This window comes from Strongylocentrotus purpuratus, unplaced genomic scaffold (assembly GCF_000002235.5).
Source record: "Strongylocentrotus purpuratus isolate Spur 01 unplaced genomic scaffold, Spur_5.0 spur5_contig_853, whole genome shotgun sequence".
NCBI classification, from domain to species: Eukaryota; Metazoa; Echinodermata; class Echinoidea; order Camarodonta; family Strongylocentrotidae; genus Strongylocentrotus; species Strongylocentrotus purpuratus.
In genome coordinates, this window is record NW_022145561.1 from 677,875 (window position 1) to 966,232 (window position 288,358).

At 37.9% G+C, this 288,358-nt stretch overlaps 13 protein-coding genes across 16 annotated transcripts; 5 read left to right on the forward strand and 8 right to left on the reverse strand.

Moving 5' to 3' along the window:
- Positions 1-14,531: 14,531 nt before the first annotated feature.
- LOC115928315 lies at positions 14,532-20,931 on the reverse strand. Its single transcript, XM_030995438.1, has 5 exons — positions 20,811-20,931; positions 18,087-18,176; positions 17,577-17,696; positions 15,151-15,222; positions 14,532-14,713 (listed from the first exon to the last, which is right to left on the reverse strand). Exons 1-5 carry the CDS (start codon positions 20,929-20,931, stop codon positions 14,532-14,534), a joined length of 585 nt encoding a protein of 194 aa, XP_030851298.1.
- A 1,352-nt stretch (positions 20,932-22,283) lies between these two features.
- On the forward strand, positions 22,284-29,073 carry LOC105436823 (myosin-10-like). The gene is made up of 5 exons (XM_030995447.1): positions 22,284-22,522; positions 24,146-24,368; positions 25,306-25,463; positions 26,188-26,283; positions 26,934-29,073. Exons 1-5 carry the CDS (start codon positions 22,284-22,286, stop codon positions 29,071-29,073), a joined length of 2,856 nt encoding a protein of 951 aa, XP_030851307.1.
- A 1,117-nt stretch (positions 29,074-30,190) lies between these two features.
- Positions 30,191-49,739, reverse strand: LOC762692 (5-methyltetrahydropteroyltriglutamate--homocysteine methyltransferase). Its single transcript, XM_030995456.1, has 11 exons — positions 49,689-49,739; positions 48,913-49,010; positions 40,998-41,176; positions 39,600-39,717; positions 38,713-38,810; positions 35,705-35,754; positions 35,190-35,256; positions 34,168-34,251; positions 32,779-32,933; positions 32,029-32,110; positions 30,191-31,406 (listed from the first exon to the last, which is right to left on the reverse strand). The coding sequence occupies exons 3-11, from the start codon at positions 41,128-41,130 to the stop codon at positions 31,072-31,074; spliced, it is 1,122 nt and encodes a 373-aa protein (XP_030851316.1). The 5' UTR covers positions 41,131-41,176; positions 48,913-49,010; positions 49,689-49,739; the 3' UTR covers positions 30,191-31,071.
- A 3,569-nt stretch (positions 49,740-53,308) lies between these two features.
- On the forward strand, positions 53,309-114,100 carry LOC373230 (myosin VI). Of its 2 annotated transcripts, XM_030995391.1 has the most exons (29): positions 53,309-53,449; positions 56,754-56,932; positions 65,444-65,513; positions 66,224-66,297; positions 67,624-67,753; positions 74,636-74,741; positions 75,683-75,839; positions 76,473-76,637; positions 76,937-77,017; positions 80,839-81,019; positions 82,072-82,201; positions 83,276-83,525; positions 84,058-84,130; positions 84,693-84,820; positions 85,460-85,555; positions 86,310-86,489; positions 87,533-87,665; positions 89,032-89,162; positions 89,705-89,912; positions 90,584-90,736; positions 91,923-92,005; positions 92,899-93,143; positions 94,285-94,446; positions 101,648-101,740; positions 103,524-103,712; positions 104,925-105,025; positions 105,905-106,045; positions 106,533-106,754; positions 108,301-114,100. In XM_030995391.1, the coding sequence occupies exons 2-29, from the start codon at positions 56,816-56,818 to the stop codon at positions 108,492-108,494; spliced, it is 3,993 nt and encodes a 1,330-aa protein (XP_030851251.1). In that variant the 5' UTR covers positions 53,309-53,449; positions 56,754-56,815; the 3' UTR covers positions 108,495-114,100.
- A 4,898-nt stretch (positions 114,101-118,998) lies between these two features.
- Positions 118,999-135,004, reverse strand: LOC594594 (arginine/serine-rich protein PNISR). Its single transcript, XM_030995683.1, has 13 exons — positions 134,909-135,004; positions 130,718-130,868; positions 129,519-129,760; positions 128,603-128,666; positions 126,993-127,438; positions 126,451-126,712; positions 125,441-125,640; positions 124,952-125,134; positions 124,467-124,578; positions 123,553-123,609; positions 122,526-122,678; positions 119,686-120,991; positions 118,999-119,134 (listed from the first exon to the last, which is right to left on the reverse strand). Exons 2-13 carry the CDS (start codon positions 130,797-130,799, stop codon positions 119,119-119,121), a joined length of 3,123 nt encoding a protein of 1,040 aa, XP_030851543.1. The 5' UTR covers positions 130,800-130,868; positions 134,909-135,004; the 3' UTR covers positions 118,999-119,118.
- A 35,100-nt stretch (positions 135,005-170,104) lies between these two features.
- On the reverse strand, positions 170,105-171,106 carry LOC583257 (tripartite motif-containing protein 45-like). Its single transcript, XM_783177.1, has one exon. The coding sequence runs from the start codon at positions 171,104-171,106 to the stop codon at positions 170,105-170,107; it is 1,002 nt and encodes a 333-aa protein (XP_788270.1).
- Positions 171,107-178,761: 7,655 nt separating this feature from the next.
- On the reverse strand, positions 178,762-186,955 carry LOC100893003 (E3 ubiquitin-protein ligase TRIM8-like). Its single transcript, XM_030995689.1, has 2 exons — positions 186,708-186,955; positions 178,762-181,142 (listed from the first exon to the last, which is right to left on the reverse strand). The coding sequence occupies exon 2, from the start codon at positions 181,127-181,129 to the stop codon at positions 179,261-179,263; it is 1,869 nt and encodes a 622-aa protein (XP_030851549.1). The 5' UTR covers positions 181,130-181,142; positions 186,708-186,955; the 3' UTR covers positions 178,762-179,260.
- A 6,969-nt stretch (positions 186,956-193,924) lies between these two features.
- On the reverse strand, positions 193,925-197,261 carry LOC100889370. Its single transcript, XM_003729821.3, has 3 exons — positions 196,454-197,261; positions 195,869-195,986; positions 193,925-194,666 (listed from the first exon to the last, which is right to left on the reverse strand). Exons 1-3 carry the CDS (start codon positions 196,770-196,772, stop codon positions 194,474-194,476), a joined length of 630 nt encoding a protein of 209 aa, XP_003729869.2. The 5' UTR covers positions 196,773-197,261; the 3' UTR covers positions 193,925-194,473.
- Positions 197,262-197,451: 190 nt separating this feature from the next.
- LOC115917978 (28S ribosomal protein S9, mitochondrial-like) lies at positions 197,452-209,141 on the forward strand. The gene is made up of 10 exons (XM_030995706.1): positions 197,452-197,543; positions 200,521-200,641; positions 202,171-202,274; positions 203,086-203,259; positions 203,788-203,873; positions 205,412-205,487; positions 206,345-206,470; positions 207,107-207,258; positions 207,910-208,079; positions 208,816-209,141. Exons 1-10 carry the CDS (start codon positions 197,463-197,465, stop codon positions 208,905-208,907), a joined length of 1,182 nt encoding a protein of 393 aa, XP_030851566.1. The 5' UTR covers positions 197,452-197,462; the 3' UTR covers positions 208,908-209,141.
- Positions 209,142-215,017: 5,876 nt separating this feature from the next.
- On the reverse strand, positions 215,018-240,315 carry LOC115928480 (homogentisate 1,2-dioxygenase-like). Of its 2 annotated transcripts, XM_030995716.1 has the most exons (14): positions 240,036-240,315; positions 236,120-236,417; positions 230,942-231,013; positions 230,118-230,312; positions 228,141-228,200; positions 227,301-227,392; positions 226,441-226,475; positions 224,485-224,564; positions 223,689-223,788; positions 220,138-220,361; positions 218,815-218,941; positions 217,683-217,735; positions 216,555-216,683; positions 215,018-215,531 (listed from the first exon to the last, which is right to left on the reverse strand). In XM_030995716.1, the coding sequence occupies exons 1-14, from the start codon at positions 240,227-240,229 to the stop codon at positions 215,388-215,390; spliced, it is 1,803 nt and encodes a 600-aa protein (XP_030851576.1). In that variant the 5' UTR covers positions 240,230-240,315; the 3' UTR covers positions 215,018-215,387. The 2 variants fall into 2 exon arrangements, with proteins under 2 accessions (XP_030851576.1, XP_030851583.1); XM_030995723.1 differs by lacking the exons at positions 236,120-236,417; positions 240,036-240,315 and adding an exon at positions 232,715-232,901 and having other exon boundaries at positions 215,035-215,531.
- Positions 240,316-244,986: 4,671 nt separating this feature from the next.
- On the forward strand, positions 244,987-260,985 carry LOC105436821 (M-phase phosphoprotein 8). The gene is made up of 3 exons (XM_030995470.1): positions 244,987-245,334; positions 257,196-257,333; positions 260,701-260,985. The coding sequence occupies exons 1-3, from the start codon at positions 245,200-245,202 to the stop codon at positions 260,983-260,985; spliced, it is 558 nt and encodes a 185-aa protein (XP_030851330.1). The 5' UTR covers positions 244,987-245,199.
- Positions 252,164-256,086, reverse strand: LOC115918962. The gene is made up of 2 exons (XM_030995731.1): positions 255,922-256,086; positions 252,164-254,215 (listed from the first exon to the last, which is right to left on the reverse strand). The coding sequence occupies exon 2, from the start codon at positions 254,207-254,209 to the stop codon at positions 252,911-252,913; it is 1,299 nt and encodes a 432-aa protein (XP_030851591.1). The 5' UTR covers positions 254,210-254,215; positions 255,922-256,086; the 3' UTR covers positions 252,164-252,910.
- A 331-nt stretch (positions 260,986-261,316) lies between the features above and the next one.
- On the forward strand, positions 261,317-276,004 carry LOC577876 (flocculation protein FLO11). 2 transcript variants are annotated; one of them, XM_030995742.1, is made up of 12 exons: positions 261,317-261,451; positions 261,940-262,119; positions 262,782-263,030; positions 263,647-265,066; positions 265,556-265,627; positions 266,399-266,628; positions 267,401-267,487; positions 269,979-270,133; positions 271,125-271,282; positions 272,544-272,674; positions 274,536-274,619; positions 275,861-276,004. In XM_030995742.1, the coding sequence occupies exons 1-12, from the start codon at positions 261,344-261,346 to the stop codon at positions 275,921-275,923; spliced, it is 2,937 nt and encodes a 978-aa protein (XP_030851602.1). In that variant the 5' UTR covers positions 261,317-261,343; the 3' UTR covers positions 275,924-276,004. The 2 variants fall into 2 exon arrangements, with proteins under 2 accessions (XP_030851602.1, XP_030851608.1); XM_030995748.1 differs by lacking the exons at positions 274,536-274,619; positions 275,861-276,004 and having other exon boundaries at positions 263,647-265,067; positions 265,554-265,627; positions 272,544-272,866.
- The last annotated feature ends 12,354 nt before the right edge of the window (positions 276,005-288,358 follow it).

A 288,358-nucleotide genomic window follows, 5' to 3' on the forward strand; every position in this document is an offset into this window, starting at 1 on the left:
ACATTGATAATATTGCAAATGGCCCGTTTGAGGTTTGTAAACCAGGAATTTCTTATTAAGGTTGTGAGCTTTGCGACTGCGTATATGGGTTTGCTAGTGAGTAGTGACGTTCGGAGACGCAAAGTGGATACAGAATCACACAGCAGAGCGATCACTGCTTATTTGAGCAAAGATAACTCTCTTCTGTGTTTTTGCTGCCGTCATTTACTTTGTCGCGTGTTGAGAGCCATAGCTAGGGAATCAACTCATATACTTTAACGAAGAGTTAAAGCCATTTCGGCTCCAATGTGTAATCATGCGCAAAAGTTTGTGCTTATCCCATCCCCCCCCCCCCCCCCCCCCCCCCCCCCCCCCCCCCCCCCACTCCGGGAACGGAGGGGCCACATTCATGTTTCCAAAATGTCCGGTATATAAAGAGGTACTTTTCACGCAGCAAAGTCCGGCTCGTAACACACCCAAATTCGGCCAGTATTGACTTTACACACCGGACTTAGGGGGGGGGGGGGGGGGGGGGGTGTTTTCAAAAGAAGGAAACATGCACATGGGTACCCTAAATAACACTGAGTGGGGGAGCTGGATCTCATTAAAGGAAAATTCAACCTTAAATAGCAAATTGATCCCAAAAAATTTTAGAAGCAGATTTGTGAAAGTTTGAACGAAGTCGGACCAGCTATAACAATATTATGATATTGTAACGGACACGATTTTGCCACCTTGGCTTGACACGGAGTATTTGTCAGGATGCCCGTGTCTGGCCTGGTGCTCCCCGTCGTTCGTTTGGACAAAATATATGCCCGTAGCTTGATGGCTGGATTTCTTCACTGCTCACGTCACAGGGCGTATATCAACAATCGTGCATCCTTCGACTGCAATCGGTCACCCCAATCGTTGTGCACAGCAACGGTCAATTGAACATCCTTCGAGCAATCAATCAATCATTCATCTCTTCTTAATCACTCAATGTAATTTCACTGCTCTAAGAAATTAAATCAGAATATTGAATTGTAAGTCGAAAGGCTTTAATGCTCACCTGGTCAACAGGTATGATAACACGAGTGCAAACTTCAGGTTAGCCTCGGTGAGGCTGGCCTGTACAACGGATACAGTGCAGTGGAAAGCCCTAAATACACAATCCTGCCCATCTTAAAAATTTCCCTATACATAACCGTATAAAAGACAATTATGTCCTCGTTAGTAAAACAACACTTCAACACAACATTTCTGCTAATCCCATAAAATCTTCACATATAATCTTCAGTATAACCCCTTATTCCTGATTAGATCACTACTATACAAGTAATATCCCCAAAAGAAATATGATAATTGCACCAACATGATCAAAATATGTAATTTATGCTCATTTTCCTTCAGTTTGGTAATTGCTAAATCAACGATGCTCCATATTGCTATAGCGCATGCGCGTACAACAAAAATGCTTAACCTTCGTCCAATACTAAAACCCTGATTTGTTACAATATTTTAAAAATTTGTAATCACTATGAGTATGCTATGGTCACTTTACCCAAAAGTAGCCTGCTCGGCGGCCGAACGGCGAGTTTTTAACCAATTCTGCCTGGGGGCTGCCCGGCCACCGAGCGGCGGCCGCCCAAGCACCGCTCGTCTTAGGGCATCGCTCGGTCGCCGCTGAAGTTTGAGCGCGAAGTTAAAATTTGGGCGGCGCCTTCTCATTTTTCACTCGCCGCCCAAAATACCCTCGGTGCCTGGGCGGTCGCCTCCCGGGCACTGACTTAATTGCTGGGCGATGCTTAATTCCAGGAGCGACCAAGCAGGCTACTGATCGTTCGGTCGCTGCTCTGAGTTGTGACCATAGCTAATGCTATGGTCACATTACCCAAAAGTACGCTCGGTGCCTGGGCGGTCACCGCCCGGCACCGACCTAATCGCTGGGCAATGCCTAATTCCAGCAGCGACCGAGCAGGTTACTGATCGGTCGGTCGCTGCTCTGATTTGTGACCATAGTTTTAAGGGGTTTCAAATTATCCGAATCGGTAATGTCGATCACCTGGTCAATGTAACGTAGTGGCGGATATAACTCTCCCATGTTGTTCTTCTCTTTGTAGAGATCAGAGATTAATTATATTTTTGTGCAGGACAAATGGGAGAGTTGTCCGGGATTACGTCACAATCCGCTGACCAAATTACAAATTTGAGATTTGCATAAATGTAATTTTTTTTTTTTTAATTTCAAACATTCATAATTATTTTGTATTTGTTATCATTGCTCAGTTATTTTTCAATTTTTCACCATTCCGTTTCTCTTATTTTCTACTTTCATACAAATGAACTTATAACAATGGTTTGACCAGGGAGGTGTTTTAACTCACATACCCTGGTTTGACTGGACTTTAACTTGGCCTCGTATGAAATGAATGTATTTTTAGATTACCTGTTCAGCGCAGAAGTAGGTGATGGATGTCATGCTTTGTCCGATTAAAAAACCGATCCAAGGAAAATCCGAGTTGTAAGGATCTGCACTCCGTAACATGTGGAAAGCCTCGGGTTTCGGATAACCGCATGTGTAGTTCGGTGTGTTCAATGTATCGTTAGAGATCGCTTGAAAGTACTTGACCTTTAGCTCCTTGAGACCTCCGACCTTTATGTAACCTTAAATGAAATTGTCAACTTTTCTTTAAACAGGGCTTGGGCAAGAAACTTTAATTCAGTTATTCTCTGTAACGTTTATTAATATAAATTTGCACTTGACGTAGGCTTCCATTCAGGGGCAGCGATCCGGGTGGACGGGGGGACACGCCCCCCCCCCCCTTCGATTTTTTTAGAGGGGGGGGTCGTCCCCCCTCAAATTTTGAAAAAGTGATAAAACAAAATGTATAGCAAATACTGACTAAAGACTGCAACAAACTTTTAGGCTCTGGAGGCCCAAGAGTGCAGCGTTTAAACAAATAAAAATGCAAAAATCTTCTCGCATAATATCCTTCAAAATGTACAAGAAAATACCGAGAAAATTGAAGGGTGAAAAAGGTATATTACTAACGTTTATATTATAGTCTTGCTAAGGAATATAATATTTTAATACAACAAAACTTCAAAAACCTGTGAGGGGGATAGTCAATTTCGTCACCTTCACCCCTCTTATTCACTATGCTCCTTCGCATTCGCGTACTGATGGGGCGGGGGGGGGGGGGCTTTAGGGGCAGTTCCCCCCCCCCCCCCCCCAAAAAAAAAAAAAAAAAAAAAATGAAATGAAATGAAATTCAAACGTGGTTTATTTCTAATTCGATACCAGTAATTAACAAATGTTGTAGAAATGGCATGATTTTATGCTAGTGTCACAAATAAGGTATCAAAATATGCTCATCTGACCGTAATTAAATGCCTAAAACCCATGAGCTTTTTTCAAACTTTCTATTATATTTTTTCTACTTCAATTTCTTCAAGATATTTGCTCTCCAGGTTGTATTTTTGTTTCTCTTTATAATTCTAAAATTGAATTTTGGTGTTGCACTGCACTCACATCGAAGAGACTAACACCAGAGATCTAGGCACCTGTACGACAACAGACTTAATAAATTAAATTTCCACTATTGGCAAATACTTCGTCAGATATCGGCCAGTCTGATGGTCTGATGTTAGTCCGGTGGTGTGACTGAGATTAATCCCTAATTATCACTATGAACATGACTGACAAAGAAAGCGGACAAAATATACAATTCCTCAGGTAGACAAAGGAACATCCCTTCACTGCTATTATGTAAAAATGTGTAGAACAGGTGTCACATGCATATTCACCTTTTTACATAATTGCAGTGAAGGGATGTTCCTTTGTATACCCGAGGAACTGTATATTTTGTCCGCTTTCTTTGTTCGTCATGTTCATAGTGTATTTAATAGACCGGTGTACTAACATATTCAAATTTATGAATGTTTCTTTCCTGGGGACCTAGTGACGAGTTATCCCATTAACCTGTTATTATAAATGAATGAACTACAATACTAGGAATCTATTCTGCATACATTATTTGCTGCTATGTCGGGCAAGCTTTCAGGTTGTCAGGAACAACGTTCATTTATAAACTATGCATACAATTTGAATATGTTAGTAAAAACCGGTGTATGACTTCAATGGATATTACTTACTGAGAACCATGAGGGTCATTCCACCCAGGATCATGATAAAGACTTGCACAGTGTCTGTATACATCACTGCCGCCAGCCCACCTGCATGAATTGTAATAATCGTGAATAGTGGTTTATAAAGTGAAGTTTAAAAGTTGGGATTTCATGATGTTTTCACAATGATACCCTACTAAATTGTTTAACCTTTGCCATATTACCCGAATTCGCTGGCGTACCAAAAGTACCGATCGGCGCAATCAATGGGAACAAATTAAGAGAAGGATTTCATCGAGCATTTCAACACCTTTTGGGGGCTACATGAAAATCCGGTTATGTTCCGTATTTAATAGTATTATACTAGGAAATCGAAAGTATTTACACGATCACCACGGCTTCTGAAGACTCAACCTAAAGGCAATTTCAATAGCTGTGTGCGTCACCTTGTGAAACGTGCGAACATGACAAAGACGTATTACGTAAGTCCTCGAGTAGATTTTTTTTCTCGAAAATAGTTGCGATCTTGTTTAATCCTAAAACCTCTTCTGAGCTAAAGAGTTAATTATAGTGTAAAAATGAAATAAATATTTTGAAATCGATATGGTTTCGGGTGTTAACTTTTGGCATGCCATGGTTATCTCATAACCGACACATACCGAGCCTGATTTATACCATTCAAAATCGGGGATGGGGGAAGGGGGGGGGCGGAGAGAAGATAACATGACTTGACCCACCTGTGACCGTGAAGATGCCCACAAAGACCAGTAAACAGACAATCGAAACATACTGATTCCAGCCCAGTGCCTGCTGGATGAAAAGAGCCCCCGAATACAGATCGACCTGAAGGCATAGAGGAAAGGAGAAATAAGAGTTTGAAGGGGGTGTCAGATTATTAACAGGGAAACAGCAAAATGATTTGATTTCAATCCTTAATCTTTCGAATCCAAGTTGCTCTCGGCCTTTAAATCACTGTACATGGGTCAATGAATGTTTTGCCCCCCCCCCCCCCCCCCCGACAAAAAAAAATGTTATCGCAATTATTGAAAGTGCATGTTTCCTCAATTAACGTTTTAATATCTCATGTATCGGCCAACTTTAAGATTTTCATATCGGGTTTGAAGGGGAAGCACATACCCCCCCCCCCCCCCATTGCCAACTCCCACCCCCCCCCCCCCCTTTCCCTCCATCATTTGTCCACAACATGTCATGTACATGAACCTATCCAAAATAGTTCCAAAGAAATTCCTCTTACCGAGACTCGTGCTACGATGTAGACGAAGATGGACATGCAGGCCAGATAAACCCGAATCCTCCGTCCACCAAACCTCTTCATCATAAACTCAGGCAAAGTACAAACCTAGTAAACGCAAAATGAAACAAAAGTTAGACGACGGTAATTTACTCAAAAAGGGTGTGCATATTAAAGATACTATGTCCCTTTTGCAGCCAACATCAAATTTTGTAGAACTTTGCAGGAATTATGAATATGTCATGTATGTTCCATCTGTGACATTTAAACATTAGCAGTGTCCTAATATTCAAATTATGCAAGGAATCCCGTTTTAACTTGCGAGACTTCACTGTCAGACACTATTGAGTGACTGACTGGCTTTTTTTCTTCTTTGGTAATAACATACATAAAATTAGCTGCAAAGGGTAAGGGTACAAATGCAGTTGGAATTTAACCTTTTCATTTGTTAGACCTGCAAATGGGACATAGTACCTTTAAAGCTTTATTATTTTATAGAGGTATGAATTTCCTGTTTCCAAAATATTCGTCATACTGTCCCCCAACCCTTGAATGATTCGAGTGACTCTCTTAAAAGCATGCCATCCACCTTCAACATTTACTCATAGAGGTAAAATATTAACAGTTTTGTACAAAACAGTTGGTAGTTCATCAAATAGATGGTGAATTTTTCCTTTCCACTCAAAATCCCTTCTTTTATCACAAATCTCTTGATTGTTGATAATTTCGCCTCCTTCTTCTCTAATATTTTGAATGCAAATCTTGATAACGCTTATTTAATGGACGAGAAGGACATTTTATTTTGTTTGGTGTAACATCAATGTATTTACGGATTCCCTAGTACAAGACGGATTAAAATGAACAATAAATGTATTTCAAGAAGCGTGCATCATTCTCACCCCTGATGCTATGTAGACTGGTATGAATAAATAACCCATCAGCTGGAGGAGACTCAGAGCCTGAAATTATTCAACGAGTAAATTTGTTATCATGTGCATTCTTATATCATAATATCACTATGTAATTGAAAAGTTTATTCATTTAAAGATCTAGCAAAAACGGGAGATGCGAATATATTACATTTTAGACACTGCTAGAAATTCCTAGAAAGACAAATTAGCCTATACATGCATGGAAATATCAATGCCATAATAGCGATATTTCGAAGTAATAGTTCGCAAGTTTATTCCTATTATCGTAACATCACATTTAATTTCGATACTTTTGTGTAATAATAGCCCCCTCCCCCACCCCCACTACCATGATTCTATGTTCCAGAAATTTCGGAAGTCCATTTATATTGTCTGTCTGAATGAGGCAAGGATTATTAAAAGCGTGAATAACATGATAATAATAATAATGTAACACTAATAATGATAATGGCTTCTTATACTGTATAGCGCACATGTCCACCACGTCGTGACGCTCCTGGCGCTGCCCGATTATTAATATAATTTGCCTCTTCTTAGCAGAGGGGTTCGTAACAGCGTGTGAGTGTGACAGAGAGTGCCGTGTACTCTTGAAGTACATGAGATTAATTAATAACTTTTAGAAGAAAATTTGAATTAGACCTAGACTCTGGCTTCAATATTGAAATAATATCCCACTTTTATTGTGTTTAAAAAATTCTTTTCACAATATGAACACAATAAAATACGAAATAATAAAATAAATGCTCTTCTTTGCTTGGCATTATTATCTTTTCATCCGCAAGAATAGAGGAAACAAAAGTGTCAATTTATGACATGCACGCCTACTTTTATTTTAGTACCAAACAATGGAAATCGATTTATGAATCGTTTGTTCTATGATTAGGGAAGATTTTATGGTGTACAATCGGCCATAGTTCATAGGGTATGCATAGCTAAACTAAATAGTGTTACTGTGAGCAGTGGCGTAGGGCATAGGTCCAGACATTGAGGGGGAGGGACATCAGTCTTAAGAGGGGGTAAATGTGAGAGGAAGGGTGTGGGATGAGGTTGTATCGTCACTGAGTATCTTTACAGCATCACCTGCTGTGGATCTACGGGCTTATTGTATGAATTCAAATGGGCGGTGACATATTTCTATTCGCTTTTCATCATATCAGGGGTTTATGCAGGGGCGGATCAGTGATCGTTAGAAAGGGGCGCATCAATTTTCACAACACTTCTTTTCTTTTTGTCTTTTTAAACCGGAACTGTTTTCGGGAAGGGCCACGTGATTATTTAATTTCATTTATTTCATTTTTGTGGGATGTCTCAAAGCGGTCAATTTTTATTAGATGTATGATTTGTCTTTGATCTCTCTTTGGTTTATATGCCTATTTCAAGCTTTAAGAATTGATACTTACATTCAATTCGAAAGCACCCGGGGTTAAGCCACTCGCTGCCGCGTCCCCCGCCAAACCGACGAAATGTTCGCTGCCGATATTACTGCCAAAGATGGACGCTCCGACCTGTTTCAGGAAAATGATCAACTCATCACTATTGATAACGTCCTTCTAATTTTCAACATTATATTTTGTATAAAGCTATGTTCCAAAGATACAATATATGTATGTGTATATATAGATATGATTAAAGGGTGACTGAGGCTTAGGTAGCCAAGCCCAGAAGCATTGTACAACCCATTCCACCCACCCCATTGCCCCCCTCCCACTCCTGAAAAGAAATTGGATTAAAAAAATGAGAGATGAAGGCATAAGCATTTTTCAATAGCGGCATGTTACCGAATTGTGGAAATATTTACATAATATTTACAATAACAAAATATATATTCATGTTTCTGCCATTTTCTACCTAAAAAAATCAAATCAAACAAGGGAAATGTTTACGTTGGATAACTCACAGGCAGCCATGTCATAAACCTTCCGGCTAGAAAGTAGCCGTTAACAGTCCCTCTATTTGTCGTCACCAGCGCCTGCCAATTTAAATTTGAGAAAGAACAAAAATCTTAAATTTAGCATGATTTACGACGTACACTTATATGACATTATTTATCCAAATTTTTCATTCACAATGAAAAATATCTTGATGTTGACCATCGACTTAACTTTATGTCTGGTATTACTGGCATTATGAAATGGTCATATCAAATATATAATGCATTATTTAGATGAAATAAATGGGGAACCAAAGTTTGTCGTACGGTACATTTTGCACGCGATCACCCATTATGATTAATATGAAGTTCCATTCATTTGAGATACGCAACTAAATAACTAGGTTGTTTACTTCCAAGCATATACATGTACATGATTCCTTAGCAGTCAGGTAAAACAATCATTGTTATCATGAATTAAACAATCATCTTCAATAAATTCTGTTGAATTTCAAAGTTCGGGCGGTGCTCGTGAATTTCAATTCAAATTGGTTTTTAGATGATTTTGATCCACATTTATGGCTTAAACCAAACTACTTCTTAGTCCATGTTTGTCTCTTTTGTGAGTGTCATAAACATTCCCAAAATAAGAATTGGACCTTTAACCTACCTTTTTAATAATATTACGTTGCTTTCCTCTTGTTTCAGTAATTTTCCATGGCCATCGTATTCCACTAAATCATTTAAACCCCTATTGTCTAAGATCACTTATAGCAAAGTAAAACTTAGACCTTATACTAACTTTCTTTGTCATTATTCCGCTTTCGAACTACAGCTAAAACCCAGCGTCGGGTTTAGTTTTAGTAGAATACGGGCCCATGAGTTGGCCGTAACATTATTTTTGAGAAACAAAAACAAAAGCCAGTAAACATATTTTAGTAAAAACGTGCATTCTAGTGGCATCTAGTGTTCTCTGCTTACCATTCTACTTCTAATATACAGACAGGTTATGGGCGTATTCGGTCAGTGGACGGGGGTCCGTGAAGTACGATCATTTTTAAAAAATTTGTTTAACTTCTTCTTTTTAACTATAACAAGTATATCGCAAAGTCGTATTACAATCGTAGAGTTGTACTTTAAATTGGTTATAACACATTTCAGTCGTTCGAGCCTCCGAGGAGTTTGTCGAAAACAAGGAATATAATAAAAGGGGTGGATTATTTTTATTTTCAAAAGGAACACTTCTCATTGAAAGAAAATTGAAACAAGCAAGCAAAAGTGGGGATCAGCATTTTAATAAATGGTTTACAAACAAAATCTCTATATAAGCAAGAAATAGGTTATCTAAAGTTCAGCTGCCTTTTCGTTCCAAAATTCGAAAAGGGTGGAACTATTGGCTTGTGTGTAATTAGATTATATTATTGAAAATCTTACGTAGACTGCAGCACCGATGACTATCATAAAATAGCATACGATGGCTACGTAGTCCCATGCATTGAGAACCGCGACCTCAGCCATCGTGTAAGAACGGCTTTGCACTTGGTCTTACGGGGATCTGTATAAAATAGAATAGCATACATTGATACGCCATGAATTAGAATAAAAATAATAATAACGATGATGATGATGATGATGATGATGATAATAAAGATAATAATAATAATTACAGGATTGAAACATTCAAATAATTATGATAATATCAATAATGATTATAAACTGTAAGCATCAGATCATATACATTAGGTTTGTGTCATTCCAAATCAAACATAAATCAATTACCTGTTTGAGATAGGTAACAGTGGCGTAGCGTGGGCTCAGACATGGGGGGGGGGGGGCTTAAGTCGTTAGCCTACTAGATCAGCATTTTCAACTTTATTTTTTAGTAACGGCACCCTTTCTGGAGTTAAAAAGTTTCGCGTCTCCCCCAATCAAGTTCATCAGAGATTATTTGTTTTCCATCCCTCGCACATAATACACGTACGAGCACATTTTCGTCTGGGGCCGACAATACTATCCGGATTCAAAATATTGCGAGCTAGCGAGGAAAAAAAACGAACTTTTCTAATGGCAAAAATGTTTATTGATCATCAAAATACATTACATATGTAAAGTTGTATATTCGGTCATCTCGTTGCCAGGAATCATATATATTCATCAATTTAGCGAGAAGTGAAGCGAACGAGCAGAAAAGAACACTGTTTCGTGGTATAAATTTCATTTCGATATAAAAATACAATAAGTGAGGTTATATTCGGGGGCCATTTTGGCAGAATAATACCAATTTTTGAGCAGTGAGTAGCCTAAACATTGTCATATCATTATATGGGGATATTGATAGACCTTGCTGCATTAATTAAACCGTCCCGTTTCTAAATTTGGAAAGCGAGCGAAGCGAGGGAGGAAAAAAAGACACTTCACTAAATATTTCTCAAATGTTACTTCCTCATCAAAATACTCAAAGTGATATAAATTTGGGCATTTGACGTTATTCCAAAATGTATAAAATACTCTCGCTGCACCCTGGTTAGAAAAACGCTGTACTAAATGGTCAAAATTGAGATGGCAGACTGGCTAGACCTCTTGCCCCTTTAGAATGGGAACATTTGTTCATCTTAAAGTGAAACAGACACACTCACATAAATTCTCTGCCTCTAGTTTTCCCGTATTTCCTCTTGTCTTTTCCTCCTCTAAGTTAAACTACATCAAAGACGCAGATCGGATCACCCTGAATCATTTTACGATAATCGTTTACTGCGCCTCTTACCATTTAAAGGTTATCATGCCGTCCCACATTACTGATTCAAATATACTATTATAATCTTTATAGAGAGTTTTCGAGCAATCATTCTCTTTATACTATCTCACATTCTGTTTTTATGTATTCCTTCACCTCTTCCCTCGCTCTCTCCACTTTCTTTCTTCTTGTCTTTCGATTGGGGAAAAAGTGCCACCATGCCCCCCCCCCCATAGCTACGCCACTTATTTGGGGTTGTATTTAACCTAGAAATCTACCGGACCGACATAACTGATCATTATCACACATTAATATGATAGTAAAAACGTAGAATGATGTTAATAAAAAATGAGAATAAAAGCAAGACATACATACCTCTCTACAAGTATGGCTGAATGAAATCTATAGTCCCGCTATTTCTGAATGATTAGTCGTGATAGAGTAAAATGTTGAGTTTAGCAGTGTTGTCCCGATATATACAAGCATGCAAACCAGGGCTACGTATGTTCCACAGAGTTTTTAGAAAGAAGCAACGTATCTTTCCTTGAGACGTGTACTAGTAAATGTACGATCATCGTATATTCTGAACATTCGTTGCGACCTACTAGGTCACGACTCTACTACACGCCCATTATCTCCCCATCGTAAAATGTTGTAGTCACTTGTATTTGGGTAAGAGATCAAAATATGACATGATTCTTTCAATACCCAGTTCCCAATCCTCGCAAATGGGGCGTAATTTGTTGCGTTGATATACAAACGGGAGCAGAGGTGCATAATAGTGTAATTGGGATCGAATTGCATTGAATTTAAAGCTAAAGCTAAAGGGGTTTGATTTCATCATCTGATCACGGTGGGATTTTTTTTTTTGAGGGCGTCATCCCCATTAAACCCCCTCTGATTGGCCTCATCCCTCATCTGCCAAGTCGTAATTCAGTCGTAAGTTTAGAAAGATGGTACACTGGCCTTCTCCCTAAATCCATCATTGATTAATGAAAGATGAGGTAGGGAGGGGGCATCGGCCCGTGCACCCCCACCCCCTTCTTCTTAAAATATGTGTCGCATAGCACAAGTACATAACTCCCCTGCGAATCGTCTCCTCGTTTCCCTTTCAATTTTTCGACAGAAATCGTGCCAAAACTACCGCCCCCCCCCCCTTATAAAAAAAATACTAAATCCTCAATCCGCCCCTTCTTAAATGCCCACGATAGGCCCTCAATCTTTGTCATCCCTTGCCCTATATTAATGGCCTGCTGCTCAACTTGCCTCGCCCCCCCCCCATCCCCGACTTTTACAATCTTGGTGACAGCAGCATATACCGTAACAAGGGCAAGGATCGCAATAAGAGCTGATTGCAAAGTGTAAGGGTCAGAGATTGGGTAGTCAAATAGGTATACAGCTATCACTATGGCGACCTATTGAATTCCTAAATTAAACCCGAAATCACTGAGATTCACGTTTAGATTTCTTTCTTCATTAATGGTATAGAATTGCATATATATATATATATATATATATATATATATATATATATATCATGTCAGAGTTGAGAATTCTCGCACTTTTATATATATAGAGAGAGAGAGAGAGAGAGAGAGAGAGAGAGAGAGAGAGAGAGAGAGAGAGAGAAAATAAATATATACTGACGTTTAATCTATTTCGCTTTTATATGATAGTATACGCATTCATATTACTTTGGAAATTTATATCCATGTTTGCAAATTACATTATAATATCGCATACAGATGGCGCTTGTTGGAGTCTATCCTGATTATACAGCACACAATTTAAAATTGCTCATGACATTCGTAAACAATTATAAGTTTTGCACTTTTTGTTTTACATTAGCACATTTGACTGTAGGTGAAGGCCCAGTCATGTGCTATTTAAAAAAAAATTGAATGTATATAGGTTAGGGCTAAGTATAGTTAATATTTGGCTGGGAGATGGTGACATGTGAATGATGAGCCCACCGGGCCCTGCCCCTCAAATTGTAGGTGAACGGCACGCCCAGTCAGATGCTCTTTTTTGTTATATTTTATGTGTGTAGGTTAGGGTTTAGTGTAGTTAATTTTTGACTGGGAGATGGTGTACTGTGAATGATGAGCCTACCGGGCCCTGTCCCTCTAACTGTAGGTGAATGGCACGCCCTTTCAGATGCTCTTGTTTTAATATAGATATGGTATGTGTGTAGTTTAGGCTTTAGCTAGTGTAGTTAATTTTTGGCTGGGAGATGGTGTACTGTGAATGATGAGCCTACTATTAAACGGCAAGCCCAGTAAGATGCTCTTTCGGTGTTGTATGTATGTACGTAATTAGGGCTTAATGTAATAGTTTTGTAGTTGGGAGATGGTGACCTGTGAATGATGAGCCTACCGGGCCCTGTCCCTTAAACTGTAGGTGAACGGCACGCCCAGTCAGATGCTCTTTTTTTAGTTTATCTATGTAGGTTAGGGCTAAGTGTAGTTTTGATAAATTGATGTTTACGCAAATCTTCTGAAACACTTACCTGACACTCCTCAACCAATCAATCACAATCAAAGACCATATTTTACTGACACGTTTCAAAATTATTACAAAGTACAACGATATGTTTTCATATTTCGTTTAATGAAAGTTCAAAAACATCTTCCAAAATCAATATATATGAGATCTTTTTCGAAAGTAGGAGTATTTAAAACAAAAGAAACCGCATCGAGATTATGTCAGAAAAATAAAATTGATCAAAATTGTTTCATTTTATAACATTTCACTCTTTTGGATAGATAAACATGTAAAAACATGCTTTTTTTCTTCAACCGAACTCTAAATATACGTGGCGTCATTTTGTTTTTTTCTTCAGAACAGTTACCGCCCCGTTTTATCATTGACTTTTTATATTCGATATTCTCACGTCATGTGGGGGCAGCATTCTATTTCAAATTCTGCAATTGTCAGTACACGTACAATACTCTTTGACAGATATATATTTTGTTTAATTGTGCCCAAATACCCCTATCGCCATCCTTCTCACCACACTGGCTTATGTGATTTTTTAACAATTTATTTTAATGAGAGAAATGTTCTTGCTTTTCATCATGATATTACATAATGATTTGACAGGTTTGATGAGACCTTTTAGAAAAAGAGACTTTTATTATGTCAAACAATTTAATGTCAGCTCAAGGACGAATCAGTGTTTAGATTAAGGTTATCGCACATTCCATCTGCTCGCTTCGTAAACGATTTTTTTTTTGAGGGGGGGGGTCATACTTGAGGTGAACTCCGCACTATTGTTATGACAGTTTGCGATTAAATACAACTCTAAATATCAAACAACGTGGCTTTAATTAGCGATCACAATGATATATTTGAGACGTGTGTTTTTAAAAAAAAATTATTGTTATTATCATAATTTTTACATTGCGTTTAAACGCCGGAATGTTCGTAAAAAGTCGAGGGGCTTTGAAGAGTCCTAGCTACATCGACCAAATTTATTCTTTTCAACATCATGCCCAAAATACGTTTGCATAGACTTGCCATCGTCTATTGAAAGGTGCGGACATTACAATGAGATGCGTATTTGGCCATGCTATATATGGGATAAGGCGATTTGAAATTGCCTACGAGTTGATTTCTGGAAAGCCTTTTCGATCCTGTCGAAATTCGTCTGGTTTATCTAGAAGCCTTTCCCGCTCTCGACGGGGGGCCGCCCTTTTTGCTTTTCATCTTCGAGGCGCTGGGCGTCACTCGAGGTGTAGAGCTCGACGACGATGTCGCCCGATTCCGACTAGCTGACCTGTCTTTCTTTCCTTGGAATGGCAGTTCTTTCTTACGGTACTGAACGAGGAGAGTGTCTAATGAAAGCAAAAAAATAAAAACAAAAATGTTGTCGCTTGCTTCGTTCGCTTACATATTCATGTGGAAATTATATTGTTTGATATTCCGGCATGAGCATGCAGTAAGCCCCCCCCCCCCCCCCCCCCCCATTTTGACTCAAACTTTCAGTGACCAGTTCCTCTCATTTTTTCTGCTTCTATTGAACCAACTTCATATCAGGGTTAGCCTCTTGTCGATGGCCCTCGCGTTGTTGGAGTCCGTAAATTCTGGCGAGCAAAGCGAGTCAGAGAAACCGAGAAAAACAGAGAAACCGCTCGCGCTCGGTTTTTCTGACTCGCTTCGCTCGCCAGAAATTACGGACTCTAACAACGCAATCGAGGGCCATCGACAAGAGGCTATATCAGGGTGGAGTAGAAAGTGTTACTGAATAGGTTATACATGCACATGTACTTACTCATAAACTCAGTATTCTCCTTCAGTTGCTTCACAAAAGGTTCATAAGGTTTGGCCACATCGTTCTCATCACCTGCAAAACACAGTAAACTTATAGTTGAAACATTATGGGAAAATCAGAGGAGACAAAACCCAAATTACCTGATCATGGATTTGCACTATAGCTTGTTTTAGACGTCTGTATTTTTACTTGGTGAGTTAATATTCAATTTCAAGCTATATTGAAATGCTGATGATATATTCTTCAGTCAAAAGAACCTTCTTCTGGGATATTTAGAGGAATGGGCTTGATTTTGGTACCATCTTTCCTGTTCTTCCCATTTCCTTTATTTTTCGTTAATTCCTCTAAACGCCCCATGGGCAGGCTCTTTTGACGAAAGAAAATGTCAACAGCATTTTCAATATGGCTGTTACCGAAAGCCTCCAATCGTGATAGCTCATTTTTAAATAACAAGGAGCTTTATTCAGATTGATAAGCTTTGCATCAATTTTAATTGTTATAATTAGTCGGTTTCATCTGAGAGAAGCTTGATATCTAGCCAATGAACAAGAAATAAACTAGATATAGTATTCGACATTGTTTTAGTGGTAAAATAAAAAAATCGTCACCAAGTGTTATGTTATCAATTTAGGCTTAAATGTTAACAAAATCCTAGTGATATCTTTCTCTTTAAAATTGTGTTTGCTGGTAATTGGGGTATTTCCTACAATGGTGCGGTTACGAAACGCTGGGGAAAAAAAGAAAAATATTGTATATAATTACGGATTATCTCTTTTTAACGATCTTTTTCAATATTTTTAAGCAGTTTAGACAATACTTGACAACCTCGTTCATAGTTATCAAGGAAAGTTGAATTTCGTTTTTGTTTTGTTTCCCTTAACAAAACTATCAAGCGGTTGTACCAAACAGGAAATGGGTTTACAGTAAACACTTTGCAAAGATCTTCGAAATCAACCTAAGACAATTTCAATACCCTCGTCCATCATCTAACTATTAAAATGTGCTAACATTACAATGTCATATTATGTAACCTGGGGGGGGGGGGGTGTGTTTCACAAAAATCCTAAGTCAAACTTAACTCTTAGTTGGACTTAAAAGTCATGAAGAGCCATTTGTAGCCTTAACATTTAATATTTTCAAAAGCAAAAATTGAAGTATTATAGACTTTTCATAAATTCCACATCAAGAACATGAAATCTCCTTGATAATAGAAAATATGAATGATTTGAATCAACATTTTGCTTTTTGAAATAACTTTTACAAAATATTTTCAATGATGCTAATGGCATTCCATAATTGTTAAGTCCAACTTAGAGAAAGGTTCAACTTAGCATCTTTGTGAAAGACCCCCCAGAAATTTACTGTATGATATGTAATAGGGCACTGAATGGCCTTGAGCTGATTTCTAGAAAGCCTTCGCAATCGTGCTCGTGCAAGAAACCCGATACCCGAGTCGCACAAACATAGCCAACTCCACATCGTCTCCAAATCGACCGATTATCGGTCATTCAGGGGTAATGTGAAAGTTTTTTCGGTCTATCGTCGGTCTGGTGTCGGTCTATCGTCGGTCTGATGTCGGTCCATCGTCGGTCCGTTGCCGTTTTATCGTTGGTCTGATGTCGGTCTGGTGTCGGTCTATCGTCGGTCTGGTGTCCGTCTATCGTCGGTCTGGTGTCGATCTGGTGTCAGTCTATCGTCGGTCTGGTGCCGTTTTATCGTCGGTCTGGTGTCGTTCTATCGTCGGTCTGGTGTCGTTCTATTGTCGGTCTGTTGTCAGTCTATTGTCGGTCTGATGTCGGTCTATCGTCGTTCTGATGTCGGTCTGGTGTCGGTTTATCATCGTCTGGTGTCGTTCTATCGTCTGTCTGATGTTGGTCTATCGTCGGTCTGGTGTCGTTTTATCGTCGGTCTGTTGTCGGTTTATTGTCGGTCTGATGTCGGTCTATTGTCGGTCTGGTGTCGGTCTATTGTCGGTCTGGTGTCGTTCTATCGTCTGTCTGATGTCGGTCTATTGTCGGTCTGGTGTCGTTCTATCGTCTGTCTGATGTTGGTATATCGTCGGTCTGGTGTCGTTTTATCGTCGGTCTGTTGTCGGTTTATCGTCGGTCTGGTGTCGGTTTATTGTCGGTCTGATGTCGGTCTATTGTCGGTCTGGTGTCGGTCTATTGTCGGTCTGGTGTCGTTCTATTGTCGGTCTGGTGTCTGTCTATTGTCGGTCTGATGTCTGTCTATCGTCGGTCTGGTGTCGGTCTATCGTCGGTCTGATGTCGGTCTATCGTCGGTCCGATGTCGTTCTATCGTCGGTCTGATGTCGTTCTATTGTCGGTCTGATTTCAGTCTATCGTCGGTCTGGTGTTGGTGTATCGTCGGTGTGACTGGAAAAATTAGAGATGAACATTATGGGTATGCTGAGTCAAAAGCCTTACGTTCCATCTTGATCGGGACATAGGTAGATCGCGGTTTCAGCAAGTGTTTTGTATTTACCCTGACATTGTAGTCTGGGAGGCACTTCAACATTCCTTCCTCATCTGCTAAATCTAACGAAACTTGAAAAATTAAAGGAAACAGTGTTTAAATGCTGCTATTTTATCAATTGATCAATGAGCTACTAAAAATGCTGAACTTGTAAGTAAGCCCGTAGCGAAGGCATTAATACTGTACAATGTTCTTGAGAATGATTTTAGAACCTTAGGCATGGTTAAAAACAAATTTAGAGGTAGAATGGTATATTTTTTTAAAGGTTTGATACCAGTGGTTTTCAATGCATTATTTTTTAATGCAATTAGTCTATCAACAGTTTTTTTGAAAGGGCTAGAGACACTAGACTATAACAACTATGTAACACATCATGTAAAATATAAATCTCTTTAATTCATGTGCAAGCCCGACCTCACTGCTATCATCGTCCCACGTATGTTGTGAAAATCCATTCCTACCATCTTCGTCGTCGATACTGCATTTCTTGCGGAGAAGATCCATCACATTTACCAGCATGCAGTTGAGGTTGATGAGTTGGTAATCGGTTCCTGAATAGAACAAAGATGAAGAGAGAGAGAGAGAGAGAGAGAGAGAGAGAGAGAGAGAGTGGGGAAAGAATTACTACATACTTTTTCGTTCTATCGGAAAGCCTAAATGAGAATAGAGGTCTAGAGTCTAGTCTATATTATAACTTCAAATCATTGACATTTACACTTTTTAGTCTCACTTTCTTTTAAACGAATAAACATTCAAATCAAAAATTTGAGTAAAAAGAATATAAAATTCAATAGGGCCTACCAAAATTAAAAATTCTGATTACAAAATTAAGTTTAGATCTAGACTAGGCTATAATAAACCTACATAATTATAGGTGGGTTAGTCAATATTTGTCTTCCTCACCCACTGGCGTACCTATGGGGGGGCAGGGGGGGCAGAGTGCCCCCCCCCCCCCCCCCTGACGGGCTCCAGGGGAAAAAATAAAAAGGGGAAAGAAAAGAAAAGAAAGGAAAAGGAAAGAAAAAGAAAAAAGGAAAAGGGAAGAAAAAAGGAAAGAAAGAGAAAAAAGGAAAAAAAAGGAAAGAAAAAAGGAAGAAGAAGAGAAAAGGAAGAAAAAGTGAAAAGAAAAGGAAAGGAATAAAAATGGGGAAATTAAAAAAAAAAAAAAGACCATGGTCGTACGCACCGGGGGGGGGGGGGGGGCATTTGACCCCAGATATTTTGAAAACGTACAGTTTTTTTCCTGAAAATGTAGTATAGGCCTATACCAAATCCTTCAATTCTACTTTTGAAAATGCAAAAGTACCCTCATGACCAGTTCGGTCGCTCGAACTCCCTTCACTCCTTTTGCTTTTGAGATTCTTCGAAAACTTTTAACGCATCTTTCCCCCTCCCCCACCAGAAAAATATTCCGCATACGGCCCTGAAAAATTAAAACAAATGAAAATAGGAAAATATAAGTGATATAACAAATTTGAAACTCTTCGCTGGCGCGAACTGCTTGCTAGCCTATTTTGTATTAAATGTTTTCACTTGCTTGTCCCCCTGAAAAAAAGAAAAGGATTAGTATTGCCTAGAATACAATTGTGCCTGCCCTGACGGTCCCCGACCTGCAACCATGGCAACAATAACACACAATATATGTACCAAATGTTACTAAAAGAGACTAATTCATTTTTCTCGCTCGCTACACTCGCTCGCGAATAAAATGAATAGACATTGCTTTGGAAACAATTGTGCCCACCCTTGACCTGCAATAATATCATTAAAAATGGAAGAGTTTTTTCGCCCTCTCGCCAAAAAGGAATTGAATCGCGTTTAACGCGATTGGGTCCATCCTGACCTGCACCAATAAAAACAAGTTTATTTATTAATTTCTATTAAAAGAGAATTTATTTTTTTTGCTTGCTCGCTATGCTCACTCGCCAAAATGGAATTGACACTGCTAACGTGCCCGCCCCAACCTGCAACAACTAGTTAATAATTATGTACCAAACGTTATTCAAAGAAGTTTTGGTGTGCTCGTGCTCGCCAAAACGGAATTAACATCACCTTATTAGACATGATTGTGTAAGCCCTGCCCTGCAACAAAAAAATCTGAAATTTATAAACCAATTATCATTACAAAAATTTTGCTCGCTCGCTCGCCAAAATAGAAATAACACCGCTTTTAATGATCACGTCCCTGACATGGAACAATGAACCCAAGTTTATATACCATATTTTCCCTATAAAAGAGAAGTGATTTTTTTTTGGTCGCTCGCTACGCTCGCTCGCCAAAATAGAAATAACACCGCTTTTAATAATCACGTCCCTGACATGGAACAATGAACCCAAGTTTATATACCATATTTTCCCTATAAAAGAGAAGTGAATTTTTGTGCTCGCTCGCTACGCTCGCTCACCAAAATAGAAATAACACTGCTTTTAATAATCACGTCCCTGACATGGAACAATGAACCCAAGTTTTATGTACCATTATTTTCCCTATAAAAGAAAAGTGATTTTTTTTTTCGCTCGCTACGCTCGCTAGCTCGTGGAATTATGTGCCCACCACTAACCTGCTACACTATCATTAAAAAGAGAAATGTAGGGGGTTGCCTGCCCGCCAAAATGGGATCGACATTGCCTTTAACACGATTGTGCCCGCCCCCTACCTGCAACCATGAAACAAATTTTATATAGCAATTCATTGAGATAAAGATGTATTTTCGCTTGCTAGCTAAAATGGGTATAAAATCACCCTAAACACAATATTGTTCCCGCGCCCTGCATGGGACAATTGAACCAAGTTTAAGTGGCAATTATTAAAAAAGAAGTGATTTTTTTCTTGCTCGCTACACTTGTTTGCAAAAAAATGAAATTAACGTCGCTAACAAGTGAATGTTCCCACCCCCAACTTGCAACAATACCAGTTTATATACCAAACGTTACTTAAAGATTTTTTTTGCCCGCTCGCTCGCCAGAAGTGAAAATTAGCATCGCCTTTTTTGTTTGTTTCGGTCGCTTGCCCCCCCCCCCCCCTGACGGAGTACCCCAGGTACGCCACTGTCCTCACCTCATATCCAGAGCTACATACATCAGCAGAAGAGACCACACACTCAAGCTCTCTGTTCCTGAGGCAACAATAGACTCCTACAAGTACTCGTTTTACCCCCGCACCATTCGCATCTATAATCAACTACCACTACCAGCCACTGCAGTTACTGCACCAACACAACAGTTGCTGCTTTCCAGATGACCGCCCTCACTGTCATCAAACTTGGAACCTCCTGTAGGTTCCCGTTCCAGAATGCTGTAAACCATTTAGCAGCATTACTTTTTACTTGCACGTCACTGTTTTACTGTATAAAGAAATTGTACACCCTTTTGTTGTCTGCACCTTCGCCTGCTGTCACAACACATCCCATCCCAGTAGGCCTATAGCTTGGAAAAGCTGCTTCAGGGATTACCTCCTCAAATATTTTTAAAAAAAAAAAGTTACTATAGGGCCTACAGGGACACGGGGGGGGGGGCGGCAGTTTCTTCCAATCCGATAGTGAACGACATGTGGGAAAGTAAATACATGTTGCTTAGTAGATCTAGGCCTTATTAACTACACAATTTTCCATGGATATTTATTTGTTAAGGTGAAGGCCTATGGCTCGATCTATGTGAAAAATTGCAAACGGCAATGGCATTCGCAACAAACATCCTTTAGGTCTAATGCTCGCCGACAAACAACCGTACTCTACAAATCAATTTAACAATCAACTTACCACCGAGCCAAACACTCGCAAACATGGCTGAGGAATCACTCCAAACTTTTAAAGTATTCAAAATGTGATATGAAATATGAATAGATCTAGATCTAGTTCGAATTTATGCATTACGGTAACAAAGGAAAGATGGGGAATATAGCCGCCGCGCCCACGTGTATATATCTGTCATCCCAGCGCGCAAAAATTAAGCGCGTGAATTATTAAAACCAGCCACAGTTACGCGCAACTCTTTTTCGTTGGTTTCTGTCTTTCCTTCCCCCCCCCCCCCCCCCTCTCTCTCTCTCTCTCTCTCTTCTTCTTATTCTTCTTCTTCTCGTACTCTCTCTCTCTCTGTCTTTAGATTTTTTTTTCATGGGGATGGTGACGTCAATTTTTTTAGCACGTGCACCCAAAATAAAAACGTTTCATTTCATTCCCTTAAATGCAATTGCCATGAATTCACCAGCTCTATGCGGCATGCAACCTAAACGTCTGCGTCGTCTTATTTTGAGCAGAAAGTAATGGATTCCATGACATTTGCTCCGGCGACAATTGCTCCGCTGTAAATTTCATACACTAATCGAATGGCTAACTTCAACCCTGGATTCAACACTATACCCTACCCTAAACCTAACCCTAAACCTAACATAAAACCCTATTGAAACCCTAACCCTAACCCTACATCTTAGACGAAATAAAGCCCGGAGCAATTGTCGCAGGAGCAAATGTCGTGTCACCAGTAATGACGTCGAGCGCGTAGATAACTGTGACGTCAAACTATGCGCACCTTATATAAATACTTGCGCAGAAACAGGTTACTACAGCAACGCATCTCTCAGCAAGGATGCTAGCACTAGCAGCAAAGAAACTAGATACCCAAAACTGCCTATTAATCGAGCTTGATTTACAGCTTTAAAAATGCCATTGCAGAATCCATTTTCGCCGTCACGGATTCGACGCCGTTTAAGTCGCGAAACCCTGGACAGTGATAAAACTTCGCCGGAGAGAAGCGGTAAATTTGGATGTCGAAGTGCTGCATTCCAGCTGGATGATGAAGCATCACCGAGCAAGGAAAACAGACCGTCTCCATCGCGATCCAAGAAACGGTCAAACCGGGTGGAGGATCAGAAGGGCTTTTCCTCTCCTACTCGCAATAGGTAGGGCTAAGTAGGGTGGCAATGATTTAAATATGGATGTTTTAATTTATAGCATAGGCTCAAAGAATCAACTATAAACAGGACGGGGGAGGGGTGTGTGAGTGTCCGGACACCTTACAAAACATGTGACGGGGTTGGGTATCCGGACACTTAACAAACATAAAGACTTCTCCTTTGCCTTCGGATTCAACTAAAAATATTCAACAAACAGCATGAATAGGTCTACTTGTCCTTTATAATACTGCACAATAAGTTATAAATGTTAGAAGATTATTGAAATTTACTTGTTGTAGGCCTAGACCTAACTGTAGGCTAGTTATAAACTTCTTTAAAATTGCTGTTTTAAATCAAGCGGACGTACAACGTCTGGGTAGACTAGATAGTTTATTCCTCAGCACTACATCCTGACTTAAGGATCCTGCTGAGTATCGTCGTAGAAGTAGAAGTAGACACTTTTGCCTTGGATTTTTCATCAAGAAGTACCGTGGTATGACCATAGTTCGCGCATCTTCTTAATTCGCGGACAGTTCCCGTCTGTCAAACAGGTGGTAATATTTAGAAAACTGATGATATCACCAATGAAAAGAGGAATTTAAAGTTTCCCTAGTTGACGTAATTTTCTTTCAAATTGGGTAAGAAATTATGAAAAAATGGACCAAAGGTCGCCAAATCTTGTAGGCGAAATGACTAGAGTCTATATGCTCCTAGACTATAGACTATGATTAGATCTAATTACAAATATTTATGGTTAGGTGGTGAGTTCTCTTTGCTGCATATGTTTCGATAAATTCCAATGCAAAGGTGACAGCTTTAAATCTAAGCGTCCGTAGCCTTCACCACCCTCTCCCCTCTCTAAAAATCATTGTCTCGAGGGTTACAAGTATCTAAGGTAGATTTAGACTTGTTGGTCATCCGCGTTTAGGATGAAGCTGACGATGCTTTTAGAAACGACAGTCATGGTGTTAATTATGGTGATGTAAGTGATAATGTTGCATGATGAAGTCTGTGGTGTACTTGTGACGACTGACTGATGATATTGAGGATGACGATGGTGGTGACGGTGATAATTATGAAAGGGTCTATCACGGTTACTTACAGTGATAATAAAAATAAGGCATGAGAGTCGGCATTGTAATGAAGTTAGTGATTTTGAAGATGACGATATTAAATCTCCTGATAATGATGATGATAAAAGTGATGAAAAAGGCATTAAAACCCAAATTACTAATTCGCTTGCTAGGCCTTGATTAAGTTTTGTGACCAAGTGAAAATCTCTCAAGTTGGAGTAAATCATTGTGGCCAAGACACAATCCCCACGAAATACGAATCAAGATACCATTAAAGCTATTGTCTTCAACTTCTTCTTCTACTTCTTTTTCTTTTTGATTTCCTCTGCTTGGCGGAGAACTTTGCGCGGGCACATGTTATCGAGAAAACGGTAGCACTGTCAGGAAAAGTCTTTAGATAAGAAACACGAGAAGAATGAAATACGGAAGTAAAGTGTAAAGAGATCTTGTGATAAAACTGCAGAATGACTCGGCCAATGTCAGAATCAGCCCTACTCCCCATCCAGCTATGACCGATTAAACAAAATCTTCCTTTTGTCCACACCTTTCTCATCAGCTACACACTTCCAAAATCAAGCGAGAGAAGAAAAGACACTCCCACTGGAACCCTTCAATCATCGCCTCGTTGCGACGCTCGTGAGGTCGCCGCCGTCGTTTCGCCGGCCTTGCCGTACAGCAAAGACTTTGGCAGCTTCGACCTGACTCTGTGCGAGGCCGATGACGGTCGATGTGTCGTGCTCGTCGAATACGAGGACAGGGTCTTCCTCAACGGGAAACAGGTACAAAGGACTTTAAGCGGGGACTTTAAATAGTCTACATTAAAAACAATACCAAAGTATTAGGCAGTCATGGCTCCAAACCTATGTGGGACCGAGTCGCGAATTCTCTGCGGCACTGCTTCATAATGAACACAAACAAATCAATGGAAGCAGGATTTATTTCACTCACATTAATTTTGCTAGTTTACCTGATTCAGAGACTTAAAAAAAAAAAAAAAATTAAATGATAAATTTACTCTCTTTGTGTACGATCTAGTCCCCCCCCCCCCCCCACATAACTGAGCTAATACACACAGAACCTGTAGTGAACAATAATAAACAAAAAGCTAAAATGCATGGTATAGGTAACAATTTAATAAACAAAAAGTTATAATGCATTGTTACAAGGTTACTTCTAGTAACTTGTACATATCAGGCTCGTTTTATTACGTCTACAACAAAGTTTGTATTTAAAAAAAATTCTACTTCTTCTTTTCTTCCTTTATGACTGGCTTTTTTTGAAAATTTCCTGCCGTCGAATAATATTGTCCGACAATCTTCCTCTCACTTCTTATCAAAATATTGTGGCGCCGTTCTCTCTCTCTCTCTCTCTCTCTCCTTCTCTTCTCTATCTCCTTCTCTCTATATATCTGTCCCTCTTTCTCTCTATACATGTACCTCTTTTCTATTTTACATCTCTCCTCACTCCTCCATCCCTCCCCCTCTCTCTCTCTCTCTCTCTCTTATTACAGTAATCGCTAAAAACCTTTCTCCTATTTTAATAAATTTACCCTTTCTCTCCCTGTTCCATCAGTATTTTTTTTATACAATATATGTCCTTATCGTTTTCTTCACTTTTGATTTATTGTCATAGTTTATAGTCATAAATAGAAGTTTCAAGTATCATCCATTATGAAGCCGCATGTGTTGATTATTACCCTCGTCTCCACACTGCTAGATCTACATCACGCTCGATGGCACAGTCACAGACAGGGACGGCATTCCAGACGATGTTCTTCAACGTAGTTACGATTGCGTGCTTCAGGAAAAACGACGCTCGCGCAAAACAGCTAGGGGCACATCCACCAAGAAAGACAACAATGGCGGTCAAAGAAGGTGAGGCAATATTCGAATACTTGTATCATAAATTGAACTTCAACGCTCGTTTATATATCCCAACCCCCCCCCGATTATATTTACCCCATAATTGGATATTGCCAAAATCCCGCCGCCCCTCCCAGATTCGCTCAGGGGGGAAGAATGGAAAAGTAGGAGGGGAGGGGAGGGGTGGGCATCATCTTCCCCTGATGTCTCTATTCGGTGTATGAGAACCTTTCCCCGGTGGAAGGGGGCAGCCTTTCGGCCCCTGTGTTTGCCTGTGATTTAAAGGAATCGTGAAGTCCCATCTTTCGGCTTGAAGTAAAGAGAGAAGAACTTCTACCTGCCTTCAGTTGATAAATATTGTTGAGCCGAAATAAATTGATATTTACAGATCATTGCTCACCTCAGTATTGATTAATCATAGTCAAAGAAGGGTGATCCCTCATTATTTAATTCGTTGAGAGAGACTTTTCTTTCGTGCGTGATTGGAAAATGCAGCTCTTGGGGAGTATGTTGCAATTGAAAAAGTCAAGACTTGAAAATGAAATGAAGCATTTCTAATAGACCCGAATAGACATCATTGATTAAGTTAAGTTATTGCATTTTACTCACACAAATGGACCCCTAAGAATCATGTGCGATTTCCAATATCTAATTATGTTTGATAAACGTTCGGTGGTTGTATAATATTTCACGTTAGAATTTCCATTTAATTCATTCCTCATTACTATTCCTCTAGGGGAAAAGCTCGGAGTATTTGCAGAGACGATGAACCTGACATAGCACCAAGTCGCATGTCTCGAGCCAAAAAGCATGCCGCTCGTAATGATGACAGGTAAGACATGTTATCAAGTTCTAGAATGTTATGTCTCGCTCGTGTTCACGAATGTCTTGCCTCATACGCATTTTGTAAATGTTGGCAGTTATGAATACGACGAGTCTGATGACATAGAACGGGCGGGGTCAGCAACTTGCTTGGTCGGTCTTTGACACGCCCTGTCGGGGTCAACGTACCAAACGTGATACAAAAACAAACTTCATAGGTAATGTCTTGATTTGCCTCCACTGCATTGTAAAGCCCGGCGCATATTACTCGATATTCCTAGGGTGAATATATCATATGGAAATCTAAACAACCATTATCCTCCTGATTTAGGTTCTAAATAATGATAAGAATACTAACAATCGGAATGTTATGTTATGTTGTCAGAATAAAAGCCGAATCGACTTTAAATCGTAGTCAAACGCAGTACTGAATAACGTAACTACGATTCTGACCAATTTAAGCATTTTCCCATCCATGGAATCCCTTGGAATTCAGATTCGCCTTAATCATAATACTATTCAGATCCTCGGTCACTAAGATTTTACATGTATGAATGTTCATATAAAATGCTAACGCGGTATCTAACATAATCGTATCGAAGTCAGCCATTGTTCGTTTTGTTTTTCTTTCTTTCTGCCTGTTCTTCTTGGATCATCCAGACCCGACATTCTCACAGAGATGGCCGACATCGAAGGATCATTCAGTGACATCATTGCCCGGCTGTGTGAGGCTATCCTCAAGCAGAGCAAACGTCGTAAAAACAGGAGACAACCTGGTGATCAACAAGACGGTCATTCTTACGAAAAGATCTCAAGCCATGTCAATGCCACTCTGGACCGCCTCATCGATCAGTTCCAATCGGTGGTCGAGCTCAGCGCAAGCATCGACGAGGACGGTGACGAGGCGAGGAACGTCGATGTCGATGACGAGGCAATGATTGAAAAGTGGGTGGCAGAGGCCTTCAAGGATAAGGATGGTGAGAAGAAGGACAAGCAGAATGATAAGCCAAAGAAGGAGGATGGCCAGACTGCCAAATCCACAAGAAAGGCATCAGGTTTGCGCACCGTGGGGACCCAGATCAAAGAAAGGCGTGTAGAGAAGAGGGATAAAGGAGGACAAACAGAGCTCATAAAAGAGTTGGTGGAGAAGTTTGACAGGAGTGAACAGACGGAGAAGCGATTTACTGGCATGACTGTGGAGGAGAAGCTGCTCAGGGAGCTACGGGACGAGAATCGTCTGCTCCAGGGAGAGATCTTCGCCTTGGAATCGGAAATGCGTGAAATGCAGGAGCAGCAGCAGGAGCTGGAAAAGCGATTCGAAGAGGAGACGGCCGCAAAGCTGGCAGTGATGAAAGAGCTTGCCGAAATAGTCGGTAGTAAAACCAAAAATCGGGACGGGTCGACTAACACTGTGAACAGAATCGGTGACAATATCGAAGAAGAGCTCGTCGGCACAAGGAAAAATGAAGCAACATCGACAACTTTCATTGCAAAGTGCACGATCAGTTCAACAAGCATCAATAGCCTATCGAGCGTCACTAGCAGCGAGTCAGAAACTGCAATTGTTGAGGAGGCCAACGAACCTGGAGTTGGCATGCGACAGAGGAGCCGTGCTCTGAAATCCGAGATTGGGAGACTGAGGAATGTGTACTCAGACGTAGAAGAACAGATTTCCAAATTAGCAGAAGAAAACACCAACCTTCGACTTCACATGGGGAAGCTGAATCGGGAGGCAAAAGATACGAAGAATCACATGGAGCAAACAGACCTTGCTTGTGAAGAGTACAGACGAGAAATAAAAAATCTTGATAAAGTGAATGCACTATTGGAGAAGAAGCTGGCAGAAATGAGCAAAGAAAAGCTGTTTGTCGGAGAGAAACTGGATGCAGCGAATGATGAGTTGACCAAACTTGACGTAGATCGCCGGAGAGCCGAGAGGGAGCTTGCAGAAGTGCATAAGAAACTGGAAAATTTGACGAGAGAGAAGCAAAGGTTGAGTGAGGAGTTTGGAAAACTGGAGAAGTCTCACTTGGAAGTGAGCACCAAATCAGCAAAGTTATCGAAAATCAGTGCTGAAAGTGAGGTGCAACTGGGGGTCCTACGAGGGCAGATCGGAGATATGACCATCGAGACGAATCAACTCTGCGGCGAAAATCAGGCAAATTCAGATGCCAGGCAGAGGGCGGAACGCGAGAACCGAAAGATGGAGTCTGAACTCAAAGCAACTCGCAGGATGAACGGGGAACTCTCTGGTGAAGTGCTTCAGATCAGATCAAAGATAGGTGCCCTAGAAGACGCTGTACGCCATCTGGAATCGGACAACGCCCAACTCATGCAGAAGAATGTGCACCTGGAAGCTGGCAAAGAAGCATTCGCGAAGCGGGCGTCCGACGCGGAAGCTAGCAACCAAATGATATCCGCAAGTCTTAAGGATTACGAAGCAGAGCTGTACAGGATCAAGAGGGAGAACTTTGAGTTGCGGACAACGGTGGAACAGATGAACATGATCAACACAAGCATTCGATCACGATTGGACAATTGGGGCAAAGACAGCGTGGATATCGGGAAGAGAATGAAGCAAATAGTCGGAGTCAAAACAGAGCTCCAGAGCTTCATCCAGCAGCTGAACTCGGTCAACACGAACATCGAGGAACGTTTCGAAAAGATGGACTCTGAATACGCCGACCTGGAGCGCAAGTTACAGGTAGTGGGCAAGGACGACAAAGGTGCGGAGGAGGCCGGCGATGTATGTGGAGCCCAAGGCCGCAAGAGTTCACTCGTTTTGCTAGAAATTGACTGAGTAGAAAATCAGACTTGCTATATGTGGGGTAATAAATTTACAAGTTCATTTGAACTTGAGTTACAGAGAATCTTCCAACTAATATGATTATTCGTTTCAGCCTGGGTCGACCGAAAGGCACGCTTTCGACTGAGAGTTATCTACCCATCAAGGGGCTCAATTTGTGTTCATGCTTTTGTATCTATTGCTGTAAGGCTCCATATTTTCCTGTTTCACAAACATCAAGGAAGACGAAAAGGTCAAATTAATTCCCTGAATAAAAAAAGCATGAACTTACTTCAATGATAAAATCCCATGCATGCCAGTTCGAAATCGTTGCAGATCCCAAAATGAGTATAATGAAACGGCATTTTTTCCGGTCTGCAGCACCTTTATACTCATATTCATTTGCCGATTTGACAGCAGTTTTATCTTATTATCATTCTCATTATTTTTCTCATTCATCTCATTTTCTCATTAATATCCTTACAGATAATCATTGTGTGCCTGTAAAGCCATAGTTTTGTTTTATTTTATTGAAGAAAAAAGTTTGTTGAACATGCACATTGTTTTCAAAGATTGTGTTCATTTCCTACTAGTTCTGCTTAGAAATCTCCAACTCTACATTTTACATTTTGTATTCACGATTGGCCGTTGTTATTCTTTCTCCTCAAGCAAGTGTTGCCATGAGGGGGGGGGGGCGTTTCATGAAACAATTAGTCGGTGGTTTTCACCGACTAATATCACTTTCACCAACAATTTCATTGTCACCGACTATTTTCCAGGCCTCTGATTAGTCAAATTTAGTCAGCGCTTACAATGGTCGGTCGTCAAATATTGACGAAACGCCCCTCCCCCCTTTCCTGGACACTTGCTTTTCTGTTCCTGCTTTTAACGTTTTACGATCTCAGATATGAAAAGGTAAACCGCAGCTTCTTTTTCCTTTAAAAAAAAAAAACGTAAACGTATACAAAAATAGCCACTGTTCGCAACAAAGGTCTTACGAATATTCACTAAGCTCTGTGTTTATAAGATAAAGAAATGTTGTGTGAATCTCACTTTTGTAATTATTAAAAACGAGTCTCTATCGGTCGTGCTGAACTTTAAATAGAACAATAATAATTGAGGCAACTTGACCTAAATAGGAAGCTCATTTTAATAGATCAAGCAATGAGGACGGTGAAAATTTTACAAAATCAGACAAATTGACAGTGACCAATTCTTATAAGTTGAAATTATTAATTACAAGTATATCTGAAATCGGTAAGTTTGTCGTGCCGACGACCATTAATGTAGGACCACTCTCCAACCAGATTATTTGCCCAAAATAACTGAAGTTACATTTTTACAGTTACAATATCCAGCAAACTTTAAATTCATTTGAAGGACATTTTATAGTGATTGAGCAAAACGCTGTTCCAAATACACCTTGAGTAGGTGAGGTGGAGCGTTTAGAGAAAATATCACGACAAACTTGCAAATTTCAGACGATTCCCATACATTTACAGATCTCAAGGATTATAAGCAGTTTATTTTGGCATCGTCGGATTTATTCTTTCAAAACGTTCATCCATCTATAGCTCGTACATAAGAGCACGGGACTTTTTGTAACCTGATTCAAAGGATTTGTTTTTTAATGAAGAAAGCACTCAGAAAATATTTCCAATCTTAAGAACATTTATTCATTAAAAAAAACATGCATTTTCATTGAGTCTCAAGGATCAGCATCTTGCACATGGCTTGGAAAAGGTGCTACAACCCAGTTATCAATATCATCACCATCATCATCACCAGCATCATCAATCATCATCATTATCAGTGTGTTTAATAGCAAATTTTAAAAAATGGGGCGACCAGTTTTGACAAATGTTATAAATCCCGAGGATATCTTTGTTCCTCTTTTGTTTTGTACAGTAATTACATATCCTTATCATATTATGTTTTTAAATCATTTGAGAATTAATTTTATCTCCAGTGTTCCTATGATACTTTGCATCAGATTTGGTGTTATTATATGACCTAAAATGAATCATAACTTCGACCTAACCAAGAACTTATCATTGCACTATGGTAACACGTATAAACTCTACGGCAAAGACTGGGCTGCCTCGACCATGTTGGTAAGCTTTGCTCGGAGAATGTCCTTGGGTAGGAACCCAGACCGCAGTCCGGTGCCACGATAAGATGATCAGCGGCCGGTAGATGCTTCAGGACATCCCGTAGTCGTGATCGTATCTCTTCCACGGTCTCGACACGACTTCGGGCGACGGCTACGGAACCGAGGACGACCTTGGTCTTCTTAAAGTGATCGAATAGGGATAGGTCGTTCCGGCGGTGTGCGTCTTCAAGAGAAACTGTTAAATTGTAGTAAAATGTATTTTAAAAAATGTTTTTAGCTTGAAGAGCTATGTATGTCTTAAGTTTTGCTCAGATATAACAAGGTAAACCCCTCCCACCCACCCGTCCCAAGTTCGAAGAAGAAGAAAAACCGCCGCGGGTTTTTAACTTGTAAAATGAATGATAACTGCACTCAACAAAAGTCCTACGCATGTTCACGGGGCTCTATGGTATGCAATTCTAAAATATCCTGAAATATCTCTGTCTATGCCAAAACGACACCAAAGCCATCTGTTCTAGGCCATTCAGGGAAACGCCGTCATTCTTCGTTCAATAGGTTGTCTATATTGCGACGGTCTTGTCGATGTGATGGTTAATAAATGGGCTTACGTGCGGCGACGAAATAATAATACGAAATTATATGAAAATATCACGTTTCTTTTTACGGAGAGCCTCTACACTGATAAGAACATCGATTCCATTGTCATCATTGCACTAAAAAAAAAACTTTAAAAAACATGTATAACATTAAACATGCTGCACATAACAAAGATAACCATTCACGTGAACTAAGAATAAAGTAGGATTGATCACGATTTTCTATATTTCTTTGAAATGATTAAACTTTAGGAAACTTACTCTCGTCGAATCCTGCCTGGTCTAATTTATCTGCGAGCACAAAGTAGGCATCTTTGTCGGCTTTAGGGTAATCAGTTTGATCCTATGAAGGAAAACAAAACAAAAAATTAACAATCCAATACCAATGTTATCCCAAAAAATAATTGGACATACAACAGATTTGTACAGTTGATTGAAAGTTGATTTTACATGATGTTACAGGGCCCTGCATGGGACCCATTTCACAAAGCCTTCTTTCAATGACAACTGCCAAAAATCAATGACAAATCTGCTGATAATCAATCAGAAGCAAGGATTTCAGTAGCTTATAACAACGACTGTCATTCGTCACTGATGACAAGTTTTGTGAAACGGTCCCAGGATACACCTTTTACGCAAGATTCCCTAGTAGATTTACCATCGGGAGCACCCCCCCCCCCCCAGCCCGCTGGGAGAAACGTCATCTAAGCAAAACACTATTAAAGGGTTCACACGGGACAATCATTTGAGTATTCAAAGTTTCAGAAGACAAGCCGGGAAAAAAAAAATCATTTTACCTACATGTTAGCGTAACATCGAAGTTAATTATTCAGTCCGCAAATTATGTAGTGAGGACCCCGCTGCCAAGTATGCTTTTGTTTATAACTTCGACAATAAACTTCAAACTTCGTATCCCCGAGTGCGTCCACACGGTCCTTATCTACGACCTAAGTTGAAAACCATGACCTAAACTTAAATTGATTGGGCTGTCGTGTTAACCAATCGACTCACCAGATAAAGTGGATAGCCACAGCAAAGATGGACGGTTTTGGTGACGTCTGTGCCGACACCGTCAAAGCATTGTGACGCATGTTCGATGCCGTAGTCGAGCGCGACGTCGGGGTCTCGAACCATGACCGGCTCGTCCAACTGGATATGACGGCATCCTGAGAAGGAAGGAACGGAGAGAGAAAGAGAGAGAGACGGTGAGAGAGAGAGAGGGAGATATAGAGAGGGGAGAGAGAGAGTGAGAGAGAGAGTGGAGAGAGGGATGCATATGGAAAGAAGGAATTGATTGATTGAACATGATCGCAACTATTTTTGAAAATTTCAATAATTTCAATAATGTCTAATACAAATCCTCTTCGGGTCTCGTAACAGCGCATCATTAGGGACTTTTAGATTTGCGTGGACTGATACGTGTGACGTCCATTCAAGGCAGTGCATTAAAAGGACGTCGATCGTAGCAATCCACGTTGTCGTTGTGCAAATCTAAACGTCCCTAATGTCATGTTCGCACAGTCGATATTCAGTAGGTGACGCACAAGGCTATTTAAATTGTTTTAGGTATTTTTCGAAAGCAGTTTCGATCGTGTTCAAGGAACGTTTCACAAATTGATAACATCATCAACGAGGACAAGATAGAAGGGAGGAATGAGCAAAGAAAGAGAGAGAGGGATCGAGGGCATACAAGAAATTGATTCATTGATTGTTTGATTCACTGATTCATCATTGATTCATTTAAATTCACATTTAACAACTTCTCATTCCCAAGCTGTTAGGCTCGGCCCCTATTAAATATCAAATAGCACTAACCATCATGAAAATGGATCTTTTATTATATTATTCAACATATTTAAGATAAACTCCAGGTCTGGTAAAAAAAAAAAAAAAAAAAAAAAAAAAAAAAAAAAATTCTCACAGAATCAAACGAAACTTACACTGAATGTTCAAGATTACAAATAAATGAAATGTGCCAAACAATTTTGGAAGAAAATGTATACTGGCTGAGTACTGAGCATAAAAAGACAAGGAAATCAAGGTAGTACTAGCCCCGACACCCTGTGTGTTGTCCCATATATAGCTTTATGTGTACAGTGCTTGTTACTTTACCAAGACTCGGCCCAATGTATTATGATTTTGATGACACGATCCAGAACCTTGCAGTGCACACCAATACTTACATGCTACATGATCAACTGTTTCTGATCCATTCTACACCTTTACTTTCACAATGCAATCGCATTTCCAGAACTCACCTTCATCTTTAAGTCGAATAAGATTCATGAAAGACTGCTTGTAAACTTCTTCAATTAACTGTCTTAATTGCCACCCACCCGGCCGGGCCCTACCCCCCTAAACCCCCCCCCCCCCCCAACATAATCGCCAAATTATTCTTACCTGCTTTTGCTAAATGTCTTATGTGTGCATTGACAACCTTGACCAAGTCAGAGCTGAGCTCTTTCACGTCATCGTAGAAAACATCTGGAATAAAGAAAGATCATCCAATTAATTTGATAATAAAATATGTTCGGCATTTATATAAACGATTGCTGCGTTTGCAACAACCATGACAAACAAATAGAGTGACCCAATATTTTTGATACACTTAATTTAACCATTGAAACTACGGTAATAATAAACAATAGCAATTCACGGAGGGCAATGTTTTCCTCTGAGATAATTGTCAGACTTGAGCCACTCCCTCTTCGGCCAGAAGGGAGCACTCATTTTCCAAACGTTCAAAAATCCGAAACACGAAGTTCTCAAACCATAGGGGTTCATAATTTCGAAAATGAATTAATAGGGATACTAATTCCGGACATTTCGAAGTTTCTCTAGAGATAATTAGGCCTATTATTCATGTTCGTGTTATATTGGTTAAATATCTTGATGATTATGATAAAGATAATGATTATTATTATCATTTAATAATAGTAGTAGTAGTAGTAGTAGTAGTAGTAGTAGTATAGTACTAGAAGTAGTAGTATTTTGGTTGTTTATGTTAGTGTTGTTTATAAACGTTATTACCGTCTCTATTAATATTAATATAAATTATAAGTTCAACTACCTTTGGAATAGCCTGAATTCAATAACAAAGATGTGTATATTGTTGTTTAAATAAATTTTGACTCGGCTTACTCAATCTTTGAACACACAATATTCATAGTTCCTTCCAACAACGACAGCAATAAATTAGAAATGATACATATTATTAATATAAGGCCTTTTATATTTTATAATTATAATTCATTCTCAGCGGCTATACAGAAAATAGCTTATTTTCCTCCGTCAGGCAACCTTTAATAGAAACGACATGTATACCGGTAGTCATTTACCGGTAGACATGTTACCGGAAGTAGACATGTTACCGGAAGTAGACATGTTATCGGAAGTAGACATGTTACCGGAAGTAGACTTACTGGCTGTTGACCCGATAATAGTCATGGGACCGGGAACGGTGACCTTGACCGGCTTGTCACAATTGTTCTGCCAACAAAAGGAAAAGAAATTGTGTTTGCGAAGGAGAGGGGGGGGGGGGGAGAAAGAGAGAGGGAGAAATCGGATGCATAACCCATGCAAGCAAGGCATTGTGTATCATACAATAAATAATTATTGGCAGAGTGAAATCAATATTTTTTTGTGTAAAAACAGGCTATTTTCTTGATTGTTTGGTAATTTTTCATTCACACTCGCTCATCTTATATGCATTTTAATTTGTTTTAATGAAAGAATGGAAATACATATAATTGTTGCCAATTCGAGGAGCAAAATCCTATTCAATTTACACATTTACAATAACCTGAACTTCCATGGCAAAGTGATATTGGGCTCTTTTGATTATCCTTTTTTTTTTTCTTTCTCAAAGTAAAGTTTATAATAGCATTTCCCCCAGTGCTTATTTGATTGATTCACTTTTTTGTTCTTCACGATTTACCTGAGCTGATCGCCATTCCTCAGCTATCCAGTCCATTTCATCAGGTATCCCTAAAGAGAAAACGAGAGAATGGGGGATATTTGCACATCAATTTAATGAGCATATTCCATGGAAATCTATTTATCTGTTTTATTTATTTATTTCTGATATTTATACAGGCTGGCACATATCACCGGTATTGGCGGTATTCTATGAGGCCCTGTTCGGTAAGAATAAAACAAATAACAACAGCAAAAACAAAATATATAAATACACAAGCATATAAACAGGTAAAATAATTACAAGTTAATTGGTATCCTCATGAAATCATGATCATTCAAGAATTATCCTTGATCATTTACAAGAAATATGTGAATGGAATTTTCGATTGAAATAGAAAATACATTAACAAATGAAAATATAATAAAGAATAGATGATAACCACGTATTTATGCATAGGTATTTCCTTTATTTCACCAACGGCGCATTTCAGTTAGCTATCAATGTCCATCATCGTTTTCAATGGTTTAAAATCAGAATTTATGTTCTTCTTTTTCGTTAATTTGAATGTATTATGTAATCGTTTGAACAAATTGTTTATTTTCTTTAATAGGAAAATTAATGTATTCAATCGTGTAGTCAAACCACACTAATATCAAGATACAAATTTGCGCCGTAAAAACAAAAACAAGAAGGTAGACCAGCAGCGCAGTGCCAACGGTTTTCCTGTTTTCAAAAGATTCTTCATGTTTTCTTTTCGACTTTATACCCGGTTACACCAACGATACCGATCGACACCAGACCGACAAAAGGCCGAGAGCCGAGCGAAATATTAAACTACCCTTAACGGCTAAAACATTGGTCGGAAGGGAATCGATTTGGTAGTGTAACTTGGGTCTGTGGTAGCTTGAAGGGGCACGGGGGGGGGGGGGGGGGGGGGGGGGGGGGGGGAGGGGGACAATAGTACACGGCAGAATGACTACCAGCTTGTGCCTCACCCACATTGATAGGAGAAGAAGTAAAGAGAAAGGACAACGGTAAGAGAGAGCTGGGAGGGAAAACTGCAAATGACAAGAAAAGTAAACGTCTGGACCATTCTTGCACCCTCTCCCAATCAGTATAGCTTTGTAAATTTTCGGAGTAAGAGTAGGAACGGTGCCCCCCCCCCCCCCCCCATTAATCGGCAGTCCTACGCTACGCTAATGACTGAGGTACTACAAGACTCCGGTTGCATTGTGCAGAGGTTCAAAGGTTCGGTTTACATGCACTGATTGTTGAATTCGTGATCAATCTGAGTAAAATTTGTTTGGCCCTAATCAGATAAACGTCTGGAGTTAAAGAGCAATCCATCCTTTGTAATAAGTTCGTTTGTATGAAAGTTATGACAAAAGTGCCTTCTCCCTTGGGGCATTAGTCAACATATATCATGGTAAGTTTATCATTATAGGCGGTCCTCCAAAGAGAATAGGCCTTTCTGAGTCATGCGTTTTTGACAAATTGATATTTTCCCCTTCATGTTGTGTGTTGGAACAATTGGGAAAGTTGTCCGCTACTACATCACATAGACATTAATGATTCAGCCAATTTAAAGATTCCATACTTTTAGTGATTGACTTTCAGAAAGTTATAACTTTCTCATTTGTCCGATTTCGTTCAAACTTTCAAGTCTACTGCTCTGATTTTCTGCAGGCTCTCTTCAAGAGTAGTTTTCCCTTTAAAATATGAACTTTGGTCATGGAGTTACATACTGCCTGGACGCCACTGGCAAATATTGTTTATGCCGGTATTTATGTAGCTAGCAGAGGCCTGCTATAGGAATTGATGTATACTGTGGCTGTCACTGAGGTTTTGACTCCCCCCCCCCCCCCCCCCCCCCCACTCCGGGGTCGGAATTACCGCATGCGTGTTACCAAAATGTACGGTAAAGGGGTACTTTTCACGCACCAAAGTCCGGCTCGTACATACACAAAATTGACTGTACAAACCGGACTTAGGGGGTGTTTTCAAAAGGAGGGAACACGCATATGCGTACCCTAAATAACACTGAGTGTGGTGGGGGGGGGGGGCGGGGGCGGGGATTTTAAAACTACCAAATTAGAAAGTTACTTAGTCTTCCTGAAACTGACATGTACTAAAATGGCTTACACGTGTGGCATGAGCTTTGGTCTCGGCCTTTATCTGTTAATTTATTTTCATGAGTCGAATATGAGAGCAGCTATAGCTGAAGAGCAATCCTTCTCAGGGGACATTTCTTTTGTGATATTCTCTTAAAAATAACATAAAAAGCGCAAGGAAGCTCTGCAAAAAGCATTTTCACCTTAATTAAACCGAACTTTAACATTATCTTTAACTTCCAAAGACAAAGGTGAATGTGCAAACTAAGTATAAATATTATCCGAATGACAATACAAGATCTGCAAATGAACGGAAATTCTGCACAAATTATGTTTTACCTTAACCTGAACGTTAACCTTATCTTTCACTTCCAAGGACAATGGTGACTGTGCGAAAGAGATATTGTATATCAGTACAATATAAGATTTGCAAATGAACAGGAATTATGTTGGGGTAACACTTATCATTTTCTTTCCGTTCCGTTTCAAAACACATGAATGCAAAAACCTTCTTCTGTTATGTGGCGTGAAATCAGAACAATAATAAATTGCTTGCATGGACTTTAACCTTATCTTTAACTTCCAATGACAATGGTGACTGTGCGAAAGGGATATTGTATATCAGTACAATATTAACCGTGCTTGCATTGGGTTTATTGCATTCATTTTCTACATGTGCTTTGTTTAAATTACATGTATTCATAATTGGACAAAAATAGGGGGAAATCTTAAAGTGTTTTAAATTAATCAATTCATTTTCAATTGAAAAATAATAGTTATTCATTTTTTAAATCATTATCATTATTATCTTCTTCTTTTTTTTTTGGGGGGGGGGGCTTGAGAGCTCCCCAAGCCCCCTCTAGAACCGTTACTGCTTGAGAATGTTAGCTTACTTACTTAACTAAATTTACTTACTCATCTTTCCTCGGATAGTAGGTACCTCGGAGACCCAAGCCCCGTTCCGACATGATTTTCTCGTTAAGTTCTCGAAGTCAAAGCCTTTTAAATGCCGACTACATAAGATGGTAGAGAAAGAGGTAGAGGAAAAGAGAGAGAGAGAGAGAGAGATGGAAGGAAATGAGGGGGTGGGCGGTGGAGGACAATAGTGAAAGAAAGGTAGATTAATAAACACGACAGACTGAAAACAGAATGACAGAACAAAACTTCAAATGATATTATAAAAGATTGGAAGAATCACATTCAGTAGTTGTATTTAAACGACCGACTGAGGTATGAACAATATAAAATCCATCTCATTTGAGTTGGAGGTGTGCCAGTGTGGTATATTGTTTCTTTCACTTGACTCTAAATCCTAGGGTTGAGGGTTCAAATCTCAGCCTGGCACTCTTGTCTTTGGCAGGATGTTAAATCTACATCTGCCACTCTCAACCCAGGTGTAAATAGGTTCCTAGCATTAGCTGGGGTTATAATAATTTCAGGGCCCGTAGGAGGAGCAGTATTTATGCTGATGTGGCTGCCTAGGGTAGGTACATAAGGCCTTTAAAAAAAGATGTTGTATTGCCCCTTTAGGTATTAAAACATGGGTCGGTCGGTCGTAATTTTTTTTTTTTTTAAATAGTTTTTTTTATATATTTCACACTCCCTCTTTGGGCTGATATTTCTCAGTTTTGAATGCTTTTATACATTTTTTTCTTCTTAAAAACGGTACAAAAGAAACCCCCAAAAAGCCGACCGTAGATTTCAAGATTTTGGGGTCGGTCGCAGAAGGCAATACAGCATCTTTTTGAAAGGCCGAATACCAACTTATAGTATTATTATCATCATTATAATATTGATCCTACCAGAGATGATTGATATAATTGCCGCGTCGAATCTCGCCGTCAGTCACGACATCGATACCCAATGATGTTTGTTCTGTCAACGTTTCTTTGACTGCCTTGTCGACCAGCGCTTCGTAGTCTAGATATGATGAAAAATATGTACAGGCATTACTTATAATGAACTCCATTGTGCATCAGATGACGCCCTTGCATGACTCTCTTAACCTGATCTTATACCCTAAGCTTCAAAACATCATACGAAAGTAGAAGACTATAATATAATGGAACTTCTGCAGTAATATTGATATTTTAGAAAAACCTTTACAAATAAAATAAAACAATTTGTAATTAAACATGCTTTTCTGTCTACTCATTTAAGGTCTATCCGTTTTCTTTTGCGGTCAGCTTGTTTTGTTTTATGCTCTGCCTCTTTTTCCCTTTTCATCCATTATGATTATATTCAGTACCTTCTATCTTAATTTAAACGTCTCCTGCCTCTTTTTTATAGTACGACGGGAAATTGCACTTACCTCACTGTACTATTTCTTTCACATTGCTGAATGTATTCTCAATATCAACATTCATGTCATTTTATTCTTACCATTTCCTCTCATTCTGACTGATGTTTTTTGTCTTGTTATTTTACAGACTTTTATTTTTTATTTATTGTACAGAATTGTATTTTCCGTGGCAACTACAACCCTAACAAATCTCCAACTGTCAAACATAATATAACCGCACATTGTTATACTACTAAATTGTATTTACAAGCTACGCAAGAAATTTGTAAATTCTGTCCCCTGGACTAGCCCAACCATCCGGACAACTATCCCTGATGAATACGGACACAAAATATATATGACCAGACATCCTAGGAAACCCCTGGAATATTACTCCTTTGAATATTTACCAAGATCAGCAGTCGGATAAAAGTAATCTGATCAACCAGATCTAATCCAAATTGATAGATAACCATTTAGGATAGTTATTTCTTTTTAGGATTTTCTCTCAATTAATTGTCTTAGGATGTTGTTTTCCAAGTGGCTATTATCCTGTGTGGTTTGCCAAGGCGCGGATCCAGAATTTTTTTTTTTTTTTTTTTTTTTTTTTTGGGGGGGGGGGGGGGGTCCTCGAAAATTTGAAAAAACGCACCCCTCCCCCCCTTGAACGCCAGGGGGGGGGCCATCTCCAAAAATAGGTAAAATTAACGTGTTTTTACATTTTTTACGTTTTTTCCCGGGGGCCGGGCCCCCCGGTACTCCCCCCCCCCCCCCCCCTGGATTCGCCACTGGGTTGGCCAGTGTTATACCACAGGCTGGGGGTGATTTTCCAAAGGGAAGATAGTCCAGGTCGCATTGCACCGAGGGAGGTAACATCGGACGGATGATTGTCCAGTGGAACAAACCCTTCTTTTCGTACCTTCTGGTGCTACACCCTTCACAAATTTGTTGAAATCTGCCGGATTATAATCTGCCTGGTTGGTGAACCAGTCTGGGATATTGCAGCAGGCAGATTTGGGGTAACTACCAATTACTGTTGTCCTCAGAGGCATGCTGAAGGTTACTTTACACTTTGGGTGATTTAGCCGTCAACCTATACTGTAAGATTTTTGAGAAATAAGTATGAATTAAAGCCTCCGTGAAGTAAAAAACAGCCTTATAGTCGAGGACTTATAAAAACCGACTGGTCAACTAAACCAAGAGCAACCAGACGGACAAATTAGCTCTCGATCGTACCACGCTCGGTCTCATGGACTTTAGAATTGCGAAAATTTCAGCAGGGTAGTTTTAAGAAGGTCCACGAGACTGAGAGCCACACCATTCCCCTCCCAAAGAAGATGTCTTGTTCAAGAAACATCCAGTCTCGTAAAATATTCGGTTAAACTTACGGTCTCGTAGACCTTCTGCAACGAGAGTACAGACCATTCCAACTTGACCAACCCATACTGGTACCACGGCTTCCTTGCAATATTGTCCTTGGGGTGTGGTTATCCAAGTGGTCATTGTGGTAGCAGTAGAGGTGGTCATTGGACCTGTGTGGTGATCTATGAATGATTGTTCTGCATAGGTTGATGCACCTTCGGATGTCTTAGCTCATGGGGGGGGGGGGGGGGGGTAGTCGTCCCGATTCCGATCTGTAATTTGCCCTACATTCTGGAGATGTACCCTTCGCGAACTTTTTTTAATCTGACGGCTCTAGCTGTCTTGTCGGTACTTCAGGTCGGGACTTTGCAGTACGGTGGTTTCCGGTTACTCCCGATCAAGGTTGTCTTTAAAGCATGGACCTATTATGGATGGACATTCATCGTTTCCTTAACGAATTCATTGTGATTGTCTGCGTCAATGTCGTCTCAATAACATTCCGTACATGTTTCTTCTCTTTGGTCTCATGATGGTCGCCGGCAAAAAGCCGGGACAGAATCAAGATAGTGATTTTACACATGTTAATCTACATGCGCAGAAGATAATTACTCGCCTAAATCATGGAAAATCGATGCGCAGTTCTGGCTTATAATCGGAAATTGTTGTTCCGTGTACTGTATTTTATTTTGAAAAACATGTTGATATTACCAGATAGCGCCAGATAGAGGTTATATTTGGATTGGTTGTGATTTAAAATCACGTTTCCCTCTATTTCCTCATAATATTCCAGAGTTACAAAGCGCAGGGCTTATAAAGATTATGGCCTTCTACCTGTTTGATAAGGTCATGGGTGTGTGCGAAAGTTTGCGAATCAGTAATAATACATTTCATATCACCAAAATCGTCTGCTTTTCAACTTTGCTGCTTCCCATTGGGGATGCTTTCATTTAAGACACACTCTTACAGAGCACATCATCCAAACAAAACCCAAAAGAGGGAAACTGCTCCTTTGTCAATGACCGAAAATGCTTACGCAGTCGTTATTGTTAAAACAGCTGAATGGTCTCATTAAGATGCACATAATCAGAGGGCGGCGACTATCATTGGATCAAAGAAAGAATCACGTTGAATGTCCATTCGTAATAGGTCCATGCTTAAAGGCATGGCGGAGGTCAGTCAATGCTTGCGTTGCTATAACTGGTAAACCTCCTGCAACGTGTTGGGGAAATAAGTTTAAAAGCCTACACGAATAAGGAAACAAACAAGCAAACAAATAAACAAACAAACAACCAAACAAACAAAAAATGTATGGGGTATGGATGAATTCTTACCTTCTTGATTAAAGTTGCTGAAGAACTGTCTGTGGTCAGTGGGAATGTACTTCGGGTTATCGAAAAATGATGGGATTTTGAAATAGTCTGGTTTCGGGTAAGCACCGATGACAGAGGTAAATAGTGGCATGACTAGTGATGGAAGTGAAACTGGACAAAGAAAAATGGTGCAATCGAAATATGAGCATGCGTAGGTGTACACGAGGAATAAAGTAGAGGTGGACGAGCGAAAACTCCACAAGATTAAGAAACCAGAACGAAACGTTTGATATGAGATTGGTACCCTGCACGATTGCACATTTTGGTCACCCCCTTTGAGACCAGGCGCGTATACAGGGGGGGGGGGGTGGGGGTTAAACCCCCCCCCCTGTAGTATTTTTATGTGTGTAAACTCCCCCCACCCCATCACCCCTCTAACCCCCCCCCCCCCCCCCCCCCCCATTGGGATTTTTTTTTTTTTTTTTTTTAACATGATAGGACCTTAACAGCTAGGGCACATTGTGAAATTGACATGGGGGGGGGGCTAGCCTAATACAGGCTCTGTATTAAATAGAGAGATCACAAAAGTATAATTTCACAACTAATGGCTGACCTAAAAAGGTGACCTTACCCCCCCCCCCAACGGAGCCAAATGTCAAATTTTTCAAATTTCGAGACCAAAAAAAAGAAGTGTCCTCTTACCCCCCCCCCCCCCCCCCTTTGAAAAAATCCTGCGTACGCGCCTGTTTGAGACAATCCTGGCCTCACCTCCTTCTGTAATCTCCCTGATTTAACGGGATCGTAAAGACAAAATAAACCTATGACAATTTCAATAGATCTGTGCATTACCATATGAAATGTATGAACATAATAATTACATACAACCAGGGGCGTAGACAACGGGGGGGATGAGGGGGATGCATCCCCCCCACCTCACAAGGTGGGGGGATGGCATGTACAATCATCCCCCCCCCCCCAGGTTTTGGGGAATGATATTTGCTTACTTAATAAGTCATAATGATGATAATAATAGTAATAATAATAATGATAACAATTATAATATTAATAATAATAATAATTATGATGATGATAATAATAATCCTCATCATTATTGTAATTGTGTTTATTGTTATTAGCCGCATTCACACGGTGAAAGCCAATTCAGACGGTAAAAAAAAGAAAATCTTACAAGTATTTTGTGGTTATCTTGTGGTTTGGAAACCACAAGATAACCACAAGATTAAACAGGCGCGGATCTACGGGGGGGGGGGGTTAGGGGGTTTAACCCCTCCCCTTGGGCGGCCCAAAAAAAAAAAAAAAAAAAAGGGAAAAAAAGAAGAAAAAAAAAAAAAAAGAAAGAAAAAAGAACGCACGCTGGAGAGAAACCCTTTCAAGTGCAAATATTGTGAGAAGATATTCAACTCATCTGGTAACTTAACCAAACACATGATAACTCTGGGTATAACTGTGTATTTAACTGTTACTTGATTTAAAAAGACGTTATCATGATGCACTGCTTTTTATGGTCTCCATTGTGTTAATAGATGCCAGGAAAACATCACTTACGGGGTTCAAATAAACACCCTCAAAAAAATCGGCTCGCCGCTTCGCGGCTCGTGGACGATGCTCCGCATCGTCATTATTGGTCAACCCCCCCTTTGCAAAAAGCTAGATCCGCCACTGAGTCATCCCCCCCAGGTGTACGAACCTGTCTACGCCACTGCATACAACATAGGCCTAATCACGGAACATCATTTCACCAGGCAGTACAGTATAAAGTGTACCCAATCTTGGTAGCTCCTAATTAAAATTCATAACCAATATGACATTGCAATCTATTTCATGATGAAGACTAACTTAGTCTCTGTCTAATAACACCCTTGTCATAATTCTTCTGTCACGGGTGACTGAGCACTAGAGTCTTTAAGAGTGTTCCAAGTTTGGGCTGATGGAACGAATGTGGGTCAGGCTATTAATGCATACGTGTGCTTATTAGGTCTTAAATCTTTTTAAAAGTTAAATTTTGCCTCGTTCTTTAGTGCTTTATTGTATAGAAAAAATGATGCAATGTAACTATGCTTTCGCAGAAGCTTGTTTTAATTCATAGGATAACCTTTCATTATTTCGAACAGCCTCCTCTCTCCTCGTGTCATTATATCTTTCTTTCTCTGCTCACTTGAGTTTTCTCTGCTCACTTGGCCGCTGTACCATTTCACACGCGCAATGAGCATAAGGTCAATAAACCCAATTGCACAAAAGAACATTATGATGATAAGTATCAAAGAAATTGAATGTAGACTTTCATTTTAAAAAAGATAACATCCCAAATAAATGTTATCCAATTTGTATCACTCAATGAGAAGGGTTACCTTAAACAAGGGATGCGAACGAATTCAAGATTGTATCCGTCATAACAAAGAAAAACAAATCATAAATTCTGCTTATAATAAGCATTTCTTTGGGTTTGAGTTGATATTTATATACCTTTTCCTTTAAAGTGCCTAAAATCCATGTAAATAAGTGAGCAATTATTTTTGGAATGAGATAACACAAACATTAAGGCTTTGGATCCACATTCATTGCTTCAGCCCAAACTTGGTAAAAGAGGATTTTGACCATACTTTTTGAAAAGCCTCCTGCTCAGTGATCCGGAGAAGCACAATAATGAAAATGGTATGTAATTATAGTCAGGGTTTTATAGTGACCCTTTACCATGAAATATGATTCAAGGTCACGTAGGTCATACATTTTGAATTAGAAGCTACCAAAGTTGGGTAATCCTTTTTGTTGTAGGCAGTGGCGGATCCATGCAGGGAGGGGGCCCGGGAAAAAAGGGGTAAAAACACGTGAATTTTACCTTTATTTGAAGACTGGCCCCCTCCCCTGGTGCTCAAGAGGGGGGGGGGGGGGGTGCGATCTTTAATATTTTGAGGGGCAAAATTATTCATAAAGTATTTTCTCACGAATTGGGCCCCCTCCCCTGCCGCCGGCTGGATCCGCCCCTGGTTGTAGGCACTGTACAATTGGTAATTGAGAATGCCCTTAAAGGTACTATGTCCCATTTGCAGGCCAAAAAGAAAATGAAAAGATTAAATTCCAACGGCATTTAAAAGATAATACTAATTTAGAACTTCCCTAAAAAAAAAAAGGGGGGGGGGGCTTGAAAATGTCTTTAAGTGGGAAAATAACGACTATTAGTTGTCAAATCGACTTATTAAGCTATAGAGCCAGTAAGTAATAGTCTGATTTTCAGACCATTGTACCAAATGTTCGTACGGTTTATGCTGCGCAAAGATTCAATCAGTTTAATTTTGGCCATTAGAATAAGTGGGTTATTGATGTAGACAAATGCTCATGTACCCTTTACAGTTCATTTTATGTATATTATTACCAAAGAAGAAAAGGGCCAGTCAGTCACTCAATAGTGCATGTCTGACAGTGAAGTCTAGCAAGTAAACGGGTTTCCTTGCATAATTTGCATATTGGGACACTGCTAACGTTTATATGCCGTCGATCTACCCGTTAGAAAAGACTTCAACCCCCCCCCCCCCCCCCCCCCCCCTCAGTGTTATTTAGGGTACGCGTATGCATGTCCCCTCCTTTTGAAAACACCGGTGTGTAAAGTCAATACGGGCCATATTTTTGTGTACTACGAGCCGGACTTTGGTGCATGAAAAGTACACCTTTACCGGACATTTTGGGAACACGCATGCAGTCCCTCCGACCCCGAAGTGGGGCGGGACTTCAACAATGAAAGAAGTTTTCACAAATACCAAAGAATTCCAACTTTACAAGGAGACGTAATTGGTGAGGGACCATATCGAATGCCTTCATATTGTCCATATATTATATGGCATATTGTGCCACCCCTGTACAACACTTGTGTATTAAATTTATCAGCACGACCAGCAACAAAGCCGTGCTGATGCGTGGAAATTAAATTATTACTCATTTATAAGGTGATCACACCATTTTTTTTGTTTGGTGCAGATTCTTCTAAAAGCACCAAATTTGGCCCAGAGGTAGATTAAACCATACTTTTACGATTTCTGTCGGACGCCAGTATGATAAAAGTTTATATATTTATGGGGTTTTCGGGGTCAGAGAATCTGATTATTATGTTCTTTTATCGATTTGAGGTCTCCTCGGGTCATACTGGTAATATTGGTCAAATCCAAAATAGCCGCTATCTGAGTTACAGGTCAAGTGTAGTTACGAAAGAAAATGGGCTAGTATGATAAAAGTTTATTTCGAAACTACACATGACCTGTATCTATCAGATGCCGGCCATTTTGAATTTGACCAATATGACCAGTATGGCAGCCCCAAGGAGACCTCAAATCGATGAAAGAACATCATAATCAGATTCTCTGACCCCAGAAACCCTACAACGTATTAGTTCAATCAAGCCCTATAACTGGTCTTCTACAAGAACATAATAACTACCATCCAGTATAGAGGGTATTTATATACGCCCATCAATCAGCACCAGTTTTTTGAAGGGGGGGGGGGGTTAATATTTAAAAATCGCGAAGAAAATTTCGCAACGACTTAGCCAGCCGCTGAAAAAGCGGGGGGAGGGGGGGGGGGGGTAAGAGCACATTTAAAAAAAAAAATTCCCCCGAAAATTTGAAAATTTGGCCAATCGTTATTTCGTTCTGTTTGGGGGGGGGGGGGGGGGGGGGGGGTGGGGGGGGGGGGGGAGAGGCGTAAGGTCACCCTGTTTTGGGTCACCCATTACCACAATTTTTTTCTTTAAAAAAAATTGAGTTCCCCCCCCACCCCCCCCCCCCCCCCCCCCCCCCCCCCCCCCCCCTCCCTTCTGCGTACGCGCCTGATCAGCGCTGCCATCAATATGTCCACAATCCGCAACTAAACTGCCCTGTACACAAGGGTGTCGATTTGTATCCCCGGTTGGGGGATGATAGTTGCCAAAATATTTTCGGCAATGGATCCAAGCAACCAAGAGGTAGAGGCGTGTGGCAGGTTGCACCCCCTCCCTTCCAAGTTTTTAACTTTTTCAAGTCACCCTCAATAAAGATAACATTTTAGAGAATATGGGACCCATGTGGGTCCCACATGCGCTTGCTACCTAGGTTTTTATCCTCTCAAGCATATAGGCAGGATTTTATTTCAGGGGGGACGGTAGTGAGCACCTCCTAGGGGGTTGGTGCAGGGAGGGGAGTCCCCCCCCCCCCCCCTCCCGCGCGAAGCGCGGAAGCTCTGACGTTTCATTAAATTATTCAAGAAAGAAGACGATTCGTTGTACCATTCTCGACTCGTAATCCTTGTCTGAATTCAGTTTCCCCTCCCGCGCGAGGCGCGGAAGCTCTGACGTTTCGTTAGATTAATTAGAGAAAGAAGACGATTCTTTGTAACATTTTCGACTATTAATGCTTGCTGAATTCAGTTCCCCCTTCCCGCGCAAAGCGCGGAAGCTCTGACGTTTCATCAAATTATTCACGAAAGAAGACGATTCGTTGTACCATTCTCGACTCGTAATCCTTGTCTGAATTCAGTTCCCCCCCCCGCGCGAGGCGCGGAAGCTCTGACATTTCATTAAATTATTAAAGAAAGAAGACGATTCGTTGTACCATTCTCGACTCTAAATCCTTGCTGAATTCAGCCCCCCCCCCCCCCCCTGTTCGCGCATCACAATCCATTATATTCATTCATTTTTATTTATGAGGCCTCGACATGCATGTGGACTACACATAATTTCTTGAATCAATTGAAGTAAAGATGATCAGTTTGTTTTGATAATATTATCTATTCAATTTTGACAATTTCAGTGATTCATAAAATCGTGTAAGACATTCTCTGCATATGTTTCGTATGTTTGTAGTGCATTTGTTACGATCAAATGAATGAACGAATAAACTTTAGATTAATACTTATAATAATAATAATAATAATAATAATAATAATAATAATAACATTATTTATAAAGCGCAACATATCTATCTCTAGAGATGCTCAAGTCGCATACAATGATTTAAATTAATATTCAACATATTCAACATAAATTTAACAATATGCATATCGAGCATCAGGTGAGTTTTAAGCCCAGTTTTGACAATAATAATAGGCCCACATTGTAGTAATAATTATAATAATATGACAACGACAAGATCAGCAACAAAAACAACAACAGCATCTTACTTGCTTTTCGTTGGATACAAGTAGATCGGCTTGGCTTTGCATGCACTGTATGTGTACTGAACGAGCTTTATTCAGTCTGTTGTTCAGGTAAACCTGTACTGAATGAATGAAACATATATTGTTTGTCTCTTGCGGTTCCGTACTGTCGCGTATTGGTTTGATCGTTCCTGCATGGCGGACCATAGAGGTCGATCTATTTATAGATCTCTGTGGCCTTGGTCTGGGATGTTTCATAAAGCTGTGCGTAAATGTATACATGACTTTACGAATGACTAGAAAAAATTAAATGGGATTCTCAAATCATTTTAATTGCAGAAGCTAAAGTTGAAGTATGCAGATGCATAGATTAACCTTATCATTATTAACAAAACATTTCAATAAAAAGAGTATTTTTGGCTACAATTTATTTGAGATAATGGGAAATACCAAGGGCGACGATTTCTTTTCATGACCGGGGGGGGGGGGGACGACGAAAAGCGAGAGACCAGTGGCGTAATGTGCAAAAACGTTATGGGAGAGGGGAGGGGGGCAGAAGAAAAAGAATCCGCATCACCACCACTGTTATTATGTTACTTGCATGCCCCGCGGAACGTTTTTCATATATGGGGAGGCTAAAGTAATGATCCGGTAGCGCGTATAGCGAGTGGGGCGTAAATTTGCGTGTGGTCCACGGGCAAAGCCCGGCGGGGGGGGGGGGGGGGGTCAAGGGCTGGAGCCCCCGGAAGCTCATGGGTTTTAGGCATTTACATTACTGTCAGATGAGCATATTTTAATACCTCAAAAATGACACTGGCAGGTCACTAATTGGCGTGGGGTCCAGGGGGCGGAGCCGGTCACCATTCTTTCTTTCCTACTTTCTTTTCTATTTCTCTTCAACATACTTTTTCAAAAAAAAGTAAGGGGACCATGGGGGGGGGGGGGGGGGGAGGACTCGAGCCCCACGAGCCCTGCCGATCTGCGGGCCCTGACATGAAGGCTTTTAAATACTTATATGTTTTGCCTGACTGTAAATTTGGGGTTTTGTCATTTTCCATAAACGCATAAAAAAGTATAATTTACAAACAAAAGTGAGAAAAACGTTTGAATTTTATGGGGGGTAAGCCCAAAGTCCCCCCCCCCCAGCATCAGTACGCCAGTGCGAGAGACGAGGGAACATAGTGAAGGAGAGGGGCGACGGTGACTATGTTGTAGTGACTCCTTATACCGAATGGACCAAGCGGAATATTCATTTTTGTAGCACTGATCTATTTCGACTCTTAATCTGTGCTCACGCGACACCAAAGGAATACAGATTTTCTACAATATTCACTTGTACATTTTGGAGAATATTTTTGCATTTGTATTAGTCTGAACGCTGCACTCTTGGGCTCTCCAGAGCCTCAAGGTGTGTTGCAGTTTTAATAGTCAGTATTTGCTATACATTTTTGTGTGTGCACTTTTTCAAATTATCCGGGGGGAGGGGGTATCGATACCCCCTAATATACCCCCTGAGAAAATATGTAGCGCCCGAATAAGCCTGCCGGTGATAGAGCGGGGGGCGGGGGGGGGGGGGGGGGGGGGGAAGGAGCACTAATTTTTTTCTACTTCGAAATTCGTGAGCAAATATTTAGCGCCGAATCAACACCCATCACCCCCCCCCCCTCCCTTGCGCCAGGGGAAGGGGGCCGTATCGTTTTTTATTAAAAAAATAAATTTAAAAAAAATAAAATGAAAAAATTACCTGTATTTGGCCACTGCTCTCTCCCTCTCTCTCTCTCTCTCTCTATCTCGGTTGTTTTTATTTTTTTTTCTTTCTCGTGATTCTCAGTTTGAGCGTGCAAAGGATTCTTCTGATTCCATCACAATTAATCCTAGCCCCTGTTTTTTCATCCCTAAATTAAAAGAGCACTTGTAAAGTTGAACGCGAGTCATTTCTTATGATTTGTAAGCTATTAAGATAGGGTACTAAGATCGAATATAGCCCGTCGTATATGCCAATGGAGAGAAGGGAAAGGGAGGCGATCACAATATTTTATTAACAAATTGTAACTAAACGACGAAAACGAGAGCAGTGGGGCAGAACACACCCATCCCTCTTAGAGATCAATGCTACCCCCCCCCCCCCCCCCCCGTCCCTCAAACAAACCAAAATGTGTTTTTATAAGAGATGGCGCTATATCCATAATGTAAAACGGCACGTCAACCGATTTCAGCTTCGGATCTATTTTCTCTCTTGCAGACCCACACTAAAACAAAATTTCTGTTTGGCTATCCACAGTGCATGTATACAATCATAGACTCAAAAGGCATGTGCCCTATCTCACATGTACTCCGAAAGAGAAAGAGAGAGAGAGAGAGAGAGAGAGAGAGAGAGAGAGAGAGGAAGAGGAGAGAGAGAGAAGAAAGAAAGAAGAAAGAGAAGGATTGAGGATTAAGAGAGAGAGAGAGAGAGAGAGGGAGGGGGGGGGGGAGGGAAGAGAGATGGGGTAGAGAAATTATTGCACCCGCACCTCCATCTTCATCCAAAACCATTTTCTAGCATGGAGGCGTCGACCCCACTTCGGGGGGGGGGGGGGTATAGGGAGGGGGGGGGGGGGCGATGCATGGAAGTCAACTGAAACTCCACAACGAATTGCTGAGACTACAGCAATCCTCCATAATTTAGGGTAATAGTTGTAAAGGGATATTTTAGTGCCGACATTCAAACATATTTGGACGAATTAACTATACCCTCTACCCCAACCCCCGATTATATAATGATAATGATAATAATAATAATAATTAATAATGACGATGGTGATGATGATGATGATAACTAAAATAATGATAAAAGCTAGGGCCTAATGCTAAAAATGATGATGATAATAATGATATAATAAAGACAATAATAAAAATGAGAATAACAATAATGATAATAATAACTTTGTTCACTCAGAGAAGCCTCGTTCCTCCTGTGGTTATTACCTCAGCAATTACACTTATTTACGCATGGGTGAAGAGCAGCAAATACGGAGTAATGTCTTGTCAATGAATGTGAGTCGGGTTAGGATTCGCACTACCAATCCTTGGATTGAGAGTCAGTCAAGTCAGATCAATGAACCACTATACTACGACACCTCCATGCATGCACTTGTCCCTCCTAGCATGGCGCATGTTCCTAAAAGATTTACATTTACTAAGTGGCTGAGTAAACCGAACTTGTGAACACATCGACGTGAGCTCCTGCATGACAGGCTATACTCAACCAGTATATTTCATTGCAAGTTTTTGAACAAAATTATCCAGATACAAGTAGGCCTATAATCACACGATCACATATACCCTCGTTAAATCAGCTCGACCCCTGGCAATTTCAGTACCTTATTGCATATCCCATAATTATAGAAATCATGGTCGGATGACATATCACTGTCAAAAAAACCATGGGAAGCAAAATAATCTTGAATGTTGAATCTTGAATCATGTTTTCGAAATATTAGCAAAATTAATTTCAAAAGGTGGTGGACAAGGCTCTTGAAATTGTGTTATGTTGATTTTTTCGAAAGCCTGTACGACCGTGGCAATTTGCCTTCCATACCGTGCCAGGAGATTTGTATAGGCCCTATAAATATATTTTGTGCATGGAGTAACAACAAACAACTTTTCTAACAAAACAAGTTTTGCATAAATACATTGCCCCGGCATCATTTTAAAGGGAAATCCTGCCCAAATAGACAACTACTCTAAAAGAAAGCAGGAAAATCAGAGAAGCAATCTGACCAAATCATATCAAAGTTATGAATTCGTGAAAGTTGTAATCACTATAGGTATGGCCACTTCAAATTGGCTGAAGCGGTAATGTCAATGTGATGTAGTGCCGGACTACTTCCCCATCTATTCCAACATAAAAAATGACTAAAATTCTAATTTTTCAAACTATAGGGCCTACGTCCATTATTGGTCCGATTCATTTAAAACTTTAGCCATTCTCTTTCTGTTATTTATCTGCTTTCATACAAATCCATTAATACCAGGGTTGGATTGGGTTGGGTTGGGTGCCGCCAACCCTGAACCAATAACTGTGATAACCTTTACCGAGGTATACCCAAAAGGACCACGCCCACTTTTAGGCTTCTTCTTTTCTTCCCCCCCCCCCCTATTTTCTAAATTGCGAAACAGACTTTCACTGGATGCCCTGAAAGCTAAACAACTAAAACAATAAACAACATTTGAATAGCATCTTTATAATTAGGAATGAAAAGATAGAGTAAGGCCTACTATACTTACAAAATCGGAATTGCACTCGGAAGAAAGAGATTGTACTTTGTTCCTCTGGTTGCGGATCATTGGGTTTTGTGTGTGTGTGTTATTACGAAGCGAAAATGACGTCATCGTAAACCGGAACTCCCTCAATCTCGCTCCGTACGTTATCCCGTGCATATTTCCACAAGGGAGTACAGCTGTTGAAGCCGGTAGAATTGCTACAAATCGTTCATGACAGTTTGATTGCGAGGACAAGTTCATGAGTCGTCACTTCCAATTACAGTTTCAGGCTGCTGAAATCAAAGTACATGTTGAGGTAAATGACAGACGAAAACTTTTTAGTTAATAACATGTCTTGAACAGGTGGTTGAATTTGACAGAAGTGAGTGCTGTGTGCGGAGCTATGCAGCGCTGACGTGTATCTACAGTATTGTACACAATGATGTAGACGCTAGATCTAGTACCATTTTCGAAATGTCACCAAATTTAATCCGAGCCATACCTCTTTTTGAAGTGCCTCAATGAAAATAATAATTAATTTAACTGTAATGAATAATTGTATTTCAATAGTCAGAATGCAAAATCACGCTACATGGACATGTAGCGTGTAGCCCTAATATAATAAAATGTAACTTGTCCTAGATCTACTACTCCAGTCTCCACATTACAAACAAATAATATGGCAACAAAAAAATCTACTAGCCTAGTAATGTAGATCTATGCGTTTGCATTCTGACTGTTGAAATACAATTATTCATACTAGAAAGAAATAATTCTTATTGAGGCACTTCCCAAAGATGTATCCATTAGATTTGGTGACATATAATAATAATAATAGCCTAATAGTCCACTCCAAATTTTATTAAACCGAAACGGAAATTCTTTTCAAATCCATTCATTCAGGCAAAGCTTGACCCAATTTACCACTTTCGTAATGACATTGTGAAAGTGGTAAATTGGGTCAAGCTTTGCCTGAATGAATGGATTTGAAAAGAATTTCCGTTTCGGTTTAATAAAATTTGGAGTGGACTATTAGGCTATTATTATTATTATTATTATTTTGATGGACAGTTCAGCGAAGTTGTAATTTCAGATATGTAGAATAGATAGGCTCTATCGAATCAAATTGACCAAACTAAGCTGATTGTAAATCCTGTTATAAGATGATGAGGTGGATCATCATCATCATTTTATTCTCCCTCCACTATTTTGAAGATCAGCGATCCCAAGAGTGAAGCTAAAGAGTAACATCAAGGCAATCAAATGATTGGTTGAGAGTGTACATGTGACCAGGCATTTATCTTGCCTAACACATTATTTGATAATGATGAGTCATTATCAAATGCTAATGACTGGTCATTAGTAAAATCATGTTATAAAACATCATTTTATGAAACAAATAAAACATAATCTTATACAAATTAATTACACATCATTTTGTTCGGGCATTAGTAAAATGACCACACTATAGGTACCTTCAAAACAGTCCAAACACCCTCGGCTATCGTTTTGGGCGTGATGGGCTGTTCCAAAGGTACCTTGTGTGGGTAACTCTTACTGATGCCCTCACTGCTGTAACAGTGATCAGAGTTACATTGTACATTTATCAGGTTTTCTCAAGTAACTTTTGAATCAAATCAAAATTCAAATCATTTATTTCCATTATGAAAACAGTATTACAAATAATAATTTTCACCAATCTTTCATCCGTCAATGCCTTGTGATACTGTCTGCTAGCTGTATTCACCTGTCTCTTGGCCTGTGCTTACCTTAAACAATGTGAAAAAATTAATTGGGCTTGAAACCCCATAGCATATAGCAGATCCATAGATCTGTCCATACCATCTAAATTTGATTTTCGTTTACTGATAGACGTACTACTCAAAATATCTTATGAATAGCATATTATATTGTAGATCTTCTAAAAAGAAAAGAATTGACATTTTAGTCAATGTTTGTGTTGTGTTAAAACAAATGGAAAAGTTGTGTGGCACAACATGCACACCACATTAATATTACGCCAATTTAAGTGATTACAATGAGCCCTAATCAGTTTGAATGAATTTTAAAGATAAAGGCCAGTTCTGGTCATGCGATTGAAATGTGAAAGAAACGTTGTGGAATTGATCAGAAAAGGTTGATCATCTAGCATATAAGTATTAGTGTGTACTGCAAGGTTCTGGAATCATCAAAATGATAAGAAATTTGGCCCAGTCTTGGTAAAGTTACAAGCACTGTATACAGAAAGATGTATATGGGACTACGCACACATGCGTTATATCTATCACGTCCAAATATATATAATAATTTGCCAAATATATCAATTAGTAGGCGGTTTCTCAGCAAAAGTTGTATGATCACGTATTAGTCAAAACATATTCTTTCACATGATTGGTAATAAGAGCTTCCATTTCAGTTTTTGAGAGGGGGCGTTTCCAAAACTGGTCTTTACCTTTAAGGTTTAGCAAGTCAATTTGAGACTAACTAAACAGAAGTGGGAAATCCATGTGTGTACACACATATTACATAAGAAGAGGATGCATGAATTGATATTTGATAAATGATTACCGGTAAATAAGAATCTCATTCAACAACATATTCAGGAAACCCCCTCTTCATTGGTGACAAGCTATTCCATGAAATTTATAAGGAAATGTTGTATGTGTATTTTCGACTTACATTGTACCAGGAAGCTTGAAACTTGAACTTAGTCTTTAGCGCCTTTGCTAAGAATCCAATCCAATCCAATCCAAAAGAGATAGCGCCTTTTCCTTGCAGTTCCAAAGCGCTGCACACACGCTCCACAATGTTTGGGCCACTTAAAAACAAAAGTTAGACACTTCTCAGAGATAAGCAAAGTATATGTAGGCTGGTAATAAAGTAATTTCTAGTAGAATATATGTGACTTGAGTAGTTTCTTGAACTGGTTAACAGATGAGGCCGTCTGCACAGCAGCACATGTAGGTAGCTGGTTCCACAGTTTTGCAGCAACCGATGGAAAAGACAAAGTTTCAGTGAAGCAACTGTTGGTTTTGTGCTGGTGTCTCTTGCAGTGATAGGTCTCATGCCGTATTCTGCTGCTCATCAATTCAACTAACTTCCACTTTTCACTTTTCATTCTTTTTAATAAAGTACAGTCCACCATTGGGTGTATTTTCCTATTCGATGGGTAGAAAGAGATATGCCATATGTTTTTTTCCATGACTGTTTTCGGTTCAGGAGTACAAAGTTATATTAACACCTGAACTCTGAAAGAGTGGTAAAAAGTTAATAGACCCTGAAGACCGTACTCTTCAATTAGTCTTAGTTCTAAGACAACTGCTCCACGGTAATTTCCTACTCGAACCAAACTCTTAACTTAACCCTGGACTCAACACTATTCTTAGCTCTAATCCTAAACCTAAACTTAAACCCAATTACAACGCTAACCCTGATCCTGAACCTAAACCTAAACTTAAACTTAAACCTAAACCAAACTTAAATCTAAACCTAAACCTTAACTTACCTACATGTAACCTAAACTAATACCTAATTACTACCCTAACCCTAAATGTTGGATCGCCATTATTTTCATGTCAGTGATCCTTTTTTTTCTTTCTCTCCCTCTCTCTCTCTTGCAGATTTCTTGAACTGATCGTCGTCCTATAATTTGATCATCTGTGGAAGGTCGTAGAAAGCGGCCATGTTTGATGAGAATCGGAAGGTGTGGGTCCCTCATCTGGAGCATGGCTTCCAGCTGGGGAGGATCATTGACATCGGGGTCGATGGCATCACCGTCCAGCCGGTAGACTCAGGCAAGGTGAGTCACGTTCCATTTTAAAGGCATCGTTTAACAATGTTAAATCTGAGATGCACGGCCCTACGTGTTATCATTGTCTTTGATATGGTGTATTATTAACCGTATCAGACATCTGAGCAGGGCAATTTTTAAATGGTATTGCCCTCAAGGTTTTGATGGATAAGTCAACAAAATTACAATAAGTTAGTCCGCGCAGAAAAGTCAATGGGATTTTGTGTGTAATTTGGCGGGCAATATAGGTTATATAGAAAACCAATGCGCAAATATTTTACCCCGCTCAGAAGAGTCAATGGGATTTGTGTGTAATTTGGTGGGCAATATAGGTTATACAGTAAGTCAACGGACAAATATTTTAGCCCGCTCTGAAAAGTCAATGGCAAAATGCGTGTTAAACTAGTGCGCAATAATGTAGTGCCAGTTGTAATTTACATCGCGCATCAGCTATTGTAATTTACATCGCGCATCGTGTATTAGAAAATGCGCACTTTGCGCGAACTCCATTGTGACGTAACAATCACACCCTAGGCAAACTGTTTGCAGTGTATCGAAAATCTGTCAAACACTGGATGAACAGTGCTGGTTTGACAATGTTTTTGCAACTTCTAATGCTAGGAAACCCTGTGTAGCCTACATAATTTAAGAGTATAAGATAGTAAGAGTTTCTTGTTTGCTCTAGATGTCTGATGTGGTTAATAATAGTAATATTGACTGCCTAATTCAGGGCAATACGACTTGTCATATCACCCTCACCTTCGGTTCGGGCGATATATGTCGTATTGCCCAGAAGGCAGTCAATATTACTTAAATATTGAAGCCCTAACAAAATTGCGCTTTCAAAATGATTAAGAAGTGCCTCAAAAAAGGAAAAACCTTTGAGTGACCGGTTTTACCATACTCGTTTTCCCCAATAATCAGACAAGCGATAGGCTTGTAAAAGTCATGGGGTTCCTGACTGATCTAAAGGTTTATAATTATCATTGCAGCAAATCCAGGATTTTGTTTCAGAATCTGAGACAAAGTTACCCAACCCTTTAAGGCATTTATTATCCTGTAACGGTATTCCGTAGATTATTTATCCTTTTTTTGTTTATATCAAAGTATGAATTTTCTTGTACCACAGTCACATTTAGTGGTCCTAAGTTTGTGAATTGTATTGATGAGTCTGAAATGAAGAGTTGCCCTTCTTTAAATAGTTGAGTTTTAAAAAGATATAAAAATTAATTTATTAAGTCTTACACCCCCTGATGGAATATTCATAACCAAATCTCAGTGTATAAGACGCACCCTTATTTTGGGGGCAAATTATTTTTATTTATTTATTTTTTTTTGCTGACTCTGCAGCAAGCCAGGTCCGTGCTAAAAAACCCACGAGGGGAAGGACTTTCATTTAACTGCGAGGTGCAGTTGAAGGCGCCGACTTGTGCTTGTGAACTTGTCACAAATATTAGAAACAATGTCATTTTTAGAAGATTGGGCAAGATCATTAATGTAAATTAAAAACAGTAGAGGACCTAGGATAGAACCTTGTGGTAGGCTGTGTGTAATAGAAGAAAAATTGGAGGAATTATTATTATACACCACATATTGAGATTTATAATAGACAGATTACTTTCAAACCAAGATGACAGACAGTTTGTTGCTGTACCTGTGTATAAGACGCATCCCGACTTTCAATTTTTTTTTTGCGGCAAAAAAGTGCGTCTTATACACAGAGATTTATGGTATACCGGTATGTACTTTGCTTCTTCTTGTGTGTGCGTGCGTAGGTATGTGTGCGTTTGTCTAAGCTCTTTCGTATTCCTCTCCAAGTACATATTATGTACAGTATTATATGATATATTTCCAGGGACAAGATAGGCCTTTGTTTGTACCTCCATATTTTGATGAAATATTGTGTTCTGTCCTTCTTTCTGTTGAAATTTTGTAATATACCTTTAATTGTCGTTGAATTTCTTTATACCTTTACTATATTGCTATGTTTATACACTGTAGGTAATTTTGTATGTTCTTATTGTCAATATAATAACATTCAATAAATTGAATTGAATTTGAAATGCTATGGACACTTTTGAAGTGATGTCACAAAGGATTTTTCAGGTGTGAAATTTGACTTGTACACGTACCAATCACCTAAACATTTGATATTTGTAGTGGTAGAATATATACCAATCAACCGTAAACATCTTTACCTGGCAATATATGGGCTAATGGATGAACGAAATAATTAATAACATGATACATACAAAAACACATGTAGGAAAAATTTGGAGATCGGTGCACTTTACCGTTTGTTTTTTTCACTGTGAGATCAGGTTAAAGATTTATCCCAATTGGAATAAAATCAACACTAAAAGTATCTGTTTCCGTTTCTGGAGGTAAAGCATTTAATACCATTGTGAGTCAGAACTCTTTGTCCAACACTCAAACTGTAAAATGGAATTTGCCACCCACGAGAGTAACCGCCATGATACATCATTGTTTACATGTACATGTATGTGCCTGCACATTTGTTTTATTAGAATAGAACATCATCTTCAATACTGGACATTCAGGGAAAAAATTAATATTTATTTTTCGGGGGCTACTTTTCAACCTTGCCTGCATGAGAATAACATTCTAAAAAAAATTTTGCATTAAACTCTATGCAAATTTAAGGGGGCTATTTCGCCCTCAGCCCCCATGTATTTTTTTTCACTGTGGACATTGAAGATTATGATAGGTGTTTAATGACACGCGGAAGGACTGATATTTTGACAAGCAGTCAAAGCAGATGAAGTCAAACAGTTTTTTTTGTCATTACAGTTAGAGAGGCGTTTGTACAGTATATCCATGTTGAAGGGTTGAAGCACACCTGTAAATATGTGAGAAATCTCATGGTTTAACGCATCAATCATGTCTTCAACTTCAAGCGCTTTACAGCTATATTATTACCCGATCATGAGATTCAGGTTTGACCACGTACAATGTAAATGTGCATTCCCAACTTCCCGGTGATTCCAGTCAGGCACCTTTTAGAGACGTTAACATGTACTAGATTATTCTGAGCAAACTACAATGGCTTTCACCTCCGACCGGGTTCCATCTGGGTGGAGAGAGGCAATGTAGATTAAAAAATGTCTTGCATTATTAAAAAGGGGAAGTCCACCCTGATATTAATTCATTTTTGATAGGAGAAGAAAAGTAAGAGAAACAGTTTCAAGTGAAAGTTTGAGCAAAATCTGATTAAAAATAAGAAATTTTTGAAGTTGCGATCACTATCAGTCAAACACTGATTGGCAACTCTGACTTACATGTACATGTATCTTGCAAGGTTCCGTCCCATTTGCTCTGTACTAAAAAAGTTCAGAAATGTCTATTTTCATGAAAGAAAATGTTACACGCACCCTAAAATAAATATAATTATTGAAAATATGTTTTTATACAACCCTATGAAACAAATCTATTCCATCATTAGAAGTGAGAAATTGAATATTAATGAAGTATCTGTACAGAGCAAATTGGAGAGGACCTCGCAAGATACGTCACAGTGTTGCTTGCCAGTTCATGTTTCACTCATTTGTTTCTCTCATTTTTCTGCTATTGTTATAATCAGCTAATCATAAAAGTGGTATTCCCCTTTAGAAATATAGTGTACATGTAGGGGCTGTGCCGGGGATGGAATTCATGATCTTCGTATCTGCGGTTATGTGTGACACCCCCTACAAAGCATTATCCTTCAAACTTATTTGTCCATGTAAGAAGTAACATACATGTAAAACAAAATCCATTTAAATCTACACTATTTAACTTAACAGAAAGTATACAGTTCAGCAAGATAATGATACTTCATGCTCATGTATGGTGTGTCAAATTCTGTAATTGTTATGCTTCGACCCACTGCAATGATGTTTTCTGAATTTAGGCGGAGGCATATAAGGCGCAGTTGCATTTTTCTTGGTTGTTGTTTTTTCAATCAAAAGAGTAGACATTCAGTGTTATTATACTTACTGTACATGTATATGTACATGTAAGTAAATCAATATTTGATATACCAGTATATACAATGACTATTTACAAATTACAACATCAACCTCAATGTTTATTATTAGAACTTTAGAAGAGCTATTCGATGTACAGTACATGTACTTTGTAAAAAGACAAGTGCTGTATCATGAGACGCAGTTTAATTTGGAGCCAATTTCCATGAAACAATTACATGTAAAGGCATTTAATTTCATTGGTTTTGTAAAATTTTGTGCAAAACCATTTTTCACTTCAAGATTCAAGATAATTTATTGTCTGATTTAAAAAAGTACAGAAATTCGTCCTCCACTGGCGAATGACGTACTTATTTACAAGCAACATAAACAATATATAAATAGTCAGTGGTCAGTGTCAGTGGCACTGGGGGCCTTTTCCCCACCCCCCCCCCCTTCCCTCCCTCCCTCCCTCCCGCCCCGCTGCAACCCCTTTATGGAGGCTAGATGGAGCTTCTGTTCTAAAGATCAGTCATTCAATGGCCGGTGCCACTGAACTGGCACAGTTGTGAAATGTCTACCGGTGTTTTGTCTGTTGATAAAAGGGGTGTACAGTTCAGACCTGTAGAATGGTAGATAGTTGCATATGTTGGCCCTTTGTCATATCATTGGACTCTGTAGCTATTTGTATTACTCTCCAGACTGAGCGTACACGTTAGCTTGAGTAAACACAATGCTTGCCAGGTACACTGTAGTATTCCGGCATTAGACACCCAACCACACTATAATAAGTACAGTACCTACTTTTCTAAATGAATTAAACCGCTATCATTGTGAGTTGAATGATTTTATGGGCAAACCAAAAAGAAAAAGACAAAGACAAAGATAAAAACAAAACATACATGTAAAATCCAATTTAGACAGTTTAATTCAGACTGACTTGTAAATACATTGTACAAGCATGGTACATTCATTCATTGTACTCTTTTCTGTTTCTTCTCTTTTCTGTGGGGGCCGAGTGGGCCGGGTGATTTCAACCCCCCCCCCCCCCCCCCCCCCCCCCCCCCCCCCCACCCCCCCACCTCACCATAGACAAAAAAAATCCTGGATCTGCCACTGACATAAAGTATTATTTGAATTAACACTACTAGTTCATGTGTTCTGGTACATGCTGTCTTCTTTCCAAGATGAAGGTGTGTCCTCCCTACGGCGATACATGCCTTACAAGAATATTACAAATAAATGCATTACATGTATGTCATGATTAAAATTCAAAGCACTCATCCAGGCATCAAGTGACTTTTCAAGGTTCGTGGTAAGATGCTGAAATGATTGAAGGTGCATCTAGCTACGTTACCATGGTAACTAAGAATAATGCAATTCCATTCCTGCCTGTGTTGAGTAGCCAATATGCAGAGTTGGCTGTTAGGGCATTGGGGAGAAGTCAGTGTGCATAATAAGGGCAGCATATCAAATTAATCTGTCCCAAAATCATAGGGACATACTACATGTAGTACGTACAGTGCGTCCCAGAAAAAACAAAACCGAGAATTATTCATGTTTTATCATAACTTCATCACAATTGTGTTTGTCATTCCTTGCTCATTTTTCCTGATTGAGGTGTCATATGAAAGGGCACAAACTCACCTTTATATTTTTGTGATTTTCTCTTTGAAATTCAGATACCGTCCGCAAAATGACTTTTTGGTTTCCTCTCTTCAAATTCATTTTAATCACTCATGTGTGAAATATTCATCATGTACATTTGTAAGTTGCATCAAATGAAAGAAGAGGATCTTAGCTTTCTAAGTACAGGGTGTATGTGTCATTTATTAATTATAAATGTGACTAAGTTAAGATAAATCATCAATAATTCTTGGTTTCATTTTTTCTGGGATGCACTGTACATGTGTATGTGTACATGTACAATTTATCCTGTGAAAGGAGAAAAATAATGTTATAAGGTGATCCTGCTTTCAAGAAGATTTTTGGAATAGCCAGTGTTTTAAATATTGATAAGAATATTTACTGTGCATTTTGAGGTTTTTTTAAATCAGTGATATTAACTGCATCTTGGTGAAAACTGCAAAATAATGGAAATTACTGTTACGGGTGGATAGGATAGGATAGGGATACACTAGCATTTGTTGACAGAAATTTGGGTCCAGACTCCAAATTAATTAGTGTACTACTACTACATGTACTGTACCTCTGTACAAATGTAGTTTTGGTCTTTTATGATGTATGATACGATACGATAGCAATATAATATCAGTTTAAGGGCTATCCTTTTTCAATTGAATTTTTTCTTTCATCCATAATTATGAAAATTAAAAATTGAGATACTACATGTGTATGTACAGTGTAGCTTACAAAGCAATTTCACCTGTACCAATTTAAAGATAAAGTTGAGTTCTGGTCATGCGATTGCATTGTGAAAGAAACGGTGTGGAATTGATCAGAAAAGATTGATCATCTAGCATATAAGTATTTGTGTGTATATTACAAGGTTCCAGAATCATCAAAATGATAAAAAATTGGCCAAGTCTCGGTAAAGTTACAAGCATTGTACACAGAAAGAAAGATGTATATGGGACTACACGACCACGTGGCGTAAAAATCCGTCCTGATTTTTACGATGTTACATGCCATATTTAGAATATGAAGGTATTTGAAGAGCTATGCTTTTCAGGGAACATGTTTTATCTGATGTTCTTCCACACTTGCATAATAATAACGCTCACAAATTATTTTTCACCTCTTCCCAGAACTCAACCTTCTCTTTAATATCAAACCTAATTTTAGTTCTTGTGGTTTTATCTGATTCTCAATACTCATCCTATATGGATCTGTTACTGAAAACGCAAAGTCAATAATGGCATACACAAACCTAATACATGACCATGGATGCAACCACAGATCGGAGCATAATTAGAAAATTTGTGCATGGGCATTTCAAGAACAACACAATTTATCAAATATTGCTTGAAATATTGTTCCAAGAACATTTTCATTACCGTATGCTTTAAAGGTAAAGACCAGTATTGGAAACGCCCCAATTTCAAAAAATGAAATGGAAGCTCTCATTACCAATCATGTGAAAGAATATGTTTTGACTAATACATGATGATAAAAAATTTGCCAGGAAACCGCCTACTAATTCATATATTTGGTAAATTTGTTTCTCTCATGGTCTGTGAGAGATATAGGGTAGTCCCATATACATCTTTCTGTGTATAGTGCTTGTAACTTTACGAAGAATGGGCCAAATTTCTTATCATTTTGATGATTCCACAACCTTGCAAATGCTAGATGCTAGATGATCAACCTTTTCTGATCGATTCCACAACGTTTCTTTCACAATGCAGTCGCATGACCATAACTGGTCTTACCTTTAAAGGGATTTCACAATATATCTCTGAGTTGGAATGGATAGACCTGCAATGTACATGTATATTTGGTGCATTTTAGATGTGTATACATGTACAGTGTATGATCGATAATTACATTTTGCCATCCATTTGCCTGTCTATGGGTGAGCGATTGGAATTTAGAATCTAAAAAATCTCTCTTCTGCCTTGCATACATGTACATGTACACTGTGCATACCGATAATGATTTTATTTTAACATGAAACCGACAAAGACAATTGGATCACAGACATAAAGGATTGAAGAAATATGAGCTTTCAGATCAGTTTGACAAAGCCATGCAGGGCTTTGCTTTATCTCTCTTGTCTCTGGCTTTAGATGAGAGTGACAATTTTGAGACAATCATACCAATTGGTATTCCCAACAAAATATCATTGCTGTCATTGTTGTTGTTCTTGTTGCTGTTGTATTTCGTGTTATTATTATCTTTGTAATCACCGTAATTAACGTCTTATTAACCACACATTTTTGCTGCCTAAAAAAATTCAAAGTCAGGGGTGTCTCTTATACACGGTACACACACAAAATAAAAATAAAAATAAATAAAGTTTCGATTTATGCCCCTCCACCTGGCGCTATGCCTGGCAATGTCTCCCAGCTCAGTAATCAGTGTGTTGATTCACCACTCGGAAACTAGAACAACACTCAAATTTGTCTGTCATCTTGGTTTGAAAGTAATCTTTGTGATAGATCTCAATATGTAGTTTATAATAATAATTCCTCCAATTTTTCTTCTATTACACAGCGTACCACAAGGTTCTATCCTAGGTCCTCTACTGTTTTTTAATTTACATTAATGATCTTACACATTCAGCTGCACCTCGCAGTTAAATGAAAAGCCTTCCCATGTGGGTTTATTAACATGGACCTGGCTTGCTGCCGATAGAGAATATATTTTTTTAGGGCGAAAAAGAGGGGTGCGGTTAATACACGAGGGCGGTTTATACACTGTTAATTATGGTATTAGTATTTTTATGATATTTCCTATTACGACTATCATCATCGCTGCTGTTATGATTATTTATTATTATCATAGTATTATTTAAATTATTATGGTCATTGTTGTTGTTGTAATGATCTTTATTACACAATCTTTCTCTCTTTTCCTCTGTCTATCTATCCAGGCTGTGAGTGCATCGTATGATAGGGTCTTCCCAGCAGAAGATGATGAAGCTAAAGTAGTGGATGATAATTGTAAGTTACAGCCCTTTTCATTTTGAGTTTTTTTGTTTTGTGTTTTTGTTTCTTTTTCTTTATTTTAAATAATGATTGATAGCAAGTCATTGTGAATTGTTCTTGGTTTAATGCAGCAATATGGGAGTGATAATGTCGTGCTTCTTTTTTTCTTTTTAATGGCGAATTGTATTTTAGGGGGAACATGATCATATTCGTCATTATTCAATGTTGAAGTTATACAGATTGGATAATCTTTTAAATTCTAGACTGATGTGTGACTGTTTTACATAATGCATTTTTGTCACTCAGTTTCATCATGTCAAAATCGAATTATGCACATGTTATGTTCATCTGTCTCTGTCTCTGTCTCTTCCTCTCTGTCTCTGTCTCTCTCTCTTTCTCTCTCTCTCTACCTGTCTTCGTTTCTATATTTGCTTTTGTCTCATCTTGTCCATCTCTGCTACTTTTCCATCTGTTTTACCTCTTTGCTTTTAATATCATTTCTTTGCCCTCTTCTCTCTCTCTCTTTCGCTCTCTCTCTCTCTTTCGCTCTCTCTCTCTTTCACTCTCTCTCTCTTTTTCTCTGTCTCACTCTCTGTTTCTCTGTCTATCTCTCTCTGTCTGTGTGTGTGTGTCTCTCTGTCTCTCTGTCTCTCTCTGTCTCTCTCTCATCTATCTACCCTCCTACAACTTAATTTGACAGACTCTTTCATCTTCTCTCTCTCCAGGCTCCTTGATGTATCTGAATGAGGCCACGTTACTCAACAACCTCCGGCTACGCTACAAGAAAAATAGCATCTACGTAAGTACAAAATTATCATCTTTTTTTCCATAATTGTCTGGAGCCAGAAGGGTATTACAACGTTCATGTACATGTATCTCATGTCATTTTACACTGAATTAATGCCCTTCTGGCTCCAAACAGGCAAAATACAGTTTGCGTACAGGCTGATGCAGTTTAGTTTAATCAGTTGACAAATGAATTCTCTTTATATTCCCATGTAGTCTTTGATACAGGGACCTTATGGTGCCCATTGGAAAAACTTTTTAATGAATAATACTCATATGACATCATGAATGGACTCACAGTAGGCTATTGTGTGATACATACTGTGCTCCCTGAGGCCCATTGATAGAAAAAGAAGAAGAATGTGCTCATGCATTGCCTATCAGCATATTTGTAGTTGAATAGAAATAATATGATTTTCTTAGCAAAGGAAAGCAGGATGTTGAATCATATTAAAAGCCCACAGTGTGCTCCAAAATTAATTCAACTTACTTGGAATCTAGTTTATCATTGCAATTGTTAAAGTCTTGTTTCCTTAAGAACAGCATTACAAATTCTTGTCTAAATATAAGATGTGTAGTATGTGTTAGATGTAATATGTCTGCCAGAATTCAGGTTAATGAGATCGATCATGTTGGGGGCTGTTTTGTTTTGCCCCCTTACATTTATATTTATTTTCCACTGTCTTGTACAATGCAACTTGATTCACTTTAAACATGACGTTGATTTTATTTTGCTTTGGCTTTAAAAGGAAAAGCTTGACTGACTTCAAAGTAAAGGAGAAGTGAAAATTAATGACTGCATGTTCTTTAAATATAGTTTTCCTGAATACATTTAAATGTACATGTACCGGCTCTTTCCTCATTGAATTCCAAGTAAATGTACTTGTCATAGGCTAATTATATATTTCTTTTAATTTTTATTTCCTTATGCCTCTTGACATTTATAGCCTTAATTTACCTTCCTCATGAGAAAAATGATACATAGTATGCCGCACTAATTACACGTATTATCAGTTCTATACTGTAATTTGACATGTGTGATTAACAGTTGGTTGTTTTGTTTACGATAACAAACCTTCACACAATGTATGCAATTACAATACATTCTTGTTCACTGAACTGTATCCACTTGGGTATGTGTCATTCAAAAGTAAAAACAAACAAATAATCAAACAAAGTGAAAACAAATAAAACTCAAATCTGAGAGTTGTATTGCTGCTGAAAGTTGTTCATAACTATTCATAATACTTTAAACAAACAAAAATTACCAACTGTATGACTGCATTGACAATGGAGGTTTGGAGATCATGGTGTCTTGTAATGATCTTTTTTTCTTTAGACATATGTGGCCAACATCCTAATAGCTGTGAACCCATACAAACAGATGGGGGATCTCTACACGTCCAGCAACATCAAGAAATACCAAGGAAAGTCCCTCGGCACACTACCGCCTCATGTCTTTGCTATAGGTAAGTAGTTTCAATCAGTGAAAAAAAATACACAGGGGCTTGGGGCGAATTAGCCCCCGAAATGCTAAAAAGAGCCCCTGAAAGTCATAAAAGAGCCCCAACAAATTTGCATAGAGTTCAATGCAAAACAAATTAAAGAGTGTTATTTTCATGCAAGCAAGCTTGAAAAGTAGCCCCAGAAAATGTTAAAGTATTTTTTTCCGTGGTTTCAGTGAGAGTGAAATAAATGGGAAGAAGATATGTACAGGTATGTAGAGAACGTGAAGACAAAAATGCAGGAAAGAAGTTTTTCAATATACACTCAGCAAAAAAAAAAACTGTTTATTGTCCAAAATGTTCATATAAACCATCGATAAGATATGAACTTAAGGAAAAGCCATTGGATACCTCCAACTAATGCTCATCACCATTTTGATTGCCAGATGCCCCATTTTTTTGCAATTTTCTTTGAGAGACTCGTTGTTTGTTTCATGACTATGCTCGCTCATGCATGTATGGTATGATGTTTGCAGATAGTTACAGTGTGCATATACACACTGTAATAGAAGCTTTGTTGATATTGATAACAGTTTCTTTCTTTTAGAAAGCATACATACGTTTACATGTAAATATGACGTGCATGTATATAGATGAACGTCACAAAGAAGTGGCCACATTACAGTTGATTCGGATCAAACTTGCATATCAGATCGTTATTAAGTGCCACGTCACACATTATTTCATTCACCTGTGAAAAATAATTATACTCTAATGGTCAGAATGTGCATTGCATGTATCAAGTAAATTGCATTTACATTAAGTGTTGCTAGGTAGGACAAACATTCTGACTTTTGAAATACAATGATTTGTAACAGGTTTTGAAGAAAATAGTGTATAACATGGCATTAAATTTGATAATTACATTATGAAATTGGGCTATTTATGATTTAAGGACTTGCAATCGATTCCTATATATTTTGTCATATGACATGAACCTGGAATGCATGTTTAACAATTTTTGTTAAGCGATATGTGGTGAACTGCTAAATAGGCAATTTGCTGCCTTTCCAATCTGCATTTAAGTGTAATTACTGCATTATGTGGCTAATTAATTGGTCAATTATACCAGGGAGGTGATTATACTGTAATTTGATGTACATTGTACTTGCACATCACATGCATGTTGATCCATAAGGTACAGTACAGATGGCTAATTAGGCTCAAGGTTAAAGGTAAAGATCAGTTTTGGAAACGCCCCCCTCTCAAAAAATGAAATGGAAGCTCTTATTACCAATCATGTGAAAGAATAGGTTTTGACTAATACGTAATAATACAAATTTTGCCGGGAAACCGCCTACTAATTTAAATATTTGGTATATTATTATATCTATTTGGTAATATTTATATCTATTTGGACCTGATAGATATCGCGCATGTGTCGCGTAGTCCCTATATACTCTTTCTGTGTACAGTCTTGGTAAAGTTACAAGCAGTAACTTTACCAAGACTGGGCCAAATTTCTTATCATTTTGATGATTCCAAAACCTTGCAGTATACACACCAATAGATGATCAACCTTTTCTGATCGATTCCACGACGTTTCTTTCACAATGCAATCGCGTGACCAGAACTGATCTTTCCCTTTATATGGCTTATGGAGGAGGCATCCATGAGCATTGGAGTAGTGGATGAGCAACTTTAACACAAGTGAAAGTGAATAGTTTTACAGTATAGAATGTGGCAGTGGTCAGCCAGCGTCTTGACCACCCACTGGACATGGCATGTACATGTATTTGCAGACTTGACAATGGACCATTATGCATGGCATTTGCATGCATAAGCCTATTATATATATATATATATATATATATATATATATAGTCTCAAACCTAGTCTCATTGGGGGGGGGGGGGGAGGGGGTACTCACATATTAAGACATACAGGGATGTGCCGCTAATGGGTAACTTTTTCACTAAAAATCTCTAAACATGGGTGTGCTTTTTCATATTTTTCAAAATTTTGAAAATTGTTGGGCGTTTGCCAATTTTGAAAAATGGGCTTTACCTTGAGAAAATCCGCCAAAATGACCCTTAAAAATCTGAGCACCCCCCCCCCCCCCCCTTGGGGTCTCATGACAATTACCTGCTTTAATAAACGGGTCATTCACTGCTTACCATAGACATGCCCATGTTTACTTTGTATCCTATTGATCAATGGACCATATGTTGACTTTCATACATTATATATTCTACACTACACATATGTCTACAGTGTATATACCCTACAGTTTGATAAGAGCTTTGATATAGTCATTGATTTTGAACTTTGCACTATGATTCAGAAACTAGGGCCATGTGTACGCCCTACACGTGGTCTTATACAATACAATACAATACAATGAACATTTAGGGCGCCATTCCCATAAGGCTCAGAGCGCTAACATCAAATAATATTATTGGTCTTTAATACATGTAGTAATTAAAGGCTACAATTAGATATTCCATATAAAATATTAAATTCAATTGATTAAATTAAATAATTAAACATAGAGGAGAATTCATGGAAAGAGATGAGTTTTCAGAGCCTTCTTAAAAATATCGATAGAGGCAGATTGTCTGATGGACATGGGGAGATTATTCCACCCTTTGGATGCTGCTACCGTGAAAGTCCTATCCCCGGCTTGGACACGTGTAATTGGATAATTTAGACGGAGGTTATCATTTGAAGATCTGAGATTTCTGCTTGGTGTATATAAAGTTAAACAATTAGACAGGTAATTAGGAGCTAGGTGGTGCAATGATTTATAGACATATAAGAGTAACTTAAAAATGATTCGCTGTTGAATTGGAAGCCAGTGAAGGGAATTAATTAATGGTTGAGCTGAATGACTTCTACCGACCTCAAACACAAGACGTGCTGCCCAGTTTTGTAGGCGCTGGAGACGGTTTACATGTAACTTTGGAAGAGAGGAAAGAAGACCATTACAATAATCAAGTCTAGAGAGAATTAAAGACCTTACAGCATGATGACAAGTTGATTGATCAATATATCTACGAATTCGTGATATGTTCCTTAAGTGAAAAGTGACCGTTCTACTAACATTGTTAATATGTGAATTCATACTCATATGAACATCAAAGAATGCGCCCAAGTTTTTAATTGTGTCTGTAGGTTTTACGGAAATATTTCCTATGGTGAGAGTTATGTCTGGCAATTTTCTGAAATTGTGTGGTGAAGCAGCAATAAAAAACTCTGTCTTACTGTCGTTCAATTTCAACTTGTTAATGGACATCCAATTCTTTATATCACAGATGCAGTTTTGCAGTGACAACAATGCACAATCTAATTCACCACGTATTTTGGGATCAAATGAAACATATAACTGTATATCATCCGCATATACATGGTATGACACATTATGATGCTGAGTAATATCACTAACCGGGAGGGTGTAAATTGTAAAACCAACAGGACCTACTACAGAACCTTGTGGCAGACCAAACTTGGAAATGATAGGCGCAGACAATTCCCCTGCAATGTCTACTTGTGTTGACCAGCCATCGAGATAAGACTGGAACCATTTTAAGGCAGTGCCTTTGATACCAATCCTCGTTGATAAACGAGAGACTAGGATATGATGGTCGATGGTATCAAAGGCTGCTGACAAGTCTAATAATACCACAAGAATTACTTTGTTTGAGTTAAGTGAAAACATAATATCATTCTTCACCTTGATCAAAGCAGTTTCTGTGCTATGTCGGGGTCTATATGCAGACTGAAATGGGTCAGCAAGATTGTTAGCTTCAACATGCTCCATTAGTCTTGAGCAAGCTACTTTCTCAATGAGTTTTCCTACATACGTTAAATTAGACACAGGTCTATAGTTCTTAATATTATTCTTATCCATGGATGCATTTTTCAAGAGAGGTTTAATTACAGCACGATGAGCTCCTTTAGGAAAGATACCAGATGATAAGGAGATATTCACAATATTAGTGAGTACAGGTAGAAGATGATCAATATTCTCTTTCAAGAACCATGTCGGTATAGGATCTAAACGACTAGATTTACTAGGAGATCTTGTAATGATTTTCAAAAGATCACTTTGGGAAACTGGTCTTAAGACTTCAAGCGATGGTATATCATCATTCAAAGTATTATTGAAGTCAGGCAATGGCATAACAGGAAGGCTATCAAGTTGATCACGAATGGTATCAATTTTTTCAACAAAATATTTAGAAAATTGATAACTTAGACGAGCAGCAGAATCATAGAATGGAAGATGATTTGATTTCTTGTTTAAAAGAGAGTTAATAGTGCGATAAACATCCTTGCTACTACAAGAAGCTAGTTTATCTTTGAAATAGCTTTCTTTGGCGGTTTCAATGAGTTCACAGACATATCTCTTTTCTTTCATATACAATTCACGATCCTGATCAGATCTTGATTTCCGCCACTTTCGTTCTGCTCGACGTCGCTCTCGGCGAGCAGTATGAATTGAGTCATTAAACCAAGGCATTCGATTCTTTACAGGTCGAGTCTTAATTGTTGCTGGTGCATATGTGTCTAACAATTCTTCCATTCCAGATTCATACCATTCGAACAAAGGGTCAACATCCACATTGATTGGTTTGGATGATAACAACTCAGTTAGTGAGTTAACAAATTGATTCTTATCGATTTTACGATAGTTGCGAAGAGTTGATACAGTTTGCATAGGTATAGGTTTTGGAAGCTGCAAAGTGAAACACACAATATGATGATCAGACATACATGTTTCATCAATGTAACAATCCTTAAGCAAAGATTTATCAGATTCATCACAGCGGGTAAACACCAAGTCTAAGGTGTGCCCAAGACTATGTGTTGGGCCATTTACACATTGAGCAAAACCAGCAGCAGTTGTTGTTGAAGAGAAATGAATAACATCATTTTTAGAGGGATTATCCCAGTGGACATTAAAATCACCCAGTAAAATTAGCTTTCCTGGAAGAAGAGATACTTCATTTACAAAATCATCAAATTCACTAAGAAAATCTGCATTAGTGAATCCATTCATTGGTGATGGGGGTGGCCTATATACAACTATAAAATTGACTGAGTAAGAACTATTAGTGATATGTACGCATTCGAATGTAGAGTAAACTAGATCATCATTTCGCCTAATACGCATCTTAAGTGGAGTTTTAAACAACATAGCAATTCCGCCTCCACGAGTACTAGAGTCACGAGGCTCATTTAGGAAAGTATAACCAGGAGGGGTACACTCACCTATGACAACATTATCATTTTTGTTTAGCCACGTCTCAGTTAAAATCATTACATCAGTGTCATGTTCACAAATATAATCAACCAGATCAACTGTCTTATTTCTTATAGAATGAGCATTCCAAAGAGAACATGTTATGCCAGACTTTACATTAGGATTATATTGAGAAGGATATATCAAATTGTTCCGATTAGATCCTTGTGACCGATCTTCGTTGGTGTGTCTTGGTCTTCTTCTTCCGGATGTGACCACGGATATCGGTGAAGTTACAGTACAGAGCTGAAGTGTAACGGATATATTTGACTGTTTCTCGTGTCTGATGCTGGCTTTTCCGTAGCCACCTCGAGTCCCTCTGCGTGTTTTCTTTCGGTGAATTCCATAAGAATGAATGATGTCGCAAATATCCCGTGGAAGCTGTGCCTTGGAATGTCTCCATTTCAGAAGTTCAGCTGGGGTATATTTGATGTAACGTTGAACTTGATGAGTAGCACGATGAATGGCGGATGTGGAAGAAACACATCCATCTTGCATATGGGGCCCTGGATTTGGATGAACATCTCCGGCATGAAAAAGTTCTAACTGAAAGGAGGCAGTGCAGTTAGAGCTGTATGGTATTCTCCTTTTTAGAAAGTGCTTTCTGATGAATGTTCCACGATGAAAAGACTGCACAAAAGACTGATCTTAATTGGTAACACTTATCATGATGCATTTTAATGGGACTTTGTAACATTGTTCAGATGAGAGATAGTGGTGTTAAGGTAGTGACTTCAATGCTAGATGTACAAATAAAGATAATCTGAAAATTTGAGTGAAAACGGACAATTATTCATGATAAAAATTGGGAAAAACTGATCTGATTGATTCCTTAATCCTCCCAACTATATTATTAGAATTTAATTACATTTAAGGTGAATGTATATCGTCACAAAGCGATGAAGTGGCTCTATATACCATTCCAGACATTTAAGTATTGAACAAAATTGTAAAGCCTTTCTAATGTCTTATTTTCATCAAAACCTGTCTTATTTGCATACATGGGTTAAAGCCTGTCTGCAATAGTTTAGCCAGGGGGGATTAGACCTCCCTGAAAGATCACTGACAGGTGGTTATCTCATCAAATCAGCTCTCAATTAACATAAGAAGAAGAGGATCATGAGGGACCAATGGTCACAGATAAGGTATTGTTTGCTATATAGAGGGCGCAAATAGCTATAAGTATGTGCAGTGGGGCTTTAAAATGATTGTCATGTTTGTAATGTTTATGTTTGACTGTACTTTATTAAAGCTGTTAAGTCCACAGCGATATAAATATTAAGCAATCTAACTGTCATTTGTTGGATCCATAATCGTGAAAACATACATGTATTCACAAATTGTAATTCCAACATGTAAGAGTGGCTAATGGATTAAAAAGATTTCTACCTATATGTTTGTGTTTATATTGAATTAGTTGACAAGACCTAAATGTACTGGGAGATGTTCATAGCGACAAGAACATGTGGTACAGCTAGAGTCCATCTATAATCTTTGTTTTTTCTCTTATCTGGGCTCACATATTCAGAAATCACAATTAGAGTAAATTAGAGTTGGTCACAGGCTAAACATATTTCAATGTTCATATGATTTAATGACAGCTGACAAGTCATACCGTGAGATGATCACGTCCAAACAGAGTCAAGCTATCATCGTGAGCGGAGAATCTGGAGCCGGCAAGACAGAGTCTACCAAGTATATACTCAGGTGAGGAGAATGACTGTTTGTTAAAGCCCTTTGAGAGGGCCTTTGGGCCTGAAAAATGCTATATAAGAACTAGTTATTATTATTTTTGAATCACTTTTGCGTAAATCAATGTTTATCGTTCCTTTGAATCCCTTACATGGTGGAACATGTCTCAAAGGCAGGGTGCAGGAGCACAGGGGGGGGGGGGGGTGTTTCACAAAGACTAAGATCGATTTTAAGTTGAACTTAACTATGACAGGCCATTCATGCCACTGGTTGCTCTCACTATTGGTCTCTCAAGTATGATCTTCAGATAATATTTTTTCCTTCAATAATGAGTTATCAAATTCTGTAGATTTGAGACCATTATTTGTACGTCCCTTGAGAGACCAATGGCAGTAAATATTGAGAGCAAACAGTGGCATGAACTGCCTGCCATAGTTAAGTCCAACTTAAAGTCGATCTTAGTCTTTGTGAAACACTCCCCTAGAGTAGAGGATACTTGAGGCTTTCCTTCTGTAAGATTCCGGTGGCAATGCCATTACTGTGTAAATCAGTGGCAAGCCTGATTCCTCAAAGTCCAATGGTGTTTCCGACCCTAAGGTACCTGACAAAGTCTCATGAACCAAGTCAAAGAGTAACTAGAGGATCGTCAAGGCTTAACCTGTTCTTTCAAAGCCTATGGCAATGCCAAGACTGCCTTGATCAGTGGCAAAGACCATGTTAAGCGATAGCTCAGTTAGTAGAGCAGTGGTCTCGTAGTCTGGCGACCCGGCTCGAAACCAAGGCAATGCGCTAGTGCCCTTTGGTTAGGCATTAATCCTCATTACCAGGTCTTTCGGAGAGTACCTGAAGCCGTCGGTCCTCTGGTTGCTTTAACTAGTCCGGTAAAATAACCACCACTACAAATAACATAGCATTATTATTAGAGGTTTGTTGTTGCCTTTGACCCCTATATGCAGGTATCTGACAGAGTCTCACGGACAGAGTGCAGGGATCATAGAGCAGAGGATCATTGAGGCTAACCCGCTCCTAGAAGCCTTTGGCAATGCCAAGACGGTCAGGAACAACAACAGCAGTCGCTTTGGAAAGTTCATGGAAATGCACTTTGGAGAGAAGGTTGGTAGCATCCTTCCTTTTGACCTTACACACTAAAGCAGGGCTCCCACTTAGCCGAGTTGTATTAGCAAGTTATGGCGAGTTGTGGTGATTTGCCTCAAAGAGGCACTCGCAATAACTCACAAACGGCTCTTCTTGTAACTCAGGACAACTCGCAACAATTCGGTATGGCTTAGCGTAACTCTTTACAACATTCCACGACTCTCCTCAAAGTCGCGAGCATTTTTTTTTTTCGCCGATTCGTTGTAATTCGAGGTGAACTCGCCTACACTCGTAATGAACTCGCATTACTCGTAACAAGCTCGCGCTGCATTCTTCATAACTCGTAGCAACTCGCTATCTTATGAAGAGTGCCGCGCGAGCTTATTACGAGTGTAAGTGAGGTCACCTCGAGTTACAACGAATCAGTGAAAATTTTGGAACTGCTCACGTCTTCAAGGAGAGTCGTGGAATGTTGTAAAGAGTTACGCCGAGCCATACCGAGTTGTCCCGAGTTATCTCGTGTTACAAGAAGAGCTTTTGCGACTTATTGCGAGTGCATCTTTGAGGCAACTCACCACAACTCACCATAACTCGCTGATGATATTTTCTCAGCGTTTGTGTTTATTGTTGTTTTTATATTTATTATTCCAGCACGATGTTGTTGGAGGCTATGTATCCCATTATCTACTGGAGAAACCACGAGTCTGCTGGCAGAACGGAGAGGAGAGGAACTATCATGTATTCTATTACCTGTGTGCCGGTGCTCCAGATGACCTCCGCACTAAGCTACGTATCCAAACCCCCGATGATTATCAGGTTGGTTTTTAAGCGACAATAAGCACGATAATTGAGAATTTGGTTTTGGTTGTGTATTTATCGGATCTAATTGTTCTTGTCTTGGAACTGACAAATTTTGTCGAAGGCTGTAATATGGAAGGCCACCTTCATATTCAGTTGGTTTTGATAAAAGCAGAACAATTAGAGAAACAAATTAGTGAAAGTTTGAGCAATATCCGATTAAAAATAGGAGAGTTCTTAATTTTTGAATTTGCAACAGTTTAAGAGTGTAATGATGAACTATTTATTATTGACGTGCAATATTTGCTTTGTTGTAGTACTTACGGAATGGAATCACTCAGTACTTTGCTGGCAAAGAATCCCAGAAGCAAGTGAAAGCAGACAGGCAGAGCAAAATGGTAAGGCAACCAACTTCAATCGTAACAAAATTATACAATTCAAACCTGCTTTAGTGACCATTGTCTACAAAGACCACCTGTCTACAAAGGCCCAGTTTGTTGTTTCCCTTGAAAATGGTTTCTTATTGAATCATGTACTAAAGGAACCTGTCTACAAAGACTACCTGTCTACAAAGGCCACTTTTTGTGTTTCCCTTGGGTGGTCGCTATAGACAAGTTTGACTGTAATTATAATGACCACCCAATGATAAACAGTAATAGGTGGTATTGATAGAGAAAGCGCTTCCCGATTCCAAAAGCCAACATTTTTCACCAGCGTCCTGTTGCATAAAACTTACTATTGATGGTAACTTTGCCATCAATGGTAACTCCCATGAAATTATATAATGATTTAATATTCCGCTTTTATATAGCGCTACATCTATGATGTCTATAAGCGCTTTACAGATATACTGGAAAACTAGATTTGATTGGCTGTTGAGTGATGTTGCCATGATAATTAATAGTGATGGCAAAGTTACAATCAATGGCAAGTTCTATGCAACAGGGCCCAGGGACCGTATTCAATAAACTTCTAAGACATTTTTCTTAAGTCTAAGAATATGTCTAGATTAAGAAAGTTGCCTTAGCCGTATTCTAAGTATGTAAAGCAGTTTGTTTTAGCTAAGACGACAGATAAGACTAATTCTTAGACCTGATGACGTCATGTTGGAAAGTCAAATTGGTCGACTCGAGATCGAGAGACTTAATTGCAGCTCAATTTATAAGTTGCTTGTATATTGCAATGAACAACAAAATTTATGCAATATTTGTTACATAAAATTGAGTGTATTTGTGATCCTTAGGAATGTCAGGCCCTCTCAATAACATTCAGGTTGCGTTCGCATCAGATGCATGGAGCTAACACAATGGGTACTTGCAGTAAGAGAGTTGTTATATTGCACACTTGTGCACATAAAACAAATTGTTGAGTGTCATGTGACACCTTTTCAGCCAATATAATTCTTGCTATTACAGATACCCTTTTTCATATTTAATCATATAGCATGCCAAGTTTCAAACAATACCAACCTCACTCCTTCTCTTCTTTGACTGCAATACCTGTACATGTATACAGTATGTCTTCAAATCAGTATTAAACAGCAGTCATATTCTCTATATGCCTATGGATGACACTGGGGAGTGCATCGAGGGCTCATATCTGTTGAGATACCCTGTGTCTTCTTCCCTTCTTTGTACATCATAATCTAAATTCCATATACTAGTACATGTTTATATATTTCCATTATACACCACTTACTCCTCCCATTGTTCCTTTATATTCCTCTTCTATTTTTCAACTTGGTGAGTTCATTGAATCTCATCTTTGATATAGTAGAGCATGTGATCACTTTGTCAGGCTTTGGAGAAATTGTGATGCTTTTATTTTGCAACCTCACTTTGCTTGTCTGAACATGTTACCTTATTTTTTGTCCTGTACATTTACACTTTCAGCATTTTTCTGATGTTGATGTCGTTCAACCAGTCCTATAACAGTACTTTTGTTAATATTATTATCACTATTGTTATTATTATTATTAATATTATTACTATTGTTATTAGTATTACTATTATTATTATTACTATTATTATTATTACTATTATTATTATTATTACTATTATTATTATTATTATTATTATTACTATTATTATTACTATTATCATTATCATCATCATCATCATCATCATCATCATCATCATCATCACCACCACCACCACCACCACCACCACCACCACCACCACCACCACCACAACCACAACCATTGTTATTTATTTGGCAATCACTCAATCACAAGTACAAAGTAAATAGCATAAAGCGCAAATAAAACACAATAAATTTGTACATGAATTGAATTGAATTGAATTTCTTTATTGTCATGCACTAAATAAAATGAAGGCATAAAAATTGTTTTACAAAGGGAATGAAGAACGCATTTTCTACCTCATTTCCACAAGATGCCGGAGCAGAAAAAAGATGTCTGATTCAGAAATGAAAAAGTATTAAAAAAAATATATAGATATCAGTGTTCATAATTTTACAGTAAATAAAATAATTTTAAACATTGACGACGGATAGTCAACCTGTTCGAAACGTCGAGCCACTCCTGCCACCCATCCTCTCCAAGCGCTATAGTTCTCCTTAGAACTATAAGCTAAGAAAGATAACCAACAGTCTTTTTCAAGACTACACCAACAGTCCTTTTCAGGACTACACACCCTCAAGAAAGATTACCGAGAGTCCTTTTCAGGACTCAATTCTCCCTTTCTCTCTCACATGGTGCATCCAAAAGCCTACTGTATATTGTAATTATCATTTTAAGTTTTCTTTGGATGGCTTTATCTTTGGATAGTCCAGTTTACAATCAGATGGGTGAAGAAAGACAAACTAAAGTGGAGTGTCTGAAAATGAAATAATACAAATATTGTGCCCTGCCATGTTTTTATTTTGCATGAATATTTGTCTGCATGCGTTCTGTAATTCAGTGTATGCAGAAGTTATATGTATGGTGTTGTAATAGCTCTTATATGTATGTATGAAATTCTCATAGCTTTTTATTTTCTTTGAGTGATAATATGTAAAATTATCCTACTACTAGAATGATAAAATCAAAGTGTAAATTGAGTCAAAATCTCCAGAATACCCATTTTGAGTATTAACTTGTCCATTTATATGCATGTATATCAAATAACCTTTAGCATGTTACATTCAAGTACACAGTGGGACAAGAAAAACACCAATGTGCTATAAGACATATTTGTCGGGAAATGGTTGTGATGCCAATTTCTTCAGAAAAAGTGCAAATTTTGAATGTTGGAGCATTTCCCCGATCTGGCTACATGTAGGATATTTGATAGCTTAAGAGAAAAATGATTTTGGTCCATGACATGTTTTATTTTTGTGCCCATTCTTGTGGATATGCTTATATATGATTTTTTTTCCTGATGCATGACAGGTGTTTTGTTTTTGTTATAAGTTGTAAATATATAATATGTAAAGTATATTGAACAGAAATTTAAGGCTTGTAAGCCATGATGTTCGAAAATTTAGAGTGTAACTGTATATGTCGCTAACTTGGAGAAGAGTAGGGGAGCTGCATACATGTATATACCTTTTTTTCAGTGATAGTTTTAAAGTGTTATAGAATGTGGTTTTTATCTAAACCATTAAGATTTATCTTTTTGCATGCCAGAAACAATACTATTTCTTTGTACATACACATGCACACAAATGAGTTATGATATACACTTTATCCCAAACGAGATATTTTATGCATTTTGTGCTGTTTTTTGTCGTGAATTGTTAGAATTACATATTTAATCAGACTTATATCTTTGAGTCTTAGTTTTCTTCAGGGGGGTGTTTCACAAAGATCCTAAGTTGAACTTATCTCTAAGTTAGACTTAACAATTATGGAAAGCCGTTAGCATCTTTGAAAACATTTTGTAAAACTTATTTTAAAGCCATAAAATGTTGATTCAAATCATTTGTATTTTCTATTTTAATGGAGATTTCATTTTCTTGATGTGGATGTGGATTTATGAAAAGTCTAAAATACTTGAATTTTTGCTTTCGAATATATTTTATTTTAAGGCTACAAATGGCTCTCCATAATGTTTAAGTCCAACTTAGAGTTAAGTTCAACTTAGGATCTTTGTGACCCCCCCTAGTTCTTCCTCTATTTCATTCAATTCTCTATACTAAGGAAATAATGGGTGGCCAAAGTATGAAATCACTTGACCCTAACTCGCCTTCCCTCCTGATTTCTTTCATCTCCAAACAGTATAAGAAGAAGGGCGCGCTGCATGACATCCAGGTGGATGATTACCGTGGTTACCAGAGAGTGGTGGATGCACTCCGGAAGATCGGTCTCAAACCCCAGGAGGAGTATGACATCCTGCGTATCGTGGCGTGTGTCCTTCATCTTGGGAACATCGCATTCACCGGCAATGACAGCCAGGAGGGTAAGAATGCATGGCTGTCCCTTGGAATTATTCTACATGTATCTATCTAAGTATCTTCTCCCGGTTCAGAGGTTGATTGCAACATCTTCTGCCATTCTGGTGCACTCTTGCTGTTTTAGTCCACTCCAGTTCTTGACATTCTCTTCCCAGTTGATTCTGGGTCTCCCTCTTGATCTAGTTCCTTCCACCTCTTCCCTCCAACACATCCTTAAAGAGGCTTTGGTGCCTTTTAACATGACCAAAGTAATTGACTTTTCTCCTCTTAACTAATCCTACCAATGCAATTTGTTTACGCCCTGCCATGTGCAATATCTCTTTGTTGGTTTTCATTCGTTTCCAGGATATTTTCATCATTCTTGCTTTTGTGTCTTCTCCAATCATCACATTACATACATATGTAAAAAGTCTGAGGTATCTGGTGTGGGATTAATGGAGTAAATTCTAACTGAAAGCTTCTAAAATAACTTTTTTTTTTCTCTCTTGCATTAAAGATTAAGTATATTTCCAGGAGTCAGCAATAAAATATTGTTATAGAAATGAACTTTGAGGTAAAGGTATGAAGAAAAAAAAGACAAAAAATTTCCAGGAAATCTCACATTTGCTATATGGTGAATCCTCAAATGATCAAATGGGTCCCAGGAACTTTTTGCAAGGAAATGCCACTTTTAAGAGATAAAATCTTAAATGATCTGAGTGTTTCACAAAGACTAAGATTGACTTTAAGTTGGACTTAACTATGGGAGGTCGTTCATGCCTCTGTTTGCTCTTAATACCATGATGATTTTTATAATTTTTCAGATAATATTTTTTCCTTCAATAATGAGTCATCAAAACTTGTAAATTCTGTAGATTTGTGACCACCATTTGTACGTCCCTTGACAGACCAATGCCAGTTAGTGGTGAGAGCAAACAGTGGCATGAACGGCTTGCCATAGAAAAGTCCAAGTTAAAGTCGATCTCAGTCTTTGTGAAAGACTCCCCTGTAGTATTGAATAGAAGGATATTGTTATGGTGGCATGATTGATCATATGACCTATTTTCTTGTGTGTCAGGTGGCTGTGGCGTATCACCTGATGCCCAGGATTCCCTCAAGTTTGTAGCAGACCTCATCAAGGTGGATGCCAAGGAACTGGAACAATCTCTAACATCTCGTACCATGCAGGCTAGGGGGACAGTCATCAAGTGAGTAGAGGGAAAAAAAAAAATTCTTCTCTTTTTGTTAAAATATATTTATTGGGTACTCAAGGATAATAAAAGCCAACTGGTTATTTACAATCGTGTACAGGAATGTAAAATGACACAAACATATAGTCCACTACAAATCATTTTTTTTTTTAATGGAGGCTTGACTTGTCATGCTTAGCTGCAATTACATATTCAGATTTAGACTTCATTTTTATCAAAGATAAGAAAAAGGTTGTTAGTTTTAATAGACGTTCTAGCTCTGGGGTTTACCTTTTAAAGTGGCTTGGGTTCAAATCCAAGCTTCATGTTTCAAATGATGATACAGTGAAACCTGTTTTCAAAGATCGCTCCACAGAGACTAGAAAAGAGGTCCCGGCCATTTGCAAGTGATGTGATGTGGTTTGGGCTTGTGTCGGTCTCTTCAGTATGGATGGGGCATACTCCCACATCATGTGTCAAAACAGATTGGTCATTCAGACTGTAGATTTAAAACAGTAATATGAAGAAGTTAACATGCAATATTTCAATATCTCTGAAGCTGATTTACGCTAGGCAATATTATAAAGGATGAATATTTATGATGGTTTGAACTATTTGATGTATACTTTTCATTAAATCTGATGGCAGAATTGACAGCTTTATTTTGTTAAGCACCTGGGGGTGTTTCATAAAGCTGTCTGCAAACTTATGCATGACTTGAATACGAAGAGCTAAATAGGATTCTCAAATCCTTTTAATTGCATATTAAAGCTAAAGTTAAAATATGCAGGTGTTGATTAAGCGTATCATTATTAACAAAACATTTTAATGCAAAGTGTATTGTTGTCTACAATTTAATTGAGATTATGGGAAATACAGTAATACACTTTGTTAAAATGTCAGGAAAAGTTTGGGCATCCCATTTGGCTCTTCATATTCAAATCATTTGTGAAGTCTATCATAACTTTACACACAGCTTTATGAAACACAACCCTCCATCATATTAGCTAGGTTGAAAGATTTTAGTTTTTTACTTTTTTGATAATTGGTTCTCATCACCACTGATGGATTCTAATCTTGCTTCACACCCAGAGTGCCGTTGAAGAAAGAGCAAGCGTCCAACGCTCGTGATGCCCTGGCCAAGGCTGTCTACTCCCATCTCTTTGATCACATTGTATCCCGCATCAACGAGTGCTTCCCTTTCAAGACCTCAGCAAACTTCATTGGCGTGCTGGACATCGCAGGATTTGAATTCTTCACCCTCAACAGCTACGAGCAGTTCTGCATCAACTACTGTAATGAGAAGCTACAGCAGTTCTTCAATCTTAGGGTGCTCAAGGAGGTAAAGTTGCTAAAGATGGCTTTTTAGAAGATGGAATGTCTCATGGACTCTTATTAAAATTAAAACTACTTTCTTCTTCAAATAAGCAAACATTTTGCATCATAGCTACATTTTATTTTCCTCCAACCCGGAAGTTGGTGCCAGAGGCATTACACTGTATCTTTTCAGGTCATCCGTCCCGTTTTTCGAAACTGCGTTATTGAGCAAAATTTTACCAAACGTGGGAGGAAGTTTTAATAAAACTTGAATAAGCACACAAGGGTGAACTGAAACATAAACATACGTTAATTTGTTTAGAAAAACAGTGACTTTTGACAGATTGCCAATTTGAGGATTCAATTCCTTTGTTTCCTTTGGAAACTTTGCAGCATTTTTTTTTTTTTTTGGGGGGGGGGGGCGGGGGGTTGACAATGTTTATTGTATTTTAGTACTCTCAACCACAAACTACATGAGGGAGACTCTTAAAGGGCCATCCTCTAAAAGAAATCTACAGCAAATTAATTTTTGTTTTGTTATTGTTTGATCATTCAAGGAACAAGAGCTTTATGAGAGGGAGAGTCTGGGTGTAAACACAGTCAACTATGTGGATAACCAAGATTGTATCGGTAAGTAATGGTCTGGCAATCCTACATTTTCAAACTTATATATCTGAATACATTCTATGAGAGGGAGAGTCTCGGTGTGAACACAGTCAACTATGTGGATAACCAAGATTGTATCGGTAAGTAATGCTCTTACATCTACAGTGAGAGAAAAATGGTATAGGTATTATAAGCTTGATAATGTTATGGTGGTATCAATAATGATTCTGATTGTTTTTTTGAGGAGGCGCGATCTAGCTCAGTTGGTAGAGCAGTCTCAGCAGTGGTCTCGTAATCCGGTGACCCGGGTTCGAAACCGAGGCGATGCGCTAGTGCCCTTTGGTAAGGCATTAATCCTCATTACCAGGTCTCTCGGAGAGGAGCTAAAGCAGTCGGTCCTCTGGTTGCTTACTAACAAGCATTTATGCTCTCTTAGCAGTCAGGCAAAATAACCACCACTGCTATATTGTATGATTGTTATGGTAATGGTTATGGTAATAGTATAATGGCAGTGATGATGGTAACGGTGATAATGATGATACCCCAAACTTGATCCTCTCCTTTCCCTCCTGTCCTTCTCATCCAGATCTGGTTGAACTCAAACCTAACGGTATTCTAGATCTACTGGACGAGGAGAGTAAGCTACCCAAAGCCAGCGCAAACAACTTCACTCACAATGTGCATCAGAAACATAAAACTCACTTCAGGTTGGCTGTAAGTCTTCAATATCATTTCCATACTAAATAAATAATAATAAATAATATGGTTATTTATATAGCGCCGGTATCCGTCAGGTTCTGAAGACGCTCATGGCGCTTTACACATATTACCCTGGTCATAGCCGAGCTGCCAAAGTAACTAGCGCTCAAGCCTATCAGGTACCCATTTACACCTGGGTGGAGAGTGGCAAATTTAGAGTAACGTCTTGCCAAAGGACATTAGTGCCGCGGCGGGACTTGAACCTCGTACCTTGTGACCTGCAGTCAGGTGACTTATCCACAAGTCCACAACACCTCTACTATGTGTTTGTATATTAGGGAACTACGATTTTACAAGGCCTTCGGGCTTTATTGACCGTTTTTTGTAGTTCCCCTATTCATTTTCAAATTTTGTGTATGATATATTATCATTGATATTGATTGTGTATTTTTTTTGAGAATGAAATAAATTAAATAAAATGATAAAGTACTGTGCAGATCACAAATTGGTGATAGCATGTACACCACATATCATCACCTCTGATCAAGGCCTTGTGCTTATTTGCATATAGTTGGTATGTAAGAAATCAGAAAACATCTATCTGTTTGTCTTTGCTGATACAATTTTGATGTGTTATAATTATGAATCTTTCAGATCCCTCGTAAATCCAAGTTGACGGCTCATCGTAACCTCCGAGATGATGAAGGAATCCTTATAAAGCACTTTGCTGGGGCTGTGTGCTATCAAACTGTAAGTAACATTTTCTCTATCAAAGCACTTCCCTTTAAATTCACATTCCAAGCTTTAGAGGAGGAGCAACGATGCTGTATGAGTCCGTAACATGCCTGCCAGCAAGCGAGCACCTTGCCTGCATACAGATAATAGCAAGTGAGAAAAGGACTAGAAATACGCACACATAGCAGTCATGCCTCATGATGACAAACACATGAGAGCGCTAGACTAAATACTTTTTTCAAACGTCGATCTACCCTTACATCGGCCAATATGTTGCTTTAAAAACCTGATATATTTTCTCTTTGTGAAGATGGTAAATAAGTTACTTTTTCTCTCTCATTTTCAGATGTGATAATCAATGATCACTATAATCATAGCAATTGGATTTTATATCATTTGGTCACTTTTTATCTGATTTTCTTCAATTTTGCAAATTTGCAAATCTACAAAATTGCTTGAGAGCCATATTTGAAGAGAGCATGTTTGGCTATTCTTCTCTTTCCATGCCTTCTTCCTTCTCTCTCTCTCCCCCTCTCCCTCTTCCTCTCTCCCACTTCTTTTTCTCTCTCTATCTCATTTCTTTCTTTTTGTATGCTCTTGTCTCTCTTTCTCTCCCCCCTCTCTCCCTCTCTCTCCTTCATTCTCTTTCTCTATCTCATTTTCCCACGTTGTCTATGCCCATATCTCTCTCTCTCTCTCTCTCTCTCTTTCTCTTTCTCCACCTCTAATACATATTCTTTCTTATGTATATACCTGTTTCCCAATCTAGAGTGAATTCATAGAGAAGAACAACGATGCTCTGCATGCCTCTCTAGAGGTTGTTATACGAGACTGCAAGGATCCTTTCATTACCAGTCTCTTCCCTAAGAACGACAAGGAACCCTCCAAGGGGCGTGGAGGACAGAACGTCCAGAAACTGGCCTTCGACAGTGTGGGAAATAAGTTCAAGGTAATGATATGTTATGGATAGTCTCTTGTTTATTCTATAGTTTTTTTGTTTGTTTGTCTCTATTTCTTTGTCATGTTTTTGTTGACCTTTTGAGTGTTTTTAGCTGGATCAATGTTAAAGATAATCTTGTGTTCTGGTAAAAAAAGAAAATGAACTCTCACAGAATTAAATGAAACTTACACTGAATGTTCAAGATTACAAATAAATGTCATTTGCCAAACAATTTTGGTAGAAAATGAATACTAGCTGAGTAATGAGCATAGAAAGATAAGGAAATCAAGGTAAGTAGAAAATATACATCTTTCTGTGTACAGTACTTGTTACTTTACTAAGACTGGGCCAAATTTATTATGAATTTGATGACTCCAGAACCTTGCAGTACACACCAATACTTACATGCTACATGATCAACTTTTTCTGATCCATTCCACACCTTTTCTTTCACAATCGCATGACCAGAACTCAACTTTATCTTTAAATGTAATAAAAAATAGTTAATGATTCTGCATTTTCAGGGTGACATGAGGTCACTAAGAGCTAAATAAACTGAATAGCCTAGACTCCAATTACCATACATGTAGGTTATCATGTTCTTTGCTAACTCCATGAATGGGCTGGAGCAGGGCTAATTCATTGCTGGGGGCTGGTGTGAAATGCTCAAGAAAAATTCGAAGATACTCCTTTATGGTTAGAACTAGGGCGGTATCTGATCGCCTTCGAATCTCTAACTTTCGTTCTTGATCAATGAAAACATTCTTGGCAAATGCTTTTGCAGTCGGTCGTCTTGCAGCGATCCAAGAATTTCACCTCTCACACCACAATATGAATGCCCCCGTCAGTCCCTCTTAATCATTACCTTGAGTTCCGAAAACCAACGCAATAGAACCGAGGTCCTATTCCATTCTCTGCTGTTCAGGCGTGAGGCCTGCTTTGAACACTCCAATCTGTATACCTGTATATCATTCTTTCTGTCCAGGTACAACTCAATCAGTTAATGGTCGAGATGAATTCTAAGATATCTGTTTACCATTATTTCTGTCCAGGTACAACTCAACCAGTTAATGGAGAAGCTTCGAAGCACTGGATCCTCTTTCGTACGTTGCATCAAACCCAATGGCAAGATGGTGGACAGTCTGTTTGAAGGGGGACAGATTCTCAGCCAGCTACAGTGCTCAGGTAAACTACTTTTTATGCCTCCGTTACGAAGTAGCCGGAGGCATTATGTTTTCGGGTTGTCCGTCCGTCCGTCCGTCCGTCCGTACGTACGTCTGTACGTCCGTACGTCCCGTTCTCGTGATCGCGTTATCTGAAGAACCGATTGATGGATTCCTGCCAAACTTTGGTCATGTATGTATCTTGCAGAGCTGATGAACTGATTAGATTTTGGGGTCACGAGGTGAAAGGTCAAAGGTCACAGGGCTCATTATGTATGCAAAAACAGCTCGTGATCGCGTTATCTGAAGAACTGATTGATGGATTCCTGCCAAACTTTGGTCATGTATGTATCTTGCAGAGCTGATGAACTGATTAGATTTTGGGGTCACGAGGTCAAAGGTCACAGGGCTCATTATGTATGCTGAAACAGCTCGTGATCGCATTATCTCAAGAACCGATTGATGGATTCCTGCCAAACTTAGGTCATGTATGTTACTTGCAGAGCCGATGAACTGAGTAAATTTGGGGGTCATGAGGTCAAGGTCAAAGGTCATGCGGCTCATTATGCATGCAAAAATAGCTTGTGATCGCATTATCATTAGAACAGATTGATGGATTCCTCCCAAACTTAGATCATGTATGTATCTTGCAGAGCCAATGAACTGAGTAGATTCTTGGGTCATGAGGTCAAAGGTCATGGGCTCATTATGTATGCAAAAATAGCTTGTGAACGCATTCTCATTAGAACTGACAGATGGATTACTATTTAACTCGGGACATCTTGCAGAGCCAATGAACTGAGTAGATGTTAGGGTCTTGTGGTCAAAGATCAAAGGGTCATATATGTATATGAGAAATTGCTTGTAATCACGATATTCTGAGAACCTGTTAATGGATTACAATTGAACTTGAATTTGAAAAATTTCTTCTGTTTTGGTTTGTAAAATTGCTCTATGACGGAGGCATCATTTCGACTGCGCGCAGTCAAAGTTCCATCTAGTTTCATTTCAGTTCAATTCAATTCAATTCAAAATGCAGATATGATATTGTTCAGTGCGTCCAAGAAAAAACGAAAACGAGAATTATTAATGTTCTATCATAACTTAATCACAATTATAATTAAAAAATGACACATATTTAGAAAGCTTAGATCCTCCTCTTCCATTTGATGCAACTCACATGATGCATATTTCGCGCATGAGTGATTAAAAACAATTTGAAGAGACGGTACCAAAAAGTCATTTGGCTTGCCGGTATCTGAATTTCAAAGAGAAAATCACATTTCTAGAAAGTTCATTTTCTGCCCTTTCATATTAAACATCAATCAGGAAAAACATGTTTGATGAATGTTCTAGATATGTTCATTCTTTTCCCTATGCACTAACAGGAATGGTGACTGTACTGGATCTGATGCAGGGAGGTTTCCCATCCCGAACACAGTTCTCAGATCTGTATAACATGTACAAGCAGTACATGCCACCAGAGCTGGTCCGTCTAGATCCAAGGCTATTCTGTAAGGTAGGAATCTTGTCATGTTTGAGGTGTGGTTATGGTCCTGTTCTCTTTTGAAAGAGAACATCTTAGGTTGAAGAAAGGACATCAGACAGTGAAGAATATTGTCACAATTCCCGCTGTGTGTGACGCAGGACCGGGACCACACACACTCCAGCGGCAATTGTGATAATATATTTTACTGTCTGATGTCCTTTCTTCAACCTAAGATCTTATCTTTCAAAAGTCAAATCTGAGTTTTAAATGTTTTGTTTACTTGTTGAATGAGACATTAAATAATTTCATGACACATAATGTACTACACCTTTTCATTGGTGTTTGCAGTGGTTCTGGGACAATTACCCCCTGGGCCACAAACCTCAGCCAATTACCAGTGGGACAATTACCCCCCAAGGACATTTACCCCCCAGCAATACTAACCCGTGGACAATTAAATCCTTTTTTAGTATAGATAAAATGAAACACAATTATTTCCAAAATGCCTCGAAAGGTCATCAGTAACTTCTGTGGCAGTTTGAAACATGTATCTCATTGACTTGTCCTTGCAGGCCCTCTTCCATGCACTCGGACTGGACGAGAACGACTACCAGTTCGGTCTGACCAAGGTGTTCTTCAGACCAGGCAAGTTTGCTGAGTTTGATCAGATGATGAAGTCCGATCCAGAGCACCTGAGGATCCTGATCAAGAAGGTTCGTCGCTGGCTCATCTGCACACGCTGGAAGCGAGGACAGTGGGGTACCTTGATGGTCATCAAGTGTAAGTTAAAGATGGACTCTTGTGGGGAATTAAACACAATTCGGGCACAGTCAAACCTATCTATAGCGACCGCCCAAGAGAAACAAAAAAGTGGTTGTTGTAGACAGGTTTCTTTAGTACAGTCAAACTTGTCTATAGCGACTGCCCCAGGGAAACACAAAAAGTGGCCTTTGTAGACAGGTGGTCTTTGTAGACGGGTTCCTTTAGTACATGTTTCAATGAGAAACCATTTTCAAGGTAAACAAAAAATGTGGTCTTTGTAGACAGGGGGTCACTAAAGCAGGTTTGACTCTATTTTTTTTTGCAAGCATTTTGCACATTAACAGGTGGTAACAGTAATAGAGAGTTGACCATTAGATTTGTTTCCCATGTCAAAAAGAATTATTTAGGCTAAGTCCTATTTGCTCTTTGGAAGAACCAGAAAATGACATACATGTACCTCTATTTCTTTGCATTTTAGGGGACATTATAGACATTTTGTGGACATCGCAAAGTACCTCTCTGATTTACTTGCTGCTCTCTCTCTCAAAATAGTACCTAAGAGATGTTCTTACATGTGGCTAGAAAGGACAGAATGTGAAGGAAAATTAACAACATTTGAGCAGAGGTGACTATGGGATCGTTTATTAAGTACCGGTAGAACTCTTTTTTTCTTCTTTTTTCTGATTCAGTGAAGAACAAGATCTTGTACCGTTGCGCTGCCCTTGTCAAGATGCAGAGTACTGTGAGGATGTTCCTAGCGATGCGCAAGCACAGACCCAGGTACAGGAGCCTCAAGCAAGTTAATACACTTAGCAAGGAGCTCGACAAGCTGGCACAAGTTGGTAAGTTACCTTTCGAGAGGTGTACAATTGTAGTTATGCTGTGGAAAATAAGGTATGGCAATGCATTTTTGGTTTCTGGCACCAAGGGAGTGTTTCACAAAGACTAAGATCGACTTTAAGTTGGACTTGGCGGGCCATTCATGCCACTGTTTGCTCTCACTATTGGTCTCTCAATTATGATCTTTAGATAACATTTTTTCCTTCAATAATGAACTATAAAAAAATGTAAATTTCTGTAGATTTGTGACCACGACTTTTACCTGCCTTGAGAAACCAATGCCAGGAATGGTTAGAGGAACTAGCGGCATGAATGGCCTGCCATAGTTAAGTCCAACTTAAAGTCAATCTTCGTCTTTGGGAAACACCCCCTGGCGTAATAGTAAACACAAGCCCAGATACAAAAGCCTCATGCAGGTCCATACACTCACCCAAGAACTATACGAGATGGCATGAGTCAGTCAGTGAGAAACGTGCCTTATGTCCTGGTTTGTTCAATATGACCCTGTGTCTCTACATGGACTAGCAAGTCTGTCTGCGAAGAAGAAGAAGACAATATGACCAAGCTTGTAGTCATCTAGATCACAGACATCACAGACATGTAATAGCACACAATGTCAATGTTAATCACACACATTAAAGGGGGTATAGCATGGCAAATACTGGTTAACGCCATCTACGACTTCTTTTGGACAACTGCACATAAACGAATAGAATTGATTAATGGTCAGCATGCGCTAGCGTTCGCGAAACAGACCGAAGTTCTCCTCACACTTCGGTTTCGTGTATGTTGCACGCACATGAATACTGCGGTCGCGTCGACCATAGTCGTATTATACCTGATTGGCCCCCGAGTCAGGCCATGGGAAAGACACATAGTCTCGTCATGCCACACCCCTTTTAAGTACTACCGCTTTCTATCTTGAAATTTGATTATTTGTAATCCAATATGTCATCATCATCCACTTGGAAGTTGGGCCATAGTTATTCAAATTAGAATCATCATCATTAGACGGATGATATATTACAAACAATGTATGTTTAGGTTTAATAATTACTCTGACTCCGCCACTGTGGTAAAGATGCATATTGTTCCTACATAAAAAAAAAATGTTTCGTCTGATTGTACTCTATTTTTTTGTATTCTTACTTGATTGTGGATATGACCTATGACCTTATCTTCAAACAGCCAAGACAGTCAAGGACAAGGTTGCCCAACAACAAGTTGCTGCCACCAGCAAGGCTCTACAGGATCTTATTATTAAGATTAAGGTATGCCATTCTTTCTATAGAAACAAAGAGAGGATTAGTATTTTTAAGATATGTGTACTCTAGCCATTTATTTACTCACTGAAAGAAGATTAAATTCTGTATTCTAGCTGTATTCTTTTAGATTAATCTATAGAGTATTTGCTGTTCATATTTGTCATAGACAAGTTTGTTTTGTTGTCTGCTATTTTGTATTTTGTATTTTTCATGTACTTTTGAGAAGAAAGACAAAAATAATCTGGTGTAAAGTGGAGTCTTGTTTTTACGTTTTCATGATGACCATTGACCTGTTGAAAGTAAAAGCCCACTCTTGAATCTTCAAACTTATTCGCTTTCAGTCTTACCAAAATTGTAATAAACATAATTTACTATATTCTATTATTTCACAAATTTCACAGAGTTTATTGGGCCTTTCCTATGGTTTAATGATTGCTTACTCTTTGTTCCAATATAGACTGGTTTACTAACATATTCAAATTGATGGATGTTTCTTTCTTAGAGACCTAGTGACAAGACATTCCATTAACCTGGTATTAATGAATGAACTACAATACTTAGAATGCAGTCTGCATACATTACTTGTTGCTATCTCGGGCAAGCCTTGGGCGAGCTTTCAGGCTGTCAAGAACAACCTTTGTTAAAAAAAGTATGCATAGAATTTGAATATGTTAGTAAACCAGTGTATTGGCGGTCGAGCTTTGAACCTTGTTAATTTGAACATTCCAACTCCAATAAATAATAATAATAATAGGCATTTATATAGCACTGTCTATCTAGACAATTTTATTCCAAGGTGCGCAAGAAAAATGGAAAGAATGAGAGAGTTTGGATGAGTGGCATTTAGTGTGAAGTACAGGTATTGTTACTCCAATCCCCTAACTTGTGTCACTTTGCAGACCACGATCATGACCCGAAGACAGATGGAGGATGCATACCTCAATCTCTCTAACCAGATGAGGAAGCAGCTCCTGGACCTGATCAACAAGAAGAAGGCAGAGGATGCAGAGGCAGACAGACTGCGGAAGATACAGGAGGAGATGGAGAGGGAGAGGAAGAGACGAGAAGAGGAGGAGAGGAAGAGGAAGGCAGAGCAGGAGGAGAGAGAGAGAAAGAAGTTGCAGGAGGAGGAAGAGAGGAAACTGTAAGTAAAGTGAAATGATATAAATAGAGACAAGAAATTGTTTTGACAAATTAATGAATAACATGTACAAGACAACTTGGTGCAGGAAAGGGTTGTACTAGCTTGCATAAACAGCATTTTGATGAATGGAAACATAAGAATCTGGAACCTGTAAGTTATTTTCTTTTCATTTCATTTCATGACAGATTGTTGGTTGATTAAATAAAAGAGGTATTCCTAAGACGGATTGTTTGTACATTTATTGAACCTTGATGATTTACAATAAAAAATAACTAAGGACAAAGGGAAGACATAGAAATGACTCCTTGTCCAACAATAGGAGAAAAGCCAAGTGAGATATAGTGTGTAGTTGTGGAAATCTGAAAAAAGGGAAATGTTAATGTCAATTTAACCCATTGACACCGTATTTGCCAGCGTAAAGGCTGCAGTATTTTTGGAAGAGAAAATATCAAAAAGTCGGGGTGCGGCCTATGCGGCGAAAGAGTAAAAAAAAAAAAACTTGCAAGTCAAAACCATGAAACACAGCACAAATTTGTACATATGGGACAACAATGAAAGGTGATGGACATTTCTAGAATAATTGTCTAGAATAACACGTCTTACCGACCATTATGTGTTATATTTATTAAATGAAGGGTAAAGTTTTGCCAATCTCGTAAATAAAATTCATAACTTACCAACCAAACTCAACTGGTAGCGATCTAGATTTAAGTTTTTGCCATAGCTAAAGCCTCTCGATCGCGTGAGCAAACCTATGGCGCAATGCATAAGAGAGAGGCTCAATGTATACATGAGAAAAAACTGCAAGCTGTAGTATCAGTGCGGGATGGCCGAGCTGTCTAAGGCGGTGAATTGGGTCACATCAACATTTGTAGGGAAGGGTTCAAATACAACTCCGACAATTTTTTTTTTTTTTTAAATGTCAAAATCGGGGGTGCGGCCTATGGGGCGGTGCGGCCTTATCACCGGCAAATACGGTACTGAATTTCATTGTTCTTTTATGGTTTTAATACAGGATTGAGAGATAGCTTGGTTGGTGGATGGCATTAGACAAGAGGATAATGATGCTTGCTTTTCAAGGCTGCCAATAACAGTTATATAATATTTTTCATGCCCCCCCCCCCCCCGCACACTTTTGCAGGAAAGCAGAGATGGAAGCTAAACGCCTACGAGAAGAAGAGGAGCTTCGTATTCAACTTGAAGAAGAACAGAAGAAATTAGCCGCGGAGAGAAAGCAGATAGAAGCAGACCGACAGAAGCTGGAAGAGATGCAGAGACAAGCGGAAGAAGAACAACGTAGAAGGTGAGGGGTTATTAAAATGGGCTAGAATCGGTTTGTTTACTTACCATTTCGTCTAATAATAATAATAATAATAATACTGGATTCTTATATAGCGCACGTATCGACCTTGGAAGGTCCTCAAGGCGCTCCAACATTACCTGGCTATGCTAGGCTGCCGATTTCGACGCTCACAGCATTTAAGGAATTCCTTCCCACCGGTACCCATTTAACACCTGGGTGGAGAGTGGCAAGTGTAGATTAATGTCTTGCCAAAGGACAATAGTGCCGCGGCGGGACTCGAACCGGGGGCCCTTTGATTCACAGTCCGACGACTTATCCACTATGCCACAGCACCTCTACGTGTCTACTATCCATAAAGTCTGACAATCATTAAATGATTAATATTATTTAAGATCAATTCATTATTAGACCATATTGTTATTAGATTAAATGAACCATAAGGGAAGTAGACTAATTAAAGATTTGACCAAATGGAAATTAGTCTTGGTCATTAGATCAATGATAAGAGAAAATGATTATTAGACCATGTGAATAGTAGATAGGCTGGATGTAGACCATGATGGAATGATTTATTAAGAAAATTTGTGATAGTTTCAGCTTCCCCGCAGGTTGTTGTTGTTGTTGGGTAATTGTTTATTGGCGTTCATTCAATGTTGAATATATACGCCATAATTATTTTTAATTTTATAAGGAAAATCAGTTATAAATAAGAAAACTGAGGATAAAGATTTGTAATGATATAATTAAAAAGTAACGCAATTTTTTAGGAGTCTCTGGATGGTTTGCAACTTCGTGTTTCTGCTTTTTTTAAAAGTTTAATCTGGTCAGCCCGGTTTCGATGGCATGGAAAACTAGCTTTGCCCGATGTGAAACAGGCTTCTCGGCTACTCGGCGTGCGTGCGCAGTGATCTTTTAATTTTATAACGCACGGTGCCTAGACCACTCAGAAACACAGAAACACTATAAATTGAGACACATCGTACAGGGGCGCTCCTGAAACCGAATTTCCAATCCATTCAAGTAAATTGATATACAAATCTTATCACATTATCACTATTTGTAAGCAAACATTTAAGTGGGCTCTTTGTTAGTATCAATGCATAAAAATAGAACAATTGAAAAATTAACGTCTTTATTTAATATTATATATGGCCTATATAGGCCTATATATTACATACCTACATACATTATATTTCTTTTTTTATTCCTCCTTTTATTCTCTTTATGAGAATCTCCTAAAGAAGCGATAGGGGAAAGAAGTACTTTTGGCTTATTTTACTTTACTTGTAGGTAAACTTATTAGGTCTCTTGTTTTATTTGAAGCGACCTGTTCTATGGATATATAGTAGGATGGCATATTGAGCCTTCTGTGAAAACTTGAAAAGTATTCTTTTTGTTTCTTCTATTGTTTTGGTGTCTAAATCTGAGAAAAGCATTGCTCGTTCAATGATATACTTATTACAATAAAATATAAAATGTTCTTCTGTTTCACTGATGTTACAATAATCACAATATTCTGTTTCACTTAAACCCACTTTAGCCTTTTGTTGGTTCAGTTGAAGAACACCCATTCTCAATCTATGTAATATTACTTCACTGTATCTGTTTACCTTGATTGATATACATGAATGATTCTCAAATCGTTTTAAAGGTGATTCTATCGTTTTCCATCTATCTTCCCCAATTTCTCGTACTCTTTTACTCAGTATTGATTTCAGTTCTTGTACATTAAGATCATTGTTAATTTCTATGTTTTTCTTTAATGCTCTCTTAGCAAAACTATCTACTACTTCATTCCCTACTAGTCCACAGTGAGATGGGATCCATTCTAGCGTTATGTTTATACCTCTATAATGAAGATGTGTTATTTTTATCAGTATTTCTATTACGAAATTTTCTTTTATCTGCGATTCTATTGCATTTATTGTACTCAGAGAGTCTGAAAGAATAACTATACCAACATAAATATTCAAGTTTTCAATCCAATCTAATGCCATAATAATGGCTACTTGTTCTGCCCTGTATGACGATGTGTCATTGTGTAATCGTTTCTGTTCATGAATTTTCATCGCTGGTACGTAGAAGCCTGCTGCTGCGTTGCCTCTTTTAGGATCTTTAGATCCGTCTGTGTATATATGTAGGTGTGTTTTATATCTAGTGTTTATTACTTCTAAAGATTTGGCTTTTTGATAGTGTGGGTTGTCATTCTTGCTGATTAAAGTATGTAATTCAGTGGAGATGGTGGGTGGAATGTAATGCCATGGTGGAAATGGTATTGGTCTGTTTTCTTCAACTTCATCCGATTCTTGAACTATTTTCTCGTTTAGAATTCTAAAACCAAAGGGCTTTTTTCTTTCTTTTTTTTAAGATTTTCATACTGCCAACAGTTGATTGTACATTTTCGGACTGGGTGTTCGGGAGTAGATTTCACTTTAAAATAATATCTATTCGTCAGCATTTTTCTCCTTATATCTAGTGGTTCTTCTCCTGTTTCTTTAAGCAGGGATTGTAATGAAGTTCCAATAGGGCCACCAGTTATAATTTTTAAAGCCTGATATTGTACTGAGTTCAACGTATTCTTTACTAAGTTTGAAGCTGAATCGTATGCTTCACATCCATAGTCAAATAGTGAACGTATTAATGCTTTATATACAATAAGCATAGAGTGGGAGTCATTTCCCCATGATATACCAGTTATTTTCTTCAAAATATTCAATTTTATTTTACATCTTTTTACTATATCCTGAATATGTGGTCTCCAACTTAATTTTTTATCAAACATTAAGCCTAGGAATTTGTGCTCCTGTACAAAAGGCAAGGGTACTCCTTCAAGATTCAGTTCACATTTTTTATTACTATTTGTAAATAGAAGCGAAACTGTTTTTTCATGAGATATTGAAATTCCCCAGTATTTAAACCATTCATTTAACCGATGTAGGTATGTTTGAACTTTGTCTTGAACAAACGTTTCATTTTTACCTGATTTCCATATAGCACAGTCATCTGCAAATAATGATAAATTCACTTCCTTTTCCAATGGTATATCATGCATCATAATGTTGAATAAAATTGGGCTAAGGGCACTTCCTTGTGGTAATCCATTGGCTAGGGTAGATATTTTAGATAATGTCTGTCCATTCCTCACTTGGAAGGTTCTTTTCTGTAGTAAGTTCTGAATAAATGTATACATGTTTCCTTTCACTCCTAATTTGAGTAATTTATATAATAAACCATTGTACCACAACTTATCGTATGCCTTTGTTACATCTATAAAGCAGACTAGAGTATGTTCATGGTTCCCTAAGCTTTGCTGAATACTATTTTCAAGTAGTATAATATTATCTGTAGAGCTTCTTCCTTTTCTGAATCCGCTCTGTATGCTCGGAAAAATACTTTTATTTTCTAAATACCAATCTAGTCTTCTATAAACCATCTTTTCCAATATCTTTATAAAGATGGGAGTTAATGTTATTGGTCTATACGATGATGGTTTTTGTGGATCTTTACCTGCTTTTAGTATCGGTATCAAGATTCCGTGTTTACACTGTTGGGGGATGTTTCCACTTTTCCAAATCTTATTCATAATTTTTAACATTTTATTTTTAATCTGTACTGGTAACTTCTTGTAGATTTCATATCCAATTTTATCTTTTCCTGGTGCTGTATCTTTTTGATTTTTCAGGACTTGATTGAATTCTTGCATAGTAAATTTTTGATTCAAAGACTGATTTCTACGTTGTTCTTGATCGTCATTTACATTTTCTTGCATAATATATTCTTTAACTATATTTTCGGCTTCATTGTTTATTATTGTACTCTCACTAATATTTTCAAAATGATTAGCCATCACATTTACAACCTCTTGAGGATTTATTATTTCTTTCTCTTCGTATATTATCGATTTAATGTTTTTATTTTTCTTATTAGTCTTACTATTTTCTATTTTACGTATCATATTCCAAATGTCTGTCATTGATGTGAAACGAGTCATTTCCTTACAATAGGTGATCCAATAGTCTCGTTTTGCTTGTCTTTTGATCTTTTGTGCTTCTGCTTTCTTTATCAGGTAATCTTCTACATACTCTCCAGTTTTTCTTTTCTCTGCTATATATCTTAGGTGATTTCTTTCTTTTATACTTTGTGAACATTCCTTGTTCCACCAGGGAACAGGATTTTGTCTTCTTTTTGATTTCACTTTTCCTAGACGTATCATTATGTTATTCAAAGTTTCTACAAATATAATGTAAGCTTCTTCTACATTATGTTCGTCTATATTTATCATCTCTTCTTCACATGCTTGTTGGAATGTTTCCCAATTAATATTAGCAAGTGACCAATTTATTTCTTCCGGATCAATCTTTGGAAGATCATTTTGATTTCCTATTTCTATCAATATAGGAAAATGATCACTTCCTAAAGTGGTAGATTCTACGCTCCAAGAAATCTTATGGGAAATATTAGGAGATGAAAAGCATAAATCTAATGCTGAACGCTTTGTCGTTCTATGGTCAATTCTTGTACCTTCCCCAAGGTTACAAATCGTAAAATCATGTTTCAACATGTATTTTTCGATTATTTTTCCATTTCCGTCGGTCTTGTCACTACCCCATAAAGTATTATGTGCGTTAAAGTCTCCTAATATAATTTTTCTTTTAGCTTCTTTTGCATTTTTTGTTATATTATCCAATATCTGTGGTGTTATCTTTTTACATGGGTTATAAAAGTTCACCACTGTGTATATACATTGATTGAAATATATATTCACCGTTTGACATTCTATGTCTTCATGTTCTGTAACTTTGTTATGTCCTAACGAATTATGGAAGTATATAGCACATCCACCTCGTATGCCTGTTTTTCTATTTCTATAAACTCCTTCATAATTATTTATATCAAAATTTTCGTTTTCTAATAGCCAAGTTTCTTGCACGCAAATTAAATGAATTATTTCTTGTCTATTATTAATGTGAAGTCTCAGTTCGTCTCCGTGACCATTTATGCCCTGCGCATTCCATTGCAGTATATTTAGGGTCACGGAGGCGAACAGACTAAAATACCAGGTCAATAACATTTTGTTCATTTAACATTTCTTTAGTGAGATTGAAAAATTTGAGAGCTGCTCCTACAATCAGGCTTATTGGATTATCTTTCTTTTGATTAAAATTTGCAAGAATATATACAATAAATGAAATTATTTCTTCATTACTGGCATTGACAACGAAGTTTTTCTCATTTTTACAAACTTCTCCTCCTTCATGAACATACTGCGTGGTTCCAGAATAATCTTGGTGTGCAGTATTTTCTTTCGTATTTCTGTTTTGTTGTCTGCCTTCGCTTTGTTTTAGTTGTTTGGGATAAGTTTTAATTTCCTTCTCAGATTCTTTTATCTGGGGTGTTTGTTTGTTTATCTGTACCGGAAAGTCTACCGCTTGTCTTTCTTGTGAAAGAGGAGCGTGTTGGATTTGGTTTGTATCCATTGCTTGATCTTGATCATTCTTCCAAACTTTGGCAGCTTGAGCATAGCTTACTTTTTTTTCTATTTTGATTCTTTGCACTTCTTTTGCTTTTTGGGCTTCTTGACATCCCAAATATGCCGCAGAGTGTTCGCCTCCACAATTAACACATTTTGGCGTTTCTTTGTGGGGACATTCGTCGAAGGAGTGCGTCTCCCCACAGCGAACACATCTTGGCATGGATTGACATTGTGCTATTCCGTGGCCGAAACGTTGGCATTTGAAACATCTGAGTGTGGGTGGAAAGAATTGTTTAACCTTAAATAATTGGTAACAAAACGTTATTTCAGAGGGGAGGTTGGTGCTGTCAAATGATAGAATGATATTCCTAGTGGGAATTGGTTCTTTTATTTTGTCTTCTCTTCCTTGAGAACCATTTTCTTTTTTGTCATTTCTTCTACTCATCATTCTTTTAACCCCCACAACTTTCTGTTTAGTCAGTTCATTTTGGATTTCTCGTTCTGTCATTTCGATGGGGATACCATATATCACTCCTTTCACCCAATTTCTCAACTCTTCCACCTTCACGGGGATATTTCCGATGTTTTCAATTTCTTTCACACTTCTCATTTGCTTGAAGTTTTTACACTTTACCATGATTCCATTCCTTACATGCTTCACGAATTCCACTGGATTATTGCCCACCACTGCATGTATAGCTTTAGCTATCACTAGGAGATTCAGATTGTTTAGATTTTTCGTTTTGTCTATTGGGACTAAAAAGCATTTTAAGTCAGGTGGTTTGGGGGTTGAGAAAGTATCATTTTCTTTATCCGAATTCGAAGTATCGTGCATTTTAAGTGTTTCCACTTCTCTACTTTCTTTTCTTCGTCTTTTTGCTGATTGTTTTTTCCCTGGACTGACAGTCATAAAATCATCTTCTGTTTCGTTGCCTAATTGCTCCGGAGCGGAGGCCGCCATGGTTGCAGTGACGTGGCGCCACTACAAAAAGGCGGGAGTTTCAAAAAGATTCGATAGTTTTTAACAGTGTTAGTATAAACAATTTGCCCACAAAATGTCTGCTTACCTTTGTGATTCCTTCTTGCGATGTAGGTGTTCACTAGATATTCCAAATAATATGTGATATAAAGGAGATTTTCTATTGTAAATCCTGATATTTCCTAAGTGTAACAAATTTGCGTCCACGCCCTATCGCGAGCGCCCTCTTCTTCCTTTACTTTTGGAGAAAAATTAGATTAACATCTATGTGCACCATGTATCAAAATGTCCTCTTCCTTCCTCCACAGCAGGGCTGTGGAGCTGGGGGGTGTTTCACAAAGATCCTAAGTTGAACTTATCTCTAAGTTGGACTTAACAATTATGGAAAGCCGTTAGCATCTATGAAAATATTTTGTAAAAGTTATTTCAAAAGGCAAAAAATGTTGATTCAAATCATTCATATTTTCTATTATCAAGGAATTTTCATGTTCGTGATGTGGAATTTATGAAAAGTCTAAATTACTGAAATTGTTGATTTTTAAAATGTTTTATTTTAAGCTACAGATGGCTCTCCATACTTTTTAAGTCCAACTTAGAGTTAAGTTCAACTTAAGATCTTTGTGAAACACCCCCCAGGAGTATTAATTCAAGCAGACGTATGGTAATTCTATCATCATATCATATGAGTTGTATAACAGCAGAATGTTTCCTTAATTTCTTTGTGTGTTATAATTTTGCCAATTTGATAGGGAGGAGCAGGAACGCCGTGACTATGAATTAGCCCAGCGTCTCTCGGAGGAAGCTAATTCTCAGGTTATCGCAGAGGAATCTCTTGTAGCTCGGTAAGACAAACATTCAATTTTAAACCACATTTCCTTTTTTTGAAATATTTGATTTACCCTAAATTGTTTGATGAAAAATGTGCATAAATTATTTTGTGCAAGGACCTCTGTGTACAAGTGCATGTACGTTTAGATATATTCCAATGAGCCTTTTTCATACGAACAGTACATTGTGACTTTTAATTAAAACTTCTGTAAGAAGCGCTTTTGCTTAACTATTAAAATGAACAGTGATGCATTAGTTCTCTTTAGAAGACACAGATTAAATTATAGCATCTGAAAATTGATTTACTGTAACAAAATATATTCATACCCTTAATTCTGCTGTTGCATTGCTGACATTAAGTTGAGTGCATATCTCCATGCTTTGTTTAAGGCGGTGCTTGCTCTATTCTTGATCCATTTCTTCCTCATTTTAAGCGAATCAAAATGTTCTTTTAATAAAGGTTTGCAACTTTGCATGGGGAGGTAGATGAGTGAGGAAATCTTGATTATGTCCTTACAAGGACTGGGATATTCTTTCTCGGAGAGATGTGTTAGTTCTTAAAGGCACACTGTCATACTTGTAGCTACTTGCTCCCTCTATATAGAAAACTTCCCAAATCGGTGCCTGTTGGTCCCCCATGATCCTCTTTTTGTTATGTTAAATGAGAGCCAAGTTAATGAGATAGCCACCTGTCACAGTGACCTCGCTGGCTCGCTGGGCGGTCTAATCCCTTCTGGCTGAAGTAGTAAAGCCTGCCTTTAAAAAAACTGTTGTGTAATTCTTTTGGGGTTATACTTCTGACAATATTTTTTTTTAGATCTTTCTCTTTCTTTGAAAATGATCTAAAAATTCATTGTCAGAACGATATAACCACAAAATAATTACACAACAGTTGCTTTAAAAACCAACACGTCTTTCCAAGAAGGAATACCCCAGTCCTTATATAAAGGGCTACACACATGGCATACGTGTTTCAGTTTTCCTCACTCATTTATGCAAATTGTCAAAAATTAAGGGTATGCTGTGCAAGTAATACACCCAATGGTTACCGTGACTGTTATAGTTTCACACCATAAAGGACCCTGTTAATAGTGTCAACCTGTTTTTAAAGGATAAGCCACTTTGCATGCCTGTGATGTGTATTGCTAAATCACAACTGTGCTTTTAACTACTGCTTGCTCAACCATATTTGTGTGCAGTTTTAACTTCTTTAAATGTAAAGGTTTTAAAAAGGGCGGTCCAATTTGACCAGTGACTAAACTTATATGAAATTTATGTGGAAACAAAATGGGATATCCTATCAACTCACGATTATTGCTGCTGAATGTTCCACCCCAGGTGCTAGTGAATTTTTAACAAATGTTTTCTTGGATTTTTTAGCACATCCAGTACTTTTTCCCCAAAAAAATTATAGAGATCAACCTAGAATCGATTTATACCGTAGTCATAGTTATTGTTTTCCGTCAAATGTGACTGCCCTTTAAGAAACTTATTCATGATGACTGCATGCATTGCTCTTCATTGCAAATATATTATGTGGAAGCTTTTTCCTTGCTGGTATCCATTCATGCTTTAAATTGATTTTTGCTTTTTCCATGTTTTTCTTTTTGCTTTGATTTCAATTTGTCTACCCTTCATTGCCTGCCCCTTCACGCTCTATGTCGTCATCTATATTCATATAAATATATTCCTATATTCTACTCATTTCTGTACATTTCATTTCTATATGATGTCTATATCTATTTTCTTGATATTCAATTCATCCAATTATATTTCTTCTCAATGATACCACTAAAGAGCTCAAGCAAAAGTTGTAGAAACTGCCCCTCCCCGTGTAGAAACTGCCCCTCCCTGTGTTTCTCAAAATACATCTCCACCTAAATCTCGACCAGTATCTCAACATATAACTCAACCTAATTCTCCTTCTTCACCGCGACCTGAATCAGCAGCCGTACCTGAACCTCTATCTCCAACCCAAGGCATTTTGTATGCATTCTTTAAATTTATTATCCATATCATTAATGTGCATTCAAATATTGTATGCACGAACATTTTGATTTAGAACAAGTTGTGCTTTTTAACAAAATTGCTTAATAATGCTACTGGTGCGTATAAATTAACCACAAACCAGTAAGAAAAGGTTTTGTACTTTGCAATCTGCTTGTGGTAATATAGAATAACAATGTATTCATAGTTCAGAAGAGCCACAAAGTGCATCAGGGGTGGACATTTTTTTAAAGGCATATTCCTGTATATCGCATATATTTAAACACGAACAAAAGTAATCAACGATCTATTTTCATTCCCTCATACAATGATTTGCAGACATGTCTACTTTCAGTTGTAAAGGCGCGTTATAGGCTTTGGCTTTGGCCTTTTATATGTTGTATGTCGATGTTGTGTCTCCCATGCACTATCAAACAGTTGGTAGTCTAGATTGTATTGCTTTTTCTTCTTTCTTTCTTTTTTACTCAGCATTTGTCTTTCAAATTAGCAATTATGATTTATATTTCCTGTACTACCACTCAAAAAATTATCATTATGAGGGATTTGTCTAATTTCTTATGATAATGCATGCAGGACATTCTATAGAGACTCTGAATCAAAAATGCATGTTCCAATCCTGCAAATAATGTTTTTTTTTGTCAGTTTAACCACTTCAACCTGTAACTTTCATTATTCATATTATTCTTATGTATCTGCATAATGTAATATAATTGATTTGATCAAAGCCCCAATTTAATATCTTCTAGAAAAGGGAACAATCATAATGGCTGTTAATTCCATACATTATTTGTAAATGTATTCAAGATTTATGGAGAAAAAAATGGCAACAATAATGAATAACCAAATCAACCTCCACTGCACTAATGTCCTTTGGTAAGGCATTAATCTACATTTGCCACTTAATACCCAGGAGAGAGATGGGTACCTGGTAGGATGACGAAAGCCATTGTGTTAGTATTATCCATATGCCCCACGGTGACCTTATAGTAGGAATACTTTCCAGGGAGTGGAAATGGTGCATATTGTGCATGAATAAATCCGATGACCAGGGTATTATTATCTGTAAAGCCCTTATTTCGTATTATTATTATTATTATTATCCAAGGGTACTAACATTCATTCCATGGGTTGATGTTCACCCTAACTCCCTTCCCATCATCTCATATCATAACGTATATTTAACCCTTCCAGTGCTGAGGCTACCGTTGTCCAAGCCGCCGCTCCAACCAAATCCCTTGATCTGACAACATGGAAGTATGCTGATCTCAGAGACACTATCAACACCTCAATCGGTAAGGTCTACTACATGTAGTAATCATAAATTAATTTTCAAAGAGTCAACCTGATTTTTGTTTTCCTTTTTTTTTTCATTACTTTTTGAAATTTTAAGTTCAAACTGACTTTTGGAACCATCTTCTTAAAGGGGGTGTAGCATGGCAAATGCTGGTTAACACCATCTATGAGTTCTTTTGGACAACAACACTTAAACGAATGGACTTGATTAACGATCAACGTTCCCCTCACGGTTTTGCGTATGTTGCAAGCAGGTGAATACTGTGGGCGCGTCGGCCATAGTTGTATTATACCTGATTCGTCCAGAGTCAGGCCACGGGAAAGACATGTAGTCTCGTAATGCTACATCTCCTTTAATGTAAGAATCAGTTTCTGTTTCAGAAGGTAAGAAAAGCTTTTATCAAGCCACTAATTGTAGAACAGCTACATTCTTTAGTATGGAAAATGTCAAGAAGACCTTCCTGCCCGACAAGGCCTCTTCAAAAAGGCTGAGGAAACAGAATAGGGTGATTTTTGTAATTGATATTGTTTCAACGTTGTTTATGGTTGTTATTTGGTTTTGTTTACTTTGGGGGGGGGGGGCGGGGGGCATTGAGTTTTTTTTTTCTTGGCCTTGGGGATTATCAAAGTATTTTAAGTATGTTTTGTACACAGAATATGCAGCTGTACATTAACATACTTTTGCCCTACAAGCTCATCACCATTTGTAACTGCCTGGTTTGTATGCAAGGTTATCCCAAATGGTTTAGAAACATCTGCTGTATGGATATTCATGTACATTATGTTTCTTGTGAATGCCAGACATTGCGCTCCTGTCTGTGTGCAAGGAGGAGTTCCATCGTCTGTATCTAATAATAATGTTTCTTTGTGAATGGTAGATATTGCGCTCCTGTCAGCCTGCAAGGAGGAGTTCCATCGTCGTCTCAAGGTCTACCACGCCTGGAAGATGAAGAATAAGAAGGTTGCCGCCGGCGACAAGGGCGGACCAGAGAGGGCTCCACAATCCATCTTTGAAAGTGGTTAGTACCCTATTCCAGTGGATATACTCACCCACAAATATTGTTTCTTTTCATTCACATATATACCTCCTCTTTAATGCATCTGATGCTTAAATTGTATTTGTCTCCAAAACAATGTGTCTACACTGTATAGATGACAGTAATGTTTACTTCAGTTTACCTGAATATTATAAATTGTTGATTCTCATGAACATTTGTAAGACGTCAAACTTCTTGCACCACAGATGGAAAGATTTTGATTGACAAAGACTTCCTCTTTTTGTAGTCTCTTCTTGTTAATTTTTTTTCTCAAGTTTATTATTATATGTCTTTAATGTATTGAATAATTACTATGTATATCGTGTATATTGCTTGGTTATTTCTTTTTATGGAAGTGTAGAAATAAATCAAATCAAATCAAATCATGGAAAATATATCATTGCATATAATTATATGCACACAAGATATATTTTATTATTAACGCTTTTCTCTCGCCCCATCTGCACAGCCCAACAATACAACCAGCTGGCACCCCCTCCGAAAGCCACCAAGGCTGCCCCAGCCAATCAGAACATCCAACGCTTCTTCAGGGTGCCTTTCTCCGTGACTGGGTCCACCGCTCAGGGTCAGATGCCCGAGAGGGGTTGGTGGTACGCCCACTTTGACGGTCAGTGGATCGCCCGCCAGATGGAGGTACACCCCACCAAGGTCCCCGTTCTTCTGGTTGCAGGTAATCTTTCAACTCAAGAAAAAAATTACAATATTCCAACAGCTACATATGAATTAGCTGTTCACTATGAAACAGCTTACCGGTAGCTATAATAGCTGTCTAAAAACTTAACATATTAATTTTGCTACTAGCTGTTTCAGAATGTACAGCTAAGATTCTACTTCTAGTTCTAGCTGTACCATCATGTATTGTAAACAGCTAAGCTACTAGCTCAGTAGCTGTTTCATAATGTACAGAGCAGCTTCTAGCTGTTCTAGCATGTAACAGCTAAACTTTTAGTTGTTCCAGATGGTAACAGCTATGTGAAGGCTAAAGTAGCTGTTCACCTTGGTAAACGTATGGTTATGATAATTTGATAATATTCTTGGTTTACATAGCAGTACATCGACGATGACATCAGATTCTGGCTTCCCCACGGTGTATGCTCATTCTCCACTCCCTGGGGAGCCCTTTCAGACCTGCCAACCAGTTCGATTTAGTGGCATTTCGTACGATTTTTAGAAACAAACACGACAGTACGATTTTCCTCGATTTTGAAGAAGAAAAACAATTTTTTTTTTTTTTTTGTGTGTTGCCATTTTCAATGGCAAAATGCCCATTCTGTCCTGTAAAGTATCCTACAAGCATCTCACATCGGCAATTTGGGGATTGTTCATTGGTTCATCGAACTCAACAGTGGTGACAAAATCATGCATATTCAACCAATGATCCTTAAAACAATTCTTCCCATATGTAAGAACTGTAAGAGGCATTGATCCGCGTAATATATAATAATATCCGTGTTTATTTTTAAGGAGACAACTTTTGGGAATAAAGAATACAGTTTTTGAACTCCAGAGGTTGGCAGGTCTGCACTTTATCCTGAAACCATGTTACAAATGCAGACAGTAGATGGTACACTACTACACATGTATATGTATGCACATTCTTCACTCCCTGGGGAACATTTCAGCCAGAAGCTATGTTACAGACACTGAGGCCCGAATTCACAAAGGAGGTTTGTCGACAAACCTTGGTTTCCGTGCGTCATATATCGCGTTTTGACGCGTTTTTACAAACTAGGTTTGTAAAAAACGCCTTGGTTTGTCAAGAAACCTCATTTGTGAATTCGGGCCTGACAGTGTCACATGGTGTGCGACACATGCTCTGTTGACGATTGGCCCTTGGTCAATTCATACACTTTTTAAATCCTGTACTGACCTGTACTGAAGCATGTCTGATGATGGCCTATTCGCAAGTCCTTGTGAATCAGACTTAATGATACTTTGGTGTCAATTTATATATACCAAATTAATGTAGCATGATAAAACATGTACTTTGTAATGTATGGGAAACCAAATGACCTTAAAACTTGCACGTGCCCTATTACAGTGATATTGTAAAGATGAGTCATAAAAGAGCCCCCAAAACTTGCATAGAGTTCAATGCAAAACAAAATAAAGAGTGTTATTTTCATGCAAGCAAGCTTGAAAAGATCAAGCCCCCAAAATGTTTAAAGTATTTTTTTCCCTGGTCTGACTGAATTATTTCCTCTCCTTCCTTCCAGGTAAAGATGATGAGAACATGTGTGAGATGAGTTTGGAGGAGACTGGGTTGACACGACGTCCCAACGCCGAGATCGTCGAGCGGGAGTTTGAGGAGCCCTGGAAGCGTAGCGGCGGTCAGCAGTACCACATGGCTGCGGTACGCAACAAGCAGGCTAGACCAACGTGGGCCACGCAGAGCTTAAAAGCTCGTTGATGGTAGATCAACTCCTAGGGAGAATGAATGAAGAAAATTTAAATGCCTTTGTGTATGTGGAACCTAAATGTGCACTCTGCTTCATGAGCCTTGTAATGTATTGAAATTATACCGTTATCAAAATTTAGTGCATTTTTGCAGTGAACCAAAAGGAAGTTGTCTGCAGTAGACTTTATTAGGAGTTTGACACCAAGAAACTTGTCTTGTTGTAGGAAAGTTATATTTCATGAAATAACAATGTAATTTTGTGAGTGAGAATTAGATCAGCTGTGAATTTTGTGGATCTTATCTCACTAGTTTGGGAGCAGTGGTGAAACAAGATGAACCTTGCAGTGGAGTTGGGTTTAATTGTCACCAGGGGGGTGTTTCACCAAACTTGTCATCAGTGACAAATGACAGTTGTTGTTATAAGCTACTGAAATCCTTGCTTCTGATTGGTTATCAACAGATTTGTCACTGATATTTATCATTTGCATTGAAAAAAGGCTTTGTGAAACAGGTCCCTGGTCTATGCCTTCAAATTGTACACACACATGTAGTAGTTGAAGAGACATGAGGCTCTTCCAGCACAGGTTTTCAAAGGTTTTGTTTTCATTCAGGGAGTATTCTTTATAAAGTAGGTAAATCCAGTGTATTTGAATATCAAAAGATGAAATTACAGAATTCTGACTAAATAAAATAATCAATATTAATATCATGAAAAGTGATTTGTATTTACAGATATATGGTTTAATGTGTAACTGCACAGAGAGCATCGCAATTTAGGTATTGATGAATAGTATGCAAGGGGGTAGTTATGATGATATGAATAAAACAATTATAAATAACATTGCACAATTGATTTTATCTTGCACACCTTGACGTCAACCCAAAGAAAAGATTTTAGATAACAATTACATTCCAAGGTGTATTGACAAAGGCATCTAGGGCACTTACTCGGTCATGCTGTATTTGTACTTTATGCATGTACATGTATGTGTTTTGTGCACATTCATTTACATTCTAAGATAAAGTCATACTTTTCTTCTTATGCGTGACTTTTGAAAGCGTTTCAGGACTTAACATTCCTTCTTTTCTATAATTCTGTATCAATTTCACATCCACGAACATTCTATACCGTATTCCAATTATTCAACAACTTTTGAAAGAAATGGGAGCGAGAATTCAATGCATATGCAGCAGTTGAAGCAAACTTGACCACTCTTTGTGCTGATCTATCTATCATTAGAGACATGCATCAACTGTAACATGTGGAGGTAGTATACTATACAGTTGTCTTTCTAAACGGAGGGATAAGCGCTGAAAAGAAAATACATGTTCTGTAAAACCTGTCTATAAAGACCACCCAAGGTAGACAAGAAAAGTACATGTACTGTTTCCATGAGAACCTTTTTTCAAGGGAAACAAAAAATGTGGTCTTTGTGGTCACTAAAGCCGGTTTGACTGTATTAGGATAAAAGGTGGTATAGTGATAGGCTTGCATTCATGTACACATTTGTTATCATTTTTATGGCATGGCATTTCTACCTTTTCCAAGAAAGCATTGTACTTGGATACCTCAATCAGGATTTCATGATAACAATTTGGGGCATTTGATATCTAACTATATCATTTTTTTGTTTAAAGTTGAGTTATTCCTACAGGCTTGTAATTTTGATGTTTTTTGTGTTTTTCGAAACTCAAGAATGAAAAGTGGATTGATCGAATTAATCCCATGGTTGAATACTTTTAGGAGTAAGCTTCGATCAATGTCACTTTCTAGAAAAATGGGGACAAATCAATTTCGCATACAGTACTTGAAAACACACAAGACTTGGTATGGGTCTGAATAATTTAGTTTGTTCAGAAGAATTACATATGCATGTATACACAGGCTTCTCTACTTGGCATTGTTTACCCTAGGTAAAAATTGAAAAAGGTATGGCTTTCCGGTATCCCGGCCAGGAGGTGATTCGAAAAGACAAAACTAATTTGACTTTAAACAAAAAAGTATCCCCCATAAGTTTCATACTGTGTATGAGCACGAATGGTGTGTTATGCACCAACGAGAACACTGTGTACCGGTATGCATTCTCTTTGTAGCTGTATTCTCTTGATGTTAAATGTCTTTCACAAACTCACAAAGTGTCGTGCAGCAAGTGCTTACAGACCAAGTGTAATTTTTTAGAAAAATCTTTGCTCGTCTTTCACAAATCTACATCTACACATTTGTATTTAACAGCTAGATGATAAATTTCATATACATTGTATCTCATGTTGGGAAACTGCAATATGTTTTATTGCAGTTTTGTGACGAAGTAGAGTGTTTATTTGTTTACGAATACCATTTTACACCAGCCTTGATAACTACGAGTGTACAAGTAATATAACCAACAAAATCTGTAAAAAAATAATTTTCGTCACAATCGGTCACTTTAGCTTTGAAGTCAATAGATACTTTATATTTTGATGCACATACATAATGTGCCTGCCATTTGTGCCCAATTTCAAATCAATAGATCTGTCCTACGGAAGACTTCTTGAGGCCAAGTCAAGAAATATAAAACTTAAATCATTCAATTATGTTTTTTGCATAGAATCATAGAATTTAAGTACATACCAGTTTAAAAGTTTCAAGCTTAGTTGGAAGTAATCCGGTGCACAAATATGGAATACGTGTACATGTAGTGGTGCATATGGGTTTTGACATCATTATGGTTTAAAGCTTGCTCATTTATTCCTTGAAATATTGATATTTGGTTTTCATTTTACATACTGAATATAGATAAAGTCAGTCTATTTAGCAGTAAGGAATTGTTTCTTTCCAATCAGCTAGCATGCTGCATGTTAACATCACTACATTGTTTCATATCATAGAATAGAATGTTTACTAAAAATGTTGTAAATTTGTACTATTGTTATTAGAGTATGCTTCTTTTCAGAGATTATTTTGTTTTCCATGTCTTAAAGCTTTAATTTTATTTGCTAACATATTATGTGTAGTTACGAAGAAAATTCTTCATTGGAATATTTCATGTTTATGCATATCCAGTTCCCAAAATAATTTAGGAAAAAAAAGATTTAAAAATATGGGACAAAATTCAAGATGAAAAAGATACGTGTTGTATAAAAGCCACTGCAAATATGTCAACATTTGTAGATGCATTTTGACAAATTATAGATTGCTTTTTGCTCGTTTGCCAAGTATCATGGGAATAGTAGGCCTACAAGTTGTGTGGCACACTGTACAAGTAAAGAAAAGTAAAATGGATGTTTGTTACGTCAGATATGTGCAATATTTTATTGCATGCTGGCACTCTGTCTCTGTGCTTCAAATTGTGCAAACTGTTTCAAAGGAACTTGATGTCTAATTGCAGAGTGCTACATATCTGAATATATGCTAGAGTTATCATGACAATACTCCTGTGCCTTTGAACAAGAAGTATTTTTTTTTTTTAGAGGATGTACAATTCATGTAATGGTACTGCATTGTAACACACCAAATTACTACATACATGTACCGGGTATATAGTCATCAATTTTGATTCTCTGGGAATTTATATCGGAATAATGTTACATTATACCTAATAGAAATTCCACTGGGACAGCAATTCAAATACAATTAATAAACTGCAAGCAGAAGATAGTTATTTGCAAACACAGAATAATTTATTTTTTATGAATCTGGGTCCCATTGAACAAGTGTTAATTTTATAACATTCTTCTCAGTGGGATGTCCATGCGTCTAGAAATACGACTTTTGCGAGAAATTGTCGACTTCTGCGATTGGCAGGCACTACACCTTTAGAAATTAGATGTACGTATAGCTTATAGTTGGACATACATGTATTGTGCCTTGGTGGTCGCTTGCCCATTATAATAGATGTATTGAAAGTAGCAATAGAATGTATTTGTATTCAAATTTGGTGCATACATATTGCACTTGCTGCAATGACAATTCAAAATGTTCATCTCGTGTTCATAGTGATATTATTCATCTTATACAAGGCAAACTGTATGCATATATATTGAAAATCATGTTTGAATTCATTAGTTCGTACCCAGATATAGTATTATATTGTATTCAGCAGCACTATACGCATAGAGCACCTGACTATGAGGAGAATACCATGTGAATGAATTCTATTTATTATAACTTTATCAAATGGTAGTACTTAATCAGCGTCTTTCACTAAATCAATACGTAGATATTTAGAGAGAATTGATGAATATTGCTTAAAGCGTCACTAATCAATATATTTTATACACTAGTTATTGATATACATATTGTATTTGTGTGTGTGAGGAGGCTAGCCTTGCAGTATAGTGCCTTGTCAAGAGTTTTGATGGGCAGCGACTTGTGCAAAGTAGATTATAATTACATTTAGGTTTTTGCAAAATAGATGTGGCAATGTACGGATAGGCAAGATTTGTGTAGATTTGTAGGAATGGTAGAAGTATCAAAGTCACTAGTTTTCATCCACATCTCAAACTCATTTTGAAATGTAGTTTCAAAGATTGAGAATAGAAATAGGGCCTACATTTTTCACATTTACCTAATATGGTTTGGTTGTAGGCAACAATTTATGATATGTTGGGCAAGGCATGATCAAGACAATTCCCATGACATGTAACTTGCTGCAATGGCAATGGTCAAGCTCAGCTGTAATGCTCATCTATAGGCCTATGCCTTAAATACAAGTACTGAATTTTGGGCTACGCTTGTGAGAATTGGTCACTTGATTCAGATGCAAAATTAAGTTAGTTACTTAGTATTCAATGTTTGCACTGAAAATATGACAGTTGATGTGATTCAAGCCTCGACGGAAGTCCACTTGAAGTATTTGTTGCAATGTAATGCTTAGAATATCAGTATGATTTATAGTGCATATGGCAATACCAAGTACATGTAGCAAGTGTGTACAATCTACTATGTAGATGTATTTGTGAAAAGGCAAGCCTTAATGTACATCGATCTGGTTAATTCATCTGTTGATTAGATGGGAATGCTTTTTTTTTTTTAATAGAGTACTTTACTACAATTGATTGATACAGCTTGTAAAATTCCAAAGTGTTTGCCTTTGTGTTGAGAGTTCTGGTACAAGTTAGAATAATGTTAATTGTACATTCAAGTTACTACTTATTTCTCTTGTTAATTGTAGGTCGACATTAACTTAAAAAGTAATGTAATTGCATTCAGGTATGGACATTTATTTTATAGGACACAAGGATATAAACATTGGATGTACATGATATGTACTCCAATGAATTAATTATTCTAGAATGTGACACAGGTGGAGTTTGGATGGCCTTTAGTTTACTAAACAGTCGGGTAAGTGCATGTCACAATAGATATAAAATGTGCCACAGGTTTGTGTGTGGTGTCTTCGAGTGTGTTATTAAAGGGGTAACATTGAAAACAGGGAAATTTCCCAATTGTTGGGCATCATTCTCTGAGATCTGGAAATATACCCCGATTTCGACACGCTTTTTTGAGGTTTCCCAATGTGAAGACGAAATACATGTAAACAAATATTTTTGGCTCGTGTGACATGCACTTCAACCGTTTGGATTGGTGTTTCACATTAGATATCTAATAAAATTGCGCTCTAGCACCACACAAGCAACTACTCGTATTCTCTTCCTTTTTATTTCACACTCCCCTTTCTTTCTTCAATGCATGTCCAACATTGTATAAATTTGCATCAAACTACATTTTGAGGTCCCAACAGATTCAAGTTCGTAATTAGGATTTGCGCATGGGCAGATAAGGGTCATTTGTACCCAAATTGTATACTTGGATTGTACAGGTGGAAGTATTCTTCCCAAGAGCAAAGAAAAGCACCTCCATCACTTTGGCAGTGATTATTCTAAAATGCACACGTGGGAAGTATCCATTGTGTCAAAGATCTGTGGATATTTACGAACTCGCTTATTGTACATGTATTCATTTACTTTTAGATGGAAGGCAGAATAAGTGAAGGCAGAATAAGTGAAGGGAGAGGATGAAGAAATAAATTCACAAAACAAAGCAGACACATGATGCAAGGTCATATTTTGTAAGATTTTAATATGAACTACATTTATATACAGCAACACTTTAACACAACCGGTCAACGACATTTCCTGCCTCTTGAATATTGCTGATGGGTTTCCGATTTCAAGATGTATTATGTTTATGGGTCCCCCATACATACTAGGTGTAGGACAAACAAAAATTGTTTTCGAAAGTTGAAATTGTCATCAAATTGGAACTTGCACATTGTAAAATTGAAGCGAGTCATATTTATTTTGGGCAACTTTTATGATATTTCAAATACTATCCTTACAGATTTTCGTTTGGTTAGGGGGGGGGGGGCATAGGTCAAAAAGTGAAAAAAAATTGGAAGTGCAGAGTATTTTTGCAAGAAAACTATTTCGTTCCTGTTTTCACGAAGTGACGGTAGTGAGGAAAATCTGCACGCAAATTGAATGCGATTTTCATTCACTACCGTTACTTCGTGAAAATAGGGACGATTTGAAAGAATATCAAACTTACTTTAAAAGGTGAAATTCAAGTTTACAATGTGCAAGCTTTTGTCTCATACAAGTTTCAATTTTTATTAAGCATACATGCTTAAAGTGTACCAATCTCCTAATAAAAACATCACCAACATACAGAACAAATTTATTTTGATGATTGGTACAATTTATCATTTTTTTTCTACACCCAATGTTTCTATCGTTGCCTGGGAATCCATGTAATATGAAAAGCTATATATCTTGATAACAGGAACCAATCAGCAAATACCACTTTCATTTTCAGTGACCCCAAATTAGTCTAGTTTAACTATTTTAGAGGCATTTTGGCTACTGACCAGTTTAGACATCGTAGCATAACAATATAACAATATGCTACAATGTCTTAATTCCACCCTGCACAATATATGATCTGACTGCAATCCCATTTTCAAAGAAATTGCAATTGCGTTCAATATGGATATTTATTAAATACAATCCTCTTCATTGCGGTTCTGAGTAATGATATCAAAATGCTAAATAGGTTTCAAATTGTTTCAAATCTGGTTTGCCCTTAATATTGGAATCGAAGCTTGCAATCACAAGGAATTAGGATCAAATTATTAAGTACAAAGCAATTCAGAACCTCGATCATTAAGGTTTTTACATAATTAAGTGCAATTGCAAATTCTTTAAAAATTGCATTGAAGCCAGATCAAGTTGTATACCGTGGGCTGGGTGGGGGCTAGTCTGACCTCATCAATGACCATAATTACATTTACATGTTGATTGAAGGAAAATAATATATCATTCCCAAAGTGCCCCTGCTTATTCAATGTGTAAAAGCTGTTGGCAATTGTTGCTTGTTTATTGAGTTTCACATGACTAACCTCAAAGATAATATCTGACAAAGGAAATTACCTTGTTACATCAGGGTAAAAAAAAAGAATATGAAGAGCTGGGACCAGCAAAATCACCTTGATATAACAGATACCTGGTTATATCGGAGCTCCTTATACCAAGGTTTCTCTGTATTGATTCATTGATGTCAATTACTGCCCTCATGAATTCATTTCCATTAAAAATAATTGGGGGGGGGGGGGGACATTACCAACAGCCTTTTCACACACAGCTAAAATTCTATAAACATGACTAGTATAAACGTGTAACGAACGTGTTTAAACTAATCACGAGCCTTTCACACACAGAAATTTCGTTGCGATCGTTAATAGTTTCGTGATTAACTACTGCTTGTAAAATGCGCAGTAGTGCCATTGCGCATTGAAGGTCATGTCATGTCAATCAAAGCGCACACTCCATCCAGTTTAAACACGTTTAAACACGAATTTCCTTTCACACACAAAATGTCAAGCTCTCTAGATACGAACTTCGTATCTGCAGCCTGCTTTTAGGGGCGTATGGATCGCGACTTCGTATCTATCCCAACATCGTATAAACGATGTTCACACTGGGAAATTTTGTCTATAAACATGTTTAAAACTGTTGAGTGATTCTAATCATCTCTAGATACGATGAATTTTAGCTGTGTGTGAAAAGGCTGCAAGTATGGTGGACCAGAGATTAGTTGGGGTGCATGTGCCCCCCCCCCCCCCATTCTGAAATATTAAATCCCCAAAGTCACACATTTCAGAGCATAAGAGCACTTTTACAGACTTGTGCCCCTGGTAAATTTAATTATTTGATACAATAAACATCATTGAATAATACTGCTTGATATATATATCTTCAGTTCATTTTCGCATCAATTTGTTTTCAATCGTATGGTGTAAATCGTGTTGAATCATTACATTTCTTGTTTGGTAATAATTCTGCTACATTAATGAATTCATACATACACACAGTCAATAATGCAATCTCCCATTCAGTGAGATATTACCCTTTTTGATCTTGTAACAAGTGGAAAAGCCAAAACTCCTCTGGGTAACACTATGAATATGACGGACAAAGAAAGCGGACAAAATATACAGTTCCTCGGGTAGACAAAGGAACATCCCTTCACTGCTATTATGTTCAAAAGGTGAATATGCATGTGAGACCTGTTCTACACATGTTTACATAATAGCAGTGAAGGGATGTTCCTTTGTCTACCTGAGGAACAGTATATTTTGTCCGCTTTCTTTGTCCGTCATGTTCATAGCGTGAACACAGCATACAACAAGTGAATTCTCATGATGGTGTAGTACTTCATATATTACATTACTAGCCAGTTATTACAATATCAATATGGGGGAGTTTCCTCTATCTCTCATTCAATTCAATATAAATAAATATATCCAAGATGAATAAAACTAAAAGAAAACAATATATTATCCATGGGCTGCATTCTGAAGAGAAAAAACTTCTTAAAAAAAATGTTTGCAGTTCAAGTGTGAGCATTGATATCTCTCGTTATAGATCATATCGTCGCCTGGCTGGCAGAAGGGCGTTAGCTCAAATTTCAGGTAAAAAATGAAACTTAAAGCAGAAGGGCGTTAGCACTAAATCGCCTCAAACTTTTATAAAACTGACTTATTTCCGAGAAAAAAAATTGTGGCCGTGTTCTACTACAGCATTTCTATTAGTCTTTAATGTTTTAAACCAATTTTCGAGACAGAAAGCAGTTTAAATATAAAACAAATCTTTAAATGCGAATAATTCGAAAAGTAGTTTTCGAGTCGCTAACGCCCTTCTGCCACCCGGACGACGATATTTGAAATTGGTATCGTTGATAAGCATGCTTATTGCCCTTTACAATGATGCCTCATTTAGCATCATAAGGTGATCATGTAATGTGCAAGTACACCTGAATATGGGGCCACGTCAAAGGTGCATTGTTGCAAAATGCATTGTTAATGTCAACAGGGAATTCTTCATTTATTTGGAGGATGGATTGTGTTTCGATTGAATAACGATGCATTTTGCAATAATTCACTTTTTGCTGATGCTCATCAATTATGCCAAACAGATAGCATAGATATTCTTAGATCCTTGATGTTGAATTGTTTATACATGACCATCCAATTAACATTGCAAGCAATCTTTTTGAGGCATTAATAATGGAGTACAGCTCTACCAACTACAATACAATTTACTCTCGGAAAAATTGAAAATAAATAAAGTTATCAATAACAACCTTTTCATGAGAGGCTTTATCAAAAAATTGTCCAAGTTTATATTGACAGAGCTTTATATGGTTCATATGATGGATAAATTCATTCCTATGTCACATTGGAAAATGATTTAGAAATGCTTAGCTCTACATCAATACTGAATTGCATAAATATGAGAAGACATTGCGATTTACCAACAACAAAAAATACTTTTCCTTCATGTTCTCACATATGAATGATCACCGTAACTTGTCATAATGACATGTAAAGCCTATCTGCACTAGTTTGGCCAGGAGGGATTAGACCTCCCTGCGTGGTCACTGACAGGTGGTTATCTCATTAAATCAGCTCTCAATTAACATAAGAAAAGGGGGACCATGGGGGACCAACGGGTACCGCTTAGGCATTGTTGGCTGTATAGAGGGAGTAAGTAGCTACAAGTAGTGCAGTCCTGCTTTAAGGACAGTAATGTTCATGCGCACCTTAGCTACACAGGGCCAGCCGATTATGGACATACATTGCACATACGTTGCACAATTTCAGGATCTCCAGGCATTATGCATGGCGAGTACGATACATAATAAGCTGGCCTTGCTTCACTAAGGTGCGCACAGATACTACTGCAGAACTTCCTTAAGAAGAAGGAGAGGGGGTACATCTGCAGACAATATTTCGTAGCTTGTGGCAAAATGAATACAAATTAGATACGAAAATACATCCCTAAAAGTACCCATTTCAGAGTTTCACATAAAAATTATACAGATATCATTATACTCCCTCATGCCTCTACCCCACAGAGTATACCCTGCTTCCTTCATTAAACTAGATTACAAGTCTCTCTATTTTGTTTACGTTGCCATTTCTTCTTTTATTGCAGCCTATGATTCACAGTGCTGTTTGAGTATGACAAGTATTAATTTTTTTTTTTTTACCTTGCTCTTTATATACGAAAATCAATTCATCCCTTCATGATATATCGCTACTTCTGTACTACTTACTTGCACAACTATGTCTATAGTATGGCTACGGTTCAACGTTCAACGTCTTTGAGACCTACAGAGATACACATAAAAGAGAAGGGGAGAAAGAAATCATAATACATCTCTTTCCATGTCAGAATACACATTGCATCAACTGTGAAAGCCATTCTACAGGCTTTTGTATTCCTCCATCCTGTAATTAAATTATAACATTGTCTGTACCATGTCTTCATATAATTTGTAAAAATCAGGTACAGGAGCCAGATTGACAAATGACATGGAACCCAAATAGACTTGGTGAACAAAATATTGTGACAAATTTTTGCGAGACTCATTCTCACTCAATTCGTTTTGCCTTTTTAAATAATTGTATCCTGGCTTTTTCCTTCATGCCCTTAAAATATTTTTGGACAATAGGAAATCGCAGAAAGACAATTTTGTCACCGAAAGAAATCACACTTTTGTATTGCTGCACTAGTCATCAGGGCTGAACACAACAAATGAAATCAACAGATTGCTATTCTCTCAATTGAAATACAGTTTTATCGATATATAAGGGGAGGAAGCCTGCAAAGAGAAGAAAAATCAATTAATTTTAGAGAGGCAAGGACATTTTATAGCTACCTTGACGTTGATCTAGACCTTCGTTTGCGACTGGACGCCTTACCGGACCTGCTTCCGTGAGACCGCTCAAGCGAGTCGGCTCTAGAATCAGACGAATCCTCACTTGCCTCTCTGTGACGCTTCTTCCTTGAGCGCCTCCGCTGGGAATCTTCTGATGACGACCTCGATCGGCGCCTTGATGACGACTTCTTGTGCTTGCTGCTTCGACGATGTGATTGGTCGCTCGCCTCTTCATCGGATGAATCGCGCTTGCGCTTTTCCTTGTGGCGTTTACTGGAAGATCGATCTTTGGATCGACTACGCTTTGACGAGTCCCGTTTTGATTTGCGACCCTCGGGAGTCCTGGACTTCCTTCGTTGCTTATCCCTGGAGCTACTGACCGAGTGTTCACTTTCAGAACTCTTAGACCGGTCCCTATCTCTATGCTTACTTTTACCATGGTCCTTATCATCCCGTTCCCTGGAACTACGCCTGTGTTTTCTTTCTCTGTCATGTTTGGAATCATCGTCCTTATCCCGCCTCTTCTTTCTCTCTCTATCCCTCTCAGAACTTCTCTCCCTATTCCTCTCTCGACTGCTTCGCCTTTCCCGGCTTCTCTCTTCATCCCTCTCCCGACTACTTCTGTCCCTTTTCTTACTTTTTTCTTTGCTCTTTTCCGAGTCCTTCTTACTTTTCCTCCTATCCTTTTTATCATCCTCCTTACTTCTTTCCCTGCTTCTACGTCTCTTCCTATCACTTTTACTTTCCCTATCCCTTTCCTTTTCCTTATCCCTATCTCGATCCCTTTCTGTATCTTTCTTCTTTTTTCTGTCCTTGTCCCTTCTCCTCTCCCTATCACTGTCATCCACCTCACTCTCTTTCCTCCTGTCCTTACTCTTTCTCTCTCTGCTTCTGCTCCTCTCCCTCTTCTTCCTCCTAGCCGAATCCTTAGCGTCATCGGAAGACTCTTCGCTGCTCTCACTCCCCTCATCATCCTCCTCCTCATCCCCACTGCTACTGCTACTATTGCTATCGCTGTCCTCCGAGCTTGAGCTCACCGATTCAGCCTTAATCTCAACCTTCTCTTTCTGATCCCACCTTCGAGATCTCTTCTTCTTATCTCCACTCTCCCCTTCTTTTTTACTCTCATCTCTTTCTCCTTTTCTACTCTCTAACTCTCCACCGTTTGCAACTAGACTGTCCTCTTTCTCATCTCTATCTGGTCGTGGTTTTAAGCTGGGTTTCTGGATGCTAGATTCCGAAGTGGGTTTCTCTCTCTTCCTGTCTCCCCTCTCGTCATCACTCTCGTCATCCGATCTTGCAAACACTACAAGAGAAAAACCATCCAAAAATAGAATAATCGGTAAAATGAATGTACTTCAATGGATTTTCTAGTAGGTCATAACCAATATGTACTGATATATTAAGCTAACATGCAGATTTATGCTCAAGTCAATGAACCAAATTTCATTAGAAAGCATGGACATAACATTGACAGAAATGGTTACATGGGACTACTCACATACATGTGGCATCTGAATTTAGTATCTTGGTTAATTATTTCTCATCATACTTGGAAGATGCAAGCACTTCCTTTTCAGGTAACGCTGCTACTTTGGTATCCTTGTATAAATGAATACACTCCTTTACGGTTACAACTGTGCGTGTGCGCAGACATGGGCGCCATTTTAATTTAACAAAAATTTAACAAAATTATAATGGCGCACATGTAAATATGATGTGAGCGCACAGCGCAGGCATTGACGCAACAATAAATGCACATCTGTAAACATTGATGACGCAATATTTACGTGCAAATTAAAATGGCTGCCTTAAAGAGAAGGTTGAGTTCTGGGAAGAGGTGAAAAATAATTTGTGAGCATTACTCATTCTTATTATGCAAGTGTGGAAGAACATCAGTTAAGACATGTTCCCTGAAAAGCATGGCTCTTCAAATGCCTTCATATTCTAAATATGCATGTAACATCGTAAAAATCGGGGGCCGGCTTTTTACGCCACGTGTTCGTGTAGTCCCATATGCATATTTCTGTGCAAGTGTTTGTAACTTTACCAAGACTTGGCCAAATTTCTTATCATTTTGATGATTCCAGACCCTTGCAATACACACAAATTCTTATATGCTAGATGATCAACCTTTTCTGGTCGGTTCCACATCGTTTCTTTCACAATGCAATCGCATGACCAGAACTCAACTTCATCTTTAACTGTGAAGGGTGTATTACCACTACTCAACCATTTCTGAAATAGAACAAGATGGCTCATAATCATTTTTCTCTATTACCAGAAAAACTTTTTCTTAAAAAAAAAAAAAAATGGATTAGGTGACCAGACATTGTTCCAAGCAAGAATTTCTCCTGGTAATACTTTGTCAAAGATATAAGATTACAGTGAGGGTTGCAACAATGTTTTAGGTTAAGTTTTGGTATAGTACTTGGTCCTAGTCCAGGGTTAAATTTAGGAACTCGGTACATGTAGAATATCGTTGTTAGAGCAGGGGGGCGTTTCACAAAGATCCTAAGTTGAACTTATCTCTAAGTTAGACTTAACAATTATGGAAAGCCGTTAGCATCTTTGAAAATATTTTGTTTACGTTATTTTAAAAGGCATAAAATGTTCAGTCAAATCATTCATATTTTCTTTTATCAAGGAGATTTCATGTTCTTGATGTGGAATTTATGAAAAGTCTAAAATACTTGAATTTTTGCTTTTGAATATATTTTATTTTAAGGCTACAAATGGCTCTCCAAATTTTCTAAGTCCAACTTAGAGTTAAGTTTGACTTAGGATCTTTGTGAAACACCCCCTGGTGTCGTAGTACCGTGAACCAAGGGGTTACTTACTGTTTTCATGTTTCTTGCGTCTCCATGAATCCTTCTTGGACTGGATACTCCTCTTGAGCTCCTGATCGCTGTCCTCACTCTCTGACTCCTCCCTCTTCCCCCTCTCATCGTCACTCCTATCCTCGTCACTGTCCGAAGCGTATGATGTCAGACCTATACAAAATTACCATTCACTTGCAGTTAGATAAAGGCTCCTTCACCCTATTCATAAGGCCTTTAAAAAAAAGACGTTGTATTGCCCTTTAGGAGCCAAAACACAGGCCGGTTGGTCAAAAAAAAAAATATTCTCCCTCTTTGGGCTGACATTTTCAAGTTTTTTGCTTGAATACATATTTTGTTATTCTTTTTAAAGAAAATTCTCTCTTTTTTTTAAAAGCCAACCATAGATTTCAAGATTTTTTGCAAAGGGCAATACAACATCTTTTTTTTTTTTTACGCCTAAGGGGGATTTACCACATTCTAATGCAACTTTTTTGATAAGGGGAGATTCAGACCTACCAAGCTTGTATAAGACATCCCAATAGCATAAGGCTGGACTAATGTGAACATGATTCAGCATTGCAATGTGCTTTGTAAGAATAACAAAATATATGGTCCATGAATTTAGTTATAAGGTACATGTATATGTCTCTCTGGAATTCAGATCCTTTCTTAATTCATTTCTGGATGGTGAAGTTCAGTTACAGCTCATTTTATGTATGTTCTAACCAAAGATGAAAAAAGCCAGTCAGTCACTCAATAGTGTCTGACAGTGAAGTCTAGCAAGTAAACGGGTTTCCTTGCATAATTTGAATATTAGGACACTGCTAATGTTTACATTACACAGATTGGACATACGGATACATGACATATTCATAATTCCTGCAAAATTCTACAGAATTTGATGTTGGCTGCAAAAGGGACATGGTATCTTTAAAGTGGCGATTTCTTGCGACAGTTTAATGCATCATATCTGAACGAATCTGAACAGTGTAACACCAATCCCTGACAGCTAGTCTGTCTATCTCCTTCTCTATTGAGTACTTACCAGAAAGCCCAGTTATGGAAGCCAATGCGGTAGAATTAGAGAGCTGACGAGCTGGTGCTAAAAAATAATACACGCCACACGGGTGAACGTGAGATCGTTAGAAAGCTACAAACGAAGGAGAAACTCGGGTTATGGAAAATAAATGGCCACTGACAGTAAACAAGATGTGTCCGCCAGATACAGTTAAGCAGAGTTGACCTTCCGCTTGACATACAAGTATAAATAATCAAGAAATATGATTGAAGCTTTCACAAAATTGGCATTCAAAGAGATAGTTTGTTAAAAATAGATCCTTTTAGCACTTTATATAAAACTTAAACAAATTCCAAATAACATTTAGTATATCACAGATTTATTAGATATGGATAATATTTGTTCTGATTTTTTTTTATAAATCAAAAGCCTTCTTATTGCCCTATATAGAATTACATTTTCAAATACATGAATTTCAATATTACCGTTTCTGTGATCATTCATGGGAAATAGGACAAAAAATAAATTTTGTAAAAAGAATTCACAATATCATTGAATGAAATATATAATATCTTTTATAACATATATAAAAAAAGCATTTTTAATTCATAATTCAGTGACAGATAACAATAATTGCAAATTATGAAAAAGTCGTAATGAATGTCAAGAAGAAAAATAAAATAGACATCTTTCTACAAAATTAGAAACATGCATACATACAAATAAAACAATTATTCACATTTTACTTTGAAGACAAATTACAGCAGATTGTGATAAATCAAATCAACTTTTACATAAAAGATAATTGACTCTCTAATTTAAAAAAAGATATACAGAACTGTTCATATTGTCATCTTTCCCAATGCTCACACGTAATGAACACCTCATGGTATCTTTCGTTCGACATGGAACCAACAAAAGGAATCTGGTTCCCTCCCTACCTTTAGCTGCCCTAAGCTTAGCCTTTCTATGAACCTCGGTGGCGATGTGTTTGATCTCCTTCCCCGTCACCTCCAGCAGGACCTCTGTCATCCACTTCCGGATCTTCGTCATCTAGGTCAAAGGTTAAGAAAGAGATGAAATCAATTTACAGTCGAACCTGCTTTTAGTAGTGACCACCTGTCTACAATGACCACATTTTTTGTTTCCCTTAAAAATGTTTTCTCATTGAAACATGTGCTGCAGATACCTGTCTACAAAGACTACATTTTTTGTTTCCCTTGAAAATGGTTTTTCATTGAAACATGTGCTATAGGTACCTGTCTACAAAGACGACCTGCTCATGAAGACCACTTTTCTTGTCTCCCTTGGGTGGTCTTTATAGACAGGTTTCACTGTAATGTAAACAATTGAGAAGATGGTGAAGTTATTATTATCATTATTAATATCATCATTGTTATTATATTATATATAATATCCTCCTCACCAGCTGCTGTTGTCTTTCCTCCTCTGTCATATACGGTGGCTCGTCTTCCTCCTCTTCCTCATCAGGAGCCGGAGACGACCGATTCTTCTTCAGAGAGGTCTCCTCCTCCTCCTCCCCTTCAGCGCTTTGGCCTTTCAATCCAGTGGCTTTCCCATCCCCTCCCCCTCCTTCTTCATCACTATCCTGTAATGTGAATACGATTGAGAACACTATTACAGTGGAAGTCCAAGGCATTTTGTTTTGTATGTTTCTGACAATGTCAAAGATACATACTCTCACCAAGTTTAACTATGATACCTCAATTTGTTCATAAGTTAACACATTCACAAGAATAATAACTGACCCCAAAACATAATGCCTTCAGAAACCACTACGTGTGGTGGAGGCATAGTAACAGAAATTGCTTAATATCTTCTAGAGTTAGAGAGCATCGAAATGAAAGTAAGATTCTCTGCATTCAAAGAAAAGAGTATGGAGGAATATACTCACATCGTACTTGGACTTTGGCGGAAGACCAGCAGCAATCCGAGCTTGATTGATGATGTCATTCTCAGCCTTCTTACTGGCCTCTAGTCGATCTCTTCTCTCTTTCTCTTTCTTTTCCTTATCCAGCTTCTTCTCTTTCTCTTTGTCCATCTTTTCCAGGCCCTCTCTGATCCAGGCAGGCAACAGCTTGATTTTCTGCTCATCTGTCAAATACATAACATCGAGCACAAAGCATGAAATTTCTGCGTTTCATTATACAGTCAAACCTGGTTTAGCAACCACCTGTCTATAAAGACCACATTTTTGTTTCCCTTGAAAATGGTTTCTGATTGAAACATGTCCTTAAGGAACCTGTACATAAAGACCACCTGTCTGTAAAGACCACTTTTCTTGTCTCCCTTGGTTGGTCTTTATAGACAGATTTCACTGTACGTCCAACACCCCAAACAGCAAGTGATTATGAACATGTCAAGTTTGAAGCTACTGTATGGCTCCAGTGAAAGAGCAGTGGTGATGGAGACGGAAAATCCAAATTCAGTACCAAAACACTGTGCTCAAACCATCATGGTTCTTCAAATGCCTTCATATTCTAGATATGACAAGGAACAGTTTAAAAATGAGGCCAATTTTGTTATGCAACATGTTTGTGTAGTCCCATATACATCTTTCTGTGTACAGTGCTTTTTACTTTACCAAGGTTGGGCCACATTTGTTATCATTTTGATGACTCCAAAACCTGTCAATACACACCAATGCTTATATGCTACATGATCAACTTCTTGTGATCGATTCCACATCGTTTCTTTCACGATGCAATCGCATGTATATAGGAGATAGGAGACTGCGAAATTGCGAATGATTGGAAGACTCACAATTGATTTGGATCAATCACAACTCTTTGTAAGACGGGGCCCAGAACTCAACTTTATCTTTAAAAGGAATTCCATTTACTGCAACTATGTAGGGCAAATTGCCCTTGTCCTCATCTAACTCTTTTGCTCGCCCACACTTACCAAGAGCTAGGTTGGGCTCTTCCTCCTCCACATCTGGCGGGTAGTGGGAATACTGGGGATCATGGGAGTAGTCCATCCGATTGAAGTCACGGTATCCCTTACCCCCGTCCCTACCCCGTCCATCACCACTGTGGTACTGCTGGGGCTGGGGGTGCCGCTCCCTGCCTCCCATCCCCATGTCATGCTGGTAGAAATCCTGCTGGGGAGGGGGGTGCCAGTGCTGCTGCTGTTGGTTGGGGGCATACCCCTGTTGTTGGTAATTCTGTGAGAGAAAGTGAGGAAGTTTCAGATATTAGTCACTTTGAATTTGAGTTTAATTGTTGGCGTGGACATCTTGGGGTGAAAAGCTCTCCAAAATCACAATGAGTACTAAAGAAAAAGAAGATTTAAAATGCATGCATTACTGATCTAGTATAGAATCTAAATTCTCAGTCATAGTTTACTGGGGCTAAGTATCTTCAAACTCTGACAAGGTAAATTATCAGCATAGCAATGAAAAAACAAAAAACATATATATCAAAAGAGCGTGGATATATACATACCTCTTGACGATAATCATTGCTTTGCCCACCATGATTGTAGTCAAATCTCTCTGGAGGCATAGGAGGGGGATGCTGGTGGAAGGGAGGGGCTAGTCCCCCTCCTCCCCCTCCCCCATCTCCCCCATCCATACCGTGATGGCGCTCAAACCTTTTCACTGAGCTGCTGTTGCCGGCTCCATGGGCATAGTCGAACCTCTGAGGGGCTACCATAGGGGGCGGGCCGGGTGGTGGAGGGAAGTTCTGCTGCTGCTGTTGCTGCTGTTGTTGTTGCTGCTGCTGCTGCTGCTGCTGCTGCCACTGTGTACTAGGTGTTTGGTGGTTCCAGTCCCAGGCAATGGGTTGAGATACACTGGTAGAGGGAGCACCAGAGGTGCGGGGTTGGCCCTCAGGCATGCCCTGTGGGGGTGGTGGTGGAGGGGGTAGTAGGCGCATCATACGGTCTCCACCTGAAACAAACAAACGTACATACGTACATATAATAAGCAACCAGTTGTATACATCACATGGAAGAATGGAGCGAATGATGACAAAGTGTTGCAAAGAGGAAAGGTGAAGATAAAATGTATAAGATAAGATAAGATGTATGGTACACTTGATATGAAAAAGGGGGTTTGTAGAATCTGGCGATAGCAGCAGAGATCACAGGACAGCAGAGTAGAGGAAAGAAGAAGAGTAACGCACTATGGTTTGAGAGAAAGACCGCAAGTCCTCTAATGAATCACAAGTTTGCAATATCCTATCTCTTATGTACATAGTTGCAAATAAGTTGCGATTAATATCAACTCTTTGTAAAACATGGCCCTGGCAAAGGCTTGAAATACAGAGGCGTGGAAGAGCATGATAACCAAAGTCAACCGATATGGCATCTTCAGAGATTTCAAGGAAATGTATTTCAAAAATTAAAGGGAGGGTAGCTTGGCAAATACTGTTTAACGCCATCTACGTCCTCTTATGGACAACTGCACGCAAATGAATGGACTTGATTAACGTGACTTAATCTTGACATGGTCACGTACGCGAAACAGACCGAAGTTCTCCTCACGCTTCGGTTTTGCATATGTTGCCCCCACGTGCTTGCTGTGGTCGCGTCGTCTGTAGTTGTATTATACCCGATTAGCCCCGAGTCAAGTCACGGAAAAGACACATAGTCTCGTCAGTCTACACTCACTTTAGATTTAGAAACGTGTCCATAGCAGAAAAGGCATACTTGTTGGAGAAATCACTGAATGTAAAACTGTGATTTAGCATACATGTATGAATGGAAGACAGTTTCAATATTCCTCAGCCTAATCAAGGCATAGATGTATTCACTAGCTCTATGACCTAATGGACACAAACCCATGAACGAAAAGACAAAAGAAGACCAGATATGCGCAGAGAACACAGGACTGGATATGGAGTACTGGACCAGCACATCATGAGAAACCTTAAAGACATGGGTAGGTATGAGAAACCGAAAGGACTCAACTTGATCAGGTATTAGTATGACCTATGAATCTACCTCTATGGATAAAAAGTCTGATTTGTCAAAACTTTGACATTTTCTATTCCTGGTACGTATTTACACAACTCTACCTTCCACTAAGCTACAAAGATGAAATGTTCCCTACCTTCTTGTCGATGTTTGCTGCCCTCATCGTCTAGGGGAAGTAGGGCTGGTGCTGATGGAGGAATCTAGGTAGAAAAAGAGATCACAACAAATTAATTCAAACTGTATCTTCTATGTACAGCTCATGATATCAGCAACAATTTTCATAATTTATCATTAGTGTTTTTTTCCATTTTGTATCTCTTTATGAATTATTTTCGTATTGGTGCAATGGACCTTGTGGGAGATTAGCCTTATGCTAAATGCAATAAAGTCCCATTACTTCTACAGTCAAACCTGCTTTAGTGACCACCTGTCTAGAAAGACCACATTTTTGTTTCCCTTGAAAATGGTTTCTCATTGAAACATGTACTAAAGGAACCTGTCTACAAAGACCACATTTTTTGTTTCCCTTGAAAAGGGTTTCTCATTGAAACATGTACTAAAGGATCCTGTCTACAAAGACCACTTGTTGTGTTTCCCTTGGGTGGTCGCTATAGACAGGTTTGACTGTGCTACTAAAATTTGGGATCTAGCTAGATAATTCTAAACACTAATGAGTTGTGATATATATATCTATGAAAGCTACATGTTAAGTACTAATCGAAAAACTTAACTGAGACATGATTCAGAATTATCAATACTCTAAATTAGGATAAATTTCTACAAGTGGAGCTCACAATAATCTGTCTAGCTCATTTATCTCACTGACATATCCTGTTAACATCCATAAGAGAAGAGAAGCTAGAGAAAGTTATTACCAAGAAAGAAAACTAGAACCTATTTCAGGCAATTCATCTCCAAACATCTTTAGAACTTTACAAAAATCCTTTATAGTTGAGGCTCTGACAAAGATTTCTCATATTACATTTCAAAGCTTTTTATGAAACCAAGAATTTAGAACAGGTAGAATGACATCACATCTCTTGAATACGCACCTGAGGAGGGAGGGGTGGGTGTTCCAATACCACCTCTGAGGGTGGAAGGGGGGGTTGAGGTGGTAGAGGGGGCAGTGGTGGTGGTGGTGCTTGTAGGTGTGGTGGCGCTTGTAGGTGTGGTGGCGCTTGGTGGTGTGGTGGTGCTGCTTGTGGGTGTGGTGGTGGTGCTTGTTGGTGTGGTGTATCCGATACTTCTTTCTGTCTGATCCATTCCTGTGCCAGAGATGCCCAGTCAGTAGCGGCTGATGAGAATTCAAAATAAAAATATATTTATCACCAACTTTTAATCATATTTACCTGCGCTGGTAACTCTCAATTCAAGTAAAGATATATACAAATTGCATGATGTTCGTAGTGACACAGTCAAGTTGAATGATGTGTATGATCCACCAAGAAAAGTTTCGACAACACTGTAAGTCCTTCTAGAGATGGTAGGACAATCTATGTCTACTATGTCAATTGAGAAAATCTGCAGTAGACACAACACATATCTATAGGTGTTTTTTTTTAAATTGCCTTTTGCCTCAATATGTAAAATCTAAATTCTCTGCTATCATTTCACACAAAGTTCATGTCTTGCAGCGCCTCTGAGGTCTATATACATGTAGGAAGATCATAAACATGCATTACCCTTGTTTGGAATAACTTGCCTTTGTATTTTTGTAAATTTCAATCACATGGGTCCTGACTTAAAGTTGTAAATGATCCAGATCGCTAGTTAGTCCTATCAAACGCAAACTTACAGCCTACTATCTCTTCAAAACTTGCAATTGAAATCAAGCAGCAATAAACCAGTTCTTAGTTGCAGTCTGAGTATGAGCAGATAAAGGTCATTGCAGAACAAATTGTGAAATACACGGAGACAAAAATACTGGCTACATGCTAATGAAAGTTATGTAATCATCATTCATTTATTCACTAGCAGTGCACCCCATGATACACAGATGGAAGTTTTCTTTAAAAAGGGGAAACGAAGGCTATTTATGTAGCACCTCCATCGCTGTAGGAGTGATTATCTCAAAATGTACAAAGTTGTACCTCTTCATGTTTTGAAGATCTGTGAATATTCAGGGGCATTTGGGACATAATGTGCTAACTGTGAACAGGTCTATTGATTTGAATGAATCACATCAGTTTATTCGAGATAAGGCCCTGCAAAGAGCAACAAGCAAGACCCATCCATGCCTGAACATACTCACCTGCGTTTGCTTGGTAATGTTGCTGGGCTTGCATGCCCCATTGGCCAGGCCCTGGGCCCTGCCACTGGTTAACGGGCCACATCGTGACTCCTGCTTTCTTTGAATGGGAGTTTACTGCCTCAAAATGTCACGACCTAGAAGAAACCTTTATCTGAAGTGTAATGAAATAATGAAGAAGAAAAAAAGAAAGAAAAAAGACCTTACATGAGTAACAAGTAAGCAGTTACACAACACTCAACAGCCACAGGAACAGATTGAAATAAAATTTGGACCGAGCCATTGCGAGTTTTGCAGAACACAGGTACATGTAAGACATGACAATTTTGAAATGGGGACTACATGTATACTAAACTAATAGCCATTATCGTAAAGTAAGTATCAAATTGACGTCTTAAGAAAAAAAAATTGTTCACCACATAAACTAACTCTCTAGTCTTAGGAAGTCAGTGTTTTTGTATTGAAAAGATTCAAGATTCAAATAAGGTTTTATTCATGACTTGTCAAAAAGTCCAAGGACTAAAATGCAAGTTTACATCAATATAAAAAGCATTCAAAAACATGTGTACATATACATAAAAAGATAATATAGCAAATGAGAACAAATATATATAACAATGAATAAATGTTTAAATCAAAACATTAAAGTAGTAACAAACAAAAAGGATTTAAAAAAAATAATTAAAAAAATACAAGATATGAAATATTGCTAACGAAAATTAATAAATGTTTACATCAAAATAAATAAAGTGTATACAGATACGTGAGTTCAATTAAATTAACTGTAACATTGGAAAATTGTGATAAAATGCAATACAAATTCCATTCAGAAGGTATAGTGAGTATTAAAAACTATTAAAAAGTATTAAAATTGGAGTCTTGGCAGTGTGCTAAGTATGATTATGAGTACAGTATAATATATAAACATATTGCACATGAAAACAATGGAATTCCTTAGGTATTATTGGTCACAGTAAGAATAGCAGATAATTAAAGAATGTTGTACTGTAAAACATCATCAGAGAAGAAAGAGGTGGAGAGGAAGAAGAGAGGAAGAGGCAGAGAGAGCAAAGAGAGAGAAAGAGAAAGAGACAGAGAGAGACAGACATAGAGCTGAGAGAGAGAGGGAATGGGAGTGAAATAGAAATAGAGAGGAAAGACCAGGACTGAAAAAGAGAAAATGAAATTTGAAAAGTAGCAAGTTCAGATAGAGAAAAGGGATGAGAGAGTGAGAGGAAGGATAAAAATACATGCAACATCAAAATATGAATGAATGGAAGAACCTGCTGTGCCAATCATCATGACAGTTAAAATTGCACATAATTATTTTATTGCTGAAATACATGACATACAACATACTGATAATTCCTAAGCCTCTATTTATTATTATTATTCAAGGATCGAGTGAAAGATGGGATGGTGGAATTTCGGTACCTCGTAGTTCTCATCTTAGGCAAGGACAAATCTAGTGCATTTCAATCGCACCATTGGCTTAAGTTTAACTAATTATCATCAGGAACATGTGGAAGGTAAGCAAATTCATTGCCATCACTCCACACCATGGTTTGCTTAGCCATGGTTTCGATCGTGTGACATCAGTGTTTAACCCTGTAAACGATCATCGGATCGGCCGCCGATACCGATCCGATCAGGGGTGATCGGCGAAAAATTTCCGATCGCCGATCAATTAAAATGATCGGAAAAAAATCGGCAATTTTTTTTTTTTTTTTTTTTTTTTTTTTTTTTTTATGACGAAAATTTTCAAGTTTTTGGCTGTCAAATGCTCAAAAAAAGTTCATGGCTGGGATTATTTTGTCATTTGGAGTTGTTGTAGACAATGATTGTTGACATTTAGTGCCTTTTCATGACTTTGAAATTAATAATATTGGTCTAAGAGCAGAGGCAAAACATGCGGGCCGCCATCTTGGATTATAATGTAGGTTTTTTGTTTTTTTTTTAATGACGAAAATTTTCAAGTTTTTGGCTATCAAATGCTCAAAAAAAGTTCATGGCTGGGATTATTTTGTCATTTGGAGTTGTTGTAGACCATGTTTGTTGATATTTAGTGCCTTTTCATGACTTTGAAATTAATAATATTGGTCTAGATCTAAGAGCAGAGGCAAAACATGCGGGCCGCCATCTTGGATTATAATGCATAGAGGTCTACCTACATTATAATTCAAGATGGCGGCTAGACCGAAAGCTTCAGTCTCTCTAATCGTCGGTTGTTCCACTGAGACTACGTCTGGCTCCACTAGACCTCCGAGATTGGCCATTTGGCTATGTTTGGTAGGTGGACCCGGAAATATATCGGCCGCCGGGTAATATTTCGAATGCATGAACGTACTGCTTCGCGGATCTGAGATACAAATTGGATAATTCATATAAGTAAGTCCGTAAATTACGTATTTAATATTAAGTTATCAAATTTTGATAACTGTAATTAGGACAAATGACATACCGACCTAATTTACATCTGATTTAGAAATCAGAAAATTAGATCTAAATAAAGAAAATCTGGGAGAAAATGTCGCGGACGAAAATATGTACATAGCCATCCCCACGGTACGAGATCTCTGGGTTGCCATCTGTATTGGGGAATGACAACAAATGTCAGTTTTATTAAAGAAATGACCCAAATCAGATGGTTATTGCTGTCTAGATGGCGGCCTGCATGTTTTGCCTCTGCTCTTAGATCTAGACCAATATTATTAATTTCAAAGTCATGAAAAGGCACTAAATATCAACTAACATGGTCTACAACAACTCCAAATGACAAAATAATCCCAGCCATGAACTTTTTTTTAACATTTGATAGCCAAAAACTTAAAAGTTTTCGTCATTAAAAAAAAAAAAAAAATACCTACATTATAATCCAAGATGGCGGCCCGCATGTTTTGCCTCTGCTCTTAGACCAATATTTTTAATTTCAAAGTCATGAAAAGGCACAAAATATCAACAAACATGGTCTACAACAACTCCAAATGACAAAATAATCCCAGCCATGAACTTTTTTTGAGCATTTGATAGCCAAAAACTTGAAAAATTTCGTCATTTAAAAAAAAAAAAAAAAAAAAAAAAAAAAAAAATCGGCCGATTTTTTTTGTCGCTCTTCCGATCCGATACCGATCAAAGGTGCGAGGGTGTCGCTCCGATCTTCCGATCCGATCAGAGCCCCAACTTACAGGGTTATCAGTGTTATAGCTAGACCCTAGAGATTTTTTTAGAGGTTGGCGCAACTTCACTGATGCCATTTAAATCCCAAATTCTGACCTCTGCAACATCGCGATCACAAGCTATAAACACGAATGCATGTGCGTACTAACTAGACGCTGATCAAAACAAGTTCAGCTCAAACCCAATTAATCAAAAATGAATACTTTAATTCTGAGACATTACGGTAGATAACTTAACACAGGCGCGCGCCTGTATTCGTGCAGCGGTTTGCTGTGAAACCTGTGAAAAAGTGTATACTAATATCAACGTTTATTCAAAAATACTCCAAAAATAAAAAATAAAATTGACACGAAACAGGTGATAAACATAGACCCAACGACTTTTATTCATGATCTTTATTTGGACATTTAATGAATATTTACTTCAATTTTGGTATGTTTAAGTAGGGTATCCCGATATCTCCACGCCGGAGTTATGGGTCAAATTTTGGATAGACTTCTGAAAAAGCGCCAACTCTGTACACAGGGCAAAATTTCATATTTTTTCTAAATATTTGACCGATTTCAAAGTGATTTGTAAATTGTATGAGAAGAAAGAAGAGTCTACTTGCGAACTCCAAAGCCAGTGTGCAATGCAATGTTTGTCTGGTGCAGGAAGGGGTGATTACAATTACAAACACAATTGAGCATTTTACTAATTTTAGGTTTTGTTTCCCTGCCTCTTCACACTGTCACTGGCCCAGCTTGCGCTTGTGCATTGGAGTTCCGCCGAATCCCGCGCGCACTCCGCCGAGCTCGGAGGAGGGGATATGAGGGGATGGGATGTTGTTAGCGTCACAATCGAGCACACGAAAATGGAACCATTCAACGAACTTCATTACGAAATTTTAGATGCTTTTCCTTCAAAACAGTAACTAATTGCTAGCAAATCTAATACAGAGCTCTATTTTTGGTAAGATTCAACAACTGCTAGATGATTTAATCATTTCAAACACAGGTAACTTCAAGCTTCACTTACCAATTTAATTCACCATCGCGCGATAATCTCACACATGTACGCCATTGATCGAGCTAAACGCCATGTCTGAAATACTTTGCGGACCGACATCGAGAGAGGGCGTACCAGTACTTCAAGTGGTCCCTTCAAGTTTAGTGTCCTTTTCGTTTTTCCCCTAACTTGATTGATTGATTGACTTTATTCGCCAAGCCTCCACAACATAGTTACAACAGTATAAAAGAATAACAGATCAAAATTATGTCAGCTTGAACAGGATAACCCACGAAGGCTCGAGAGCTTATTTCCAGACATACATGTACAAAATTAATAAGTAAAAATCTTATTATTTGCAATGACAGATAAGAAGAAAAAAAACTTACTAAAGAAAGAAGAAGAAAAATAAGAAGGAGCAGAAGAAGAAGAGGAGGGGGGGGGAAGGAGGAGGAGGAAGAGAAAAATACTGATGAATATGTTGCATTTCTACAACGTACATATAAACACAAATATATACAAAATTAAAAAGTATGAACCAGCAGACAAAAGAAAATAAAATAAAAGAGAATTGTTCTGAATTCAATCATATAAAATGTAATTTGCTTCCTTCTCTGGCGCTCCTTCTCTTCTCTCTTTTCTCTTTCTTTCTTTCTTTCTTTCTTTCTTTCTTTCTTTCTTTCTTCTGAACAAGCGCCTCTTTTCTTTTATCTCTCTTTCTTTCTTCTTTCCTTTCTTCCTAATATACAGTGCGTCCCAGAAAAAACGAAACCGAGAATTATCGATGTTTTATTATAGCTTAATCACAATTATAATTGATAAATGACACATATTTGGAAAGCTTAGATCCTTCTCTTTCATTTGATGCAACTATAATGTTACGCATGAGTGATTACAATGAATTTGAAGAGAGGAAACCAAAAAAGTCATTTGGCGGACGGTATCTGAATTTCAAAGAGAAAATCACATTTCTAGAAAGTTGAGTTTCTGCCCTTTCATAATTATGACACCTCAATCAGGAAAAATGAGCAAGGAATGACAAAGTTCTGTTTGTTTAAAGTAGTGCTTGCATTCCCATAATAATTATTTTATCAAACGAATTTGTTTTAACTGGCTGCCTGCAGTAGCAACAACTCCGTTTCGTTGACAATCAGGCGATCAGCCATGCAAGTCTTTCGTCTACGGCCGATTGTCAACGAAACGGAGTTAAGTCTTTTGTTAATTCCTTCCTTCAAATTGCTTTTAATCACTCATGAGTGAAATATGCATCATAATTGCATCAAATGAAAGAGGATGATCTAAGCTTTCCAAATATGTGTCATTTATTAATTATAATTGTGACTAATTTATGATAAAACATCAATAGTTCTCGGTTTCGTTTTTTCTGGGACGCACAGTATATCTTTTTTTTTTTTGCTTTTTTTTTTGCTTTTTCCCTTTCATTCTTTTTTCTCCTATCTTTTTCTTTCTTCTTTCCTTTTTTCCTTTCTTTGTTTGTTTTCTTTTTTTTCCTTCCTATTTTCTTTCGTTCTTTCTTTTGCAGAATGATGGGGGGGGGGGGGGGGAGTTTAAAGGCAGATTCGGGAGCCGATACATTGCCAGCCCATTTACTTGGGGCGGGGGTTAATCATGACGATTTTCAATGGGCACAAAAACCCGATAACACGATTCGGGGGAGCATGTACAGTGTGAGTCCAAAAAAAAGTTTACACCTAGAAAATTACTAAGTATTTAAAAAAATCATCTATGAACATTGAATTGTTCTATTTCTCATGAAAGAGTGTTTTATCCAAAATCATTTGGTATCAATTTTGTGTGTGGTATGTGTTCACGCTTGGATGAACAGGAGACATTGTTTGCGAGAGTGCAAAAATCGACTTGCGCCAAAGTTGCCTATGACTGATGTTTGAATAAAACATTTGGGATGTGGGTATTAATTCGGTCTTTGCAGATCCAAATAACATCTCTAACAAAATTAATCATGCCACTCTTATCAAATATCGAATATCAAATATCAACAAATATTTGTGCGCGCGTGTGTGGGCATGTGTGACTTTGCAAAAAACATATGCAATGCTTTTCATTTGATACATTCAATTCATTCTCTCATTCCGCTAATCCCAGCATAATACATACTGTAGGCAACACTTTGGCGCAAGTCGATTTTTGCACTCTCGCAAACATGGACAAAGGGTCGAGAATGGTACAACGAATCGTCTTCTTTCTCTAATAATTTTATTAAACTATGAAAGGTCAAAGCTTACGCGCTTTGCGCAGGAGGGGGGAACTGAATTTAGACAAGAAATAAGAGTCAAGAATGATAAAACAAATCGTCTTTTTTTTTTTCTCTAATAATTAATGAAAGGTCAAAGCTACCGCGCTTTGCGCGGGCGGGGAAAAACTGAATTCAGACAAGGATTAAGAATCGGGAATGGTACAACGAATCGTCTTCTTTCGCTAACAATAATTTAATGAAACGTCAAAGCTTCCGCGCTTCGCGCGAGAGGGGGAAACTGAATTCAGACAAGGTACAACAAATCGTCTTCTTTTTCTAATAATTAATGAAAGTTCAAAGCTTCCGCGCTTTGCGCAGGGAACTTCAGACAAGGATTAAGAGTCGAGAATGGTACAACGAATCGTCTTCTTTCTCTAATAATTTAATGAAACATCAAAGCTTTTGCGCGTAATGGGGGGGGGGGGGGCAGCGAGCTCCCGGAATATGAATTTTTGATATATTTTCTCGTTTATCTTGGTAATAAATAATACTTTCACACAATACATATTATGCTCAAATTGTTGCTCTCAAAAGCCGAATTGTGAACCAGAAAATTACTTTTTCGGGCAAGAGGCTTCAGCCCAGCCCCCCCCCCCCCCCCGATGAAAATGTCAACAAAATTGTATAACTTATTGAATTGAATTGAATTGAATTGAATTGAAATTTATTTCCATCATCATGACAATATATACAAAGATAAAATATGGAATTTCATAACATGTAACAAAATCAAAATGACATATAAATTGACATAACAGCATTCAAAATATAAATGGAAAATGGTGCATCCGTAAAAGCCAGTAAGGCTTGACATGAATGCACCAGGCGGAGAAGTAATAATAACATATACTTGAAGAAGAAGAAAAAAAGGGGAAAAAAGAAAAAGAAAAAGGAAAAATAAAAAGGAGGAGTATTAGTAATATAGGTGTGGTCTTAAAAATAAATTATGCGTTTTAAAGAGAGATAAGATGTTTTTGTAAAGTCTTTTGAAAGAATTATTAAATCCGACAGATTGTAAAAATGGAGGTAGGGAATTCAACATTTTTGGACCAACATAACGGAGAGAATCGGTTATATTAGACGAAGCATGCAATGGTGGAATTTATTAGCATTTCTTGTGTAGTAGGTATAGACCACATTGTTAAGACTAAATAGGTGCATAAGGTTTGGAGGTAGTGAGTTTGAGAAAAATCGTTGCATCAATGAAGCAATTTGCAATTTATTAATATCATAAATATATAAAGTATTGAATTTCCTAAATAAAGGATGTTGATATCGGACAAGAGACGTGACGTGAGCTTGCCCCCCCCCCCCTCCAAAATTGTGCCTGCTTGTAGATACCGGTATGGTACTTCTATTATGACCTTGTCAGTATTGGTATGTTGAGTTGAAAAAACAGTCTGCGCATTTTTCAAATTTCCGCCCCCCCCCCCCCCCCCCCCTATCGGAAAATCCTTGATCCGCGTCTGAACAGCGAGGGCTTATGACTGGAATTTTCAAATTTTGGTTGAAATATAATTCTGCCGACGTGTCGATACTATAGTAACAACTTTAGTTGATAACACACAAAGAAACCCACGCAAAACACAATAATATTGTATTTACAAAGCTTTATTTTAATGGTTTACACAAGTCCAAAATATGATCATGATCCTTCCAGTAGAGTACATTGAATAGGCCTACACGAGCTGAGTTGAGTTGAGGTTTCATTATCCAAACGTTCAAATACGGTAATATAACGTTAATAACAAAAAAGTATGTTTAAAAAACATGTCGAATGAATAATGGGGACCAGATAATAGCAAAAAATGCTAATCATGTTTGGTACCTTTAAAGTACAGTATCCTAAAGGTACTATGTCCCATTTGCAGGCCCAACAAATGAAAAGGTTAAATTCCAACGGCATTTGAAAGATAATACTAATTTAGAACTTCCCTAAAAAAGAGGAGGGGGGGGGGGGGCTTAAAAATGTCTTTAAGTGAAAAAATAACAACTAATAGTTGTCAAATTGACTTAATTATACGTAGTCAGTAAGTAATAGTCTGATTTTCAGATTAATTTTGACCATTACAAGAAGTGGGTTATTGATGTAGATGAATGCTCATGTACCCTTTACAGCTCATTGTATGTATATATGTTATACACCACAGAAGAAAAAAGGCCACTCATTCACTCAACAGTGTCTGACAGTGAAGTCTAGCAAGTAAACGGGTTTCCTTGCATAATTTGAATAATAGGCACTGCTAACGTTTAAATTTCGCAAATAGGACATACATGCAGGCGCGTACGCAGGATTTTTTCAAGGGGGGGGGGGTTTAACATTTATAAATCGGGCCGAAAATTTCGCAACGACTCGGCCAGCCGCTGAATATTGAATTTGAATTGAATTGAATTGAATTGAATTTATTTATTCACCACCATTGAAAACATTGAAACAAAAGATAAATGTACAATGACAATGTCAATATAACATAAATGCATGACATGAATTATAAAAAATACATGTTCTACAGCGATATACATGTACATTATGACAAATATAAAGTAAACTTTGCTTCAAGAGTAAAACAATAAATGACTATTTACAATGATTTTGTGATCGATGGTAAAATAGAGTCAAAAATAGCACATGTGCTAGTCGAGTCTGACTCTCGTTATCTAAAGCCTAAAATAGAGTTAATTTAAAAATACATGATGGGTTTCCAAATCTTATAAATAAGATTTGTGTATAATATTAAATGATACTGGTTACTATATACAACTATATAGTTACGAGGTTATGATTCGTGGTTTTCACTTAAGAGTAATTTTGTAAGTTTTTTACGAAAAGAGGTTCTTGATCTCTCAATTCTTAGATCAGTAGGAAGCATATTCCAAAAATTACTTCCAACAAACGAAACAGAAAACTTTCCTTGGTCTGTTTTGAATAAAGGAAGACGTAATTGTCGACCCGTTTTTTGTCTTGTGGAATATTCATGTTGTATCATACTGCAATAATGTTTTAAGGAATGAGGTAATCGTTCATTTATCAAATCAAACACAAAAGTACAAATAGATAATTTATGCAATTTAAAAACATTCAACAATTTGAGGTCATGAAACAGTGCATTAGTATGAAAACGATGTGGCTTGAAAGTTATAGCACGTACAGCCATCTTTTGAGTATAAAATATACAATTCAAGTGTGATTTATAAGTACTACCCCAAACCTCGATGCCATATGTAATATGTGGCTGTATCAGAGCTTTATACAACAGTATCAATATATGTTTAGGGACAAAGTGCCGTAATTTAAAGAGGATACCGACCTTTCTCCGTATACAGTCATTAACAGATTTTATATGTGAATTCCATGTTAAATGTCTGTCAATGGTAATGCCAACAAATGTTGCTTCCTCCACTTCTATCAATTCTGCCCCAGATATTTTTAATCTCCCTTTAAGCACAGCCTTTCTTCTACGACTACTGAAGAACATGAAATTGGTTTTTGACGCATTGATAGTAAGCTTATTTGCAGTGCACCAATTCTGTATTGATTTTAAATTTTCATTTACTTCACACTCATCTATTTGATCTACACCTTTGGGAAAAGTATGAAAAATATTAGAATCATCTGCAAATAGTCTGAAATTGAAATAATTTGTCACAGTTGGCAAGTCATTTATATATATTAAAAACAGAGTTGGTCCTAAGACAGAACCTTGTGGTACACCGCATTTGATATATCTACTTTCTGATGATGACTCTTTGTATTTCACAAACTGCATTCTGTCACTAAGATAGCTTTCGAGCCATTTTAGTGCATATGTCCTCGGATGCCATAATGTGATAGCTTTTTAAATAATATTTTATTGTTTATTGTGTCAAAAGCCTTTTGAAAGTCAAGAAACACGCCAAGCGTAACACATCCTTCGTCTATACTTTTCAATACCGTATTCATAAGATTAATTAATGATAATTTAGTACTATACTTTTTCCTAAATCCGTACTGATGGTGATATAAAATGTCATGCGTTTCTAGAAAACTGGTCAATCGAACATTAACTATTTTTTCTAATACTTTACCCAAAATTGGTAAGACAGAAATGGGTCTATAATTCCCTGTTTCATGTTTATTACCTTTCTTAAACAGTGGACTGACTTTAGCAATTTTCATTTGATCAGGGAATTTCCTGTTTCCAATGAAAGATTGAAGATATGTCTTAATGGTTCAGCCAAAATAGATGCACCATCCTTAATCAGGCGTGCTGGAATGTTGTCGTAACCACAAGCTTTCTTCTCGTCTAGAGCCAAGACGTGGTCATGAATTTCCTTCATTGTGACCGGTTTCCAAAAAAGGGATTGCTCAACACTATTATTCAAATAATCTTCAAATAATGTGGGTACATTTGGTATTGCTGATGCTAGATTTGGACCAATGTTTACAAAGAAATCATTAAATTCATTGGCAATTTCAGATTCAGTTGTTAGAACTTTATCATTTCCATCAATACGCCTTATAAGTTTTTCTACCTTAGTACCTTTGTTACCTTTATTTCTCCCAGATAGTAATTAATTTATGATGTTCCACGTTTTACTAGTGTTATTGCTGTTCTCAGCTAGCAAACCACTGTAATAATTTCTCTTGGCATTGCGAAGAACAGTCGTTAATACATTTCTGTAGTTCCGAAATTTTTGTACATCACTTACATCAAAATTAGATTTCCTTACTTTTAAAAACAATTTATATTTTTTTCGAACAGACTTCATTATTGATTTGGTTATCCAAGGTTTCTTATAAGCGCGTCCTTTGCAGCTTCTTTTCTCTTTGATTGGTGCATGTTTATTACAAACATTATTAAACAAATTAAGAAAAATGGAATACGCCATGTTAACATCTTCACAGCTATTGATATGTTGCCACTCTTGCCCAGCAAGATCATCTTTAAAGTTGTTTACATCATAGTTTTTATAACATCTGTAAGTTACAGTCTGTGAATAATGCATCTGCTTCAAATTCATACATGGATTTTCTAAAATCATGAACACAGGGTAGTGATCAGAAATATCACATTCTATAACACCCGAGTGATTATCATACTTGTTCATATTAGTGTATATATGGTCTAATAAGGTTACAGACTCACTGGTTACTCTTGTTGGATATTTTATTTTCTGCTCCATTCCTACGCATTTCATCGCTGTTGAAAACCCTTCTGTTGTTCCGTCTGAACTTAATGAATTTACATTAAAATCTCCTATTATAATGGTATCGCGTCTGTCGACTTTAATGTCTTCTAAAACTGTGAGAAGACTTTCTTGAAACTCTTTAACATCTGTATTTGGTTTCCTATATAAAACACCTACCATCACCTTCTGGAATTCTCCATTGTTTATTTCAAACCAGATTGATTCTGTATGCTTCACTGTATAATCTTTCACGACGTATTTCAAATTAGAACGAATATAAGCTCCTACCCCTCCTCCTCTTTCTCTACCATCCCGGCACTTTACCTCCAATAAATAACCTTCCATTTCCAAGGTTGATTTTTCTAAAACTCTCCATACTTCTGATAATGCAATTACATCGAATCTGAACTTAACGCAATCTTCATATAACAACTTTAACAACAATAAGCGGGGGGGGGGGGGGGGGGGGGGGGGGGGGTAAGAGGTCACTTTTTTTTGTTTTTTTGGTCCCCAAAAATCGCAACGACTCAGCCGACCGCTGAATAAGCGGGGGGGGGGGGGTAAGAGAACACGTTTTTTTTTTTTTTTGGTCTCGAAATTTGAAAATTTGACATTTTGCTCCGTTGGGGGGGGGGGGTAAGGTTATCTTTTTTAGGTCAACCATGGGGGGGGGGGTTTACACACAAAAAATTTCCAAAGGGGGGGGGGTTTAACCCCCCAAACTAACCCCCTGTGTACGCGCCTGCATACATGACATATTCATAATTCCTGCAAAGTTCTACAGAATTTGATGTTGGCTGCAAAAGGGACATAGTATACAACTTGTGCATAATTATGTATATGAATTATTGAATAGAGGTACAACCAGGGACATGCTTGCTACAAACAAACTATTCCATGTGAAATGAGGCAAAACTTTCTTTTACAGTATATACAAATGACATTATGAGAAACGTTTCAGTGGAAATGAAATATACCTCGAATCAAGTTAAGTTTAATATCTGCTCAACATTCAGGTCAGGTAACTCTTAAATATAATTCAGGTATAGCGCAGCTATATAGCTATATTAATATACTATACTGCGCTGTGATGAAAATAAAACTCCTCACAGTGCTACTTTACAGACACACACATACACACAACATAACTATTCAACAGCTTCTGAAAACAAGTGCGCCTTCAACAAAATTTTGAAGACAGTACAGGCCCCAGATGAGGCTTTCCTATATAATGTCTAGTAATAGGTTATTCCAAAGATTTGGAGCTGCGAAATTTCTAGAAAATGGTTTCATAAAGAAAAAATATATGTACAATATAAGACAGAACAATAATTTGTATGTTCCTAATCATAAATATAATGTCTCTGAATGTTCTATCAAATACTCAGGGCCGATCATGTGGAATAATCTATCGAATACCTTAAAATGTACCAAAATTCTTCCAGTTTTTAAACGAACATATAAAAATCATCTTTTAAATTTATGTTAAGTTGCCTTCTCCCTTCCTCTCCCATTCCTTTTACCCATGTATTGTAGTTGCTGTTGTTGTATTGTTAGTTACTTAGTTCATGTTTTTGTTAAATTTGATTTGTATGTGTATATTTAAGGGATTGACCATGCATAGACAGGCCTGTAGGCCTATTGTCGATCTCACCATTATCTGTTATGTATTATTTATGGTGTATTCTTGTTTGTCTTTTGATTGTTTTTTTTTTTTTTTATCAGATTGTGGAAATAAACTAAACTTGAACTTGAAACTTGAAACCGCAATCTACGAGAGTTAATTTTGTTTCTGTGTATTTAGCAAGTTCGGTACATATGGATGTGATTAAAAAGCACTTCATCAACTCTGTCCCAGCTACATATCTGAACTTGATACACCTTACATACCCACTCGATCCCTCCGCTCTGCATCTCAACACCTAATTGAACCCACGAAAGACAGGACCAAGTCATACGGATCCAGAAGATTCTCATCTGCAGCTTCGCATCTCTGGAACTCTCTCCCCACTACTTTCCGAACCATCACAGACTTAGCTTTCTTTCAATCTCAACTAAAAAACCTACCTGTTTAAAAACGCTTTCTAATGTCATTTAAACTGTATTATTGTATTCATCAAAATTTAATTACATTACTGTACTCTTATATAATTTGCCTTCATTTCTGTGTTATGGATGTATATGTTTGATTATTATTAATCTTTTCCTTATTTTGATATATATCTTTAGTTCATGATAGTTGTTATGTGTAATTTTGTTGTATTAATATTGCAAAGCGCATTGCTATTTTCTTCGAAGATGAAATGCGCTATATAAGTCTAGGTTATTATTATTATTATTATTAATCATCTTGGGCGTGACCATTCAATGTTTTGTAAACAAGCAAACGTATTTTGAATGCAATTTTCTGTCTTATTGGCAATTACATAATAACAGCTTTGTGAAATAACGACATTATTCCTTTCCTTTCTACACATTTATATGTTAGTAACTATATCGCTTAATTTCGATTACTCAAATTATAGGAATGGTGAAAAATACATACACGTACAACCACAACACTTCGCACAATAATTGGACTACATTAAATGAGACATCCGGACTAGTATAACTCGGCAGCCCACAGGACCGACAGTCTACGACCGAGACCGACATGTCGTCCGTAGGCCGTCGGTCACAAGAACCCTCTAATGACTTTTTAGAAGGCCTTAGAGACCGACAGTATCGATCTCGTAGGCTGTAGCCAGAGAGAATCGTAATCTCGGTCCTACATAATATTTTTGTGTGCATTTATCAAATATATAGGTACAACATAAATATAAACTCGTACATAATCACATTTAAACAGAATCTACCATTCTTGCATACTGTTTGCATGGTCATCGATGTTCCGTTTTGGACCAGTGCCTTTCAAGTACAAGTAATTAGTCAATGATTCCCAATCCATCCTACTCCCTTCCCCTCCCAGATATGTATATTTTGTTAAAGAAATGATCCTTTGATCCTCAAATTTGCTTTAACCATACTGCATGATTGAATTTCTTCAACACCTAATTATCCAGATAGAGAAAGTGCCAATATCAGCCATTTCTTAATTAACTAAATGTATACTTCAGTGCCTCGGTATACAAAGTACATGCATTTTATTCACCTGTTACGGATAATTGAATTTCAATAGTCAGGTAGGTAGGTACGTAGCTAGCAACAAGTAATGTATGGAATATGAATTCTGACTGTTGAGATACATATATTCATAACAGGTGAATGGAATCATCCGTATCGAGGCGCTACACAAAGGCATGTGATATGCATACATTTTGGTTACATTTATTTACGAAAGTGGCTTATTATTATTATTAAGACAATTATAGCGATATCGGGCCTTGGCTAAACAGCCCAAAAGACCGACCCACAAGCGACCGACGTTTTCTAACTGGGGCTTTCGGTCCACGGTCCGTCGGTTTTTTGTTTGTTTTATTTCCGTATAAAAAACCATCATGCATTCAGTAAAATAATGACAAATAAAATAATGAATTACAAGATAAATTAAACGGCTGGATAGCCCAAATCCAGCGGTATCGTTATGACACCGCTGGTCTTCCACGGGGACCAGAGTATATCTCGTATACATAGACCTCGTGGAACTTTTTTTCTTAATTTTGTATAAATTGTCTTTTGTATTTGTTTGTTTTGTCGTCTCGTGGGCCCTTGGTCTTGTGGACCTGTTTGAAATAACGGTCACGTGCGTCATTGGTCTCGTGGGAAGACCCCCATTACGCCCCAACCATTTAGAGATGCCTCCCTGGTTTCAGAAGCCACTTAAACTCACATTTAATTTTTCGAGTAAGACCGGTGATCACCCCCCCCCCCCCCCACCCCCGATCGTTCCAGCAGTGCCCCTCATCAAAGGATGGACTGCATTACGCCACTGCCTCCAATCAATGAGATGGGGATTATGTAGTCAAAGACACTTGACAAATGATATGAAGTTCTTCGTTACAGGAATGTGGACACCATACCCCCAGTGGATTGACAAAGGCACAGCTATTAGCCCAGGTTTTTTCCTCTTGGCTGCAGTTCGGACTCCGTTCTGAGGGGAACAAACACGAGACATTTTGATGTCATATTTTAGAATGATGTAGGACATTATTACAAAGATCTACAGTGTGGTCCTAAGGTTTTTACGGTATTACCGAAATCTAAGCAATTTTGCTAAATAAAACGTGAATGGATTTATGCAATCAACGTATCATTTGAAATTATTTCTTCTACTTCATACAAACCGAAGCATCATGTCTATGCAGCTTATACAATGTGCTCACATTAACAGATTTCTGTTTGTGAGACGCACTTTATAAACACGATAGCAAAATATGTCAAGATATCATCTGTAGGCTAGGGCAGTTTCAATCTTTTATGTATCGCCTAAAGAAATCAGGCTCGGATTACACAACACGTCAATGTAAAATTTACACAAAGTCATATGTTAAAAGGTGATGGGCAAAACTATTAAAAATTCCCCAACAATGTCAATTACTCGGAAGCTTATGTGACTTTTTAGGAGGAATGATAAAAGAGCAACAGCACAACCTATAATCAATTTCTTTTCGAACAATATACTGTCCAGACCCCCCCCCCCAAAAAAAAAAAAAAATATTATGGTTGGGTTCCATAATGGTTGATTATCACATTTTAATATACGGTAAAATCTAGTGGTTCCTCCATGGTCTCATTCACGTTATAATATCGCATGCTAATGAATTATATGTATGGTATTATGTTACTTAACTGCTATACGTATAAATCAAAGGCAACTGCGCGCAGGAAAGGTGCTACGTATATTCAGTAAGCTCTATGAAATACAGAAACGTGATGCGATGGTGATGCGTATCATACTTTAAGTCACAATTTTTAAAAGCAGGCCGCCGCGGTTTGCCGCTTCATAATCTGAGCGAAGCTTTACTGAAACTAAGCACTCACTGTTGATTTTCGATTGATCCCAGTAAATTATGTCAGAATAGTCCGACCCACAGTAGAGATTGTCGTCGAGAAGGTCAAAGTAACAACCGAGCCACACACTATTTGCCTCAGCCTGAAACACATCTTTGTGGAAAGACATCACGAATTGAGACTCTTCCTCACTTTCAATGACAAGGGGTGCTGGCACATGAGAAGACTGTCTATTCAGAAAACCTGTGTTGTTTTTACAAAAGGCAAAGGCCCTAAAATGCGATTTCTTTTCCATTGGCCATATCTCGTAGCATTTGGAGTTGCTCCAGCTTTTGACGAGACTTATTACAAGTCCTTCGTCATTTGTTTCGCTGTAGCCGTCTGGGCAACCTGCTGTTCAATGCAAAAGATAAAAAGACGAACATTCAATATTTAAGATTTATTTGATTCAATACTCGCAAGCTTCCCGCTGAATTGTTACTGAATATACATATTTTAAAATCATATACAAATACGAACAGATCCAAGTAAAATACAATGACAGAAAAAGTGTACAAAACTGGAAATGAAAATTGACAATAGAATTAATCTGGGAATGGAAAACCATTGGAGTTTTATTAAGATTGAAAGTAATTTAGAAAATATACAATCAATGAATTAGAAATGTTTCAATACAAAGACAAATTCAATCATGACTATATATCATACAGCATTTATTATGCGCCATCGATTTAGTAAACTATTCTGAGGCGCAGAGGGATAGGATTAGAATGAGATACATAGAGAAATGAGAAGGGGGGGGGGGAGAGAAAAGAAAAGAAGAAAAAATGCATAGACGCACAAATTATTGTCAATAGTTAAATATGTATATATTGTGAATAAAGCAAAACATTGCTCTGTTTAAATTACGTAATATTGCACAAAAGAATTCTAATAGAAATAGTAGTCACACTTGCAAAGCACACGGGTCGTCATATGCCTGACGTCAGACTACGTCAATGAAAGGGGCGGTCTTTGACACGCCTTTTGATGGTTAGATCGTACCAAAAAAATTGCAAAAACGAAATGCTGACATTGTGTTAAATTATTAGTGCTATCGGCGTTCACATGCAGGCTTGATCAGCCCAGGTAATTACACAATAAGAATAATAATATTTCTGCTTTAATCGCGCTAAATACATCGGCAATGCTGAGTTTCTAAGCGCTTTACATTATCAGATTCTGGCTTGCCCGCACACAACGTATGCACTATCTCCACTTCCTGGGGGCATTTCAGCAAGAGCTACTAGGCTCGAATTGCTATTGCTAAGCATACTACATTGGCTATCGCATCTTACCGGGTACAATGACTGAACACCTGGGTGGAGAGTGGCAAAGGACATTAGTGCCGCGGTGGGACTCGAACCGCGGACCTTATAATCTACAGGCCGGCGCCGTATCCACTTGGCCACGACACCTCCACGACCGTGACGCAGAATGACGCCTAGTATTAGTAACTGAATGGCCTATGTACTTTGCCGCACGGTTTATCAGTCGAATATAATTCACGAGTATCATACTGCGGATAAAAAGAGAATTTTTCTTCATCTGTAAGACAAAAGCGCACTTTTCTGCACGAAGAAGGACACTCTTTTTTAATTGGAAGGGGGGGGGGGCACCACTTTGATTGCATTATTACCTGCGCTAAACAATTCTGCATATTAGGCCAAGTATACCTCATACCTCAAGTATACTTCAACATTGAGTTTCAAGCGTTCATTTTGCATTAACCTTGTCTACGATTGATGTCACTCACGCACGGTGCGTCAAAGGCCACACCAGTCACTGACGCAATCCTGCGCTAAGTAAACTGACGCCCCGTGTGCTACAGGCTTAACCTTCTATAGGCTAGCCTTTAAAGTTTCTTTTAAGAGAAATTGTCAAAACTTACTGTTCTGACCGAGGGTCGTAGGGACGTCGGCGGGAGGTGGTGACGATTCTGGCAACTCTGATTGTGACGACGATTGGTATGGCCAGAAAACCGCCGATGTCGTTGGCCGAGACCCTTGTTCGTAATACAATGACGGTTCCAATGATGAAAGCGATGGTGATGACAGCGAGGATGGCGCCGACAGAGACCTTTGTGGGGTTGATCCGAATGACGACGACGGCGATGAAGGCGGCAATAGACCTTTCGATGTTAGGGATGTCGTTGATGATGTTGTGGTTGGTACTGAGGTCGGAACAGATGACGATGATGCTTGCATGGGCAGTGAATCCGATGGTGACCAGGTTGATGAAGATAAAGATCGGGATGAAGCTGACCCTGATAATGATGACGGTGGTGATTGTGAATGCAAAGAATTCGTCTTTGTTGAGGATTCTTAACAATTATACAGATTGGAAATTTTAATGAAGATGTTGATTATACTTGTGAGGATGATGAGAATGACGTCGATAATAATGATCATTAGTTATAATAATCATGATAATAATAATAATAATAATAACAATAACAATATTAATAATAAAAACGATTATGATCATAACAAAAACAGTAGTTTCCAAAACTTACCATTCTGACTGAGGGTCGTAGGGACGTCGGTAGGTGATGGTGACGATTCTTGTAACTCTGACTGTGACGACGGTGATGAAGGCGGCAATAGACCTTTCGATGTAAGTGATGTCGTTGATGATGTTGTGGTTCGTACTGAGGTCGAAACAGGTGACGATGGTGTTTGCATGGGCAGTGAACCCGATGGTGACCGGGTTGATGTAGATGGAGATCGTGATGAAGTTGACTCTGAAGATGATGACGATCATGATTGCGAAAGCAAAGAATTCGTCTTTGTTAAGGATTCTTAACAATTATACTGATCGAAATTTTAATGGAGATATTGATGATACTGATGAGGATGATGAGGATGACGTTGATAATAATCATAAGTAATAACAATTGTGATGATAATGATAATAATAATAATAATAATAACAAAAATGATAATAATTAGAACAATAATAAAAATAATAATAATAGTAATATTAAATAATACAAATTAAAAATTTAAAAAATGATAATAATAATAATGATAATAATAATCATGATGATAATAATAATAGTAATAATAATAATAATCATAATAATAATAATAAAAACAATTATGATCATAACAAAAACAGTAGTTTCCAAAACTTACCGTTCTGACTGAGGGTCGTAGGGACGTCGGTAGGTGGTGGTGACGATTCTGGCCACTCTGATTTTGACGGCGGTGGTGATGATAGCGAGGATGTCGTCGACAGAAACCTTTTAGGGGTCGATGCGAATGACGACGACGGTGATGAAGGCGATAATGATGACAATGGTAAGGTGGACAATAGACCTGTCGATGTAAGGGATGCCGTTGATGATGTTGTGGTTCGTACTGAGGTCGGAACAGATGACGATGATGCTTGCATGGGCAGTGAATCCGACGATGGCCACGTTGATGATGTCGTGGTCCGTACTGAGATCGGAACAGCTGACGATGATGCTTGCATGGGCAGTGAATCCGATGATGGCCAGGTTGATGTCGATGGAGATCGTGATGAAGTTGACTCTGAAGATGATGACGATGATGCTTGCATGGGCAGTGAATCCGATGATGGCCAGGTTGATGTAGATGGAGATCGTGATGAAGTTGACCCTGAAGACGATGACGATGATGATTGCGAATGCAAAGAATTCGCCCTCGTTAAGGATTCTGTTAACAAGAATCGTAATAATTATACTGATTCAAACTTTTGATGGAAATATAGATTGATAGTGATAATAATAATAACAACAATATTGATTATAATGAAATCAACAATAACGATATCAACAAGAGTGCAAAAACCCTATGAAAATGGTTTAATAGTTGTAAAACCCTTTTATTCTAAATGATTATACATGGTAATACAAATTCCAACGCATCCTTCCCACTCTCTACAAGCACCTACCAATTAATTCACTTGGGAGTTTGGCGGGAAAAAAATATTTCTGCATTCAAGAAAAGGGAGAGGGGGTGTCTCCAATCTAATGGGACACATGTTTTGACGAATAGTAATCTTTTAGGTCCATTTCATTCTCAATGTTTAAAATACTTTCGGATAATGCTTTTAATAAACATGTCTATGATAATTATAGATTTGTCATGGACCACGCGCAGATTGACAGTGATATTATAGATAATGAACCCTTTTTTCACGAAAAAGAGATATAACTAAAAAGTCAAAATCATTACACAGTAAAAACGCTGCTTAAAAAAGTGATGTTCACTTACAGTTGTACACTATCTTAAACAACAGTTGAACAAATTGTAAACAATGTTGCTCGAAACGAAAGTAATTTTGTTAAACATTCGCTGTTTAAAATTTAATGACTGCTTTATTTACTATACGAGAGCTTTTAGACAGTGTTGTTTACATATGACGTCATGTGTCACGTGCCAGTAAAGTGCGCGTTGGCTAAAAGATTTGTTTCAAATCATGGCCAACCAAGCTGTAGACGTGTCGTGGATGAGTGGAAACGTCGCCGGACTGTCGATCACAAGGTCCACGGTTCGAGTCCCGCCGCGGAACTAATGTCCTATGGCAGCCTAGCATAGCCGGGTAATGTTGGAGCGCCTTGAGGACCTTGCAAGGTCGATACGTGCGCTATATAAGAATCCAATATTATTATTATTATTTAACAACAGTTCATTTTTAAACAACTTTCTTTAAACAACCCAGTTGGTGTAAACAATCCCCACTGAACAACAGCTCCTTTTTAAACAACTTTCTTTAAACAACCCAGTTGGTGTAAACAACCCCCACTGAACAACAGCTCCGTTTTAAACAACCGTCTTTAAACAACACCAGTTGTTTAAATTGTGATTTTAAACAAGTTGTTCAAAATGTTGATCAACTAAGTGTTTAAACTTTAAACAACTCGAGTTGCTTAACATTTTAAACAACTCTTAGATCAGGTCACCCGTTAATCAACAGTTGTTTAAACTTTTAAACAACATGTTCACTAAATTTTTAACTGTGTAGAACACTCATTTTCCATCGTTTATAATGAAAAGAGTAATAGAAAATTTCCATTATGAATTGTAATCAGAGGAAAAATAGATCTCAAAATACAATCCTCTATCATCATAAAGTTCATCGATTTGTAAAAGCCTTCACTGGCTGACGACGACATTTACATGTTTATTTTCTTTTCGTTAGATTGATGAATGCGTGCAAGTCGGCGATCCATGCTTGAAGTGCATCAATCATGCATAAATACTAACCTTGAAATGAGGGCTATTAATCTCCTTCTCTTTGTTATGTTTGGGAACCAAAACTAGACAATTACAAAGTTAATTATTATGAGCTTCTATTACCGAAATTCCTTTCAATAGGCATACATCGAATAGTTATATACTTCATACATAGATTTGGTAAAAGGACCTAACAAAATATAGTATAAAGCTAATGGAGGTTAGTCCCATCAGTATATACATGGTTATTTGACATTAAACATATCAATAAACATATTTATAATTTACATTATTTACAGAAATAATAATGATCATAATAATAATAATGATGACAATGATGATGATGATGATGATGATGATGATGATAGTAATAATAATATTAACGACCAAAAATATTTAAAAATGTTAATAATGATAAAAGTAATTATAACAATAATATTAATGATAATATTAGTACTAATGATGATAATAACATTTGTAATGATGATGATGATAATGATAATAACAATATTATTACTACTATGAATAACGACAACAAGAATAATATGATGCAGGGCCCTTATAATGCTGTGAGGCTATCAGGATGTTAAAAAACTATCATTATTAAATGTTTAGCAAAATAAACCTATTTTGTTCTTATAAAACAGAGAAATAAATAAACAAACAAGCAAAAACAACAATGATCTCTGAACTGACCTGTGAGGTGTGGTGTGGTACATACACCCACAGTGTTGTTTCTAGACCTTGTGTGGCAGTTGCGATACAAGTGGGTGGGAAAGTTGACAGATGTAAGCACTTGTTGTACAGGTTGCCCATTTCTTTCAACCACGGGGCAACGTTGTTGACTGAACTGCTCGCAACTCCGAGTTGACACTGCATGTCCTTCATGGCGAAAAGGCAAAGTACAATTTGATGAGATATTTCGCAAATACGCAATGTCCATTTAATTTCTGATGAGTCCAATGGCTTCTATTGGTAAATCAATAATGATAAATCAAAATCTGAACTTCGCTTCCGATTTATTCTAAACTCATCAAAAACATCATGTTTAAACGCAACTTTTTTTTGCAAGAGGGACCAGAACATTTAGAAACAGGATGCCTCTTGAAAAGGAGATACTTGAATATCCTTCGTGCATCGGAGTGACTGAATATGACTTTTGTTTTCAAGTAATTGTCAGCGAGGTGCCCGCAGACATAATATCATATTTTATTTAGTGTGTTTTGTTAAATAAATAAAATGTTTTCCACACTAAAAATGATTTTGTTATTCGCTCGCTCGCTCACAAATTTTAGAAACAAAATGTGTCCGTATACATTGTGTACACTGCACTAATTTACGTGATGGAAAATGAAACTTTTATAAAAAGCAAAAGGGTGCCGCGACTATTAAAACACTGGGTTAGGCCTAACCTTCCTCAAGATCAGGTAGTTTCCATAGTCTAATTGCCTGATCTTAAGGAAGGTTTTTGCGATCGGATAATCTGTAAATATAAAAATTATTAAAAATGAAGTGAAATTATAAAATAAACGGAGCATTGCTTTGATATTAACGGGAGTCGCTCATCATAGAGTATTTCACTCTTAATATTTGGAAATTACTTTCTGCTAGATACTATATTCAAAATATCAGCTTCAAATACAAAAAGATAGATAGATGAAATATCAATTACACTTCGAAATTAATTTCGGGGGGGGGGGGTTACGTTTTTTAAAGATGTGCAGATGATTTTGTTTGTTTGTGAAAGGTTACTCTGCTTCCTTGTAATCATTAAACATGCTCGAATAGAATACGGATAATATTTGACAAAGGTTCATCATTTTTTATATAAAATGGAAATGAATCAAATTATAAATATGCAGTAAGATTATCATAACAAATATCAAACCGAAAATTCCTTAAAAACAAATACAATTACAGAAATAATAAATCAATTATAGATAAAAAACTCAAAGCGAAAATAGTTTGGCTTACAAAATGAATGCAAAACACATTATTTTGACATCATGCACATGGATTTGATTTACTGGTTATCTCATTTATTCCTTTCATCTTTTCTCTCTAGAAGACGTAAATAGTATATGATAACAGTACTATATACAAAATTGTCATTGTCTACTGTAATCTATGAATTTGTTATCATCATAATTTTGTAATACATAAACAAAGTAGATGATTATAAAATAATGCCTTCATACAATAGTTCGAAGTTCTTACCAAGTAGCAAGCATCTGGTGAAAATCAAGAAGAAAGACTCTCGGAGCAACATGTTGGGAATGAGTCAAGGTGTATCCGTTCCTCATCAGCCGTTTGATATGATCTATTCTATTCAGTATGATGCAAGCTCTCATATATAGAGACGGAACGCATCATTCTAATCATCGCTGCTTTTCCTACACACTCATCATTGGCGTAGCAGGAGACCAGCGATGCAGGGAGTACTGCCAACATGAAGCGGCGAGCCGGCGAACCAGGGTATCGATAAAGAGTGGGATGCGAGAGGGTCGGGTGTTATCATCTCCTTTTCTCCTCGTCCCCCCTCCTTCCCTCCCCCTCTCCTCATGCTTTCTTCTCTTTAACTCTTTGTCTCTCTCGCTCCCTCCCTCCTTCCCTTCCCCTCTCCGCATGCTTTCTTCTCTTTAACTCTTTGTCTCTCTCGCTCCCTCCCTCCTTCCCTTCCCCTTTCCTCACGCTTTCTTCTCTTTCTCTCTCTGTCTCTCTCGCTCCCTCCCTCCTTCCCTTCCCCTTTCCTCACGCTTTCTTCTCTTTCTCTCTCTGTCTCTCTCGCTCCCTCCCTCCTTCCCTTCCCCTTTCCTCACGCTTTCTTCTCTTTCTCTCTCTGTCTCTCTCGCTCCCTCCCTCCTTCCCTTCCCCTTTCCTCACGCTTTCTTCTCTTTAACTCTTTGTCTCTCTCGCTCCCTCCCTCCTTCCCTTCCCCTTTCCTCACGCTTTCTTCTCTTTAACTCTTTGTCTCTCTCGCTACCTCCCTCCTTCCCTTCCCCTTTCCTCACGCTTTCTTCTCTTTCTCTCTCTGTCTCTCTCGCTCCCTCCCTCCTTCCCTTCCCCTTTCCTCACGCTTTCTTCTCTTTCTCTCTCTGTCTCTCTCGCTCCCTCCCTCCTTCCCTTCCCCTTTCCTCACGCTTTCTTCTCTTTAACTCTTTGTCTCTCTCGCTCCCTCCCTCCTTCCCTTCCCCTTTCCTCACGCTTTCTTCTCTTTAACTCTTTGTCTCTCTCGCTCCCTCACTCCTTCCCTTCCCCTTTCCTCACGCTTTCTTCTCTTTCTCTCTCTGTCTCTCTCGCTACCTCCCTCCTTCCCTTCCCCTCTCCTCACGCTTTCTTCTCTTTCTCTCTCTGTCTCTCTCGCTCCCTCCCTCCTTCCCTTCCCCTTTCCTCACGCTTTCTTCTCTTTCTCTCTCTGTCTCTCTTGCTCCCTCCCACTCCCCCTCTCCTCATGCTTTCTCTCCTCTCTCTCTCTGTCTCTCTCTCTCTCTCTCGCTCCCTCCCTTCCTCTCCCCCAATCTCTCTCTTTCTTTCTCCCTCCCTCTGCCCCTATATCTCCACCTCTTACTCCCTCATCTCTCTCTCTCTCTCACACTCTCTTTCATTTTCTCTTTTTTCACCATACGGTAGAGGTTGTGCCCCCGTAGCCCCCTGCAGCTTTGCCACTATCTCATTTGTTAACACAACTTGCAATTTCTTTTTTGACGATGTAATTTTGTCCGCTCGTTGTTAATTGAAATATAATTGATTTTGAAATCAAAGCGTGGATAGAAGTACCTTTCCATGACAACTTTGAAAACAAAAATAGATTGAACTCATAACCACGATAGGAACAATCTTTATATTTGTTATTCATACGACACCAAGTAATATAGATGACATGAGTTGTAATATGCCACATCAGAACGAACCCCCCCCCCCCCCCCGCCAGGCAGTAAATTGCAATTTCATTGTCCATATTGTGATAAAAATATCAAATTTGGCACGCACGTAGACAAATAATTGCACTCAAATAATTATTGACAAAGAATTGACTTCTTCACAAAGGAACACTGATTTGTAATAGGTATTTTATTCATAGGATGCGGAGTAGACATATTATTTATTAACGTCGTGTAGGAATAGGTTAAGAAGAGGGGTACGTTCAAACAATCTCACTCTATAATTTTTATTCAAAAAAAAAAATTATTAAATGAAAGAATCAATCATCCTTTTAACTGGAATAACTATCTCGTTACTTTGTATTTTCCTGATATCTTCTCCCAAACAAATTAGCGTAAAGAAGTAAGGCTGTAAAGTAGGTTATGCCGTGATTTTTTGAAAGACAGTAAGCTATCATTTCAAATCATATTTTGTAAAGCTGTATTTGAACAAGAGGGCGCCACCTTCCATGCCCGCTGCAATTCAATATCCTCTGACTCCGTCGAGCATATTCCATAGTGATGGCTATGGTCCTTTTTGTTTCGAAGGCTGGTTCCATACAATTCGCATTTTTCATGACGAAAAAACCCTCAAGATTGACGAACCTTCACCTTATATGCCAATTACACACGATGATTGTTATTGCGCTATTACATGCGCCAATAATAATAATGATCATGATATGGATATTTATATAGCGCCGGTATCCGCCAGGCTCTGCCTGTGAAGTGAATTACACCCGTACGTACCTCAAATCTACCTCAGAGGGTGCACTGTTCAGTGTGCAGGGTTTCTTTTTTATTTCCTTTTCCTGTTTGTTTTCTTTTTTTTGTATTTTGTTATTTCCTTTATCGATGTCATCCACACACATGGTGCATCAAAGACCGCGTAATTCCTGACGGTAATAGGAAAATACCGCCTCGTGTGCAAAAGACACGTGACCTATATTGTTACGTTTGACGTACCTTCCTTTATATTTTGAAAATTGATCGTACCTCCAGGTATAACTATGTAAACTAATTCCACCTTCAATAATGTATTATTAATTTCTTACTGTTTTATGTTTTCCTTCCATTTTTATCAAAATCATGGATACAAGAATGGAATGGGTCTCGATTGATTGGGCTTCGTCCGAGTTTATTGATTTATCTGTAACCGAAACTTGTCTTCCTTTTTGATATTAAACCGTTCTATTCAAACCATTGACGTAAAAGGTCGGTCTCCAGACGTAATAATCATATCTTAATTGATACACACCTGTACACAAAATAATTACATATTCTATTGGTCACGACATGGCGTATCTTTTTATTATTCTTTCCTTGTACAAGAAAGCAGTATTCGCCATATTGTACTCAATTCGAACAGGGCCGGTCAAACTCTGCTAATCAATGGGACTGCCCCTTCCCTATGACATCAGTGCCCCCTAATGGTTGGACCCATAAGTATGCAACTACACCAATATAGTTATGTCGTTTTAAAGAGAAATCAAATAGGAAATCACCAAAAAAATCTTTTATTTTGATTTCTTTTCCCAGCAATGTGGATTCTGACATCATTATCAATTTAGTTATATAACAAAAAGTAGATGGCTCAATGGTAGAGCAGTGGATCGATCTTTTTCTGTTTCCGCACCACGTCTCTGGAACAATCTCCCTCAGGCTGTACGATCTTCTCCTTCTCTCGCTATCTTTCAACGTTCCTTGAAAACCTTTCTCTTTAATAGTTGAATTTATATATTTTTGTGTACGTAATTTTATTGTTTGCTATCAATGTCAATTAAGTAGTGTTGTAAAGCGCTGTGATACACATGTATGTCTGTAAGAGCGCTATATAAATGCCAATATTATTATTATTATTATTTATCTCGTAACCGGAAGATTCCAGGTTCAACTAAGTCGAAGCGCTAGTGCACTCTGGTAAGACATAAATCCTCATACCCAGTCCATCTGTGAGGACTTAAAGCCGCCGATTCCCTGGTTGCTTGTCTTACAAGCATACAATGCTTTCTTAGCAGTCAGGTAAAACAAACAAGTGTATACAAAATAGAATAGTGGGGCTAGCATCAGCTATGAGTAGGAACATAATAATCATTCAAATGCGCACTTTTCTCCATTCCCTAAAACATCATTACTTTTTACATGTTAAAATAGAGTAGCAATACTTGGTTGAAAAGATAGAGCAAATGCTTCGTTGGTTATGAAGGAATTCGATCGTAAAAGCTAACTAGTTTCTCGCGCAAGACGTAAATCAGTAAATCTAAGTTCCATAAAACTAACAATCATTATATTCCTAGAAATCAATTTAACAATAGACATCTATTCATCAGAAAAGCAATTAAACAATTAATCAATCAATAAACAAGGGGAACGCTCTCGGCGGACTCGCCTGTATTACGCAATTCGATATGATCAAAAATTGAGGTTGTGACATTATTTATAGGCAGGATGGCCCTTTAGCAGGCCCCAAAAATGAAATCCTTTGAATATAATTCGCATTTTGAGGTGAATATTGACTAAAAATCATCAGAAGAGTTATTTACTATAATTTGTACCAAGATTGATAACAAAAAATGGTTTATTAATTCTCATATTAAGTTGTGAAAACATAATCCAAGCCTACTTGACCTAAAATGACCTTTGACCTTGACTTTGTGACCTGGAATTTGTGTCATATGACCTGTGGTACTTGATAGCTCCTGTGTACAAGTTTCATGGCATTTAAACAAACACTTTTGAAATTATGCTAAAAATTCAAAATCTTGATGTTAATGCCACAACAAAGTCTAAGTTTGCAGACCTGAAATGATGACCTTAAATTATACTTGGTAAACAAAAATATCAGGGAATTCACAGCAGCAGCTCCCAAACTGACATTCGCAATAATACACACAGATTTATATAATTTGTAACCAGGAATCTCTCATTACCTTAAAAATATATATATTTAAAAACTCACCATTTCTGTTAATAACATAACTGTATACGCTATATAAAGAGGCCTACATCATTATCATTATGTTTACTATTATTATTTATATTATTATCATTATTATTATTGTTATAATTATTATTATCATTATCATTATTATTGTTGTTGTTGTTGTTCATGAAAACTGAAGTCATATCAAATCCGACAAAAGGTATTTGACCATGACATGAGGTCGAAGTTTACGATATCTTGTTATAGTGGTGATGGATATATCACTGTATTTTTCTTCCGGAAATGGAAGTTGTGCAACATCCGTAAAATGAACATCCGTAAAATGAACATCCTCAGTCCTCACTATCTATTGTAGTGCTTCCTATCTACGTTGAAGTCGTTACTTGGATCATGAAAGGCCGACAGTTAAACGTGATTCCTTTTATTTCTAGTTTCAGCTGAAGCTAGAAATGAATCGTTTATTTTGTATACTGCTTTATCAATTTGACTTGGCAAATAATGTCAATGACAACAAATCGGTCCAATGTTAATAATTTAACTCTTTGCTATCCGACGTTTTCTCATTCTACCTTGTGAACTTGCAGGCTTTATTGTAAAACAGCAAAATACATGAATAGACATGATGAATTTGCCTTCAGTTTTCACAAGTATCTTGGTACTCTGTGGAAGTTGTTACAACGTAGCTTCGCTTTCTCTGGATATCGGCGATGTGGAATTTGAACAAGTCACTGTAAATACTGGAGAGAGTGTGACCTTAGCGTGCCAAGCTGGAATCAGCACCATCGATGACGTTTATTGGTTATCCATTCGCTACCGCCGTTTCATCAGAAAGAATGATGTCCTCTCCGATTATGGAACGGAATTGGATAACTTTGATATAAGCGTTGACGATGTGAATCGTATTTACTCCCTCCATGTATATTAGGCAAGTGAGGATGTTGGCGGGGTTTATAGGTGTTACAGTTCTACCACTGAGTTGGACAAACAGGTGCTCTGGGCAGGAGAGGTGATTGTACTTGCTGGATATGATTTCTCGAGTGCACTGGCTACATCGGTCTCAGAAAAATCAAACAAACCGAATCCTCCGCATTCTCTAGAATGTTCTGCGTCTTATATACCGCCGATGATGAATTTGATCAATGTAGACGAGGTTGAGATGGAGGTCAGGTGTAGCTGGTCTGCCTTTGATCATCCAGATGCCTCGCCGACACTCTTCTGCAATGGGAAGGAGCTTCTCAGCAAGTACTTCGTTGGCGAGATGGTGACAGCGAGAGTGATGCTGAAGGATGTCATGGAGTGTTTCAATTTCACGTGTGCCTTGATGGGGGCCATAGGCGAGGATGCCTTCAAGGAGCTAGCGTCCCGTTCTTACATGCAGGAGATACAATCAGGTCTATTAGCTCCAGTCCGTCGTCAAGGCGTCCGCGTTGATCCCATGTACAGTGTTATCCAGCAGGGGATGGATGCCATGTTTGTCTGTATCGCAAGTTTGGAAGCACCAGAAGGAACGTTCCAATGGAATGTGTCTTCAAGGCTGTTCGATCCGGAGGAGCTCATCAGCAGCATGGAGATAACGCAATCCACCAAAGCGAGCACGCTGCTGATCAAAGGCGTTCAGGTTCTGACAGACGAACCCGTGCTAGTGAGATGTCAATTGATAACGGATGACCAACGCAAGAACGTGATGATGTCGGAATCACTCTTAACCGTCATGACTCAAATGTCGGACTATTCGAACAAAACATCTGACCCTGTCCTCGATAAAACATTTGGGATGACAACAGTTTTGACGTTGGTTGTTTTAGTGTTGGTGTTATTTGCTATCATTTTCTGCTTTGCCATCTACCTCAAGTTTTGTCGGTCAAAAATCGGTAGCAATGCAGTTGCAAGACCGACTGAAAATGCCAACAATAACGAAAATCGGAAAATGTATGTCTCCATGAAAGGAATTTGGAACCGTAACATCACCAGGAGGGCTAAGCATCCCGTCCCCACACAAAGAGCAGCGGATAACCCGGACATCTTCTTACAATCATGTCCCATTTCACCGGGCCGCCATCCTGCACAAAGAAAAGACCCCTTGCAGGAGAGTCTATCCATAAACAGAATCGACGTATCTTCGCTCAGGTCAAACCCAGTTATTTGCATAGATGACAGTAACTATATTGTTCCAGACGGGGTCGAGGGTCTAGCTAGGTGGTGGTGGTGGTGGTGGTGGTGGTGGTGGTGGTGGTGGTAGCCCAATCGTTCTACGTGCCAGGAATCCAAGACGCCCTGAAGCCCACTACTCCTCCACAGATGTTATGGTCGGTAGCAGGGAAATGATGTCCGCAAGATCCTCACAAGAGGGTCTGGAAGACAGGGATGGATACCTCGTTCCCAGCATTGTGGTAGATCAGGATTTAGAAGAGTATGTCTATGCCACCAGCGAAGGAACCAATGGAAAGCCTGGAACACATCGAAAACCATCAAGCTGTCATGATCTATCGAATTATTATTCTGCCTGTTACGAGTAGATGACGGGATTATACCTCAGAAACGACGTACATTTTGAAATATGTTTTCCTCTCCTCTGTCTTTCGCGACATAAATCATTTAATTATCATAACATTTAAAGATCAGTTCTGGTCATGCGATTGCATTGTGAAATAAACGTCGTGGAATCGATAAGAAGAGGTTGATCATCTAGCCAGAAGCGGATCTAGAGGGGGGGTTGGGCAGTGGCGTACCTGGGGTACTCCGTCAGGGGGGGGGGGGGGCAAGCGACCGAAACAAACAAAAAAGGCGATGCTAATTTTCACTTCTGGCGAGCGAGCGAGCGAGCAAAAAAAAATCTTTAAGTAACGTTTGGTATATAAACTGGTATTGTTGCAAGTTGGGGGTGGGAACATTCACTTGTTAGCGACGTTAATTTCATTTTTTTGCAAACTAGTGTAGCGAGCAAGAAAAAAAATCACTTCTTTTTTAATAATTGCCACTTAAACTTGGTTCAATTGTCCCATGCAGGGCGCGGGAACAATATTGTGTTTACGGTGATTTTATACCCATTTTAGCTAGCGAGCGAAAATACATCTTTCTCTCAATGAATCGCTATATAAAATTTGTTTCATTGTTGCAGGTAGGGGGCGGGCACAATCGTGTTTAAGGCAATGTCAATCCCATTTTGGCGGGCAGGCAACCCCCTACATTTCTCTTTTTAATGATATTGTAGCAGGTTAGTGGTGGGCACATAATTCCACGAGCTAGCGAGCGTAGCGAGCGGAAAAAAATCACTTTTCTTTTATAGGGAAAATATGGTACATAAAACTTGGGTTCATTATTCCATGTCAGGGACGTGATTATTAAAAGCGGTGTTAATTCTATTTTGGCGAGCGAGCGTAGCGAGCGAGCAAAAAAAAATCACTTCTCTTTATAGGGAAAATATGGTATAAAAACTTGGTTTAATTGTTCCATGTCAGGGACGTGATTATTAAAAGCGGTGTTATTTCTATTTTGGCGAGCGAGCGTAGCGAGCGAGCAAAATTTTTGTAATGATAATCGGTTCATAAATTTCAGATTTTTTTGTTGCAGGGCAGGGCTTACACAATCATGTCTAAGGTGATGTTAATTTCGTTTTGGCGAGCACGAGCACACCAAAACTTCTTTGAATAACGTTTCGTACATAATTATTAACTGGTTGTTGCAGGTTGGGGCGGGCACGTAAGCGGTGTCAATTCCATTTTGGCGAGCGAGCATAGCGAGCAAGCAAAAAAAATAATTCTCTTTTAATAGAAATTAATAAATAAACTTGTTTTTATTGGTGCAGGTCAGGATGGACGCAATCGCGTTTAACGCGATTCAATTCCTTTTTGGCGAGAGGGCGAAAAAACTCTTCCATTTTTAATGATATTGTTGCAGGTCAAGGGTGGGCACAATTGTTTCCAAAGCAATGTCTATTCATTTTATTCGCGAGCGAGTGTAGCGAGCAAGAAAAATGAATTAGTCTCTTTTAGTAACATTTGGTACATTGTGTGTTATTGTTGCCATGGTTGCAGGTCGGGGCCCGTCGGGGCAGGCACAATTGTATTCTAGGCAATACTAATCCTTTTCTTTTTTCAGGGGGACGAGGAAGTGAAAACATTTAATACAAAATAGGCTAGCAAGCAGTTCGCGCCAGCGAAGAGTTTCAAATTTGTTATATCAATTATATTTTCCTATTTTCATTTGTTTTAATTTTTCAGGGCCGTATGTGGAATATTTTTCTGATGGGGGAAGGGGGAAAGATGCGTTAAAAGTTTTCGAAGAATCTCAAAAGCAAAAGGAGTGAAGGGAGTTCGAGCGACCTAACTGGTCATGAGGGTACTTTTGCATTTTCAAAAGTAGAATTGAAGGATTTGGTATAGGCCTACACTACATTTTCAGGAAAAAAACTGTACGATTTCAAAATATCTGGGGTCAACTGCCCCCCCCCCCTGGTGCTTACGGCCATGTTCTTTTTTTTTTTTCCCCATTTTTATTCCTTTCCTTTTCTTTTCCCTTTTTCTTCCTTTTCTCTTCTTCTTCCTTTTTTCTTTCCTTTTTTTCCTTTTTTCTCTTTCTTTCCTTTTTTCTCTTTCTTTCCTTTTTTCTTTCCTTTTCCTTTTTTCTTTTTCTTTCCTTTCCCTTTCTTTTCTTTTCTTTCCCCTTTTTCTTTTTTCCCCTGGAGCCCGTCAGGGGGGCACTCTGCCCCCCCTGCCCCCCCCCATAGGTACGCCAGTGGGGTTGGGGGGTTGCAACCCCCCCCCCCAAAAAAAAAAAAAAAAAATCCGGGGACCATTTTTTTAAATCTTATCTTTTTTTTTAAACTTGTAATTTTATTTTATTCTATTTCTATGTATTTATTTCATTTATTATTATTATTATTATTATTATTATTATTATTATTAATATTATTATTTCTTTTTGGGGGGAGGGGGGGGGGGGGGGTTGGGCGAACAAATGTCACAGAGTCCCTTGCCCCCCCCCCCCCCCCATCAGCTTTTTTGAGGACACGGGCCACCGCCGAAGTGACAAGCTAGGCCAGCGTTGCCGATTCTCATTCCCAAAATCCCCACATTAAAAAAAAAAAAAATTGGGGGATTGTTGAAGTCTTTGGGGATGAAAAATAAATATTTGGGAATGAAAATAATATTGAGTTTTATGAAAAACGAATTTGGGGATTTTCTGTCAAAATTTGGCAACTTTGGGGATATTTTAAGTGTCGTTTGGGTGGGGATTTTGTGAAGATTTAACCTAGCAACGCACGCTGAGCTGGGCTGCTCATTTCCTGGATTACTTGTTCAAGTTGCTCACTTTTTTATCAGTCTGGTCTGAGTGTAGTGACAAGCAATATGGAAGCAAACAGGGCAAAGAAGTTGCGGCAATCCAGTCTCGCATCTTTTTTTACTGGAAGGTATGTTTGAATCATGCAAAAAAGTTGGCATACAGGGTAAATTACCATACATGGGGGTGTAATACGGACGTGTTCGTGCACTGCTTTTTATGGTCTCCATTGTGTTAATAGATGCCAGGAAAACATCACTTACGGGGTTCAAATAAACACCCCAAAAAAAATCGGTTCGCCGCTTCGCGGCTCGTGGACGATGCTCCGCATCGTCATTATTGGTCAACCCCCCCCCCTTAGCAAAAAGCTAGATCCGCCCCTGCTAGCATATATGTATATTGGTGTGTTCTGCAAGGTTCTGGAATCATCAAAATGATAAGAAATTTGGCCCAGTCTTGGTAAAGTTACAAGCACTGTACACAGAAAGATGTATATGGGATATATCTATCTAGTTCGGATAGAATCATAGCTCGCTATGAGAATTAGCACCAACAGTATATTAGCATGCTGTGTGGCTACAAAATATTACATTTTGAGAGTAAAACACTCTGCTTAGAATTGTATGTAGGGAAAATACCAGAAGAGCAAATGATAGAATGAATAAATAAGAGAAGATGATAGAAGGCAAACAAGGAATAATAAGAGGAAAGATAATAGAAGGGAAACAAAGAATGGAAAAAAAGAATAAGATAAGAGGAGATGAAGGAAGGCAAACAAGGAAGAAGGTAAGAAAAGGTGATCGAAGGAAAATACAGAATAATGAGAGGAAAGAGAGAAGAAAAACAATGAATAAGATAAGAGAAGATGATCAATAGAAGGAAAATATAGAATAATAAGAGGAAAGAGAGAAGAAAAACAAGGAATAAGAAAAGAGAAGATGATCAAAGTTGTTTAAAGGGGTCAAATAGCTCGCTATGAGAATTAGCACTAAGAGTATATTAGCATGCTGTGTGGTTACAAAATATTACATTTTGAGAGTAAAACAGTGTACAAATTGAAATTACATTTATTGAGTAACTATGTCGACAATTAACGTAAAAATTATATCACCAGAAATGATATTAGGTAATAATTTGTCAATTGTTATTGATAACGTGCAATATCTTTTTGTTTTTGTTGTTTGATTATTCAATATAAATGTCAGCATTTCACATTCTCTCTCCCCCCCCCCCACCCCCCCCCCCCCCCCCCTCCTCTCTTCTATTTTTCTTTTTCTTTACACCAAATATCATTTTCCCCTATATAACATATAACTTTCTAATTCTTTCTCTGTTTTTCTCTGTTTTGTTGTTTTTCTCGTTCCAGTTTGCTTTTTCCCTCTCGATTCCTTTGTATTTATTTTCATCCTCTCCTTTTCAAATTTCAAGCTATCCCTTTTGTAAATATTTCCCCCATATTTAATCATGTGTAGTTTTGATAACTTTGAAACATTTGTTAAAAGTGAAACATTGATGGATTATTTTATATGGGGACCTTGCTCTTACAAACCCAGCTTTTCTAAGGTCTCCACTTTCTTTCATTTGGATTATATATCGACTTAAAATTGCACTTAAATTGTTTTTTCTTATGCTGTTTTTTGTTCTATTATTATATGTAAAAATGTTATGAAAGAAAGAAATAAAATGAACCTTGAACCTTGAACAAAACTGGTTTCTATGAGAGTATACATGTATACATATGTTGCATACAGCATCTCCTAAGTATAGTGGCCTTGCAGGCCTGTTGCCATGACCACCGGTCATGGAATGTGGGTTGAATTAAAGGGGTCATAGCTCGCTATGGGAATTGGCACAAACAGTATATTAGCATGCTGTGTGGCTACAAAATATTACATTTTGAGAGTAAAACACTCTGCTTAGAGGCTTACATCGAAAGGGTGCGGTGCGGTGCGGTGCGGCGCGGTGTGGTGAGTTCAACGCACCCATTCGATAAAAGGCCCCCCGCTTTTCTCGAAAGGGTGCGTTGAGAACGGAGGACCGTCTTAGCACACCCTTTCGAGAAAAGAGGGGGGCCTTTTCTCGAAAGAGTGCGTCGACTAGTCTTTCACATCAGTCGTTTGAAATGTTTAAGGAATAGAAATGTCGTTTTATAAATTGAAATAATAAAAATAGAAACTACTTTTTGCGTAGTTGAAGATCAGGCATGTATAAGAATTAAATCACTAAATAAAAAGAAACACAATAAAATAAGATGGTTCCTTGCATGGGTTTGTGGCACTCTGTGCTGATCCTATAAAAGCCCCAGCCCCCCCCCCCCTCTCTGTCTCTCAGGCGCGGATGTAAGGGGGGGTCGAGCAGGCCTTGCCCCCCCCCCCCTCGCCCCGCAAAAAGAGAGAGAGAGAGAAGGAAAAGAAGGGAAAGGGAAAACGGAGAGAAATTAAATGGAAAGAAAGAAAAAAAGAAAAGGGGGAAGAATGAGACCAGAGGCGAAAGGGTCTTGCGTCTCAGACTGTTGCCTCCCCCCCCCCCCCATAAAACAAATAAGAGAGAAGGAAGGAAGAAGGAAAGGGAAAGAAAACAGGAAAAGAACAGATAAAGGGAAAGAAAATGAGAGGGAAAAGAAAAGAAAAGAAGGGGGATAACAGTTACACTTTTCCCGCTAACAAGTTGTGGGTCGGGGGGGGGGGCAAATGGCCCTTGCCTCCCCCCCCCCCCCCCCCGCCCCGGCTAAAAGAAAGAGAGAAGGAAGGAAAAAGGAAAGAGGAGAGCGAGAAGGGAACAAAAAAGATGAAGAAGAAAAGAAAAGGGTGAAAAGAAGGGGAGATCATTAACGGTTAATCCCGCCAACAACGTGTGGATCGGGGTGAGGGATGGCATGTTGAGCCTTCTGTGAAAACTTGAAAAGTATTCTTTTTGTTTCTTCTATTGTTTTAGTGTCTAAATCTGAGAAAAGCATTGCTCGTTCAATGATAAAAACTAATGTAAGCAAGCGTCTTTTATACTCTACGGGAGGACCGGCGCAGCGGTCAAAAATTCGATCGATAATTCGAACAATGACGCATAATGCCTATTGGCCGACGCACACGGTGCTCAACCAATCAACGGGCCGCTTTCTCGGCCCGTCTGCTGAATGGTGAATTTTCGACACTACATCCGCAATGAGTAATATATTTAGCATTATTCTAGTAATGTACTCAACATTAAGCCTTCCCTATCTTACTTATTGTGTTCTTGCTTGGGGTAACTGTCTTAAAACTAATCTTGAAAGTTTATCCTTGATTCAAAAGAGAATCTTAAGAATTATTTGTAACGTTAGCTTTCGTACGCACACTAATCCGCTTTTTTATACACATAGAATTTTAAAGATGCAAGATATCTATCACCTTTAACTGGGTTCTCTAATGTATGACTTCGATTCTGGTGTCCTTCCACAGGCTCTTGTCAGCATTAAAAAAAAATAGTCAAGTTCATGACCATGCTACACGAAATGCCTCTGCATTTCACTTATCCCAAGTAAGGACAAAGTTTACTTGTAATACTTTGTTTTTTACTGGACCTAGGTTTTGGAACTATCTAGGCTCTAGCGTTAAGCAATCTGTTAGTCTCTCTTCATTTAGGTTTATCTTCTCGATAAATACTGTGACTCATAGAGAATTTCATTTTTGTAATTAATTTGGTGCCAAATTATATTATGTATTACTATAAATGTAAAATTTCTTCTTGATATTAATATGTGTCTAACTGAATATTTTCAGATTGTCAACCTTTTATTCCCTCCCCCTGTTGTCTTGTGCCCATTGTGTGCTGTGCCTATTGTCGATGTGCTGTAGTCTTTTATTATTTCTCATATTTTCTCTTTTCTCCCGTGTTGTCTAGTCTCGTCTCTCTTTTTTCTTCTTGTTTCTTATACCACCTTTTCCCTATTGTATTCTTAGGTAGTCACAAATATGTACTCCCATCATATGACCCAGAGGGGACCCTTAAACTTACAAGCTCTGCTTTAATACCAGGGTCTCTTCGTCCTTCTTTTAGTTAACTCTGTTTTTAACATTGCCACAATTTGTTTTTTCGCATTGTAAATGTGTAATGATCTAATGTTATGCTCTATGTGACATTTGAAAGAAAGACGAATAAATATCTTATCTTATTTATCGTACCTATTACTCTGGAGTAGATCAACTTTGTGTTAGAGACTTTCGTACACCCAAAATTAATTGACTTCTTCATGGCTGCCATGGCTTGCCTTTTCTTGGAAACTGTGTCATTGAATTTACCAGGTGATTTCTGTTGAAACTCATAAATCTGTCTAGTACCGATGTCAACTGCTTTATCCACTTTCACTGATGGTGGAGCAATGCATTCAGTGGCAACATTGATAATGTTATCTGGGTGCTGATCTGGATCCATCGGATTGATGCTAACTTCCAATTTCCTTCGCAACCCTAATTCTCTGCAGCGTTGTCTGCAGCTATTCGTGCTGTGGATTCTTCCTTGTGAGTTTTTTTTTTAAAGAGTTTGACGACTTTGTCATTTTCTCTTAAAGTTGCAACATCTTTCACTATAGCTGACCACATTCTATGCAAACTATATGAAGAAGTTAAGTTTTCTGAAAAAGGCTATTCTCTGCATGATTCTACAAGTTTTCTGATGATGAAATAAAACACCCTGATTTTGTTCATTTCTTAAGAACTAATGAAAGTGGATGGATGTTGCATGATTGTATCAATGATGTATAGAAAATACAAACTTAGGCGTTGATTACAGTAATGGTCATATAAAATTGACATTTCAATTTTGTAACCTGATGGCTCGAAGGCAGCATGTAAATTTCCTTGAAACGCTGACTAAAATATGTTATTGTTCACTTGATGAAACAAACACGAAACAACATTGCAAAAAAAAACTTGGAATATACCTGGTAAATAGTGCACCTATTTCTAAGAACAAGATCTAAATTATTATACATCTTATAAAAAGAGCGTTTTATCCCAAATCATTTGGTATCATTTTTGTGTGGTATGTGTTCACGTTTGGATGAACAGGATCGAAGGCATATATTGTTTGCGAGAGTCCAAAAATCGACTTGCGCCAAAGTGATGCCTACAGTATGTGATATGTTGGGATTAAGGTGAGAGAATGAATTGAATGTATGAAATGAGATGCATTATACCGGTATATGCTTTTTGCAGAAGCAAAGTCACACACACACACACGCACGCGCGCACAAATGTTCGTTGATATTTGATATTATGTGGCATTGGTAATTGTGTTAGGGATGTTATTTGGATCTACAATGACCGAATTAATACCCAAATCCCAGTTGTTATTTTCAGGCATCACTGACAGGGAAGTGAGTTGACTTCTTTAGACTCCATTCAGCTTCTTCAATCTTGCCTAGATCAAGCTCGTTTTGGCCTGCTTGTTGACAGCGTACGCGCTGAAAGGTCACCTTATGCCCTTGCTTGGTAGTATCCTTAGGCTTGCTGTAATCAGGATCACCTTTAGCAAGGATCTCTTCCAGGTTTTCATGGGCAGCAAGAGCCTCACCTCGAGAGGTACCTTCACTCCATTCCCAACCAAATCACCTACATCTTCAATCTGACCCATCTCTAACTTATTCTCATCTTTCATGCCCTGAAGTTCTTTATTCATTCCATTCAAACGGCTCTTACAATCCTCGACGAGGATGTCCCTCCTCTCTTTCAGTTGCTGGATCGATTCCTCGCAAGCCTGGCTGATTTCGTCGGTCAGCTGCTCCTGGACGACATGAAGCTTTGCTTGTTGTTTCTCAATGAAGCTGATGTAGTCGTCCACCTTGCCTTTTTTTGCATCAACCTTGTTTTGTAACTCACGGATCTTCTCCTTCTGCTGATCTTCATGTTCCATTCCCTCCAGAATATTGTGGCCAGCCTTAGTGTGTTCCATCATCCCGCATCGGAAGCAGACATACTTCTTACATTCGACGCAGAAACATTCTTCGACCTCCGACCGATGCTTCTTGCACTTGCGTCGATGTTTGGTCGTGACCTTGCCTGAGATGATGTCATCCACCTTGACCACATCGTGACCGGCGAACTTGTCCCACTTGGCGTGGGTCTTGTAGCAGTCGACGCACATGAAGTCGTCACACTCTTGGCAGTAGGTCGCAGCTAGGGGCTTGTCCTTGCAGATGGTGCAGATCTGACTCTGGTTCTTGATATCCTCGACCATAGCCTGTATAGGAATATTGATTTGAAGGTTGCTGACATCTCTACTTGGAACAGCCGTGGACTTGCGACAGACTGGGCAGGAGATCTTAGCGATTTCTTGCAGAGGATCGAAAAATCGAGAAATGCATCCCTTACAGAAGGTGTGCGAGCAGGCCAGCAGCGTTGATTCCTTGTAGATGTTCAGGCACATGGGGCACTGAAGATTCTGTAAAAGGAAGTTGTTGATTCGAGCCGCCATTCTAGTGTTTCACCTGTAGGAAGAAAAGGCATGTAGGAAGAAAAGGCAGTTCATCACGAAAAAGGCTAATAAAGTAATGGCTCGATTGAAAGGAATCTTAATTAGAATTAATTAAATGCCTTTACCATGAAGTTTGTCAATTTCAGATAGATTTGGGCAAATCTCTGGATGAAGATGCTTACTGTTTTCAGAATGCATTGACTGTTCTTCGCTTCTCTACTCTCTAAATTTAGAGGTGTGGTGAAAATTCAAACTAAAAATAATGGAATCGACTCTCAAATGAGTTTTTCAGCCACTGAAGTTTTGGATTGGATTTCAAGTCCTCTACATTCAGAAAGTCGGATTCTCCCTCTCTCACACTACGTTCAGACTACCGAAATTCATCACATAGCTAAACGATGAGTAATTAGACTTTAGTAGTTTGATGTTGAGTAATCGAAATGCTATGTTTCTATGTGCAAATTTTTCCCCAACTCCTTTGTTCTTTTCCCTGACCTGCATGGTTAAAAAAGTATAGTATAGTTTTCTCCCACTAATCCAATCAAATCTGTACAATATCTTTTCCTGTTGTGCTTATGAGTGCAATGTAACGTACCTAACCTAGCCTATCTTATCCTAACCTAAACTATCATATTCTTAATCTTATTATACTATCTTACTTATTACCATATACAGCCATTCATATGAATACAATTTCTTATACAGCCATGTATACCCTTTAGATTAACGATGTGTTTAGTGAAAGCACAGTAAATCGACCAACCCCAAACCATGCTACTAAAAATGCATAAATATTTACAGTTTTGTTCGGCATAAACTCTTTGGCAAATTTTACCCAACCATTGGTTCAATACATCCGATGCCCATTTGCCATTTTTTTTCGCCAAGTACAGTACTTGGAGAATATGCTTTTTGTAATGCTTAACTTTAATTTAACAACGTTTTACCTATTGGATACCTTTATGGTTTGGGAGGATGACCCAAATCTGTTGAGCAAGATTTAACCAGCATTGATTAATCAGTAAAACATTTGGCAATGTGCATATTGCTAAGCAACCACAACTGATATCGACTGACTAACGTCGAATATTGTCTTTATCCAATGTTTGGGGGGTAGTTTAACCTCGCAATAGATTGGATAAATTGTCACTGTTATATTTTGAACAACTTTTACTTGCCCATCAAACTTGACCAACTTGATAAAAAGAAATAGAGGTATTAGGCAACCCTTCCCCAACCCTTGTGTATCGTGTACTATTGGTAAATATACCCAATTATTAGGTATAGATAACTGCCACACATTGATCAAGGTCTCTTTCGCAGAACTGGGTTAAAATAGCTTTAATATCGGTAATTTTTAACCAACCGATGTTTATATCTGAAGGCTTCCTTGCGTAATAATTTGTAAATACATTTCGGCTTGCACCCAGTGAATAAAGATCCCGTGCTCGATCTTGTAAAAAACAACAACAGAGATTGACCAACTTAATTTCGCCAAAATGTTAAGAGTGTGTAAATTGTAGGTTAGGAAGCAATTTCACGATTGATACAATCAGTGTAGTATTTATTTTTGACTGATAACCCTTAAAAAGAAGGGGAACAATAAAAGGGATACGCATCTGCCAATGTAACAAAGTGTGGTACTACTTCCATTATATTGACATTTTGTCTTTCCTTTAATAATCCTCAATTTCTAAAAGCGCTTTAGCAACTCTCACAAACACACGCATAATATAGTTTATTTGTTTAATGATTTATATACCATAGTTTAGTCGCTACTATTTTCGAAAAATCGACTCAAAGTCAATTTCAATACCCTATAATATTCTGGTTACTTAATACGTCATTTTCATTTTCGCACATTTCAAAAGGTGACAGACAAGGCTATTGAAATAGTCTTTGGTTGATTTTATGAAGTAGTTGCTATCATACATACACAATAATGTTCAATATCAAAATATGTACTAAAAGCATGTTGGTATAATTACAGTAAAAGAAACTCATTTATATGCCCTTCCCCACCCCCAAAACACGAAACAACAACAACACTATAATTTATATGGACGTAATTAATATCATATATATTACATAAATGACACAAATAATGGGGCACAAATTGAGGTATGTTTCATTCAAAGATGATCATAGTTGTTGTGGTGGTGGTGGGGGTGGTGATTTCATACCGCCTTATGCGTAAACTAAAGTTCATCCATTTTGAACATTGCAACACATTAAGTTGTCGCGCTCTCCATGACAAGATAAGAATACTTCTCGCGCAACGAAATCATGAATATCATCATCACTAAGTGTTTCCATCATATAATCCTGCTTTCAACTCCTTTATTTATAGTTTTTCGAATCTTTTTTTCTAATTGTATAAAGTTAAACAGTGCGTATACAAATTAAACCACTGATAAATTCAATAGTAACAGTGCATATCGGATTGTACAGAGATTACCGTCTTACCAAGGATGGCTGTATATTCTGCAGAAATCTTGTACTGTATATGGATGTTTCGAAATGCAGGAAGTGAATGTGCCAATTATCAAACTGTATACATTGATGAGCTCTTCCGAAATATACAGTGGCAACCTTCAGTCTGCAAAACACACACGAAGACGAAATCACTTATCCATAAGTCAAAGGGCAGACAAAATAAACAGATGCGCTAATAAAAATAAGAATATCGTGTGATTCGATGTTCATTATTATCATTTCAATGTTCAACCAAGGATGTGTACTTTAAGTAGTAAACTGCGAGAATTTAAGTTCAAACTATTGCATAATATTTTATATACAAATCATCATTTACATAGATTCAGGTTCCATGAAAATGGGTTGTGCTCATGTTGCAAACATTTTGAAGAAACTTATCAACATGTATTCTTTGAATGTAATATAATGAAGGAAGTCTGGGGGAAATATGGAGATAGACTTAATTTACCCATTCTGAAGAAATTATCCTGGAAGGAAATTCATATAGGAATAGATGACACTACTTTTAAAACAGAGCAATTATTGAACCACATTTTGATTTTGATTAAATATATGATTTTCCACAGTAGAGAGAAGGGAAACGCTCCAAAAGCAAAAGAAATAGAATATAGATTGTTGGAAAATAGAAATGAAGAGAAAAAACTTTCATTGGAAAGAGACACACTTTCAATTCATTTAAGGAAATGGGAAGCTTTGGAAAGTTTAGAATAAATGTTTTCAGTTTTTAATTTTCTCAATATTCAACTTCCAGACCTTCCTCTCTTCTCTACTTTTTTTTTCTTCTTTGTTTTTCTCTTCTTCTTCGTTTTCTTTTACTTTTGTTTGTTTGTTCGTTCTATGTTGGTGTGTGTTTTGTATACTGTTGTACTTGTTATGTTTTTAAATGGTGTGTGGGGCGGGGGGTAGTAGGTGTTTTCTAGCTCTTTCTCTTTATATATATATATATATATATAATTCTAAAGGAAATTGAAGAGGAATATAGGTTAACAGAATATTGTGGAAAAGAAATAATTTGAGATTTATAATCAAACTGGTCGAGAAAATAGGTTTTTTTTGGTGAAAATATAATTTTGTTTATTTGAATATTTTTCATCTGTAAATGTGTAACTTTTGTATGTAAATGTAAAAGTTCATTGGCAAATTTATTAAGACCTATGTTAAAATTATTTTGTTATTTTGAATAAAATGTTATAAATAATGTACAATTTTTCTTTATGAGAGAAATGAATAAAAACCTATGAAAACAAAAAATCATTAAATCCGGGGGAGGGGGGTACTCAGATTTGGTTTGGACGGGGGTGTGCCGCTCAAGTCTCGAAATCCCTACACATTTTTAAAGGTCATTTGGGGGATTTTTTTTTCTTTAAAACCCATTTTTAATGAATATAAATGAATAAAGTGACTTATAACCAAAAAACACTAACAGTATAATTGAATACCCCCATCCATCATACACTCCATTATTAAATCACATCATTGCCTTTTATCATATCACAATTCGACCAGGCGTAAGTTTTCAATCTCATCTTTTCATTCCCTACCCCCTTATCTTATTAAATGACAAACAATATATTGCTACATACAAATAAATTTACATACATCTTTCAAGCTTTGTCTAATCATTTTGCTTACACTTTAATGAATGGAAATCTACACTTTGTACATTTTGAGTAATGGCAAATTCATTTAATGGTTACAATTTTCAATGGCACAAATGAAAGTACTGCTAAGTGACAACCGCGATCCTACAAATATTCAAACAATGTATATATCATATATTATGCATATCGTATATTCTCAAATGAAATCAAATAAATCAGACAAAATTTTAGAAGTTTAGTTCAAAGACTTCTTTCTTTAAAATATGGTATTCATGTATCGTTAAATTTGAGCTACTGTTCACGGCCTTGCTGAAAAATCAGTTTCTAGATAAGATAAGGTTTAACCATGATTAAATAGATGCAATACAAATACAAAATACAATGGTCCTCGCAGTACATCGATATCATATACATAATATAATCCATCTACTCATTGTAACAATACATTGCTTTTGTCTAATACAAGATCATTCTCCACTCGCTGACTCAAAATGTAATTTTATATATTATATTGTGCCTTCTCATGCTTATCTCCTTTCTCTTTCCTTATCTTCTTCTCAACCTCACATGCAGCTCATCATTTAGTATTATTTTCTGTCCCCCCGATCGCTCACTTCTTTTTGGAATTGTCTACTCTTTGTATTATGACCATGTTCTTCTATCTTTGTCGTGTAAAGCATTGTCTTGTCCCTTTCTCGTCTCTGTTGGCACCCTCTTTTTCTTTCCCCTATTTTGTAGTTCCTTTTGTAGTTACGGATTAGTTAATTTAATCACTCATTATTCCTAAGTATCATTTAAGGTGTTCACACTTGTACAAGCATTGCTTTTTAGCGGACCCCTCTGTTTCCAACATGTATTTCTTACATTTGTTTTAATTGCTTATAATTGATTTGTAATGTTTTGTTGGAAACATGAATGAATTGAAATTGAAATAGAAATTGAAATTGAAATTGAAATTGAAATTGAAATTGAAATTGAAAATACAATACATATAATCAACGACTGATTTTCATCATATAGAAATAACAGATCTACCCTTACCAATAACAGCGGCAACAACAAATTCTTAGTTTAATTACAAATCATAAATTTTATGGGTACAACTGATTCACTAATATATTTCCCTTATCCCAGAAACTCCATTCTTCAAATTCTCTAGATACGAAATCCCATATGATTGCTCGTGCAAACTATACCAGTATAAATGTGATGCACTAATAATGAAATGTACAATGTTTCATTATCTATATGTTTTGATGAGCTCTCATGCAAATACATACAAAAATATTCAAACTAACACAAACACACACACGAGACTAAAATGAACCATAATCCTACTTAATTCTTTTGCTTCAGTTTCGCGGTGAATACTTGAAATATTCATCGATCTGTTTGTAATATGCAACTATGATTGATGATTTGTCAATTAAGCGTTATCTACAACAACTATTGTATTGGATAAAACTAAAACTTCTCAACATATTTAATTAAGACATTAAGACATCGTTATCTCGTGATTATTTAAACTTATTAACGTTTATCACAATGAAAAAAAATAAACAACCATACTCTTTCAATGTATTTGCAAGTTAGCAATTGTTGTTTAGAGACAGACGTGTTCAGGATACATATTCGACAGCAAGCGGAATAACCTCTACACCTCTAACATCCCCTAACCTTGGTAATAATATCTTGTGTATAATATCTTGTGTACATGAACATAATCTAGTTTGGACTAATAATAAGAAAGGGATGAGATAAAGACCAAAATAAAAGATAAAATATTCATAAATGAATGATACACGCCATTAAAACTAAAACAACAACATATAAAAGATAAATGATAAAAGATAAAAGATAAAGATAAGGATGAAGATAAAGATGATAATGATTTTTTTTTTAAAGCCAAAGATACATGTATACACAGATACAACAAAAGATAAAGATAAAGATTGCTACATACTGTAAGCTGCATAATTGTATGCAATATAAAACTGCAAATTGACATCAAATACAGCACCGACATCGATTTTGGTAACCCTTGTGATACATGCTATTGTTTTCACTCAAATAATTTGATTTAGAATACATGGCAATTTACCTGATAGGGTGGTATAATAATCACGATTATAGTGAAATACAAATCTTCAAATGGACGCCTTGGCATTTTAGAGGACGTCAAAATGCATGGAGTAGATACAGTTTAGGGGACGTCACAATGCATGGAGTAGATACAGTTTAGAGGACGTCACAATGCATGGAGTAGATACAGTTTAGAGGACGTCACAATGCATGGAGTAGATACAGTTTAGAGGACGTCACAATGCATGGAGTAGATACAGTTTAGAGGACGTCACAATGCATAGAGTAGATACAGTTTAGAGGACGTCAAAATGCATGGAGGAGAAACAGTTTAGAGGACGTCACAATGCATGGAGTAGATACAGTTTAGAGGACGTCACAATGCATGGAGTAGATACAGTTTAGAGGACGTCAAAATACATGGAGGAGATACAGTTTAGAGGACGTCACAATGCATGGAGTAGATACAGTTTAGAGGACGTCACAATGCATGGAGTAGATACAGTTTAGAGGACGTCGAAATGCATGGAGTAGATACAGTTTAGAGGACGTCACAATGCATGGAGTATAAAGATACAGTTTAGAGGACGTCAACATGCATGGAGTAGATACAGTTTAGAGGACGTCACAATGCATGGAGTAGATACAGTTTAGAGGACGTCAAAATGCATGGAGTAGATACAGTTTAGAGGACGTCAAAATGCATGGAGTAGATATAGTTTAGAGGACGTCAAAATGCATGGAGTAGATACAGTTTAGAGGACGTCAAAAATGCATGGAGTAGATACAGTTTAGAGGACGTCACAATGCATGGAGTAGATACAGTTTAGAGGACGTCAAAATGCATGGAGTAGATACAGTTTAGAGGACGTCAACATGCATGGAGGAGATACAGTTTAGAGGACGTCAAAATACATGAGTAGATACAGTTTAGCCCGAGTATTAACTGTGACAATTTTGATGCGGGACTTGAAAACAGGATATTAGAATGTTTATTAGACACCCTAAGAACCTCTAACACTCGTAAAAAGGGGACAGGTTTTCAAGACCCCCATGAATCCCGGATCTGCCACACGAAAAGCATAGTCTGACGGGCTCTTTCTCAGGACAACCGTCAGCATCACGGGTGCTTACTGGTCACCAAGATCACAGGAGAGAAATATTTGCTGGCTTCGAACCCCGCCCCCCACCCCCCCCCCCCCACTCAGTGTTATTTAGGGTACGCATATGCTCGTTCCCTCTTTTTGAAAGCACCCCCTATCTGAGGACTGCCAACATTTCCGAACCCTTTCGCGGGCTTTTCGCGGGATTTTCCTGCCTTGGAGACCCCCCTAAATTCGGAATAACTTCTCAGGAGTCCAAAGAGAAGAGAGAAAAAAAAGGAAAAACATTCCTTTTTAAAGAAATCTCCGGGTGAAAAGTCAAATACACCCCCTTTTTTACAATTCTCGGGCCGGACTTTGTCGCACGAAAAGTACCCCTTTACCGGACATTTTGGCAACACGCATGCGGTCATTCCGACCCCTGAGTGGGGGCCGGGCCTCGAACTAGTCACGACAAATTAGCGATAACAATCATAAACAGATAGACATTCTTTGAGAATAGGTATAAGTCTTTCCGTATGATTTCTTTCCATATCGAAAGAAATATACACCGCTGAACCCATAAGAGAGAACTAAATTCCCCTGCCAATGAGAGACAGGAAACATTTCCTGAAAGTGGTTTCAAACCGGTACAACGAAAAGTAGACGAAAGAAGTAGACCTGATTGACAGGGTATGGTTTGCAGAGGACACGAGGTTTAATTCTATAGAAAAGAACGACAATCTTTCAACATAAGACAGCGCATCACAGGGAAAGCATAATAATAGAGGGAATATATCTATGGTAGATCATGCTTCGACAGTCGCACTAGTATTCAAAAGGGGCCTCATCAGTGGTCACTCTGGAATTAATCAGATCAAGCCACTGCGAAATCAAGCCGAAATGGTCTTTTTGAAAATGTACAAATGATCAGGAGTACAGAAGGCAAGTTCCCCTGTCAAGAACTCACGAAGATGGTAGTAAGGGTGCTGAGGAACTGCAATCTTGACATTTCTTATCAAGGACCGAATCGGATGGAGTTCACGTGAGTACTGCTCTATGGAAACGAACCCCTTGGTATGATCAACCCAAGCAATGAGAACAGACCCATCCAAGCACACAGCGGGGCTCGCGTAGCTCCCGTCCTTGGTCACCCGAAATTCAATGGTGCTTTTTGTTGCATCCAGAACACCAACAGTGAAATCATTGATCATTACCAGGACTCTTCCTGAACGCAGAGTAAAGATCTGATGAGGCTCAAAGTTGTATTGAATCTTGTTCACTGGATTCCCACCCATCGCCTTGTACATCAACAACTTCTTCACCTTAGTGAAGCTGCAGAGGATGGTGTTGTCTTTCGTATCAACCTCCAGACCACCAAACCCACCTTTATCACTACTGAAACTCTGGCCAAAAGATACATCGAGATTTACGAATGACTTCGAGTACATGGAGATCTTGTTGTGGATATCCCTGACAACGACATTCCCATCTGGGAAAAATACGACTTGTCTAATGGCAACATCCTTCATGACAGTCGACTGCATGCAGCCAGTCGAAGATACCAGAACAAGTCCACCAAAGCGGGAACCTACGGCTATTCTACCATCTGGCATAGATGCCATACAGTTGATCGCATCCTTGACAGGAAAGTCAGTTGACTTCTTTAGACTCCATTCAGCTTCTTCAATCTTGCCCAGATCAAGCTCGTTTTGGCCTGCTTGTTGGCAGCGTACACGCTGAAAGGTCACCTTATGGCCTTGCTTGGTAGTATCCCTAGGCTTGCTGTAATCAGGATCACCCTTAGCAAGGATCTCTTCCAGGTCCTGGCAGAGGGTTTCATGGGCAGCAAGAGCCTCACCTTCGAGAGGTACTTTCACTCCATTCCCAACCAAAGCACCCACATCTTCAATCTGACCCATCTCTAACTTATTCTCATCTTTCATGCCCTGAAGTTCTTTATTCATTTCATTCAAACGGCTCTTACAATCCTCGACGAGAATGTCCCTCCTCTCTTTCAGTTGCTGGATCGATTCCTCGCACGTCTGGCTGATTTCGTCGGTCAGCTGCTCCTGGACGATATGCAGCTTTGCTTGTTGTTTCTCAATGAAGCTGATGTAGTCGTCCACCTTGCCTTTCTTGACATCAACCTTGTTTTGTAACTCATGGATCTTCTCCTTCTGCTGATCTTCATGTTCCATTCCCTCCAGGATGTTGTGGCCAGCCTTAGTGTGCTCCATCATACCGCATCGGAAGCAGACATACTTCTTACATTCGACGCAGAAACATTCTTCAACCTCCGACCGATGCTTCTTGCACTTTCGTCGATGTTTGGTCGTGATCTTGCCCGAGATGATGTCATCCACCTTGACCACATCGTGACCGGAGAACTTGTCCCACTTGGCGTGGGTCTTGTAGCAGTCGACGCACATGAAGTCGTCGCACTCTTGGCAGTAGGTAGCAGCTAGGGGCTTGTCCTTGCAGATGGTGCAGATCTGACTCTGGTTCTTGATATCCTCGACCATAGCCTGTATAGGAATATTGATTTGAAGGTTGCTGACATCTCTACTTGGGACAGCCGTGGACTTGCGACAGACTGGGCAGGAGATCTTAGCGCTTTCTTGCTGAGACTTGAAAAGTCGAGAAAGGCATCCCTTACAGAAGGTGTGCGAGCAGGCCAGCAGCGTTGGTTCCTTGTAGATGTTCAGGCATATGGGGCACTGAAGATTCTGTGACAGCAGGTCGTTGATTCGAGTCGCCATTCTGGTATTTCACCTGTAGAAAGAAAAGGCATGATAAACATAAAATCAACAAAGGGCTTGGCAGTACGATCCCTAATATGGCTTATTAAACGTAACGTAACGTAACCCCTCTACATTCAGAAAGTCGGATTTCTTCCTCACCCTGCGTTCAGGATACCGAAATACGATAAGTAATTAGCAATAGCTCAGTTGCTGAGTTGGTAGAGCAGTGGTCCCCTTATTACGGCGACCTGGGTTCGAAACCAAGGCGATGCGCCGGTGCCCTTTGGTAAGGCATTAAACCTGATTACCAGGTCTCTCGGAGAGGACCTAAAGCCATCGGTCCTCTGGTTGCTTACTAACAAGCATGGTTGCTTTCTTAGCAGTCAGATAAAACAACCACCACTACACACAATTTTGAGTAATCAAAATGCTTTGTTCTATGGGCAGCAAATTTTCCCCATTTTTTGTTGTTCTGTTCTCCCGCTTATCCATTCAAATCTGTAAAATATCTATCCCTGATGTGTTTTTTAGTGCTAACCTCACCCATATTATCCTTACCTAAACTATCCCATTCTAAATCTTACTTTACTATCCTATACAGCCATTCATATGAAATAGAAGCTCTTATGTACGCCCTTTAGAGTTTAGGATGTGTCTAGTGATACTTTTTTTTTTTATGGTCAGTTTTTATTCTTTTCTCTCTTGAAACAAATTATAATCATAGTACAAATTACAATCATCATATGTAACTCTCACTGCAAATGTGATGACATTATAAATCAGTATAAATTTTTGTCTTACAAACGGCTTCAAAAGAAACTTACATAGTTAGTTCCTATACATCATATTTGAAACAAAAATTCATATTTTCAAAGAAAACATATGCAGTTGTATAATCCAATTTTTTTTTGTTTTAACAATGTAGCAACTTATACTTCTTTTTATACTGTTGTCCTGAGAGAAAAGTTTTCTCTTTTTGTTAACCCTACCCTACCCGACCTCTCCCTTATCCCCATCCCCCCCCCCCCCCCCCTCTTAACCGGTGGACGACTGGCTCTGGGTTCCAATTGTTTGTCTAATACTCAGGTTTTCCCATTTAGAAAAATGAATAGTGAGAGTTCCCCTCATTGCTGCCAATTTCCTTTCTTCTACTTTATCCCCTATTATACTATTCTTTATTTCATTAAAAGAGGGTGGTTTTTTAAGTTCTCTATTTCTATAAATCAGATATTTAACAAGAATTAAAACATGATTCATTAATTGATATTTTCCTTTATTTCTCTCCTCTTTCCCATACAGAATTTCCTCCAAACTACAGTTATGTATTTCAAAGTCTAAAAATCTCGTGCACATTTCCCACACTGATTGTGCAAATTCACAAGTATAGAATAAATGTTTATATGTTTCTTCATCTTTTTCGCGAAATGAGCATAAGTTAGTCGAGACAAGACCAAAACGGAAGAGGTGATGGTTTGTATATAATATATTATGTATAAGTTTGAACTGAAACTCTCTTAATCGACTGTTAAGTGTACACTGTCTTAGTCTTAAAAATATGTTTTCTATTTCCTTACAGGAAAAAAACCATACGTACACAGTTAATCGACCGACCCCAAACAATACTACTAACATTTGCATAACTATTCATAGTTTTGTTCGGCGCTAACTCTTTGGCAAATTTTACCCAACCACTGGTTCAAGACATCCGCTGCATATTTGCCCCAGTACTTGGAGAACCTTCTTTTCTTCAATGCTTATCTTTAATTTAGCCACGTTTTACCTATTGGATGGTATCATGGCTATATGGTTCGGGATGATAACCCACAAACTGTTGAGCAAGACTTGACTAGTATTGTTTACCCAGTAAAACATTGAGCAATGTGCATATTGCTGAACAATTACCACTGATATCGACCGACCAACATTGAATATTAGGCCTTTAAAAAAAAGATGTTGTATTGCCCTTTGTGACCGACCCCCAAATCTTGAAATCTACGGTCGGCTTTAAAAAAAACGTTTTAACCGTTTTTTAGAGAAAAATATATTAAAGGATTACAAACTGAGAAATATCAGCCCAAAGAGGGAGAAGAAAACAAAAGTTTTTAATTAAAAAGAAAAAAGATTTCCGACAGACCAACCCATGTTTTGGCAATACAACATCTTTTTTGTTAGGCCTTATCTTTATCCTATATATTTAGGTAGAGCTTAACCTTGCAAAAATGTCATCTTCATCACTTGGAATTTTTGACCAACTATTATTAACCAAACATACTTTACCCAACTTGGTAAAAAGAAAAAAGAAGTATTACACTGTAAAAAAAAAAAGTTGGGCAGATGTTACTTGGCAATTTTGTCCGTTAATAATTGGATAATTTTTTCCCAACCATTTACTATATGAAGTTACCTAATGAAAGGTAAACAAAATAGGTTAGGTAGGTGTTACTTGGCAAATCAATATTGGAAAAATGCTGTCCAACAGTTGGGTTATTTTCTACCAACTATGTAGTTATCGATGAAATAATTGGGTAATTTTATTAGGCAAATCAAAGTTGGGCCATGTTTGTCCAACAGTTGGGTTATTTTCTACCAATAATAAAATATTCTATCCAACTGATTTGCTCAAATACTGTCCAATATGCTATACATCTTGGTGAGAATTGGGTGAATTTCTGGTTGGGTAAATTTTTGTTGGTTAAAATTTGGGTATTTTCTTTTTATCCAACTCAATTCAAAAGACTTTATTTCCGTTAAACAACAAACAAATATATACATGTGATAAAGTACAGACAGTTTAAAATATACAAATCATGAGCATTATGTTAAATTAATTTAAACAAACTGAATAAATAATTACACAGATATAAAAACATGGATTTATTCAACCCCTCCCTCCCTCCCCCTTCTTTCTCTCTTATGGTAATTTACAAATTATATATTTTATTTTGAAATAGGTATTAATCTAAAACAAATTAAAGGGATAATAGATATATTTTAAGATTTTTCTTGAATGAGTTTAAGTAAACATATTGTGTGAGAGAGGATGGAAGAGAATTCCATACTGTGGGCCCTGTATATCTTACCGATTGTTGCATGATACTGTTTATCAATATTCCAAATGTGTAATAATTGCCCTCATGTTGGGTAAAAATTGGGCAACTTTTGGCCTAGCACTTTTTAGAGTCTAGGCAACCCTTACCCGTCCCCACTTTAGTAGCATTGGTTCATACATACCAAATTATTAAATAATTGCCCAGGTCTCTTTAGTAGAACTTGGATAAAATAGTTTTGAAATGGGTAATTTTTATATCAACCAGTGTTTAAATTTGAACGTTGGGCTTCATTGGCGTAATGTCAATTTGTAAAGTAATTTTGGCTTACACCCAGTGAATAAAGATCCCATGCTCGACCATGTAATTAAAACATTTTTTTTTAAATGGTTGCCCAACTTAATTTTCCCAACATTTTAAGAGTGTGTAGATTGCAGGTTAAGAAGCAAGTTCACAATTGATCTCATAAGTCTAGTATTTATTTTTGACTGATAACCTACTATGTCCCATTTGCAGCCAACATCAAATTCAGTTGAACTTTGCAGGAATTATGAATATGTCACGTATGTCCTATCTGTCAAATTCAAACGTTAGTAGTGTCCTAGTATTCAAATTATGCAAGGAAACCAGTTTACTTTCTAGACTTCACTGTTAGAAACTATTGAGTGACTGACTGACTTAAATCTTTTGTTTCTTTTGTAATATAAATGAGCTGTGAATTAAGGTACATGAGCATTTTTCTTCATCAATATCCCGCTTCTTGTAATGGCCAAAATTAACACGATTGAATCTTTGCGCAGCACGAAACGTACGACCATTTGGTACAAGGGTCTGAAAATCAGACTATTACTTATTTGATTGCAACCACTAAAGTCGATTCGACAACTAATACTCGTTATTTTCCCACTAAAAGACATTTTCAAGCTCTTTCGTTTGGAGGGAAGATCTATAAATCAGTGTTATCTTTCAAATGCCAATGGAATTTAACCTTTTCATTTTGTTGGCCCTGCAAATGGGACATAGTATCTTTAATACGTCATTTTCATATTCCATATTTCACAGACAAGACAATTGAAAAATCCTAGGTTGATTTTACGAAGTAGTTGCTATATACATTTACAATAATGTCCAATATTAAAAGATAGCATGCAGTAAATATACTGGTTCACCATTTTTATCTCACACAAGTCCAATATTTTACAAACTAAACACCCTCATAGTATTCGACATAAATTCGCTACAAAGATTACTGATCATGTTTAAGTATTTAAATAATATGCTCCCTCTTACATTTTAAAACTTTTACACTATGAATAAAGCCGTTCACTATTATCCTACCCGTAATTCCTCAAATTTTCATCTAGTAAACCCGAGATTACTTCTTGCCCATACATCCATGAGACACCATGGTCCTGAACTATGGAACTCTCTCCCAGAATCTATTAAATCATGTTGCTCCCTCTACCCATTTAAGGCCAAATTTAAAACGATGTTATTATCAGAATATTCAAGGTAAAATTTCTGTGTCAACTCTTTAACTCTTCAGTTTTTTATCATAATGTCACCACTTCTTTCATTCGAATCATTATCATCATCGTCATCATCAACATCATCGTCATCATCGTCATCATCATCAACATTATCATCATCATCTTCATCATCAACATCATCATTATCATCTGCATTGTCAATATCACCATAATCAAAATTTGTATTTTCAATTACCTATCCGTTTCTGCTGAATAAATGTGTTAATCTATTTCATGAGTTTTGTCTGGGGCTGTCGTATTATCAAGCAATCTGCTTACAATAACAGTCCTTCTTCCGCAATTTTTGTTTAATGTTTGATAATGTGTGAGGAAATTTAGTATTTATGACAGTTTTTCATTTCGCTTTTGAAAATAACAATTTATATAGCCTATAATGTATTTGCTTATTTATGATTCATTGTCAGAAAAATACTTATTGTACTTTATATTATTATGGTTATCGAAAAACTTTGTACTTACATGAATGCAGAAGAAAATAAAATGAAATCAAATCAAATAAAATTACAGTAAAAGAAATTCATTTATGCCCTTTGTATAAAAAACACCACAACAACAACACTAGATATACATAGACGTAATATAATATATATTGCATGAAGATGACCCAGAGTTAATGAGGCACAAATTGAAGTACATTTGAGCCTGGCTTGAGGTATTAATGTTCCATTTGAGATTATCGTTAATGTGGTGGTGGTGATGATTGAATACAGCCCAACGTAATTTAAAGCTCATCCATTAAAGCTCATCCCCATGTTAAGATAAGATTACAAAAATCTATCCGATCGTCTCACGCTACGAAATCATGAATACCATCATAACTGATAAGCATTCCATCATAATAAACAAAATTCAACTCGTTTATTATTGGTTTTTCGAATCAATTTGTTTTTAATTTTTTTATAAAGTGTAACATGTACAGTGCCTGTAAGATAATACAGTATTAGTATTAGATTCACTTGTAATAATGCATATCGGATTGTTCTGAGATAACCGACTTACCAAAAATGGCCGTATTCTGCAGAAAGCATATGGATGTTTCAAAATGCAGGAAGCAAATGTTCCAATTATCAAAGCGTAGCTTTTTCCGAAATAAACAGTGGCAACCTACCGTCTGCAAAACATACGCATTTATGATAACATATACGATATCATGTATCTACAAGGCACAGGGTGGAGAAAATAAACAGATAAGCTGCTAAAAATAGAATACTGTGTCATGTGATTTTCATTATTATCATGACAACTGGGTTTTTCCACCGATAGCGGGTTTTCCCAATGACTGGCGTGTCGATTGTCGTAGGGGTCGGTACGCGACATTATCCGGCGAAAAGCGTATCCGGACACCTACCCCCTGGACAACAACCCCCGGATAAGCATCCCTAGGATAACCACCCTCTAGGACAGCTAACCCCTAGGGCAACCACCCTATAGGACGACTATCCCCTAGAATAGTTTTCGGGGGAATAGTTGTCCTAGAGGCTGGTTGTCATAGGGTGTAGTTATCTGGGGGGAGGGGGTAATTGTCCGCGGGGTAGTTGTCTGGGCCGGGGATGGTTGTCTTGGGGGGAAGGGTACTTGTCCTAGGGGATAGTTATCCGGGGGTATTTGTCCTAGGGGTTAGTCATCCTAGAAAGTAGTTGTCCTAGGGGTAGATGTCCTATCGGGTGGTTACCCTAGGGGTGGTTATCCGGATGGCGGTTGTCCAGGGGGTATGAGTCCAAGAACCGGCGAAAAGTGCCCCGTGGTCAAAATCCCTATTACCAATTTTTTTTTTTATATATACCTTAATTTGACCCAATAATACATCTAATCCTAACCCTACTATCCTGAGCTAAAACCTATTTTGATAAATGCACCTATCTTAATCTGATAGGTGCCCCATTTGCACAAGTTGTAATAAATGCCCCTTTCTCCTCCTTAATAAGTGCGTCATTTCAAGTGTGAGAAGTACCCATATTTTACCCCGACAAATGCCTCTTTTACTTTAATACATGCTCCTTTTACTTTCTAAGTAGTGCCTTTTCCCTTCTGAATAAGTTGCCCTCTAACTTTTTTAATAAGTGTCCCTTCCCCAATTTTTATTCAAATGCTCCCTTTTATACTCTAAGAAATGCCCCTATCAAACATTATGGTCGCCCATTTCCTATAATGAGTGTATTTATCTTTCTAAGAAGTGTCCCTTCATCTCTGATGAGTACCCCCGTTTAGGTATGAGAAATGGGTGGGGGGGGGGCGGCGGTTTTTCACCCCTTCAATACCACGTAAGCCTATTCATGATATGTGTTAAACATAGACTTACGAGGCAGTGGGGATGGGGGTGGGAGTAGCTCGAAAGTGAAATTACTGCATGATATTTTGAGAACCGTCATCGATTTGGGCAGAGAGGTGATCTATTTATGAAAACAATAACCGATATAATAATAATAGTAATAATAGTGGGTTCTTATAGAGCTCATGTCTGCCAGTTTTAAGAGTACTGCATGCATAGCCCTCCGCACTATTATTACCCCATACTCTAACATGGCTAACAATATTGGCGCTCTAGCATATATATGTATTTTGATGAAAAAACACCACCATTTCCACTATTTTCTCTTTTCCCCTTTGTTCCCTCTCTAACTGTCGAAGCAAGAAACGTTATATTTGGATTGAGTAACGTACGTTAGCCCCCCCCCCCCCCCCCCCCCTCCGTGCTCAAGATTGTGTGCTGACTATATGTGACGACGCAATGTAGATTTAAAATGCTTACATTTAAACTTTCAGAGGCGGCAGACCCGGGAAGGAGGCACAGTGCTCCCCCACTTTATAGAGTACCCCAAAGGTGCCCCTGTCTACATAGTTTAAGTGCCCCTTTTATTACAGATAAGTGACCTTTTATTTTGTAATCAGTGCCCCTTTTCATCTCTGATGAATGCCCCTTCCCCATTTCATTAATGCCCCTTCTCACATCTCTGATAAAGGACTCGATCAAAATCTAATAGGTGCCCCTTTTCTTCGACAGGTGCCCATTTTCCTTTGTAAAAAATGCCCCTATTCATCTTAAGTGAGTGTCCCTTTTCAGGTACAAGAAGTGCCTCTTACCACATCTGAAACGTGGCCCTTCGCCTCTTGTATAATTACCTCTTTGCCCTCTTTTCATTCTTGTAAGTGCCTCTTTTCATCTCCGGTGAGTGCCCTTATTCAAATTTGAGAGGTGCCCTCTTTAACTTTGAAATAAGGCCCCCTTATTCTTTCTAATAAGTGCCATTTTTCTTCTGAAAATTGCCACTTTCCTTTGTACCGGTAATAAGTGCCCCTTTTCCGTTTTCATAAGTGCCTTAATTTTCCCTTAAAATAAATGCCCCCTTTCACCATAAAATGTACTCCTAATTCAAAGCGACCAAAGTTTTTTTTTTATTTTTTAAATTTCACCCAAAAATCTCGGATTTAAATTTGATATAATTTTGTTTCTTATCAAAGGTCTTTTCATTCTTTCATGATTAGATTGTTCTTAAAACCCTATCAGGGTTGTTTTCCCTCTTTATAAGATGCAATTTGTTGCACTGCGACCTCACAAATCTTAAAATTTTTGCTCGCTTGCTTGCAAATGAATATTCAAACCACCAAACCCAACTGCAAATCATGATGCTTAAGCATTATCTTGGACCATGTAGAGAGCGAAACATATATTGGAATCATCCCTGATAAGGTAATCACAATGCAGGGGTATATACCAATTTCTAAAAATGGTATATTTCCACTTTCTCCCCCAAAAGTGCCCCTTTCTTGTTGGTCCCCCTCCCCCCCCCCCCCCCCCTGGAAAAGCGCTCCGCCGCCCCTGCAAAGGATCAACAAAAATGTAGAACAACAGACTTCAATTTCAACAACTTCAAACTTCACCTATTCTATATCGTTTTAGCTCTGATGATTCATATCAGTAATTCTAACTGTAATATTATAATCCTAGCTAGCGGTCAGAATGAACCATTCGTGTCGAGGTTCCACGAGACTCATTCAGAACTTTGGTCAATCCAAATTTAGTTTAAATTTTCTTTCATACTTTTCGGTTCATGTTAATTATAACATTTATAGTTCCCAGAAAAATTATGATTAAAAATAAGTACCCTCATCTTAAATACACGTACTTTATACGAACATCTTCCCTAATTTCCACTGCTAGGCCAACACAAATCACCACATCACCAACTCTGACAGAAATCGAAGCAAAATGTAATTTTCATTAAAATTGTCTTGAAGACTTTTATGTGATCATACCATTTTATGAATGATTGAACATATTTGAATCAGAGAAACAACAAATAAAAGTATTCACAGCAAATGTTCATCTTTGGAAAATACTAGCTGAGATACTAGCTGAAATAATGTTAATCAGTCCCAGCACTGGTACAATAAAGCAGGTACTTGAAGTCTAAGCTTGTTTCATAGAATACAAGTATATTTTTCATCGTTATAATGATGGCCTGGAGGTACTGCATATTTGAATTGTAAATTAATGTATAATTGACCAATGAAAATCAAGTGATATGATTATTTTGTTCTAAAGAAATTAAGATAGAAATATCACAGATAGCATGCCTGTTATTCAGAAAAGGAGCTTTTCAAAAATGATCTAACTTCGGAAAACACATGCTGATAAATCGACCCAAAGGATGACGGGTGAACACCATGTTATGTAATGCCTTTGAAAATTACACAACTTATGAAAATACCTATCCTTTATGGTTATTTGTATTGTGCGATATGGCCCAATGAAAATAGACAATCATTTTACTCTTGCTACATGTATGCATTTGTCATTTTTCTTAAGAACTTCTAAGAATATTTTTCTTAGTATATAAATATAGTATTGGCCTTCTAAGAACTTCTGAGAATATCATTCTTAATATAGTCTAGGCCAAATAAAGCAATGGACTTCTTTTATTACCATGCAAACATTTTCAACAGTACATTTGTTCACACATGTACATGTATACACGATTAAAGTATACCTCCTGCAATGACACATTGAGAAATGTTGAGGGGTTAAACTGATATCTGCTGAAGCCAGAAAGGCATCAATACTGTATAACACGATAAAATGCCTTCCTCACTGGCTCCGAAATTGATAAATCATTCAGGAACATTTAACATTTCTTGTGAACATGGCGAAATAATATTACATCTTTTAAAAATACATGTACTTTCAAGTCAAACAGGTAATCAACAGATACGATGACATGAGTAATTGTTTATTTCAATATAAACACAAATTCCTTGTTTACGACCCTGGATTCTTTCAGCAGAGGGAGGGAGAGAGAGAAATATTTCTTCCACAATGCATCATTGAAGAAAATCAGCCTGATATGAAATTTATCTACGTTTTCAACAATGTATGAGGGGGAGTTGGGTGTCGGGACATCTGATAATTCAACATACAAATTTCTCTTTTTCCTTCAAGTAACCAAAAATAATCATCCAATAGCAATCAATATCTTGCATATTTGTCCTTCATAATATTGTCCAACATACTGTAAGTCTTAGAAGATGTATGATATATTGCTTGTAAACTTCTTGAAATTGCTGTTTTAAAGCAACTCTCCGGATACACAACCTATCCACCAGACACATAACTATCTGTCTCTTTATGTTGTATCATGAAATGGTGATGACTTATCATAGTTCTCTGATTCTTTGATTGTATGGGTGCATGCTCCACTATAATAATTTACGAGACATGCTATCATTTCCACCCTGGTTACAGTGTACATAATAATTGGTATGTTTACTTAATACTTGGCCATTTTTATGCGACTGCACATAACAATCTGCTGTCGTTGTAATATTGTTATCATTCTATTTACCCAGATATGTCTGGTGAAGAGGACTTTGTCTTGTAAGTGTTGTTGTGCAATGAAAATCGATATAGTCGATTGGATGATGTACATTGTAGATCTACTAATTTTGTTTTGTCTGAAAGTATTATAATGTGATTCTTTTCCACTCGAAATACGTCCATAGCTATTTGTCACTTTTATGATACCATCCTGATCCAGATCTAAGATATTCTTCTTCTTCTTCTTCTGTTAATCTTCAAAGGGCTATGCAGCCTATCACGAAGATCTGTGAGTAGATGACCAGTACACAGGCACACTAAACACCAGGGTGTTTCACAAAGATTCTAAGTTGGGCTTAAACATTTTGGAGAGCCATATACATGTATGTAGCCTTAAAATGAAATATATTCAAAAGTAGAAATTGAAGTATTAAGACTTTTCATAAATTCCAAACTCTCCTTGATAATAGAAAATATGAATGATTTGAATCAACAGTTTATGCCTTTTAAAACAACTTTTATGAAATATTTTTAAAGATGTTTACGGTTTTCCATAATTATTAAGTCCAACTTAGAGATAAGTTCAACTTAGGATCTTTGTGAAACATCCCCAGGTTTATACCCATGCTCTTTGCCAGAAGTGTAGCATATTACCGTGCATAGGGTATGACTCTGCTAAATGCTATACACAGGGCCTCCAATAAATAATGTTCTCTCTGAGTAACAGAGTGTTTTCCCTGAACCCAAGCCTGCATTAAGAACAGAGGGGAGGGGGGCTTTTACACACAATGTGGCGACAGTCATTTTTAACTTGTGAAGAGGGGGTTAAATGAAAAGAAAGCTAGAATGAAATAATCTGATATTGGTACATGCCCAGTACCCTTGGTCAGGGAATATATTTTGCATTTACATTGTAATGATCATAGAAGGCACCTGGAATAAAAGTTTTGTGTAGAGAAATATTGATTTTATACATAGATCCGGAAAGTGCTAATAATTGCAATTTTAATTGAACCTTTACAATAATATGTTTATTTAATATATTTCTGATGAACATACAGTACATGTACATCAACTCAATATTTCTCTGAGACTCTCATTTTACAAAGATAATACATGTATTGTATCAAAGACAGGCTTTTGGTTTGGTTTGGTTTTTAGAAACTGGAAGAGCTACAATTTTAAACATACATGTATGCTGGTTAAAGGATATCTACAGTCATAGAATAAAACTCACACTGAGTGCTTAATAATACTCCTCTCCAAGCGCTATAGTTCTCCTTAGAACTATAAGCTAAGAAAGATAACCAACAGTCTTTTTCAAGACTACACCAACAGTCCTTTTCAGGACTACACTACACACCCTAAAGAAATATTACCGAGAGTCCTTTTCTCACTCTCTCTCACATACTGTTTATCTACATCACCATACAAGCCGATACTTACAAGCAGCATCTAATAATGATAATATAGTAATGATCTGAATTAATGATAGCACTTATATATCAAGGCTTGCCCCAACACATTATCTGGACTACAAATATATACCTGCTAAACAGTTCTCATAGAATAATTGATAAAGCTACACATGTAAGTGATGAGCAAAGAAAGGAATTGGAAGGAAATTCAGCTAGTAGTCCTGACCAAGTACCAGTCATCACACATTAGAACGTCTAGTCCCATATGTGCACTTACATGCAAGTAGTTGTGCTTTTCAGTTAATATAATTGCAGCCATGTTTTTTGGCAGAGTTTACTTACAGTTTGCTGGTTTAATAACAAGTAAAGAAACCTAAACATGCATGCTACAGTGAACAGAAATACTCTAGGCAAGATTCTCAATGTTGTGTCCAGTTTGTTATCTGAACTCAGATAATTTTTATTTGTACATTTGAACAGTTGTCTTTTAAATCAGACCAGTATTTTAACTTTCATGGTTTCATTAAATGTAGATATGTTTTGTGAATAGATATTCTTTTCTATTTATATATCCTCGATAGTTTTAAACACATGCATTTCAGCTTTTTAGCTGCAGCATGTGCATCATTGTATTCTATATATTTTTTCCTAAAATAAACCTTGAATTGGTTGATTAGCTATAAAGAAAACAGCAAGATACATTTATCTCTGTAAATGAAAATCCACAAAACATTGGAATAATCTTGATTGAAAAACAGTATTAAATGGTTCTCAACATGTTACACATACTGGACAACAAAATGCACTACTTAATTAAATAAGTTTTTATTAAGTATTTAAAAATTAAATTTTGCCTTAAAAATAGGGTGTGTTGTGTAATCTGCCATTGTGGAAAATAGAAATGCAGTTAAAGTCTTTTTTTATTTTCAACCATAAGGTTACCAGTATAGCTTCAAATCGTAGCCCAATGCTTGTGTTTTTGACAATGCATTTCACCTACATTTGCCTCTTTCAACCCAGGTGTAGTAAATGGGGTCCTTGGTTGATGCTATGATTGCCATTTCTAGAAGGCCACTTTGCTATATGGCCAGGGTAAATACCAATGTCTTTCACCCCATTGCAAATGGTAAAATTAAGTACAAGTACTAAAATTCTAGGCAAATATATATTACAAAGTAAAATTACAATTATTATTTGCTGGTCCAATGTCAAAACCTACTTGCCATAAACCATCACATCACTAGAGACAAATATGTTTTTCAAACTTCTGCTCCTAAACTGATTTGGCTCCAGAATGAAGCTGATTATGCTAAAAATTTCAATGATTTTGGATCCCAAATCAGTTTTGTTGACAACTTTTTATCTTAATTTGTGTCACACATTATAATCAGCAGTCGAATCATGCTGTGCCTGCCATTTCCATGTATGGGCAACTCAACAGCAATATTTGTTTCAAACATTTGCTCACTTGCCTACATAATTGGGCAAGCTAGTGCTCACATACATGTGGCAGTTTTACCTCTCTTTTAATATACTCAGTCTTTCTGCTCTGGTTGCTTATAGTGCTGTGGGTGGCGACGCATGTTGTGGTCAGCGATGGTTTCGCCAGTGCCGGCCCTCTGGTGGCCTCGATAGATCATGACCCCACAGCCGAACATGGTCAGGAACGCAATGAACATGTTGACATACACACGAAACTTGTTCCTCGTCGCATTCAACAGGTGCACCCTAACATATGAAAGAGAAGAAAAGGTTTGAATGAAATATGCTTATTAGCATATAAGTGTATGTGTGAGTAGAAGGGTCCTCAATACACTTGTGTTTAATTCTCATAAACACATTACAGCTATTTATTTTACAGTGTTCTATATGTTTTATCCAAGGTGAGCCTTAAAAATAGATTTTACTATAATAATCAAGGTGAAACCCAAATCATACATGTACAGTGAGTGTCCATGTACAGTATGTACAGTGTACATATATCTTAAATTAAAATACCAGTAACATCATCCAAATTAATTGAACCAGTAGTACACTATAAAATACTCTTACAGGTATGTTCTATTCAGCTTATAAAAATGTAGAATTGACAAACAGGTCCAAACGATCATTGAAAGAAAAAACTTTAGAAGCCATGAAATTCCTGGAGACAGAATGGTGATATCTTTGATTCTTGTTCTGCATTATAAACAGCATTACAAAAATAGAATGAAGCTATTATAACATTATCACCACCTCCCCCCCCCCCCCCCCTTCCCTTGTAAAGAAAAAAAACTACCGGTACCTCTAATAACAGCATTATGGCAATTGCCCTAGGACACCTACCCCCCCCCCCCCTCCCCCTTCTGAAAGAACTACTACCAAAGAGAAGTGTATACGTCACCAACTAGGGTATGGATGACATGGATTGCAGTTCAAGTCCCGACATAGCACTAGTGTCCTTTGGCAAGACATTAATCTACAGTATCTCACCCTTGTACAACAACAACAACAAAAAAACAAAAAAAAAAGATTGGCCCAGTCTTGATAAAATTACAAGCACTGTACACAGAAAGATGTATATGGGACTACGCAACACGTGCACAATATCTATCCAGTCCGGATAGATATAATAATTTACCAAATATGTATCATCACGTATTAGTCAAAACATATTCTTTTACGCACGATTGGTAATAAGAGCTTCCATTTCATTTTTTGAGAGGGGGGCGTTTCCAAAACTGGTCTTTATCTTTAACCAAAGAGATAAATTCGATTTGTCCATGAAGAAAGGGTGTGTGTGTGTGTGTGAAGGGGGGGGGGTGATTTAATTGCCTGAGAAACATTTTTTTGTTAAATGCCTCCAGCAATATTTATCAAATATAGCTTCCTGGACACAAGAATGACTACATCATGTAATGTCATTGTTTATTGTTAATCATGATACGTACGAGACCAGATCAGGCACTTCTTCTGAACTCTTGAATTTTCCAAAGGACACTAGGAGACGCTTATCAAAACCAGAAGGAGCTCTTGCACTGAAGTGTTCATGCTGTTGATTGCTGGCAACTGTGTTCAGATCATGAAAAGACAAGAAAGAAAAGAAAAGGTCAACAAACGATTATGAAACAAAATGATTTACCGGTAGTCCAATTAGAACACTGTAGAAGGGTCTATAAACAGTTAACTAATTTAATTTGAAAATTTGTATGCTAGAATTATGGAATATTCAATATTATTTGCGATATCAACATATTATTATACAAATCATACTGTACTGTAAGTACATGGACATGTTGTGGTTTCACAAAAACAGGTTGAGTACAAGAGAATTTTGTGAATAAATTTATTTATTCGCACATTTTCAAAGGTAAAAAATATCTTTCTCCTAAAGAGTCCTATGAATATCTACTTTGTGAAATAGATTTACATAACAAATATTGAGATTTCTTGGTCTGATAATCATGAACGAAAACAAACAAACAAAACAGAACAGAACAAAATAAAACAATTAAAAAAATGAAAATAAAAATCACCTTGCTGTACTTTCTCAGGGGTTTTGCTTGTTTTTCCATCCACTTCAACGACTCTGTTCGTTTTATCACATAACCACCTTCCGCCAATCTGCTGAGAAGAAAGCTCACTCCTGAGAAGAAGTTGTCTGCCAGTAGATGCACGTCCCATCTGTGTTACGACACTAGGCCTAGATCCGCTTGAATTGACGAGGCTTTTACTGGGTGATGTTGCCATTTTCCTGAGGCCGAGGCTGAACGTTTTTATGTTTTGGTTGGACATGTTGATCCCTCTATGAAACAGTGTCATGACTGCTCTGCTGCCTATTTGACCGACTTGCATCCTGATCCGATTGCTACTCAACTCTTCTTTGATCTCAACGAAATTTCTTGTGAAAACAGGCTGGTTGATAATCTTGGGCAAATTGGAATACTTCTCAACTCAATTTGTGAAAGTAATAATTGACTTCCGTGAAGACTGCTAGCCTATAGAGTAACTGATAAGTAGTAATGTCTTTCAAAAGCTGGGAGAAGGCCTAGAGTTTGACTGAAATATGAGCTTGCGCTCGTCGTCTGCTGACGAATTGGAAATTCAATTTCAAAGATGAAGTTGGATACAATTTGGATCGTTTATACTTTGAAATTTCACCTTCAAAACTAACCTGATCGTGTGTGTACACCACTAAAGCCCAAATCTGTGACTGATTTAAAACATTAAATCATTAAATGATTTGTCAAAAATGTAGTGGGCATAAAACGATTCGATGCTCATTTTTGCACGTAGTCCCAAGGTCGTAATCGTATAATCCAAGGGTATGGAATACAGGTTTGCTAATTTCGTGATAAGTATAAATAAAGGTTCATATATTAATTAATTATTCTAAAATATGTAATAAAAAATAAAAACCATACAGTTATATAAATATTAATATTACTGATGAAAATAAAATATTTTGATAGTGAATATCTTTATTTTATTGCTTAATAAAATAAAAATTATATTTAAAATCTCAAGTGTTCTTGGAGAATAAAGATGGCAGCGCACGGTGGGCGACTTTTCCGAGTTTTCGGTGGAAAGTTATTGCGAATATCACACCATAGTCGTGCCTTGCAGGTTAGTATTGGTGAATATTTTCGAAAAATATCAAATGTATAATTGTATATGTTGTGTTAAGTATGGAACATTTATCACGAAATCGAGTGAAACTTAGAATAGACTCACTAGAGTGCTCCATGGCCAACGTCAGTGGTAGTTGCAGCGGTCATGCAAGACGCACCACCCCAGCCCATGCCCAGTGGGTACGGCCTATTTTACGGGGAGTGAATCGAAAGCTAACTCGTGCATATCATATCGGGATGAGCGCAGCTCGCTCGCTCGCTCGCGAAGCTCTGACTGAAGTGTCAATCCAAACTAAGTAAAGACTAGTAAAGTAGAGTCTACATGCCACCGTCTGGTGAATTCTCGTACTGATGTGGGATTAGGTGCTGTGTCAGTGTGTGCAGATGTACGTAGATCTAAATCTAGATTGAAAATTTCTGTCTGTTTCGTTCACTAGACGGTTAGCCTCTTATTTGGGTAGGGTCACCTCCTTTTTCTAGAGACAGAAGCTGACCATAGGGTCTCCTGTGCAAACTTTGTGGCCAGATCCTGCCACAAAACTGTGCCCTAATAAGGCCTAAATCTACTCAATTTTAGCGGATGCATAGATCTATCCAAAGCACTTATGCTCCAATATTATCAGTTGGGGTAGGCAAATTCATGCAAAAAAATATATTCAAAAAATTGACTTGAAAACACATCAGACAATTAGTCTGAACCGAGTCAGGAGCAGATTTGAAGAAATTATATTTTTAAATGTTGTAAAACCAAAGATATAAGAAGAAAACTGACCAAGTATCTGTACTAAAAATCGTACATGTAAAATTGGTCGTACACATTCGACAGCTCTAAATGACGCGCACGGTTGCGTTACGTGCGTTCTCGAATCCAAAATCATACCTCACACACACACTCTCAACATACCGCGAATGGTCCGTCGTGGGGAGCTAGCCGGCTGAGAGTTTGCAGTGATACCAACGCAGCTTCGGAGCTCCGCAGCGCGCCATTTTAGCGGGACTCGGAAAGGTTCGCGGTGGGAAGGCAGCGGCCTAGCTTTTTGCCCAAACAACGCTAGATCGGCTGCTGGCAAAATGAAAATAACTACGATCGAGAACATCGTCGGTTTCTTAACTTTTCAGTGAGATAATTCTGAATTCTAATTGAGACTATATAATAAATTAAATCGACAAAGAAACCTCGGTAGAACTCTTATAACTTTACAAAAGCTTGTTTATTTCTTCCTTTGACATTTTGTTTTTGACCATTTTTTCGTGCGCGAGTCAATGCAAACTATGTATTACCAAACTTTCAACACGCAAGGAACGGGGAACACTCGCGGACCTCGTATCAAATTCGTTGCAAAAAAAAAAATCAAGGGTGATTTTGAAGCAATGCGCAGAAATATACTTGAAAGAAACTTAAAACTTAAAACTTAAAAAATCGTACCTGAATTTTCAGAAAATCGTATTTGTATTAGTGTACCTAGATGTGAATTGTTTATAATTCAGATTTTATGAAGATTTGCCGGGAAAAAATGTCAATTTTTTCCGTTTGGTGGTCATTTCTAGGCTAATATTTTAAAAGTTACTTCAGTAATGGTCCCGATGTTTCTCTTATCATACTCGCATGTTATTCTTACATAGATTAAACATAGGATGGTTAAGGGTAAGACCGGATAACATTATAAAAAAGATATATCCTTCCAACCTCCCATATCCAAGTTTTGGGCTGATTATTGCCGACCCACCGCAGCAAGGCCATTCAGATTTTCGTACGCGACCGAAGCGCCCTCTAGTGCCCCATGAATGTGCCTAGTTGGGGCGCTGGTCCGAGAATAAGGAGAATAAGGACCGATGCGTCCTCAAAAATAAGGACCGTCTGCATTTTCGCAGATGTTTCATATTTTTGATCGGTGCATTGGCAATGCAAAAAACGGATTCTGCAATAATTTTCTTGATGCATTTTACATTGACTTTGTACAGAAACCTTCACATTATGAGCAATAAATCCTTGGGAAGACAGACAACCCATAAAAGTAGACGGTGAACTAGGGTTATTTTCCCCCGAAGAATCCATTTTGGCATCGCCAGCAGCAGGCCGTTCTGTAACATGAAACCCCCAAAGCGCCGATGAAAAAAAACGTCCTCGAAAATGCAGACAACCCTTATTTTTGAGGACACATTTTGTCTGCGTTTATGAGGATATCCTTGATCCATTCTAGGACCAGTGCCCCTACTGATCATAGAATCTAGGCCTAGAGCTAAACTACATTGTTTCCACTAATAACAGGAATTTGCTCGTCAAAATTTAGCTCTGTATTGAAATTCTTGCACTTTGCAGCTATATTTTAAACTAGTGTTACTATCATTGGACGCAGGGCTGTCAACCCTCCAGCATTTGGAGGGAGTCTCGCTCCACCACGCTCATTCTCCCACCGTCCCACCAGCTCGTAGTGGGAGACTCCCGCCACCACGCCCTCCCTCCCGCTCTCCTGCAATCTCGCGGTTTATGAAAAAACCTCCCCCCAGACGTGTACAAAGAACCGGTGACAGCGTACTCGTATCATATGGGGGGGGGGGGGGGTAGTGAGTACTTTGATTTTAAAAAAAAAATTCCTACTCAACACCCCCCCCCCCCCTTCCTTGTTGAGCCAAAAAATTGCATACCATCTCCCTCGAAGCAGTTCCCCAAAAGTTGACAGCCCTGTTGACGTCATCTTTCTTTATGCGCAGTAACCGTTTAAAATAGGGGGAGGGGTGATATTTTGTAGCAAAGTACATATATGTGAAAAGACTTTGACGATTGTAATTAAGTTCAATCTTACCTACATGTAGACTCATTCAATACATCAGTACATGTACAGTATAATTGTTTTGTTTTTAATACTAGTACATTAGTAGATGTTCCCCATTGCTCCACATGGCTATGGGTCTCTGAGTGTTGTAACAGTTAAACCATGTTCTGTTGTTGTCTCTTCGTCATTAAAATATAGGTTATAGACACCCAACAATGGAAGTTCTTCTCCACAGATGTCCAGTCGAAGAAAGAGAAGAAACAGAAAGATTCTGTAGCTGCCGTGATTGCTGCTGCCCAAGACAGAAGAACAGCTTATGGTAAGAGTAGATTTGCTTCTTCAAACCGCTGTAGAACATCAGGGCTTAAATTAATCCAAGGCCACCAAGGCCATGGCCGTGGATGCCCTTTTGATCGGCCTCAATGCCCCTCTCATTGGCCTTGGAGAGTTTTGTGCCCTTTCCAATTCTTCCTATTTGTGCTGTAATATAAAAATGTGCCCTACAGAAAAGTGGCCTTGCCCTAAAAATGTTGAAATTTAAGGCCTGAGAACATACTGTACTTACTTAAAGTTACTTACTTAGGTGGACTTCTTGATGCAGGTTGAGATGCCTATGTCCAGATTAAGCCTAGTCCAGATCCTGGGTAATTGCTTGTACTCCAGCAGTATGGGTGCGATCTGGGGAAGCTGCTTTGTAAATATTGTACTTAAATTCAGCATTTTGCCAAAACTTATCCAGCCTTTTTTTTAAACTGAAAAACAGTATCAGCCTCCACAAATTGGTTTGGAAGGCTGTTCTACAAATTATTCTGGTAGAGAAGACGTTACTCTGAATACTTTTGTCTGCTCTGTGCTTCAAATCTGTGTTCCCCTAGTACTAGTGGTACTGAGCTCAAAGAGAGACTTAGAGTTAGAGAGGAGTTGCAAATAGAGCAGCTTGAAAGTCTCAATCATATCGCCAAGAGCTTGCCTATATCTTAAAGATAAACTTGACTTCTGGTAAAAAAAGAAAATGAATTCTCACAGAATCAAACAAAACTTACACTGATTGTTCAAGAGTACAAATAAATGTTATTTGCGAAACAATTTTGGTAGAAAATGTATACTGGCTGAGTAATGAGCATAGAAAGATAAGGAAATCAAGGTTAGTAGCCCCGACATTTTTTATTTAGTCCCATATACATTTTTCTGTGTACAGTGCTTATTACTTTACTAAGACTGGGTCAAATTTATTATGATTTTGATGACTCCAGAACCTTGCAGTACACACCAATACTTACATTCTACACGATCAACTTTTTTTTGATCCATTCCACACCTTTTCTTTCACATGACCAGAACTCAACTTTATCTTTAATAGAGAGGAGTTGCATTAGAATCATATATTTTGAGCAGTTTGAAAGTCTCTATCATATCGCCTCAAGAGCTCGTCTATAACTTAAAAGCCATAGGCACCTTCAGTCTCTCGTCATAACCAAGTCGTTTGAATGAAGGTACAAACCCTAGTGGCCCTCCTCTGCACATTCTCCAAGGCATCACTTGCTTAGTTACAAGTGTATTCTTGTCAAAAGTAAATAAAAGAAACAATCTGCCCTCTTTATCAAGTTTCAAACATCAACAATAACTGTTATGCATTCACAGTTTCTTGAAGAAATCTGAATGTGTCATGACTGGCAATCTTTGAGATGAACCGCTAGGTTTAGGCTACCAATATAGGAGTTTTGTCGAGAAATGGCATATACACTGTACTCATTGATAAGGAATATATAAAGCTTGTTAGACTTGGAAGTACACACAAAATACTTAAGAAATGAAATGTTATGTGTTTTATCGTCTGATTTGTTTCAGATACGTTGATTCAACGAGAGGAATTATCTTATGAGCGAGGGCGACGTCACCTTGCCAACATGATGGGGGAGGATCCAGAGGACTTTAAACAAGAAGATGTAGATGTAAGTCTATACTTCTCATTTCATTTTACAGACTCTGCTCAGATACTTTAATTCTGCTATCAACTTACAGTGTATATACTTTTGCATTAGTTACTGAATAACACAATAAACTTCTCATCAAAGTGACTCGGTAACATTGTTGATGGTTGATGATGAAAAAACTGTGTAATTTTTTGTATGAAATGGTACTTATTATATTCCTGTTAATACTGTACTGACCCTCTAACAGGCAAAATATCCTGAGAAAATTCTCAAACCACAAAGATATTTAAGGTTTTCTTTGAAGGCGTCACTGTGCAACACCCTCTAACAGCGATTAACAGTAAATTCTCCCAACCATTTTGAATTTTCCCAACTGTTTTTCCAATGAAAATAAGAAAATGAAGTTAAAGGTAAAGACCAGTTTTGGAAATGCCCCCCTCTCAAAAAATGAAATAGAAGCTATAATCACCAATCATGTGAAAGAATATGTTTTGACTAATAGATCTACATGATGATAACAAATTTGCTGGGAAACCGCCTACTAATTGATATATTTGGTAAATTATTATATCTATTTGGACCTGATAGATATAGCGCACGTGTCACGTAGTCCCATATATGTCTTTCTGTGTACAGTGCTTGTAACTTTACCAAGACTGGGCCAAATTTCTCAATCTTTTGATGATTCCAGAACCTTGCAGTACACACCAATATTTATATACTAGATGATCAACCTTTTCTGATCGATTCCACAACATTTCTTTCACAATGCAATCGCACGACCAGAACTGGTCTTTATCTTTAATGCTTGTTCTCTTGTACCTTCCAGAGGGCCATTGAGTATCTCTTCCCATCGGGTCTATTTGATAAGAAGGCGAGGCCTATGATGAAGCCTCCAGCAGACTACTACCCACCCCAGAAGGCAGCCCAGTTTGGACCAGATGGTAGACCCTTTGATGCCTTGTTCTACACTGGCAAACCAAACTACTATAATCTCATGCATGTGAGTTAAGAAGATGGAAGTATATTTCTCAATTGCATGTGTCAAGTGTGTGAAATGATTTTTAATTTGTTTGTTTGTTGGGCATTCTTCTGGCGAAGACTTTGTTCATCTCAAAATAACATGCTGATATAGATTTAGAGGATATTATAAAATGGTTGAATGCGGAAAAAAAAAAAGTTTATGAGAAACAGGTTATGGCAAGGAAAATTGTAGAAAGAGACAGAATCAGACATTTACTGAAGCAAAAGATAAATGGATAGAAATAAGCAGACACAGAAGAAGGAAAGGATAGAAAGAGAGAGAGAGAGAGAGAGATAGAAGAGTTGGGAGAGGGGGAAGAATGTGAGACTTGAAAATATTTACCTACATACTGTAATTATTTCTACACCATATGCGATTGATATTGTCACCCAACTTTCTCTTTCCATCTGTAAATTTCTATATATATACCACTGGTTTCTTCCATCATGAAAACTGAACGCTCGTCTTGAAGTTTTTATTAACAAATATTTTACCTATTTTCTGCAGGACACAGTGAATGAAGCAAATAAAGTCATCGCTAAGGAGGACGAGATGATAAGAAAAGGAATCCTCATACATGAAACTCATCCTGTGTAAGTACTGTGAACATATACTGACAGCTAATGTGGAAGACTGACTGTAGGAAGAATGTCTTTATATTATGCAGGTGTCTTTCATACATGAGAAATACTATTCAAAGGCAAAAAAGAAGGTGTTTGTAGACAGGTGGTCACAAGATCAGGTTAAATGTTGTACACCTAAAAGATTTTGACCGATGAACCAAAATCCTTCCTAGGACAGATACTATATCTTAAGATCATAATGGCGAGAGCAAACAGTGGCATGAACAGCCTGCCATAGTTAAGTCCAACTTAGAGTCGATCTTAGTCTCTGTGAAACACTCCCCTGGAGTTTGGCCCCGGACAATTATTCTACCCTTCTGTAGGGAAAAGAAGTCTTTTTAGTAGTGGATGTATACTTTCTAATATTTGACTATTGGGTCATTCCATGTCAAATCACCCAATGGTTTTAACCCGACCATTTTTGATTTTGATGAAACTTAGTGTACTTGTTGAGTGTGATCTCACAGCACCAAATCCAAAATTTTAGGTCAATCGGATAAGGGGTTTGGGAGATACGGCCCACCAAATTTTGAGATTTTTTCAAAAATGGGGGTGGCGGGCCTACCTTTAGACCCTTGTATTTCGGGATCTAATGGGTCAATCTTCACAAAATTTGTAGTGCTGGAAAGGGTATTCAATAAGGATTCCAAATCTGCCACCATTTTGAAAATTTGTACATGTTGGGGTACTTTGACCTCTTGACCTAAGATTTGACCTTGCAATTGACCTTGTGGATCACGTGACCTTCACAACATTTTTTATGAAATGTAATCTCTGACATGTTCACTTAAACATATAAAAGTTTCAGAGATATAATATTTTTTGTTTAGGAGCAATAAGGATTGAAAGTATCCATACTTACAGATATTCACAATAAACCCTATCATAATGTATACAATACATGCAATATGCACAGTACAACATACATATTCCACATGCTTCTTTGTTCTAGTCATATCCATTCTAGATGTCAGCAGTACTTGAATGGAAATAAAATGACAAGTTCATATAGGCCTAAAGGGTTAACAGGATGTATGGCTTTAGGCCTCCGAGTCGGTTCTAGGATAATTACCCCCCTGAAAAATTAACCCCCAGGAAATGTTCACCCCCCCCCCCCCAGGACAATTACCCGACAATTACCCGGTCAAGAGGTCAAAGTACCCCAACATGTACAAATCTTCAAAATGGTGGCAGATTTGGAATCCTTATTGAATACCCTTTCCAGCACTACAAATTTTGTGAAGATTGACCCATTAGATCCCGAGATACAAGGGTTCAAAGGTAGGCCCGCCACCCCCATTTTTGAAAAAAATCTCAAAATTGCCGTATCTCCCAAACCCCTCACCCAATTGACCTAAAATTTTGGATTTGGTGCTGTGAGATCACACTCAACAAGTACACTAAGTTTCATCAAAATCAAAAATGGTCGGGTTAAGATTTTCAGATTTTTTGGGTGATTTGACATGGAATGACCCTATTACTTTGATTTTATTTGAATTTGAATGCAGGAACCTTGCAAGGAGTGAATGGATAGACAAAGCGTCTGTTGAGAGAATAGTAGTAGAAGCACTGTCCGACAAGGAGGTTTGTTTTTATTGGTATCATTTTTATGATATCTATTTCTATCTCTTTATTTGTTGGGAGGAATATGCCACTCTCTACCCAGGTGATGTAGATAGGTACCTGGTAGGAAGAAATTATTGAAACGCAATCAGGGTAGCTCTGCCAATGCCTATTTAATAATAGTACAACGCTTAGACAGGGAAAAAATTAATGTTTATTTTTCGGGGGATACTTTTCAAGCTTGCCTGCATAAGAATAACACCCTAAAATTTATTTTGCATTGAACTCTATGCAAATTTACGGGGCTCTTTTAGGCATTTCGGGGGCAAATTCGCCCTGAGCCCCGTGTATTTTTTCACTGGCTTAGAAACATTAGTATTGAAGGGTAGTGCAACCCTTGTAATACGCTCTTTGAGTTCATTTGAATAGAAGCAGACAAATCAGAGAAACAGGAAGGTGGAGTTTGAAATGATTCTGACCAATCATAAGAAAGTTATGAATGTTTGAGATGTGAGATCACTACATCTATGCAAATCTCAAATTATTTATGATAATGAAATTCATTCAAAAGGTAATTTTAGATGACTGTACTCACTGATCTCAACTGATTTTTTTATGGAACCGCTTGTGTATTTGAATATTATTTAACTGTAAGCATCTCCAATCATCCTTTACCTTTTATGTGTTAGAACAAACCATTTCAATTTGTGAATTCCTTTTAATACATTTAAGCTCCTAAAACTAAAAAAGTCTGATGACTTATAGTTATTCACAGTGCAGATTGAGATTTAACCCTATTTTTACGATCAACAATAAGAATTCAAAATGATACTGGTTTATATAACATCTATAATTTTCCATCCATCTTTTACCCACAGTATTTAAATTTTATCAGTCTGTTGGAGAGGATACTGCAGCTACCGTATGCGAGTGAAGTCAGCGATTATATCCACAAGTTTAGACGAGAACTAGTCGCCGAGCTCAGCAAGGAAGTCATTAGTCCAGTAAGCAATCTCTTCTAGCTTCTTCAGCATCCATAACAAGAGGCTTAAAGGGATAGTTGAGTTTTGTTGCAGAGGGCGCTACACAAATTAATTTGTTTGTGAGATGATGAAAAACTGAGTGTCAAATTTGAAAGAACATACAATTTAAATGACAAGATCATCTTACGATATTTTCGTCATTAGGACCAGATTTTCAGGGCAGTCCACTAGATATTTATTTGTTAAAACGTATGTTATACCTATGAAACATTATTTTGTAACAATGACCTACACTGTATGTTCATATGCACTATTCATCTCTTGGTGCATTTAAGTTTCAAATCATGTTTGATGTAAAATCATATAGTGTACCTGAAATGAAAACTCAATGCACACGCTCACTTAAAGTAGGGCTCACACAGAACCCAGGTTTGACTTGGGTTCCGTGTGCGCTGTTTTATGTTATTCTTTATTTATTTTACTCCCTATCTGTTAGCCAATAGAAAGCTTGGTAAATTTTGTGTTAGATATATATTGTTTAGGTTGGTTATATGTATTCTAGCTTTACATAACAAATTTTTTTTTTAGATTATTGGTACACTTTCAAATCTTCAATCATGCTAATTTTCATATAATTTTGAAACTGTTTTTGTTTAGATTCTAGAAGACGAGAATGGTCAACCCTACAGCAAGGGGGATGCCTGGAGGAAGAGCGCTAAGGCCTGGGTCACGCTGAAGGATCAAGGGAAAGGTCAAGTCACAGTCAATGGAATGGAGTTTCTCAAGTATTTTACCTGGGTGCGAGTAAGGTAGGTCCACCTTCATAGTAGAGTTGTTGTGGTCTAGTGGATAAGTCACTGGACTACAGGTCATAAGGTATAGGGTTTGATTCCCCACCACGACATGAATGTCCTTTGACATGACATTAATCTGCATCTGCTACACCCAACCCAGGTGAAGTAAATCAGTACCAAGCAGGAATTAATTCTTTGAAATGCTAGAGCATTGTAACAACAGCCATGCTAAAGCTGGGGTAATAATATTGGAGCTATACCACTTATCTATTCTTCTTCTTCATCATCTCCTTCTTCTTTTTCTTCTCCTCCTACTTCCTCCTCCTCCTCTTCCTCTTGTTTTTCTCATCCTCTTTCTCCTTCTCCTCCTTCCCCCTTTTCTTCTGCTTCTTCTTCTTCTTAATAGATTAATTAAAGTGGAATCCAACCCAAATAGACAACTACTCTAAAAGAAAGCAGAAAAATCAGAGAGGCAAAATGATGAAAATTGACTACCGTAGATATAAGAAAGTTATGAATTTTTTAAAGTTGTAATCACTAAAAACATATGAGCACTTCAAATTGGCTAAAGCAGTAATGTAGTTGATAGACTTAGGTCAAGTTAAACATTTCTTATCCTTCTCCCTCTCTCTCTCTCTCTCTCTCTCTCTCTCTCTCTCTCCACAGAGAACAAATCCTGTTTCCTTTTAACTTCACGGAGACCTTGGGCCGGTTTGATGTGGAGTGTGAGGTGGTTGAAGGGGGCAGGACCAGTCAGGCCGGGGCTGTCCGACTTGCTATCTCGAGGGCGCTGTGTAGCTTCGTGGACCAGCAGAAGATTGAGCAGATGAGACAAGGTGAATGCACTTTTCTCTTCTTTACCATCCATTGAAACCATTTCTTATATTATAGATATATTTGATTTGATTTGATTTATTGGTTTCTGCATCTTTTTTCTTTTTTTCATCATACATTTTCATGAACATAATATGGTTTGATACAATATTTAAGTGTATATAATTTGATACAGATAATAATAATAATATTGACTGCTATGAGAGGCATAACCGTTTCTGTAGGCTCAAGGGGTCGTTACATCCTGCTATGCCTTGAATATTAAAGCAGTCCATATATCTTTTATATACCAAATTCACAAAATAGCCTACAAAGAATTCTTGCCTTATTACTCTTTTTCTTGAGTAAAGATTGGTTAAAACATCACAGATAATCTGAGACACTGTCAGTTAATCTTAGATGGAAAGTTGCCTGAATGTTGCGATCGATCGGGAATTGCACACACACTGTATGGTATCCGCCTCGCATAAAGAAAATTTTACACATAAACCAATGGGGATCTCAGCAAAATCTAACTATGCCCATTACCCGAGCAAAGGGCATCTTTGTCATTAACTATGACCATTACGGGGCAACAGGCACAGTTCGTTTCTTTGCGGGCATGGCTGAAATCATGACTCCAATTTCGACCAATCAGACGACTAGGTGTATTCAACATACTAAAGAGAGGTTTGTAAAACTCTCTCACTCATTCTCACTCTCTCTCTCTTTCTCTCTTTCCCTCTCTCTCTCTTACAGCGGGACTGCTCACATTAGATCCTAGGCTTAGAGAGAGGAAGAAGCCAGGGCAAGCTGGAGCCAGAAAGAAGTTCACCTGGAAGAAAAGATAACCGTTGCCTTGGGATGCTCAAGATCTTACCGAGATCTTGAAGATCATAAGATACTCTCCTGTTATGTTCCTCAAATACGAGGGCAGCAGAGTTGAACACACGTCCGCCGGGTCACCACTATCTCTCTAATATGTTATGTGGGAATGTACTATCTATAGGAAACAGGCAGCAATGTGAATTTCAAACTGGACAATGGTGGAGCACATCTCACAGGATCATGCCTTGACACCTCAACTTTAAAGGGAGTGTATCATGGGAAATACTGGTTAACGCCATCTACGTCTTCTTTTGGACAACTGCACGTAAACGAATGGACTTGATTACCTGGGTCAGCGCGCGCTAGCGTTCGCGAAACAGACCGAAGTTCCCCTCACGCTTCGGTTTCGCCTATGTTGCGCGCACATGAATTCTGCGGTCGCCTCGTCCGTAGTCGTATTATACCCGATTGGCCCCGGGTAGGGCCACAGGAAAAACACATAGTCTCGTCATGACACACTCCCTTTAAGACCTTCCCATGCTTTGTCAGGCTCCATATTGCACAGAAGATACATGTACAGGTCTGCATCAATACACCTACATTATAGGTGTATTGGTCTCTACTGGGGACAAGTGGTAGTTTCGGATGTTACTTGTTCATGAGCCGATTGTAGTTCATTCTTCAATTATGCAATTATGCAGAGGAAGATATACACATAACTTGACTGTTCATATTGCCTCGCATTGCTGGTACGAAGGAAACTTTGCCGTGAGAAAGAGAGAGAAAGAGAGAATCCTAACTTCGAGATCTACGATTGCATTGCAGGATGATAAAACTAGAACGGTTCCTTTGAACTTTGGTTGGCATACAGTACCAACATGTGATTGCCCATTAAGACTCATTGCCAGTAGCCTATGAGAATAACTGAATTCAGGAGTCAACTGGTTAATGACCAGAGATGATTTTGACTTTCAGATCAAAGAGAAAAAATATCCACTTTTAAAAATGAGCTCATATAAAATCAAGCTCATATAAAATCTTAATATCAAGAATTGATGATGTTTACAGAAACTTATCATGTGCAATGAGAGATACAGTCAAACCTGTCTATAGCGACTGCCCAAGGGAAACACAAAAAGTGGTCTTTTTAGATAGGTTCCTTTAGTACATGTCTCAATGAGAAACCATTTTCAAGGGAAACAACAAACACTATGAACCTGATAGACAAAGAAAGCGGACAAAATATACAGTTCCTCAGGTAGACAAAGGAACATTCCTTCACTTCTATCATGTAAACATGAGTAAAACAGGTGAATATGCATATTCGCCTGTTCTACACATTTTTACATAATAGAAGTGAAGGAATGTTCCTTTGTCTAGTAATGTCTACCTGAGGAACTGTATATTTTGTTCGCTTTCTTTGTCTGTCATGTTCATAGTGAAATTTGGTTGTTGTAGACAGGTGGTCACTAAAGCAGGTTTGACTGTATAAGCTAGATGTCAAACTCCTGTAAAAAAAAAAAAAGAAAAGATGGGTAGTCATTACTCATTATATCTGGTAAAAGCAAGATAGGCTCTACCTTGTATCATAGAGTGAATGCCTATCTGGCTTTTGGCAGATATTATTGGCCGTCTATTCTTGTATCTATCAATGTGGATGCTACATTCTTATTGAGCATAGGAGAATCTTTGAAGAGGTGCTTCGGCCACACTGCTCCCTTTGTATTAAAAGAAATTGTGAAGTGTGTAATGTATGTCATTGAAATTAAAATTTATATGAAATTGAAACAATAGTTCTTGCATCTTTTGTCTTCTTTCAAACTTTTTTATGCAAATAGCTTACCTAATACCTAAATATTGAACAAAGTAGATTGCCTTTGACACTGTATAATATCATCTTCTCTGAATACGTGTAGGTTAACGGTGCCTCAAGGTACTGGTATATCGGCTCTAAATGAAGAAAAAAACAGAATCTTGGAAATTTGTAATTTTACCATTCTTCTGTCAGTTTGTTCATAAGTTTTGAGAAAGATGTTTTTATAGAACAATTATTTGGCTTTTTTTCTTCTTCAAGTGTTAATACACTTATAAAAATCATTTGTATGATCACTTGCGAGAATTGAATAGTACAGGTACATGTCTCTACTCTTTATAAGGTGATATTTTTCAATACAAATTTTTATGTAGATGACGGGGGAATCATACATTTTGCAGTTGTTTTGGGTGATAAATATTACAGGCATCTTACGATTCATGTTAGCACTATTTTTTCCTGTTCATTGGTTCTAGTTGTTACAGGCATCGGTCCTCATAAAAATAATGGCTTTATACACAAAACACCTTTCACTGCAACATAAACATATTACACATAGAAGAGTTGTTTAGTTTTGAATGAGATACTTTCTTTATTTCATAACTGTACAATAGGCTCTCTTGATTGTTTGTATAACACATGGTAGCACAACTTCATCATAAAATGAGACAATAAATTCTCTCAAAATAGTATAAACAGCAATTGGGCACTTTTCATTAAAGCCGTGCAACTTTGCAAGTTTCCTTTAAAAAAAACAATTTCTATTAATTAATTTAATACCCACTGGGCAAATACTGGATATGCACTCATGGAAGTATATATGAAGCACCTCCATCACTTTGGCAGTGATTATTCTAAAATGCACAAAGTGGGACTTCTCCAATCTCAATTGATCTGTGGTTATTCAGGGTCATTTGAACCATGTCCTTATTATGAACTGATCTATTTGAGGAGGTTGAGCCTCTGTTTTTTTTTAAGAAACATGGCGTCATATAAATACTGTGAATCATCATTCAATACACGGAGAGTATGTAACGCTGAGTAATGCTTGGTGATGTACAGCATTTCAAGATTGTACATTTCAGTGATAACCGCATATTTCTTTTCTATGGTTAATAAATGTACATATATTTCAAATACAATCAATTGTTCAATTCTAAGCACATTAAAGGTAATACAAAGTTTTGGGAAATTTTGAAAAATGGGTGGATAGTGTATCTTTACAATTTTGATATATTTGGATGCCCCTGTGGATGTATTATAAGCACTAAAAGAATTGGCCCCTAAAACACTTCTGTTTTTGAGAAATATTGAATATCAAAATTTACCGGTGCTCCGGTAAACTATGATAAATTTGCAATAGCGCCTATGGCCGTATAATGTTAGCTGCGACCGTGAAAATCTCAGAATATATAGTTTGGATATATAATTTCCAAATGGGAATAGCTAATCGTTTGATTTTAATCAAGAAACATTGTTTCATAGCTAAATTATTATCTTGACCTTGAGAGGGAGCTATACAACATAAAGAGTTTATTATTTATAATTTCATAACTTTAGACTCGATTTCAACCGCGACAACGATCAATGTATATTGTAGGAACGCATATGCTTCCAATATGTTAATTTGAACCAAATGCATGACCCCATACCAAAACTTTGTAATACCTTTAAGATGCTTTTTGTCCCAGTACCGATATATTACAGGATAATTTGTAGATATTCTCTTCCTTCCTTTATATGTCGCATACATGTATGATATCAAAGAAAAGAGGGCGAGAGGAACAAATACCACACTTTATATTTCAGGGCATACTCACTACAATCATGTGTATCATATTAATACACAAGAAAAAATATTAATACTGCAAGAAAAAAACTAAAACAGAAAACAATTTTTCTATAAAATAAAAAAAGAGAAAAAATAAACAATTTAATATATGTACAATGTACATATGTATTCATCTGAAAGATGAAATTATGTTCTGCACTTCGTGCCAAAGAAATAACAGGTAGACTACTTTATATTCTCTTCTGTTTTAATAGCATAGAGCAAATAGAAAGATATCTGTGGAAAGGGGGGCTTATAGTTAGGGTACTTAACCCAAAGACTTTTAAAAGAGAATTGCCATAAACTTTTAAAAAAGGGTTCTTAACTATAAATATGTTTTCTTCTTTTGGTTTGTAAAAAGTTAAATCACTGAACACAAAGGTTGTCCTTGTGACTGTATCATAAGGAAATTTACCCAAAACTCTGTACATGATACTACGTTAGAAAGAAAAAAGGGGGATATATTATGATTTGACACTATCTCCTGAAAACATGTTTTGATGCCAACATAATTTGTTTTTTTAAGAAGAAGAAGAAAGAAAAGCACACTTATTACTACATTTGAGCCTATGAAATAACTTCAGATTACATGAGAATACTGCAAGATAAAAGATAAATTGATAAATGATGAGTGCAAGCCTAATTAGTACCAACAATGCATTCAATATGAAAACACTTAATATTGCACAATTTGCTCAGAGGTTTCTACATATTGTCTTTTAAGAGCCAGGAGGTTGGGTTGTCAGTTTCCATGTGCAAAGGCCATAATAATTCACTGACACCAGACTTGATGGAAATACCATTAATGGATGAACAAGTTTGCACACAGCAAACCCAGAGTCCTATCAAGAAATACCTCCTAGTCTCTCTGAGAGTCTTCGGTTAAAGGAAAGCAAAGCATAACAAAAACTGAAGGCTAATCCTGGTGATTGACAACACCTGTTCTTGGGTAAACACCCGAACGATGTCAAATATACATGCATGTAGGCCTGCATGATTTAACAATACACTTTTCGCACTAGAACCCGACTTACACCATGATTGGAAATGATCAATCTTAAAGAGAAGGTTGAGTTCTGGGAAGAGGTGAAAAATAATTTGTGAGCATTACTCATTCTTATTATGCAAGTGTGGAAGGACATCAGTTAAGACATGTTCCCTGAAAAGCATGGCTCTTCAAATGCCTTCATATTCTAAATATGCATGTAACATCGTAAAACTCGGGGGGGGGGGGGGGGCGGCTTTTTATGCCACGTGTTCGTGTAGTCCCATATACATCTTTCTGTGCAAGTGTTTGTAACTTTACCAAGACTTGGCCAAATTTCTTATCATTTTGATGATTCCAGAACCTCAGTGCAATACACACAAATTCTTATATGCTAGATGACCAGAACTCAACTTCATCTTTAGATGTACATGCTTAATAAAAACAAAACACTCCTGATCATTTGATGCAGCAAAATTATGACCCTAAACTTGGAGCAATAGACTAGGGGCAAAGAAAAATCAACGAAATAAAAGCAAAATTGTAATACATATGTATGAATAACTATACAATATGTAGCTATAAAGTTTTCACCAAAAACAAAACAAAATAAATGGACAATATCATGACAACACTTTAAAACTCATGAGCTCAAAACTATGCTGGTGAAAAAAATAAAATGATATGGATATATTTAGGACTACTGCGTATGTCCTATTTCAACCAATACATTTTCAATACAAAAATGTATTCTTATTTCATTTTCAAAGCGGTCATCTTTAAGACTTTTACAAAATAAGTTTCTAAAGGTTATGTAAAAATACCAGAACATTCGTTTGTAGGTGCATGTACATGTAAGATGAGACTGTTATAGTAAACAACCCCTTACTTTGATGATCAACAAGAATTCAATCATTTCTTCCTCACCGACATGGAACTCATTATATGGGACCATTACTGGAAGACTAACCATAATATCATAACAGATCTACCTTCAAGGTTACCAATCAATTAAAAAAAAAATTGTGGACAGCGAGAATGGGTAAATGCTATCTTTAAGAAAACTTGACCTGACATTCTATGGGTCAAAGGTTACAGAGTATGGACATAAAACCTAGTGCATGTAAGCCAAATCAGACTTGGGTTCATGCAGTGCAGGCTTTACTCTACATGAGCATGTACAGGTGCAGTGATTAGTCTACTCACAAGTCATTTTTATGTTGAATAAAAGAGTATTAAAGATAAAGTTTAGTTCTGGTCATGCGATATTGCATTGTGAAAGAAACGTTGTGGAATCGATCAGAAAAGGTTGATCATCTGGCATATAAGTATTGGTATGTACTGCAAGGTTCTGGAAATATCAAAATGATAAGAAATTTGGCCCAGTCTTGGTAAAGTTACAAGGACTGTACACAGAAAGATGTATATGGGACAACGCGACATGTGCGTGATATCTGTCAGGTCGAAATAGATACAATAATTTACCAAATATATCAATTAGTAGGCAGTTTCTCTGCAAAATTTGTATGATCACGTAATAGTCACAACATATTCTTTCACATGATTGGTAATAAGAGCTTCCATTTCATTTTTGAGAGGGGGACGTTTCCAAAACTGGTCTTTACTTTTAAACTTTCATTATCACTCTATAGAAATTATATTTGGAGCGCTTATCTTGAATATACATGTACATGTAGTATAGCGATGAGAAACCTTTAACTTGCAGAGCAAAAAATACTTCTTGATGATTGGTACACTTTAAAGCCTTTCAAATATTCAAGGAAACGAATGATGTAAGCTGCCGTGTGACTGCAATTAAGACAGAAGCTGCAACAGAATCAATATTGCTGAAGAATCTACGATTTGGAGCTGTATTACGCCATCGCTTGGCCATCTTCTGCCTTGAAACGTTTCTGAAGCGGCTGCCAAACCTCGTAATAGCTAGGGTCCACTTTCTGGCATGTCTTATCTCCCCACTCCGTCAGGGCTAAGCTCAGACAAGACTCAAACATGAACGCCTAGACAAGAAAAGATATCAATGAGGATAGTCACAAATGTATGCCACAGCTAGTCTTTAATTGTGTTTGGTTGTAATTTAAATGGCAATTGCTAGAGCAACATTTAGTTATATAATCAGAAGGTAATAATATGAAAAAGCTGTTATTTTCGTACAAACTATATGATGGGGGCTTGGGTGTCTGGAATAACAAACATAAAGCCTTCTCTTTTGCCTTTGGATTTACTGAACACTTTATGAATATATTCATCCAATAGCACCAACCATCATCAATATTTGTCCTGTGTAATATTGTATAATATTGTCAAACATAAATATCAAGAGATTTGTGAAATATAGCTTGTTAACCTCTTCAAATTGCTGTTAAATCAACTGTCCGGACACACAACGTTGGGGTGTACCCACTATTTGCCTGCATGTCCATAGGTGATGTGGTAAACTACAGCATTTTTGTCTTCTTATGATGGGTATGATATCATTATATGTTTCACATTTCTCTTTCCTATAACACACAAATATGTTATATGCATAGGACTCCTGTTGCTAACAGCCACTGATTTCATCCCCACTTGCCCCTCAAGACAGTGCGTGCCGGCACACAAAATACAATGCCATATATGTTAGTAGTCCCGTATACATGATTTTGTGCCAGGACCAAATCCATTTTGATCATTTTGATTATTCAGAAACCTCACAGTTTACATGAGGAGGCGCGATGGCTCAGTTGGTAGAGCAGTGGTCTCATAATCCGGTGACCCGGGTTCGAAACCAAGTCGATGCGCTAGTGCCCTTTGGTATGGTAAGGCATTAATTCTCATTACCAGGAGAAAACCTAAAGCCGTCGGCCGTCTGGTTGCTTACTAACAAGCATTTATGCTTTCTTAGCAGTCAGGTAAAATAACCCCCTCTACCTCATTACATCAATTCCTATGTACTGCATAATCAATATTCTCAGTTACTGTGAGACAATTTCTTTCACACCGATACAATGACAAGTATTCAACAAGATCTTTGCTCAACTCACCATGGTCCCATCAGCAATCCGTTCTGCTTTCAGAGGGGCATTAGAAGCATTCTCAAAGCATGTAGCATCTGGACCATGAGGAGTCATCATACTGTGCAGGGAAGCACCGCCTGGTTGAAAACCTTCCTCCTGCAAACCAAAAATCAAGGAAAATTTGTTAGAAACAAAGAGCAAACCTTCTGAAAATGTGTCTATTTTTCTTGTTTTTACAAGTGTACTTGTGTAATTATTTACTCACAACAGTTACTACAACTAGTATATAAAAGGTGGCTGCATACTTTTTGCTTCATGGGTAATCCGTCAGGAACGCCCCTCCTGCCCCTCGTTTAGAATATACATGTACTAGTTCATGAATGCACTCCATCTACTAACTTGGATGTTATTTACATTTGAAACATGACCAAGGAGCGATAAACCAGATTAAATAACGCAATTCATTACAGCGATACTAAACCATCTCATGGTCAACTTGCCAACAGTGCGTAACCCAGTACCTAGTTCTCACTTCGTAAACAGAGGACTCAACAGCACAGCTAGGGAAGCATAGTGCTACAGCTGACCTGAGATAGCACTAGAGGGGATTTTGCAGCACTTTTTCTTGTACAGTAGTTAAAGGCTTTAAATATAACCCTGGACCCAACACTACAGAGGTTTCAAACAAAAGTTAAACATGATAAACCAATTAGCTAACATTGTTCCATATCCTCAGCTTCTCATCTTATTGATGTTATATTATTTGATTTGTTATTTATTATCTGTTTGTATTAAAACTGAGAGCAGTAAATCTAAACATTACTATCTCACTAAGGCGGCATAAGCTTGTAAATGCAATAACTTTGATTTTGTTACTTCTTTCGCACAAGCTAAATTTGCATCAAAACACTCTTTATAAAGTAAAAAAAGACCATCAGGTTCTCATATTTTGACAACCAAAATCGTGATACAAGATAGGACTGTGGTGTAATTAGCCCTGGCATTGGAAAAGCTTATCTAAAAACTTTAGAGCATAATAGTCAATTTATCCAGTTATTCATGTTCTTAGGTTTGTGAGGAGCATCAATCCCAAAACCCCATCAACTATTGGATCCCACATTTAGTCCCCCCCGCCAAAAAAAAAAAAAATCTTACCTTAGCTTCATATTTTCCTTTGATGAGACCCATGAATTCACTCATGCAGTTTCCTACGGGAGACATAAACAAAAACAATCAAAGATTAGAACAATCATATTAATTTCCTTTGGCAAGACATTTATCTACATTTGCCATACTCGACCCATGTGAGGTAAATAGATACCTGGTATGATTATTTCTTGAAATGCACTGTGCGCTGGTAACGGCTGCTGGAGCTAAAGCTAGGGTAATAATTATGCAATTTGTGTAAAGCGCACTGATATGTCTTAGGACAGGAATTGCGCTATATAAATTTGGTACATGTCATTATCATCTCCATTCCCATCCTATCCTACTCCTATTCCCATTGCATTCCTTTATAAACACTTGCTTTAGCCAATGGCCGTTAATCAAGAAGTCTGTCAATAAATTAATAAGTTTACGGTTTCACCATGTGGGTAGGCCTGAAAAGAACTGTTGCATTTTAGAGGGGATAAAAGGGGAAAAGCAAGTGAGAGAGTGATATTCTTTTAGTTTTGTCTTATGGAGGACTACTCAGTATTGTACAGAGAGGGGAAGAAAAATAATGGTGCGATGAAACTGTCAACGTTCCAAACAGGTTGACTCTTCGTCATCACAAATGAATACTTCACGGGCGGTGCAGGGTATATTAATAGCGGGTATGCGGACTTGGAGTTGTGAGTTGATACATAAAGAGATATACAAACTATAACCTAAGAAAGATGCATTGCATATAAAAATACTGTGATAATCCTATACATGTACATATAAATACATATGATGAGCAAAAGAACGGTAAAACGCTTAAGCTTTATAAAAACAAACTACAATTTACTCTGCAATCCCAGAATATGTTGGGACCACAAAAAACAGATCGACTTAAAATGCAAATTTTGACTTTGGAAGCTTAAATAAGACACATATTTTGATTTCAACTTATGCGACTTTGATGACTTCGGTGAAAATGATGAATATTATATAAACAATAAATAAATAAATTGTATTTGCTGGCTTCAGGCTGGATAAATCACAAATTTGTATGATGCTCCACCATTCATATCACTAAAATGACACCAAAACCTGCAACATGCTACAACCTGTACTATCGTCACTAGCATGATCTACTTACTGTGGTAGTAAGGTGGGCGGAAGGTACGCTCCTGAACGGACCAACGAGGGGGGAAGATGACAAAGTCAGCGATGGCAGTACCTGGCTTGTTAGACTGGCAGGTTAGGACGGTGAAGATAGAAGGGTCCTGAAATAAATAATGATTACAGGTAGGGTTACAAGCTAAGCAAATGAAGATAGGCAAACGTTCAAGGTGAGCTTTTATTAACCAGGGTGCCGCAAGAGAAATTTGTTAAATTAAAACATTACTTTTGAATACCGTTAATTTCATCAAACAAATTTTTGGAATCGCTAGAGCATGTAATTTCAGGAGGAAATAATATTTTTAAAATATTAGAGTGTCTTTCTTCCTGGCTCACTTCACTCACTGGCAACATTTAGAAACGGAAAGATTTCAGATTTCAAGTGCCTGAATATCGCCATACTTAACAGCAAAGTGCCCGGATATATCTTATATCTTTTAAACCGTTGAAATTACTCTTTTTTTTTTTACCATGCTCATATAATGTAGAAACAATAAATCTGGCCAACGACATGCCTGAATATATTCTCATATTCGTGTATCAAGGTCATGACCAAATATATGATATTTATTCATGTACATGTCAGCATGAGGTGCCCGGATACATTATTCTATATCTTTTCTAAACTATATAAATCTTGTAGCAAATTCTCTTTGAAGCCCCACTGCGCTACTTATAGCTACTTGCGCCCTCTATACAGCAAACAATGCCTAAGCGGTACCCCTTGATCCCCCATGATGCCCTTTTATGTTGATTGAAAGCTGAGTTGATAACCACATGCCAGTGACCTTGCAGGGAGGTCTAATCCCTCCATGCCAAACTAGTGCAGAGGGGCTTTAAATCTCCTATTGGTTGTGCCTTTCTGGTATTATGGAGGATCCTAAAACAGTCTACTAACTGATCAATGTTGTACTCAGGAAGGTCCAAGGTTTGGTCATCTGGGGCCCGTCTTACAAAGAGTTGATATCAATCGCAACTATGTACATATCGGTAAGAGATATGAGACTGCAAACTTGCGATTGATTGGAGGACTTGCAATTGGTTTGGATCAATCACAACTCTATGTAAGACGGGGCCCTGGTGCCCAATACATTGACGAGTAGTTAGAAGCTTACAATATAAACTGATTTCAAATGTGAAATCCCCCTTCTAATTTGATCTGATCTAAGCTCTAGTAATGGCTTTTTACTCAATGCAGTGATCGGACAAATTTAAATCTTACATAGAGTCTGTAATGTACGGAACAAAAGACAAGACAACGTAACACAATAAGACAAGGACAAAAATACATTGTACTTACTGCATGATCAAAGGCAACTGCATTGATGACCATGAACTTCTCCAAGTCGTACTTGTAGGGGTGGTAGTTGCCGTGCCAGGCTGCAACGTCGTAGGGTGAATGCCTCTGACCGGCAGCAAAGAGCTTGCCCTGAAACTTACTGATCATGGTGTAGTCGCTTGGACGATCCTCAAACCAGGCCATAGGGGTCAGGAAGTCACGGGGGTTGGCAAGTCCGTTTGCTCCTATAAGATAATAATAATAGTTATGAGTGGTTGCCCATAGAAAAACGTGTTGTTTTCAAGATTATTTTGCTATTATTTCACTGTATACATCGGCTTGATTTAACATTACTTTCCTTCTAGACAGCTACGTTCTCAAAACTCTGGCTTACTTGTTACTCCTAGAGTTAAAACAAAGTGGGGGAGCGAACCTTCGCTCATGATGGGCCTTCATTATGGAATACTCTCCCTCAATGGATTAAGAATAGCAGTTCTGCTTAAAGGGGAAGTCCACCCTGAAATTAAGTTAGTTTTAATAGGAGTAGAAAAATGAGAGAAACAAGTCAGTGAAAGTTTGAGCAAATTCCGATTAAAAATAAGGAAGTTAGGATTTTTGAAGTTGTGATCAATCAAACACAAATTGGCAACTCTATGACATATCATGTGAGCTCAACTTCCATTTGCTCAGTACTAAAAAAATCTAAAATTTTCATTTTCCCTCAAGAAAAATTTCAACCATACATGCACCCTACATATAATAATTGCAAATATGTTTCTATACTCCCCCTGCAAGGAACAAATATATATTCCGTCATCAATAACGAAGAAAACATGATTTTATGGAATATTATGCACAAAGCAAATGAAGGAGAGCTCGTATAATAAGTCACAGAGTTGCCAATTTGTATTTGATTGATCACAACTTCAATAATTCATAACTTTCTTATTTTCATTCAGAATTTGCTCAAACTTTCACTCACCTGATTTTCTTATTATTCTGCCTCTATCGAAACAAACTTACATGTATTTTGGGGGTGGACTTTCCCTTTAAGTGTTAAAAAACAATCTTAAGAAATATCTGTTTAATTTAGCTTATAATTGATTACCATAACTTTTCATGTCTGTAACTTTCCTATTGCACTTTTGTATATATTTATCATGTATTTCATCTTTTGCACAAGCTGCGCCTCGAGCATTTGACTGTCAAGTGGATTTGGCGCCTTATAAATCTTAGATGCTGCTTGTAAGTGTCGGCTTATAAATCTTATGTATTATTATTATTATTATATAGCGCTTAACACTTACTTTACCAGAAGTCTCTAAGCGCTCTACAATAATGTGGCATAATTACGCTGGCTTTAGCAGAGCAGCTGTCACGCACTCTGCTTTTCAAGGAATAAATTCATACCAGGTCCCCATTTACTTCACCTGAAGGGAGCGCAGCACAACATGGATGAATTTCTTGCTGAAGGAAATTAACGTCTTGGAGTGGGATTCAAACTCACGACCTTATGATTGAAAGACGAGAGTCAGAACCACTACACCATGATGCTTCCACAAGAGAGCTTCCATAAGGGAGGAAGCAATCGCTAAAAAGCCTGTCTACTACAATGAAACTGTCTAAAAAGACCACCCAAGGGAGACAAGAAAAGTGGTCTTTATAGGCAGGTGGTCTTTATGTATAGGTTCCTTTAGTACATGTTTCAATGAGAAACCGTTTGCAAGGAAAACACAAAATGTGGTCTCTGTAGACAGGTGGTCTTTCTATACAGGGGTAGTTGCAAAATCCGGTTTGACTATACAAGGAAAAGAAATTATAATCGGCATAAAACTGTTGGAGAAAATTATCTACACTGAAAAGTACAAATACAGAAATTAAAGCCCCACTGTACTACTTGTAGCTACTTGCTCCCTCTATATAGAAGACAATGCCGAATCGACGGTGGCCATTGGTCCCCCATGATCCTCTCTCTCTTATGTTAATTGAGAGCTGAGATGATGAGATAGCCACTTGTCAGTGACTACCCTGGGTGGTTTAATCCTTCCTAGCCAAACTAGTACAGATGGCCTTTAAGATGGGTTTAGCATAGTGCTGGGCACTGTTGCATAACACTTTCCATTGATGGTAACTTTGCCATCAATCAATATCAACTACCATGGCAACATCACTCAATAGCCAATCAAATGAAGGTTAATTACCATGGAAGTTACCATTTATATCAAAGTTACCATCAATGGTTAGTTTTATGCTACAGGGCCCGGGTACACTGTACCGGCATATGCCTCTGCTAGCACCCATGCTACTTGCTCTGGAGGTAACACTATGGTTGCGTTTATTGACCAAATTTTGGGCTAGAATCAGGTTTCTCAAACGCCTTTCAGGCAAATTTAGAAGGTGATAAACGCAAAGCCTTTTTTAAAGGTCTTTAGATATGGGCATATCTAAAGACGCAAAAAGGTGTGTTTTGAATGTGACATACAGTTTTGAACTCCACATACAAATCAAACCACCCAGGTTAAGGGTTCGAAGGCTAGCGCGCGCCATGTGTTGTGTACAAGCATGTGTGTGTAGTTGACCTCCGAGTAACTGTCAGCTTCCCGGGCCAAAACAGATGCGCAGACACAAGGCCTAAGACACAAGGATAAACGCGACATCCTGCAAATCACTTTCGTATAGTGGGGTTCGATAGTGGGGTATGATAGTGGGGTACGATATGTACATATCTAGTGGCAAGACCTAATAAACGCGCCCTATGTCTTGCAGAATTTAATATTCAAAACAAGTTCTTTCTGCAAGATAGTTTCTATTTTTTCACTTGAAGGTGGCAATCTATTTTGCCTAACACATAATTTTGATGACCGGTCATTATCAAATGCTAATGACCAGTCATTAGTAAAATTATGTTATAAAACATCATTTGGGGCCAGTCACCACGAAATGAGTCCAGTGTCGCATTAGGCTCAATCGTAGTAATAGCGATGTATAGTGTGTATGTACTGAAAATTGACCCACCTACCACATTTAAGATTTTTCCAAAAATCGACTTATTAATGTCTTGTAGTTTATGTCCCCAGAGCTTAGGTCACGAAAATATCTCCTTCTAACAATTTTTGGCAAATAATATAGGCTATGTTACGCATCATTAACTTTGCACCTAATTATCTCAAAACTGGGTAATCCCATTGTTTATAAAGTCCAATTAGGTTTTTGTTCATATTTCTGGATATAATTTATCAATTTTAATGTGTGACCCCTTAATTTAAAGCTTACTTAATGTAGATTCATATAATACTTAAAAACAGGAATAAAATTTTTGACCAACTGGACTCATTTCGTGGTGACAGGCCCCATTTTATGATACAAATAAAACATAATCTCATGAAACAAATAATACACATCATTTTGTTCTGGCATTAGTAAAATTACCCACACTCGGTACCTTCAAAACAGTCCAAACACCCTCGGCTATCGCCTCGGGTGTTAGACTGTTCCAAAGGTACCTTGTGTGGGTAATTCTTACTAATACCCTCACTGTTGTGTATTATTTGTGAACCAACACCAATGCTTACCTATGGGACCCAGGTCAGGTAGGGTGAAGTGACCGTCAAAGACTTCAAGAACGTAGCCTCTGGAAGGTCCATTTACAAACACACTGAACTTCATTCCTTGCTGAAAACAGAACAATGATGAGAACAACAAATTCAATTTAACTACATTTTAAAAATAAATGAAATCAAAGTTGATCATGGTAGTCAAGTTACCCACAAAAAAACTACCATGCAAACTTGTGTAAGAAATTTGAAGATATGCAGTGTATTAGGCTATACATAAAAATTTCATTTCAAAGTTTCTTGAATATGAGCGTTGCTGAATTTGCAATACATGGAAACAAAGGATAAAAGAGTACATTTTATTTTTATTTTTTATTACTTTATTTACTATTCATTTGAAGGTAAATATACATCAGACTAAAATGATGAATTTATTTGTTTAACACCACAAGAATGATAACTATGTATAAAAGGTTGAAAAACTAATAATAATAATTATATACCGGTAGCCTTAATACTTTGTTTCTACCGGTAAGTTATTTACATTGTAATTATCATTACCCCGGTCATTGGATTCAATGCATTCCGGCCAGGTGTCATTGTACAAGCACACACATGCCAATCAATACACATTAAAGTTTGCATTCAACCGGGTACCCATTTAACACCTGGGTGGAGAGTGGCAAGTATAGCTTAATGTCTTGCCAAAGGACACTGGTGCCATGGCAGGACTCGAACGGCAAACCATACGATTCACAGTCACTAGACCACGACACCTCTGATGCCCTTTGGGCTCTCACAGGCTGATATTCACCTGAATAACGCAGATTTCATTAGGGTTGACTAGCATCTTTCCAAATTCTGTATAGATGAGAAGCTCTCCTTGCTGAGGGACTGGAGAGAATAAAGACAATAGAGCAAAACATTTTAAATGTTCAATATGCTATTGAACTAAAAAATCTTGCCTGAATAAACCTCCATTGCATACAAAAAACTAGATGGAATTTTGACTGCGTGCAGTCGAAAATGATGCCTCCGCCATAGAGCAATTTAAACAAGTTTGGAGTTTAAATCTCCAGTGGTTCTTGAGATATCATGATAACAATCTCAATGTATGGAATTTCATAAGTTGACCTCTGTGACCCTTGACCTTTGACCTACGTGCTCCAAAATCTAATCAGATTGTCTTCCTATGGTGATACACACTATCATTAAGTTTGAAGTTTAAATCTCCAGTGGTTCTTGAGATATTATGATATGGTGATACATACTATCATTAAGTTTGAAGTGAAAATTCTCCAGTGGTTCTTGAGATATCGCGATAACGATCTCAATGTATGGAATTTCATAAGTTGACCTCTGTGACCCTTGACCTTTGACCTACGTGCTCCAAAATCTAATCAGATTGTCTTCCTATGGTGATACACACTATCATTAAGTTTGAAGTTTAAATCTCCAGTGGTTCTTGAGATATTATGATAACAATCTCAATGTATGGAATTTCATAAGTTGACCTCTGTGACCCTTGACCTTTGACCTACGTACTCCAAAATGTAATAAGATTGTTTTCCTATAGTGATACACACTATCACTAAGTTTGAAGTTTAAATCTCCAGTGGTTCTTGAGATATCATGATAACAATCTCAATGTATGGAATTTCATAAGTTGACCTCTGTGACCCTTGACCTTTGACATACGTGCTCCAAAATCTAATCAGATCGTCTTCCTATGGTGATACATACTATCCTTAAGTTTAAAGTTTAAATCTCAAATGGTTCTTGAGATATCGCGCTAACAAACTCAATACAAGGAATTTCATATGTTGACCTCTGTGACCTGTGACCTTTGACCTACGTACTCCAAAATCTAATCAGATCGTCTTCCTATGGTGATAAATACTATTCCCGAGTCTTAAGTTTAAATCTTAAATGGTTCTTGAGATATTGTGATAACGGTCAAACGGGACGGACGTACGGACGGTACGACGTACGGACGGACAACCCGAAAACATGATGCCTCCGGCACCACCTTCGGTGGCGGAGGCATAAAAAGAAAAGAAAGTGGACACTATTTAAAGTTGATATTTTCAACAACAAAATGTTTAGTATAAATTATGTTTCATAATCAAAATAAAGATCCCCTTTGGCCTTTAAGGCAATCTGCAATTAAAACCACACTAGGCATGCATGAGTGAACATAGTTATTTAACATAAATGAGTTTCTGAAAGAAAATTGCAAAAAATGGGTCATCTGGCCATTCAAATGTGGATAAGCATTGGAGGTATCCTACCGCATCTTGACCATGCTTGTAAAATCCATGCAGTTATGAGACTACAGTTGACATCCAGAGGTCAATCATCCAAATTTGTTTGGTTTTATTATTGAACAAAAATATCTTACAGATGCACATGTTCATCAATATATTAATGGCTAGTTGCTCTATTTTTGTTAATAAGACCTTCTAATGGTTAAATGAATGTGCCCATCCAAGCATGACAGTTTAACATTTTAACTTGAATGATGTTGGTAGAGCATTAATTTTTCTTTCATTATATTTTATTGATGGTTGATATCAAGATTTTAACAATAAAGATTGAGTGACCACTTTCCTTTTTTGCTGAGCGCAATTGAAAATACAGAGTTTTAAAATGCTGGATTAAGCAGGGGATACTTAGGTGAAAGGTAAACAAATGCAGATTCATGAAGTGGTGTGGTGATGAAAGAGAAAGGGTGGTTCATAAGGAAAGAGTTATTAATAATTTGACTCACCTATGAGAAAGTCCCCATCAGAGTTGTAGAAACTCCTACAAACAAGAAGAGTATGCATTGTATCACATGACTTGATATCATTTAATGATTTACATCAATCTTCAGGATAGAATATACAATTAAATGTCTAAAAGAGAGATAAAGGGCAAAATGCCCTAAAAAATATATAATAATAATCATATATTTCTAACTAATTTGGCATAAAAGGTCCTGCTCAATGACAGTTGTTCAACAAATATTTGTTGAAAAAATACAGAAACAATTTGCTTACATGTAACAAATAATCAAAATCATATTTCATTGAATTAACTACATGTTTATAACAACATGTTCAACGTTAGTGTACATTCTGTAAAGGAATAACAATACTAACAATAGCTACATTCATAATGCGCACGTATCCATCTCAGAGGTCGATGCTCAAGGGGCCTACAAGCAGATTATTATTATGACTGATAAAGTAGCAAAGAATCGTCTAAAACATTCAATTTACAGTATGGATTATTGTACTTCGTCAGGGAGCCAGGGCTCTAGCCTAACGAGCACACAGGACATAGACATCACATGTATGGGAGCCCATAGTTAAAGTCCAGGGGGGGGGGGGGCGTTTCACAAAGTCTTTTTTCAATGACAAATTACAAAAATCGATGACAAATCTGCTGATAACCCATCAGAAGCAAAGATTTCAGTAGCTTATAACAAAAACTGTCATTTGTCATTGGTGACAAGATTTGTGAAATGCCCCCCAGAACCTGTGAAATTCAAATTTTGACATGGGACTCATGCCTACAGACTCTAAAAAGTGATTCTCTTCATAGAAAGTTAAAGTGGATCCCTAAGTCGAGTGTAAAATTCCTTACTTTTCTGACATGGATGAGTTGCATGCATAGATGTGTATAGCTGCACCATGTCTACTCCGAGTGTCTCCCGCTCCGCAAACTGTACTCAGCCCCTATACACATCACAACATAAACAAAATGAACAGATTCTAAATACAGTAATAACCTGTCTTAATAGCAACCACCTCAAGATAAAGGTTACCTATATTGGCTCCATCTAGGAAGAAACATTTGTTGCAGAACCTGTCTAGAAAGGCCACCTGTCTACAGTGGTCGATTTTTCTGTTTCCCTTAGGGGGCCTTAATAGATAGGTCTGACTGTATATCAAGAATATAATATTCCTAAATGTTTGTATATCAATTGTAAAACCTTATGGACATACACATTTGTACAAGATCCTAATGAATGAGTGGTCAAAAGCAGTAACATAACTGAGACTATCACACATTTTTTCCTTTTATAAGGATGCAATAGTCTTTAGTACTATCCAACAAATTTGCGACAAAGTAAGTAATGTGCAGCAGTACGTGTAGAGATTAGTGCAAATATACTGTGGATGTACCTATACTTGCGTGGCATGGAGCATACACACATATAGAGGCAATGTGATGATTTTTTAAATTTCACAGTATCAAGTATTCATTAATTCTTACAACCACATAATCAACATTTTCCCCATTGCTTCTAGTTTCATTCACAATGCAAATGCATGAAATTAAGGATATGCTCCTGAAACCCTCAGCAGACATGACCATAATACTTTCTCATTAGCAAAAGAGAATGGACAATTTTCCCTCTCTCTTTTTCCAAAAAAATAAACTTCTATTATTATTTTTTTTTTTTTAAATAGCAACACTTACCTGAACAAAATCTACCTCTGCTGCGCCTTCACCAGGCATGTCAAAGGGACGCCAGCGCAGCTAAATATAAAGATATATATAAATATATATGGTTCAAAACATGAAAGGTGTTAGAAACAAATTGAAATACTCTCAATTTACATGTAAATTTACCTGTAAAATTACAGGTAAATATGTATTTAAAACTATATGTTCCTCAAAATATATTAATTCTAAAAGGAAAGACTCGACTGAGCATTGTACATTGTCATTAAATTGAATATATATCTTCTTTGTTTTATATACAGTCAAACCTGTCTATAGCGACCACACAAGGGAAACACAACAAGTGGCCTTTGTACACAGGTGGTCTTTGTAGACAGGTTCCTTTAGTACATGATTCAATGAGAAACCATTTTCAAGGAAAACAACACATGTGGCCTTTGTAGACAAGTGGTCTTTGTAGACAGGTGGTCACTAAAGCAGGTTTGACTGTATATATAAGCAGATAAGTGTAAGAAATTGATTTGATTAAATTATCTCAATCTAAAGGTCATTTAAAAAATCTATGAATATTGTTGTTGCGCTTTATGTTTCTTCACATGCCGTACATGATTTTTCTTTTCTTCATGCCACAAAGTAAAACATACATGCAATCTCTCTATAAGTTATTATGCTTGATGAAAGTACTTGAATTTTGTTATGTTATTTTACCATTACTTCTTCAATCTATTCACATGTAACATCAGTGGACGTGGAGAACCTCATGAAAGAATGGAAATTCTTTTAGGTAATCCTCATGAGTCCACTGGTGGCATTTTCACTGTCTTGTAACTCTTTAATATGCTCTGTGTTGTCATTTCTATTTTGTTTATACATGTTCCTGGAAATTGAATAAATACAAAAAATAAAACAAAAGAAGTAATTTACATCAAAGTGCTCTGACAAATACTCTGGCAACAAATGCTCGGGGGAATATTTCAAGAAAAATACAGGGTTCAATAGGGTTTCAATTTGGTATTCAGTGAGATTGGAAAGCGCTATATAAGAACTAGCTATTATTATTAATATTGAGTGTTAGGGTAAGTGTTTGGTCCAACGATGAACTTTAAAATTTGGATAGAGTAGGATGTTGACCACAAGGCAGTTATTGCCGGAGCAACCTAAAATACTTAGTCAACCCTCCCGTTTGATATTTTTTGATTAGTTACAGCCAGCCTTACTTTATTCTACATATACTCTTTTGTCATGTGTAAAACTTGCAATGATTTGCTAAATTTTATTTGTTATATATTTGTAAAACTGCAAAAGAAAAAGAAAATCAAACAGAACTAAATAAATCACATCAAATCAAATCAAGTACAATGTATACTATGTATCTCATTGATAATGAAGACAGGAATGTGCACTTTATCTACATGTATAATAGTATACCTACTCTTCAGCTCAATTTGTGTAAAACACCAACAATCCTCTCCTCACCCTCTGGTTTGTATCTAGATTAGTGGGAAATGCACTCATTTGCCACTAACACCTCTATAAATTGGTATTTCTTTTTAACTGGATGTTGTTCTTTTTCCTTGCCTAATGCTTATTCATCCTGTGATACAAAGCATCTAACTCTACCAGTACTACACACATATTTCAGTGCATTTCAAGCCATTGTACTTTCTAACTGATCCACATGTTTTGACACAAAGTCGGTCATACTATCATACTTAAGTGAGACGCAGAGTCTTGTGTACAAATTAATGAAATACTGCATGTCGGGGGAGGGGGCCTTTGGGGGCCTTCGTCCAACTCTAGTTAATGAGAAGCTTCAATAAGCCAGTGCAGTTTGGGTTGATAAGATATAATCTACATGTACAGTGTACATACAACCCCCCCCCCCCTCCCCCTCTCTCTCTATCTCTCTGTCAGAATGGGTGATTTGTGGAAAACTAATTTGTAAGACTCCCTTTTTTTTGTTTTTTGACTTTTATACCATCTTGACTGTACCTGGTTAGGATTTGGTGGCCAGCTATCCCAGTTATTAGTCATGTTCCCATTATTGATGGGTTTGAATGGAGTGTGGAGAACGGATGGGCGGATGCGATAGAGCCAGGATCTCTTGTTATGGGCCCGGGGAGCCGTGAAGGCCGTCCCACTCAGCTGCTCAGCGTACATGTCATATGGGCATTTCTGAGGGTTGTTCTGAAGATAAAAATCAAGATAAAGAAAGGATATCAGTCAATCATAATATCCTTTATATATTTGCAAATACATTTAACTCTGCATACATGTTACCATGGTCATATCTGTTGGGGCTGCAAAATATAGTTCCGACTTATTAAAAATTTGACTTGGGAAGTGTAAATAACACGTTTTGCATAGTTTTCCATAGTTTGGTTTTAAAAAAATTGACTCGTGCAGAGTTAACTGGCTCTCACAATTATCACTATCATAAAAAGTGTAGAAGAGCTCATCGACCAAAAATAAAGATATCAAAATCTTTTCTGCAGCCTATTATTTTTCCTCATCAATGTCATATGGGGTTTGAATTATCAAATAATGATTTATTTTTTTTTAATTAATATTTTTGGACAAAGGAGAAGTTTTTTATATGCAATACAAGTTCATGAGTTGACAAAATTATCATTGAAAATTTTAAATAATTTTTCATCAACATTAATCATAAAACCAGGGCAACTTCCAGCAAAATGAGATTTGGATAGTAATCTCAAGTTGAGGATTCCACAGAACAAAAGAATATGCTCCGTAAAATAATTAGATGGCTGGTACTGAAAAATAGAAGAATAGTTGTGAATAAAAACTTGACCTACCTGACCCTCTGGCAGGGCTCCTGGACAACGTGGGTCTTCTGTTGCAAACTCATTGCCAAAACCGCTCATATACTGCAATGGGTGACAAGAATACAATGAGACATATCATAACTAAATTTCAGCAGTGAAACCTGTACATTTAGAGACTCTTCATTTATATTAACCAAGCTTATACAAAACTTCATTCTTCGAAATACAAGGGAAAACCTGAACATAATGCTCTCAAATTTCAAGTCACACATGTATCACACGACAACAACAAATGAAAAAAGAAGGAAAAAAATGACAAAAACATTTTTTTTTACCCTAACCCCTATGCCTGGGATAATGGAGAGAAAACTGGGGTACCGAACAGGATATCTATAAAAAAAAATATTTTAAAAATTCTGGTCCAAAATTCAGAAAAAATATTCCCTAATATATCTTTTAGTACTAGTGCCCCAATGGAGAAGGCACTTGTGACAAAAACAGAAATTCATGATATATTTTTGTACACAACAAACAAGAGAGTTACATGTGTCTCAGACTACATGTACATGTACGTCACAATCCATTACGAACATTGGCGATTTGAGTTTCGAATAGCTGAAGGAGCTCATATTTTGAACACTCATAATTTTCTTATTATTGTTTGGACTTCTTTTGATTGCCCTCTAGAAATGAACACTTCCACCTTTGTATCACAGAATCTACTAACGGCACATAACTTTCGTGAGCACGTATCCAGTATTTGTCCAAGTGAGGTTTACAATTCTGCATTTAAATGATCTTTATCTGCCCATGCATGTACAGAAAGTGTCTCTGAATCGGCTTTTAGTACATGGTTTGGATCACCTATGACAAATGTGTAGAGATCAATAGATTCATAAAGAAGTCTACCCCCCCCCCCCCCAACCCCCACCATTTCACTGTGCAGTACCAGCACTTTAAGATGTCGGAAGTAAAATATGAGGGTTAAAATTCCAATGAATTACTAAGCCATCGATATTGTCTCAGAATGTAATATGTTATTATTGCCTTCATTGTACAGTTTTCTAAATACAGAAAGAAAACAGGAACATATACAAAATTAACTGCTGCTCGAGTGTTCTTGTAAAAAAAAATACAAATACAAATAAACAAACAAGAAATAAATAAATTGCTTGTAAAAGTAATAATAGAAACAAGAATAATGATTTATAATAATTTTAAAAAAAATTATATTAACAATAACATACTTTACGATAATAACGATAGGTTTAGTGTACACAGGCGCACGCAAGGCTATGACACTTGATACTTAATTGTTGTAAATTAAGTGTCAAGTTGGCAACAAGAAAACTGGCATTATCGCATACATCACATGTATTTGTGTTCACGGCGGAATAAACATGGCAAACTTTTGTGAGAGATCAATAATTTTGTAAAGTAAAACGCATGTTACTGTTGGCTCATTATCATCAGAAACATGTAGACGTACGGTTAAGCAAAGCGCTATACCACTCCGTTATCAATTTAGTCCCGAGTCCAAGCATGAGCAGACTTATTTTTCTGTCTAATCATAACTTTCCTTACCTTGACATATTAAACATTAGCGGACTCACTTATACATGTATGTACTACAGGGGGATTTAACCGTAACAAGTCATGACAGTTTCATTTGTGAGTGCGAAACAAACCGCGAATTGCAATTGCATTAATAAATTAATAGCGCAGTAGAAAAGACGACACAAAATGAAAACGCTTCAAAATCAATGATCATCCTGTTGATGCTATGGTCAACCTAAATGTTACCTTTAACGCCTCAGGCTCAGCCATGGCTTTCAGTTACAGTGTAGCCTCAGTGTTTTTCGATTATTAAAATTGACAGCTGTTTTCTTTATTTCGATAACAAAGTTGGTGTGGATCTACTCAAAGCTCTGCCAGTCCGTCACACTCGCAGCTCTGCCAGCACCAGATATGGCACGAATCACGTCGTCACGGCGGCGCGGCCGCCCGGTGAGCTCGGGTCGCGAATCCATCTCGGATCGGATCCGATGAAGCTAGCAATCAATTTTAGTTGTAGATCCTCGCAAGTGTACGTGTACACGGGCCAATTATGCGGTAGCATATATTGGCACCAAGATTCGCAATTGGTCAAAACTGGAGGTGTGTCAGGGGTTGGGCTTTCCAAAAACGTCATCTTCGCTTCGACTAAAACGTCTTGATGTCAGATGAATGGACCTGCATAATTTGTCATCAGGTTGAACTTGCAAAATGATTTGCGACCAAAGTTCAAGATAATTAACTAACAATCATCTTAAATGACTTGATAATTTTATGTTCACTAGAGCTGAAACTATTTCCATCGCTTCCCGATTAAATATAAATGACCCCATGGTCACCCTCATCAACGTTATAGGACGTATATACAATCATTCTCTATTTTGCTTTTGATAATTCTTTAAAGTGTAAATCGATAGGTACAATTTTTGGGGGATATGCTTTGCCCAGTACGCAATCGGCCCGGTTGAAATTATCTAGGCTTCACAAAGAGCATTCTTTTTGTAAGGATTTTGCAATCATCTGACAAAAATTCCCTAGCCTTCCCCCTTTAATTTTTCTAAACATTAGTGGTAGCTGAATACGTGTCACGGTATTGACGGCACATTCTTAACACATTTCCATGGACATCTAATAATAATGTGTGGATAGTTTGGTTTGATATGAATTGTCTTTTTTTTGTTAAAGTTTTGTTTATATTTAGTATATTTGTTTTGTTGTTGTTGTTTTTCGTTTAATGATAATCCTACTAAAGTACTAGGTCATTATTTTATTTCAAAATGTTATTTGAATCTGAATTTAAATTTGCAGTTTGTTGTCAAATGGTCGCATAAATGACGTAATATTCATATCAGATCCGGACCTACAAAGTATTAGCCGTTTGATAATGTACTTTCGTTCGTTTGTTTGATAAACTTAATTGTTGGTCTGGGCCTCGTAAAACAAAACTTGACAATCGATCATCGATTTATTTTTCTTGTTTGCGATTGATTGCAAATAGGGACCATTATATTCATCCGTGCGACCATTATTACTCAGCTTTGTGTTACGCGACCCAGGCAGGGGCGTCGCTAGACCTTTTTCAGGGGGGGGGGGGGGGTGTAGAGGCCAACGATTACCGACAAAACTTGCCACCAATTACCGACAAAATTAAATTTCCCAATATCTACAAATTTAACCCTATCTATAGTACTTGCGTATGCGCAAAGTTGAAAACCAGTTAATTATTCAGTAGCGACCAATAATCAATTGATTAATTTTCCTCGACGACTTAAATATACGAATTATTTCGTCAACTAAGTCAGCATCATAGCTATATATTTTAATGCAGGCGCGGAGCTAGGATCTGTTTTTAGGGAGGGGCGGTAGTGAGCAGGCGAATCACTTAAAGAGCGCGCGTCGGTGATAGGTCTCCCGCGCGAAGCGCGAAAGCTTTGACGTCTCATTAAATTACGAGAAAAAGCAGACGATTCGGTGTACTGTTTACGACTCTTAATCCTTATGTGAATTCAGTTAAATTATTAGGAAAAGAAGACGATTTATTGTACCGTTCTGGATTGTCAATCCTTGTCTGAACGAGTTTTTTCCCCTCGCGCGGAAGCTTTGGCGTTTCATTAAATTATTAGAGAAAGTAGACGATTCGTTGAACCGTGCTCGACTCTTAATCCTTGTCTGAATTCAGTTTCATTAAATTCATTAAATTATGAGAAAAAGCAGACGATTCGGTGTACTGTTCTCGACTCTTAATCCTTATCTGAATTCAATTCTCCCCCTCTCCCGCGCGAAGCGCGGAAGTTTTGACGTTTCATTAAATTATTCGGAAAAGACGACGAGTTATTGTACTGTTCTCGACTGTTAATCCTTGTCTGAACGAATTCCCCCCCCCCCCCCGCGTGAAGCGCGGAAGCTTTGGCGTTTCATTAAATTATTAGAGAAAGTAGACGATTCGTTGAACCGTGCTCGTCTTTTAATCCTTGTCTGAATGAAGTTTCCCCGTCCCGCGCTTTGCGCGGGTAACTTTTGACGTTTCATTAAATTATTAGAGAAAGTAGACGATTCGTTGAACCTTGTTCGACTCTTAATACTTGTCTGATTCAGTTTCTCCTTTGACGTTTCATTAAATTACGAGAAAAAGCAGCCGATTCAGTGTACTGTTCTCGACTCTTAAACTTATCTGAATTCAGTTCTCCCCCACTGTTAATCCTTGTCTGAGAGAAAGTGGACGATTCGTTGAACCGTGCTCGACTCTTAATCCTTGTCTGATTCAGTTTCTTACCACCCGCGCGAAGCGCGGAAGTTTTGACGTTTCATTAAATTATTAGAGAAAGAAGACGATTCGTTGTACCGTTTTCGACTCTTAATAAGCCCATATTTGTCTGAATTCAGTTTCCCCCTTTAGCGCGAAGCGCGGATTTTTTGGCGTTTCATCAAATATGGAGAAATGAAGACGATTTCGTCGTACTGTTGTTGACTGTTAATCCTTGTTTGAATTTAGTTTCCCCGAAAAATTTTAACCTCTGATTTCTTTAGCTGATATTATAGGAAAGCGAAACTTCGAGAACATACAAGTTGTAGTCACTCTCGAAGTCGTCACAGCGGATAAAAAGTCACAGTTCGTAGGGAAAAATCTTGTCGGCCGACCGACAATATACATCTCACCGACTTCAAACTTCTGCATTGATAGGGTACAAGAGGATCGAGCAAGAATACCGACACAGCTGACCCGACACAGCAACATATTTAACCGTGTCTTTCCTGCTCCCTTGACGAGACGACTCCACCCAACAACCCCCTTTCTCTTTTACTCCCACTCCTCCTCTCTCATACTCTTACCTCCCCTCTCTCTCCTCTCTTTCATCCCCCGTTTCGTTTGTTTCCCTTTCTCATTTTTCTTCTTTTTTTCCTTTTCTTTCTTTTCCTTTCTTTCCTCTCCTCCCTCTTTTTTCTATTTCTCTTTTTTTTCCTTTCTTTTTCTTTCTTTCCTTTCTTTTCCTTTCTTTCTTTTCTTTTCTTTTCCTTTTCTTTTTTTCTTTTCTTTCCCTTTCCCTCTCTTTTTTCCCGACGGCAGCGCAATTTTACCGACAATATCATGACAGGTGGGGGTGACGCCCCCCCCCCCCTGGATCCGTCCCTGAACTCTCTCCACTTATAACCAACCTGTATGATGCAATCATCTGAAGATGCAAGGGAGAAGTTATCGTTATCATCATCCGCTTCGGCCATTGGAAAGGCATAGGCGATGCTCTCGGCCGTTAACTCTCTCGGTCTCTCTATCGTCACCTGCACCGTAGAGGGTCGTTCCACTGTCGTCGATCGTGCTACTGGTACCGGCTGTGCCTCGCGGAACATTGCGGCGTAGTCGATGTCTTGGGGTGGAGGTGGTGGGGGAACTGGTGGCGGGACAGGTCGGCGGGGTGGGGGCTTCTGATTCTTGCTCGCTAGGTATGCTTGGTAGCTGTGGAGAGATGTTTTGAAAGAAAGAGAGAATAATGTAAAAATTATACGAGAACATGGAACAACCGGGGTAGACCGAAGTTTGTTGAAGAGAGAAATGTGACGAGTACAAATAAGAAGGAGGAGGAGGAGGAGGAGAAAGTAAAGAAGGGGAAGGAGAAGGGGAAAAGAATTAGAATGACGTGCATGCAGGAGGAGAAGAATAAAAAGAGAGCAGTTTTTCCATCTCCTCAACCTCTTTCGTTTGTATCTTCCCAACAGTTGCCATTTTGTTCTCTTCCGACAATCATGTCTAATAAGTAATATGATATATCTCTGTTATTTCATCTTCTCTTATAAAGAACAGTTCGAGTTCGCATGACTTGGATGTATTAATGCATTGTGTAATCATTGTGGTTATTAGCAAAATACAGTTTCTCACTATTTCTGTTATGGATGTTGCATGTTGTTATATAGAAGTTATAATAATTTAGGGTTGTACATTTTCCCGGTTAGCCTCATACCCCGCCCCTCTTTCTCTCTCTCTCTCTCTCTCTCTCTCCTCGGTTTATCTTACTCTTCACCCTATACCTTATATGCCCCTCTCTGTATCCTTCTATATCCCTCTGTTTGCTTCTCTGACTTTTCAAACAGTCTTCTGTGGGCGGAATATTGCAATCACCATTTTATCCGTATCCTTCTTCTTCTTCTTCTTCATCCTTTTTCTTTTTCATCATTTTTCTTTTTCTTCTCTCTCCCTCCCCTCTCTCTCTCCCATCTCTCTCACCTTTTCCATATCGGACATGCAATCCATGACTGTACATGTATTGTGTCGTCTTTATTAAAAAGTAGTTGGAACATAAACTGAACAGGAAAGTTAATATTTTAAAAACCAAGGTCCATGACAAAGTATAAGGCATAAAAAGAAAGACCGACCCAAAAATATTTAAATCTACGGTCGGCATTTTTTTAAACCGTTTTCTAGAGAAAAAAAAATATTGCAGCATTCCAAACATGATAAATATCAGTCCAAGGAGGGAGAAGAAAAAAAAGTATATAAAAAAAAGATTTCCGACCGATCGATCCATTTTTTGGCACGTAAAGGGCAATAGGCCTACAACATATTTTTTCCAGGTCTAATACAGATTAAACTTACTCAGCTAAACCTAAGAGATTACGGGGGCTCCGCCCCCGGACCCCACCAAGGATGCTCATCTCACCGTAATTAAATACCTCACACCCCTGAGCTTCAAGGGGCTCTGCCCCCTGGACCCCGCCAACGACCCTAAGGTAGACCCCTGGATGCTAAACTGACCGTATTTAAATATCTAAAACCTCTGAGCTTCAAGGGGCTCTGCCCCCTGGACCCCGCCAACGACCCTAAGGTAGACCCCTGGATGCTAAACTGACCGTATTTAAATATCTAAAACCTCTGAGCTTCAGGGGGCTCTGCCCCTTGTACCACATCAATGGCTTTATAGAGGACCCCTGGATGCTCATTTAACCGTAATTAAATACCTAAAGCCCCGGCTTCCGGGGGCTCTGTCCCCTGGACTCCCCGCTAAATAGTGACATGCCAGTGTCACAAATAAGGTAATATCTAAATATGCTTATCTGACCGTAAATGAATGCCTAAAAACCCTGAGCTTCCGGGGGCTCAGACCCTTCCGGGGCTCAGGCCCTGGACCCCACGCCACGTGTAAGAGTGGTGGTGATGCAGATTTTTCTTCTGCCCCCACCCTCCTTCCAAAGGTTTTTGCTCATTACGCCACTGCCCCTGGAAGGTGAGCCCCCTGAAATGTTTACACCCCCCCCCCCCCCATTCCAAACTGCTTCCGACGCGCAAGCAGAGACTCCATCTTTCGAGCTATTTCCCCCAAATCTCCCTTTTTCCCGCTTGAGTTTGATTTTCTCTCGTTGAGCTGTGTGTTCTCCCAATATTAAGCTGCGTTTTCTTCCGCCTAACATTTTGATTTTCTGCCGCCCAAACAACTTCAAAATGTATTAACTTAAAGAAATATAAAAATCATGATGACAATTCTATATAATAATGATAACTGTAATCATCATACTAATAATGAAAATGAAAGTATAATAACTATTTGTATAAATGTAATTGTCATTGTTATTGGTGGGGGCAGAGGGGACATGTGCCCGGCCCGGGTGGTACTTGTAGAGAATCAAAAACGCGGAAGAGAGGGGTGTATACGGCGCGAGAGAGAGAGAGAGAGAGAGAGAGAGAGAGAGAGAGAGAGAGAGAGAGAGAGAGAAAGGGGAGAAAAGGAAAACAGGTCATGATAATACATAATGTTAATATTGCACCCCAATGCTCCCTTGCATAACAATTATGTTGCTTCAGAATTTCGTAATTTGCTATGACTATACAGCAAGATAGTCTCGCGACATGCCCCCTCCCATTTCATGTAGCATGTAGAGTTACAACTTGGTTTAACCACGCCCATTATTCAAACCAATAAGGGGTCAAACATTAATGAAATGAATTATTCCTGATTATTCAATTTTTTGATCTGATTCTCAGATTAGGATGAGCGAATTCGTTAGTTAGTAAGCTCCGGGTGGCTTATAATAAGAAAAAGGGAGGAGGAATAACACAACATGAAGAAGAAAGATAATGCAAGGTTATTAAAAGATAGAGAGACCCAGAAAGATATTGATTGATAGATTGATTGATTTTATTCGACAAGCTTCCAACATACAACAATATACAATAATAACAGATCAGAAATAAGTCAGCTTGAACAGGATAACCCACGAAAGCTCGAGAGCTCATTTCCAGTGGGGTCCCTTACAGACATGTATAGAATTAATAAGTTAAAATAGTAATATTTACAGACAGATAAGAAAAAATAATAAAAGAATTACTTATTGAAATAACAACATTAAACTGATGATAGAAATGATAATAAGTACAAGAAGAAAAGGAAGAAGGAGAAGAAGGAGATAGGCATGCCTATAAAAATAAAAGAAAGAGGTAATCAGAAAAAAGATGAAAACAAGAGAGAGAAACGAAATGAATGGACAAAAATTTAATGTGCTAATAAATACAAAAATAAAGAAAGAGAAACCATGCATGCAAAAATACCGTAGGGAAAAAAACGGGGAAAACATACAAAATATCAACACAAAAGAGTGAGAAAAGGGGAAGGGACTCAAGGAGTACACTTAGGAGAGGGATAAAAGGAGCATACGAAGAAAAAATAATTGAAGGATTGTAGAATGAGTTTCTGAGATGAAATGAGATAGAATGAGATGGATGAAAAATGAAATGGACGAAAAGGGACGAGGGCCGTTGGAGAAAATAAGCTGTGGTCCGGGGAACGCGGACACACGGTCGTGACCATTATAACCTAGCTAGCTTCAATAGCATAATATTTGTTCATCCTAGGCTCCAAATCAAGGTATCCACAATGATGCTCATAGAATTCATTGTGTTCGAGGATTGGAATAAGCAAACAAATTATTGTCACATCGAATCTAGACTTTAGACGCCTCACCATGACCCATGCACTATAGGATATGCTGCGGATACTTGCAAGTACGTAGCTATATGCAGAAGAGACGACAAAAATGTACTCGCCACACAAAGAACGTGTATTTCGAGTATACAGTATAGACTTACCGCTCTACGTGCTGTTTCAAGTGCTTCACAAAATTGGACGTTGTATTCGGGGCATCTGAGATCCCTTTATCGCAAGATAAACATACTGCCGTACGTCTTTTCATATTGCAAGCATAGTTGTAGAAATTAAACTCTATCACCTGTGGAACCTTGTAACTCAAATATCTCTCCCGAGGTTTTTTTCTACTCGCCATAATGATGAAATATATGAAAGTAGATTTTCGAGTAGTATAGTAGTACTCGATGGAATACTCGCTAACGTGGGGGTGTACTAAAGGCCGTGCGATAAATCTGCATAATGCCAAGTACGTACTTGATTGATCTGATCACGTGGGACGGGCGGCTCTTGATTGGCCGATCCCGAGGCGGACGGTGCGTGGGGATCGAGGGGGGAGGGGGGGGAGGGGAGGGGGGGGGGGGGAAAGGGAGGGGGGAGGTGGGAGGGGGGAAGGGGCAGGATTAGTCGTTTATCTTGTCTGGGAGGCATATCATTATAATAGAGTGACGAAACTATGCATTTAATTACCGTTCAAAGTGACAAAATGTCTTCGAAAGGAAGAATATAGAATTTCGGACGTTTCGGACGATATTTTCAGTAAGGATTTGTTTCATTTTTAGTAAGAATACTATTGCTAAATTTTACCAGGGAGCCGGTGAGACTATTATCACCTCCCTGATTTTACTCGGTAATTTGACTAACATGATCTTATGAAATCGATACATGATCATCGATCCGACGATTATATATGTTTGTCATTTTTTCTTTCTTAATTGTCAGACTATATTAATCAATGATCAAAAGGAAAGTTGTATTTTGTTTCCTTTTTATTGATACCGCTTATTGATAAATGTCTCATTTTAAGCATCGAGGCTCATGCAGGCCCTTCTGCTTTCTTCGTTCCTCGTCGATTTACTTCTTGCAAGTTCGACTTTACCTTCATATTTTTTCACCATGTAATTAACATGCAATCCGATGTCTCATAAATATCTGCCATTCAGTAGTTAACTAGAAGGTTGAGTTATGGGGTGAAAAATAATTTGTGAGCGTTATAATGTTTGTTATGCAAGTGTGGAAGAAAATTCAGACAACTTAAATGTTCCCTGAAAAGCACATATTTCGGTGTACAGTGCTTGTAACTCAGTACCAAGACTGCGCCAAATTTCTTATCATTTTGATGATTCAAGAACCTTGCAGGATGCGACCGTCATTGTTGGTCAAACAGTTTTTGAGCGTCAAGTATAACGCCTGGCTGGAATGCTCCCCATGGAGTGGAGATTGTGCATACAGTGTGTGCGGGCAAGCACTGAATCCAATGACCGGGGTAATAGCTATATTTGTAAAGCGCTTAGCGACATTTGTGATAAACGCTATATATTTATAATAAATATTATTATTATTATATGAATAATTTTACAAGCCTGTCTGGTTATCAAGATATTTATGATTGGAAATCGAAATCAATTTTTGCGTTTTCCTAACGGTTTTCCTAACACTACAGTCTATTGGGGAAACGAGTATGGTAAAATCGGTCACTCAAAAGATTTTTTACTTTCTTGAGGAACTTTTGGCTTGATCATTTTGATGCGCAACTTATAGGGCTTCAATATTACACAATAGGCGGTGTCACACAAGGCGGTGTCACACAGAGGCCAAAAATCCGGATTTGTTTGTTATTCAGATTATTCGTAGCCTGTTTGTCACCGACTCAAATGAAAAAAATAGATTTCTAAAATCTGGTTTATTCAAGATGGGTCGAGATTTTTCTGTGCGACACCACCTACAGAGGCCAAAAATCCGGAGTTTAGTTATCTGGATTTTAGTAATCCTCTTAATTGCTGTCTGTCATCAATATTATCGCTTCAAAAATCCACAAACAAAGCAAGAAAATTCTCCCTTGAATGGATTTTTCAAGGGATTTTTTAAGGGATTTTTCTGTGTGACACCGCCTAATATCACAGACACTGATAACACGTATAGGGCCGTGCATCTCAGAATTGATATTGTTAAATGATGCCTTTAACTACGGTCAGATGAGCATATTTTGATGCCTTATTTCAGGGGTGTCGATTTGTATCAGTGGTTGGGGGTGATGATAGGTACCAAAATATTAACTTTTTCAAGTCACCCTCAATAAAGATAACATTTCAGAAAATATGGGACCCATGTGGGTCCCACATGGGCTTGCTACCTGGGTTAATAGGGACTTTTAGATTCGCACGAAGACAATGGGGATTGCTACGATCGACGTCCTTGAATGCACTGCCTTGAATGGACGTCATACGTATCAGTCCACGCAAATCTGGAAGTCCCTATTATCCTCTCAAGCGCGTAGCCAGTATTTTATAATTTTGGGGCGGTAGTGAGCACGCGAAGCGCACTCCCTAAAGGGGTGGGTGAAGGGAGGGGGAGTCCCCCCCCCCGCCGCCTCCCGCGCGAAGCGCGGAAGCTTTGACGTTTCATTAAATTATTAGAGAAAGAAGACGATTCGTTGTACCGTTCTCGACTCGTAATGCTTGCCTTAATTCAGTTTCCCCCCCAACCTCCCGCGCGAAGCGCGGAAGCTTTGACGTCTCATTTAATTATTAGAGTAAGAAGACGATTCGTTATAATCATTATCGACTCTTAATCCTTGTCTGAATTCAGTGTCCCCTCACCCCTTTTCGCGCGAAGCGCGGAAGCTTTGACGTATCATTAAATTATTAGAGAAAGAAGACGATTCGTTGTACCGTTCTCGACTCTTAATCCTTTTTCTTCCTACGTCCTCTTCCTTTCTTCTTTCTTTCTCTCTCTCTTTTTTGGGCAGGCGTTATTTTTTTTGGGGGGGGGGGGGGGCGACCGCCCCGACTGCCCCCTGGCTACGCGCCTGTATCCTCTCTGGCTCTTATTATCTCTCTCTCCCACTCTCTACTCTCTTTTTTGCACTTTTGCGCTTCGCGCTTAACATTTAGCTCGTTGCTTTTTAATGCTGCGGCTTTGCATTTGGCGCACTGCATTTCTATGATGCTGTTGATTGAATAAATTGAATAAATTCATCAATTCCTGATGAAGCCGTTTGAGCGAGAATTCAATTAATTTATTTTTGTCTCATATGCGGTTGTCTCATTTACTTCGTTTTCTATTTATATATGAATGTATTATGAAAATGAGATAGCAAAATGTGTATATTGATGGTCATCTTGCGAATAATAACCATTAGCTACTCTCATCGGGCTCTCATCATTAATTTTTCTCTTCATTTTTTTTATGGTGAATTATTGGGGGATGATTGTACAGGCCACCCCCCCCCCCCCACCTGAAATATTGGGGGGGGGGGGATATATCCCCATCCCCCCCCCCCCCGGGATCGACACACATGCCTCATTATTTTGTGACACTGGCAGGTCACTCATTCTTTCTTTCTCTTTCTTTCTCTTTCTCTTTAACATACTTCCCCCCCCCCCCCAAAAAAAAAGTGGGGGGGGGAGGGGGGACTCGAGCCCTGAGCCCCGCCGTTCTGCAAGCGGTGGCGTGAAGGCTTTTAAAAAAGTAGTTTTTTTTTTTGCTTGACTGTAAATTTGGGAATTTGTAATTTTCCAATAAACGCATAAAATATGTATAATTTAAAAAAGAATTGAGGAAAAAATCCCTGAAAATCATGTCATTTGTAAACCACTGGTATCGAAATAAAAAAAAACACGTTTTGAATTTTATTATGGGGCAAGTGCCCCAAACCCTTCCCCCTCATAAGTACGCCAGTGTTCAGGGGCTCATGTCTTCTTACACCTCTAATAAAAAAGACACACGCTTTCCCATCCTCTAACATTATTTACACGAACTGCGCGTATCGCTATTATAAAATCCTATTGATAAATATAGGGTCATGCCTAATGTCTAGAAAATATAGTTTCTGTTTACTCTCCTTTTCTTTAAATGAAACATAATCTTTATGTGATTCAATTCAGGTTTTTATCATTTTTTGTTTTCTTTTTGGTTAAAAAACAAACAAACCATTTTTACTTCTTTATTGCTGATTTCTTTCGGAGGTGGGGGGGGGGGGGGGCGCGAAATGGGTTTTGCCCCCCCCCACACTCTTTCCTTGGGGGGGGGCGATTTTCTAATTTCAAAAAAACACTCCCCTTGAAAAAATCCTGTTCCCGAAATCTCCGGTAAAGGGGTACTTTTTTTCGCCCGGCCATTGACTCTCACACCGGACTATAAATGAACATGCATACGCGTACTCTAAATAACACTGGGGGGGGGGGGGGGGGTCGACCTCCATTTTTGTTCCATATCACTCTGAGAACATCATTACACGTACATTAATTAATGGCCAATATAAGAATACGATATAGAGTGAAAGAAAAAGAAAGAAAGAAGAGAATGAAGGAAATGAATGAATGAATGAATAAATTCACAACTAAATATATTTTTTTGTAAAGACAGAAAGAAAAAAGATAACAGAAAGAAAACGATAGATAAAAAGAAAAAAATTGATACAAAATTACGATCGCAATTAATGACATAAAATGATGAAATTTCTAAGGTTTGATTATAACGCAGAGCTGGAAATACATATTTTCAGTTCTGTAGATTATCATCGAGAAAAGAGTATTTATGTCCTAACTGTACCTCGATCTCATTCTCTACTACTATCATATCGATCCCCAATTTCTGTCAGAAAATATAGCCTTGCGTGAGGCTAGCTAACTTTTCTCTATCGCCATTGCAGTAATTAGAGGTGTGATAATAAAGTAAAAGTGATTTCAAAGGAGAAAATTATAGCCATAGCTTTACCCGTTGCTGCACCAGGAAGGAAAACAAAATCAGCCCCCCCCCCCAACAAAAAAAAACACACACACACAATCATGCAACACCCCCTCCCCACCCCCTTTGGCTTTGTTGCTCTTTTATTGCTAGTCTTCGCCCTAGCCCTTGAGCTTATCAGCCCTTCCCTTCCTAGGCTAGAGTTTATTGACACATTTTGCAAATGGGAACATGGATCCAGTCTGTACGTTTTACAATAGGAAATCTAATATTTCCCTCGACTCGGTTTATGTATGATCAGGGAGGTGTCACTTACACCTCCCTGGTATGATAGTACTCCTCGTCATACAAAATGACATAGACGGCTTGAAAGAGAACAATTATGACCTCATGTTGACCTGAACTGGCTGAGTGAGCATAATGGCCGAATCTGGAGCCGGTGAAGATTGTAAACATGACGAAGAAAACAGTAAAATGTCGGACGAAGAATCAGAAGTTGAAGACCAAGAGAGTATATATGAAGTGGAGAAAATAGTTGGAATATCAAAAGATGGGGTAAGATTGTGAGAATTCATGGAAAACGATTTTAAGCAGGCATTTTTGACCGGTTGTCGCGGCAGTGTGTGTCACTGTCTAGTCGGACTGCTTGTATTGAATGAGTTTTTGCGTGTGTACGTGTGTGTGTACTGTGTAAAATTGGCTCATCAATGAATCCTGACTGAGCACTGCTGCGCGACTGACTGTGAATGATATGGGGAGCTGAGCCCGAGCCAGGGCCTGTGAATGTGATGATGTGGATTGATCATATTTTTTTTTAGTGATTATATTTTTGTAATGTTGGGAGTATTGAGGCAACAACACTAGGGTCTATTCTAATCACTTTCGCACCTTGGCACCAGGCCAGACACGCTTCAAAGTTCAAGCTTCAAAATGAAGTTCAAGCTTCATTCGATCACATTCACAGTGCAATTTGCATGTTGACATGAATGATGGTTGAGACTTGAGGATGTGACGAAATGAAGTACGCCCGGTGCAGTGGCATAGACCCTAGCAGTGCGAAAGAAGACGGCGCTAATGTACTTTCGTATCCATTTTTTACCCGTAACTCCGGCGTGGAGATACCCTACTAAATCATACCCAACAAAGTAAATATTCATTAAATGTCCAAATAAAGACCATGAGTTAAAAGTCGTTAGGCATGTGTATTACCTGTTTTGTGTCAATTTTCTTGTTATTTTTGGAGGATTTTTTGAAAAACGTTGATATTAGTATACAATTTCTCACAGGTTTCACAGCAAACCGCTGCACAATACAGATGGTGGGTAGGTTGCGGATAGCGGGCGGCTGGCGCACGCCTGCGTGAAGTTATCTCATTACGGTAGTTCACCATGTGTAAATCATTCCTGCACACGATGAACCTTGCAAACTAACTCCGGAGTTTGTCAGTCATTGTATACCTAATTGGTAGTGGACTTCTTTTATGTACAAAGCACTTTAAAATCTGTTATTAAGAATTCAACCAAATTGAGTGAGAGAATTCTGCTTACCTTCCCCATGATCCTGATAATAATGATCTAACATACGATTTACATTACAAAAAGCTAACATCCAACTAGTGTTCGCGATGTTGATTCTGTTATGCAAATACATACATGTACATGTATGCGCGCGCAGGGAGTGTCGCTCATTTCGGCTACATGTACCTGTAGCCTACATGTAATTCCCTGAGCACATCTGTGCAAGTAGTACATGGTGTAAGTACACAAAAATGATAGCAATTTTCATAAATTACATGTAGCATGGGATTGGCGATGTGAAAAACGGTAAGCCATTTTGTGTGAACACAATTGAACACAGTAATGTATTCCCATTTAAAAACATGTGGAATATGGAGAATTGCTTGTAAAATATAGGCCATGGTTTCCGCAGGCAGGGCAAATATTTCAGATGATCAAAGCAAGCAGGAAAATTGATGTCTCCAAAAATAGATAGACGGTGGAATCCTCATATGTGGGAAAGGGGATGCGTATATTATCTATTGGTCATCTACATACATTAGTCATTTACATGTACATGTACACTGTATATCCCTCTTGAAGATCAGGACCAGGATCAGAACAGAATCAGTATGGGCTTCATTATTTATGAAATATGACATTGGCATGCACCTGCCTACATGTTTGTGGAGAGCCTTGTAAACAAAAATACCTACATAATATAGATTTATGTGTACTTCACATGTTGCTGCACAGTGCACACAACAAATCTTTTCAATTGGTTTTGTTTTTCTGTTGTACATGATGTGGTAAAACTGACTGAGGTTTATTCAGTCAAAGGGAGACTACAACTGCACTGGTCAACCGTCAATTACCTCTGTATACTCAAGAAAGTATGGTACATGTATTTTTATGGAAACTTTATATACATGTACATGTGTTTAATACATTTAAGAGAAATAGTTGTAAAATATAATGATTACAATTTTGAAAATCATAATGAAATGTACATAAATTCAGGGAAAAAAATTACTATAACAATTTTGGGGGCTTCTTTTCAAACTTGCTTGCATGAAAATAACACTCTTTAATTTGTTTTGCATTGAACTCTATGCAAAATTTGGGGGCTCTTTTATGACATTTGGGGGCTCTTTTTTTGGTATTTCGGGGGCTAATTTGCCCAAGCCCCATGTATTTTTTCCCTGATGTACATACATGTACATGTACATTTACATGTAAGTGTATCCCTCTCTGCAAGGAAAAGGTCAGATTTGTAGTTAATTTGATTGCATGCATGTTTTAAGCTGTACAGATTATCAGATCTGTGTTATTATTATCTGGAATGTCAGATTGAAAAAATAGAATCCGTGCAAACTACAAAGATTTGTTTGTAAACTTTGTATTCATGTCCTTTCAGGGTTCTCCACAAATGAAAATGTAAGCATGTTAAAGGTACTATGTCCCTTTTGCAGCCAACCTCAAATTATGTAGAACTTTGCAGGAATTATGAATATGTCATGTATGTCCTATCTGTGAAATTATAAACGTTAGCAGTGTCCTCATATTCAAATTATGCAAGGAAACCTGTTTAATTGCTAGACTTCACTGTCAGACACTATTGAGTGACTGACTGGCCTTTTTACTTCTTTGGTAATAACATTCATGAAAAGAATTGTAAAGGGTACATGAGCATTTGTCTACATCAAATCAATAACCCACTCCTTGTGATGGCCAAGATTAAACTGATTGAATCTTTGCGCAGCATAAAACGTATGACCATTCGGTACAATTGTCTGAAAATCAAGACTATTACTTTTGGGCTCTATAGCCCTAAAGTCGATTTGACAACTATACAACCAAAAAATTACTTTTTTTTTACGAGGGCTCTTTTCAGATTTTCCCTTAAAAAAATAGCCCCCCTTAATTATTTTGCGGTGGCTATTTTGGAGCTCAGGGGGGCTTTTTTTTTTTAAAGGTTGTATTTTTTTTAAACGCGGTTTTACCTAATTAAATTCCAAGCAAAGGCAAATATAGATACAATTGTAGCATACATATGTCATGTAGAGTATTGCAGCCATTCAGATACCCATGATTTATTCACTTTGTGTTAAACGTGTGGCTTTATGATTTACATATACATGTAACTAAAACTTGTCAAAAGGAGTGTTTTGTTTAACTCTTCGTTTTTCATATCCTAAGAAAATATTATCACTGACACGCGGGCTAGGAATTAATTTTTTTTATGGGGGCTACTTTTCCCCATTGCCTAAAAAAAACCAAGGGGCTACTTCCTTAAAGCCATATTGTAAGCTGTGACAATAAGTTGTGTTTTTCCTTAGCCATCATACTACTAGCAACCAAATTGGTAGGTAATATGTTATTTAGTCTTTTTTTCTGTCCCAAATTTAATTGTTATCATGGACAATGCAATCCCATTAAAAAAATGTAGACCAACTCCCTTTAAAATTGTGTTATTTAGACCATTTATAACCATTAAATGTGAGTAAATATTTTTACTGTTGTCCCACATACCGATGTAGGGTCTATTTGTTATGCCGAAACATGCAAAATCATGGCCTTATTTTTTTTTTATAGACTCTAATTCTAAAGGCCAAGCCAAAGCTACTTTCATTTCGTAGACAGAAATTGATGTCATCATCACTCATGACAATTGGCCTGGCATCGATCGTATATAAATAATTTAATTTAATTAAACAGTTGTAAGAAAGATTCTGAGGAGTAGGAACATCCTTTATATATTTATTTACGGTTTTTTTATAACAAAATTCAATTTCTGTGTACGAAACTTGCTTTATACCGATTTTACAGGAAAAAATCCGGCATTGATTTTGCACGTTTCGTTATTACAAATATATCAGTATGTGGGACAACAGTAAAAATATACTCGCATTTAATGGTTTTTACTTATAAATGACACAATTTTAGACGGAATAACATTTTTTTTAATGGGATTGCATTGTCCATGATAAAAATAGGGCCAGAAAAAAGACTAAATAAACATATTACGTACCAATTTGGTCGCTAGCAGTTGAGCTCTCGTCACTCGCAAATACTTATTTGCTTCATACAAGGAGCGTGCGGGCGCGCGCTGGAGCTGAGTTAGTACGTTTCTGTGTATTGTGAACGTGTGCGAACTGCGTATGCATTCATGCTGTGCACGAAACTACATCGGGGCCGGTGGCCTGTCCGGCCGCCGGGAGCTTAGGCGCAGGCAGGCGGATACCGCTGTAGATCTAGCTACAGTAGATACGACCGCCGATCCGCTGCAACTCACAAAACTTTTAAAATGTTGATGGAAGTTTCTAGTTTTGGAGTTGGTAGTTGGAACGGAAATTTCACTCAGACACATCAATAAATTGGTTTATTAATTCATAGGGAATATCAATTTATGGCGGGGGCGATTTTTCAAGATATATTGATTTTTTTTCGCCCTCGTCTTGATTTTTACAGTGGCGATTTCAGAGGTTTAGGGGGCGAATCGCCCGTCGCCACCGTGTATTTTTTTCGTTGCAACTATAGTCATTATTTTCTCACTTGAAGACATATTCAAGCCTTACCTTTTTTAGGGAAGTTCTAAATTAGTATTATCTTTCAAATGCAGTTGGAATTTAACTTTTTCATTTTTTTGGCCTGCAAATCAATGGGACATAGTACCTTTAATGTGTGCATTTATAACAAAGATCATGAACACAAAGTGCCTTGTAGCTATAAATTAAGGTACCTACCGGTACTCTCTGGTATAATATAGCCCAAATTGTTATAGTTTTTATTATTGCTTGAGATTTTGTACTAACACGTATGGTACAGTATAGCTGGCCTGATTGGGTACAGTAGATGGTGGTGTCTTGCCTCGAGTTGCCTGTAAATGATTTGTGAGTGTAAAGCTTTTGACGGTTTGTTTGCATGATGTTAAGGTTGTATTATGTGTTGATTGTCATTGTGTGTTATCTGCCCATTTCTTTGTCTATGTATGTCATATGGTACATGTATCTGAAGTTGATTCAGTGGCCAAGCGCCAGCTACGGTGTGTGAACGAGAAAGTCGTTGGAAATCAAGATGTCAACCACCACCACGTAACAGGGCCTCAAATTGACACTGTATGACTACCAGTATTTATTTGAGTGTCTACACTCAGTTACCTGCTGGACTATAATTGAAACATGTTGGGGATTTTAAAGCATGTCAAGGAAGGAGGAAATCACAAGTATGTTGGGCTTGTATTAAAACCCCTCATGGAGAACACTGTTTGTACAGTATTCACAAGTATATGTGTTAGTATTTATGTGTAGAATAGGAAAGGATGTGACCCTTCTTTTCAACTTCCTGCTTCAGTGCACATTCTCATGTAACTGTGGACATGACCTGTACCGTACACGTGTCTGTACAGTACGTGCAGTTCTATAGTTTCATAGTGTACTGTGTACATCTGTACATACATGTACAGTTGTACATGTTCATGTAATGTACACATGTGTACATGTATTTGTTATCCAGTAATCTCTCAATACCTTAAAGGTATGTACTATGTCCCTTTTGCAGCTAACCTCAAATTCTGTAGAACTTTGCAGGAATTATGAATATGTCATGTATGTCCTATCTGTGAAATTTAAACGTTAGCAGTGTCCTCATATTAACATTATGCAAGGAAACCTGTTTACTTGGTAGACTTCACTGTCAGACACTATTGAGTGACTGACTGGCTTCTTTTCGTCTTTGGTAATAACATACGTGAAAAGAGTTGTAAAGGGTACATGAGCATTTGTCTACATCAATAACCCACCTCTTGTGATGGCCAAGATTAAACTGATTGAATCTTAGCGCAGCATAAAACGTATGACCATTCGGTACAATTGTCTGAAAATCAAGACTATTACTTTTGGGCTCTATACATGTAGTCTATAGCCCTAAAGTCGATTTGTCAACTAATAGTCATTATTTTCCCACTTGAAGACATTTTCAAGCCCCACCTTTTTTAGGGAAGTTCTAAATAAGTATTATCTTTCAAATGCATTTGGAATTTAACTTTTTCATTTTTTTGGCCTGCAAATGGGACATAGTACCTTTAATATATATATCTAAAAACTCACTTTTTCTTTTACTCAACAAACATTTTTGTAATTGTAAAGTGCATTCAAACATGTACAGGCACCTGTATAGAAAATGCTCTACATACACCTGTAAATGTTTACATTATTATTATTATCTGATAGTCAACATGTAACTCATTCACGAATCATCAAACAGGTTATCAACCACACAAATTTGATCAATTATTTGACTTTATTTGTTTCCACAATCAATTGTACACATCGTCATCTTACAAGAAAATACAAAGAACAAAACTACTACAGTAGTGATGATACTTGGGAATTACATGTACAGTAGCTTGGTGATGCAGTCATAAATATACCCAGAAGAGACCAAACTATCGAGTATGATATTTAATACAACAAAATTTGCCTTAAAGGGCAAGTCCTCTCCAAAAATAACTTACTTTAATACGATAGAAGCACAGAAAAAATCAGAAAACCAATCAAAAAAGGTATGAGCAAAATCAGATAACTACCGGTAATAAGAAAGTTATGAATTTTCGAAAAAGTATATGTGTACATGTAAAACCATGGAACAATGGAAATCACTACACAAATTGACAATTTGGTTCAGTTTGTGAAATCATGTGCCAACTATTAGTATTTAGCACTATATTTTTATCCCATTGATTTCAAAGTTTTTATATGTCATCAAAGATTCGTAACTTTCTTATTAGTTATCAGATTTTGCACAAACTTTTTTTGATTGGTTTGTCTGATTTTTCTGCTTCTATTGAAAGTAAGTTATTTTTGGAGTGGACTTGCCCTTGAAAGTAAGTAGCTTTAGTGTACACTGTACATGTATGCACAAATTTTAAGAGAAAGTCAGTCCACTCATTTTTAATGAACTAAAAGAAAAAAGGATTATCTTAACTAAGTTACATGTGCATGTACAGTATGCAACATACCAATCGTGTACCAATCGCTTGATAGTTTGAACTCATTGTCAAAAACTTTACATTGCATTCAAAGGGTTAACTGGTAAGGAGTACATGAAGAAAATAAATATAAACATACAAATCTCGCGCATGAAACCTAAGTTGAACTTGATTCTGTGCGAGCATGTTCATGTACATACAGTGTACTCATGCTTTGGCAGTCTACTCACAAGTTGAGAGTGAGAGTGTATTCAAGTTTGCAATATCTCCTTTAAAAGTAACATTTGAAAGTCATATTTTGAATAATACATACTGTATACCGGTAGCAACATGAAACCATTAATATACTGTTAGAGCAAAATAAATGTATTTCTGGGTGATTTGTGCACTTTAATGCTTCCTGGAGTACCTGGACACATGGTTTTTAATTTGACTTTGTTTAAATTATTGTTGGGTGCAGAAAGATCTGTACATTTATTTTCAGAAATTGATAATGGTAAACTTGTGGAAATGTATCTCTTAATATTTTCTCCAAAATTCTTAAAATGTTCACATGTACATTTACCAATTCAGAATGAAAGAAATAAAATAATAATCTTTTCACAGTTTTTACAAAACAAGATATTGACATCTTTTGTGGCGACTCCTAACGCATGTTTGGATTCACCATGTCAGCTATTTCATCTGAGTGAATAGCAAAGAACCCAGTCCTAAGAAGCTTCAGTTCACGACCGATATCTGAGAGCATCTTATTCTGTGTGTCTAAAGCCTGTAAATAACGGTTCTCAAATTCACTCATACCCTCTGGCAAGTTCTCTGCTACAAGTGGCACGTTGCTTGTACGGCTCTTCTTGGAGGAATGCTGTGGGGCATCGTGAGGAGTCTTCATCGGGCGCTTGTGCGATGTCCCGGGATTGGAGCTTGGCATCCCTTCGTAGGGGACGGACGCTTCCGTGTACGTCGCATGAGGGGTGGACCCATTTTGTATGACGTGAAGAGGGATATAGTGGGAACCAACACCTGGAGATGAAGCTGATCCTTGTGGAAGATGAAACTGTGGATGCTGTACTAGAGAAGGAAGCGAGGAGATGGTAGATAGTAGTCCTTGGTTTGCTACCGAAGCATGTACATTAGTGGCAACAGGAGACTGGACATGGCCATGAGTAGTGCTTGAAGGGCCAGATGATCGAGGAGTGACATGCTTCAGCTGGGGAGCGTGGGCCCTGTCAGTTGGTATCATTACAACATCCTGAAGGCCTACTGGTTCATGTTGCCTTAAGGCGGAAGCTGAAGGCGGTGCCTGTATGGTTACCATAGATCGTCGCCCTTGTGGCTTTGGAACCCTGGGCAGTGGGGGCGGTGGCGGAGTTGGAGATGGTGGATCACTGTTAGTATTGCCAGTACATCTAGCTTGAGATGACATACTCATCACCGATGTTATCTGAAGGGAGTCTTCTTCTTCCTGATCCCTAGGCTCTTCCTTCATGTCCGCATCAATGACCTCTATATACTGAGGGCTGTCGTCATCTTCATCCTCCCCTTCAGGTATGTGGACCAGCCTGTCTTGTTCATCCAAGGAGTACTCCATTAACTTAGGCAGAGGGAAATTTGGTGGATCCTCATTAAGATAAATCCTGTTGTACTCCTCAAACATCTTGAAGACGTTGTTGGATCCGCGGAGCTTCATCTTATTGCGATCGCAATTTGGATGCACCTTCATCCATTCTCGGTAATCCCGGCCCAAGTTCTTGATGAAGTTCTCCACTATCCTAGGTGTGGCTCCTATCTTCTCTGCCAATATGATGTAAACATCTATGAGTTTAGCATAGGTCTTGTACTTGTTGTGCCGTGTGATGAGTTCGTTGAGGATGAACTCCATTCTCTCTGGGGTCCAAGGAAAACGGGTGCCTTTAAAAGCATGGTTTATGTCGCGTGGTTGACTCATGGAGATCTACAGTTGAAGGATGAGAGTAAGGAACAAAAAGTGTTTAGATGATACCCTGATAACAATGGCAGATATATACTGTATATCAAGGATATGTTTGTATATATGATTATGTCAACATGATCTATTGTATTGTACATTTCCTATTTTTATATCGTTGAATATTAAATTAATTGAATTGATAGTTTGAACATATTTGTGGCTTACACCCAGTAAATACAGTGTACATGTACATGTAAGATCGATTGATTGCGATCTGTAATTGAAAAAATTGATCTGTAATTTTTCAATTACAGATTGATCGATCGATTCAAATGTTGATAAGAATTTGAGGTATTCTATGGCTGGTCCATGATCTTGGGTCGAATGGTGAGGTATCAATTGACCGTGCTTGTCAAAACCATGCAGTCTTGAGACTAAAGTTGATATCCAGAACTCAACCCTGAACCCTCCTCACTGTTTCTCATTCTTTGTTTTCATTGTTGGACAAGAATGTCTATGAGATTCATATATTCATTGACATATTTTGAATGGCTACTTGCTCTATCTTAATCTGTTAAATGAATACATGCCCATCCAAGCATGAAAGTTCAAATTTTGATCTTAATTGACGTTTTTAGAGTATTGATTTTTGATAAATTTGATTTTATTGACAGTCACAGAACAGAGTGTAGTGAAGAACCGTTCTGCGGTGTACAGTATGCAGGGACATATGGGTACATGTACTACCGGTATTATTCCCACAAGTTTAATACATGAGTATGTACATGTATGTTTTAGAGTTACTACTGTATACGGTATTCAAATTTGAAATACAGAAGTAATATTTGAAGCGTACATTTGAATACAGTACAGTGCCACTGTGCCAGTGGAACCTCGTTATAATAACAAGGTCCTTGGGAACATAGAAATTACCTTGTAGATACCTGTACCTCATCATATATCAAGGCTCTTTACAATGAGGTTCCACTGTATTTGAGTGGTTGAGAGCTCTTCATGTGACCAGATATATTTCAACTATTTTAAGGTTGCTCTGAAAAAGTACTATTTTGGAGTACTATTTGGAAGCAGAAGTTTGGAAAATTCAAAAATTGGTTGGGATAGTTTACTGTTAGAGGGTGTTGCACAGTGACGCCTTGAAAGAAAAGCATAAATATCTTTGTGGTTTGAGAATTTTGTCCGGATTTTTTTTCATGTTAGAGAATTAGTACAGTTGAAGGAATATCATACATGTACATGTACAGTGTACAGTATGTAAAATTTCAGCCTACTTCCCTTTTTTTTTAAACAGACATATACCGGTAGACAACAGAGAAAAATGAGATATACATGTAACTTTCCTTTGATGACACTTTCAGAGTAATCATACTGTCAGAAACTGTCCAATATGAGGTTATTCAAGTATTTCAACTAAACTGTAATTTCAACTATTCAAGTAATATTAACCATTCAACTGATTTTATTTTACTCTTTCAATGTAAAATGGGAAAGCTGTGATAAACATGTAGCCTGCATTACTTAGGCTGCTTAATTTACTCTAGAAGACATCCAGCCACGAATCGTAGACTGATGTACATGTACTGTATGTGTTGCTTACACTACAGCCTTATACAGACATCAACATTCAATGGTTCTGCATGCATGTACATTGTACATTCATGTGTTCAGCAGCAACCCCTAATTCTATGTTAATATAAAACTCTTTATATTACCTGTATATCTTGATGGGTAGCTGGAAATGAAGCAAGAGTAGACTATGGATACAATATTTGAGCACAAGTGCTTTGAGCAGCTTCTCTCTAACAGCGATAGGCAAATATATAATAAGGTTGTTATAGGTTGGTAGGTCTGCTCAATGGCTGCTAAATTGTATTGAATGCATAATGCCTTGTGAAGGGGATCTCTGTGTGTGTGGTTGTGTGTGTGTGTAGGGTGTGCGTACACACTTCCCCCATTCAATGCCTGCTTTTGTAAGTTGAATGGGGAAAGTAGCACACAAAGCCCTCGCTCTGTGCATAATGCGCTCACACTGAGTGTGAAAAAAAGAGGCTAACACACACCGTACTATATTGATTTACGTGATGGAAGCTCTGTCATATACACTGAAGTGCACCAATGTATACAAAAATATATGCTCTTGCTCATGCATTGTGAGCACTGTACAGTCAGATATTCAAGACAGTTCGTCTTTGAATGAATATTTCTTTTGTTGTTGCTGTTCTTTTTTTATACTCCTCAATCTGATTTCATACATGCAATCATGGTGTTATATGTACAACTGTATATATGTACATGTACATAAGTATATAGAATGAATTTACAAATGAATTTATCTGTCTCTGTCCCTCCCTCCATCTTTCTTAATTCTCTCTTCTTCCCTCTTTGTCTGTCTGTCTGTCTCTCTTTCCCTGTCTCTCTCTCTCTCTGTTTGTCTGTCTCTCTCTCTCTCTCCCTCTCTGTTTGTCTGTCTGTTTATCTTTATCTCTTTCTCTCTCTCTCTCTCTCTCCCCCTCTCTGTTTGTCTGTCTGTTTATCTTTATCTCTCTCTCTCTCTCTCTCTCTCCCTCTCTGTTTGTCTGTCTGTTTATCTTTATCTCTTTTTTTTTCTCTCTCTCTCTCCCCCCTCTCTGTTTGTCTGTCTGTTTATCTTTATCTCTTTCTCTCTCTCTCTCTCTCTCCCCCTCTCTGTTTGTCTGTCTGTTTATCTTTATCTCTTTCTCTCTCTCTCTCTCTCTCTCCCTCTCTGTTTGTCTGTCTGTTTATCTTTATCTCTTTCTCTTTCTCTCTCTCTCTCTCTCTCCCCCTCTCTGTTTGTCTGTCTGTTTATCTTTATCTCTTTCTCTCTCTCTCTCTCTCCCCTCTCTCTGTTTGTCTGTCTGGTTATCTTTATCTCTTTCTCTCTCTCTTTCCCTCTGTCTGTCTCTCTGTCTATATATCTCTCTCTCTCTCTCTGTCTCTGACTCCCTATGTCTCTCTCTGTGCACAGGATAAGACGTTGTACAAGGTGAGATGGAAAGGGTACGGGGTTGATGACGACACCTGGGAACCCAAAGACAACCTGCTTACCTGTGAGGATCTCATAGATGAGTATGTCGCCAAGGAAGAAAAGAAAAAGGCCACAAAGGTAACTCAAGCAACCTCATAACTCAAAAAGAAGGAGTTCTGGTATACATTTAGGTGGAAAATAGTTTGCCGGCCAGCCTACTCCATTTGGAAGAGTATGATGCAGTCAGGGGCGTCGCTAGACCTTTTTCAGTGGGGGGGTGTAGAGGCTTACGATTACCGACAAAACTAGCCACCAATTACCGACAAAATTAAATGTCCAATATCGAAAAATTCAACCCTATAAACCTGGGGCCGAAGGCTAAATTGTTTTTCCTATGGACTATCTCTTGTACTTGCATATGCGCAAAATGGTCATTTTCCTCGACGACATAAATATACGAATTATTTCTTCAATTTAGTCAGCATCATAGCTAGACATTTTAATGCAGGCGCGGAGCTGGATCTTATTTTAGGGAGGGGCGGTAGTGAGCAAGAGAATCACTTAAAGCGCGCTCATTAAGGGGGTGTGGGTGATTGGCCTCCCGCGCGAAGCGCGGAAGCTTAGACGTTTCCTTAAATTATTAGGAAAAGAAGACGATTAATATAATACCGTTTTCGACTGATAATCCTTGGCTCAATGAAGTTCCCCCCCCCCCTCCCGCGCGAAAGCTTTGGCGTTTCATTGAATTATTATAAAAAAGAAGACGATTTGCTCTACCGTTCTCGACTGTTTATCCTTTTCTGAATTCAGTTCCCCCCCCCCCCTCCCGTGCAAAGCGCGGAAGCTTTGACCTTTCATTAAATTATGAGAAAAAGCAGACGATTCGGTGTACTGTTCTCGACTCTTAATCCTTATCTGAATGAAGCTTCCCCCTCCCGCGCAAAGCGCGGAAGTTTAAACGTTTCATTAAATTATTAGAGAAAGAAGACGATTCGTCATAACCGTTTTCGACTCTTAATAAGGCCTATTCATCTGAATTCAGTTTCCCCCTCTCGCGCGAAGTGCGGAAGCTTTGACGTTTCCTTAAATTATTAGAGAAAGAACACGATTCGTTGTACCGTTTTCGACTCTGAATAAGCCCTATTAATTTGTCTGAATTCAGTTTACCCCTCTCGCGCGAAGCGCGGAAGCTTTGACGTTTCCTTAAATTATTAGAGAAAGAAGACGATTCGTTGTACCGTTCTCGACTTGTCTAAATGAAGTTTTCCCCTTCCGCGCGAAGCGCGGAATTTTTGGCCTTCCATCACAGTATAAAGAAAGGAAGAGGATTCGTCGTACCGTTTTTGATTCTTAAACCTTGTTTTTTTTGCGTTTCATCACAATATAGAGAAAGGAAGACGATTCATCGTACTGTTTTCGACTCTTATTAAGCCCTATTCATCTCAATTCAGTTTCCCCCTCTCGCGCAAAGCGCGAAAACTTTGACGTTTCCTCAAATTATTAGAGAAAAAACACGATACGTTGTACCGTTTTCGACTCTAAATAAGCCCTATTAATTTTGTCTGAATTCAGTTTCTCCCTCTCGCTTTGACGTTTCCTTAAATTATTAGAGAAAGAAGGCGATTCGTTGTACCGTTCTCGACTCGTCTAAATGAAGTTTTCCCCTTCCGCGCGAAGCGCGGAATTTTTGGCGTTTCATCACAATATATAGAAAGGAAGATGATTCCTCGTACCGTTTTCGAATCTTATTAAGCCCTTTTCATCTGAATTCAGTTTCCCCCTCTCGCGCGAAGCTCGAAAGCCTTGACGTTTCCTCAAATTATTAGAGAAAGAACACGATTCGTTGTACCGTTTTCGACTTTTAATAAGCCCTATTTGTCTGAATTCAGTTTCCCACTTTCGCGCGAAGCGCGGAAGCTTTGACGTTTCCTTAAATTATTAGAGATAGAAGACGATTTCGTTGTACCGTTCTCGACTCGTCTAAATGAAGTTTCACCTTCCGCGCGAAGCGCGGAATTTTTGGCCTTCCATCACAGTATAAAGAAAGGAAGAGGATTCGTCGTACCGTTTTTGATTCTTAAACCTTGTTTGAATTGAGTTTCCCCGAAAATGTTAAACCTCTGATTTCTTTAGCTGAACTTATAGGAAAGTGAAACTTCGAGAAAATACAAGTATTGTAGTTGTAGTCACTCTCGAAATGGTCACAACGGATAAGAAATCACAGTTCGTAGGGAAAAAACTTGTCGGCCGACCAACAATATACATCTCACCGACTTTAAACTTCTGCGTTGATATAGTACACGAGGATCGAGCAAGAATACCGACACAGCTGACACGACACAGCAACATATTTACCCGTGTCTTGCTTGCTCCCTCGACGAGACGACTCCACCCAACAACCCCTTCTCTCTTTTACTCCCACTCCTCCTCTCTCAGACTCTTATCTCCCCTCTCTCTCCTCTCTTTCATCCCCCGCATTTTTTGTTTCCCTTTCACTCTTTTTTCTTCTTTTTCCTTTTCTTTCTTTTCTTTCTTTTCCTTTCTTTCCTCTCCTCCCTCTTTTTCTTTTTTCTCTTTCTTTCTTCTCTTTTCTTTCCTTTCTTTTCCTTTCTTTCCTTTCTTTTCCTTTCTTTCTTTTCTGTTCCTTTTCTTTTTTTCTTTTCTTTTCCTTTTCTTTTTTCTTTTCTTTCCCTTTCCCTCTCTTTTTTCCCTCTCTTTTTTTTCCCTCTCTTTTTTTCCCTCCCTTTTTTTTCCCTCTCTTTTTTCCCTCTTTCCCCCCCCTTTTCTCTTTTTCCCGACGGCAGCGCAATTTTACCGACAAAATCCTGACAGGTGGGGGGGTGTCGCACCCCCCCACACCCCCCCTTTGGCGACGCCCCTGGATGCTGTCGAACCTGCTTTAGTTTAGCGACCACCTGTATGGAAATTATAATAATAATATTCCACTTTTATAGTGCTTAACAAATGTCTCTATGCGCGTTACAGATATACTAGTATTTCCCTGGTCATTGGATTCAATACTAGACCACCTGTCTATATAGACAACATTTTCTGTTTCCCTTGAACATAGTTTCTTATTGAAACATGTAGTATTAAAATGAACCTGTACTTAAATACCACTTGTCTGTAACCCTTACATAGTTTCTTATTGAAACATGTAGTAAATGTACCTGAAGATAAAGACCACCTGCCTACAAAGACCACTGTTCATGTCTCCCTTGAGCAGTCCTTACATGTATATACAGGTTTCACTATAGAAGAAATGTTTCCTGAAGTAGAGAGCTCCTCAAATGTCCTCATTGTCCAAATGTGATGAGTAAAAACTGAAAAGTTTGGACCAAGCTTTCAGTTTCATGCCATATCAAGTACATGTAGTTGACGTATGACTTGTTATTTCTATTTCTTTATTGGTACACGTATTTTAAAACACAAAATAATTGTTTTCAGTGTGTACTGTGTAGGTGATCAAGATTTATTCTCTTCAAATCTTATGTTGATTTTTCAGAAATCTGGGAAAGGTCAGCCAGCTGAGAAAGAGACCAAGGCCCCTGCTAAGGAGCGGCACGCTCCGAAGAGAAGCTCAGGTCAACCTAAGAAAAAGAAGAAACGGAAACAGTCTTTATACGAGCGGGAAGTTCCGGCTGACGAGGAGAGGAGAGACAGAAAGAAAAGTCACAGTACAGATGAGGAAGGGGATGGGAAAGAAGATAAGATGGCAATGAGGAGGGGGATGGGGATAAGGGTGATGGGGAAGAGGGGATGGATGTGGAAAGAGAGGGGGCAGGGGTGAAGGAGGGAGGGGAAAAAGAGGCAAAAGTAGACATGACAACAGGGATAAAGCAGGAGCAACGGGAAAGTGCCATATTGGAAGCTCCGGGAAAGTCGAGCGAAAGTGGAATGGACAGTCGAATTAAGGAGGGAATGAGAAAGGAAAAGATAAGGATGTCAATGAAAACAGGGAGAGGAGGGGAAGGGGGAAGAGGGAAAGGGAAAGGGGGAGGAGAAAGGGGAGGAGGGAATGGGGGAAGAGGGAAAGTTGAAGGAGGAGGAGGGTGAGGATGGGAAGAGGGAGGAGGGAAGCAGGAAAAGGGGAAGGGGGAAGAGGGAAATTTGGAGGAAGGGAAAGGGGGGAGGAGGCAGGGCAGAGGATGGATGTAGACGAAGTGGATGAGGAAGCACTGCTGAAGGATCCATTCTGGGACCAGCTGGAGAAAGGACTCATAGAAGTTTCATTTGAAACCGACATGTATTCAAAGGTGAGCACCCCTTTCATGTAAATAATCTTCAAGGGGAGGGGGGGGGGGGGGGGAGATAATGTGAAAATTTACCCCCCCCCCCCCCCCCCCCCCCCAGTCAGAATATGGTTCAAGATCATGTACAGTTTTGGTAAGCCCGTATTGGGAGATCAATTGAAACAATGTCAACGCATACTACACATTGTGTAAAACCTAGATGTATGTATGAGGGTTGTGTGTTTGCGACAATGCAAGTGCTGACCCTGTTGAGCAGGGAGACGTCGAGGTGGAAGGGACCCAGTATTGTATAGCTGTGATCAAGTTTCTTTTCAGTTATTCACACTAAAATACAGATGAAATCATGGATGGACTATCAAATAATCTTGCCCATGTAGCTTTTTTATACAACTACAAGGAGAACATTGTGAGACTATATTAAATGTGTTTTGTGCCGATTTTGTTTTAGCTTTCAAAACTGTACGTGAACTTTAATTCTTTGATATGAACAGGTGAAAAACAGGAGAGCCGTGTTGGATGCTAAGCGGGAGGAGAAAGAGAGCAAGCAGAAGGAAGATGAACGTAGCAAGAAGAAGAAGAAAAAGAAGGAACATAAAAAGGAGAAGAAAGCTAAGAAGGAGAAGAGGAAAAAAGACAAGCACAAGAAGACTAAAAGGATGGTAGATCTAGAAGTGAGTTGTTCTGCCTTGTGACGTTCTCGCTAGTTAACCCAAGGATTTCCTTAGTTTACTAATAGGAGAAAATATGACTTACAAGTGTTATACTAGTAGTAGTAGTAGTAATAGTAGTAGAAGAAGTAGAAGTAGTAATAGTAGTAGTAGTAGTTGTAGCAGTAGTAGTAGTAGTAGTAGTAGTATTAGTAGTAGTAGTAGAAGTAGTAGTAGTAGTAGTAGTAGTAGTAGTAGTAGTAGTAAAAGTAGTAGTAGTAGTAGTAGTAGTAGTAGAAGCAGTTGTAGTAGGAGTAGTAATAGTAGTAAAAGTAGTAGTAGTAGTAGTAGTAGAAGTAGTAGTAGTAGTAGTAGTAGTAGAAGTAGTAGTAGTAGAAGTAGTAGTAGAAGTAGTAGTAGTAAAAGTAGTAGTAGTAGTAGTAGTAGTAGTAGTAGTAGTAGTAGTAGTAGTAGTAGTAGTAGTAGTAGTAGTAAAAGAAGTAGAAGTAGTAGTAGTAGTAGTTGTAGTAGCAGTAGTAGTAGAAGCAGTTGTAGTAGTAGTAATAGAAGTAGTAGTACATTTATTGGATAATTTGTTTACTTTAAGCACAAGGCTCATTCGCTCAGTGTCTATAAATACTAGTAATGACCGTTTCTTTGAATTCCTCTTGATTTCCTCCCCAAAGATGCTCGGCTCGTTAGAAAGTGCCACAAAGCGCACACTGATGATGAGCCCGTCTGCCCTAGACACCTCGGCCAACTCGGCCAACATGTACCGGTCATCAGTGCCCTCTGAGCAGATACTGACCATAGCTCAGCTGGAAGAGAAGTCCAAAGAGGAGAGGTCAGCCTCTGTCTCTGGTGGCACAACCCCTTGCAAGTTGGAATCCATGGACTCCAGCTCCTCGTCCAGTTCCAGCACCATATCTCAAGAGGTGATGCCCGTTTCATGTCAAGTTTTCCTATTTTCTTTCTTTTATTCTACAGATCTACAGAATTTACATTTTTTTAAATTCATTATTGAATGAAAAAATATCTATGGATTCTGAGAGTTTACTTTGGATCATGCTCGTAGTTTTACCATTACACATGTGGTACACTGAGTAGTTTCCTACTTGCAGTAGAGCTATTAGGATGTAGAAGGATTGTGAGGTGGAGGTTCAGTGGTCTACTGTGCCATGAACATCATTATTGTGATGGATACCGGTGCATTATAAGTGTTCAAATTATTATTATTATTATAAGCCATCGGACTGTTGATCACAAGGTACAGGGACCTCTGCCACGGCACTAACATCCTTTGGAAAGACGATAATCTGGATTTACCAAATTTGACCCAGGTTAAGTAGATGGGTACCGGTAGGATGTAATTCCTTGTATGCTTTGGCATCTTAATCAGGGCAGTTGGGCTAGAGCCGGGGTAATAATCAAAAGCTCTTCCGAAAATCATAGAGATATATTATTAAATGAATGTAAAATGTAAAAACTAATTCTTTCTTGATAACGCAGAACAAAATTTTTGTATTACTATAATACTATTGTTCTCTGCAGATGACCATTACGCCAGACTCACCGTCACCGGACAAACCTGCTGATCCACATTCTGCATTCTTTGGAGACCTTTGTAAAACAGAGACCAAAAGAGAGATCCTGGACCTCCAGGAGGAGACCAGCGAGCTGCATGACTTTGCCAACATCCTGCCCACCCCAGAGGTAGACGAAGCCGATCGGCAGATCTGTGATGCTGTCCTGACTCCCTTGAGTCCATGTGATGTTGATAGGGGCTTATCAGGTTTACCCAGTGATGCTAGTTTGCAGGATGGTGCTGTCCTGAATAGATTAGGAGAAAGTGACTCTAAAAACTCCTTGCAGATATTTTCTAAAACAAGTCCGCTCCTGGACGATGAGACTATGAGCAATCTACCCACACCTCCTGAAGTGGACAATCGGTCAATGTTCACTATGTTACAAAGTGGTAATGGAACTAAACGTGCTCTTGCACAACAGCAGGAATCTACAGTAGGACAGTCTGCTCAAAATAATGTATATAATATGTATCAAAGTGAACAGTGTAAAGTTGATTATAGAGTGCAAGAAGTGAACTTGTTTGGAAATTTAAAGCCAGCTACGGGAAATGTGCAAATGGATGTGAACAGTGCAAAGAAAGGTGGTACAGGAGAAGTAGGAGGTACAGCAGGGAGTGGGATGCAAGGAAACGTTGTGGAACCTGCGCCATCAAACCAATTTCAGCCTCCCACGCCCCCTGCATCGCTTTTCTCCTCCTTTTCTTCGGCTGTTCCGAAACCCTCCCCTCTCATGCCCCTGAGTGAGGGAACCCCAAATAGAACTCCAGATCTGAAATCTCCTCTGAACTCCCCACTTACGCCACACACCCCCAGCACCAGCTTCACACCCCAGGCCACACCCCAGGCCACACCCCAGGCTACACCTCAGGGTATCCCCAGTCCTAAATCCTACCTGGCAAGCCAGAAGAGCCCTCCATTCCCCAACACCAGTCCAAGCGGTGGCAGGAATGCCTTTGAAAAGATCCAGACATTTCAGCTGACCTCTGCCCATGGAAGGAACAGTGCCAAAGTACAAAGCCTCAAGGATAAGCTCAGTAAATATGTATCACCGACATCAAGAAAAGAGGATAGCTTATCCAGTGAGAAAGGCATTGGTGATATCGGTAATGACCAGCAGCAGCAGCAGCAGCTGCAGAGGTTGCAGACAGGACAGTTGTCGGAGCTACGTGTGGACACCAGTCTTGCCAACACCTTCAAGTCCTCAGAGATTGCCGGTCAACCCCAACCTCTGTCTCAGATAGAGAGACAGATCCAGAGGATAGAGATGAGGGAAGGTGATGGGCCTCTGGAGAAGGGGCAGGAGTTGAGCCATCCTGTGCCTGGCTCGTTGGCTTTGAATCAGGACAGCGGGATACCAGAACCTCAAAGACAGGACTCCATTGAAGGTATGTCAATGCTATGGCTGTAAGAGTATGAGAGATTACTCTGAGCTGGAAACATATTGGGAACATTTATGACTTATTTGTGTTTGTTAGAAGTCACACAGTGGGGAATCATATTTTCAAATTTATCAGAACATGAGAGTGAGACACAACAGGGTACTTTATTCATTCATTTAGATGTCAAATTTGGCAATTTTTTTTTTTGCCTTTGATTTAATACTAATCTAAAGTGTTGAAATCTCTTTTAGTATTATTGGCACACTGAATCTATTTTGATGTTCTTCAAGATGTGCATATCTACTTGAAATCTTAATTGTCTATTTCCTTCATCCATGTAAATTTCAATGTACAGTGGGCCTTTAATAAAAGATAACATCATTTTTAGAACACCTACCCCTGATTTTTATGCTTTCCTTAAATGTTAAAATTTCTATAATGTTTGATATGCATTTGACTGAATACATATTCATTTCCTTTCATCTCCACCATCAGGCCTCATTGGAAATCAGAATGGCGTACCCTCCTCTATTACTCCACAGGGGATGGGATCATTGGCAACATTTGGTAAGAAAAGATTCCCTGATGTTGTTGGACCAAAAGCATTCCAGAACCCAACATAAAATGTCGTAACCTTCCTGTGTCGTTTCAACATTCATTGCTGAAATTATAAAGTCATTCCTAAGCACCACAAATTTAGATAACTCTGCATATGGTAAGGGTCATTCCATAAAGTTCATGCAAAAAATATGATGGTGTCCATGTAACGTAGGTATGAGATCTTTTACTACACATGGATTTTATCTGTTGGAGATTTTTATACAATGAGTATACTGTACATGCATATAGTAATGCCCTACCAGAATCATTCCTGTTGCAGTTGCTTTTCTTCAAAATCTTTGATTAATTCACATTTCTCTTTTTACCAACATTACATGGATGGACACCATATTCATATAACATTACATAAACTTTGGGGTCCATCATATTGATTCTCCATGAAGCTTGAGTACTTCTAAAGATAGTTGGCTATGCTTTTTATGCAAAACTCATTTTGAGCAAACATTGTTACAGTTGATAGGAGACATAGCTTCTCACTTTTGGCATGTCACAAAAATGGCCCCAACTTTCTGGACAGACCCATAACTCAAATTCGCACATATCAAATTTTCCCCAAGTCGAATGAATTTTTGTAACAATGTAGTTCCGGTATTCATTAGATAATGCCAAATTCGCTGTGTACACAAGTGTTCAGAAATATGAGGGATATATTCATGATGTAGACAGTGTCCTCACTTGACATTGCCCCACCCTTCTCATCCAACTTGTCATTTCCAGAGGGTCTCCGTCAGGCCATCAAGACAGGCAACACCCAGGCAGTGGTGCACATGCTGCAGCAGACCGGTCCTAGAGCGGTGGAGGAGGTGGATAACATGGGCACCACACCGCTCATGCTAGCCTGTTCACTCAACCAGGATGATATCGTCAAAGCACTCATCCTCAATGGGGCCATCGTCAACAAGACACACAAGAACGGCATGACGCCTCTCATGATGGCTGCAGAAAAGGTAGCACTCTTTCATTGTTTGAAAGAGGAAAATATATACCATATTCTGTTTTATAGTCCCCTTCAAAATGATTTTTATTGAATTATTATTTCATCTGCTCCTTTTTGTTAAATTTGTCTATTGTATTCTTTTCTTTTTTTTCTTTTTTTTGGGGGGCGTAATCCTATCATTCATTTTCCTTCAAGTAGTCGTTAATATATCTTTTAAATGTCAGTCATTGATTCATTCAAGGGTTTTATATCTGACAGCCTGCATATAAAGGCCACTTGCCCATCAAGACAACCCTTTTCATTCCCTTGAATAGTCTTCATGAACCAAAGTTGTTTTAATATTTTAGTATTTTAGCTATGCCGAAAGCTTACGTAGAGGTGTTGTGGTCTAGTGGATAAGTCGTTGGACTCTTGATCACAGGGTCCGCGGTTCGAGTCCCGCCATGGCACTAATGTCCTTTGGCATGATATTAATCTACATTTGCCACTCTCCACCCAGGTGTTATATGGGTACCGGTAGGAAGTAATTCCTTGAATGCTGTGAGCGCCGAAATCCACTGCCTAGCAAAACCGGGGTAATAGTTGGAGCGCCTTGAGGACCATGCATGGTGTCTATGTGCGCTATATAATCCAATATTATTATTGTTATTACATGTATATGTACTAGGTTGTGGCCTTGTGGGTTGACGGTTTCATTCTGATATCACAAAAAACTGCTCTTTCCTCTGAATCAATTGTGGCACCTCTTGTCATATTCCATGTTTGTTTGTTGTTGCTTTTAGGGATTCACCTCTACACTGGGTATCTTGCTAGAAGCTGGAGCATACATCAACTCAACAACACCGGCTGGGGAATCAGCACTCATGGAGGTAAACCATTCACTTTCTTAGCTGATATATCCAAGCTCTGAAAACTATGATTTGTGCATAATTAAATTAGAATAATAAAATCAACTTTAGAAACTTGACCTTGCGTAGTATGGTTTGATGCTTAAGACTATGAAGAAAACAAACAAAAACAGAAAACTTGCTCATTTATGGGAGCGGAACAGGTGCACACAGGTATATCTTGTAAACCACATATACATGTGTAGGTGATTATTGATCTTTGTTGCATGTGGCCCCTTTTTGTAACCTTCAATTCCAATTCATAAAATGGTTTTCATTTTGTCAGGGTGGTTTTGTAGTTGGATTACTGACTTATATGTTAGCAAGAGGTGTGAAGGGATTCTCTGTGAGATGTGTATTTCCCAAAGAAAGTAGGCTTCTCAGGGCAATTGCCAACACATCACAATTTAGGTACCATGGTATAATGATGGTCATACTCCTTGTTGTTATGATTTTTTACTCAATTATCCTATTCAATTTTTTTTTAGATACAATGGTCATTCTATTTTCAATACATTTATCTTTTTCAAATGTACATTGGAGAAGTAAATGAAATGAAATGAAACAAAATACTGACAATGCAAATTATCAAATTCCTGAGACACTCAAACCCATTTGTACATATGGTTGGTAAAACCTGGTTGCTAATGTGAAAAGACAAGGCACAATCAGAATGAGAAGATACCAACTTTGAAAAGGGTGCACAGCCTGAAAGTGCTTCATCTTCTTTATTTTCCTGTTTTTCTTGTATGTTGAAACTTGTGTTAGTGGCCACCTCTCTTTAAAGTCCACCTGTGTATAGTGTGTGTTGTAGAACCTGTCTCAAAAGTCCACCTGTCTACAGTGACCGCAATCTCTGTTACCCTTATATGGTCTTAAAGGTAAAGACCAGTTCTGGTCATGCGATTGCATTGTGAAAGAAACGTTATGGAATCGTTCAGAAAAGGTTGATCTTCTAGTATATAAGTATTGGTGTGTACTGCAAGGTTCTGGAATCCTCAAAATGGTAAAAAATATCTGGTCCGGATAGATATAATAATTTACCAAATATATCAATTAGTAGGCGGTTTTCCAGCAAAATGTGTATCATCTCGTATAAGTAAAAACATATTCTTTCACATGATTAGTAATAAGAGCTTCCATTTCATTTTTGTCTCGCCTGCGTAGCAAAAAGCGAGACATAGGCGCCGCTTTTCCGGTGACGGCGACGGCGACGGCGACGGCGTCAACGTCAAAAACTTAACCTAAGGTTAAGTTTTTGAATTTTTGGTATAATTTTTAAAGTATAAGTTCTTAGTCAATGAAACTTTGACTATAGGGTAATCAAGTATCCCCAATTATGTGAGTAGAATTTCAGATCACAAAGTCAAGGTCAAAGGTCATTTCAGGTCTACAGACTTGGACTATGTTGTAGCATCATCATCGAAAACTTAACCTAAGGTTAAGTTTTTGAATTTTTGATATAATTTTGAAAGTATAAGTTCTTAGTCAATGAAACTTGGACTATAGGGTTATCAAGTCTCCCCAATCATGTGAGTAGAATTTCAGGTCACTAAGTTAAGGTCAAAGGCCATTTAAGGTCAACAAACTTAGACTTTGTTGTGGCATCAACATTAAGATTTTCAAAATGCTTCTTCTTCATTATTTTTCAATCGATTTTGATTCTGATTGTTTCATATGATAGGGCTAGGAGGGGATTTAAAATTTCTACACAGAATCGTGAAATTCATTATCTATGCTAATTTATGCAAATTTATTCGAAATCACAAAAAAGGCTTCTTCTCCTTCATTTCTCGACCGATTTTGATTTGGTTTGCTTTATATCGTAGAGCTAACTTTGGTACACTAAACTTCTACACAGAATTTTGAAATTGTTCTCCATTAATTAATTATGATAATTTATGCAAATTTATTCCAAAAATAACAAAAATTGCTTCTTTTCCCTCATTTCTTGACCGATTTTGCCTTATCTGGTAGAGCTAAATTTGGAACAATAAACTTCTACACAGAATTGTGAGATTTTGCTCCATTGATTATTTATGGTACTTTATGCAAATGAAATGAAATTATGTCCCTTCCAGGGCATCAAATTTCTATTTTTTGACCAGTTCAAAAGTGTACCACATAAAATTTACGATATTTGTTGTTGTGAGATGCGGATGAGCGCTACGTCATTGACGTTCTGGTTTATCATATTGAATTGCGTTATGCAGGCGAGACCGCCGAGAGCATTTCCCTTGTTTGAGAGGGGGGAGCGTTTCCAAAACGTTTCCTTTAAAGGGATTGGGTATCCTTGCCCCAGATTGTGAACAAAATCCTGGATTTAGCTCATGCTGCAATCATAATTATAAACCTTTAGGTCAGTCAGGGATCCCATGACTTTTACAAGTCGATTTGTAAAACTGGAAACTTTGTTAAAAAATGCCTTGGTAGAAAGTTTGACCGTATTTCCAACCGTTTGTTGTTGACCCAGGCATGTCGGAGAGGCCATAAAGACGTTGTGAGGCTGTTACTGGAGTATGGTGCAAACTGGATGGTGACAGCACGAGATGGCTCATCGGCATTGGGCTTTGCTCTTCATCATAACCAGTGCAGTGTTCAGGACATGCTTCATGCACATGTACAGAGGTATTTAGTATAGCATCCTAGACCTGTACCCCTAAAAGATAATCACCTTCTTGGACAACTTTAATAATATTCCGTTCTTATATACCGCATAATACATCATGATATAATGTCCCTATGTGCTTCCATTGAACTTTGGAAATTATTACGCTAACATTAGCTCCGGCAGCCGTTATCAGCACACTGTGCATTTCAAGGAGTAATCCTACCAGATACCCATTTACCTCACCTGGGTGGAGTGTGGCAAATGTAGATAAATGTCTTCCCAGAGTGCCATTTAGTGTTGTAGCATGGATTTGAGCCTGTACCTTGTGGTTCACAATCTGGAGACTTATCCACTGGACCCCCAAACCTCTACATCTCTTTGAACTTGTCGCATAGTCTGAGGTTCTGAGAAAACTTCCCCAAGTACAGTGATAAGCCTTTAGTTAACAGTAGTTACAATTCTTTAATTGACTATAAACCTAGTTTCTTCTTCCTCCACCACTATAACTGAACAACTTCATGCTCTTGTACAGGGGTTAGATGTGAAATATGATGACTACTCGTCTTACCTTCAAATTAATCACCTTTCACAACTACTTCTGCAATCCAACCCCCTAGTATGGTTTTATAAGACAATATATGACGCAGTGTTTTTTATGGTGATGTTAAGTGTAATACGCTTTACTTTTCTATTATAAAATAGAGCTCAATGAATATGTGCAAGTCCTTTGTTGTGCGCATTTGCCATTCATTTACATGTTAAAAAAATGTACTAGGGCAATCGCCATGTTATGAAACAGGGAAAAAATTCATATTTATTTTTCGGGTGCTACTTTTCAACCTTGCCTGCATGAAAATTAACATTCTAAAATTTGTTTTGCATTGTACTCTTTGCAAATTTAAGGGGGCTCTTTTCTGCATTTCGGGGGCTATTTCGCCCTGAGCCCCCTTGTATTTTTTCACTGTCATGAGGCTTACCTTGAAAAACATGTCTTATTTCATTGCACAGGTTATGCTGTGAGCTAGAAGCCATGGCCAGCCAGTTCCTGTACGGCACAGCTCGAATCCTCAAGTCTGTCTTTCCGCTGCACTGCTACAGACTAAGGGAAGCTACTGAACACGTGGCTCTTGTATCATTTGACGCCAATAACTACTACTGCTACCAAGGTACTCTATGCCACTTTCTTAACTGTCTACATTATCAATAACTTCTTTTCTTTATAGTTGGTTGTTAAAATAAATTTGCGAGGTTATTCGGTACAGGGTTTAAAAACAATATGTAAATTAAGCATTATGTAAAATTTGATCACTATAATAGACCAGTTCACGGTTAGCACATTACTGCAATGACCCCGAATATTCACAGATCTTCAAAACATGAAGAGGTCCCACTTTGTACATTTTGAAATAATCACTCCTACAGCGATGGAGGTGCTACATAAATAGCCTTTGTTTACCCTTTTCAAAGAATACTTCCACCTGTGTATCATGGAGTGCATAAATGAATAATGATTACATAACTTTCATGAGCACGTTTCCAGTATTTTGTCTCCGTGTATTTCACAATTTGTTCTGCAATGACCTGTATCTGCTCATGCGCAGACTGCAACCGTGAACTGGCTTATTGTAATTGTTTTTATTGTTAATATTGTTGTTATAAGTAGTATTAGTAGTACTAGTAATACTGTTTCTATTATTATTATTGTTATTATCATTAATATTATAACTATCAATAATATTGTTATTACTATTGTCCCTATGTTATTAATATTATTGTAATTCTTATGTATTTAATATCATTATCAATCTTATTTTCCTTAAAAATTGATATTGCACAAAACATGAGGCGTGATTGCTAGTGGACTCGTAACTGAGAGGTCCCAGGCTCGAAAACAATTTGACGCGCTTGTACCCTTTGGTAAGGCATTAATCCTCCCTTGGAGAGGACTTACAGCCGTCCATCCCCTTGGTTACTTCTTACAGGCATTCACACGCTCTCTTAGCAGTCTGGTAAAACAAACCAACCAACCAACATACCTTCCTGTGTGTGTATTTAACTTTTGTAGGTGATAAATATAATAATAGGCATTTATATAGTGCCATCTATCTAGAAAGTTCTATTCAGAGGCACACAAATTAATTATTACCCGGCTTTAGCAAGGCTGCCATTACAGAGCTCTAGCATTTCAAGGAATTATTTCCTGCCAGGTACCCATTTACCTCACCTGGGTCGAGTATGGCAAATGTAGATTAAAGCCTTGCCAAAGGACGTTAGTCCGGTGTTGGGGATTGAACCACGACCTGGAATTTCAAGTCAAGTTATTAAACCACTCGACTATGACACTTCCAGGTAGTGGTATGCTACCTTTTTTTTGGTTTTTTTTTTGTATTAAACATGCCTTCTTGTGTGTGTATTTGACTTGTATAGGTAGTGGTATGCTACTCTTTCTTGCCCAAGCCACACTGGGTCCAGGCTGGAGCATCAGCTGCAAGCTCTCTGGGTCCAGTTACATCAAACAAGTCCTACTCAATGGAAGATATCTACCTCAACTAACTCAGGTAACTATGCATCCTCTCTACGTCAAGCCTTAAAGCCCCACTGCACTACTTGTAGCTACTTGGGCCCTCTATATAGCCAACAATGCCTAAGCTGTACCCGTAAGTCCCCCATGGTTCCCTTTTTCTTATGTTAATTGGTAGCTGATTTGATGAGATAACCACCTTTCAGTGACTATGCAGGGAGGTCTAACCCCTTCTGGCAAAACTAGTGCAGATATGCTTTAACTAGAACTTCTTTGATTCAGATGGTTTGTCTACTACCCAATTGGTCTATTCCCATATGGTCTACAAATGGTTCGTCTACTACCCAATTGGTCTATTCCCATATGGTCTACAAATGGTTTGTCTACTACCCAATTGGTCTATTCCCATATGGTCTACAGATGGTTTGTCTACTACCCAATTGGTCTATTCCCATATGGTCTACAAATGGTTTGTCTACTACCCAATTGGTCTATTCCCATATGGTCTACAAATGGTTTGTCTACTACCCAATTGGTCTACAATTAATTTAATCAGAAATAATAATCATCATCAGATGATTGTTAGACCTTATGGATGGTAGACGAAATGGACATTAGACAAGCTGGGAATTAGACCGACCAGAAATTACCGCATGTATCTTTATAACTAAACCATCTAAATTATCAATATAAACTTGTATAAATCATATAACAATTTTCTCATATTATGCACCCCAAGTACTCATCTTTGTACATTAACTCAAACTAGGCAAATCTTTGTTTACATTCTTGCATACGTGTACCTTTCAATCGCATGCCGTAGTGTACATTACATAACAATAACATTCGGTATGTGAGCTGACCGTCTCGGCTACCGTTCAATGTAGGTTACATCCATGTAATGTACACAGCGAGTTAGGTGCGAATGAAAGGTACTTAATCATAGAATATCGCATCATTACAGCATTTATATACAACATTCATCACATTGCATCATTACATAGATTCATTCTGCCTTCTTAAGTGCATCTAACATCCATATTACACAAGGATGCCTCCAATATCAACAGATTTCATCCACTGAATATCAAAAAGGGTGCCATTTCTTCACACAAATTTAGTAGCCTCCAGATGGCGCTAAACATAAATATAATCAATCTACTTGATCGACTTAATAAAATGAATTCATATCGATCACTGAAACAAAGTCCATGTGGATAGTAGACGAACTGGTTGTAGACCAAACAGCAATTGACCTGGTTTGTCTGGGGTATACAGAAAACTCATTCTTCACAGAGTGACGTGTCAACATTACTCTTAAAACCAAATCATTTTGCAACATAACATTTTTCAAAATTGCTGTTAACGGCAGTTTTTTTTAAGTTTGAAGTTTGAAGTATTATTTATTCCACATTTTACATAGAAAAACAGTTTATATTCTCTCTTTTTTTATACAGGCGTATATTATTATAAGAATAGATTTCACACAAGAAAAAATATATAAAAAATTAGAGATTTTAAATCAAATATAAAGTACAGAAAATAAGTACGAAATTTCGAAATATGTATATATATAACAGGCTAGGTAGAACAATGTAAAATGTGGGGAGCCTAAATAAAAAGCATAGCTTGTATGTGAATAGGCTCCCGTACTGAGTAACACAATATAGTAGGTCTGGATTTATAAGGTAATAGGGACTTTTAGATTCGCACAAAGACAATACACAATACATTGCCAAAATTCAACGTTGTAAATCAATCAGGGTACAGTTTGAAACTAGACCATTCTCAATAATCTTGAGTGTATCCACAAAAATGTAAGTATACCTATTTAACTCTGAAAATTTGTGATTAAGCATTTATTTGCATGTTTTTTGTTTGTTTTATTGAATTTTTAGGGAAGCAATTTTGTGCTATCCTATACTCCTAGAAGTGGGCAGAATGTTCTCACAATCTCCACCGTTCCTGATCCATATACTAATGTAAGTGGCCCTGTCATGTTCTTACAAGTATTGTAGAACTGTTTAGTTGGCAATGTGAACACTTGTTCTGTAATGTAATGTAATGTAGAATTATAACTGCAAAAATGTTGTGGTTCCATTGAAATTTCATGTTTCCGAGTGCACAAATCACCCTAAAGGTTTTTAGTAATTTTTCAAAAGTAAATACACATGTACCATTATTAAATTGAATTGAATGTTCATGCATATTTAGTTGTACGTCATAAGATGATGATAATGAAGATATATGATGTAAAGTAATTCATATTTCTGTACTGTGTATGAATCCAAAATTCAGCCACTATCTTTGAAGTAAAGTTTTTAAATAAATACCATTATTAAATTGAATGGAATGTTCATGCACAGTTAGTTGCACGTTATATGCTCTTGTGACAAATGTTCCATTCACAATTTTATGCACTAGATGAATTCCCGTTTAAATCTTTGATCATGCTCTATACGTTACCCTAACTCTTGCCCAAAACTTGCAGATAAAGGCCATCTACGGTCTAAGTAAGCCCACAAAAACCTTACTTAAGATTTCTTTGATTTTAGATGATGAATAGGAAGATATTAGTATTACTAAGCTGCAGTGAAGTTTTTTCCTCCTTAAGTGAAATATGAAACAAATGAAAGGTAGAACATTATTTAGATAGCATCCTGGGATGTAAATTCTCACAATGGAAACCTGTACTGCACATGTGTAAGGACTGTGAGAGTTCTTTTTTTTAAAGAACATCCACAGCTGTATTTCTGGAAACTTGTGCAATGTGTTTATGGATTTTAGTTACAAAATCTAAGTCTTATTTTTGATATTGCTAGTTTTTTACATGTATATATTTAAAAGTGTTATCCATTGTGCCGAACATGTAAACATGAATATTCCAGCCAAGGCTGTCCTTCATGTAAAATTGTATTTGTATGAACCATGTTTCTGCTATAATAAAAACCATTTTTTGAATTTGAATTTGAATTAGTCTACACACACACACACGTCTCCAAGTGAAGTGCCAAGATTATTGTTTTTATTTTTATTTAAATGATTATTATTATTATTGTTGTTGTTGTTATTTTTATTATTATGATGATTATTATCATTATGATTATTGTTAACATCACCATCATCATCATCATCATTGTGTGCAGACAGAATATAAGTTTGAATTTAATTGAATATCAGCAGTATGTAATCAAGAATGTATTGTTTCTTTTGTTTTTGACAGACTCTCCTGCTTGTTGGAGCATACACGGTCCAGATTGGATCCCATCACACTGCCATGCACTAGACTCCAGCAGCCAGCTGTTCCTTCCCTAATCACTGCCACACCATGCTAGTTTTTGAAGGGCTGTCCATCCTCGCAACCTGCTAAACCACTGTCATACAAAGCCTACGTGTCTTAATGTGGTAGATATGGAGCTGCTCTCCTTGCCTGTGAGGTGTTAGATGGTACAAAAAAGATCGTTCTCAGATCCATGTCAACTTTTCTTTATCGTTTTAGCTCGTTTTGGCAAAGGTTATGAACTGTTGAGAAAGTGTATATGATTTCAGGTACTGAGTGGAATGACAGAACACACATTGCGAAGTCCATATACATGTACTTAACTGGGTTACGATTAGAGATTATACATGTGGTGGCACATAACATGCATGATGAGAAAGAAAGTGGGAGAGATCGGTTCAGAATCTTGTTCATTATGCATGAGAAAGATGATCAGAACTGTTTACACTAAGTGGTTTTCGAGGAATATTAGCGTAGTTGATTTCAGTACATATGTCATTTTGATTGGCCTTTCAAGTGGAAACATGCTGGCTACACCTTCTTCTTGAGAGCTGAGTTAATGTATGTTGCCAATTTGATGATTCTGCTTTAGGTATTACAGATCAGATCAGTGTCAAGTAGAAAATAAATATTTTTGCTTTGGTATGAGCAGCGCATGCATAGGAACATCTTAATGTTTATCCGTTGAAAATGTGTTGTATTGCTGGTGTACAATTTGTTTGTTGATGGTAGATAAGAGAGGTCTATATGGTTAGTGCAATTGATTGTGTTTGAAACAACTCACTATGTATGCGTAGGAGAGAACTTTCACAAAGAGAGAAGTCACATGACAATCCAAGTCACATGACAATCCAAGTCACATGATGATCCAAGTCACATGATTGGCAGAGACCTAGAAGGGCTAGTATGTTGTCAGAATTTGATCACTTACCCTGCCTTTTTAAATGCCCTTTAAAGGGATGTGGTATCTTTGCCTCAGATTCTGAAGCAAAATCTTGGATTTAGCTCATGCTGCAATGATAATTATAAACCTTTAAGTCAGTCAGGAACCCATGACTTATACAAGCCGATCGCCTGTCTGGTTATCAAGATATTTGGAAATCATTATTTCAAAATTTGTTTTCCTAACGGTTTTTATAACACTACAGTGATTTTTACTTTTTTGAGGCACTTCATGATCATTTTGAAGCGTAATTTATTTTTAGGGCTTCAGTATATTACACCATATCACAGACACTGATAACACATAGGGCCATGTATTTCAGATTTAACATTGTTATACGATGCCTCTAATGGTTATTCCACTAAGTCTGGTGTCAATGACATAACGACCTTAATCATTTGGAGAATATCATCTCCCTTTAAATAATCAAGATCCTGATCTCCTACACAAGAAGAGAGTATGGAGTCCTAGAGCAGGTTGAAAGCCAAATTTACTGAAGGAAGAATTGTTTGCAGCAAATGTTTTGCCTGGTGAAGTCCGTTGATGCATTAAGGTTGATGTGAAGCTTCCTTTTGGTTTGTGTATGTTGTACAGGGATGTGAGATCATTCTATTTGCCAAAGATGTTGTTTTTGAAGCAACGTTGTTAGATGATGAAAACAGGTTTTGAAGCCGTCATGAGCTTTTTGTCTCTCTTTTATCATTTGTTTTAAAATGCAGCAGTGGAAGAAACGAAATGCAAAGAAAAGGAAAAACATGGAGATTAAGATACAAGGAGGGTGGGTATTAAATCGAACCGATAGAAGTCTGACAAAACCGTTAGATGTATCTGTTGCTCATGCTACAGTCACATTTTGATGTAAAGCCTTGCTAGAAGGACCACATCAGGGACCTATTTCACAAAGCCTTTTTTCAATGACAAATGGCAAAAATTAGTGACAAATCTGCTGATAACCAATCAGAAGCAAGGATTTCACTAGCTTATAACAAAGACAGTCATATGTCACTGATGATACGTTTTGTGAAACGGGGCCCTGGACCACATATGGCTATACTATGGGTATGGGACTTGGCTATCCTGTAACCTTTAGGCCTTCTGTGTAGAAGTTACAGGGCCTACCTTGTGCATTCTTCAAGACTGAGTGACAAGTTAACACTCCAGAATTTCACTGTGTAAATCAGGTTTGTCCACAGTCAAAGATATCGTATACCACTGTCTTCATAACATAACCAAGACCAGGGGCCCATTTCACAAAGCCTTTTTTCAATGACAAATGGCAAAAATCAGTGACAAATCTGCTGATAACCAATCAGAAGCAAGGATTTCACTAGCTTATAACAAAAACTGTCATTTGTCACTGATGACAAGTTTTGTGAAACACCCTCCAGGTGGAAGTAACTGAAATGGGTAGGGGGAGAAACTAGGAGTCATTTTATATAGCTTGACCGATGTGTAAAGGAACTTTTTGACTGCACTAGCTGCATCTCAGAAAGCAGAGAGAGAATTATAGTTTTCCAGAAACAGTAGCTACCAATTGAACCAGGACAAAGAATATCTTTAGTTTAGATTATGAAATATATTTCTTTTTCAGAGTATACCAGTGGGAATGAGAAAGTTCCCTTCAGAGAAAAGATTCTGTATTTTCAGATAACTAACGTGAAGAGAGAAAGAACTAGAGAAGAAAGGAAAAGAATAGAGAGAGAGATATATATATATATATGGAGATATATAAATAAATATATATATAGACTATATATATGTGTGTATATGGATAGAACCAATTTAGTCTAAAAAATGTAAGCGTTGAAGGTCACAAGGAGAAAAAAAGAAAGCAAAGTTTTGAAAGTTTTAATTGTACAGATGAAAGTGATTGTATATCGGTATACTTGCTAGAAGAGAAAGTGTTTGTTCCTTTGTTTGTTATTGTGATAAAGCTATGATCAAACAAACTGCAGCGTGTTTCATTGTGTGTGTGTGTGTAGATGTGGGGAGTGGAGTCGCGCGAGTGTGCATATTGATTGGTTCACAGCATGTTGTTCTTCAAATGAGTAGTATTAATGTTCTTAGTCTTTGGCTTAGCCTCAAATCTCTAACTAAGCAATGTTAAAGATAAAGTTGAGTTCTGGTAATGCGATTGCATTGTGAAAGAAAAGGTGTGGAAAGGATCAGAAAAAAGTTGATCATGTAGCATGTATTGGTGTGCACTGCAAAGTTCTGGAGTCATCAAAATCAAAATACATTTGGCCCAGTCTTGGTAAAGTAACAAGCACTGTACACAGAAAGATGTATATGGGACTACACAAATGGTGTCGGGGCTAGCTTACCTTGATTTCCTTATCTTTCTATGCTCTTTACTCAGCCATTTTACATTTTCTTCCAAAATTGTTTGGCACATGACATTTATTTGTAATCTTGAACAATCAGTGTAAGTTTTGTTTGATTCTGTACGAATTCATTTCCTTTTTTTTTAAAACCAGAACTCACCTTTATCTTTAATTGAGGGGCAATGATGAGTTGCTTTTCAATGGGTAGTTGTCCATTACTGTACAACTAAGGAGTGAATGGACATCTTTATAGACAACTTTTGAAATGTAAAAGTTGAGAGGATCCTGCTATAGGGGAGCTGGGGGTGTAACTGTTTCACAAAGATCCTAAGTTGAACTTATCTCTAAGTTGGACTTAAAAATTATGGAAAGCCATTAGCATCTATGAAAATATTTAGTAAAAGTTATTTTAAAAGGCATAAAATGTTGATTGAAATCATTCATATTTTCTATTATCAAGGAGATTTCATGTTCTTGATGTGGAATTTATAAAACGACTAAAATACTTCAATTTTCGCTTTTGAATATATTTGATTTTAAGGCTACAAATGGCTCTCCATAATGTTTAAGTCCAACTTAAAGTTAAGTTCGACTTGGATCTTTGTGAAACACCCCCCTGGAACCGTATCCAAAGCAGAAGTACCACATACAGAACTGTCCATGAGCAAAAGAGAAACTTATGAGAAAGGTCAACAATGCATACATTTCCTTCAATTGTAAATTGTACCCCAGAATTATTTCTCAAAGTCAATACATATTTGGTTCTTTTTGTTCATTTCAAAACCTGTATAACCCTGCAGTGTTGTTCCTGTCACTGAATAGCATACTGGATATGATGGACAGTGGTTATTTTTACAGTAGTGCCTGCCAGATTGAGACAATATCATAGTGTAATTATGTAGATACCACATGCAAGATATCTGAACGTCAAAAGGAAGTCATTTCTTACTTCCCCCCTCCCTCTGTCTTATTGTAGTTTTCAAAGAGACAGAAAAATAACCAGTGTTTATTTTGCTGCAAGAAAAGGGTCAGGTATTTATAATGCAACGATCTTTAATACAAATATGCAACATATCCATTATAATGTAACCTACAAAATCATTTTTTGATTTTGTAATTATATAACCATTTTTTGTATACATGTATATGTATAGTAAGAGCTTTACTGTTTAATATGTCCTTATGCCATTACAGGGTATTAAGTTATTTAAGATGATGGTATCATTTAACCTTTTGTACAAATATTATTATCCTAGTTTTCTTAACTTCTTTCTTATTCTGTCTGAATATACCTGAAAACCTTCTGAATTCAGTAACTTCAATGTAATGCAGTCTGTTCTGAAAGTTTTATGAATCATCTTTGTGTGTGATTTGAATTGCTAAGACTAGTCCACTGTAGATCATACCTAGTTGTAAAATTCGACAAGATTTTTGTCCAGAGAAAATATTATAGTTATCAGGTAATTTGATATAACAGTATCTTTATCTCCCTTTATCCTTCCCTGAACAAGAAAACACATCTCAGTATTTTAAAAAGTAAGAAGAATTCAAACATGCTTGAGTACTGATATGCTGCCATTTTTTATTGCTGTACAGTGAGAACAGATTGTAATTATTCTATAGAGATCATTACACCCTATGTGCATGCTCCTTAACATTACCGCTAAAATATCATTTTGTTATAATTATGTTTTCAATTGCCAAGACTGAGTGTAGTACATTGTATGTACATTTTGTGTTGTATTTTATACATATTTTGTGTTTGAATACAAAGAAGTAATCAATCAATGATTGCAATTTTTTTAATTTTAAAAACTTCTATTAAAATAGAAGATGTTGTTCAACAACCTGAATTTGGTGACCCCCCGACCATAACACTTTAATTCCCTAGAATTGCGGCTGCAACAGCTAAGGTAGCGTTTGAACAACGAAAAGTATCAAATTTGTCAGAATATGTTGGATGACCAGATGACTAGCTAACATTGTGGTCTGTATGACTAAACGATCCTCTGACTAGCCGAAATAAACCCACACAATATATTCAAGAGTTACTTACATGTACATTGTGCAAAACGATACCTTGTCCGTGATACCCTCACTCACGAAGTTTATCAAAATGTGGTAGCAAGAAAAGATGTGTCCATGATTGCTGAAAATGGTAATCTTATCAAGTAGAGCCAAGGGTAAAACCACATTGTCGATATATTGAGTTGGTACCTGTACTACAGTCAAATCTGCTTTAGAGACCACCTGTCTACAAAGACCACTGTTTGTGTTTCCCTTGGGTGGTCGCTATAGACAGGTCTGACTGTACTTTGTACAAGCTCAATATATCCTTTAACTTTTATTCGGATGGATTTAGTAAGAACTTTTGATTCACCAACATCACCATTAAACAATAATACATCTTGTGTTCCGGAATTGTCTTTTCATGCCAATCCATTACTTTGGCTAACCAACATATATATGCTGCAGAACTGTGAACCATTCTTTGTACGTACAACACTCACTGATCATTCATACCTCAAGGTCAAAGGTCACCTTATGCTGCAAGTATTCTGTTCCATTTGTACAGTGTATGTGCTAGAGGAATAACACCAAGCACAGGTTAAATGTTAATGTAGAGACCTAGTCCCACCTGGCGGATAACGTTAAAGTAGTCACCCGATGAAAATTCACGACAACTGATCATTATGGAAGAATTTCTCATGAAAAACAAGAATAATTTGCCGGAAATCGTATAGATATCATGGAATGGTGTAAAATTCAATTTTGTGGCTAGCTGTGTCTCCCATGTGACGTCACAAATCTTGGCGCTCTACGGCGCTGAAGGCAGAAAATCTAGATCTTAAAATTAATATTTTTGAGAGATGATTACTGCGGGCCCCAAAAATATTTTGAAGATGGAAGTTGGTAATTATGATCAGTAGGCTAAGGCTTCCCATTCGCAATGAAAGGAATTTTGCATCAATTCAAAACACTTTTGATTCTTTGGGTGACTACTTTAATGAAGTTAACGTCCCACCAGTGGTATACCAATCAATACAAGTACAATGTATCAATTTCTGTGCCATGTCTGCACATGTATGTATGCAACATAACCAGAGGCAATTTAGTCTTCAAATAAAGTTCTTAAATAGTTATCAAATCACAGTGTACTTGTAATTTAGAGCACATCTTGATTCACATGTATAGCATGATGTTTAGCATGTATAGTGACAGTGACTGTTTACGAGATACATGTATGTATGAAACCTGTGCTTTTTATTTATCACATTTGAACTTCATTGGGATACAATATTTGTACCTTACACTGGAATTACATTCTTGCAAGCCATGCCATGAAGCACATTTTTTTCCCCCTTTTTTGTTTACCCCCCCCCCTTTTTTTTCCCCCTTTTTTTTCTTCTTCCCCCCCCCCCCTCCTTTTTTCCCCCCTTTTTTTTCTTCTTTCTTTCTTCCTAGTGCGTCAGTCATGTACCAGTAAATCACCAGTGTCTTTTGACATGTTTAAGATATCTTTGTGCTTTGCGACTCTCAATGATATGATATCAGGTACCTACTTGTTGATGCTGCAATTATCTGGGACCTCCTAAACAGTGGACTATCCGGTACATGCAGTTACATCCCAAGTGGGATTGTCATACTGCAAGTAATCTACATTCATATGTTTGTACAAAGCAGGACATTCATTAATCTAAAAGTGTTGGAAAACTTTCTGTGTTTCCGTTTACCTTTTGTACTTACCTATACGTGCTCCATACCCTCAAAGTAGCAGTTTAAAAAAATGGTGTTGAACAAGAATCACCGAAATTTCCTCCAATATCTGAAGGTATTTGTAATATTAATATTGTTTCATATTTCCTCGGGTTGGTGTTGTAGATTAGTTGTAGTTGCATCTAAAGTGGACTTCATGATAAAATATGATTTCTTTGTAAAGAAATGTTGAATAGGTAAAAGACCTATCCTTATGTGTATATGGGTGAAATTCCAGAAAGATTCATCCATAGTTCATCCATTACAGAGTCCAGGGCCTTGTTTCATAAAACGTGTTATCAATAACAAATTACACTAACTGTCATAAGCTACTGTTACAAGCTACTGTTACAAGCTACTGTTACAAGCTACTGTTACAAGCTACTGTTACAAGCTACTGTTATAAGCTACTGTTATAAGCTACTGTTATAAGCTACTGATATTGTAGCATTTGATTGGCTGAGAGCAAATTTGTCAAAGAAGTTTAGCATTTTATGAAACAAGGCCCTCATTTGCAAAACGTTGATTGCCGCAGAAGTTTTTTTTCTTCTTACAGTACATGGTATTTTACTCTTTCTTCATAATTGAAGTTATTATATGTTGGGAAAATTTCATTGTCTAGTTGCTATGTAGTAAAGTCACTCATTCCTCTCATTGTTCTTGTAAAGACAAAACACGGTGATAAACATTTGTTATCAATAAAGCAATGCAAAGCCGATAAACCTTTTATGTTGACTAACATGTACTTAATATATGAAATATGTACAGACCCTTTATTATTCAACTTGTATGTAAAAGTATATAGTTTTAGTGATGGAATGGGTTGATACTTTGTTTTGTATGATAGTGATCTCTCGCGTGTAAACATGTTGTTTAGCAATGTATGTCATTCTTTTTTTTTAACGCTAGACAGTGTGTGAAATTTGTTTATGTGCCGTAGTCATTTTACATGACTCTGAAGACAGTGATGCTTTATATATATGTTATATGCATAGGATAACGATTGAATTTTGAACATCGAAATAAAATGTGTCATGTGTATTATAGAATCCTGAGTTTTTTTATGGTGTTTTATTTCTTTGTCAATTGAATTATTAGTTGTTCATATGACTTCTTCATTTATGTACACTGCCTTCTAAAAGTTTGGGTACACCTATAATCTCTAAGACTAGTCCCTCTCTCTCTTTCTCTCCCTCCCTTTCTCTCTCTCTCTCTGTCTCTCTCTTTCTTTCTCTCGCTTTCTCTCTCCCTCTCTCTCTCTCTCCCCCCCCCTCTCTCTCTCTCTCTCCCCTCTCTCTTTTTCTCTCCCTCCCTCCCTCCCTCTTTTTCTCTCCCTCCCTCCCCCTCTCTGTGTGTATCTCTCTGTCTTTCTCTCTCTCTCTCTCTCGCTCTCTCTCTCTCTCTCTCTCTCTCTCTTTGTTGTCTCTATTTGTTAGGAACATGCCTCTAACGTACTGATTACATTAAAGCATGTCTACGTGAGAGAAGGGCAGAGCCGATCAGTCTGATTAAAACGTAAGGTGCACAATAACGCAAATCAAACAGTACGTGTGTATATATATGCTCAAATCTGATAATTACCCCCATTTACTTTGACAAGCCCCTCTTCCCTTTGTAATAAATGCCCCTTTCCATTTTGTATTGGTGCCCCTTTTCCCTTTTTCTTATATGATTACGTGCCCCTTTTACTTTTCTTTTCTTATATAATTAAATGACCCTTTCCCTTCAATAAGTGCCCTTTTTGTAATACTTTCTTTTCTTTCTTCTACGTCCCTCTTTTGGTGTCCGGATACCTGGCCACCCTCTTTGGAGTTTACCATTTCCTCCATCTCCTTCCCCTCCTCCTCTGACTATCTCTCCTTTTCTCTACGACCTTTTAACAAAAAACTATTCATCTTACAACAAACCTCTGTGTATTCAACTCTTTTGTTTCTTGGTATCGCTCTCCTGATCTCTTCTCTGACCCCATCCCCCCCCCCCCCCCCTTCACCCGTCTTGCTCTTCCTCCCCCTTTCACTCGACATGCACTCGAGACAGTATTCATTCTTTATCGAGGGTTCGGTGCTTATTAATCTTCATCTACCGTCGAAGAAAGAATACATTTTCTTTATACATGTATTTAGCAGACGATATTTATTTCTCTAAATGGTGTATACAGTGTGAGTCTCTAACTTACTTACACATATATTGAAAGTACCTCCTATCGACTATTCTCCTATGGGAGTTGTTGCTACCTTGTTTGGCGTTCAACAATATTAGGATAGAGCAACGTCGATCTGGCGCTGCTCAGTGGCTGCCGGGCTCACGATCAATTGGGCAAAAAGAATTGACGTTTCGGCTTAATAAAATTTGGAGTGGACTATTAGGCTATTATTATTATTATTATTCATCCCAGCCTACTGGGATAAAGATAATTTTGACATGCTTTTTACAAGTGTGAATTGGTGCTCAGTCATACATTTCGGTTGATTAGAAGCCTATATTATAGCTGAAAATGAACTGTTATCCCCTGAATATTACTAATTGAACTACTTTTATGTGACATTATATAATAACAACGACTCCCTTTAAAAATGTTAAGACACTTTTCTTATGTTCCAACTTAGCCTGTTCAATTCATTGATTCAAACCTACACGCATTGATTTAAATTAGATGCATTATTTATTCAATCATGCTGATTTAATGTATTATTTTTGTACGTAAACTTATTCATCACTATGTTTTTGTACTTCGTACAAAATCTGCAATTCGGCGAGTTGAGTGGCTGCCAATGAAATATATTCCAATAAATAAACCAGTATCGAATGAGTTATGGTTAAATTTTGCGCCATGACTGTACGACAAACGAAATCATCCGCATTTTGAGCGAAATATAATTACATGTATATCAGAACACCTTTTTATAATGCAATGCCACTAATATATAACACACATGTATTTTACAAAATGTTACTTCAATTAGAAATAGACTACACGCAGTAAATCTATCTGGCACTTACAAAATCCGTAAAGTCCTGAGCCTTTATACATACATACATACATACATATTGGTATTTATTTAGCGCCTTTAGCGACTTTGTCTGGCAGAGTCCATCTACGAAGTGTAATCTTTAGTCTTACCAGCCTAGACTGACGTTACGACTGACAAATATATTTGCCTGTGATGTGATGGTTGCAAGGTTAGAAATCCCTCATATTAATTGCACTCGTGTTTCCTCTTCAGCACAACTGAGTTACCTCCTGGTAGAGAAAGTAAAAAATGAAGAAAAACAAATTTCGTTTACTTAGGTGTTGTTCTTTATTTTGATTTAATTTATGCATTTTTCCAAATACATTAACTGAATAACAAAGCACACATGTATATATATATATATATATAAACGTACGGGTATAATACAACTATGCAAACAATAATAACTCCATGTCAATATGCGATTTAATATAGGCCTATCCTATATTTGTATAATATGTTATTTTGAATTTAAAGTTTTATTCTGTGGAAAAAAAGTGCAAAAGACCGCCATCATAAGCGATGCTTGACCAGGATGGTCAAGAAAATCTTAAAGGTGAAATTGTAATGAAAATGTGTTCATTGATATTTGCATGGTACAGGAAATCCTACTGGAAATCTGAGGATGTAATAAAATACCGAATTTGTTGGTGATATAATGTTTATGACTTTATGGGACAGCATAATCATAGATATTTTCTTTTTTCAAAAAGGGTGTGCTATCATAGACATAGTGAGGTGTAAAACAAGTCTATTTTGATTCGCAGCTGCTGCCTATGTTAAGCTAAGATAAACTGCGCATTATAGGACGCTTATATATAACTAATTAGAAATACTTTCTACCATTGAGGGGGGGGGGGGGGTTAAAGTCGAACGGTACCATAGGAAGATATGATTGATATCAAACTGGCAACGTGATTGTTTGTTTGTTTGTTTATTTATTTAAATACGGTGATTAAAAAACATGCTTTCAGCTTAGCATAACTGTTTTTCAGCATGCATGTCCTTGTCATAAATACATCAAGCATTATACAGTAGGCTTGCGGGCGCACCATGTGTGTGAGAGAGAGAGAGAGAGGATTGAGGAGTCCTGAAAAGGACTCTGACTCGGAAGTCTTTCTTGGGGTGTGTAGTCCTGAAAAGGACTGTTTGTTATCTTTCTTAGCTTATAGTTCTAAGGAAAACTATAGCGCTTGGAGAGGATGAGTGGCTCGACGTTTCGAACAGGTTGACTATCCGTCGTCACTACCCTTAAAACTATAAGCTAAGCACCCCCAAGGAAGATTACCGAGTCAGAGTCATTTTCAGGACTCCTCAATCCTATCTCTCTCCCCCCCCTCCCCCTCTCTCTCTCTCTCTCTCTCTCTCTCTCTCTCTCTCTCACGTGGTCCACCCGCAAGCCTACTGTATATCTACATCGCCATGCAAGCTGACACTTACAAGCAGCATCTAACATCAAGCATTGTCGATACTTTTGTATTGACTAAATCTTTTTTCTGCTTGGGGGTTGAATGGGAAACATGGAACCCATCTCGAATGTTGAAAATAATAATGCAATTTCGAACCGCCCCAAATTTTGTTACATTTTCCAAGATTCCTTATAATTTACTTAATGCGGTAGGCCTACACGCAATCGAGGAAATTAATAGATATATATGTGTTTATCAATACAAAAGTATGGACCATGCTTGATATATTTATGACAAGTACACCTATAACGATGAAGTAAACAATGCAAAATTAGTGAACAATCAAATTTGTTAATATATTTTCTGTAATTAACCAGGCTGTCGATCAGAAAAATATATTAAGAAAAAAAAAATCAACATTATAACATCGTTTTTACCTGCCTTCGGGTTAAAAAGAAACACATCTAAAACATAGGGATATGGACTAATTTAAAGGCTATGTATTTAGCTGACATTCCTTTAGGTTTTTTGTATATATTGCCATCTGTGGCTCACAATGTCGACAGCCATGTCCCACAATGCTTCACCAACGAATGAGGTGATGCTTGGGAACAGGAACAGTAAATCGCTCTATGTACGCCTTCACCGAAAGATTTGGCAATAGAAAAATAGTGGTATATACTATATAGCAATGTCGGTAAAATGCTATGCCTTTAACTGAAAGACGTAGAACAATAAACTACCTATTAATACTCATTAGTGCTTTACAAGAAGAATGGTCTTTATATTTTTCTTTATTGTTTGTTTGTTTGTTTCGTTTTTGCTCTGTATTTCATTTTTCCTTACCTAGTCTGTATCTCTTCGGCCTCGTATTCCCGTCATGCGTTAAAGCTAACACGGACCCCAGTAGTGGGTTTTTAGCAGCTACTTTACCTGTAGGAAAGAGAGAAAGAGGGAGAGAGAGAGAGAGAGAGAGAGAGAGAGAGAGAGAGAGAGAG

What these genes read in the sequence shown, in the direction of transcription:
- LOC100889370 (XM_003729821.3), bottom strand. Translation starts at nt 196,772, where the DNA reads ATGCAAGTCGGTCAAATAGGCAGCAGAGCAGTCATGACACTGTTTCAT. An exon ending in CCCTGAGAAAGTACAGCAAG is followed by an intron (nt 195,987 to 196,453) that starts GTGATTTTTATT and finishes ATCTGAACACAG; the next exon opens with TTGCCAGCAATCAACAGCAT. An exon ending in GAAGTGCCTGATCTGGTCTC is followed by an intron (nt 194,667 to 195,868) that starts GTACGTATCATG and finishes TTCATATGTTAG; the next exon opens with GGTGCACCTGTTGAATGCGA.
- LOC115928480 (XM_030995716.1), bottom strand. Translation starts at nt 240,229, where the DNA reads ATGGCGAGTAGAAAAAAACCTCGGGAGAGATATTTGAGTTACAAGGTT. An exon ending in GGCCACCAAATCCTAACCAG is followed by an intron (nt 228,201 to 230,117) that starts GTACAGTCAAGA and finishes CTTTATATTTAG; the next exon opens with CTGCGCTGGCGTCCCTTTGA. An exon ending in CCGCCCACCTTACTACCACA is followed by an intron (nt 217,736 to 218,814) that starts GTAAGTAGATCA and finishes TGTCTCCCGTAG; the next exon opens with GAAACTGCATGAGTGAATTC.
- LOC762692 (XM_030995456.1), bottom strand. Translation starts at nt 41,130, where the DNA reads ATGCCTCTGAGGACAACAGTAATTGGTAGTTACCCCAAATCTGCCTGC. An exon ending in TACTATCCGAGGAAAGATGA is followed by an intron (nt 35,755 to 38,712) that starts GTAAGTAAATTT and finishes TTTTCTCTTTAG; the next exon opens with GGATACCTGATGAAATGGAC. An exon ending in AGGAATGGCGATCAGCTCAG is followed by an intron (nt 35,257 to 35,704) that starts GTAAATCGTGAA and finishes TTTTGTTGGCAG; the next exon opens with AACAATTGTGACAAGCCGGT.
- LOC100893003 (XM_030995689.1), bottom strand. Translation starts at nt 181,129, where the DNA reads ATGGCGACTCGAATCAACGACCTGCTGTCACAGAATCTTCAGTGCCCC.
- LOC115917978 (XM_030995706.1), top strand. Translation starts at nt 197,463, where the DNA reads ATGGCAGCGCACGGTGGGCGACTTTTCCGAGTTTTCGGTGGAAAGTTA. An exon ending in ACCATAGTCGTGCCTTGCAG is followed by an intron (nt 197,544 to 200,520) that starts GTTAGTATTGGT and finishes ATTAAAATATAG; the next exon opens with GTTATAGACACCCAACAATG. An exon ending in AGACAGAAGAACAGCTTATG is followed by an intron (nt 200,642 to 202,170) that starts GTAAGAGTAGAT and finishes GATTTGTTTCAG; the next exon opens with ATACGTTGATTCAACGAGAG.
- LOC115918962 (XM_030995731.1), bottom strand. Translation starts at nt 254,209, where the DNA reads ATGAGTCAACCACGCGACATAAACCATGCTTTTAAAGGCACCCGTTTT.
- LOC594594 (XM_030995683.1), bottom strand. Translation starts at nt 130,799, where the DNA reads ATGTGGCCCGTTAACCAGTGGCAGGGCCCAGGGCCTGGCCAATGGGGC. An exon ending in ACATTACCAAGCAAACGCAG is followed by an intron (nt 129,761 to 130,717) that starts GTGAGTATGTTC and finishes AATTCTCATCAG; the next exon opens with CCGCTACTGACTGGGCATCT. An exon ending in TAAGCTTAGGGCAGCTAAAG is followed by an intron (nt 123,610 to 124,466) that starts GTAGGGAGGGAA and finishes ATTATTTTTTAG; the next exon opens with CACCAGCTCGTCAGCTCTCT.
- LOC583257 (XM_783177.1), bottom strand. Translation starts at nt 171,106, where the DNA reads ATGGCGGCTCGAATCAACAACTTCCTTTTACAGAATCTTCAGTGCCCC.
- LOC105436821 (XM_030995470.1), top strand. Translation starts at nt 245,200, where the DNA reads ATGGCCGAATCTGGAGCCGGTGAAGATTGTAAACATGACGAAGAAAAC. An exon ending in TTGGAATATCAAAAGATGGG is followed by an intron (nt 245,335 to 257,195) that starts GTAAGATTGTGA and finishes CTCTGTGCACAG; the next exon opens with GATAAGACGTTGTACAAGGT. An exon ending in AAAAGAAAAAGGCCACAAAG is followed by an intron (nt 257,334 to 260,700) that starts GTAACTCAAGCA and finishes TTGATTTTTCAG; the next exon opens with AAATCTGGGAAAGGTCAGCC.
- LOC373230 (XM_030995391.1), top strand. Translation starts at nt 56,816, where the DNA reads ATGTTTGATGAGAATCGGAAGGTGTGGGTCCCTCATCTGGAGCATGGC. An exon ending in ACAATCCATCTTTGAAAGTG is followed by an intron (nt 106,046 to 106,532) that starts GTTAGTACCCTA and finishes CCATCTGCACAG; the next exon opens with CCCAACAATACAACCAGCTG. An exon ending in CCCCGTTCTTCTGGTTGCAG is followed by an intron (nt 106,755 to 108,300) that starts GTAATCTTTCAA and finishes CCTTCCTTCCAG; the next exon opens with GTAAAGATGATGAGAACATG.
- LOC115928315 (XM_030995438.1), bottom strand. Translation starts at nt 20,931, where the DNA reads ATGGTTTACAGCATTCTGGAACGGGAACCTACAGGAGGTTCCAAGTTT. An exon ending in CAGTATCGACGACGAAGATG is followed by an intron (nt 17,697 to 18,086) that starts GTAGGAATGGAT and finishes TAATTTTTCAAG; the next exon opens with TTTCGTTAGATTTAGCAGAT. An exon ending in TGTCCCGATCAAGATGGAAC is followed by an intron (nt 15,223 to 17,576) that starts GTAAGGCTTTTG and finishes TGTGTTTTGCAG; the next exon opens with GTGATGAGAACGATGTGGCC.
- LOC105436823 (XM_030995447.1), top strand. Translation starts at nt 22,284, where the DNA reads ATGCCATTGCAGAATCCATTTTCGCCGTCACGGATTCGACGCCGTTTA. An exon ending in TCCTCTCCTACTCGCAATAG is followed by an intron (nt 22,523 to 24,145) that starts GTAGGGCTAAGT and finishes CTTTCTCATCAG; the next exon opens with CTACACACTTCCAAAATCAA. An exon ending in TCTTCCTCAACGGGAAACAG is followed by an intron (nt 24,369 to 25,305) that starts GTACAAAGGACT and finishes CCACACTGCTAG; the next exon opens with ATCTACATCACGCTCGATGG.
- LOC577876 (XM_030995742.1), top strand. Translation starts at nt 261,344, where the DNA reads ATGGATGTAGACGAAGTGGATGAGGAAGCACTGCTGAAGGATCCATTC. An exon ending in AAAGGATGGTAGATCTAGAA is followed by an intron (nt 262,120 to 262,781) that starts GTGAGTTGTTCT and finishes TCCTCCCCAAAG; the next exon opens with ATGCTCGGCTCGTTAGAAAG. An exon ending in GGGATCATTGGCAACATTTG is followed by an intron (nt 265,628 to 266,398) that starts GTAAGAAAAGAT and finishes TGTCATTTCCAG; the next exon opens with AGGGTCTCCGTCAGGCCATC.